Here is a 255,043-nt window from a genome sequence, read left to right as displayed (position 1 = left end):
AAAGCCACAACACAACACTAAACAATACATTTATTGCACTATAATGGTGACAAACGGTGCACACAAACTGTTAGGGCCTACATAAAGCTGTCCCAACAGCAGTCCCAAAACCTTACCACTGCTACACCTGGTTATTAGCGGAGCCTTGTCTGGCAGTGAAACAGTTCATTCAGCCTCATTTACTGCCTTTAAAAAAAAACATAGCTGATATGGCTGACTTGTTTAAACAAATGTGGTTTCTATTGACAATTGAGATGTACAAACTATGGCAAAAGGGGAAGAAGAGTGGATAAGAGGCAATAAGTAATTTCGATGAAGACATTAATGAGTGAGCTAGGATATACACGTGTTCAGCAAGTTTGAAATGTACAACGATGGAATTCAGAACATGGGCCGTTCTTACAGTATTCTCCCTGTACACCAAGTCAGAACCGTAGGATAAATAAGGGGGGATATAGGCAGACAATGAAAGCTCTTACAATATTCAATGATTACATTTCTATAAAACATGCAGCTTAACAGCATGTGCGCCACCAAGTCAGAACAGTAGGCAAAATTAAGAGGGATAAAGGGACCAAATTATTAGGGTGAGGCACATGGGCTACTAACAGCTTACTACACAACATACACTTAGTATTTACTTTCTTAGCGACAGTATACATATCTCCCTGGAATATTACATAATTCATGCAGCAGCATACAATACATTTTTGGACTCACCTTGTTGTGCGGTGCTCACTTGAACAGAAAGGTGGAGCGGCAGTCCTTCGTGGGCAAATTGTGTCATTAAACTTTGTCATCAAAGTTTGGCATTCTATGGATTTATGGTGCTTTCAAGACAACTGGGAACTCGGGAAAAAACAAGGTTGAATCATGATGACGTCAGTGATCTTCAGGTCGGAGCTCTAGAAAGAGGCCAGAGTTCCCGACTGCAATTCTGAATTGGATGACCATTCAAAACGTATTTTCCCAGTCGGAACTTGTTTTTTTCTGAGTTCCCAGTTGTCTTGAACTCACTGGTTAGATTTCTCAGTCCTGAGTTTCCAGCTGTTTTGAACACGCAGAAGTCATGTTGGATTGACAGCATGGCCAATGTTGAATGTTTATCCTTTTAAGCTTGGAAAAGAGACCTTTAAATACAGACTTGGGACCACACATCCACTCAACTGAATAGCAGGCTAGTGACTGCTTTGCAACGCTTGTAGTTAGCCACCGATTCCTTCCAAACCACTCATAGTTGAATTTGCGATTTCCAACTTGTGTAATGTTTATGTTCAATGGCCGATGAGCACCGATACGTTTTATCTATAATTTCTATTCATTATTTCTCCTCCTATGACAAGGATTTAAAAGTATTTGCCAGTAGATTGTCGACTTGTTTCATGATGACTGCAAGCTTGCTAGCTAAGATTTTGAAAGTATGATGTTGACAGTCCAATTAAAGCTACTGTAGATATAACGTGATTTGAAGTCATTTTCTCTGTGGTCAATGACCTTGAGCCTTCTTGGATGACACTTCTAATGTAACTCTGTGGCAGCACCCAAGGGGCTTGAATTTTCGAACTCTCACCGCAGATTTTGCGGTGAAGTAGTGTCCCCATGAGTGACAGAGAACTGAGTCAATTAAGGCACAACTAGAGAACATTACCAACCCCTAAGCTCCATATTATCCACTGGCTGCCCCACCACCACAGAAAGCACTGAGCTATGCTGAAACCCCTGCATTTTGGTTTTCTGGCAGAAATACCTTCTGGAACATGAACTTCATGTGCCTTAATAACAAACTTATATGCCATCTGTAAATACGAATACAATTGTTAATTTATGAGCCTAGTTGCCTTAGCCACGGAAAAAGCGAGGAACCTTCCCCCTAGCCATGATTGGTTGAAATAATGAGTGGCCTGGACACGCCGAGAGATGAGTTCGGATTGGTTTGCAATGTAACACGCTTCTGTCTAATATGAGCTGGTCAGTATGTGTAGGTAATCCTTTCTAACACAGCTTTTTTGAAAGATATCACATAGTAGGACTGCATAGTAGGACTGCTCTCCACTTTCTGGAGGACTGAGTTTTGAAATCAGTGGAATTAGAGTATGATAGTTAAAGAGATGGAGAAAATTATTCCGTTTGATTGCAGAAATGCAGACGGAGTCGAAAAGAGAACACAATGTATAATCACTGTTGTATAAAACATCTGTCTCTGGATTACATCTTCAAAACTAAGGGCAACCATGACATCTGTGACAGAGAGGGAGAAGCGCCCATCCATGTATACTGGTAAGAGAGTCTAGCTAGCTACATTTTCAGATATTACAAGTTTCTAATTTTGTCAGAAAGTCGTTTTCATTTCAAGTGTACTGTCAGCTAGCTAGCTAGCTAATGTTAGCTGGCTGGCTAGTTAGCTAACGTTACATGTATGATCTGTGTAGAGATATTATTTGTATCTCTGAGCCATTTGCATTGCTAGTTATAGCCTAAAGTCAGCTAGCTAACATTGAACCTGGTTGGTTAGCTACCTGCAGATTCATGCAGGGTAGTAATGTTATGTGTTGGGATTATGGTTAATTGTTTAGCTAGCTAACGTTACATGTCTAAACAAAAGACTCCACTATGCAAGTACCTATTTCAATAGAATGTGTATAATGTCCCTGTGACAACTGTCGATCGACATAGCTGGTAAATTCGCTCTGGCTATCTACTCCAATTTCAGAGCGCTCTCATCTGAGTGTGCCAGACCGCAGAATAACTGACACATTTACGAATGCTACACACTAGTTGAATATAGCCGGTGTCAGTAAACATTGACAAAAAAGAGTAATTACAATTGTTGCCATCAGCACAGTTGCAGTCACCAAAGCTCTGGATAACATAAAAACAGCTTAACCAGTAAAATGGTCAGAGTGAGCTGTTCTCTCATTTACAGTTGAAGTAGGAAGTTTACATACACTTATGTTGGAGTCATTAAACTCGTTTTTCAACCACTCCACAAATGTCTTGTTAACTACAGTTTTGACAAGTCGGTAAGGACATCTACTTTGTGCAAGTAATTTTTCCAACAATTGTTTACAGACAGATTATTTCATTGTATCACAATTCCAGTGGGTCAGTTGCATACACTAAGTTGACTGTGCATTTAAACAGCTTGGAAAATTCCAGAAAAGTATGTCATGGCTTCAGAAGCTTCTAACAGGCTAATTGACATCATTTGAGTCAATTGGAGGTGTACCTGTGGATGTATTTCAAGGCCTACCTTCAAACTCTGTGCCTCTTTGCTTGACATCATGGGAAAATCAAAAGAAATCAGCCAAGACCTCAGAAAAATAATTGTAGGCCTCTACAATTCTGGTTCATCCTTGGGAGCAATTTCCAAAAGCCTGAAGGTACCACATTCATCTGTACAAACAATAGTACGCAAGTATAAACACCATGGGACCACGCAGCCGTCATACCATTCAGGAAGGATACGCGTTCTGTCTCCTAGAGATGAACGTACTTAGGTGTGAAAAGTGCAAATCAATCCTAGAACAACAGCAAAGGACCCTGTGAAGATGCTGGAGGAAACAGGTACAAAGTATCTACATCCACAGTAAAACGAGTCCTATATTGACATAACCTGAAAGACCGCTCAGCAAGGAAGAAGCCACTGCTCCAAAGCTGCCATAAAAAAAGCCAGACTACGGTTTGCAACTGCACATGGGGACAAAGATCATACTTTTTGAAGAAATGTCCTCTGGTCTGATGAAACAAAAATAGAACTGTTTGGCCATAATGACCATCGTTATGTTTGGAGGAAAAAGGGGGAGGCTTGCAGGCCGAACGACACCATCCCAACCGTGAAGCACGGGGGTGGCAGCATCATGTTGTGGGGGTGCTTTGCTGCAGGAGGGTCTGGTGCACTTAACAAAATAGAAGGCATCAAGAGGAAGGACAACTATGTGGATATATTGAAGCAACATCTCAAGACATCAGTCAGGAAGTTAAAGCTTGGTTAGCTCAATGGTTCTTCCAAATTGACAATGACCCCAAGCATACTTCCAAAGTTGTGGCAAAATGGGTTAAGGACAACAAAGTCAAGGTATTGGAGTGGCCATCACAAAGCCCTGACCTCAATCCTATAGAACATTTGTGGGCAGAACTGAAAAAGCGTGTGTGAGCAAGGAGGCCTTTACAAACATGACTCAGTTACACCAGCTCTGTCAGGAGGAATAGGCCAAAATTCCCCTAACTTATTGTGGGAAGATTGTGGAAGGCTACCCGAAACATTTGACCCAAGTTAAAAAATGTAAAGGCAATGCTACCAAATACTAATTGAGTGTATGTAAACTTCTGACCCACTGGGAATGTGATGAAAGAAATACAAGCTGAAATAAATCATTCTTTCTACTATTATTCTGACATTTCACATTCTTAAAATAAAGTGGTGATCCTAACTGATAGGGAATTCTTACTAGGATTAAATGTCAGGAATTGTGAAAAACTGAGTTTAAATGTATTTGGCTAAGGTGTATGTAAACTTCCGACTTCAACTGTATGTCTGGAAGTAGCTAATTCAGAACCTTGGATCTACCCTACTCCTCAGCCAGAGCTTCCAGTGTGCTCTCTGAACACTCCGAGAGCGAAACGCTCTGAATTTACGAATGGCTAGAGCACACTCTGGCACTCCAGATTAAATTTACGAACACACGCATAATATAAGCAAGCATTTAGTCTTGAAATCTTTGGTTGTTTAGTACATGGCCTCACATGTGAATCCTTGAAGAGATGGCTGGGGCTAAAGCTTAAGAGGGTCTGAAGGGTACTGAATGGGTGTAGACAAAGAAGAGCTCTCAAGTAGGTACCAAAACTTATAACCTCACTTTTGAGAAAATGTCCCTTGTTAATGTTTATCATCTTTCAAAGCAGAATTACTTTCCCATTGTTCCTCAACTGTAGTGTATGATATACAATTTTCTAGCTCGGAGTCTACTTTTATCCAATGTAAAAAACACAATTTCAAATTTTGCTACATAAGACTCAATATAGCCGGTCGGTCACATATGTGACACGTAATGCCAGAATAACATGCAAAACAGGCTAAACAGGTGGGCCTCTGCCCCAACTGCCCTGAATGACGGGTCACCACTGAATTCTATGATTTCATTTTTTCCCCGTTTTTGTGAGAGATATGGCCAATTTAGTTTCCCGGCGTTTCAACTGAAGGGTATTGCGCTACTCTGTTCAACTTGGCTTTCCATACAAATCCCTCCATTAAAAAAGGAACCTGGTTTTTGGTCGCTTTCTCATTATAAAAACTGTCATGGTGAAATTAATCCTACCACTATGTATGGCTTTATTATGTGTGTCTGCGTCAGCCACAGTCTAGAAAAACCGCCATGCTTGCATCCAATTTATTTTGTCAGGCAAGTCCACATTATTCTCACATATTTTAGAATGTAATAAGAATTTGAATATTAATCCATTGGCAAGGCCCAAAGTATTCATTATTCTTAAAGTGGTAATAGCCTACTTTGACACTTTTCTACAATCACCAGAGAGAACTCAAAGATAGTAAATTCGTGTTTTCTATCAAGTGAGATGTGTGTAGATCTTTGTTTTGGTAGCACTGTGTGACGCACTGTCATCTACTTCTACACATGGACACAGCTGTGTCGCAGAGAAATTACTAGTTCTGGCAAAAATGCTGGAAAATTCTAGATGTGCGGCAGCTTGCGCGGTACAAAAGGATGTACTATCTTTGAGTTTTCTCTGGTGTTTGTAGAACCACCTGCAACTGGACACTAACATTTATAACATTTGTTTTCCAGAACAGATAAAGAAGAGTGTATCACCAATACCAGGTTAGTTGAAGAATCTACGGCTGTATTTGTGTAGGCAAACCTGTAATACTGACAAATGAGTTTAGAAATCAAGTTCTGGTTATCTGATTGCAGGGCACAATGGATACATTTTGCCCAGATGTTTTTAGAGAAGATTGTATTGCAATGTATGCTATGTGTGTTGGATATGCTGTGTTGGCTAATATGCATTCTAACATACATGACACACTTGTATCTACATGCATTTGTGGGTTTCTATGCAAAGTAAATGTTTGAATGTTTTTAAAGCCTGCGGCTAGTTGTTAAACCTCCATTCTAGCGTACTTGACACGCACAAACATATTTGGATCTACATGCTTTTATGTGGGTTTCTGTGCAAAGTATATGTTTGAATGTTTCTTTAAGGCCGCAGCTAGTTACATGAAATGAGACATATCATGATTCAAAATTCTTATTCACTGACAACGATGGCTAATGAAACATCAGCCCCTTCTGAGCAGGCAAATTTACAGTAGCTGGCTAGGCTAGTAAAAGTTACATTGGTTAGCTTTCAATAAATTGGCTAGGTGTAGGTAGTAAGTATAGATATCGCCATAGGCTACTTGGGGCCATTTGGTAGTTTCATCTCCCCAGCTGCTCTCCAGCAAGTTGAAAGGACATATAGGCAAGCCGACAAGAATCAACTTTTTAAAATACCTAGACCGTTCGTGGGCAGCAAAGACTGGAAGTAGTTATACAACATATCTAAAACAAGCGAATTTAATAGAGAAACTTCTCTAGCTAGCCAGCCAACTACTGTCAGTGTTAGCAGGTTGGGTAACAAATTAGTGGGGGAATAACTTTTTGTGACAGTCAAGTATGTTAATAACGACACATGAGGCTGCAGAAAAAGTTTATTGAAACGTCAAAAAAGGGTCAGTAAGTTGCATAGAATGCCGCCAAAGTTAGGATAATTACATGGGAGTAAAGGCTGTACCCTACTCGGGGGTGTAACCGATGTGAAATGGCTAGCTAGTTAGCGGTGGTGCGCGCTAATAGAGTTTCAATCGGTGACGTCACTTGCTCTGAGACCTTGAAGTAGTGGTTCCCCCTTGCTCTGCAAGGGCTGCGGCTTTTGTGGAGCGATGGGTAACGATGCTTCGTGGGTGACTGTTGTCTGTGTGCAGAGGGTCCCTGGTTTGAGCCCGGGTATGGGCGAGGGGACGGACTAAAGTTATACTGTTACAGGGGCAGTATGATGATATAGTATGAGTTCTACAGTAGACCTAGCTTACACACATAAACTATATGTGTAAGCAGCTCTCTCTGACAATGTGAACTTTTTGTTTACAACAAAGAAAGTTGGGGGGGGGACCAGCATTGTTGGCTTCCTTAAAAACTGTCAATCTGAAGTTTCCACTTCCCAATAACAGCACTTAGAGTTGACTGACGAACTGATTACAAACTCAGACACCAGCAATAATGCTGAGGAAAGCGGATGCCCCACGCGCCTATGTGGTTGACCCAGGCTCAGCTGAGGTACGGAAGAACAAAACACATGTCAGAGCTCTACCAGCCACACAGGCTGAGGAGGCCACAGACAACGCACAAAAAGAGGGGGAAGGAGAGAGAATGCTCTCAGAGCCACAAGCTCGCCCAAAAAGGGATGTGAAGCCACCAGAGTGGCTGAAATACTATATTATGTGAATAGAATACATACTTTTGGGGACTGAAAAACATCCCCACAGCATGATGTTGCCATCACCTTGCTTCGCCGTAGAGATGGTGCCAGGTTTCCTCCAGACGTGACGCTTGGCATTCTGGCCAAGGAGTTCAATCTTGGTTTCATCAGACCAGAGAATCAATCTGGTTTCTCATGGTCTGAGAGTCCTTTAGGTGCTTTTTGGCAAACTCCAAGCGGCCTGTTATGTGCCTTTTACTGAGGAGTGGCTTCTGTCTGGCCACTCTACAAGAAAGGCCTGATTGGTGTAGTGCTGCAGCGATGGTTGTCCTTCTGGAAGGTTCTCTCATCTCCACAGAGGAACTCTGTCAGAGTGACCATCGGGTTCTTGGTCACCTCCCTGACCAAGGCCCTCCCACAATTTATTTTCTCAGTTTGGCCAGGCGGCCAGCTCTAGGAAGAGTCTTTGTGGTTCCAAACTTCTTACATTTAAAAATGATGAAGGCCACCCGGGGGGACCTTCTTGGGGACCTTCAATGCTTCAGACATTTTTTGGTACCCTACCACAGATCGGTGCCTCGACACAATCCTGTCTGAGCTCAACGGACAATTTCTTCAGCCTCATGGCTTGATTTATGCTCTGACATGCACTGTCAACTGTGGGACCTAATATAGACAGGTGTGTGCCTTTCCAAATCATGTCCAATTAATTGAATTTATCACAGGTGGACTCCAAGGTGTAGTTGTCTCAAGGATGATCAATGGAAACAGGATGCACCTGAGCTCAATTTCGAGTCTCAAAGCAAAAGGTCTGAATACTTAGGTAAATAAGCTATTTTAGTTTTGTTTGTTTATATATGTCCAAAAAAAATTCAACAGTTTTTGCTTTGTCATTATGTGGTATTGTGTATTAGATTGATGCGGGGGAAAAAATATTTGATCAATTTTAGAAAAAGGCTGTAACGTAACAAAATGTGGGGAAAGTGAAGCGGTCTGAGTACTTCCCGAATGCACTGTATATTTGTTAGCTGAGGGATTGTCCTGAGACATGCAAAACATGTCAACATGGTGAACTATTGCCCAGTTCCTGTCCTATATTTGGATGTGTGTAATAATCACTTTCCTTTCAGCACAGAGGGATTGGCCTAGTCCCAGAAATGTCAGTCAGAGCATTGTAATGTGGGGGGGCAACCAGTTTGCCTAGGAGGACAAGGATTGGCTTGAAACCAGAGTCTAAACACTCTCACTGACGTGAACCATGGACTCAAATGCAAACACTAAGATTAACCTGAAATACATACAATATTACGACTGTGTGATTGAACCACTACATGACAAAGGTCCATAATAAGCCAGATGAAGACGAAGAACCTAACAGGCTGGGGAAAGTGTGCGTGGCACCCAGCATCACTCTTACCTAGCTTATGTGATTGGCTGGAAATTTCAGAGGGGGGAGGGAGTGTTTAACCTGTGTGTTACGGCAGAGGTGGTAGGCAGCTTACACTGGAGCGGCACTGTCAACACAAGAGAACACTGAATGATGAGCATTCACATTGGCTCGGTTTGTAGGGAGGATGAGAGCGACGCACTGAGATGAGGATGAGGAACAGGGGATCTGGAGTAAGGGAAAGGGAAGACATCATCATCATACACACAGTGGCTAGTGGCTAGTATAGCCTAATGGCCATAAAGGATTCATTCGTTCATTAGGCTACAGCATGGATATCAATTTCATTCATGATAAAAGGGGACATGTTCAGTAGAAACGTTAGAATCAGAAACAGAATACATTATAGAATTTGTATAAAGAGAAATGTTGATTCTTTATATCCAAGTTGTCTGTTTATGGGATGTAGAGCCAAGTACACCACAAAACCTGTTTCCCAATCCCCATGTTGTGCTGCAAGGTGCTACCAACCCATTGTGCAGCACTATAGGAACAAAACATGAGGGAGAGCAGAGTTACTTACCTGTGTTCTGACCCCCAAAAAATGACACAACAGCAGTGCTAGCAACTCCACTTGGAAATGTCAAACAGGCAGAAAAATAGGGATATTTGTTATTTCAACTGATAACTTATTTCCACTTAATGCCAAAGTACATGGATAATTCAGGTGCAGGCGGGAGCATAGTGTCCTATAAGTCCTACTTCCCTACAGGCAGCAGACGACACCTGTAGATCACACCAGCTTAATCCAGAAAATAAACAGGCTCTTTTAATACACCTGTGATGGAACATTTTAACTTGTGAAGAGACTGTCTTGAAAATGTTCATCTTGTCTTAGTGTCATAAATAATCTTTGGTTCCTGCCTGTGCTTGGTAAAGATATGAGGGGGTGGCGACATGACATCCTCCTTAGGACCACCTGGCAAAACACCCAGAATATGTTCTATAAGTTAAGATAGGAGACTATGCCAGACACTTGCTGGAATCAACCCTATGAACTATGCCAATGTAACATGTCTGTAACCTGTATATAAGAGATCTGACGGGACTGCCCCGAGAGAGCTCCTGACAGATGTGTACTATGGTGCATCCAGTTTGATGGAACCTCTCCAGTTAACTGTTAATAAACAATTATTAATTTAAGATCGACTTCTAGTGACCCTGTGTAGAATTTCCACGACACACCTTTGTACATTACAGATGGGTTTAGTGTAGCTACAGTTGGAAAACTTTGAGAGTAAGGTTATCTAATATGGGAGAGGAGAAATATGAACAAAAACACACAATCGCACGAATGACAAAGCACGAAGGCGACAGTCCTAAGCCATCCTGTCACAAGGAGTCCTCTCAGGACTGCTCATGTTGATACTGCAATCCTCATTATCCCAATTGGCTTATGTGATTATGAGATTTCTATATTAACTTTTGCTCAACAAATCCTTCCGCAACCTATCATTTGTTCATAAACAGCATTGTTTCACCTAAATTAATTAATTGGTGAACACACAACTGATTTCACTTGCAAATTCAATTTAGGAAATTTCATAGGCCATCCCTAGTGCCAAGCCATTGTTTGTGTATTCATCTTTGTTCAACTAGCTATACACTTTATCCCCAGTAAGTCTTTATAACATGCTCATTACCATAATGTGCAAATTATTTAATACTACATCACAATATTCAATTCTCTAAATCTCTCTTCACAACAATCAGATCAAACGGGTGAGGCTAAATGTCAGCCACTGAAATGGCTATTGAACACAATTCAGTTGAGAACCCAGATGGGACATTGAATGTCGTGGGAGGATTACAAATAGGCCTACTCAAGCCCTAACTGGTCTCCCCCCATTGAGCATATCAACTGACCTGGGCTCAAATAAAACATTAATAGTGCACCATAAAATAAATTAAAGGGACATTACTATGTTTCATGACAATAAGTATGACCACATATTTTGAGAGTAGTGGCAACATTTCACACAATTTGGGGGTAAAACCCTGAGAAGGATGGTCCAGTGTGGCTCAATTGGTAGAACATGGTGGTTGCAGGGTTGTGGGTTCAATTCCCATGGGGAACCAGTATGAAAAAAGTACCAAAATGTATGCATTCACTACTGTAAGTCACTCTGGAGGGTCTGTTAAATTGACTAAAATGTAAAAATCTAAGAGAAAGTAAGAAAATGCCATACCAGGAAACGCTATACAACTATCACTCAAGAAACGCAAACCTAACATTTTCATTAATTATCAATAAAATTAAGGTATTCATGAATCAAACTGGAACTAGATTACATTTAAAAAATCATAATACCAGTGTTCAAACAAGTCAGCAAAATTGTTACACAAGCCATACAACTATGGAGCTCAATTTAAAATGGTTATACAATAAAACTATGAAAACAAATACTTAATATGATACATTAGAATACATGACATGTTATCATAGCGATACAATTAAACATTTTAACATGCACCTACAGTCCTCTCGTCCCAGTGATGCTAACGTGTGTGAGGAAAAAAAAAAACAGCCTACGCAGTATTACTGATTAAATTAGCTAATGTAGCCGAGAGGCATGCTGGACTAAAAAGTAATATTCTCACCTTTTTGAATCAATGACAATATTCCTATTTATCAGTGAAGCTGTCCCAAATAAGTAATTTAAGTAACTCGTTAATTCAAACTCTCCATTTCAGGTGTTGTAATTGGAGATTAAAACATCTGCCCACTGGACGATGTTGATTGGCTAAAATATGTAACATATAACAAGTACCTACACATTTCTTAGTTTTTTTTGAAGATGCCTTCCTTTAAAAAATAGAAAACATTCTGCATGATATATTGCATGCACACAACATTCAACAGGATTTGTGTTCGCAAAATAATTAGTGGCACTGCAGTATACAACTAATTTCAATATTGGAGTGATTAAATAATTATCAAGACAATTTTATTCCATTGCACAACGTTTTGAAACATTCGCTATTGTGTGCCCTTAATACATGACCCTGGTACTCACCTGTGGTGGCTAATGTGTCCGGGCCATATCCCCATCACAGAAATGATGTACACAACTGCAGTCATTAAAAATATACACTAAGTGTAAAAAACATTAAGAGCACCTTCCTAATATTGAGTTGCAGCACCGTTTGCCCTCAGAACAGCCGCAATTTGTCAGGCATGGACTACAAGGTGTCAAATTGGCTGGGCGTCCTTTCGTGGTGGACCATTCTTGATACGCATGGAAAAGCTGTTGAGCGTTTCCCTGTTCAAAAGCCCCTTAACTCTTTTTTCTTGCCCATTCACCCTCTGAATGGCACACATATGCAATCCATGTCTCAATAGTCTCGAGGCTTAAAAATCCTTATTTAACCTGTTTCCTCCCCTTCATCTTTCTACACTGATTTGAAATGGATTTAACAAGTGACATCAATAAGGGATCATAGCTTTCACCTGGACTCATCTATGTCATGGAAAGAGCAGGTGTCCTTAAGGTTTTGTACACTCAGTGTATATCTCTAACACTAAAGGCAGTTACCTTCATTTCTGAAAATACAGAACTAACTTCTGAATTCTTCCAGGCACTGAAATGGGAACAATAGGGAATGGCATGCACAACGTAAAATCTTTCAGCATATTAATAGTACACTGTTCGGAGATACATAATAACAATGTAATACTGATGTAGTAGTCGCTTGTTGATGTGCATGTTACTCAATTACATTGTCTAGAGGTGGGAAGCACGTAATGACGAGACATACGGACCAGCTTTCTTAAATTAGGCTCCTCTCCATGAATTCAAGTTCCACTGAGCTGAGGCACATCGGCAACTAAAGAATGGCGGTGGAAGTAATTAATTGCAGGTACTCATGCTTTTCCTGTTCAGAAAGATAATTAGTATGTTAGTAAGATAACTGAGATCGTCAGTAGGAAAAGTGAGGTTATCTGCTTTAACATTTCATAAATATAAACAAGAGATGTATTAACAATTCTATCTTTGAAAACATTTGCTGTATCATCCTGATATTCTAACATACATCATAAAATATTCTGTTGGTGGATAACCCCATTATGTAGGGGTAGCCTAGTGGTTAGAGCGTTGGACTAGTAACCGAAAGGTTGCAAGTTCATATCCCCGAGCTGACAAAGTACAAATCTGTCGTTCTGCCCCTGAACAGGCAGTTCCTAGGCCAATATTGAAAATAAGAATTTGTTCTTAACTGACATGCCTAGTTAAATAAAGGTAAAAAAACAAAAAAAAAATATGTTCAGTGGTGTATCAATAGCCAGGTGATACAGTCCAATTGCATAGTCCAATTTGAGGCTGCGTGTGTGCATGTGTATAGCTTCCAAATGGTATTCTTCCTTGTTTGCTTCTGAGAGCACAGGCAGCATTCTCTCCTACGTTCTCTCAGAGAAATACTGGAGTTTCTTGTCCCGTTAGAAGGCGATATGTAGAGGCTGGCATGGTCTTCAAGTGAATCTGTTCAGAAAGACGAACACAGCCATGAATGACAATGCTAATATTTCTTTGACCAATTCATTTACTTATTGAGTCATGTTCTGTCAATACAGAGAAAGTTAGATTTATGAAATGAAAGTCAGTGTGAAATCTAGTGCTTCTGATCGGAGTTGGTGTTGAATTCCTCTCTCACCTCCCCGACTGCGTCAGTCAAAATGTGGATGATCTTCTCGTGAGGAGTGGCTACCACACTCTGCCCATTGATTTCAATGATGCGGTGTCCGACCCGGATGCCCCCTTTCTCTGCGATCCCACCACGCATCAAACTGCAGATCTGCTCAAGGCAACAGTAGGATGAGAAAGATAGAAAATACAGATTAAAAGATAAGTGAGAGAGTGAAAGTGGACAATTGACAATTTTAGCTTGACTACTATAGAGTTCCTAAAGTGGATGCCGCACATCTACTATTCAGTCTAAAATGCTGTTACAGACCACATTAATTGAAGATTCACTTTTATCTTTATTCCAGACCATGTTCACTGTGATAAATGAAAAGAACCTCAAATTAATACTACTCACTATTGATTGGACTGGGCCTTAGCAAAATAATAATAATAATAATAATAATAATAATAAAAACATAAATAAAACATGAATGTTGGATCCTGTTGGGGGATTCTGTCTGGCAGTTGTATTCATACAAGTTCGTAGAGTAAAATAATAAAGCAACTGTCACTTACAATCCCGTCCTCTACACTGAAGCCCAACTGAAATTTTGGGTCCGGTCGCTTGATAATTGCCATGGTGACGGGAGGGCAGTGAACGATACTGAGCTTCACCTCTGCTTGGTTTTTTAAATCCTTTCACAAAAACAAAAGTGGAAAATACATAATACAAATACTAGAAAGATGTCTGCCAACGTATAGTAAATGTCTGCAAAGATAAATGTCTCTGTCACCTTAAAGTACCTGTTCACTAACTGTTCACTATCCCTATGCATTCTGTGCTTCTTAGATAATGAATGACATTCACAGAATGAGAGGAGTATTGTGTGTGCATGGAATACATTTAACATAACAACATTAGGTGACAAAATGCAACAACCTGCCATCAGGTCCAAACTCATGCCGAAATAATAGCTGGAAAGCAAACAAACCACCAATTCTTCTTCCTCTCCACATATCACACGCATCCGTCTCTATGACTTCAGCAATACAGCACCATCTAGTGTACATTCTAGGAACTATACAATAGACACAGCCAAGACAGCTCACAGGAAAGAATGAAACAGGCACAGACACAGTCCCCCTCTTACCCGTATTATACTCTGGCAGGTGGCTATGGGGAGGCCCACCAGGCTAGTGCCATTGACTGACATGATGCGGTCTCCTATGCTGAGGGCCCCGCAGCGTTCTGCAGGACCACCGTGGAGCAGGTTGGCCACCATCACCGTGGGCAGGATGGAGCCCCAGCCCGACTCCACCACAGCCACCCCCACTATCTCCCTGGGAGCCTTGGAGATGGACACCTGGACACAGACAGTATGGAGATGGTTTAAGAGAAAGGGGGGATTTCATGGCTGGTGTTCAGTAGGGAAACGCTGTAGCAAAACGTTTTGCAATTGCAAACAAAAAAAACAATGTTCTTATTGGAAAAGTTCAGGTATTAACTCACTCCATTTCAAAATGTTTTTTCCCCAACTGAACACAACGTTGATGTACATTCCACTTAAGACACATCATGAAATGTATGGATCTGTTTCAATACTGTCTTGAGTGAGATAGGAAGTGTTTGTTGCATAGTGTACAACCAGCAAATATCTATTTAGTTTATGAAGGCCAACATTTAACTCCATGCACAACCAAATGTTAACATAAAACAGATTTCATAGGCTCCTGGTTGATGGTTAAATCGCCACTGACTGCGTTCGATACGCGAACATGAGTCAATTAGATCAAGAGTAAAAACAAATGCTTATCTAGGCTAAAGGTAGGAGGAATACTGCGTTTATAGGCCGACACTCAAATGGAAACGCTGTCTGGTAATAACAACATGGTGCTGAAATACTGACGGGTTTCTGTACCTCTCTGATGTTATCTGAATCCGAGAAGTGTACCAGGTCTCCGTTATAGTGCTCCTGTGTCCCCAGGTAGTCACTGTACTCGCTGGGCCTCAGCTCACTGGCCTTGATGTCGTTGGCATGGAGGAACTGCTGGTAGGCCACACCGAAGGCCTGGCCAATCGCCTGAGCGATCACCTGGGCCTGCATGCAGGAGAGACACAGTGAGTCAGTGGGCATGTTCAAACGTGTCCCAGCCTGGCAGGTAAGAGTACGATAATCCTTGTCATATAACAATATGGCAATCCTGTTCCTCCTCACAATCTTACAGAGCGTTTCAAGTTGTCAAAATAGGCTGTGGCTAACCATCAAGATATGACCCATTGGTTTACCTCAATCCTAATATTAAACCTAACCATAATCTATCCCAAACTCTAACCTAACCATAACACTAAGGAACTGCTAATTTCCTCTTGTTTAACAACTCCTGGCATGGAAAAGTAACCTGGGTGCCAGCCTGTTTGTTTTTGTGTTCAACAAAGCTCCGTTACCTAGTTGCATGGCAAGTACTGATGGCTCAAGTACTGTAGAAAAAGACTGGCACTGGGAATAAAACATATATATAAATATTAGTTTTTCTTCTTCTAACCAGTGCAACCTAATCTGATTATTTTTAAACAAAAAAATCCCCACAGAAAACCAATTGGACATACAAATGCTGTATGGTTTCTGATTGAATGACTCACCTCGTCAGAGTTGAACACATGGCAGAGCATGCAGCACTTTTTCTGTGGCCCGGGGGAGTTGACCCCAGCAGGGTTCCCCTCCTGGCCCTTACGCCCCCCGGCCGGCTTCTTGCGGGCCATCAGAACCACGATGCTGCCGATGTCTGCGATGTAGGAGATCATCTGGAGAGGATGGTCCATCATGGCCTCCTGTAGGTGGAACAGAAGGGATGAATGTGTGGAGGAAACATGTACTAACTGTTCACTAACACCTTCATGTAAGTTAACTAACACGTTAATGTTACCGAGGCAATGATTTTTGGTAAAAGAATGTGAAAAAATCCATGATGTACCCATTCTCACTAGGTCTAACAACGAAGAGGGCTAGGTTAGTCTAAGGCTGCATTTACACAGGCAGCCCAATTCTGATATTTCTTTCACTAATTGGTATTTTGTCCAATTAGATCAGCTCTGAAAAAGATCTGATATGAAAATATCTGATGTAATTGGTCAAAATACCAATTAGTAGAAAAAAAATACTAGAATTGGGCTGCCTCTGAACACAGCCTAACAGCACCCACTATATATCTAGACGCAGTCAGCCATGCAGAAGGGAGCAAGCTGACAAACTGACCCACTTTGATTCTCTTTACTATTCAACTGTAACAGGACGAGTTTGACTCAAATTAGAGACACTGCTATTCAAGGAATGACCTTCAACTACTTTGTCATCCATCCAAACCACGTCATGCTCGGCTGATTGTGTCAGTGGCAGCAGTTGCCTACCTGTGTGTCTGCGCTGAGGATTTTGATGCGCTGAGTGGAGATGAAGAGATCCACCTCGGTCATAGGCTGAGACTCCCCCTCTGGGGCCTGGAGGAAGACAAGAGCAAACCTTTTGATGATACTTTTTAAAACAGATCACCCATTCTTAGCAGAATGGTCTGAGCCATTCTGCCACCTCTGGTCTATTGGCCCTCCCATCCTTATGAGGCCAGTTTCACACTCATCCCAGTCGAAGCTCTTCTCTGTCCTGGCATCCTAAGGAAGGAACCAGCTTCCCTCTAATGTCAGTACACTCCCAGTAACGTGTGAAAACCTACCTCTTCAAACAGAATCTTAAATAATCTCACAGTCCCCCCCAAAGAAGAACAAACACCTTACCATTGCACTTGCCTTTCCTGCACTAACACTTGCATTTATCTTTTCATACTATCATTGACTTTGCTTTATTGAGGAAAATGTTTACTTACTATGATCATAGCAACACCCCATAGCAAGAAATATAACCCGCAAATGGTTCTGTCACAGCGTACTCTTACCCCAGCGGTCCGCAAACCACTGTGATATGTGATTTTTCTTACCTAGCTACCTTAAGATTAATGCACTTACTGTACGTCGCTCTGGATAACAGCGTCTGCTAAATGACTACAATGTAAAATGAAAACTCACTTTGATCCTGTCCACAGCCTCCTGGGCCTGTTTCATTTGAGCGTTGGTGGAGGGGTTCTTGTCAGACTTGAGCTGGGTGGAGCCCAGGTACTTGGCCCCAAATATGACCCCATCCAGGAGGTCATTTGGATCACAGGGGCCAGGCACTGACAGAAATGCATTACTATTATTATTTAAGAGAGTCTAATGAGAGAAGCATAGAAGTTTTACATACAGCCTAAATTAAGATTACCGTCTTTATAGGCTGGGCGGTCCTCTGCGCCCTGTAAATTAAGAGGTTAGTGATTACTGAACAAAGTGAAAGACACAGCTCATTTGAACCAATCATCAGCAAAGTAATATACACTAATAACACCACCATTCATCATTGATAACCATATTTTAGCATGTCAAACTTACCCGCTGACTGTTCTCTGCAGAGTCTACCTCCGGAGCCTCCTCCCCTAACTTCATCCATACGGGCTCTGGGACCTCGTCTTCCGGGAAAGACTCCACGGAGTCATCCCTGTGGCGCAGCCGCCAGCCGTTCCCAAAGTGTTCCCAGAACCTTTCGCCATCCTCCTGGTTGTAGGAGACCGACACCACCGCGTCCATCTCCCCTCTCCGGGCCATGTAAGGAGGAACCTTGATGTCAGAGGAACTGGGCTGGGCAGCCCCTATCTCTGTACACTCCAACAGCCCTAATAGGTCTCTCTGGTTACTCTCTGAGAAAAGCATCTCCGAGGCCTGTTTCGGGTTATGCTCTGGGTCTGGTAGCAATGGGCTGATGTCCATCAACAGAGATTGGCATGGAGGCTCAAATTCAGAGGGCTCAGAGAATTCTGATGGTGGTGGTGTAGGGTCAGAGGTTGAGTCCCTGGGGAGAGGGCTTTCTCCAATGACCTGGAGTCGGTTTAGCAGGTGGTGGATCCGCGTGTGGTCTTTGTCACCTGTTCTCCTGATCTCAACCTTCTCCTCCATCGCATCCCCCACCTCTCCTCCCTCTTTGCTAGGATCCAGAACCTGTTTGGTTGGGGTGTTATCCTCAGGAGCATAGTCGATTAGCTCCTCCTGGCTAACTACCAGAGAAGAAGCTGCAGTGTCACTGGTGTACAAGGGAGGTAGGGACTCACTTAATCCGTCCTCTAAACTGTCCACAGGGACCAAGGAGGGAGGGAAGCTAGGGTCGTCCATCTCTTCCACTGAACCTGCTTCACTAGAGTCATCTGACCTCCAGTCCAGAGGAGGGGGCTCTATTAGGTTAAAGGAGTCCAGGTCTTCTGATTCAGGGTAAGAAGCAGCTCTAGAGAACTGGCTTTGGCTGTCTGGCTCATCTACAGCAGGTCCACCACAAGCAGTGTTCTCCTGTTGAGCTGAAGGTGAGGAAACGGTTTGTTTCTCCTCGTTTCCAGCAGAGCAATTACCTGCCTCCATTTTGTGGATAAGAGCACGGATCATAGGCAGCACATACAAGCCCCTTTCAATGCCTAGTAGGGTGTTTATGCAATTTATAGGGGTATCTGTCGGAAGTTGGTATTTTGTATTTTTTCACTGTGAAAGTAGACCGTTTTTGCATTCACCACTTCTTGTGCAGGGGAATAATGAGAGCAACCACTCTTTTTTTAGTCTCTTCATTGACCTATGTCCATCAAGATAGCAGTGCTATTGCCTCAGGCTCAAAGTACATGTCATTGTCATGCGTGTCACCAATATAGAAAGTACCCTTTGTGCATTCAGCCTATGACAATATGGTATGGTTTATTTGTATTAGGCTATTAATAACGTTTGATCCATCTGTAACAAAATGACCAGTAAAAGAGCTATTACCAATATAAAAATTGCATAAGTGATTATGATCATGGTGAGCTACTCACTTACAAAAAAATACAAGACTCCAATCTTCTGAAAATAATTACAGAGAAAATACATTATATGCTGGCAGTGCTGCTAGAGAAATTACAGTAGCTGGATTGTCATTGCAGTTTGGATCACCCGAGCTAATTTGTTAGCTATCTAATTTAGCTACCTTCGGCTACTCGGCTAATTTACAGTCAAGAAGCGTCACTAAATAAGCTATCTCCCTGCTGGTTTGCCAATTACGAGACATTGAGGACAATATTGGCATTACCAACATAAATCTGACATGATCCAGATGCTCACCCGGTTAAATTCTGGATCCGAGGACTGACAACTGCTTGAATTTAACTGTCACGGATGAAGTTTACTTGTTTGGGAACTCAGCACCAAAACAGAGAAGTCAGCAATGCAAGTCAGCTATTAGTAATAGCTACAAATGTAACAGAATTTTGATAAGTATATTTGCTGGACGCTCATATCGTGTTTATGATACATAAAACGATGTCGTTGTTTCACTGCTGTCAAGCCGACACTCGCAAAACGCGGTCTACACAACTCATCCGCTCTTCAGTTTCCGCCTGAATTTATTGCGCGAATACACACCACTTTACGGTACCGCGTGTTTTCTGGTAGGGGGAACAATGTAGGATGCACTGTCATGCAGAGACAGAGACGATAGCTACAAATCATTCAAAGAAAACAGTTTGAAGCGCACCTATCTTCCATATTCCAAATTCTACCAAACATTTTATTTCCTTTTCGTGACTAAAAATAACTTTGATATCGCGGGTAAAATTAGGCTGCAGAGGCTGCAGTAGCCTAAGGGTGGTGCTGTTTATGAAATGTTAAATTGTCAAAGCACACACACACACACACACACACACACACACACACCTTCACAGCAAGATCGAAGTAAGGTTGATGTTTTTTTAGTAGAAAATTCATCCATGTAATGACCATTTCAAACCATACGATGCCAACTTAAAATATTGGTTAATATAATTGGTTATTCTATATTACAGTGAACTTTTAAGTAAGATAATAAAACATTTTGTTGGCGCTGTTTCTATTTCTCCAATTGCACCCTGTGTGGCTGGAGTAAAAAAAAAGGAATAAATGAGTGGCACCTTTATCTGGTAGACCTCCAATTCCATGAAATAGACTGACCTGGTGAAAGCTGGGATACTTATTGCGTGGCAGTTTGATGTTGTAGGGTGTTTTAGTTTCAGACATGATGCCCATTGATACTGGTAGATAAACGTTTGAATGCCACATAATATCTGAACGTCATTGCCAATCAGGTGCGTCCCTTTATTGCAGCAATGTATCTATATGCCGATGGGTTTGTTCCGCTGGATATTACTTTATACCACAAGGCTAGGGTAGGATTCATAATTAATGGTTCCAGCAAGAATATACCATGAAGGGATGCATTTGATCGACAACGAAGTTCCGATACCCTGTTGCCTTTGCATGTTGTTTTACTGGTATCTTTGGTCCCTATGTGTGCCATAAAAACACATTTCAAAAACGTATTTTTTCTTACTTAATATGACTGCATGGGGCAGTATTGAATAGCTTGGATGAAAAGGTGCTAGAGGTGCCCAGAGTAAACTGCCTGCTCCTCAGTCCCAGTTGCTAATATATGCATATTATTATTAGTATTGTATAGAAAACACTCTGACGTTTCTAAAACTGTTTGAATGATGTCTGTGAGTATAACAGGACTCATATGGCAGGCAAAAACCTGAGAAAAAAATACAACTCCTGGTGGGAAATCTGAGGTTGGTCGATTTTCAACTCAGTCCCTATTGAAGTTACAGTGGGATATTGGTCATCTTGCACTTCCTAAGGCTTCCACTAGACTGTCTTTAGAAACTTGTTTGAGGCTTCTACCGTGAAGTGGGGCTGAATGAGAATGGATTGAGTCAGAGGTCTGGCAGCAGTCACGCACTGGTCACGCGCATTTCACAAGAGGGGTATCTCCCTATTCCAACCGGAATTCTCCGGTTGGAATATTTATTGAAGCTTTATGTTAAAAACATCCTAAAGATTGATTCCATACATCGTTTGACAGGTTTCTACGGTCTGTAACGGAACATTTTGACATTTCGTCTGCAACTAGTGAACGCGCTTCGTGAGTTTTGATTTGTTTACCAAACGCACTAACAAAAGTAGCTATTACCGAACAAATGAAACATATATTGTGGACCTGGGATTCCTGGGAGTGCATTCTGATGAAGATCATCAAAGATAAGTGAATATTTATAATGTTACAGTATTTCTGACTTCTGTTGACTCTAACATGGCGGATATATGTATTTGTTCTCTGAGCGCTGTTCTCAGATTATAGCATGGTTTGCTTTTTCCATAATGCTTTTTTGAAATCTGACACAGGGGTTGCATTAAGGAGAAGTATATCTTTAATTCCATGTATAACACTTGTATTTTCATCAACATTTATGATGAGTATTTCTGTAAATTGATGTGGCTCTCTGCAAATTCACCGGATGTTTTTGGAACTACTGAACATAACGCACTCAATGTATACTGAAATGTTTACCGAACAAAACATACATGTATTGTGTAACATGAAGTCCTATGAGTGTCATCTGATGAAGATCATCAAAGGTTAGTGATTCATTTTATCTCTATTTGTGCTTTTTGTGACTCCTCTCTTTGGCTGGAAAAATGGCTGTGTTTTCTGTGGCTTGGATCTGACCTAACATAATCATTTGTGGTGCTTTCGCTGTAAAGCCTATTTGAAATCGGACACTTTGGTGGGATTAAAAACAAGATTACCTATAAAATGGTATAAGATACTTGTATGCTTGAGGAATTTTAATTATGAGATTTCTGTTGTTTTGAATTTGGCACCCTGCACTTTCACTGGCTGTTGTCATATAGATCCCATTAACGGCAGCCCTAAAGGTAACACAAATCAGCATACGCTATCAACCAAAATAGCCTGGCATGGTAATTACAATATAAAAACTTGAAACACAGTTAAGTCAACTAAAAGTAGGTTTGTTATTGTTTTGAAAGAACAAAAAACGAATAAATCTTAAAATTAACCAAATAAATTGCTTAATTTAGAAATACATCATCTACGTACCTTATATGCAAAATACAATACATACTCTACGTGTCTTGTTGAGTCCTTGTGTTCTCTCAGAAGAGCAGTGTGTGTTTCCTGGTACACTACATGACCAAAAGTATGTGGACACCTGCTCCTCGAACATCTCATTCCAAAATCATCGGCATTAATATGGAGTTTTTTATTTATTTATTTTACCTTTATTTAACCAGGCAAGTCAGTTAAGAACAAATTCTTATTTTCAATGACGGCCTAGGAACAGTGGGTTAACTGCCTGTTCAGGGGCAGAACGACAGATTTGTACCTTGTCAGCTCGGGGATTTGAACTTGCAACCTTCCGGTTACTAGCCCAATGCTCTAACCACTAGGCTACCCTGCCGCCCCAGTTGGTCCCCCCGTTGCTGCTATAACAGCCTCCACTCTTCTGGGAAGGATTTGATGGGGTTGAAGACAGGGCTCTGTGCAGGCCAGTCAAGTTGTTCCACACCGATCCCTGTATGGACCTCACTTTGTGCATGGGGCATTTTCATGCTGAAACAGGAAAGAGCCTTCTCCAAACTGTTGCCACAAAGTTGGAAGCACAGAATTGTCTAGAATGTCATTGTATGATGTAGCGTTAAGATTTCACTTCACTGGAACTAAAGGGCCTAGCCCGAACAATGAAAAACAGCCCCAGACCATTATTCCTCCTCCGCCAAACTTTACAGTTGGCACCATGCATTGGGGCAGATAGCGTTTTCCTGGCATCCACAAAACCCTAATCCATCCGTCGGACTGCCAGATTTGTGAAGCTTGTTTCCACTGCTCCAGAGTCCATGGGGGCGAGCTTTACAGCACTCCAGCCGACACTCAGCATTGTACATGGTGGTCTTAGGCTTGTGTGCGGCTGCTCGGCCATGGAAACACATTTCATAACAGTTCTTGTGCTGACATTGCTTCCAGAATCAGTTTGGAGTTTGATAATGAGTGTTGCAACTGAGGACAGATTATTTTTTACATGTTACGCGCTTCATTACTTGGCGGTTCCGCTCTGTGCGCTTGTGAGGCCCACACCTTTGCGGCTGAGTTGTTGCTGCTCCTAGACGTTGCTGCTCCTAGACGTTTCCACTTCACAATAACAGCCCTTACAGTTGACCGGGACAGCTCTAGCAGGACATACATTTGACGACCTGACGACCTGGATTGCATTGGATTGCATTGGAAGACGAATGTGCTTCAGGTCCCACTGGCTCTTTTCCATCACTGCTTTAGGAGGGTTGTTAATTGCCATGCTATATTTTATTCAATATTATCTTACTCATCTTTGTAAACTAGAAAATGTTTACTATCCATTTTTATTGTGTTAAAATTGGATTATGTTGGCTCAAAGTTGTTATATACAGTAAAATAGTATTTTTCATATCTTTTACCTGGCCTAATAGTGGCATGTCATGCTTTGCAATGTTAATGACTATGGATTAGTGATCTGATACTGGCAGATGTGAGAAAATGTTCACCATCCATGTTGACTGTGCTAAACTTGAATTATGTTAGCTCAAAGTTCACTGTAATGTACAGTAAACTAGTGTTTTTCCAATGTTGACACTGGCACGATATGGGTATGTTATGCTTTGCAATGTGAATGACAATGCATTCGTGATGTACTAGTGGCAGACGTGACAAAATGTTTACCATCCATTTTCGTAGGCCTACAAACATGAGCATATCAGAACCACTGTACACGAGTGTCTACAACCTTTATAAACAGATTATGCCAAGTTAACGGAAGAATCCTGCGTGCCAGTACTGACATAACATTGATAGCGTTAAACAAGTCGCTGTCCAAGTGCTGATGTACCAAGCATTTTAACCTGCGTCTTTGGAGGAGGTGGCCATGGTGCTGAAACGTCTGCGAGGACCGGTGAGTAAAGGAGGCTGTCCTCCGCCTCTCTCCAATCCTGACGACAAACAAACGATTGATTAAAACGTAGACCTATTAGCAGATCATTTTCAAATCTTTTAGATAAAAAACGAACTATTATCACACTATTTTGCCTTATTCACCATATCAACAAAAAAAGCTCCACATTGTCTTGTGCTATGTTCAGTTGAAGTCGGAAGTTTACATACACTTAGGTTGGAGTCATTAACACTTGTTTTTCAACCACTCCCAAAATTTCTTGTTAAGAAACTATAGTTTTGGCAAGTCGGTTAGGACATCTACTTTGTACATGACAAGTCATTTTTCCAACAATTGTTTACAGACAGATTATTTCACTTACAATTCACTTTATCACAATGCCACTAGGTCAGAAGTTAACATACATTAAGTTGACTGTGCCTTTAAACAACTTGGAAAATTCCAGATGATGAAGTCATGGCTTTAGATGCTTCTGATAGGCTAATTTACATTATTTACATAATTTGAGTCAATTGGAGTTGTACCTGTGGATGTATTTCAATTGTACACCTCCACAATTCTGGTTCATCCTTGGGAGCAATTTCCAAACCCCTGAAGGTACCATGTTCATCTGTACAAACAATAGAATGCAAGTATAAACATCATGGGACCACGCAGCCGTCATACCGCTCAGGAAGGAGACATGTTCTGTCTCCTAGAGATGAATGTACTTTGCTGCGAAAAGTGCAAATCAATCCCAGAACAACAGCAAAGGACCTTGTGAAGATGCTGGAGGAAACAGGTACAAAAGTATCTATATCCACAGTAAAACGAGTCCTATATCAATATAACCTGAAAGGCCACTCAGCAAGGAAGAAGCCACTGCTCCAAAACCGCCATAAAAAAGCCAGATTATGGTTTGCAACTGCACATAGGGACAAAGATCCTACTTTTTGGAGAAATGTCCTCTGGTCTGATGAAACAAAAATAGAACTGTTTGGCCATAATGACCATCATTATGTTTGGAGGAAAAAGGGGAGGCTTGCAAGCCGAATAACCCCATCCCAACCGTGAAGCACGGGGGTGGCAGCATCATGTTGTGGGGGTGCTTTGCTGCAGGAGGGACTGGTGCACTTCACAAAATAGATGGCTTCATGAGGAAGGACAATTATGTGGATATATTGAAGCAAATGGGTCTTCCAACTGGACAATGACTCCAAGCATACTTCCAAAGTTGTGGCAAAATGGCTTAAGGACAACAAAGTCAAGCTATTGGAGTGGCCATCACAAAGCCCTGACCTCAATCCTATAGACAATTTGTGGGCAGAACTGAAAAAGCGTGTGCGAGCAAGGAGGCCTACAAACCTGACTCAGTTACACCAGCTCTATAAGGAGGAATGGGCCAAAATTCACCCAACTTATTGTGGGAAGCTTGTGGAAGGCTACCTGAAACGTTTGACCCAAGTTAAACAATTTAAAGGCAATGCTACCTAATACTAATTGAGTGTATGTAAACTTCTGACTCACTGGGAATGTGATGAAAGAAATAAAAGCTGAAAGAAATAATTCTCTCTGTTATTATTCGGACATTTCACATTCTTAAAATAAAGTGGTGATCCTAACTGATCTAAGACAGGGAATTTTTACTAGGATTAAATGTCAGGAATTGTGAAAAACTGAGTTTAAATTTATTTGGCTAAGGTGTATGTAAACTGACTTCAACTGTATGTGTCTTCTTTGGCAGCGGCAGGGCAGTCAGTTGTGTTGGCGTGTCTCCTTCCTTTACTTAGCCATGCCTTCACATATGGCGATGGGCTGAACAGCTGCATTGGTGGACTGCTGCGTTTGAGGAAAAGCAGATTGGATAGGTGGCTGACTGCGAGCGCATTTCGCTTGCCTGTCAGGATGTCATTCATGCTGCTGAATTTACACTTGCATTTACTGGTGGATATCGCAATGGTTTCTACTGCCTTCAGAGGTGACAAGGAGACCTGCATTTAGCTTTGTAGCTTTGGAATCCCCAAACACTCTCCATCCCATCTACTCTGAACACCTCGCACAGGTGTCTCACTGCATTGTCTCCAAACTGAATGTCCAGCTCTTCAGGCCACAAGTCTGGATAGAGGATCTTCACGTCTTCAATTATCTCTCTCTATTTACCTGCTCTCATTGTCCATTGTGCTGATGTGGGAGGAGTGTGTTGGGGTGAACAACTTGGGAGTGAACACTTTCTCTCTTCCTCTGTAGGACTTGAGCACATTCACAAGCGACTGCAAAGACTCTTGCATTATGTACCTCTAAACACAGCAGTCGTGGTCTAAAATTCAGGAGCACACAGCTTTGTTCACTTCAAATGTTAATCAAATTGATCCCGCCCGTGTTGAAAGCGTCAAAGTAACGATCTGTAAATGCACGTGACAGATGTAATCTTTTTCAGGATGAAGGTTTACACGAGTCACAACGTTGAGTGAAATACAGTACTATTTTTTTGTTCACCTTTATTTAACCAGGTAAGCTAGTTGAGAACAAGTTCTCATTTACAACTGCGACCTGGCCAAGATAAAGCAAAGCAGTGCAACAGAAAAAACAACACAGAGTTACACATGGAATAAACAAGCGTACAGTCAATAACACAATAGAAAAAAAAAAGTCTATATACAGTTTGTGCAAATGGCATGAGGAGGTGAGGCAATAAATAGGCCATAGTAGCAAAGTAATTACAATTTAGCAGATTAACACTGGAGTGATAGATGAGCAGATGATGGTGTGTAAGTAGTGATACTGGTGTGCAAAAGAGCAGCAAAGTAAATAAAAACAATATGGGGATGAGGAAGGTAGATTGGGTGGGCTATTTACAGATGGACTATCTACAGCTGCAGCGATCGGTTAGCTGCTCAGATAGTTGATGTTTAAAGTTAGTGAGGGAAATCTCCAGCTTCAGCGATTTTTGCAATTCGTTCCAGTCACTGGCAGCAGAGAACTGGAAGGAAAGGCGGCCAAAGGAAGTGTTGGCTTTGGGGATGATCAGTGAGATATATCTGCTGGAGCGCGTGCTGCGGGTGGGTGTTGTTATCATGACCAGTGAGCTGAGATAAGGCAGAGCTTTACCTAGCAAAGACTTATAGATGACCTGAAGCCAGTGGGTCTGGCGACGAATATTTAGCGAGGGCCAGCCGACTAGAGCATACAGGTCGCAGCGTTGGGTGGTATAAGGCGCTTTGGTAACAAAATGGATGGCACTGTGATACTCTACTCAGCAAATTGGATGTAGTCTATTGGAAGCTATTTTGTAGATGACATCGCCGAAGTCGGGGATCGGTAGGATAGTAAGTTTTACTAATGTAAGTTTGGCGGCGTGAGTGAAGGAGGCTTTGTTGCGAAATAGAATGCCGATTCTAGATTTGATTTTGGATTGGAGATGTTTGATATGAGTCTGGGAGTTTACAGTCTAGCCAGACACCTAGGTATTTGTAGTTGTCCACGTAGTCTAGGTCAGAACTGTCCAGAGTAGTAATAATAGTGACATCTGCTCTGGTCAGATGAAACCAAAATTGAACTTTTTGGCAACAATGCAAAACGTTATGTTAGGCGTAAAAGCAACACAGCTGAACACACCATCCCCACTGTCAAATATGGTGGTGTCAGCATCGTGGTTTGGGCCTGCTTTTCTTCAGCAGGGACAGGGAAGATGGTTAAAATTGATGGGAAGATGGATGGAGCCAAATACAGGACCATTCTGGAAGAAAACCTGATGGAGTCTGCAAAAGACCTGAGACTGGGACGGAGATTTGTCTTCCAACAAGACAATGATCCAAAACATAAAGCAAAATCTACAATGGAATGGTTCAAAAATAAACATATCCAGGTGTTAGAATGGCCAAGTCAAAGTCCAGACCTGAATCCAATCGAGAATCTGTGGAAAGAACTGAAAACTGCTGTTCACAAATGCTCTCCATCCAACCTCACTGAGCTCGAGCTGTTTTGCAAGGAGGAATGGGAAAAGATTTCAGTCTCTCGATGTGCAAAACTGATAGAGACATACCCCAAGCGACTTACAGCTGTAATCGCAGCAAAAGGTGGCGCTACAAAGTATTAACTTAAGGGGGCTGAATAATTTTGCACGCCCAATTTTTCAGTTTTTGATTTGTTAAAAAAGTTTGAAATATCCAATAAATGTCGTTCCACTTCATGATTGTGTCCCACTTGTTGTTGATTCTTCACAAAAAAATACAGGTTTTATATCTTTATGTTTGAAGCCTGAAATGTGGCAAAAGGTCGCAAAGTTCAAGGGGGCCGAATACTTTCGCAAGGCACTGTACATGAATTGCACTATAATGGTGACAAACGGTGCCCGCAAACTGTTTAGGGCCTACAAAGCTGTCCAAACAGCAGAGCTTACTTTTCAGCACCATTGAGTGAATCCTTACCACTGTTACACCTGGCTATCAGCGGAGCCTCGTCTGGCAGCGAAACTGTTCATTCGGTCTCATTTACTGCCTTTTCAAAAAAACATAGCTGATATGGCTTACTTAAACAAAGTGGTTTCTACTGACAATTGAGATGTACAAACTATGGCATAAGGGAACGATGAGCAGATAAGAGGCAATCCGTAATTTCTATTAAGACATAAATGAGCAAGCTAAAGCTGACTTAGTCAATATAACTATTTGTTCAGCACTTCAAGTCAAGTCAAATGTATTGGTCACATACACATATTTAGCATATGTTATTGAGGGTGTAGTGAAATGCTTGTAAGAAATAACACACAAAAAAACTAAATAGTGCAAAGTTGCTTAGGAGCTAGAAGCAGAGCTGCCATGTCTGTTGGCACCATCGTTCACTTTTGAAATGTGCAGGACAGAATTCAGAACATGGGCATTCTTACAGTATTCTGCCTGTACCCTAAGGGGGCATATAAGCAGACAACGAAAGCTCTTACAATATTCAATGATGACATTTCTCTCAAACAGGCTATAGGCTACATGTGCACCACTAAGTTAGAACAGTAGGCTAAGTTATTAGTGTGAAAAGGACCAAATTATTAGGGTCAGGCACATGGGCTACTAACAGCTTACTACACAACATACACTTAGTATTATTTAATTAGCTACAGTATACATATCTCCAGCGTACAATGCATTTTTTGGACTCACCTTTTGTGCTGAGCTTACTTGAACAGGAAGGTGGAGCGGCGGTCCTTCTCATTGGAAAATTTTGTCATGAAACTTTGTCATCAAAGTCTAGCATTCACAGGATTTATAGTGCTTTCAAGACAACTGGGACAGGTCGGAGCTCTAGAAAGAGGCCCCAGTTCCAGACTTGGAATTCCGAGTTGGATGACAGTTCCAAACGTATTTTCCCAGTTGGAGCTAGTTTTTTCCCGAATTCCCAGTTGTCTTGAACTCCCTGAAGTCTGAGATTTCCTAGTTTATAAGTTTCCAGTTGTTTTGAATGAGGCAGAAGTCATGCTGGATTGACAGCATGGCCAATATATTCAACCTTTTCTGGCCCATGGTGTTGCATTTGAATGTTTATCCTTTTAAAACGTTTTATTTTTTTAAATTTTACCTTTATTTAACTAGGCAAGCCAGTTAAGAACAAAATCTTATTTTCAATGACAGCCTAGGAACAGTGGGTTAACTGCCTGTTCAGGGGCAGAACGACAGTTTTGTACCTTGTCAGCTCGGGGGTTTGAACTTGCAACCTTCCAACCACTAGGCTACCCTGCCGCCCCCACTTGGAAAAGAGATCCTTAAACCCAGACTTGGACCACACACTCTCTCCACCGAATAGCAGGCTAGTGATTGCTTTGCAACACTTGCAGTTAGCCACTGATTCTTTCCAAAACAGTCATTGTTGAATTAGAGATTTCCAACTTGTTGTGTAATGTTTATGTCCAATGGCAGATGAACATTGATACGTTTTATCTGTCATTTCTCTTCATATGACAAGGACTGAAAAGGATTTGCCAGTAGATTGTCGACTTCATTCATGATGATGACTGCTTTTGTACCATGCTAGCTAAGAATTTGAAAGTATGATGTTGACATGATCAGCCCAATCAAAGCTATGGTAGATATAACGTGATTTGACGCCATTTTATCTGTGGCCAATGGTCTTGAGCCTTCTTGGATGGGCACTTTTAATGTAAATCTATGGCAGCACCCAAGGGGCTTGAACTTTCTTACTCTCCCTGTAGATTTTGCGGTGACATAGATTCCCCATGAGTGACAGAACACTGAGCCAATCACGGCGCAACTAGAGAACATTATCAACCACCTACGCTCTGTATTTTCCGCTGGCTGCCCCACCACCACAGAAAGCACTGAGGTAGGCTGAAACACCTGAATTTTGGAGCTTCCTTACTCAAGAAAGCAAAAAAGTTGTTTGTATGCAGCTTTATTAACTCACATTTTTTAAACATTGTTTTCAAACTAATATGACACATAATAATGCCAAAATAACATGAAAAACAGGCAAAAAAACGAAACAAAAAATTATAATTTCATCCAAACAGCTCGCATGCGTCAACGTGCGTCTGCTATTCCAGGCACTAAAACAGAACGTGGTTCTAAAATTGAACTTGGTTCTATTTTTGTTCGTGACGCATTGCAAGTCTTACCTCTCCCATTGGTTTTTAGCAGTATATACCCACGTGAAGGATTGAAAGGTGAACTGAGGTCCACACTTCAGTCAAGTTGGTGGTGGTTATGGACCTCAAAGTTGGTTGCCAAACGCCATATGAAGTCCACAGAAAAAGGAGGAGAGATTACTAGAAACTAACTAGGTTTCCTCTTTTATCTGTGGATTAATTGTCGAGTAGAGAACACACGATTTTGTGTGACCCAAAAAGGGTCCAAATTCTACAAAGATCCAAAAAAAAATGACCTTGTGCATTTCAGGTAAGATAATGACCCAATGTTTATATCCCAGGACAAATTAGCTGGCAACAGTTAGCTAGCAACAGAAAGCTAGCTAGCTAAATGGCCATGAATGTTTCATGTGTTTCGACCTATCCCCAAATTAATATAGTAGTTTCAGAGTTAATTTGGATATTGCAATATGCGTGTCCTGACATCCAAAGGATCCCGCAAAGCCTGGACTAATATTGTATTTGAACAGGAGGTGCTGCAGTGATTTTCAGCCAGGCAGCAATAATAGAACACAAATTCAAATATTTACTTTGTGAAAAGGGGTAGTAGTCAAGCTAAGGAAAATATTTCACTTGGTCATTTCCATGAGTGCTTATAAATGAGTATAAATGCTTTATTGCCAACCAATTGTATGATTGATTGAGTAAAATACAATTGTATTGGTCCCATACACATGGTTAGCAAATGTTGTTGCGAGTGTAGCAAAATGCTTATGCTTCTAGACCCGACAGTGCAGCAATATCTAACAGGTGATATCTAACAATTCCACAGCAAAACCTAATACACACAATCTAGTAAAGGAATGGGATAAGAATATATAAATCTAAAATATATGGATGAACAGTGACAGAGCAGCTAAGATGCAATAGATAGTGTAGGATACAGTGTAGGATACAGCATATACATATGAGATAAGTAATGCAAGATATGAAAACATTCTTAAAGTGGCATTATTAAAGTGGCCAATGATATCAAGTCTGTAGGTAGGCAGCCGCCTCTCTGTGCTAGTGATGGCTGTTTAACAATCTGAAGGCCTTGAGATAGAAGCTGTATTTCAATCTCTCTGTCTAAGCTTTGATGCACCTGTACTGACCTTACCTTCTGGATGGAAGCGGGGTGAACAAGCAGTGGCTTGGGTGGTTATTGTCCTTGATCTTTTTTGCCTTCCTGTGACATCGGCTGTTTTAGGTGTCCTGGAGGGCAGGTAGTTTGCCCCCAGTGATGCGTTGTGCAGACTGCATCACCCTCTGGAGAGCCCTTGTGGTTGTGGGCGGTGCAGTTACCGTACCAGGCGGTGATACAGCTCGACAGGATGCTCTTGATTGTGCACCTGTAAAAGTTAATGAGGGTTTTCGGTGACAAGCCACATTTTTTCAGCCTCCTGAGGATGAAGAGTCGCTGTTGTGCCTTCTTCACCACACTGTCTGTGTGCGTGGACCTTTTCAATTTATCAGTGATATGTACACCGAGGAACTTAAAACTTTCCACCTTCTCCACTGCTGTCCCGTTGATGTGGATAGGGGGTGCTCCCTTTGCTGTTTCCTGTAGTCCACAATCATCTCTTTTGTTTTGCTGACATTGAGTGAGAGGTTATTTTCCTGACACCACACTCCATGGGCCCTCACCACCTCCCTGTAGGCTATCAAGCCTACCACTCTGGTGTCGTCTGCAAACTTGATGATTGAGTCGGAGTTGTGCATGGCCACGCAGTCATGGGTGAACAACACTCTACAACCAGCGCATCATCCGCTTCCAGTGCCAGTTTTTTATCCAACGAGAGACTGGGCCGACGGAAGGGCGGAGGTGGTCGTGGGCAGGCACACCGACGAGATGCCGCATCCGACGGGGTAAGAAGAAACGACCACCAGAGGCAGAACCCACGGGACTGAGTGTCTTCAATTTATCAAGCAAGATATTGAGCCCTGCCCATGTCTCCCTGCTTAATAAAGGGTTATCTTTTGTGCCTACAACTCAGTGCAACGATTTCGATGTTAAAGTAGACATGTTTAAGTTTTTTTTTATTTTTTAGAAACATCCGTTTAAGGGAATACTTTAGCTCCCCTAATCGTGATGTTTCTACTGAACGTGTAGGTTGCTCACCTGCACATACTCCGACTCCTTTTAGAAGTAAGAGTTATTTTGTACCTCCAGCCAATCACAATCACTCTATTGAGACGTATTGCAGACTCGTTGAAAAAGATGTTGTTCATCTCCTTAAGAACAAACAGGTGTACATATCTTTCCAGAATTTACCTCAGGATGAAAAACAAGCTTTGCTTGATTTACAATCCAATACGTCAGTCCTTATTCGTCCTGCTGATAAGGGTGGGTCGGTTGTACTCATGGATAGGACAGTTCATGTAAATGGGTGTCAGACAACTGCCTGACAACACCTTTTACAAGAAACTCAGAAGTGACCCTACTGCCCAATTTCAGAACACGATCTTTACTGTCCTAGATGGGTATTTAAGTTCTGGTCAGATAACCAAAAAAATAACACAACTTTTTGGCTATTCAACACCCTAAAATTGCCACTTTCTATACTTTGCCGAAAATACACAAGAATGTTACAAAACCTCCAGGGCGCCCTATTGTAGCGGGCATTGATGCAGTAATGGTCCCTCTATCGACTTTTATTGATTTTTTTATTAGACCACTCACAGAACAGCTCCCCTCCTTTGTAAAGGACACCAGCAGTATGACCTCTATTATTGAATCTCTTGATCCTCTCCCTGATAATACTTTGTTAGTTACTTTGATGTTGAGCCGTAATACACAAATATTCCATATGAGGGCGGTATTGAAGCTATGGAACATTTTCTTCTGCAACGTGACCCTAATGAACTACCTTCCAGTGCATGCATTATAACATTGGCTGAAATAGTACTCACACAACTACTTCATGTTTCTAAGTGATTTCTTTATTCAGACGAAGGGTACTGCTATGGGATCCCACATAGCTCCTAACTAAGCTAATTTGTATGTGGGTTACATGGAGAAACAGTCCATTTTCAATCCTCTCAAAAAATATTTACTTGCCTAACATTATTAAGTGGAAACGGTATATTGATGATATTTTTGTTCTATGGAGCGATGATGCAAAACAGCTCCAGGCGTTCTATGCTTTTCTTAACTCCTGTTCTGAGCATCTGAGATTTACTATGCAATCTGACACACGTCAAATCAGTTTCCTTGATCTTAAGATCTTGTGTGAGGATAATGTTCTCTACGCTGATCTTTACAGGAAACCTACTGATCGTAACAGTTTGTTGAGGGCTGATAGTTGTCACCCACTTCCTTTGAAAAACAGTTTGCCCTACAGCCAATTCTGTCGAATCAAAATAATTCAGATCTCGACAGAAATATGGCTGAGTCGCAAAGAAAATTCAAGGAGAGGGGATACAAAATTGGTTAGATTAATACTGCCATTGAGAAAATTAAAAACAAGACATGGTCTTTTCAAGGTCAGTCTCGCAAAAAGAAGCAGTCTTGCGTTCTAACTATCCGCTATTCAAAGTGCTCTGAACAAATTAAGGGAATCGTTCACAAACATTGGCACATTCTAAGATCCGATGACAGTATCGGTAATGTGTTTTCGGACCCTCCCTTGGTCGTATTCTTGCGCCCTTACTGGATGACAACTACAAGTGTAATGGCTGTGCTCAATGTAATGGCAGTTATAAATGTAGATCCTTCAATCACCCCCAAACAGGGAAACAGATCCCAATCAAAGGTGTTATCACGTGCTCCATTAAGGCAGTTATTTGTCTTATAACGTGTCCTTGTGGTAAAAAATGATGTGGGTAAAACAAAGCGCGAATTAAAAGTACGAATCTCGGGGCATCGAAGCACCATTAAGTGCAAAAACTCGACTTACCCAGTTGCGGTCCACTTTTTGGAATCTAACCACTCGAGTTCGTCCCTACGTTGTATTGGTATCGAACATGTCACCCTCCCTAGGAGAGGGATTTATTGTTCAAACGAGGCTACCCGTATCTTTAATTGAAAGACCCTTACTACCTTCGGTCTCAACGTAGACTTTGATCTGAAGCCATTATTGTGATTTTGCTATTGTAAATGTTTGTAGGTTTAAAATTGTATCTATGATCGTATGCTATCCATTTATGTTTTTTTTTGTATGCCATTTTAATATATGAGAATTAACCAATGATATCAGGCCACACCCGGCCATGATTACAGACACCTGTGTGTGTCCTTTGACACTATATAAACGAGTCACCCCGCAGTGATTGTCATTATACCCTGATGAAGACAGCGTGTCTGTCAAAACGTTGGATAGGTTATTAAAATATTGCATCTGAGCTCCTGAGTGTGCTTCTGAGTGCGGCTCTCCTTTAATTTCTCAGGTGTTCTATTCCGCTAGTCAGCACCTCTCCTAAATAGGGGTGTTTCTTTCGCCTCTAGTAATAACACATGATAACACACAAAAATATTCACAAAAAAGTATTTATTTTTCAAAAAATAATCTCAAGAATCCCAGCCATGAACAAAGCATAGAGTATAGTTTGCAAATTGCCGCAAACAACATTCATGCCCCGATTGTTCTTTTAATTCTTAGGGAGTGAGTGTGTGTTTCCATGGAAGACGAGCATTACTGTTTGTCCAGTATTGGTGATTCACATTGGTCAGGAAAAGAACAGGGCTTCAGTGGATTGTGTCATTATAGACATTGTCGTTGTCATAAATATCTGTAAGGCGGTCAGGAAAGGGGTTAAATCGTTTTGCGCTTTTTCTACTAAGCATATTCACTGAGTATACAAAACATGTCTAGGAATTCGGGCCGGCCAGGACAATGACGTCGTAGTCTCGCCACTAGCTTGATTTACAGTAATTCTTCCTGCGTAGCACCCTTTCAAGAAACCAGAGTAAAATGTAAAAAAAAATAAAAAATAACATACCGGTGATATGATCGACATCGTCATAAACATCATCCCCTTCCCTGAAAAGGAATATTGAAAACAGTATTAACCAGAATATTATGACACAGTTGTCAACAGCAAAACAGGATACCAGTGACTGAATACCAGGGATTCTGGATTCATAATCGACCAATAATTGTGTTGAATAAATATATAAGAAACCTACGCCTGTAGAAGAACCCTGGGCACATATCCATCTGTGAGAGAAAGAAAATGAGGCAACAATTAGAATAATGACACATGCTAGAAAAATGTATCTAGAATCTCTTATTGATTATTAGGCTGCACTACAGACAAAAGAGGAAACCTTTTAGTTAGTTACCAGTATCGTTGGCTGTACTACGACCATACATAGCCCAGTAGCCTAATCAGATATAAAACTGACTTTTACAGACTTGTCACTAGAAGGTGATGTATTCACATACATTTCCCCTGCTTGTTACGACACAGGGCTTTTTTGTCACTGGTGACTTGAATGACCTCCAGGATCTCTCCTTGAACCACAGCTAGAGCCGTCCCTCCTGTCTTCTTGATGCTTGCGTTCAGGTCAACCATCATGCTGTGTAACACCAAAATCGGTCCCTCAAACTGACAGAACAAAATAAAAGTTATGTTTACTTTTTTTTATATGACTTGGTAATGTCATATGACATGACATCGTTGAGTAGGCTAATAGTGAGTGATCGAGCTTTTCAGGGCGTGCACATGAATTGCGTCAAACGCCAATTTTCAACATTTTTCTTGGAAGATTTGCAAGAAGAGCTAAATATGTACCTTAAACTTTTTTCTAAATTCCTTTTCGTCTTTCTCCAGCATCTCTCTCATTACTGGATCTAGACTGGAACATAAAGACACACATCCTTTTGTGTGATCACAAAAAGTTGTTTTTGTCCTATTTCAGTAGCCAACTTTATCTCTTATTTCTTCTTTGTAGCCATTAGCAACTACTTTACTTATATTCAGTGCAATGCATGCTCTATGCAACAGACATACAAGCTAAACTGTATACAAACTTCCATTTTCATGTTTTAGGTAAACATACAGGCCAAATGTGGCAAGCTATCAAAGCAACACCACACTCAGAAAAACCACAGACTGAGAAAGGCATTGACTAACCCTCCTGTGTATCTGAAAAGTACATCTTTTTTCTATTAAATTCAAATGCCAAATACCTAATTTACAAGAGGTGGAGGGAGGAAGTTATTGGATGTTCCTTGCACATCATCATAGTCATCTCTGTGTGTGTGTGTGTGTGTGTGGGGAGGGGGGGGGGGGGGTGCATTTGCATATTTGTGTGTGGGAGAGCAACCTGTTCATGTTTCCCGAGGAGTCAACATCATAATAGATGTCATTGTCTTCAGAACGGACAGGAGGTGGTGGTGGTGGCAGTGAGGGGTCAGGCGCTCTGGACAGTTTGAGTTTACGTTTCACTTCCTCATAATCCACATCCACACACGTGCTAATGATGTAACCATCTGCAAAGCAACACTTCATTACTGGCTTTTGGTAGCTTTAGGTACACAACATGGGTGGTTTTCAACGTTGTCACAGCACATATCGAACTAGTATAAAATATGGAACAAATATGGGCTGTTTAGTTCTATGGAATTAAATAGTGTTTTACTCACAGGTGCCAGTCTGTGTGCGGGCTAGCCACCTGCCATCGGGGTTGTTCTTAACCCGTATGATCTCCACTCTGTTTCCCTGACGAACACTTAGATCATGCTTGCCCCCCTGCCAGTCGTGTCGAACCCTGCCCATGTGAAGGACATCTATGTCCCCAGTACCCAGCTGTGGAAGGGTAAAAGTAAATACATACAGAGGGTTGTAAAAGTGGTGTTTCTAACCTTCAGAGATGAATGAGATCTCTGTTACATTACTGTAATACATTACTGTATTTCCATATTAAGCAAAAATACTCATAATAACATAAAGAGAATATCCCAAACTCTGAAACGTGTTTCGATATTCATATGTAGCAAGTGAGTTATGACAGACAGGTCACTGTTTGGGGGGATATCTGGACTTGTGAGTGGTTAGCGCGTGGAAATGTAGTGCGTCACCTTAAATTTCTTTCTGTATTTGTTGTCCCTTTCCAGTCTTTTCTTTTGATTTCTCTTCTCCTGCTCTTGCTGCCACCTCAACTCTTTCTGTTTCTTCTTATCAGAACTTGTGTTTTTCACCTCCTGTTCATTGCCTCTGAAATTCCAAAAGACAAGAGACATGAGTGGTCAGTAATACTATTTGCAGTGGCCAGCTCTTACGCCCATATAAACATATTATAACAGATATGGGACTATTCAAATGTTTTCCATTAGCCTTGTGATATGGGTTGTTACAAGTGTGCTATGACAGGCATTGCGATGTCTACTTGTAAGACAAGCATAAACCCAATATATTTGAACTCAACATACAATATGTAGTTGTATTGCTATACTACACTTACTTATAGACATCACTTCCATCGCTCCCCTGTAGCCAGGAATAAAAAGATAGATTCAAGGTAAATGTCATGAAAAGCATGTTTTTCAGGAACAGTATTTCAGAAGTAAATCAGAAGCAGTGTTCTGCATTAATGCTCACTGATGGTAAACACAGAAGGCTCCCACAGAATGTTCTTACCTCATCTACTCGTGAAGAACTATTGTCATTCCAGGAGTCTGTGGGTGAAATAGCAGAAAAGGTCAATTGATGGCATGCATGAACAAGTGATAAACATGTCAAATACATGCATTATGGAATGATGGATTGAGATACAGTATGTGTACATAATACAAGCTTTCACGTAAATCATACATTCATGTCAACTCAAGTCATCCTGATTCAGCACTAAATTCACAATAGCCAGTGAATCTCTTGCATGTGTTCATGGTTAAATAGCAAATATTTTCAGTCATACCACTCTTGTCCCAGCTCCCTGGGTGATTTAGGGGCGGGGGAGGTGGTTTCACATCAAGGCCTACGTCGTCATATTCCCCCTGGTCATCCTCGAAATGTCTAACGAGAGAACAGGAATCAGAGGGAATAATACATCAAGTGGAAAATGTACCTTTTTCAGTGTTCCTGTACAGTAACCATTTGCCTACATAGTAACGGGGAAAAAAACGGCAAAATATAAGAACGACTTCCCAATCTTGGTTCCTACTATCACTTTAACACTCGACACTTGACATTTCAAGTGAACACACTCACACTGGGGTACACTGCCGTGGAAGGCTGCTGGGCTTGGTTGGAAGTCTTGGGGGGCCAGAGAGACTGACTAGCCCTGGGAGAGACTGACTACTGCCACCTGAGTAGAATAGAAACAACCTGCACTTTAGGTTTACAGTAGGTCTGAAATGATTTAAATATGAACAGATTTATTACAGGGCAGTGTTCTGCAGCGGCAGTCTGAGCACCTCTTTTCGTCATTCATTTCTTACAGAATATTAGGGGGAAAAAATATTTTAGAGAGAGATATGTAGAGGTTTTAACTTAGTAACCAGATAAGGTGCACAGCATACTTGATCTTGATAGGTTGTAAATGAACAGATGACTTTCCTGTGCTACTATGCTGCTTACAGTAAGTCCATACATGTGTTTAGTCAGTTTTCCCCTTTTACACTTGTAATGGAGGGGGTGCTTTTTCATTGGAGATCAAGCTGCTTACCGTCAGTCTTCCTTAACCCTGGTTGCCCTGCGAGGTGTAGTGCTCTGGTGCTTCTCTGATGGGCCTGCAGGTTGATGTGAGGGGGCCGTCTGGGTTTTATAGGGCTGGGAGCCTCAGGGGGCAGGGCCCTTCTCAGGGGGGTCACCCCTGTAAGAGTTCTCTGGCTGGGCAGGGAGGGGGGCGTCGGCTTGGTAGGGCCAGGGTGTACTCCCTTATGCTTCAGCATCATGTTCTGCAGAAGCTCCCCAGTGACTCTCACCCTGCCTTGTTGGTCTATGTTTGTCGGTGGGGATGCTGGTAGGGGTAGCTCCTTGGCGGCTCTGTGGGGTCGGTGTGATGGTGGAAGGTGGTGGAAGACACTATGAGGCTCGGGGCTGGTGGACATGCCCTCCAGTTCAGCCCTTACATGTTGTGGTGGTAGCCTCTGAAGGTCCGGGGAGTAGCTTGATCCAGGAAGTGGTGGTGTGGGAACCATAAGCATGAGTTTATTTCGGACCCCTCCGTTTGCTGTAACACTGACGTCTGCCAACCTCGGGCCTCCTCTCCCAAATCCTCGCAGTGGAGGTTTTGGAGAAGTGCTGTCTCGACTACCTGCCATGTCAGCCTTGGCATGGAACCTGGCCCTCAATGCACAAACATCCACACTCTCCCCCTGAAACAGATGGAGCAAGGTGAGAATGGAGCTGCTTAGTTCGTAAGCAGGAAGTTTGCTATAATAATAACAAAACCAGAGCAACCACCCCCACACACCTCTCTTTCTTTACACATCCATTCAATAGAATCTTTCAAATAATCTAAACACTACAGGTCTACTGACGTTTAACATGGTAGGTGCAACCAAACCACATGTCACATGCAAGCCAAACTACCATATAACCAGTTAGGGCAGATGTTCTGAGATGGAGGTCATGGCACAGCTATCAAGTGTAGGTCAGATTGTCACAGACAATGCACTTGTATGATCAATGTTACCTCTGAAAGAATCGGGAGATCTTTGCAGATTTAAGGGTTAAAAGAATGAAACAATGAAGAGATGCAGGAAGTAACTACAACCACATACCTACGAACCTCATGTATCCCTCTGCAGTGGTTGCCATAGAAATGGCAGTCGCAGTCATAAGTGGGCCAATGAGGTGCATGTTTTGCTATTGATATTTTTATTGGGACACGCAGAGGAAATAAGAAAGACCCGTCTCTGTACCACAACAGACGGAGCCTATATGGCATTGTTCTCGAGCACTTGATTACTCAAAACAGAACTGCGTGCCCTTTGACATTTGCATTTCCTCTAGATAGAACATTCCAAAATTGTCTGAAAGAGTTCACATGAGTTATATTATTAAAATATAGGTGTAGTTTGTGTATGGCATAGGTGTATAAAGGCTAAAGCAAAATTGGTTTCCAAATAATAAAAACCTGATTAAACAAATATCTAATTAAATAGGAGATCTATTTAAATTGTGCATACCTGGCAAACACCTAGACTTCATCACCGCTCTGATTACTCTCCCTTCAAATAGCCCTCAGTAGCCTCTGTCATCAGGCAGTATTCGTTTTGGTTACGTTCAGTACGCTTCTCCTGTTTTATATTATCTTCATGTTTATTATTATTAAACTCACCTTCTGCACCTGCTTCCTGACTCCTTGTGTTTACAATACAGAATACTGCCTCACGAAAATATGGAAGCAGCAGAAGTTAAGGATATCTCCCAGATGGTCGACGTATAGGAACACCTACTCCGTCAACACCATGACCAGCTAGCTCAACTGGGTACGGTAATAGAGGAGGTCCTCCATGTTCTCCACTACCTTCGACAATACCCGAGAGGATTCAGCTCCAACTAGCAGAGGACCCTCTACACCGATTCGTCCCAGCGAGCCAGTCCCCCAGCTCATCCAGCAGTCCGCCCAGGTCAGCGATGCCCTATTGTCTCCCGTACAAATATGACGGGACTTCTTACTCCAGTGCTATCTTTATTTCGCCCATCAGACAGGGGCCCCCACCACCGAGAGGTCCAAGGTTGCCACAGTATGCCCTCACCTTCTGCACCTGCTTCCTGACTCCCTGCGTATTCGTTACAAGTATGCTGATTGTAAATAATTAACTGGTGATATCAATGATTCCTCTCATCACTGACTGAACCACTACTTTTTACACAGATAAATAACAACCAATCAAATGGCTTGAGTACAAATTGAAATGTTCCACTTAATTGAGTCATTTACAAACTGAAAAGCAGATTATTCCACACTACATCCTGATGATCAATTTATAGTGGACATTATTTTGTTCTTTAGCTACCTAAATCTAGATAAAGTATATTCTAACCTGCGGTATTGTTTGTAAGTTGGATTTGTTAACTGAATCAGAGAACAGTGAAATGAATCATGGCTCATCTAAACAAGTGATGATTGTATCACAGAGTAGGCAGCATGTGAAAGTCACTCTTTCGTCTTTACCATATAACAGCGGTCCCCAAGATCCCTTTCTAAGTCAAAATGCAAGCCGGGATCTACCGCTCAGATTTCTTTCAAACATGAAACTAAGCCTAAGCAACATTAACCAATTAAAAACAATTCTGTAGCAATGAGGTTTATGCCCAATACACAGTGGCGACCCATCATTCAGGACAATGCCCCACCTGTTTTGAGCCCCACCTGTTATCAACCCCTACCTACGCTCTGTGTTTTCCGCTGGCTGCCCCACCACCACAGAAAGCACTGAGCTAGGCTGAAACACTTGCATTTTGGAGCTGCCTTACTATAGAAAGCAATGCAGCTTTATAACTCAATCATTTTTTATTATTTTAAAACTAACTCCTGTTATAATTTTATTTTTGGAGCTAATGTTCTCTAGTTGCGCCGTGATTGGCTCAGTGTTCTGTCACTCATTGGGACACTATGTCACCGCAGAATCCACAGGGAGAGCTCAAAAATTCAAGCACCTTGGGTGCTACCATCGAGTTACATTAGAAATTACCATCCAAGAAGGCTCAAAGTCATTGGCCACAGATAAAATGACGTCAAATCACGCTAAAGCTACCATAGCTTTGATTGGACCGATCATGTCAACATCATACTTTCAAAATCTTAGCTAGCAAGCTAGACAAGCAGTCATCGGGAGGACCCTCTACACCGAATCACGTCGACAATCTACTGGCAAATCCTTTTCAATCCTTGTCATATGAAGAAAAATTATAGAGAAAACATAGTGGTGCTCATCGGCCATTGGACATAAACATCACACAACAAGTTGGAAATCGCAAATTTAACAATGAGTTGTTTGGAAGGAATCGGTGGCTAACTCCAAGGAAACTCAGAACTGGGAAATCTCAGACTTCAGTGAGTTCAAGACCCCTGGGAACTCGGGGGGAAAAAACGAGCTCCAACTGGGAAAATACGTTTTGAACGGTCATCCAACTTAGAATTCCAACTCTTTCTAGAGCTCCGACCTGAAGATCACTGATGTCATGATTCAACCTTGTTTTTTTTAAACATTCTCATCTGTATTGAAAGCACCATCAATCCCGCGCCACCTTCCTGTTCAAGTGGGCACAGCACAACAAGGTGATTCCAAAATTGTCTTGTATGCTGCTGCATAAATGATGTAGTATACCAGGGAGATACAGTTGAAGTCGGAAGTTTACATATACCTTAGCCAAATACATTTAAACTCCGTTTTTCACCATTCCTGGCATTTAATCCTAATAAGAATTCCCTGTCTTAGGTCAGTAAGGATCACCACTTTACTTTTCAGAATGTGAAATGTCAGAATAATAGAAGAGAGAATTATTTATTTCAGCTTTTATTTCTTTCATCACATTCACAGTGGGTCAGAAGTTTACATACACTCAATTAGTATTTGGTAACATTGCCTTTAAATTGTTTAACTTGGGTCAAATGTTTCGGGTAGCCTTCCACAAGCTTCCCACAATAAGTTTGATGATTTTTAGCCCATTCCTCCTGACAGAGCTGGTGTAACTGAGTCAGGTTTGTAGGCCTCCTTGCTCGCACACACTTTTTCAGTTCTGCCCACAAATTGTCTATAGGATTAAGGTCGGGGCTTTGTGATGGCCACTCCAATAGCTTGACTTTGTTGTCCTTAACCCATTTTGCCACAACTTTGGAAGTATGCTTGGGGTCATTGTCCATTTGGAAGACCCATTTGCGACCAAGCTTTAACTTCCTGACTAATGTCTTGAAGATGTTGCTTCAATATATCCACATAATTTCCCTTCCTCATGAAGCCATCTATTTTGTGAAGTGCACCAGTCCCTCCTGCAGCAAAGCACCCCCACAACATGATGCTGCCACCCCCACAACATGATGCTGCCAGCCCGTGCTTCACGGTTTGGATGGTGTTCTTCGGCTTGCAATCCTCCCCCTTTATCCTCCAAACACAATGATGGTCATTATGGCCAAACAGTTAGATTTTTATTTCATCAGACCAGAGGACATTTCTCTTAAAAGTATGATCTTTTTCCCCATGTGCAGTTGCAAACTGTAGGCTGGCTTTTTTATGGCGGTTTTTGAGCAGTGGCTTCTTCCTTGCTGAGCAGCCTTCAGATTATGTCGATATAGGACTCGTTTTACTGTGGCTATAGATACTTTTGTACCTGTTTCCTCCAGCATCTTTACAAGGTCCTTTGCTGTTGATCTGGGATTGATTTGCACTTGATGTCTCCTTCCTGAGCGGTATGATGGCTGTGTGGTTCCATGGTGTTTATACTTGCACACTATTGTTTGTAAAGATGAACGTGGTACCTTCAGGCATTTGGAAATTGCTCCCAAGGATGAACCAGACTTGTGGAGGTCTACAATTTTATTTCTGAAGTCTTGGCTGATTTCTTTTGATTTTCCCATGATGTCAAGCAAAGAGGCACTGAGTTTGAAGGCAGGCCTTGAAATACATCCACAGGTACATCTCCAATTGACTCAAATTATGTGAATTAGCCTATCAGAAGCTTCTAAAGCCATGACATCATTTTCTGGAATTTTCCAATCTGTTTAAAGGCACAGTCAACTTAGTGTATCTAAACCTCTGACCCACTGGAATTGTGATACAGTGAGTTATAAGTGAAATAATCTTTCTGTAAACAATTGTTGGAAAAATTACTTGTGGCATGCACAAAGTAGATGTTCTAACGGACTTGCCAAAACTATAGTTTGTTGTTGTAAAATTAGTTTTAATAACTCCAACCTAAATGTATGTAAACTTCCAACTTCAACTGTGTGTATACTGTAGCTAAGAAATTCATACTAAGTGTATGTTGTGTAGTAAACTGTTAGTAGCCCATGTGCCTCATCCTAATAATTTGGTAACTTTCCCCCTACTGTTCTGACTTGGTGGTGCACATGTAGCCTAGCCTATAGCCTGTTTTAGAGAAATGTCCTCATCGAACATTGTAAGAGCTTTCATTGTCTGCTTATATGTCCCCATTATTTATCCTACGGTTCTGACTTGGTGTTCAGGGAGAATACTGTAAAAACGGTCCATGTTCTGAATTTCAATTTCAAAAGTGCTGAAAAAATAGTTATATTGACTACGTCTGTCTTAGCTCGCTCATTAATGTCTGAATCGAAATTATGAATTGCCTCTTATCCACTCGTCATCCCCTTTTACCATAGTTTGTACATCTCAATTGTCCGTATTTTTTTTTTTATTGCTGTGTTGTGGCTTTGCTGGCATGCACCCCCCCCCCCCCCCCCCCCCCAAAGAATTGTCCTGCCCATATTGTTCTTCTCAGACCATTTTGAAATTATATTTAATCATTTGTAGGTCTATGATCACAATGGGATTAGATATTTTGTTGTATTACTTATGAGACACATCCAAGTGAGCATAATAATATTTTTTTTATGGACTGATCTGATGGTCAGTCTGAAGTGCATTTTATGATTCATACAAGTGTTGAACAAAGTTGACAGTAACAACTTAAACATGAACTTACTCATAAAAACAGCAGCTCTTTGTTGTATTCGTTGAGTCTCTCTCTAATCATGGCTTTACACGTTTTGAAATATCACAGTATCAGCATTGCTGTGCGTTCGAGGTTTATATTTACAGTCTATGGCTTGAGGAACTTGTGCAGAAGGTGATCTGAGCTATCTGATTGGCCAGCGTTAGGCCTATAGTTGCACTTGACTTGCTCTCTGTGCGGAATTCTACCTCAGACATGAAATGGATAAAAATGGGAACACTTTGCCTTCCCGGAACTAGGGCTGCTGCTGAACCAAGTACACGTACCTCCAACAGCGCGAAACCAATAAAAAAGGCTTTATCGTTGTTGTTTTTTACAGAAATGTTCAGTGATTTACAAAAAAGTCTTGGAGATCAACCAGTCGACCGCGACCTACCAGTTGGCGACCACTGCCATACAGAGATAGATGTAAAAAAAAAAAAAAAATCAAGTTTAACGTGGTTCATGGATGCCATGACATCGAAACCCCATCACAAGAAGGTATTTGTAGAAGCGCGATCATTGAAAAAAAAAAAATGAAACCGTGACGGGTTACAGAGAAAGTGAGAATATGCGCTACAAAGGCTGCGTTTAAACAGGCAGCCCAATTTTTATATTTTTCTACTAATTGGTATTTTGACCAATGGCCAATAATTGGGTGGAGATCAGAATTGGGTCTGCCTGTGTAAACGTAGCCATTAATATGCTGCAGAAAACGTATATCCCCATTTTATTATAGCCTATGTATAGGCTGTCCAATAGTATTAATCTTTTGCATGTTTTTCTCCATCTTTTCATCAATGTTTAAGTGATATCTTACCATCTTTGTCCGTTTGAAGGTTAACTCCAATTTAGATGAAAATTAAGTGGTCCATGTTGAACTCGTATTTTGGGTGCCATTCAAGCATGCTGCGCTATATTGTTCGGTCTGTTTCTCATTGGATATCCCCAATGCTAAATCAGGAAATAGATGGGGGTGACAAAAAGGCTACTGGAAGAGTTAATTTAGACCATAAGATGATGAATCTGTAGAGTATATTACCGTAAAATATGCATTTTTATTATGAAATCCATGACACAATTTATTTCCATGACTTTTGATATGATTACCATTACAAAGTGTATGTCCCTCTTGAAAAACGAGTACTTTTTTTTCTCTTTACATTATCAGTAGGCCTAATACCCATTTAATCCAAAATGGAGCTGAGATACTCAAATCTATTCAAACCTCATTACTTGATTTAAATATCTACACAAACATGATTTATGAACACTAATCCCATCATGAGACCCACAGCATGCATGGAATTCACTTTCTAGAACAAAAACATAACCACTTTATCTTGTTTACATAGATGGAGAAATACATTTTAAAATAATGTCAAATTTGTCTTTCATGTGAATTCTCAGAATTGTAAACAAGTTCAGCTCTGTGAGATCCCTCAAAAACTACAGCATTTGAATTTAATTTTCGTCTTACTTCTTCATCTAAATGATCCTGTCAAAAAAAGTAAAGTCTACTGAACAATCTACAGATATAATTGCTGTTGAGCTCAAATTCACAAATGTACATTATCAAAAGCAATGTAGAACTGCACCCTAGTAAACAGATTCATACATACGGAATGGAATACGGAATACATACATATGGAAAAGGCACTACTAAGTACTGAAAGACAACGCACAGGGCCGGACTACTGCATTTTGGGTATCCAGATATTTTTTTTAATAGGAAAACTGCTAACTTCCTTAAAAAATGTGTAGTTTTATAATGCTATTTTATACCTTGTGTTATGAGGCTATGAGAAAATCTTGCAGTTGTAAAGTTAATTTCCTGCAATTCTACACTTTTTGCCATGGGTCAGAGAGAAGAATGTTCTGTTTTACAGCTCATCTCATGCCATTGTTCACATTTTGCCATGAGGCGGAGAGAAAAGGTTGCAGTTTTAAAGCACATTTTCTGTAATTCTACACATTTTGGTATAATATGTTATCTGGGGACCCCGGAACATCAGGGGGCATAGAAGGTCGTGCCCTGCGTGCCCATTCTGTAATCCGACCCTGACAATGCCAAGCATACAGACATGAAGACAACAGGGACATTTCATTGGCTCTCTAAGCCAGTTCATCCTTGGGCTGGTTTGTTGTTGGTGGTAGGAGAGCCGGGCTGCTGCTGGAGTCCCTCTGCCCTGTAGGGTGTGTAGTTTGGGGCAGAGGTGGGAAAGCTCATTGTGTTCTGACCCCACATAACCCCTGGCTGTGGGTTCACTCCGTACCCCTGCAGCTGGGGGCCTCCATAGGGCATCATGCCACCCGACCCCGGGATCCATCCAGTCATGTTGGGCTGGGAAGGCCAGGGGGCAGGAGCCCCCCAGGATCCATTTGAACTGGGTGAGAGAGTTGGGAGGGGCCCTTGCTGACACCAAGGTATTGAAACAGGAGGTGAGATGAATGATGCAACAGCGATCGGCTGACCAGGGAAGGTGGGAAATATCTGAGGAACTGACAGAGACTTTGGAGATCCTTGAAGAAATCAGAAGGTATATTAAAAGTGGCAAAGTATTCTCCTTGTGATGCTAGTTATGTCCACGCTACACTTTCTGGTTAAAAAAATAGGATTAGAGTCTATTATTGCGCTGGGCATATGAACTAGAATGTAATTATTGTCCGCTTACAATGTGGACATAGCTTAAAACATGTATGTCAGAGAAGCAGGTTGTTTAGTGGTGGTGGTCTGGATGGATATTTACATCTCGAATTCTGCCTAAATTCTTAATGAGTCAAGGGTTGAAATGAAGCCATGTTACAATGCCAATGATATGACTTTTATTATTCCAATGTTACTACCCAGCAAACAGTCAACATTCCTTGAATTTAGGTAATGTTGTAGTGTAGTCCCACAGCCTGGTCTCAGACTAAACATAACATAGTAAATATAAATCCGGGATTATAAAATTAGCAAGATATGTTACTGTTTGGTATAGTTACATAAGACAGATGGTTACTTAAGACAAAAGCAACAGTAGGGTGGTTGGTCGGGGTGGATGGGTGGGCGAACATCTAGTAACTCAAAGGTTGGGAGTTCGAATCTCATCACAGACAATTTTAGCTAATTAGAAACTTTTCAAACACTTACTACTTTTTAGCTACTTTGCAATTGCTTAGCATCAGTGGTGTAAAGTACTTAAGTAAAAATACTTTAAAGTACTACTTAAGTAGTTTTTTTTGGTACCTGTACTTTACTTTACTATTTATATTTTTGACAACTTTTACTTCACTACATTCCTAAAGAAAATAATGTATTTTTTACTCCATACATTTTCCCTGACACCCAAAAGTATTCGTTACATTTTGAATGCTTAGCAGGGCAGAAAAATGGTCAAATTCACCTGCTTATCAAGAGAACATCCCTGGTCCTCCATACAGCCTCTGATCTGGTGGACTCACTAAACACACATGCTTAATTTGTAAATGATGTCTGAGTGTTGGAGTGTGCCCCTGGCTATCCGTTAATTTAAAAAACAAGAAAATGGTGCTGTCTGGTTTTCTTAATATAAGGAATTTGAAATATTTATACTTTTACTTTTGATACTTAACTATATGTAAAACCAGTACTTAAGTACTATTTTACTGGGTGACTTTCACTTTTACTAGAGTCATTTTCTATTAAGGTATCTTTACTTTTACTCAAGTATGACAATTGGGTACTTTTTCCACCACTGCTTGGCATGTTAGCTAACCCTAATCCTTTTAGCTAACCCTTCCCCTAACCCTAACCCTTTAACACTAAACTCCTGAATTTAACCTTAATCCTAACCCCTAGCCTCGCTAACGTTGGCCACCTAGCACCAAGCTAGAATTCGTAACATTTCATACGTTTTGCAAATGAGTAACATATAGTACGTTTAGCTAATTTGTAGCATATTGTACGTTTTTCTAATTCTTAACATATAATGCGAATTGTAATTCGTAACATATCATATGAAATGGTTGATAGACATCAACAAATTAATACATACCATACGAAACATAACATATCATACTAAATGTATATCTCGGATTTATGTACAGAATAATACGAAATGTTCTGAGACCAGGTTGAGTCCCAACATAGCCCTCAGGCAGCAAAGGTTATCATTAGAATATCCCATGAAAGTTCTTTCGAAAAACTAGGATACTTGTCAGATTTGCCCCTTCATTGCATTTTCTTTATATCAAAGGTGACATATTAGTGATGTAATACAAACATATTTGGAAACCTCTATCATCTGGGAAGTTTTTTAGCTTACCACTTGTATCTTTTTGAAGCGTTAACATTCTGAGAAATTATAGGGAACCATGATATGTTTGCTGGGTAATAACTCACCTGGTTGATTCATGGCAGAGTTTTGACTGGGGAAAGAGAAGATGTCCATCAGCTCGTCCCTGGATGAGATCTGTGGGAACAAACCACAACAAGTAGACAGGATTCTGTCATCGCTGCTCAATGTAACATTCACAAAAAACAAGTCTGCCACCTGCTGAAAGTTAATGACTGGTGGGTTTGCCTAGGCCTACCATATAAAACCATAGAAATTGTTCAAATTGATAAAAGACCATCAAATGTGTCCATTACCTGCTTTGGTTGCCCTGACGGAGAGCTAGGCATGGAATTTAACATTTCCAAGTCATCCAGGCCCTTCAAATGAGAAGCTAACATTATGTCCAAAGATGATCTCATTAAATATCTCATGTTGGCAATTGAGATGATGTACAGTAGCTAGAATATTTGAGCATGCAATAAAATGATTTCTCAATCTATCTAACTTGGTTTTACCATACAAAAACTACAACATTGGTTTGTTCCATATTAGGAAGAGGCCTTCTGCAGTTACTCGCTCTCCTTACCTTTGGAGAAGCTATATTCTCATCAAGAAGCAGTAAGGCGACAGCATTCTAGAGACACATAATAATTGAGAAGCAAGGGATTGTTATCAAAAGGCACCCAGGCCATTATAGAGACTACATATGTATATATACCAGGACATCCCTAAAATGGTTAGCAGAAGAAATTGCCTATACAAGCCTTTGGACAACAGTAAGTGTAGTTTGTCCTCACCTCTACTGGTTTATTGACCTCTTGGTCCTCTTGTGTTACTGGGCTTTGGCAGACTTCTTTGATATCATCAAGGACAGGGTCAGCCTGTTCCATAAGAAACCAAAAGTCAATTACACTTCTGATTTGATATAGGATTTTAGCCAAGAATTAAATCATTGCACTGCTGTACAAATTAAACACACTTCTGAAAGTGCAGAGTTGAAATATTCTATAAATGCTGAAAATGATTGAATTCCAGACAGAATTATGGTGCATGTCCAAAAGACATGCTCATAATTAATATACTGTACTAACAAGATATGTATTTACTGCGATTATGGATCATCTCTGGATCTTTGGATCAGATCAAAACCCCTTACCAAATTGGCCATCTTGATGTAGAACAGAGTGTAGGTGCCTTCATGATCGTAGATGTAGGAGAGGGCTCTAGGGTCTGACTCATCCTTTGTCAGGGAGTTTATCTTCCCCCTCTCGTGGTCATACTCCACAACCTATATTGTGAACACAATGGGACGACAGTGGAATGAATATAGCAGCCAGACAGTCAGCAATGTAAACATTGTGTCGTCTGCAACTAGAGAGCACCTCTTGGTGAAAGTGGTTATATCCGTGTAAAGGCGAAGGTTAGTGTTCTAATATGGCCCTCTGCCATCCTAAGAATGTACTAGTTCATTCAATAGAAAAGGACAAGGTAGCAATTTGAAGGTCAGGATCTGTCATTTTCAAACATTATTATTGATATGCTGTACCTCGAAATAGCAGAAGGCTGGTTTCTCTCATGGTAATTGTTCATGATATATAATAAATAATACAATTGAAAAAGAAGCAATTTCTCTGAAATGGTTCTTAATATTATCTATAATATCAATGTGCCCACAATATTACCTACAGCATTACATATCCCAACAAATCTGGATTAGGTCCATAATCTTTTTTAATTTAAAAAAAATATCTTCCCAGAACTCAATCCCATTCCTCATAATTAAATCTGGTAGGATATGATTATGTCCTGCTTCATGTTATCGTGCCTAAGAGAGACATTAAAGCCCTTAGTTTAGTGCCCTACATCCTCTCAGTTTACCTGGACAGTATCCCATCCTGTCTTCTGTGGGCCTCCCACTTATTTTTCATAAATATACATTTGAGTGCTGGAAAAAAGGGCAGTTATTTCTAAATATATATCCATTAAACTCCGTTTGTGGAGTCTTGCAGTATCAGCACTGACTTACCCCAGTCCTCTCATCTAAGATTTTCACACCAGTAATGGACACCTTCAGCCACACCCTCTGCTTGTGTCGTCCCTGGCTCCTGCCTGCCACCTCCTGGCCCTGTGTTCACACCCACATGCAAACACAAACACACACACAATTGAGAAAAATGTGAATGTAAATTGGTATGCCTTTAGTTGTGTATATACAGTTGAAGTCAGAAGTTTACATACACTTAGGTTGGAGTCATTAAAGCTAGTTTTTCAACCACTCCACAAATGTCTTGTTAACAAACTATAGTTTTGGCAAGTCGGTTAGGACATCTACTTTGTGCATGACACAAGTAATTTTTAAGTAAATGTAGAAAATTTGGAGGCCTACAAACCTGACTCAGTTACCAGCTCTGTATATATACAGTTGAAGTCGGAAGTTTACATACACCTTAGCCAAATACATTTAAACTCAGTTTTTCACAATTCTTGACATTTAATCCTAGTAAAGAATTCCCTGTCTTAGGTCTGTTAGGATCACCACTTTATTTTAAGAATGTGAAGAGAGAATGAGAGTGATTTATTTCAGCTTTTCTTTCTTTCATCACATTCCCAGTGAGTCAGAAGTTTACATACACTCAATTAGTATTTGGTAGCATTGCCTTTAAATTGTTTAACTTGGGTCAAACGTTTTGGGTAGCCTTCCACAACCTTCCCACAATAAGTTGGATGAATTTTGGCCCCTTCCTCCTGACAGAGCTGGTGTAACTGAGTCAGGTTTGTAGGCGTCCATACTCGCACACACTTTTTCAGTTCTGCCCACAAATTGTCTATAGGATTGAGGTCAGGGCTTTGTGATGGCCACTCCAATACCTTGACTTTCTTGTTCTTAACCCATTTTGACACAACTTTGGAAGTATGCTTGGGGTCATTGTCCATTTGGAAGACCCATTTGCGACCAAGCTTTAACTTCCTGACTAATGTCTTGAGATGTTGCTTCAATATATCCACATAATTGTCCTTTCTCATGAAGCCATCTATTTTGTGAAGTGCACTAGTCCCTCTTGCAGCAAAGCACCCCCACAACATGATGCTGCCATCCCCGTGCTTCTCGGTTGGGATGGTGTCTTCAGCTTGCAATCCTCCCCCTTTATCCTCCAAACATAACAATCATCATTATGGCCAAAAAGTTATATTTTTCTTTCATCAGGCCAGAGGACATTTCTCCAAGAAGTACTGCGGATAGAGATACTTTTGTACCTTTTTCCTCCAGCATTTTCACAAGGTTCTTTGCTGTTGTTCTGGGACTGATGTGCACTTTTCGCACCAAAGTACGTTCATTTCTAGGAGACAGAAGGCGTCTCCTTCCTGAGCGGTATGACGGCTGCTACTGTTTGTACAGACGAACGTGGTACCTTCAGGCATTTGGAATTTGCTCCCAAGGATGAACCAGACTTGTGGAGGTCTACAATTTTTTTCTGAGTTCTTGGCTGATTTCTTTTGATTTTCCCATGATGTCAAGCAAAGAGGCAGTGAGTTTGAAGGTAGGCCTTGAAATACATCCACAGGTACACCTACAATTAACTCAAATGATGTGAATTAGCCTATTAGAAGCTTCTAAAGCTATGACATAATTTTCTGGAATTTTCCAAGCTGTTTAAAGGCACAGTCAACTTAGTTTATTTAAACTTCTGACCCGCTGGAATTGTGATACAGTGAATTATCAGTGAAATAATCTGTCTGTAAACAATTGTTGGAAAAATTCCTTGTGTCATGCACAAAGTAGATGTCGTAACCGACTTTCCAAAACTATAGTTTGTTAACAGAAATTTGTGGAGTGGTTGAAAAATGAGTTTTAATGACTCCAACATAAGTGCATGTAAACTTCCGACTTCAACTGTGTGTGTGTGTGTGTGTGTGTGTGTGTGTGTGTGTGTGTGTGTGTGTGTGTGTGTGTGTGTGTGTATATATATATATATATATATATATATGTTTGTGTGTGTCTTTAATGTCTATGTGAATGTTTTAAAATGTATGTGAATTGTAAAATGTTTTTGTCTGTGATGTCTTTTTCATTATGTGTCGGACACCAGAAAGACTAGCTGTCGAGAAGATATTTTTGGAAACGAACAGAACATAATTTTCTCATATAATACCTGCCGCTAAATGACCACACAACGTCCTCATTCTAGTGATCTAACATCGCTACTTCCTGAAATGGATATGTACAGTAAGAAATAGAGTGGACTCTTTCCCACAGTCTGCTCTACCTTGAGTTTCATCATGGAGTCCAAACACATCTTGTCTCCCTGGGCTGCTGGGACGTAGTCCACGCCAATCAGCTTGGCCTTATAGCGAACTCCGTCTCCTTGGAAACGAGAGGTCCCATCAGATGGAGGCTTGGTTACTGGGGGGCCTGAGAACATGAGGGAGTAAATGAGGCATAATGGGGAAGACAGTGGAACTAACCACAGGGCCATTGGACTTAACCCACCACAACATGAGTCAGTCAGGGAGTTAGTGGTTGCTCCCACAGACAGTGAGTACTATAGTGTCTATGCTGATGCTGAGGCAGCATTTGGCTCATTCAAGAGAGAGCTCCTGACAATCCTTGTAGCCTAGTAGTCAATGTTTTATTTTCATGCTTCCTGGAATAGCAATTACCTGTTTATGGGTGAGAGAGAGTGTATTTGTGACAAAGGTTGGATTTTTAACCAGCCTGGTCTCATAGACTAGATGTAACATAGTAAACGACAATCTGGGACACTCAAATTAGTATGATATGTTACGTTTGCTATGGTTGCATAAGGCAGAAGGTTATTTAAGGCAGAAAGTTACTTAAGGCAAAAATGAAAGTAGGGTGGTTGGTCAGGGTGGATGGGTGGACAAATATCTCGAAACTCTGGCAACCCAACTTTGCAACCCAACAGTTGCATGTTCAAATCTCATTACAGACAACTTTAGCATTATAGCCAGTTAGCAACTTTGTACCATATTCTACTAAGACTTGAGGATTCTATAAAACATTGGTTGCATAGAACTGTCAAGTACACATTTTTTGAGCATGTATTTGTGAGAATGATCAAATTGGCATTTTATGGCAGCACAAAATTCTAACTCATCAAAAGTTATTCAATTCTATAAAAACCAACTTTGCTCTTATTGGTTAATTTTTAACATCTTTTTGAGGTTAATGAAGAAAAAAACATTGTAGTAAATAGGCATACACTAGAAATCACTGGCCACTTTAAGGAATGGAACACTAGTCACTTTAATAATGTTTACATATCTGGCATTACTCATCTCATATGTATATACTGTATTCTATCTATACTATTCCATGGTATCTTAGTCACATAATAATGATTACATGTCTTGCATTACTCATTTCATATGTATATACTGTATTCTATACTGTTCTATGGTGTCTTAGTCACTTAATGTTACATATCTGGTATTACTCATCTCATATGTATATACTGTATTCTATACTATTCTACTGTATCTTAGTCATTTCCGCTCTGACATCACTCGTCCATATGTATATAGTCTTAATTCATTGCTACTTAGATTTGTGGGTATTGGGTATATGTTGTGTAATTTGTTAGATATTACTTGTTAGATATTACTGCACTGTCAGAGCTAGAAGCACAAGCATTTTGCTACACCCGCAATAACATCTGCTAATCACGTGAATGTGACCAATAAAATTTGATTTGATGTTGATTTTAAGACATTCAGGGCCAGTTTGCCAGACACAGTTTAGAATCTCCACTGATAGTTTTTTAGTTAAGGACTAATTTTAACTCTGTGTCCCGGAAAGGAAAGGAACCCTCAAAGACCAGTAATTTATCAGTTTTTTAATCTAAAGAGCCATCTATCAGCCTCTTGTAAATACCCTACTACTAGGTAAAGCATTCAAGTAGTATTATGTAATATTCAGTAATAATATGCATGCTAACTGCCAGAAGTAATGGAAAAATACATTTCAGGAAAAAAACGTAACATCTATTTACTCTGGTAAATTACTTTCCAGAAGAAACTAGATTAATTTCAGCAGTGGTAGATGGGACCCATGATACTTAGAATGGACACAGTCCCTTACCCCTCTTGTTGGAGGACAGCCAGCCAGTCTTGACGGGTCCTTGGCTTGGAGCTGGACAGCTCGCAGCTGCCTTGCAAGCCTCTTGGTCTGTCTCCATAATGATGTGCTGCTTGCAACTGTTTAGAAATGTAATGGGGGATAGAGATATTACGAGAGAAGCTCAATCTGCTTCAAAAACACATAATATGTAATTCAGTGGAAGGCTAGACGTTATGCTAGGTGTACTGGGGGTATTCACATTTTTAGAACGAAACCTGGACATTGCCAAAAAAGTAGAGATTGGGAAAATGAATTCAGTCTAGGTAAATGCTGAAAGTAGATAGCTGTACTTATAAGTAATTAGAACATTTGCAATATAAACATACACGAAGGATCGTTTCAACAAACCTCATTAAAGGAAAAACCTTTCATTAGTCATTTAACAATGTAAATCTCTTTCTCCCTGTCCAAGCCTTGAGAAAGACATACATCTCACCTGCTAAGGATGTTGTTCCTTTCTACTCTTTGGCTCGACTCGAGCCTCAAAGCCGTGTGAAATGTCTTGGAGCCAAAGGTCAGAAAGATGCCTCACTGGTGATGTATTAACATCCGCTGGCGTTGCAATAAAATACTTTGGAACTCTATAACGGAGTTGCTGTAATTCCCACCAACAGCATAATCTCTCAGGTGATATTGACATCAGTAATGAAAGAAGTAACAATCGAAAGGTCATAAGGGCTAAACTGGTGTAGCAATGCTAAGCCAGTCTTACCATGTATTAAATAGAATGAAAATGTCAGGTGGTCAGCTGAAAAACACATTGGAATATTGAAGCCCATCTCCCATATTACACATACACAGAGTATACAGCATTTACAGTGCCTTCAGAAAGTATTCAGACCCCTTGACTTTTTCCACATTTTGTTACATAACAGCCTCATTCTTAAATTTCTTCCTCAGCAATCTACACAAAATATCCCATAATGTAATATACAGCAGGTCAGCCACCAGGGGGAGACTCGTCGAGGCAGACGGAGTATACATCACGAGGCGATGGCTCCCTTTGCTGGACGTGCCAGGTCTCGACGGGCTCTCTGGCCAGGACTAATTGGGGCTGATTGTGGTTTGTGAGTAATCAATTGCTGATTGCTTACCAGCTGGACGGGTCCCATAAAGCTGCCAGAAGGGCAGCACACGGAGAAGGGACTGGGGAAGAAAGGTTACTCCTGTATAGTTGGGGACGGTTCCTGAGGTAAAAGGAGGGAGTTCAGTATTTGTTCCCCACAGGATACAGGAAGACCTGGAGCCCAGAAGACGGCATCCCGGAGAGGGTCTCATGGGGGAGACCTATTCTTTTCTTTTGGTTTGTTATTCAAATAAACACCCTTGAAACCGAGCTAATCCTTCTCTGTCCGTGTCTGATCTGTGTAAACGTTTTCACCAAACCCCCTGGTCTGCCACAAGTGGTGGAGAATGCGGGCAATCTGATAACATGGTCAGATCAGGGTTGACGTTTACGAAGCATCAGCATGGACGAGTTGATAGCTCAGTTAGTCTGGGCCCAACAAGCCCAACAGGCGGTTCAGGAACGAACCCTGAAGGAACAGCGGCTACAAAACGTCCGCCTCGTTGAGGAAATCAGGAAGCTACAAGGAGGAGCGTCTACTGAATCACATCCAAACCAGTTTTAAAATCAAGCTAATGGAAGACGACGACATCGAAACATACCTCTATACGTTTGAACGGACAGCACTACGGGAAGGATGGCCAAGGCCGAAGTGGGCAAGTCTGCTAGCCCCGTTCCTCTCTGGGAATGCCCAAAAGGCATATTGGGCAAACGACAAACAGGCGGCTAACTATGACGGACTCAAACGGGAGATACTCAGCCGCTATGTGTACAGCCTGGCCCATCGGGCTCAACTGTTCTACAACTGGAGGTTCGTAGCCGACGCATCCCCCCGAGCCCAGATGAGCGACCTACTGCGCATCACCAGGGCATGGCTCCTAACCGACGTATCCACCTTCTCCATCCTAGACAAAGTGGTCCTGGATCGCTTCTTACGGGCATTACCCCACGACATGAAGAGGGCAGCAAGTCTATTCGCGCCCCAGACCTTGGAGGGCCTCCTAGAAGCAGTGGAGACGCATCAGAACACTCAGGCCCTGCTGAGTGGGAGCCAGGCCGAGTCAGCGACCCGTTTGAGGGGATGGAAGGACAGCCCCACCGCTGTGTACCCCGAACTGACAGTCGGCAGGGCCAAAGGACCGCAAACCCGTGGAGAGACGGCTGGGGTAGGGTTGACCCGCCACCGATGACCCCAGGTAGATGGAGACCAAAGGAGGTGTTTTGAGTGTGGCGCCCAGGGGCACATTGTCTAGAATTGCCCGGCTCGAGAGGAGTCGATGCCATCAGCAAGCCCCGGAGGCGAGGTGGGTCATGCAGTGAACTACGTCACCTCCTGTTGGGCGTTCCACGAATCAACTGCACCCATGGTCCCGGTGAAGGTTGACGGACACGACACGGAAGCTCTATTACCACGAGCCTGCTGAACCAGGGGGCCGAACGTGATAGGGATGGGGATGTCATTCGAAAACATAATGTTAACTTTCACTGCTATGCGGATGACACACAGCTGTACATTTCAATGAAACATGGTGAAGCCCCAAAATTGCCCTCGCTAGAAGCATGTGTTTCAGACATAAGGAAGTGGGTGGCTGCAAACTTTCTACTTTTAAACTCGGACAAAACAGAGATGCTTGTTCTAGGTCCCAAGAAACAAAGAGATCTTCTGTTGAATCTGACAATTAATCTTAATGGTTGTACAGTCGTCTCAAATAAAACTGTGAAGGACCTCGGCGTTACTCTGGACCCTGATCTCTCTTTTGAAGAACATATCAAGACCATTTCAAGGACAGCTTTTTTCCATCTACGTAACATTGCAAAAATCAGAAACTTTCTGTCCAAAAATGATGCAGAAAAATTCATCCATGCTTTTGTCATTTCTAGGTTAGACTACTGCAATGCTCTACTTTCCGGCTACCCGGATAAAGCACTTAATAAACTTCAGTTAGTGCTAAATACGGCTGCTAGAATCCTGACTAGAACCAAACAATTTGATCATATTACTCCAGTGCTAGCCTCCCTACACTGGCTTCCTGTCAAAGCAAGGGCTGATTTCAAGGTTTTACTACTAACCTACAAAGCATTACATGGGCTTGCTCCTACCTATCTCTCTGATTTGGTCCTGCCGTACATACCTACACCTACGCTACGGTCACAAGACGCAGGCCTCCTAATTGTCCCTAGAATTTCTAAGCAAACAGCTGGAGGTCTATAGGAGAACTCCATTTTTATGGAACGGTCTGCCTACCCTTTAAGTCTTTACTGAAGACTAATCTTTTCAGTGGGTCATATGATTGAGTGTAGTCTGGCCCAGGAGTGGGAAGATGAACGGAAAGGCTCTGGAGCAACGAACCGTCCTTGCTGTCTCTGCCTGGCCGGTTCCCCTCTTTCCACTGGGATTCTCTGCATGCAGTGCATGCTAACCAAGGTTGCCAGGTGCACAGTGTTTCCTCCGACACATTGGTGCAGATGGCTTCCGGGTTGGATGCGCGCTGTGTTAAGAAGCAGTGCGGCTTGGTTGTGTATCGGAGGACGCATGACTTTCAACCTTCGTCTCTCCCGAGCCCGTACGGGAGTTGTAACGATGAGACAAGCTACTAAACAATTGGATACCACGAAATTGGGGATTAAAAAAGGGGTACAAGTAAATGATTTCTTATTTTTAAATTGTCTTTATCATGCAAATGTATGAACATGAAAATCTACTGTCCATCAGGTTAGGGGTGTGGGTGGTTATGAGCCCAAATGGGCAGTATCAGCGCATGCAAATTCTTCTAGGGAGATCTATAAGGCAGGTAGGCCATAGGCAGGTAGCCTAGTGGTTAGAGCGTTGGGCCAGTAACCGAAAGGTTGCTGGATCAAATCCCCGAGCTGACAAGATAGAATTCTGCCGCTGAGCAAGGCAGTGGACATGGACGTCAATTATGTCAATCCCCCGTACCTCTCTGATTCAGAGGGGTTGGGTTAAATGCAGAAGTCACATTTCAGTTGAATGCATTCAGGTGTGCAACTGACTAGGTATCCCCCTTTCCCTATACAGAATACAATATTATCCATCTGACAAAGTACATGAAATGGCATGCAAATGGTTAATTTTGAATACTAAACTGAACACCATGCCATACTGGTATACATACAGTAAATACCACTCAGATGAAACAATCTGATCTGTAGAGCAATCGTAAGGAAAGATACGTAAGCCTACATGTAGTATGACTATACAATGGGTGTACAAAACATTAATAACATCATCCCTGAACATTAAGAACAGCCCCCCCCCCCCCCTTTTGACCTCAAAATAGCCTCAGTTCAGTGGGGCATGGACTCGAGGCGTCGAAAGCTTTCCACTGGGATGTTGACTCTAATGTTTCCCACATTTGTTTCAAGTTGGCTGGATGTCCTTTAGGTGGTGGACCATTCTTGATACACACGGAAAACTGTTGAGCGTGGAAAACCCAAGCAGCATTGCATTTCTTGACACAAACCGGTGTGCCTGGGTCCTACTGCCATACCACTTTCAAAGGCACTTAAATCTTTGGTCTTGCCCATTCATGCTCTGAATGGCACACACACACAATCCATGTCTCAATTGTCTCCAGGCTTAGAAAATCCTTCTTTAACCTGTCTCCTCCCATTCATCTACACTGATTGAAGTAGATTTAACAAGTGACATCAATAAGCGACCATAGCTTTCACTTGGATTCACCTGGTCAGTCTATATCATGGAAATGTAAAAAGTCTTCAATAAACCTTCAAACACATGGCCCATTATATGCCATTGTAAATTATAACAAACCCAAGAGTTTACAGTGCTCCTAGGAAATTTACATGACACACATATATATATATATATATATATATATATATATAAATAAAAGACTAGCAAGTTATCAGTAGCCCAGCTTATGTCTATAAAATACAAACTTTGAAAAGATATTTACATTCACGATAATCTTTTTAAAATAACAGCAGAGGCTTGCTTTACAACAATAACGTCAATGAATGACATTAGGAGAAATATTTGAACCATTTGAACACGTATAACCTCGTTCGTAGCGTTATACCTAGTAGGAGATGGAGAGCATGTCTGAAGCGAGTGCTTTGCAGGAAGCATTACTGTCAAGTCAAGCTAGTGGAGGACTACAATGTCCTTTTCCTGGCTGGCCGACTTCGTATAAATCCTTCTGGAAGTCTTCTTTTCTCATTATTTCATACATAATTATAATGTATAGCAGTTATGTAAACAGAGCAAAGTGGATTGGGCTCTTGAACTACATGCTTGTGATGTGGGAAATGTCAAAAACCAATGACAAGACATGCTGTGGGTTGCAAATTTGGTTCCTTGCAAGTTATGGGAATAAAGCCATACGTTTCCTGACCAGTAAAAGTGAAAGCATTCGGCGGGGTTTATTTTTAGGTTGCAGGGAGGTTCTGAGAACATTTTACTCTGGTTCTTTGAAAGTTTTCCTGGGAGGTTTTATTTATTCTCTGAGAACAGAAATGAAAGATTATTGTTTTTTAAATAACTTCCTTTAAAACTTCACTGAATTTTTCAATAAGACTTATATAAATAAAACTGCTATCTTATTTTGGGTTAACTTTTTTGAACTCCAAGCATATGCATTGTTTGTGTGTGACACGGCGGCAATGAGAATCGAACCAATAATGTTCTGTTCTCTAATTAGTCCACGGCACCACCAGCATGGAGCTAGTGTGCCTTGTTTTTTTTTTTTTTTACAAAAACAAAACTGTTCATTTTAGTCTTTTCAAACAAACCCCAATGTCAAAGGAAACAAGCACTCATTAAGATCAGGTGTGGCCAATTAGTCGGTGCAGCCAACACATGGACACACTTAACATGATACAATTTTTTTGTGTTATAGCCTGAATTCAAAATTGATTAAATGGATTTATTCTCACCCATCTACGCACATTACCCTATAAACACAAGTGAAAACATGTTTTTATAAAATGTTGCATATTTATTGAAATGAAATACAGAAATATGTTGTACAATATTTGCATATTAGTCATTAAACAATTCTTCAAGCTCTGTCAAGTTGGTTGTTGATCATTGCGAGACAGCCATTTTCAAATCTTGCCTTAGATTTTTAAGCCGATTTAAGGGTGTGTTCATAAATTCAATCTGGTGTGCTAGAGAGTGCTCTGAGTGCGTTTTGGGCGTTCGTAAATTCAGTGTTGTCAGATTGTACATTAGTATATTTAGAGCATTTTGCCCTTGGAGCGTTCAGAGCACACACTGGATACTCTGGCTGAGGAGTAGGGTTGATATGAGCGTTCTGACCTCACAACGGCAGTCAAGCACCCAAGATAACTGGCTAACGTTGGCTAGCTACTTCAAGACACAAATGAGAGAACACCTCACTCTGACCATTTTACTCACCATAGTAGAGCTGGTTAGGCTGTTTTCATGTTATCCAGAGCATTGGTATCTGTGCTGCTGGCAACAATTTAATTACGTTTTTTTTTGCAGACGTTTACTGACACCGGCCATATTCAACGGGTGTTGAGCGTTTGTAAAATCAGCAGTTATTCTGCGCTCTGGCACACTCAGACGAGGGTACTCTGAAATCGGAGTAGATAGGGTGCTGTTCGGAAAAAATCACTGGCTAAGTCAAAACTGTAACTAGGCCACTCAAGAAGATTCAATGTTGTCTTCGTAAGCTACTCCAGTGTATATTTGGCCTTGTGTTTTAGGTTATTTTGTTGGGAAGCAGACTGAACCAGATTTTTCTCTAGGATTCTGCCTGTGCTTAGCTCTATTCCATTTCTATTTATTAAAAAAACATGCTAGTCTTGCCAATGATAAGCATACAGTCAGTATCCATAACATGATGTAGCCACCACTATTCTCAAAAATATGAAGAGTGGTACTCAGTGATGTTGGATTTGTCCCAAACATAACACTTTGAAAACTGTCTTCTGCCCCTCCCAAAAGATAGAATTTGTAGATACAGTGCCTTGCGAAAGTATTCGGCCCCCTTGAACTTTGCGACCTTTTGCCACATTTCAGGCTTCAAACATAAAGATATGAAACTGTATTTTTTTGTGAAGAATCAACAACAAGTGGGACACAATCATGAAGTGGAACGACATTTATTGGATATTACAAACTTTTTAACAAATCAAAAACTGAAAAATTGGGCGTGCAAAATTATTCAGCCCCTTTACTTTCAGTGCAGCAAACTCTCTCCAGAAGTTCAGTGAGGATCTCTGAATGATCCAATGTTGACCTAAATGACTAATGATGATAAATACAATCCACCTGTGTGTAATCAAGTCTCCGTATAAATGCACCTGCACTGTGATAGTCTCAGAGGTCCGTTAAAAGCGCAGAGAGCATCATGAAGAACAAGGAACACACCAGGCAGGTCCGATATACTGTTGTGAAGAAGTTTAAAGCCGGATTTGGATACAAAAAGATTTCCCAAGCTTTAAACATCCCAAGGAGCACTGTGCAAGCGATAATATTGAAATGGAAGGAGTATCAGACCACTGCAAATCTACCAAGACCTGGCCGTCCCTCTAAACTTTCAGCTCATACAAGGAGAAGACTGATCAGAGATGCAGCCAAGAGGCCCATGATCACTCTGGATGAACTGCAGAGATCTACAGCTGAGGTGGGAGACTCTGTCCATAGGACAACAATCAGTCGTATATTGCACAAATCTGGCCTTTATGGAAGAGTGGCAAGAAGAAAGCCATTTCTTAAAGATATCCATAAAAAGTGTCGTTTAAAGTTTGCCACAAGCCACCTGGGAGACACACCAAACATGTGGAAGAAGGTGCTCTGGTCAGATGAAACCAAAATGGAACTTTTTGGCAACAATGCAAAACGTTATGTTTGGCGTAAAAGCAACACAGCTGAACACACCATCCCCACTGTCAAACATGGTGGTGGCAGCATCATGGTTTGGGCCTGCTTTTCTTCAGCAGGGACAGGGAAGATGGTTAAAATTGATGGGAAGATGGATGGAGCCAAATACAGGACCATTCTGGAAGAAAACCTGATGGAGTCTGCAAAAGACCTGAGACTGGGACGGAGATTTGTCTTCCAACAAGACAATGATCCAAAACATAAAGCAAAATCTACAATGGAATGGTTCAAAAATAAACATATCCAGGTGTTAGAATGGCCAAGTCAAAGTCCAGACCTGAATCCAATCGAGAATCTGTGGAAAGAACTGAAAACTGCTGTTCACAAATGCTCTCCATCCAACCTCACTGAGCTCGAGCTGTTTTGCAAGGAGGAATGGGAAAAAAATTCAATCTCTCGATGTGCAAAACTGATAGAGACATACCCCAAGTGACTTACAGCTGTAATCGCAGCAAAAGGTGGCGCTACAAAGTATTAACTTAAGGGGGCTGAATAATTATGCACGCCCAATTTTTCAGTTTTTGATTTGTTAAAGAAGTTTGAAATATCCAATAAATGTCGTTCCACTTCATGATTGTGTCCCACTTGTTGTTGATTCTTCACAAAAAAATACAGTTTTATATCTTTATGTTTGAAGCCTGAAATGTGGCAAAAGGTCGCAAAGTTCAAGGGGGCCGAATACTTTCGCAAGGCACTGTAATTGGCCCTCTTTCTGGGACTCACCCACAAACAGGACCAAGCCTGGCCTGCTGAGGAGTGATGGACTCCATCCTCGCTGCAGGGGGGAGGGGGGGTCTCATCTTATCTATGAACATAGACAGGGCTCTAACTCCTCTAGCTCCACAATGAGACAGAGTGCAGGCCAGGCAGCAGGCTGTTAGCCAGCCTCCCAGCTTACTGGAGTCTGCCACTAGCACAATCAGCATAGTCAGCTCAGGTATCCCCATTGAGACCTTGTCTGTGCCTTGATCTAGGTTGAGCAAAACAAAACATGGAGGTGTTTGCCTTAGCAATCTCACTGGAATAAAGACCTCCTCCATTCCTGTCATTATTGAAAGAGATTGTGATGTCTCACATCTCAAAATTGGGTTACTTAATGTTAGATCCCTCACTTCTAAGGCAGTCATAGTCAATTAACTAATCACTGATCATAATCTTGATGTGATTGGCCTGACTGAAAAAGGGCTCATGCCTGATATATTTAGTGTGTTAAATGAGTCCTCTCCTCCTGGATAAACTAGTGACCATATCCCCCACGCATTCCGCAAAGGCAGAGGTGTTGCTAACATTTATGATAGCAAATTTCAATTTACCAACAACAAAAAAAGACAGCGTTTTCATCTTTTGAGCTTCTAGTCATGAAATCTATGCAGCCTACTCAATCACTTTTTATAGCTACTGTTTACAGACCTCCTGTGTTCCTCAACAGAGTTCCCTGAATTTCTATTGGACCTTGTAGTTATGGCAGATAATATAAACATTTTTGGTGACTCACATGGAAAAGTCTACAGACCCACTCCAAAAGGCTTTCGGAGCCATCATCGACTCAGTGGGTTTTGTCCAACATGTCTGCGGAACTACTCATTGCCACACTCATGCCCTGGATCTAGTTTCGTCCCGTGGAATAAATATTGTGGATCTAAATGTTTTTCCTCATAATCCTGGACTATCGGACACCATGTTATTACGTTTGCAATCACAACAAATAATCTGCTCAGACCCCAACCCAGGATCAACAAAAGCCGTGCTATAAATTCAAAGATTCCTAAGTGCCCTTCCAGACTTCCTCCATCTACCCAAGGATGTTGGAGTACAAAAATCTGTTAATCACCTAACTGAGGATCTTAATTTTACCATGCGTAATACTCTAGATGCAGTCACACCCCTAAAAACCAAAAACATTTGTCACAAGAAATTTGATCCCTGGAATACAGAAAATACCCGAGCCCTGAAGCAAGCTTCCAGAAAATTGGACCGGAAATGGTGCTCCAACAAACTGGAAGTCTTCCGACTAGCTTGGAAAGACAGTAAGGTGCAATATCGAAGAGCCCTCACTGCAGCTCAATCATCTTATTTTTCCAACCTAATTGAGTTGAATAAGAACACTTCAGCAGTGATAAATTCATGAACTTATTTAATGAAAAGATCATGAACATTAGAATGCAAATTACGGACTCCACTTTGAATCTGTGTATTTCTCCAAAGTTCAGTTATCCTGAGTTAGCACAGAACTGCCTGGACCTAGGATCAATGTAGACGCTCAAGTTTTTGTTATCCTGTATCTCTTGACACGTTCATGAAAATAGTCATGGCCTCTGGACCCTATTCCAACTATACTACTGAAAGAGCTACTTCCTGTAGTTAGTCCTCCTATGTTGAACATAATAAATGGCTCCCTATCCACCGGATGTGTACCAAATAAAGCCTCTCTTGAAAAAGCCAAACATCGACCTGGATTTTTTTTTTTTACTATTGGCCTATATCGAATCTCCCATTCCTCTCCCTGCCTTCCTGAAGACAAATAATGTATATAAAATGCTTCAGTCTGGTTTTAGACCCATTTAGCACTGAGATGGCATTCGGGAAGGTGGTAAATTACCTTTTAATGGCGTCAGACCAAGGTTCTCCATCTGTCATTGTGCTCCTAGACCCTTGTGCTGAGTTTGACACCATCGATCACCACATTCTTTTGGAGAGATTAGAAACCCTAATTGGTCTACACGGACAAGTTCTTGCCTGGTTTCAATCTTATCTGTCGGAAAGATATGTTTGTTTCTGTGGATGGTTTGTCCTCTGACAAATCAATTGTAGATTTCAGCGTTCCTCAAGGTTCCATTTTAGGACCCCTATTGTTTTCACTATACAGTGCCTTGCGAAAGTATTCGGCCCCCTTGAACTTTGCGACCATTTGCCACATTTCAGGCTTCAAACATAAAGATATAAAACTGTATTTTTTTGTGAAGAATCAACAACAAGTGGGACACAATCATGAAGTGGAACGACATTTATTGGATATTTCAAACTTTTTTAACAAATCAAAAACTGAAAAATTGGGCGTGCAAAATTATTCAGCCCCTTTACTTTCAGTGCAGCAAACTCTCTCCAGAAGTTCAGTGAGGATCTCTGAATGATCCAATGTTGACCTAAATGACTAATGATGATAAATACAATCCACCTGTGTGTAATGCACCTGCACTGTGATAGTCTCAGAGGTCTGTTAAAAGCGCAGAGAGCATCATGAAGAACAAGGAACACACCAGGCAGGTCCGATATACTGTTGTGAAGAAGTTTAAAGCCGGATTTGGATACAAAAAGATTTCCCAAGCTTTAAACATCCCAAGGAGCACTGTGCAAGCGATAATATTGAAATGGAAGGAGTATCAGACCACTGCAAATCTACCAAGACCTGGCCGTCCCTCTAAACTTTCAGCTCATACAAGGATAAGACTGATCAGAGATGCAGCCAAGAGGCCCAAGATCACTCTGGATGAACTGCAGAGATCTACAGCTGAGGTGGGAGACTCTGTCCATAGGACAACAATCAGTCGTATATTGCACAAATCTGGCCTTTATGGAAGAGTGGCAAGAAGAAAGCCATTTCTTAAAGATATCCATAAAAAGTGTTGTTTAAAGTTTGCCACAAGCCACCTGGGAGACACACCAAACATGTGGAAGAAGGTGCTCTGGTCAGATGAAACCAAAATGGAACTTTTTGGCAACAATGCAAAACGTTATGTTTGGCGTAAAAGCAACACAGCTGAACACACCATCCCCACTGTCAAACATGGTGGTGGCAGCATCATGGTTTGGGCCTGCTTTTCTTCAGCAGGGACAGGGAAGATGGTTAAAATTGATGGGAAGATGGATGGAGCCAAATACAGGACCATTCTGGAAGAAAACCTGATGGAGTCTGCAAAAGACCTGAGACTGGGACGGAGATTTGTCTTCCAACAAGACAATGATCCAAAACATAAAGCAAAATCTACAATGGAATGGTTCAAAAATAAATGTGGCAAAAGGTCGCAAAGTTCAAGGGGGCCGAATACTTTCGCAAGGCACTGTATATTCTACCTCTTGGTGATGTCATTCGGAAATACAATGTCAACTTTCACTGCTATGCGGACGACACACAGCTGTACATTTCGATGAAACATGGTGAAGCCCCAAAATTGCCTACCCTGGAAGCCTGTGTTTCAGACATAAAGAAGTGGATGGGGGCAAATGTTTCACTTTTAAACTCGCTCAAAACAGAGTTGCCCCAAGATACAAAGAGATCTGGGGTTGGATCTGACAATTAATCTTGATGGTTGTACAGTCGTCTCAAATAAAACTGTGAAGGACCTCAGCGTTACTCTGGACCATGATCTCTCTTTTGACGAACATATTAAGAATATTTAAAGGACAGCTTTATTCCATCTTCGTAACATTACAAAAATCTAAAACTTTTTGTCCAAAAATTTGGCAGAAAGGCAAATCCATGCTTTTGTCACTTCTAGATTGGGGCGGCAGGGTAGCCTAGTGGTTAGAGCGTTGGACTAGTAACCGGAAGGTTGTGAGTTCAAACCCCCGAGCTGACAAGGTACAAATCTGTCGTTCTGCCCCTGAACAGGCAGTTAACCCACTGTTCCCAGGCCGTCATTGAAAATAAGAGTTTGTTCTTAACTGACTTGCCTGGTTAAATAAAGGTAAAAAAATAAATAAAATTAAACTACTGCAATGCTCTACTCTCTGGCTACCCAGATAATGTACAAAATAAACTTCAGTTAGTGCTAAACACAGATGCTAGATTCCTGACTAGAATCAAAACAAAGTATCATATTACTCCAGTGCTAGCCACTCTACATTGGCTTCATGTTAAGGTTAGGGCTGATTTCAAGGTTTTACTGCTAACCTACAAAGCATTGCATGGGCTTCCTACCTGTCTCTCCGATTTGGTCTTGCCGTACATACCTACACGTACACTACGGTCACAAGACGCAGGCCTCCTTATTATCCTTTAGAATTTCTATAGCAAACAGCTGGAGGCATGGCTTTCTCCTATAGAGCTCTATTTCTATGGAATGGTCTGCCTATCCATGTGAGAAATGCAGACTCGGTCTCAACCTTTAAGTCTTTACTGAAGACTCATCTCTTCAGTAGGTCCTATGATTGAGTGTAGTCCTGCACAGGGGTGCAAAAGTGAACGGCAAGGCACTGGAACAACAAACTGCTGTTGCTGTCTCTGCCTGGCCGGCTCCCCTCTCTTTACTGGGATTGAGTTGGCTGAGTCACAGATTTTCCTGTCCAGTTTGCGCCCCCTCGGGCTTGTGCGGTGGAGGAGATCTATACTCAGCCTTGTCTCAGGGTAGTACGTTGGTGGTCTGTTGATATCCCTCTAGTGGTGTGGGGGCTGTGCTTTGGTAAAATGAGTGGGGTTATATCCTGCCTGGTTGGCCCTGTCCGGGGGTATCGTTGGACGGGGTCACAGTGTCCCGCGACCCACCCTTGTCTCAGTCTCCAATATCTATGCTGCAATAGTCTATCTGCCAGGGGGCTAGGGTCAGTCTGTTATATCTGGTGTAATTCTCCTGTCTTATCTGGTGTCCTGTGTGAATTTAAGTTTGTCCCCTCTAATTTTGTCTTTCTCCCTTGCTCCCTCCCCTCCCGGAGGACCTGGCCTTATGACTCCTGGCTGTCCCCAGACCACCCGGTCATGCTGCTGCTCCAGTTTCAACAGTTCTGCCTGCGGCTAGAACATTACCAAAATGTAAATTAATTGTCACCATGTTTTAACTTTTAGGAAACACTCTATTAAAGTAATGAAATACCAAGTCCAGGTACAAAAGGCACAGAAGAAAATTATTTGTTTCTGGCCATTTTGAGCCTGTAATCGATCCCACAAATGCTGATGCTCCAGATACTCAACTAGTCTAAAGAAGGCCAGTTGCATTGCTTCTTTAATTAGCACATCAGTTTTCAGCTGTGCTAACATAATTTCAAAAGGGTTTTCTAATGATTGATTAGAAATTATAAACTTGGATTAGCTAATACAACATGCCATTGGAACACAGGAGTGATGGTTGCTGATAATGGGCCTCTGTACACCTATGTAGATATTCCATAAAAAATCTGCCGTTTCCAGCTACAATAGTAATTTACAACATTAACAATGTCTACACTGTATTTCGGATCAATTTGATGTTATTTTAATGGTTAAAAAAATGTGATTTTCTTTCAAAAACAAGGACACCAAACTTTTGAACGGAAGTGTACATATTACCTCAATTACCGGTATAGCCTCAATATTGTTATTTTATTGTGTTACTTTAAAAAAATATATAATTTTGTATTTTTGTGCAAATATTATCTTACTTAAAAAAAAAAAAAACTCTGCATTGTTGCTTAAGGGCTAGTAAGTAAGCATTTCACGGTAAGGTCTACCTACACCTGTTGTATTCGGCACGTGACAAATAAAATTGGATTTGATGCCAAGAAAATAAGAATGTTTGTTCCAAAGCCAAGAAACTAACCTGCACAATTCCTAGAAAGTTGTGGGAAGGTTGTATGCAAAATAACTATAGAACAACCACGCTTTCACCAAGCTCTAAGAAACTGATGGTTCTCAGAACGTTATGTGTTAGCTGGGTATTTTAGGCGAAAATCATATTTTAATGAGAGTCACAGCTGAAGCATTCATCACATTATGTTTCTGTCATACAAGTATTTTTTTTCCAGTTAAAAGGAGAAAGTGTTCTGAGGTGAATTTGAAAATGTTTGGGCTGTTTATGAATTCCACTGGGTGCATAGATCAGGTGTGTAGGAGCCACACGATTTGACCCACAGTGTGGTACCCAGCTTTTTAATACTTGAGTGAGCAGTATACAAAAGGCCAACTTGAGTGCTATGGCTAGGCCTGCCACTTTCGTGTATTGCTGATATAAACTGTATATAAGAGGAGGCCAGTTGTGTGCCAGTGAAGTCATCCCTCTCAGAGGTGTTGTATTCTTTTTTTTAACAAGTGTTTGAGACATTCACCCTTGGTCATGGGGCCCCATCTAAACACATAATTAGTCATCCAATAATGGAGAAGTGGCATGGGAGAGAGACGGCACTAAGTGCACTGGCATCGTTCACGTTGTCTCCTTCCATCATAGATGTCACTTCACTACCATTTACAGTCATCTTTGGTTGAGGTGCACAGCTGAGACTCAGGCTTTGTATAAACTGTGTTCATGTTACTGGGCAGCTACCATGACAAAGCTAAGTGACGAGTCTTACCACTGACTTTGTGAGTTTTTAGGTTTTTTTGGATAGTTAGTTATTCATTTAATTTGGAAGTTGCGACATTTGAATGGATAAAACCAAGAGAACAACTCCTTTCAATAAATAATTTATGAGATAAATTAAATCACAAATAAATCACATCATTTGTGAGAAAAAAAATCAACAAGCTCATGATGCTGGCTGGGGGGAAGCCTAAAGGTTTTTCTCGAGAACTTAGTTAATACTGACGCAGAGTGGCACTGGAAATTGCGCAGGTTTTTGGGGAGTCAAGTGACAACTGTTAGTGATGATGGGACATAAAAATGATACAGTGTTCTTTCTTACCATCCATCTACAGTCTGGGTTTTGCTGATGAGACGTTGACATCTTGCTTGCTTGCTGTGAGTCGAGAGAGCATTTTCATGTTTTTCCATCCACTGGACATTTGGCGAGGTTGAGGACAATTTAAGCTATTGGACAACAGCAAACATGAAACGTGGAATTTACAAGACAAACATCTGTCGCAGTGTCTGCTTGGATTTGAATGGATTTATGAAGTAGCCTAAAGAACGGCTATCTAAAAAAGAACAAATAGCGTGCATTTGATAGCCTACTTCTGGATTGGAAACATGAACGATACACGTAATTCATCTACACATACGTTGCCTGACAAGACAGCTGAAGCGATGGCTGTACCGGTATTAATGTTTGCAGTTGGTGTCATTGGAAATATAATAGCAATAGCCGCTCTTTCTGGATCCAAGCAGGAGCGCAAATCCTCCGCGTTCTTCGCCCTAGTTTGTGGTTTGGCTGTGACGGATCTGCTTGGGACTTGTTTGGCCAGCCCAATCACTATAGCAACTTACCTCAATGAAAATGTGTTATATGATAATACTAACCTTTGTGAATTCCATTCCTTTTTGTTGCTGTTCTTCGGAGTGGCTGGGCTAAGTATCATATGCGCAATGTCTGCTGAGCGCTACCTCGCGATATGCTGCCCTTACACTTACCAAAGATGGGGAATTGACCAACATTTTGCACGCAAGTGCTTGTTTTGCATTTATCTCAGCAACATTGCGTTTTGTTGTCTCCCAGTGATGGGTATGGCTGGAAGCATTTGTCAGCCCTCCAAAACGTGGTGCTTCATCAACTGGAGGGCTGATAAGACACTGCCTGCAACATATTCGTTTTTATATGCCAGTGTGAGTTTTTTACTGATATTGATGACGATAGTACTCAACTTTGCAGTTTGTGGCAATCTGTTGATAATGCGTCGCAGGAAAATCCAAAGTCCAGTTACAAGAGGGAGCGCACGGGCGCGCTGGAAAGCGCTTTCCTCCGGCGTGGAAGCGCAAATGATGACGGTGCTCATGGTGACCTCCGTGGTTGTTTTAGGTTGCTCAGCGCCGCTGGTGGTAAGAAACATTTTGTCTTAATATTATGCTTTCGTGTAGGTTACCTAAGAGAGAAGCAGTACACCTAACATCTATTTTTATTCTGCTGTAGGTACGCGTATTTTCTAACCAGATAACATGGACCGAGAATTCCCATGCAGATTTGATGGCTATTCGGATCGCCTCGGTCAACGCCATTCTTGACCCTTGGATCTACATCCTCCTGAGAAGGACTTTGTTCCGTAAGATTCAGAGATTCTCTAAAGTGTTTTACATTGGTCGCAAAAGCAAAGCACCCATGTTGCCAGTAAAATCATCACAAAGGACATTCCACTACCAAGGAGACATTACAAACACCCATGTATTCACACCTCTGTGAAGCTCCTTGCATAAAAAACATAATTCACCTGCCCGCCACAGTCGCCTAGTGCGCTCACGTCACCCAGGTTGGGACAAAGCTTGCCATTTCTCCCCACAAGTTGTCCGATATCCAGTCTCACAATGTGTTCTGTCGATATAATTGATGATGGGTGGCAATTCACCTGTTTTAAATATATAACTTTCAAAAACAGTAGATGAATTAAACAAATTAATCATGTAACAGTAAAATTATAGATAGTACCATGGGCTCAAGCATTTGGCTCAATCACAGCTATGTATACGTTTTACACAAACAATAAATATGACATTGTGAAGTTAAAGAGATCCGTTGTATGAACACCAGGTGTGTTTAGTGCTGCTAACCAATTCAGACGTTTTAAGTTCATTGGTAATATCAATGAGCAAAGAGTGGGTCTACGGAATGATTAGGTTTTGAGTCTGTTTAGTGTTGGCCTGAGATGACCCCTTGTTTTTCCCCATCGTGGCCACAGAGAGGTTGTTCATTACTTGGTTAAAGGTCCAATGCAGCCGTTTTTTATCACAATACCAAATAATTTCCGGATAACAATTAAGTACCTCACTGTGATTGTTTTGAATTAAAATGGTCAAAAATTAACAAATAACTTCTTAGCAAAGAGCAATTCTTCAAGCAAGAATTATGCTAGGACTCTCTGGGATTGGTCTGAGCGGGAAGGCTCAAACGGAAAACTAGCTATTGGCAGAAAGGTTTCGAACTCTCTTCCTTATTGGTCTATTTGGTGATGTCACCAGGCAGACCAAAATTGCATCCCACCCACACAGGCAGAAATTTCAGGCGGCCTTTGAAAACAGCTCTTACACTAAAAGGGCATTAAACATAATTTTCACAATTTTACAGTATTATTCCAACCTTATAGTGTGGAAATATATATAAAACACACAAAAAATCTAGTTTTTGTTTGCACTGAGCCTCTAACCAAGACCCTTGTTGATAGAGTCACTTTGTCATCACCCTTAGCGGTGTTGGCAGAAAGCGGATGTTGCAAGATCAGGGATACTTCTCTTTCCCCTGAAAAACGGAAGTGGGGACTTCACTTAAATATGGTTTTTAACAGAGGTGGCGCCTCCCCTTCACAACGAATCACGCCAATACTTTTCTTTTCTTGAAACTTGCATAAAGTAGAGCTCAACTTTTTCTACCGCTCTGCTAGCAGGGTTCTCGCTGCTCACCTTCCCACAATCTCCCTCACATTTCTCTGTGTTCCCTCATTGAAAATGAAAAGGGGGAAAAACTTATCCTGCCGAATTCGTTGTTGGTGAAAACCCACTGTCAGGCGTCATTCTATCCCTGTTATGTTAGGTTACTGTGCCATAGACCCCTGAGGGGCTAATGGATCAAGCTCAAAGGCAGTTAATGCACAAGATGTAGTTTAATCTCCCGGATCTACTCTGTACCCTGAAGGGGCAACAAACGCAAAGTAACAGACATTTCACATCAGACACTTTGGTGTCTCTTCTGCAGAGTTGTAAACAACCTCAGAGGAGCAGGATGTGTCCAAGTGTTTTTCTCAAAACTTTGGACTGAATTCTAAACACTGTCCAGCAACTATACTTGCGACTGCAGTTACTCTCAAAAAACAGGCGTTGAACTTTGTCATGGAGGTCATGGGAGAGAGACTTCCCAGGGAGATGATTAGTTCCCCTAGGTTGTGTTCCTATTTTCTACCCTTCACCCAGAAATGTGCACTTGTTCACTTCCACTCATGCATTTAAAAGTATTGGATTGGTGAAAGCGGCTGGAGGGACTTTCCACCTGTTCCTTTTAAAGGAATGTACTGGCACAAATCAACGTTTATTGGTCACGTACATACACAGTTTAGCAGATGTTATAGCAGTTGCAGTGAAATAATTATGTTACTAGCTCCTAACATGCAGTAAAATGTCAAACAAGTATCCAAATAATTTAAATATTCGTAAAAAAGTACAGCAAAAAAAAAAAAACGTTGGTAAGAATCCAATTAATAACCCAAATAGCACTGTAACAGTAATCAAAATGCAATCTATACGTATGTACCATAGACATTAAAATCAGGTTTGTACACCAGCAGAATTTACACAATATATACTAAGAATGATATGTACAGCAGTATATATATATATTAGTGAGCTATGTCAAGAATCCAGTATATAAATAAATATGCAGTGTGTATGAACAGTGTAACCAAATACAAAGTACAGTAGTAGAAGTATTAGAATGAGCTATGCCGGGGATATACAGTATTTAAATACTCTGTGTGAAACAGGTAGTGTCCAATGTTTCAATGTCTCTATGACATGGGACAGCAGCGTTAGCTCTGTGTGTGTGTGAGGTGTGTGATAGCTTGTGTGAGTGAGCATTACCTGGTTGACGGTTAGTGATAGCTGTTCAACAATCCGATGGCCTGGTAATAGAAGCAGTTTTTTGTCTCTCAGTCTTGGCACTGATGCACCTGTACTGATTCGGTCTGCTAGACGGTTGCCGAGTAAACAGTCCATGGCTCAGGTGACTGAGGTCCTTAATGATCTTCTTGGCCTTCCTTTGACTCAGAGTGCTGTAAATGTCCTGGAGTGCAGGCGGTGTACCACCGGTGATGCGTTGGGCTGACTGCAACACCCTCTGGAGAGCTATGTGGTTGAGGGCGGTGCAGTTGCCAGACCAGGCAGTGATGTAGCCCAACAGAATGTTCTCAGTGGTGCATCTGTAGAAGTTCCTTCCATAATCTCATCAGCCGCCTGAGGTTGTAGAGGCGCTGTTACGCCTTCTTCACCACAGTGTTGGTGTGGTGAGACCATTTCAGGTCGGCTACCCTCACCACCAGTAGTCGGCCAGTCAGTCACACAGGGAGGAGATTAGACCTAAGGCCCTGAGCTTCGTGACGAGCTTGGTGTTAAAATCTGAGTTATAGTTGATGAACAGCATTCTCACATAGGTATTCCTCTTGTCCAGGCGGGACAGCGGGATGTGCAGTGCAACAGCGACTGCGTCGTTTGTGGATCTATATGCATATTGTAATGGTTCAAGGGTGTCGGGTATGGTGAAGGGGATATGGTCCTTGACTAGCCTCTCAAAGCACTTCATGATGACAGATAGTAATTTAGTTCAGTGTGCTTCGGTACAGGAACAATGGTGGCCATCTAGAAGCAAGTTGGATGACAGATTGGGATATTGAGAGGTTGAAAATGTTCGTAAACACTCCAGCCAGCTGGTCTGCGCATGCTCAGAGAACGCGGCTTGGGATGCCATCTGGGCTGGTAGCCTTGCGAGGGTTAACATATTTGAAGGTCCTACTCACATTGACTACAGAGATTGGGAGCCCAGTCTTCGTGAGCAGCGGGGGACCATGTCATCGACTCTGTGTTGTTTTCCTCAAAGCAGCCGAAAAGTGTGTATACTTTGAGAAGGTTAGAGTGGAACAGCCCATACGAAAAAGTAATATATGACAATACTTATCAAATCAAGATATTTGTTTATTTTTCACATTTTGTAATTTTTTTTTTTTTACAAATGTTGTAGATCGTTGACAAAAAAATGACAATTAAATCCATTTTAATCCCACTTTGTAACACAATAAAATGTGGAAAAAGTCAAGGGGTGTGAATACTTTCTGAAGACACTGTATATGTCCCTTATGTCACAATACCTGCATTATTTCAGTGATACTTGTAGTCATAGTACTTGTAGCCATGGTAATAAAACATTAGAACAAACACAAAACAATAAAAACTTAATTTCATCCTATTCATTAAATGCTTTTCTCTCATCACTTCTTAATTCAGCCATTTTACTGTTGCAAGCCGTTCCCACTTGTCTCTTTGTTACACCCGGAAAGCACTCTTGCCAGCATCTGTGGAAGCAAGCAACAAATAGAAGATAAAGAGCACATAGAACAGTTAATGGTTGGGTTTGGGCTCATAAATGAAGAGATATAATTTTTTTTAAAATTGAAAAACGATTATCAGATTCAGTTTAATAAGACATCCTTGACCATTAATGCCCTATTTGCAATGACCGATTTATACATTCAATTAAGGGATTCACTTTTTTACACCTTATAGTCAGTCATATCACAACTCCAAGATCGCATAGCAGTTCAGACGTCTTTTGTCCTCGTCTTGTCGTGTCCTGTATATATATATATATATATATATATATACACACACAACTTTTTTCACATACATTTTATTTTTATTTTCCATCAACTCATCTTCAAAACACTTTCCTGCAACCCGCCTCACCAATTTATATTTATAAAAAGTATTATTTACCTCAGATCTGTAATCCTCCAAGAAGCTAGCCAGAAACTCCAAGAAGCTAGCCAGAAACTAGCCAGAAGCTAGCCAGGAGCTAGCACAGAAGCTAATCCAGAAGCTAATCAGAAGCTAGTTAGCTTCTTTACTGGCAAATCGTTAGTATTCAGCTAACCACGGTTTGTGGTCATCAGCTATCCTTTAGCTCGAAAATCTATCGAAAATCTATCGCCAGTTTTGTACGGCGCAGCGCGGCTCGGAACGGAACATACCGGACCAATTTTTCTCTCCATGTCCCTGGATTTCAACTGCTCTCTGGACATTCATACCCGGATCTCACAGCTAGCTAGCTGCTATCCGTGTGACAATCGGCTTTCGTCGATTCCGGAGCAAACATCAATTATTCCGGTGCTAGCCAGCTCCGTCAATCACTCCTGAGTTCCATCATTCACTCCTGGGCTGCAGTCACCTATCCGGACCCGTTTTACTGCCTACGCGGAGCCCCACCGGGCCTTTACAACTGGACTGCCGACGTTATCTACCTGAAGGAGATCCGGCTGGCTCCTCCGTCGCGACGTTACCTGAACGCCCATCTGCGGCCCGCTAACCGTTAGCTGTCTTACCGGCTGCTATCTGAATAGACAATCAGACAATTTATTTATTTGTATTATTATTATGTTTTCTTCTCGGGCCTCTATAATCTATATCTATTGTTCTTATTTTTGTTGTTGTTGTGTGATTTGGATTAATCCCCTCTACCACATGGAACCCCACTAATCTACTGACCGAACGCAAGAGGTGGCTAACAACATACCTCCATCCTATGCTAGCTTGGTACCGATGGCTTGGCTAGCTGTCTAAATCGCCGTGACCCTCAACCAACCTCTCCACTCACTGGACCCTTTGATCACTCGACTAAGCATGCCTCTCCTTAATGTCAATATGTCTTGTCCATTGCTGTTCTGGTTAGTGTTTATTGGCTTATTTCACTGTAGAGCCTCTAGTCCTGCTCACTATACCTTATCCAACCTATTAGTTCCACCACCCACACATGCAATGACATCTCCTGGTTTCAATTATGTTTCTAGAGACAATATCTCTCTCTTCATCACTCAATACCTAGGTTTACCTCCGCTGTATACCTTGATGCTATTTTATCGCCCCCAGAAACCTCCTTTTACTCTCTGTTCTAGACGACCAATTCTTATTGCTTTTAGCCGCACCCTTATTCTACTCCTCCTATGTTCCTCTGGCGATGTAGAGGTGAATCCAGGCCCTGCAGTGCCTAGCTCCACTCCTATTCCCCAGGCGCTCTCTTTTGACCACTTCTGTAACCGTAATAGCCTTGGTTTCATGCATGTTAACATTAGAAGCCTCCTCCCTAAGTTTGTTCTATTCACTGCTTTAGCACACTCTGCCAACCCGGATGTTCTAGCTGTGTCTGAATCCTGGCTTAGGAAGACCACCAAAAATTCAGACATTTTAATTCCAAACTACAACATTTTCAGACAAGATAGAACTGCCAAAGGGGGCGGTGTTGCAATCTACTGCAAAGATAGCCTGCAGAGTTCTGTCCTACTATCCAGGTCTGTACCCAAACAATTTGAACTTCTACTTTTAAAAATCCACCTCTCTAAAAACAAGTCTCTCACCGTTGCCGCCTGCTATAAACCACCCTCTGCCCCCAGCTGTGCTCTGGACACCATATGTGAACTGATTGCCCCCCATCCATCTTCAGAGCTCGTGCTGCTAGGCGACCTAAACTGGAACATGCTTAACATCCCAGCCATCCTACAATCTAAACTTGATGCCCTCAATCTCACACAAATTATCAATGAACCTTCCAGGTACCTCCCCAAAGCCTTAAACACGGGCACCCTCATAGATATCATCCTAACCAACTTCCCCTCTAAATACACCTCTGCTGTCTTCAACCAAGATCTCAGCGATCACTGCCTCATTGCCTGCATCCGTAATGGGTCAGCGGTCAAACGACCTCCTCTCATCACTGTAAAACGCTCCCTGAAACACTTCAGCGAGCAGGCCTTTCTAATCGACCTGGCCGGGGTATCCTGGAAGGATATTGACCTCATCCCGTCAGTAGAGGATGCCTGGATATTTAAAAAAAATGCCTTCCTAACCATCTTAAATAAACATGCCCCATTCAAGAAATTTAGAACCAGGAACAGATATAGCCCTTGGTTCTCCCCAGACCTGACTGCCCTTAAACAACACAAAAACATCCTATGGCGTTCTGCATTAGCATCGAACAGCCCCCGTGATATGCAGCTGTTCAGGGAAGCTAGAAACCATTATACACAGGCATTTAGAAAAGCCAAGGCTAGCTTTTTCAAGCAGAAATTTGCTTCTTGCAACACTAACTCAAAAAAGTTCTGGGACACTGTAAAGTCCATGGAGAATAAAAACACCTCCTCCCAGCTGCCCACTGCACTGAAGATAGGAAACACTGTCACCACTGATAAATCCACCATAATTGAAAATTTCAATAAGCATTTTTCTACTGCTGGCCATGCTTTCCACCTGGCTACTCCTGTCAACAGCACTGCACCCCCAACAGCAACTCGCCCAAGCCTTCCCCATTTCTCCTTCTCCCAAATCCATTCAGCTGATGTTCTGAAAGAGCTGCAAAATCTGGACCCCTACAAATCAGCCGGGCTAGACAATCTGGACCCTTTCTTTCTAAAATTATCTGCCGAAATTGTTGCCACCCCTATTACTAGCCTGTTCAACCTCTCTTTCGTGTCGTCTGAGATTCCCAAAGATTGGAAAGCAGCTGCGGTCATCCCCCTCTTCAAAGGGGGGGACACTCTTGACCCAAACTGCTACAGACCTATATCTATCCTACCATGCCTTTCTAAGGTCTTCGAAAGCCAAGTCAACAAACAGATTACCGACCATTTCGAATCTCACCATACCTTCTCTGCTATGCAATCTGGTTTCAGAGCTGGTCATGGGTGCACCTCAGCCACGCTCAAGGTCCTAAACGATATCTTAACCGCCATCGATAAGAAACATTACTGTGCAGCCGTATTCATTGATCTGGCCAAGGCTTTCGACTCTGTCAATCACCACATCCTCATCGGCAGACTCAACAGCCTTGGTTTCTCAAATGATTGCCTCGCCTGGTTCACCAACTACTTCTCTGATAGAGTTCAGTGTGTCAAATCGGAGGGTCTGTTGTCCGGACCTCTGGCAGTCTCTATGGGGTTGCCACAGGGTTCAATTCTTGGACCGACTCTCTTCTCTGTATACATCAATGAGGTCGCTCTTGCTGCTGGTGAGTCTCTGATCCACCTCTACGCAGACGACACCATTCTGTATACTTCCGGCCCTTCTTTGGACACTGTGTTAACAACCCTCCAGGCAAGCTTCAATGCCATACAACTCTCCTTCCGTGGCCTCCAATTGCTCTTAAATACAAGTAAAACTAAATGCATGCTCTTCAACCGATCGCTACCTGCACCTACCCTCCTGTCCAACATCACTACTCTGGACGGCTCTGACTTAGAATACGTGGACAACTACAAATACCTAGGTGTCTGGTTAGACTATAAACTCTCCTTCCAGACCCACATCAAACATATCCAATCCAAAGTTAAATCTAGAATTGGCTTCCTATTTCACAACAAAGCATCCTTCACTCATGCTGCCAAACATACCCTTGTAAAACTGACCATCCTACCAATCCTCGACTTTGGCGATGTCATTTACAAAATAGCCTCCAATACCCTACTCAACAAATTGGATGCAGTCTATCACAGTGCAATCCGTTTTGTCACCAAAGCCCCATATACTACCCACCATTGCGACCTGTACGCTCTCGTTGGCTGGCCCTCGCTTCATACTCGTCGCCAAACCCACTGGCTCCATGTCATCTACAAGACCCTGCTAGGTAAAGTCCCCCCTTATCTCAGCTCGCTGGTCACCATAGCATCTCCCACCTGTAGCACACGCTCCAGCAGGTATATCTCTCTAGTCACCCCCAAAACCAATTCTTTCTTTGGCCACCTCTCTTTCCAGTTCTCTGCTGCCAATGACTGGAACGAACTACAAAAATCTCTGAAACTGGAAACACTTATCTCCCTCACTAGCTTTAAGCACCAACTGTCAGAGCAGCTCACATATTACTGCACCTGTACATAGCCCACCTATAATTTAGCCCAAACAACTACCTCTTTCCCAACTGTATTTAATTAATTTATTTATTTTGCTCCTTTGCACCCCATTATTTTTATTTCTACTTTGCACATTCTTCCATTGCAAAACTACCATTCCAGTGTTTTACTTGCTATATTGTATTTACCTTGCCACCATGGCCTTTTTTGCCTTTACCTCCCTTCTCACCTCATTTGCTCACATTGTATATAGACTTGTTTATACTGTATTATTGACTGTATGTTTGTTTTACTCCATGTGTAACTCTGTGTCGTTGTATCTGTCGAACTGCTTTGCTTTATCTTGTCCAGGTCGCAATTGTAAATGAGAACTTGTTCTCAACTTGCCTACCTGGTTAAATAAAGGTAAAATAAAATAAATAAATAAAATATGGTTCCTTACCCTGAAAGTAGAAACTGTAATCCATGGTTAGAGTTGTTAACTTGAGAGGATTTGGCCACAAACATTGAATTTTGTCTAATTGCCACCATAACCTATATCATGTTTTTGTTAGCCATCTGACTATAAGGTGTAAAAAAGTTAAATTGACCCCAACCCTGTTATGGGGTATACATTTTTAGAGGGATACTGTGAGATTTCGATGAACTCATCAATACCATTTTTATGTCTCTGCGTGCAGTTTGGAGATTATTGAAGTTAGCATATTAGCTTAGCACAATTGCTGGAAGTTTCCCGGTACAGTAACCAGCAGATTGCAACGTTGCATCTGTCTCAATGGCACTGTCTCTGTGCTTACAGACGCCATAATGAGACAGATAGATATGTACAGAGATCGCAACATTCTATGTGCCAACGGGACAGAGAATGAGGAAGTGGATAGAATGTTTCAAATGATTATTAGTAAAATTAATGAATGTATAAAATATTTATTACTATGTATAGCTTTGTAAGACTATAAATGACCAACCACACAGCTTTGGAGTAGTTCGTTTCTTTTTCTTCTATTTCCCTGTTTGAGAGGAGCTGGCTACTGTGGGAGACTTAGCATTTTGTTAGCTTAGCGCAATTACTCTAACTTCAATCATCTCCCAACTACTCACAGACACATACAAATGGTTTCCATTAGTTCGTATGACTCTGGGTCATTTAAAAAAGCAACCTAAATCTTGAAATATAGCAGAATCCCTTTAAGCCATGTCAGTGTCTGAAATAATATTCACCATTCTTTCTGCCATGAGTCATTTATAAGTCAAATATTTTTTATATATATCATGACAATACCTGCACACTTAAATGCTTTTTTTTGCAATCGATTAACAAAAACCTACTCACTTTTTTCAGGATCGGTTTTTTTCTCCCCTTTTAGTTTTGCCACCTAGGCAATGAACCTCCAGTTACCTGTTATCCTTATATGTGCATTATGAGATGGAGACCCCACAAAAATGACCCAATGTGATTGGATCTTCAAACTTGGAGACAAAATTATATAGAGCCTGCGCAAGCTCATCCCCCAGCGCCAAGGACGAGCCCCTTCTAGCCATAATCTAAGGGCCTATTCCCCTTTCAAGTAATTATAATTCTACGGTCTATACAATCTCTTTACATACATTTCAGGTTGTTATTCAGCAACATGTCAACATCAAAACCACAGCTCTCTTGCCATCGCAGTTGGCCTGTTTGCATGGTCGCCCACTGTAATGTTTGAGCCTGGGTGAATTTCGATCTGCAAAACATGAATAATTCATTCAGATGCTGTAAAAGACTAGAAAGTACTGTAAGTACAGTAACATAGTACATTCTCTGTATTTAAAACAATTCCGCTAGCTAATACCTTGACTTGCATTTAAAAATATACCTTCTCAGTATTTATCTTAACCTCAGATGATATAAAAGTTAACAATCATGTACTGTTTCAATATAAATAAATACACACATAAGGAAGCCTATTTGAACCTTTATAGCTAAATTAACCATAAACCAGTGCAATCATCTCTATACTGAGCCAGGTAACGGTAGCTGCTAAGCTCATAGCAACCCTATAGGCTTGACAGGCTAGCATTAGAGCAGTTAGCTGAGCGTTAGCGTATACAGTTTTTCTAAACAAATGGGGAGATGTCAGCGCCTAGAAAATATAAACGGAGTAGAAAAGAAACCACAATATTACCTCACCTATGAATCAATAAGTTAAAACCAGAATATTAGCTGCCGACATTTCTTATTGTGTTATTCGATGGGCTAGCCTAGCTTAGCACAGTCATCTCTATGTCAAGATCGCTAACGGTTTCACTCAATCAATTTACACATTTAAACTTTACAATTTCAATAATAAAAGCTAAGTATCACTCAGACAACCATTTACTCTAAGATGTTCTATAGATATTATGCTTGTGTACACCACATACCTGTCTAACAGAACAAAGAAAGAGGAGACAGGAGGAGAAATGATTAGGGTTGTCACAGATGTCTTCTTCGAGTGTTGTTAAGGGGAGGGCTAGTGGCAATAGGCATAAACGATTCCCAACGGAAATCATTGAAGGACTCAGCCCAAAATAATAGTGGGTTACAACCATATGCAAAAGGAAAACAGAAAGGAAAACTCAACACACTGCTGCTCATGCTCCCAGGTGATATTTATAACAACGCTTTGACCCTTATGTCTTTATCAGGCATCCATATCCCAGGTGGGGGTGGAAGGTTCTATATATAGGGGCAGTCCTCAGTGACATATATAGTATATATAGGGGCAGTACTTCCTGAAACAGAAAGTAAAAATGTATAACATAGGTACACAATATTAACATTCAATGTATCACAATATATGATCATACACAATAAATTTGATTAATATTTACAGTAATATACATACACATACAATATTCAATTAGGATTTTAAAATATAAAATAATTTTGAAACTATAAAAACTATTTCAAGTCAAACTCCTCGTTAAGGCCAAGAGGAGACAGTGTGTTGACCCTGTGGATCCAGAAAGATTCCCTTTGAAGAAGTTTCCTCCCAATGTCCTCACAGTCATTGATTACAACAATATATACCATGTTTTACAAATTTAGATTAGATTCAACTTTGTCATTGAACAAGTGTTTACGGACATATTCAATCAATCCCCATCCCAGTCTGCTGTTCCCACATGCTTCAAGAGGGCCACCATTGTTCCTGTTCCCAAGAAAGCTAAGGTAACTGAGCTAAACGACTACACTCACTCACTTCCGTCATCATGAAGTGCTTTGAGAGACTAGTCAAGGACCATATCACCTCCACCCTACCTGACACCCTAGACCCACTCCAATTTGCTTACTGCCCAAATAGGTCCACAGACGATGCAATCTCAACCACACTGCCCTAACCCATCTGGACAAGAGGAATACCTATGTGAGAATGCTGTTCATCGACTACAGCTCAGCATTTAACACCATAGTACCCTCCAAACTTGTCATCAAGCTCGAGACCCTGGGTCTCGACCACGCCCTGTGCAACTGGGTACTGGACTTCCTGACGGGCCGAACCCAGGTGGTGAGGGTAGGTAACAACATCTCCACCCCGCTGATCCTCAACACTGGGGCCCCACAAGGGTGCGTTCTGAGCCCTCTCCTGTACTCCCTGTTCACCCACGACTGCGTGGCCACGCACGCCTCCAACTCAATCATCAAGTTTGCGGATGACACAACAGTGGTAGGCTTGATTACCAACAACGACGAGACGGCCTACAGGGAGGAGGTGAGGGCCCTCGGAGTGTGGTGTCAGGAAAATAACCTCACACTCAACCCCCCTATCCACATCGATGGAACAGTAGTGGAGAGGGTAGTAAGTTTTAAGTTCCTAGGCATACACATCACAGACAAACTGAATTGGTCCACCCACACAGACAGCATCTTGAAGAAGGCGCAGCAGCGCCTCTTCAACCTCAGGAGGCTGAAGAAATTCGGCTTGTCACCAAAAGCACTCACAAACTTCTACAGATGCACAATCGAGAGCATCCTGTCGGGCTGTATTACCGCCTGGTACGGCAACTGCTCCGCCCACAACCGTAAGGCTCTCCAGAGGGTAGTGAGGTCTGCACAACGCATCACCGGGGGCAAACTACCTGCCCTCCAGGACACCTACACCACCCGATGTCACAGGAAGGCCATAAAGATCATCAAGGACAACAACCACCCGAGCCACTGCCTGTTCACCCCGCTATCATCCAGAAGGCGAGGTCAGTACAGCTGCATCAAAGCTGGGACCGAGAGACTGAAAAACAGCTTCTATCTTAAGGCCATCAGACTGTTAAACAGCCACCACTAAAATTGAGTGGCTGCTGCCAACACACTGACTCAACTCCAGCCACTTTAATAATGGGAATTGATGTAAAATATATCACTAGCCACTTTAAACAATGCTACTTAATATAATGTTTACATACCCTACATTATTTATCTCATATGTATACGTATATACTGTACTCTATATAATCTACTGCATCTTCATGTAATACATGTATCACTAGCCACTTTAAACTATGCCACTTTGTTTACATACTCATCTCATATGTATATACTGTACTCGATACCATCTACTGCATCTTGCCTATGCCGCTCTGTACCATCACTCATCCATATATCTTTATGTACATATTCTTTATCCCTTTACACTTGTGTGTGTATAAGGTAGTAGTTTTGGAATTGTTAGTTAGATTACTCGTTGGTTATTACTGCATTGTCGGAACTAGAAGCACAAGCATTACGCTACACTCGCATTAACATCTGCTAACCATGTGTATGTGACAAATAAAAATTGATTTGATACAGTACAATGAAATGCAGTTAGCATCTAACCAGAAGGTCAAATAAAAGAGTACAAAAAATGTACAAGTGAAATAATTAAGTACAATGTATGTTATTAAGTGGGATGTATAAATGTGCAATGAAGGCAAATTGAAAGTGCAAAAGGAGGCATGCAACTGAAATACAGGGATGGCAGCAGAGGTTAACAAGGTGTACATGTACAACTGAAATACAGGGATAGCAGCAGAGGTTAACAAGGTGTACATGTACAACTGAAATACAGGGATAGCAGCAGAGGTTAACAAGGTGTACATGTACAACTGAAATACAGGGATGGCAGCAGAGGTTAACAAGGTGTACATGTACAACTGAAATACAGGGATAGCAGCAGAGGTTAACAAGGTGTACATGTACAACTGAAATACAGGGATAGCAGCAGAGGTTAACAAGGTGTACATGTACAACTGAAACATGTCCTTAATCAGACTTTGCAAAGCAATATCAGAGTCCAGTAATACAGTGAAGAGTGCAAAGAGAGTAATGCAACAAGGTCCCTGAGAGGCAGTACTAAGCGGTGGGGGGGTGGATATGGCTAGTGCTGTGTCACAGAGTTCAGCAGGGTTACAGTAGCTGGAAAGAAACTGTTATTGAGCCTGCTTAGTGCGGGAACGTAGAGACCTGTACCGTCTACCTGATGGTAGGAGGGCAAACAGTTTGTAGCATGGATGTGAAGGGTCCCTGATGATGCCTCACGCCCTACGCAGACACCGCTTGGGCTGGAGGTTTACGATGGCAGGGAGCTGGGCACTAGTGATGTGCTGGGCGGTTTTCACCACCCATTGCAGGGCCTTCCGGTCAGCCACGGAGCATCCGCCCAACCACACTGTGGCGCAGTTAATGCTCTCGACCGTGCAGCGGTAAAAGTTCACCAGGATCTTGAGAGAGACCGGCGGGCCTTCTTCAGCCTCCTCAAAAAGTACAGGTGCTGCTGTGCCTTTTTGACCAGGGTTGATGTGTTGAGGGTCCAGGAGAGGTCCCCGGAGATGGAATTTGAAGGAATTTGAAGCTGGGCACACGCTCCACCTCAATGCCATCAATGAGAACTGGGGCGGGGTTGCAGCTTTTAGACTTTCTGTACAATGTGATGCCATAACCTTATGGGCAGCCACAACTATAGTGTACGAAAATTAATATTCATAGGTTTCTGTGCATTTTCAAACAAAATATAAACCTACAATAGTTATCTATGCCATCTCAATCTAATCTCAAAATGAGACGACAAGTATCATCTACAGTAGCTACAAGAAACAAAGTAGTCATAATGTTGCCAAATGCAATTAGAAAATAATGAATCTCTACGTGTGAGATTTATGTATGGTTTTTAAATACATGCCATGTATATTGTTTTCATTCTGGAATACATTTCAAAGCAATAAATGCACTGAACAAGAAAACCTAATGTTCCAAGTACATTTTGCATGATGAAAATACATATCCATGTTATTTTTTTACAATGGTGTAAATTACTTATGTGAAAATAATTTAAAGTACTACTTAAGTAGTTGTTTGGGGTATCTGTACTTTTACTTCACTACATTCCTAAAGAAAATAATGTACTTTTTACTCCATACATTTTCCCTGACTCCCAAAAGTACTCGTTACATTTTGAATGCTTAGCAGGACAGGAAAATGGTCCATTCACACACTTATCAAGAGAATATCCCTGGTCATCCCTACTGCCTCTGATCTGGTGGACTCACTAAAACACACATGCTTCATTTGTAAATTATGTTTGAGTGTTGGAGTGTGCCCCTGGCTATCCATCAGTAAAAATGTAAAAAAGGAAATTGTGCTTAATATAAGGAATTTGAAATTATTTATACTTTTACTTTTGATACTTAGGTATATTTAAAAAAAAAAAAAACTTTTAGACTTTTAATCAAGTACTATTTTTCTGGGTGACTTTCACTTAAGTAATTTTCTATGAAGGTATCTTTACTTTTACTAAAGTATGACAATTAGGTACTTTTTTAACCACAGATTTTTGTAAGGGGGGTGCGAAATATACGTTATTAAAATACATATTTTCAAATATGTCACATTCTTTGATATAAGGCCATATATGACTTCTCCATATGGGAGCAGCCCAAGTCTTTGTGTAATAGTTTGTTAGAGAAATGTGACGGAAAGTCCATAGCTCTAGCCAAGGAGTGTCAAACTCCTTCCTTTGAGGGCCTAGTGTCTGCAGGTTTTTGTTTTTTTCTTTAAATTAAATCCTAGACAACCAGGTGAGGGTGGTTCTTTACTAATTAGTGACCTTAATTCATCAAATCGGGTACAAAGGAGGAGCAAAAACCTGCAGACACTTAGCCCTCCGTGGAATGAGTTTGACTCGTGCCCTAGCCCCTATGGCACAGTTAACATTTCCACCAATACGAAGCCCTATAGAGCCCCACAGTAGAGGTGTCATAATACCCATAAAACCTAGCAGTCAAACAGGGAAATGGTTCCAATAGTTTTTATATCAGGTAATTTTAGAAACACTTAAAATAATAAAGGTCTGTTTCATGTGGGATAACCATGTAAATCTCTCTCGGACAAGATCACTTTTATCAATAGAGTCAGCTTTATTTACTCTCAAATTCGAACATGCTAATTAGCATCAGTGGACATCATGCGAGACTACAAATCCCTGCAATCTCTGGCACGTCATCTCTAGCTGACACCTTTGCTAACAAGTAATATGTCAATTTAAAACTTGCACAAGACAGAATGGTCAATTTAAAAAGACATTTAGCCAATTTATTCATTACCAAATTTAGCTAACAGATAGTTAAGCCAGATATTCTTACCTTTGTCTTGATTCGGCAATCTTGTCCAGATCATCATGGCATTTGTAATTCTTTATGATAACCACATTAGCATTTTTTGGGGGGGTAAATACAGGTGAATATGTTGAGAAAAAAATCATGTTGTCTTAGAGAGATTTACACAGTTATCAAAACGTCACACCAGGATATGCCTATATCCTGCTTCTAAAATCCCCTATGGGAAAATAAATGGTGGAAAAACAACTGGAACCATTTCCTTATTTGACCACTATGTTTTATGGATATTATGACTCATATGGTGGTACTCCATTGACCTCATCCAAGCAATCTTCAAATACCCATGACGTGCCTGAAAGTAAGAAATGGAAGGGGAATATTGAGATCTTGTAAAAAAGAAGTCTGCTCTTGATCCGAGGTAGCACTAGCTTTACATTGGATAGGCTGTAGAGCTGAGTTAAAGTTCATACTAGCCCTGATTATTATAAACAATTGAAAACAATTTATTGAACATAAAATATCTAATAGAATTAATGTCCACAATAACAATAGTACTTAAGTTATAGTAATATATTTGGGATTTTGGACTTACCAATGTAAGCACACACCTGTCCAAAGTCGGTGAAAGTCATATTCATTTCACAATGCATTTATTCATTTCACAATGCATTTATTTATTTTTACATCTAAAAACGTAAGCAGACAAGACTGTGCATGGTTGCACTTATGTACACTTTTCTGTACCTAGACACCATAAATAAAAATCTATAAACATTGGTTCAGTAAAAAAAAAATCTGTTTTTCAAGATCCTTTAAAGCAGGAAAAATGTCATTTATACAACTTTTACAAAGCAAACCCCCACACAGTCAAATGTACATTCCAGTAAATAACGTCATAACCTCAAATGCCATCCCAGATTTAATGAAAATAGTTTCTCTTCAAAATGTTATTTAGCCTACTGTACAGTCAAATATTAGGCTTTACATTAAACATATACATCAGATTCCATCATTCCGTGCTACTGCATCACACAAGCCTCATAAAGAGCAGTCAAAATCCTTCGGGGGTGTATGTGTGTTTTGTTATTGTATTGCTAGATATTGCTGCATTGTTGGAGGCAGAAACATAAGCATTTCCCTGCACCTGCGATAAGTGTGTAAGCGACCAATAAATATTGACTTGAGCCACGTAGCTTCTTTCATTTGGCATCTCGCATCAGGACGTGACAAACTCAACCATAGATTTAAGAGGAAAGCTTGAGACAGTTTAACAGAATGTCAGCACAGTAATAAAAAAATAAAAATGGGTCGCAAAATAATACAATGGGCTCAAATTTTACATGTTAAAGGTGACAAATGAGATTTAGTAGAATTCAATCATGGCTCCAACATTTGATCTTCCATACTTTATAAGCCAAGGTGAAATCAAACCCTAATATTGAAGTTATCCACTGTCATTGGATTTCTACAAATGATTGTTTACTTTGTAACACCATCCAATAGACAGGTAAATTCAAAACTCTAAGTCATGAGGACATGCAGATAACAGGCATAAGTGAATCACATGTACTAAAATCTCAATAGCCTAATCACCACGCCAGTATGAATTTCATCACGTAACCAGAACAAACCTACTGAACCAAATGATACGGGAGCTTCACTAAATGGAATATGAAATAAGCTTGGAACTACCTGAGAATTCCACACAAGCTCATACATACACAGTTCTACAAATGTGTAAATCCACCTGGATCATCTCTGTGCAGCCAACCAGAACTATGTGCTATTCAGTACATACCATAGGAGAAGATATCCAAATAAATGCTATTATTTGTATTGATGGTAAACAGCAAAAATGTGTTGCTGCCCAAAATAGTAGTTTGTTGCTGCCCAATATACAATAGAGTCACTAGACATGCAATAAATACATTCAGAGCGAACATCCCTGCAGTTAGGAAACGGCAAAGAAATTGTCCACTTACAATGCTGGAATGTTATGCAACAAATTGAAACAAGCAAACTCAAAATGAAAAATGTAGACTAGAAGAATATGAATTTTATATTCAACAAGTATAACGTTTAAGTTAATGGGGTTAACAACATTATTACCATCCGTTCTCCAGCTGTACACTAGAATAGAGCTTCCACACAAGAGTTAGTCACAGTCTCTCTGTCACATCGTTCTTTTTCTTTTTTTTACAATGTGCAAACCTTAACCAGTTAACTAGTTCAGGTGCTCCACATCGGCTTTGAAAAACAGCTCGTTCCCTGTAGGCTAAATTACTATTCCTCAATCTCAGACAATTTAAAGTGTGAATATTGGGAAGAAGAATGACAAACCGGCAAAAGCATGTGGAGTCTACTGACTTCTATACCTGATCCAAGTAGGTCTGCCACATAAAACTAGGTGCATCTCAGATACTTGACCCATGTAACCCCATACTACAAAGCTTTTACCAGACCAGATACGAATTGATTCAATAACTCAAATGTAAATTTGGAACCACAGAATGAAAGATTCTCAATTTATCTGTAACTACGATCGTTTACATACATTTTCATGCCATGCCTCCATCACTAGTTAAAGACCAAAAAGAAAAATGTCTTCTGGGCAAATGTTTTTACATGTATAGGACCAAAATGTTGCCAATCCCAGCAAAAACACAAAACAGTGTAAAATGAGCAGGTCTTCTCTGATAAAATTGGGGTCAATATAACTGAGTGCAAGCCTGATTCAAAGCATTACTCAAAACATTTCATGTTCTTTGATTTGGAGTAAAAGTTCTGTTCAATTTATTTGGACCTATGCCATTGTGGCTACGGTAACAATTATTACCGCATTAGCAAGCTTCCACAGTAAAAAGAATACAGCAACATCCGCTCCTCAGCAAGCAAATTTCAGACAGGCGTTTTGAAAGTAGTGATCACGAGCCAAAATGCGTCCTCGTAAATTGTGCACTACGTCACCTATTTCGTATGATATGTTACATCCTGCAAAAAAAACTTTTCCAATTCGTATAATATGTGCTTCAGATCCTGTACTGCATCTTTAACTTCACTCCAAAATCAACATTTGTCAGATGAGTCCATGTTCCAAGCCATCTGTTGTGTAGATGCAATGGTATCCCTCAATCCCAAATTAACTAGAAATATTGACACCACAAAACATTATGAAATTAGATGGTGCCAATCTTTCTCATTCACTCATGATTGAGACATACAGCTTGATCTACAAGAGTTGATGTGGGCTTATATCAATGTCAGATTACTTTTAAGGTTTGAAAACATCTGAAAAAAACTGATTTGGACTGAACTATCTTTAAGTGTTCATATCAAAACAAATAAAAACACGCAGAGGTGAAGAAAATATGTTAGGAGAACATTATTGGGACAAAACGCTGGCCAACTCACGATTGATACTTTCCTCTCCCGCCAATACGACAGTACTTGCCTTCCTTTCTTTATACAGCATATCCATGTAGGCATCCACCAGCCTAAACCACATACTGGTGGTTGGAGGCGCCGTAGTTCATCGTGTAGGCCTGCCGGCTGTACTGGAAGTGGTCGGTCAGCACGTTGCTTCGACCATACTGAATGTCTGAGCCTTGGGAGAAAGGCACTGAACCATTGGGCTGCGTCTTGTCCAGTCCCAAATTGTCGAAGGACATTGTGTCCTGCTTGGAGGAAGGCAGCAGCTTCTTCTTAGCTTCCTTATTGGCGTCATATTTCGCCTGTTGGCAGTGAAGAGAAGTGAATAGCTTAGCTTAACACATAACAAAGAATGACAACAAAAAAAAAAACACACATTGATGTAAATTACCATTGTGTGATTTCAAAGTTCTACATAGTTATAAAGTTGCATGTAAAACTTTCCTTGATGGGGGAGGAATTCAGAGCACTGTTAGAACCCCCCCCCCCCCCCCCCCCCCCCCCCATGCAGCGCAGAGCAAGCACCATGGCAGCAACAAGCACAATTGGTTATCTATTAATACATTGTAAGACAGTCGTGTGAGTTTAAATATCAAAATTGCAAGGTGTGTGGAATGTACCCACAGGATGTTGGGTATTTATAAAATTTGCATCAGAGATGACAAAAAGAAAATTGCTCTACAGACTTTGCGCCGCATAGTACAATAGTGTCTGAACATTTCCAACATGTTGGTCACCAACAACTAATTCAACTTAGTTCATGAAATAGATTAACAATTAAATCAAACTCAGTATTAAGCATGCAGATGTACAAATGCGCTTCTTTCTTAGCATCACTGATTGTGTAGATAGCCACTATATTCAAGGTTTACATTGCAATAATTGTGATGTGTGAGTGGTTTACCCACTGTAGGTGAATGCAGTAATTGTGTTGACTGGATAAATGCCAAAAAAGTATATGCAAGCCTGTCAGAAGGAGTCACCTTGTTGTACAGGAAGACGCCCACAATGGCCGTCATCATGCCCATGATGTTGGTGGAGCTGACCGGGTTACGCAGCATCAGGAGTGATATGCTGATGACCATGATCCTCTTGGTGGCGTTTGCCACAGCGTAGCTCAGCGGGCTGACCAAGTTGAGGACGCTGAAGGCGATGACGTTCTGAGCAAAGTTACAGAAGCCGCTGACGAGGAGTAAAAGGAAGGTGCCGCTCCATTCAGACATGCCTGTCTGGAGGGGTTATGCAGAGGAGGGAGGAAATGATTACTTGGATATTTGGAGAGAACAATGGATTTAGTCATGACTTTCTAGGAAAATAGAATGTACCACGGTTGTGGTCTCAATGTGACAAATGAACAAAAGGCAACCGGATACTAGAGATTTTGTTGTGTGTGAAGGTATATTGAGGATTAGGCAAAGGAAATGGATAACACATTTATGGTACATACTGTGTGACATCCTGTAGACTTGTGAATATATATCATGTGGATATAAGACAGACATACACCATATGCAGTAGATGAACCACTATCTTATAAGCTGGACAACAATTAGACCACATTAGTTGATGCGGAATGTATGAACCTGCACATATACTTTACGAAACTGAAAAACGTATCCTATCCTTTTTTAACTCACAAAATCCCCCTCAACCAAGAATGAGGAGAGGTCCACCAGAACCCACGTAGGCACCATGAAGAAAACAGCATTGAAGCCCAGTATGTTAAGAAGTCTCAGGTGGTGGATCCTCGTGTCCCGCAGCACCTAAAAAAAAAAATGCATATTCATTCATGGCCCTTGTCATTTCTTAGGCAGAAAACAACTGTTGTGTTGACCTTACGCCTCGATCAGACCGACAGTGTCACGGCATCAATTCTCCGCAATAAATTATGCAGTCAAACTTTTTCCATTATGTAATCCAAAATTGTTCATGCGTGTGCAACAAAAGTTTAACATTCACCTTCTGCTCCTATTTCTGTCAAGTCTACGCATGCAATTTGATGCATACGCTGGATAAATCCAAAGTATGCGATCTGTGCAGTGCACCGCAACTGCCTCTGCAGTGCTGCAAGGTAAACAGCAGCGTTCCAACGGAAATGAATGTGCTTCTAGTGTACCAAAACGTAATCTGTCTGATCGAGGCGTTCGAAATCAAGTGAGCAGAAAAACACCTCAAAGCGAGACAAAAAGACACATCGCTAGAAATTCAGAGGTCATAAATTCCTTGTCGGTTGGATGCTTTTCTTCATCAACAAGTATGAGAGACAGGTAACTAAGCAGTTGGTAATTAACAAGACATCCTTGTATATAAGTCTAACACTACAAATCATTACAGTCATTTGACTGCAGGGTTAGTAATATCAAGTCATTCATAACACGTCACAGAGTAATGTGCTATGGGGTAAATACACTCACCGACCAGTTTTAGGTACACCCATCTAGTTTATGCTGTGAACAGCCCGTTCCATCTCATCCCAAAGATGCTCGATTGGGTTGAGGTCTGGGGACTGCGCAGGTCAATCAAGTAAACTGAACTCGCTGTCACGTTCCAGGCAATGTTTTTCCACTCCTCAATCACCAGTGTTGGTGATCGCGTGCCCACTTTTTTCTTTTATCTGATAGGAGTGGAAACCAGTGTGGTCGTCTGCTGTAATGGCCCACCTGTGACAAGGACTGACGAGTTGTGTGTTCCCAGATGCGTTCTGCACACCGCTGTTGTACTGCCCCAGTATTCGTCCGTTTGTGGCTCATCTGTTAACTTGACCGATTCTCCTTCAACCTCTCATCAACAAGCTGTTTTCGCCCACAGGACTGCCGCTGACTGGATGTTTTTTTTGTTTGTCGCACCATTCTCTGTAAATCTTTGATGTCATTGTTGTGCGTGAAAAGCTCAGGAGGGCGGCTGTTTCTGAGATACTGGATCCAGCGTGTCTGGCACTGACGATCATGCAACGCTCAAAGTTCCTTAGGTCACTCATTCTGGTGTTCAATCGAACATTAACTGAATGCCTCGACGCCTGCTTTATATAGCAAGCCACGGCCACCTGACTCCTGTCTGTAGGAGCAATCAATTTTGTGAATGGGGTGATGTGCCTAATAAACTGGCCGGTGAGTGTGTGTCCTCAAATATTGGTTTAAGGGAGACCACTTAAAACAGCAGGAAAATGTAGGACAGATGACACAGCACATCTACAGTATGTAATGAGCAAATTTATTGCAAGGACTAACAAGGCTTCATACAAATAGGCCTTGCCCTTGAGTTTTCCTTTTTAGTATGAGTGATGTCTATTATGTCTTCACTTGAATATTGCAAGGAGTGCTTCTACTTCAAATAATACAGTATTCTATTAAAAATAAAATGTCTTGAACTTATTCTACAACCTCTGCTCAAACACATACTTCATTAAAAAGGTCCTCCTAAGTTCAAAATGTGCTATACTTGTATCCATCATCTAACACCACAAACAATAGTCCTTTTCAAAGGGTGCCGACTGTTAAGACATACCTTTTTGGAAAATATGTTTTGCAGAGAGAAGCAGAGTGTGGCGGCCAGGGCACTGACTAACCCAGATACATCAAAGGACAGCTCTGTCATTGTGGCCAGAAGCACTCCTCCGATGATTGGGATGAGAGATACGTACACCTGAGACAGGCACAGGACAAGAGTGCAAAAGAGAAAGTAGGCCAAAGTCAAAAAGTATGGTTGAAACCATTACCATCCATACACATGCAGTTGTTTTGCTAATTTGTTTATGGGACATTTTGTCACATTGAACCCACCCTCTAAATGGCTGTGGCACATACAGTGCATTTGGAAAGTATTCAGACCCCTTGACATTTTCTACAGTGTATTATTACCTTACAGTCTTATTCTAAAATGGATGAAATGTCTCTTTTCCCCTCATCACAATACCCTATAATGACAAAGCAAAAACAGGTTTAGAAATTTTTGCAAATGTATTAAAAAAATAAAAAAACTGAAATATCACATTTACACAAGTATTCAGACCCTTTACTCAGTACTTTGTTGAAGCACCTTTGGCAGCGATTAGTCTCAAGTCTTCTTGGGTATGACTCTACAAGCTTGGCACACCTGTATTTGGGGAGTTTCCCATTCTTCTCTGCAGATCCTCTCAAGCTGTTAGGTTGGATGGGGAGCGTTGCTGCACAGCTATTTTCAGGTCTCTCCAGAGACCTTCGATAGGGTTCAAGTCAAATAAAATAAAATTGTATTTGTCACATGCTTACTTACAAGCCCTTAACCAACAACGCAGTTAATAAACATACATGTTAAGTTAAAAAAAATTGATCAGGAAAAAAAACCACAAAAAAACAAATAAGCAGTAAAATCCTGATTGCTCAGTTTGGCCGGGCGGCCAGCTCTAGGAAGAGCCTTTGTGGTTACAAACTTCTTCCATTTAAGAACGATGGAGGCCACCGTGTTCTTGGGGACTTTCAATGCGGGAGAAAAATGTTTGTACCCTTCCTCAGATCGGTGCCTAGACACCATTCTGTGTCGGAGCTCTATGGACAATTCCTTCGACCTCTTGGTTTGGTTTTTGCTCTGACATGCATTGTCAACTGTGGAACCTATTTAGGCAGGTGTGTGCCTTTCCAATTCATGTCCACTCAATTGAATTTACCACAGGTGGACTCCCAATGAAGTTGTAGAAACATCTCAAGAATGAACAATGGAAACAGGATGGACCGGAGCTCAATTTCAAGCCTCATTGCAAAGGTTGTGAATACTTATGTAAATAAGGTATTTATGTTTTATTCTTAATACATTTTCAATAATATCAAAAAACCTGTTTCACTTTGTCAGTATGGGGTATTGATGAGGGGAAAAAATTATTCAATCCATTTTAGAATAAAAACGGTATAGGGGTCTGCATACTTTCTGAATGCACTGTAAATAGCCTTTTTATTGTGCACTACACGCAGTGTTAACCGGATGCGTGTTTTATTCCTGCCTCAAAGCTGCGACCTGCAAACACACCTGCAAGGCTGGTGGTAATATGAGCCAAAAGACAGGCTCACATTGTGCCACATCACCATTGCTTGGACAAAATATATTTGAAAGCAGCTTGTACACCATCAATTCTGAGTTACTCACTTTTGTGGTTTGCTTCTCCTTCATGATAATCCTTGATAACAACACAACCCATATAGGCATTGTGGCTTTGACTGTGGAGTGAAAAGAAACAAAGATAAAAGGATCCTGTTCAGTGCTTGACTTGAGGGCAAGGGCTTGAATTGGACAAGCCTACGTTACAAAAGGTGCATGACTTGAGATACAATGGTTTAAAGACTTAGGAGCCCATGCGATTGTGCTAGACAACAAGAGTTTAAGTCTCATTGTGTCTCGTGCGTCACACAAAACGTGGAACTTATTGCATCATAACCTTATGACACTGCGTCAACCATAGCTATACATGTCAGTTATTGAGGTAAAACAGCAATGAGTTACAGTTCAACTTTATAAAGGCTTATGTCATACATTAGGTACCTAGCTAATTAGGAAGTGAAATGGTATAATACAAAGGGATTGTCATTAAGTGTTGCCGAGGTCACATTTCTGAGCTGTCAGGTTCCCACCAGTGACCATGGCCAGAAAGTCAAAATTGGCTAGAAATTCATTAACACAAACATTTGCTTTTTGTTCTTAATTTAAGGTTAGATTTAGGCATAAAGTTAACAGTGTAATTAAGGTTTAAAATCCGATTTTAAGAAGATACATTTCTTTTAAATAGCCAGGATTTATGACTTTGTAGCTGTGGTAACTAGTGACGACCCAGTCAGGAAAGGTGAAGCACCGACCGTTTTCCTGTTGAGATTCAATTGGCACATGCGCATCCGCGCCAAGTTGCCATCTTAAAGTAACAGCAAGAGGAAACAGTCGGTGGTTGTATTTGATTAATATTTTATTAAAAAGTATGAATTTAAGCGAACAAAGGCATGCAACAGAGGACAAACAGGTATAATATAAAGGTTTCAGAATGTACATTTCCTATCGACGCATAGCAACTCGAAGGAGTAGGAGTCCGAGGTTCCTTTCAAAAACTAGTCTGCACTCATCTCAGTGAAGGAGTTGAGGTAGGCCCCCCCCCCAAACAAAAAGGTATTCAAACAACCCCAGTATGTTGGTAAGTAAGGGAGGACGCAAGCTCCTTGGCTAATCGTCAAGTGACTTAAACAAAGCTTGCCTAAATTGACCAGGACAAGACAGCAATCGATGTCGTTGCTAGCAAGCTAAAGCATTATACAAATATTTGCTAATGTTGCGAGCTAACTAGCTAACATTCCGTTAGTTAAAACGTCAACCAATGATTCAGAGCTCGTACAAGTCTTACCAGTGTGTGCGTAGGAAACAGGTACCTTCCATATACTGAAGTGGGCCGACACAGAAGCGAAGTATTTCCCAAAAGCTAAAGGGAGAATATACCATTTGTAGTATATAGTTGGCACTTCTGTTTTTGGGACTCCCCATGCCTTCAACAACGTAGGAAGGAAGACGACGATTGAGAGTATATGAAAGAGCGAAACGGTGACAGGATAAGGGAATCCATTTAGAATAATTTTGTTAACGACGTTACCTCCCGAACTAACAGTGTACCAACAGAAACAGAGTAAAGCTATCCGGACCCCTTCCTTGACTGGGGGACGTTCCACCGCAGCCATCTTCCAGTTCGGATTCACCGGCAGTGAGACGTGGAGCAGCTACCAAAGATGGTGGATAAATGAAGACAGTTCACTCAGGCAATTTACCATTGGGGAAAAAAGTCAGTTCCGGTCTACTTAACTGGGTGTGTCTCCCATAGACACGGATGTAATAGCAACTTGGTCTGGTCTAGTTGACTTTCATTGAAACAGCGAGTGGGGTGTCTCGTTTCCTCTTCAGTCTCTGCAGCTACTACGTAGCTCTGCTACGTACAACGCTGAGAATATATGCCGCGTTCACCTGCTAGTCGGAACTCTGAAATGTCCGACTTGTTTAGTTTTTGAACGCAGCACGTGTATAACTACAACCAGCTAGCAAGTCGGAATTCCATAATTCCAACTAACACATGAACGCGGCAATTTACTTCTTGCTGATTGCGTCACCCCCCGTATTTATTTTATTTTACCTTTACCTTATTTTCAATGACGGCCTAGGAACAGTGGGTTGACTGCCTGTTCAGGGGCAGAACGACAGATTTGTACCTTGTCAGCTCGGGGGGATTTGAATTTACACCAAATAATTTAAATATTTAAACTATACTGCTCATATTGACATATTTACCATGCACCATTAAATGCTCTTTCACGTTATATTTTGTAGCTCAATGGCTGTGTAGCTGGCAACTGAAAGGATTATGAACTTGTTTAACTTTAACTAGGCAAGTCAGTTAACACATTTCTATTTACAATGACAGCCTTCTTTCAATTCATTAGATTGTGCAAAACAAACATGCCTGACAGTCCAGACCAATATTTACGACAAAATAAATCTCCAAAGTGTTGTTGTTGATAGAACACTGGAATCTAATCTACTGTTAAGGTATTACATTCCAGATTCTCTTTGATTATATTGGGGAAAACATTATTCTATTTAACATATTTTGCACACAAAGGAGTTTATGGGCTCTCAACATAAAACATTTCCACCTGCCAAGTGCTGAGCGACAGTGGCTCCTAATTAACCCCAGGAGGCATTTATGTACCAGGGACTCGGAGATAGAACATTGGGAAATTATCCAAATGTATCTGGATAGCGCATTAAATATTATATTTAAATCACAGATATGTTGTAAACTACTTTTAGAAAGACTGGCTCAAAAGCGTGCTCCTTTGACTACTTAAAATGTGGATGTTGAGGTTAAAAGTCAAGCCACTGTGGAGGCTCTCAACTAAGGCAAACAACTCAGGACAGATAAGTCTCCTGTGGTACACTGTTCCACTGAAAGGGAGAAAGACATTCACAATTTATGCATTGTATTTATTAACACATACTGTATCAATGTGTCCATTTAAAAAGGACTAAGTATCAAATATGTTCTCTTCTGCATTCAATGAACACAAATGGCACATTTCTATACATTCACTAAGGCTCCATTTTAGGAAACAAATTGGTTTCCACAAGGCAAACAATATCTAAAGGAATGGTAACAAGTATATTTCCAGCATATAAACAATTTATTTTTCTGTTTTTTTTCTGTTTTTCCTCTCACAGTACAAAGTTGCAATGTTTTAGCATCTGGTTTGTAATTGCAAATTGTTTTCGCGTATATTAATATAAATTGGAGTTCGGGCAAGAACCGTTCTAGTTGTATTATGGTATGGAATGTTGCTACCGCGTTAACCATACATTTTTGTGAGAAAATGTGCAAAGCACAGGTTTACCATATCTGACAAGCAGAACTGATTGAATAAGTGACTTCAATGAAAGTTGTTTTGCACATGTATGTAACTAACAAAATAATGAGAATAAGTCCAGATAAATAAATGCATACATGATAACCACACATTTCATTCTCTTTGCCAGCTTGTACCTGCCAAACAGGTTCCTTAATAAAGTTACAGGGCACCTTAAACTCTTTGCATTTTGCACACAATGCATGGAACCCTTCCACTCAAAGAACTTCAGTGATGCTACAGCTGAGCTGTCTCCCATCGAACACTGATCAGCTATTGCTTTTTATAGACAGCACAATTAGCAAGGCCTCTCTTACACCAACTCTGCAAAGGAGTGAGCAGGTTCCACCACCGACAAGTGCCTTTTTGCACTCCAAACTTACACAACCCTCAAGAAGGGAGCAAAGGAAGGCGCTATTTATCCCTCTTAATTCAGAAACCACAGCTCATTAAACTCTCAGTCTAGGCAGACATATGGCAGAATGTTCAGTTTGCTCTCATCCCCATGTGGTTCTAAGGATATGCACTCTGTCCAATCATACCAGTTGTCCTTGGTGTCATGGCACCCGTTCACCCCAGGCCAGTGCTCTTTGTGTATTCTGTCGAGGTCCTCGTTTATGACCTCTCGGCTCACCCCAGGTAAGTCCATGTCAGGGATATTTGGTACCAGCACGTGTGTTTTTCTGGCCTCTTTGATATGATGTTCCATGTACTCATTCATGAACAAGTGTGCCCCCGAGGTTTGAGCCCCAGATGACGTGAGCACATTGCTTTGACGGTTAAGGTAAGACTGGATGATTTCATTCCTTGACAGCTCTTTCCAGTTGGTCTGTTGGAATGGACTGGGAGTAACAGGGGTATTCTGTGCATATTGATTCCGCTTGAGCAGTTCTGTCCGAGGTTCTGGTGTGACCGGCACCACTGTAGCCTCCCATTCTGGGTAAGACTCTTTGTGGGTCCAGGATTTTATCTGCCCTGTTACAGGGTCAAACGTAAGTCTACGGTCTTTTAATCTACATGGTTTTGTGCTCTCTTCCGTGGGCTGCCCACCCACGTTCACTGTGTAGTCTCTGGACCTGTATTTGTTCCTCTTTCTCACTGTGCTAGTGGCAGCACCATTGCCCTCCGCCTTCACCTTGCTGCGTGACGTGGCTTTTGAGTTGTGCAGAGAGTCAGGTCTCATGGTACTGTGCTGAAGGCGTTGGTCCACGTCTGCCTGTCCATCCTGATGAAAGGCGGACTCTGCAGGCGGAGGCCCAACAGTGAGGGAACCCTGGATACATGAGGTTAAAGGCTGTGGAGAAGGCAAAGAAGAGGGCTCCAGTCCAGAGCTGTCCATAACCCTGGGACTCTGAGCAGGGCTCAGTAGAGTTGTTGCTTTTGGTGCAGACAGTTTAACAACCACATCCTGTTTCGTACTTCTGGGACTATACGAGTTTCTGTGGGGGCTTTTGGGCTGATGTTGCCCCCTTCCTGAAGCAACAAGGTCCATTTTGGCTTGCTGTTGCAACACGGCCGTTTTGAGCAATGCGGAAGTGCTAGGAGGTTTGGCAAGTCCCGGTGAGCTAGGGTGAGGTTTGACAGCGTTGATGGGAATTTTGTTGAGTCTGTCGTTGTCAAGATGATCAGCACCATCCTTGTCTGATTTTGGATGTGAATAAGCATCAAGTGCGTCCATAAAAGCCTTGGGACTGGCCCCAATTCCATTTATTGGCAGCCGTGAGTTTCGTGTTCTTTCATAGGCTGTCTTTTTAGAGATTTTCGCTGGTAGGTGCTGTCCATCCCTCTGCTCCCCTTTGCGTTTTCGGTTGCCTGACTTTTCTGCTTTGGGAGAATAATAGTTGTTGAAGTCATTTCTACTCTTGAGCTCCGAAACCATTTTATCCGAAGGCGGGATGGCAGCTGGAGGGGAGACAGCCGTCCGGCAGGGGTTGTTAGCACCGTTGGCAGCGCCTGGTGGCCCTCTATGCCCCTTGGACTGTGCCTCACTCTGCCCAGGCTCAATCAGCTTCTGCCAGGTGCGCAGGAGCTTCTTTGCACGCTTGACAAGATCCTCATCCTTTGTCTTTTTCCTTACGTCGTTGATCAACTTGCCAAGGCGGGTTTCCTTGAAGAAGAACAGGAAGGTTTATTTTTAGTACAACACCCTCTTGGCAACATATTTCCAAGAGCTGACATGCACATTTGTCCCCAGCATTACCTACCTCAAGTGCTTCTTTGGTGATGGGATATTTCTCCAAATAGGAAATGACATCCATTACAGCTACCATGTTGCAGATCTGCTGGAAAGTAAACAACAAATCATGTTAAAACTATGAAAGTAAGAGACAGGAAATGGTAAGAGAAACTCAATGTATAATGACAGATGAGTGTATACAACAATTCAATCAAATCCAATAAGAGTCCAAGTTGTAGAATATGAACTTCAATTATGCCACTTCTGTGTTGCGGAGAAAATAAATGCTCTATGAGCATGAATTGTTTTTACTTTGAACAAGAAATTCAAATTGGATTAAAAAACCCACACTGACAGTCATAGTCAGTGGCTTAAATGAATAGGCCTAACGGTTCAATGGATGTATAGTGGTTCATACCACTTACTGACCAATGGGTACCACCGGAATGAAAATTAGTAAGGTGTTCGCCAACAAGTCATGTCTGCAGGCAGCGGGACGCACACCTTTAGCCAATTTATTTATATAATGAGCCTCTGGATAGCTTCTTGGTAGTTCCCCTTTCCTTGACAATTTGTTTAGCTTTAATGACATGTCCTGGTAATCCGTCTGGCCCAGGGTGTGTACTCCGAGTAATGCGCTAACCAACTGGTAAGTGTCTTCACTGACATTTTCAACCTCTCCCTGTCTGAGCCTGTAATACCAACATGTTTCAAGCAGACCACCATAGTGTTCTTGGGCACAGGGACTAAGGTAACCTGCCTAAATGACTACCGATCCGTAGCACTCACGTCTGTAGCCATGAAATGCTTTGAAAGGCTGGTCATGGCTTACATCACCACCATTATCCCAGAAACCCTAGACCCACTCTAATTTGCATACCACACCAACAGATCTACTGACAATGCAATCTCTATTGCACTCCACACGGCCCTTTCCCACCTTGACAAAAGGAATACTTATGTGACAATGCTATTCGTTGACTACAGCTCAGCGTTCAACACCATAGTGCCCTCAAAACTCATCACGAGGGTTGCAAAGGGTCGGAAACTTTCCGGTAAATTTCCAGAACTTTTCCATGGGAAATTAAGGCTGGGAATTTTGCTTAAATTCATCAGAAAACGTTTGCTTATAACAGTGAACCTTTTTTTGTGGGATACACATAAGTTAATTCTAGGTCTTGTGGCATATTTTGGTTAAACTATCCCCAATTCAATGGAATTGCAACCCTCTGCATTCACAGTGCATTCTTCCACCACAGGTACAGCTGATTCAAGATCATGCATACTAATAAAATATGCTATTGAGACTACAATACTACACTGTCTGAGCCTAGGACTACATGTTTTCTGGTAAGTTTAGATTACAATAATAGGTGGGGTGAATATATTATGACATACATTATTTTTTGTTAACTAGTAAATAGTAGCCTACAGCAAAATGTGTTTAAATAATTCCTAACTTGTTAACAATTTCTGCTAGTTAGTTTTTGCTACCTTGTGGGTTTTAGCTTGCTTGAGCCTGCTAACTGAGTGTTAATTCACCTGTTTCCATGCACGTTTCATTTGAAAACATTTCTTACAAAGGAGATGTTTAATCTAACTGCTTAACTATTTATCTGTACATGGAATTGTTTTGTTTTTTAAACTATTTTTTCTAAATCAACACAGGAAAATGCTACGGGCACTATCTGGTGTGTGGAGACATTTCACTGCAGCTAATGTAGAAGGAAAAGCTGTGTACATAGCAACAGCTCATGGTCCTTCTGGAATCAGAAGTTTTTTTGATTCAATGGAGGAACAGTCAGAGAAATGCTGATGAATGTCCTGCTTTAGCTGGGTATGCAACTGGTTCACCTCTGATGCTCACAGGCAATGTGTATTGGAATAGATTTCTGAATGTTCTTCACCCAGCATACACCCCTCCAACCAGACATGCTTTATCTACTAATTTGCTGGATGCAGAGTTCAACAGAGTTCAAGTGAAGGTCAAGCAAATCATAGAGAAAGCAGACTATTGCAATCATCGCTGATGGGTGGTTGAATGTTCGTGGGCAGGGAATAATTAACTACATCATCTCCACCCCTCAATCAGTATTCTACAAGAGCACAGACAAGGGACAGACACACCGGTCTCTACATTGCAGATGAGCTAAAGGCAGTCATCAATGACGACAGAAGGTATTTGCACTGGTGACAGAATGCTGCGAACATGAAAGCTGCTTGGTCTAAAGGGGAGGAGTCCTAACCTCACATCACACCCATTAGCTGTGCTGGTCATGCATTGAATCTGCTCCTCAAGGACATCATGGCACTGAAAACAATGGATACACTCTACAAGGGAGCCAAGGAAATGGTTAGGTATGTGAAGGGTCATCAAGTTAAAGCAGCAATCTACCTGAACCAAGCAAAGTGAGCAGAATAAGAGCACCACATTGAAGCTGCCCAGCAACACCCGTTGGGGGTGGTGTCGTCATCATGTTTGATAATCTCCTGGAGGGAAAGGAGTCTCTCCAAGAAATGGCCATATCACAGTCTGCCGATATGGACATGCCCATCAAGAGGATCCTCCTGGATGATGTATTTTGGGAGAGAGTGGTAAGCAGCCTAAAACCTATATCAGTAGCCATTGCACAGATTGGGGGAGACAATGCCAACCTGTCTGATGTTCAGACTCTGCTTGTAGATGTAAGAGAAGAAATCCGTACTGCCCTGCCCACTTCACTGTTGCTCCAAGCAGAGGAAACTGCAGTTCTGAAATACATCAATAAGCGTGAAGACTTCTGCCTGAAGCCATACACACCGCAGCATACATGTTGGACCCCAAGTATGTTGGCAAAAAACATCCTGTCTGGTGCAGAGGTCATCATTACTGTGTCTCGCCACCTTAGCCTGGATGAGGGAAAGGTTCTTGGCAGTCTGGCTAAGTACACTTTCAAGCAAGGGCTTTGGGACGGAGATGAGATGTTGGCATGACTGCCAAATTGCATCAGCCACCTGGTGGAAGGGACTTTGTGGCTCTGAGGCTGTTTCCTCTTTCCTCCTCTGTTGCCTCCATCCTCCAAATCCCACCAACAACAGCTGCCTCAGAACGCAACTGGTCCTTGTTTGGGAACACACACACACACACCAAAGCATGCAACAGGCTGACCAATACAAAGGCTGAAAAATTGGTGGCCACCCAGGCAAATTGGGGTCTTTTTGAGCCTGACAACGAGCCATCTGCAAAAAGGTTGGAAAGTGACAGTGAAGATGAGCCCTCAGTTTGATGTTCAAGAGGTGGACATTGAGGAGGTCCCGGGAGAAGACATGGAAGCCTGAGAGGAAGACAACCAAAGCTTTAGTTTCCAGACTATAGTTTTGCAGATAGATGCATGTTGAAAACGTTTTTGGGAGATGCAATGGATCATTGGGGATCATTCAATAGTCCCTTTTGTTGTTCAGTGAAATCATCCCATGTGAAGAGTCAACTCAATTAAAAGTGACATTCGTAACTATTGTTTTTTTGGTTTTTTTTCTCTATTGGACGGGTTTAATCATTTGCAATCATGTCTACTTATAAGGTAAAAGGTTTATGTTTGTCTCCATATGATATGGTAAATATATCCAAGGCAAAAAACATCTACATTTAAATGGTATTAAAATTAATTTGCATATATTTCCATTAATTCCCATATATTCCCACGAAAAGTTTCCACCTCTGAATATTCCCCAAAATGTTCAACCCTGCTCATCACTAAGCTAAGGACCCTGGTACTAAACACCTCCCTCTGCTACTGAATCCCGGACTTCCTGACGGGCCACCCCAGGTGGTAAGGGTGGGTAACAACACATCCGCCACGCTGATCCTCAACACGGGGGCCTCTCAAGGGTGCTGTACTCCCTGTTCACTCATGACTGCACGGCCAGGTAGGACTCCAACACGATCATTAAGTTTGTTGATGACAACCGTGGTAGGCCTGATCACCGACAATGATGAGACAGCCTATAGGGAGGAGGTCAGAGACCTGACCGTGTGGTGCAAGGACAACAACCTCTCCCTCAACATGTTCAAGACAAAGGAGATTGTGGACTACAGGAAAAGGAGGACCGAGCACCACCCCATTCTCATCAACAGGGCTGTAGTGGAGCAGGTTGAGAGCTTCAAATTCCTTGGCAGCCAAATCACCAACAAACTAACATGGTCCAAGCACACCAAGACAGTCGTGAAGAGGGCACGACAAAACCTATTCCCCCCTAAGGAGACTGAAAAGATTTGGCAAGGGCCCTCAAATCCTCAAAAAGGTTTTACAGCTGCACCATCGAGAGCATCCTGACGGGTTGCATCACTGCCTGGTATGGCACACAGCTCGGCCTCCGCCAGCAAGACATTACAGAGGGTAGAGGTCGACCGATTATGATTTTTCAACGCCGATACCGATTATTGGAGGACCAAAAAAAGACGATACCGATTAATCGGCCAATTTTTTACATTTATTTTTAATAATGACAATTACAACAATACTGAATGAACACTTATTTTAACTTAATATAATACATCAATAAAATCAATTTAGCCTCAAATAATTCATGAAAAATTTGGTTTAAATAATGCAAAAACAAAGTGTTGGAGAAGAAAGTAAAAGTGCAATATGTGCCATGTAAGAAAGCTAACATTTAAGTTCCTTGCTCAGAATGTGAGAACATATGAAAGCTGGTAGTTCCTTTTAACAGGAATCTTCAATATTCCCAGGTAAGAAGTTTTAGGTTGTAGTTATTATAGGACTATTTTCCTCTATACCATTTGTATTTCATTAACCTTTGACTATTGGATGTTCTTATAGGCACTTTAGTATTGCCAGTGTAACAGTATAGCTTCCGTCCCTCTCCTCGCTCCTCCCTGGGCTCGAACCAGGAACACAACAACAGCCACCCTCGAAGCAGCGTTACCCATGCAGAGCAAGGAGAACTACCACTCCAAGTCTCAGAGCGAGTGACGTTTGAAACGCTATTAGCGTGCATCCAGGAGTTGATAGGCTTGAAGTCAAACAGCGCAATGCTTGTATGCACAACGAAGAGCTGCTGGCAAAACGCACTAAAATGCTATTTGAATGAATGCTTACGAGCCTGCTGCTGCCTACCACGGCTCAGTCAGATACTTGTATGCTCAGTCAGATTTTATTTATATATATATATATATTGTCGACGATACAGTGCCTTGCGAAAGTATTCGGCCCCCTTGAACTTTGCGACCTTTTGCCACATTTCAGGCTTCAAACATAAAGATATAAAACTGTATTTTTTTTGTGAAGAATCAACAACAAGTTAGACACAATCATGAAGTGGAACGACATTTATTGGATATTTCAAACTTTTTTAACAAATCAAAAACTGAAAAATTGGGCGTGCAAAATTATTCAGCCCCCTTAAGTTAATACTTTGTAGCGCCACCTTTTGCTGCGATTACAGCTGTAAGTCGCTTGGGGTATGTCTCTATCAGTTTTCTATATATTTTTTTACCTTTATTTAACTAGGCAAGTCAGTTAAGAACAAATTCTTATTTTCAATGACGGCCTAGGAACAGTGGGTTAACTGCCTGTTGAGGGGCAGAACGACAGATTTGTACCTTGTCAGGAACTTGCAACCTTTCGGTTACTAGTCCAACACTCTAACCACTAGGCTACCCTGCCGCCCCATATGCAACGCAGGACACGCTAGATAAACTAGTAATATCATCAACCATGTGTAGTTAACTAGTGATTTTGATTGATTGATTGTTTTGTATAAGATAAGTTTAATGCTAGCTAGCAACTTACCTTGGCATACTGCATTCACGTAACAGTCTCCTTGTGGAGTGCAACGAGAGGCAGGTGGTTATAGCGTTGGACTAGTTAACTGTAAGGTTGCAAGATTGGATCCCCCGAGCTGACAAGGTGAAAATGTGTCGTTCTACCCCATGAACGAGGCAGTTACCCACCGTTCCTAGGCCATCATTGAAAATAAGAATGTGTTCTTAACTGACTTGTCGAGTTAAATAAAGATTAAATAAAGGTGTAATTTAAAAAAATTAAAATATATATATATATATATATATATATATATATATATATATATATATATATATATATATATATTTTTTTTTTTAAATCGGCCAAATCGGGGGTCCAAAAATATTGTTATGAAAACTTGAAATCGGCCCTAATTAATCAGCCATTCCGATTAATCGGTCGACCTCTAACAGAGGGTAGTGCTTACGGCCCAGTAAATCACCCAGGCCAAGCTTCCTGCCATCCAGGACCTCTATACCAGGCGGTGTCAGAGAAAGGCCCTAAAAATTGTCAAAGACTTCAGCCACCCTAGTCATAGACTGTTCTCTCTGCTACCGCACGGCAAGCGGTACCGGAGCGCCATGTCTAGGTCCAAGAGGCTTCTAAACAGTTCCTACCCTCAACCCATAAGACTCCTGAACAGCTAATCAAATGGCTACCCAGACTATTTGCATTGCTGCCCCCCCCCCCCCTACGCTGCTGTTTCTCTGTTATTATCTATGCATAGCCACTTTAATAACTCTACATACATGTACATAATTAGCTCAATACCGGTGCCCCCGCACATTGACTCTGTACCAGTACCCCCTGTATATAACCCCGCTATTGTTATTTACTGCTGCTTTTTATTTGTTATTGTCTCTTTAAAAAAAAAAATATTTAAAAAAAAGTATTTTCTGAAAGCTGCATTGTTGGTTAAGGGCTTGTAAAGTAAGCATTTCACTAAGGTTCACTACACCTGTTGTGTTTGGCACATGTGACAAATAAAATTTGATTTATAAAAAAAAAGAAGCTATGTATCAATTGAACCTTTTTTGCTGATATGAAAGATAATGTCCTTATGTTTCTAATACCATACCGCAAGTGATGCATGTTGATGTTCAGACCGAGTGTTGGGGCTCTTGACAAAACTCCCTGTACAGAAGACACATTCATCCAATGATGTGTAATGTAATGGAACAGTCGTGATCAAGGGCTAAGTATGCTACAAAGAGTACACCTTGACCAACAGACTTGGAGGAAAGCAAGCTTCCTTGTACTGTGTTGTCACTTCAAAAGTTTAACAACACTTTTGTTTGCGTCAGCCATTTAATTCAATGTTTGTTAATCACATATCACGATAGTCTGTGAGCCTTTGTGACAGATGGCTTCATGTTAGCAACCAGTAGCCATTAGGAATGGCACGTCACATTGAATAACAAAAGAGCTGATTGGCTAACACTGCCAATTGTTATATAAATATTCATACACATAGCTCATATAAACAAAGACATTCCGTCGTAAGAACACATACACCCAGCCAGAAGACTGACCCCCTCTTCCTTATATAAACACACATCTCATCTCCCTCTAACTGGCCGGTCCCAAGAGCAAAGAACTTTTGCTGTGCACCAATGGGGCCCGCTCTGGCTAGAGCAAGGCCCGCCTCCAACCCTCCGACCAGTCAAGAAGACCGAAACGACAAGACTCCACCTACTTTATTCTATGTATAAAAATGTATGTAACCATTGTATAGGCCTCTTTTTCACCTGGCTCCTTGCCGAGTTATGTGAACTAGGTCCGTGCACGTAAAACTGCGGGACAAGATATCTCTGACTCATTAAAACTGTCTTTTGTTACAACTGAAATCCACTCTGTCCAACGTCCGTGATTTAGTCTCAACTCTCCAGTTTTTGAACACTAACAGAATTGGTAGCAGAGTTTGGTTATTCTTGAATTCGATCTATTATAAGTTAGTGTGAGAGGACGAGACTGATCACGGCTAAAAAATCAGACGGAAGAGTGACTTCCCCAGCCATTCATCTTGCCTCAGGAAATCTGATCGGAGCGCTCTATATAAAGGTGAGCAGAGCCCGTTATATCGAAATCTGCATATTGTATTATAGTCTAAACCAAATTTTGATCAGAAAGTACTGGGCGTGAGTATGAATCGGTGCCCAAATTTTTTACATAAGAACCTAAGACATTGATTAAAGATATCTTGTTTTGTAAAAAAAAAAAATATATATATACATATTCTTATTAATGGGCCTATACTCAGTTATTTTAATAGGAATGTGTGAATTGTGATTGACCAATGTGTTAAATTCCTCCAGGGACCCTATTTGTTCTGAAATCTGCATAGAAAACTGTCCTAATTATATATGTATTGGGTTGTGTATAGAGGTGACGTTAAATAGTGGCTGTGTTTTAACACGTAATGGACACAATTATGGATGTTGGAAATTCAATGAGAATTTCATACGAATGAATGAATTATAGATGAACCGAATCTGCAAGTAAGGTCTTGTGGAGGTGTGGTTATAGATGAACCGAATCTGCAAGTAAGGTCTTGTGGAGGTGTGGTTATAGATGAACCGAATCTGCAAGTAAGGTCTTGTGGAGGTGTGGTTATAGATGAACCGAATCTGCAAGTAAGGTCTTGTGGAGGTGTGGTTATAGTTTAATGATAGATGAACCGAATCTGCAAGTAAAAATTTCCTATTTTGATACGTTCTGTACTATCGAATAAGGTCTTGTGGAGGTGTGGTTATAGTTGAATGATAGATGAACCGGATCTGCAAGTAAAATCTCCTGTTGATACATATAACATCGAATAGGTCTTGTGGAGGTGTGGTTGGATTGAATGAATCTGCATGAAAAATGCCCTATTAAAAAAGCTGTGTATTATTTAATAGGTTTTGTAAGAGGTGTAGTCGAGTAGATACAGGATATGTAAGTTTGGCCTTCCACTAGACAGAGATCGGGAATGATGTGGCTATTGCACATCAAACAATAAACATAAGATGAACCAGAGTTGACATTCCATGATTTGGAGATGGGGGAAATTAAATTGAAAGAAACGTTTGTCGCGGAGTAGGTTGGGATACGTAACTGGGCTATTATGCACACGTGCTGGTAGACAAAGCCACCTTAGTATCGAATGGCCGTGCAATTTTGATTGACAGCAGCCGGGCCGAAATACTGATTTTCGTTTTTTTTCATTCCTGTTGATATTGCCTAAAGTTTAAAATTATTCTGACAATTGCTATAGAATCGCTGGAATTTACTGATATAAGTTCATAAAGGAACTTACTGAATTGTTTCTAGAAAGTATTTAAATAAGCCGCCGAGCTTAATACAGACTTTGTTTTACAGACGCTAAAAGCTACACACTGATTTTGGGGTTTTTCTATTCTATCCATATTTCCTAAATATATAGAATTATTCTGACAATTGCTATAGAATCGCTCGAATTTACTGATATAAGTTCATAAAGGAATTTACTGAATTGTTTACAGAAAGTATTTAAATAATTCACTGAACAACTCTTAGTTGTCTAGAAATTCTATCGATATTTCCTAAAGAGCTAGAATTACTCTGAAAATTGTTATAGAACCGCATATATTCACTGATATATTGTTCCAAAGGGAAATCGCAGAATCATTTATAGAAAATACCTAAACGAATCGCTGAACAAATTCAAATAAAATACCGGTGAAATACACACGTGGCGGGCGTCACATATTGATAACCCCCTTTGTCTCGACCAGGGACAGGCTAAGCATACAACGATAGAAATAAACACCACATAGTAAGGATTGAATATACCTAAATAACGCATTATACACATTATCAGACGACTTAGATAACATGTCTGCAGCCATCACGCCCAAACAAATGATTGCAGTAGAAACTCAAGACCAAGGGGAGCAGCCAGATAACACTCAGATCGTGGCACAGACTGTCTCTCAGATGATCCAACAGCAGACAGCCCCACCACCCCATTACCCTCCCCCACAGCGGTATATCCTGCAGGCAACGGGCTCAACGAGGCCCCTACACTGGACCATACAGAGGGGGAAACTACCAGTGGTATAACTGAGGAATTCCCGGTCACTATGCCAGATATTGCACGAAACCACTCTCCCCGCAGCAACAGCAATGGAGAGAAAGAGGAAGAGGACGTGGAGGGGCACCAGGAAGAGGAAGAGGACCCTCTCCTAGACACATGCAGCAGGAGCAGCAAGATTACAACCAACCCTCCCACTTCAACACCTGATCACCCAGTAAGAATGATGAGGATGCCACTCCTGCCGATGACCACACTGTCTGAAGCCCAAGAAGTGTACTGGCTAAAATGCCTACCCACAGGGCCTGCCACCCCTCACATCCAGTTTAAGTTCAACCAACTGAAAGCTCAAATCTACACTCTGCACCCATATAAGACTCCCCAAGCTGAGATCCATTGCACACTCAATGCAACAGAAACTGATGACTGCCTCTTCACTGCAGACTGGGACGAAGACATGATGCACCTGACCCCACCTATCAGGTGTTGTACCATTGGGTGTGGCCCAGAGGGGGTGGCAGCACCGGTCATCCTACGATCAAGGAACCTCCATGCACCCCTGGCCTGGACGGCTGAAGCATCAACAGCCATAGCACTCCTGAAAACGGATCTATCAGCGGCAGCAGCTCTGACTGCACCTGACTACAAGAACAAGTTCCATTTGGATGTTTCTGGAAGGGAAGGATTCACCTCATCCGTCCTATTCCAGAAACAAGAGGGGGAGAGAAGGGTCTTGATGTACTACTCTTCAAACTTGACCACATTGAGGTAGGACAGTCAACATGCTCCAGATACGTTGCTGCAGTAGCAAAAGCTATTGAAAAAAAACAGCTCACCTCGTGATGTCACCCTTCAATCAGCCATCATCCCTCAACCAGCATCGGCCAAATTAGCTGAAATCATCGGATTGACGCAGGTCCTCATCAGAGGAAAAGGAAAGACTGAATATCTATACAGACTCAGCCCATGCCCATGAAGCAGGCCACACTGATGGACCCAGAACTTTTATGAGAAACACATGGCCCCACACACGAAGGCAAACTAAAGACCCTCCAAAAAGGCCTCGCACATCTGGTGGCACCCTCACATAAAAAATATGACTGACTTATTTTATGACGATGATTTATTTTGTGACGAATGCAATGGTTGTGACAGACACAACCCAAAGAAACCATATCAAACACCAATGGGCTCATACGTAACACCTAATGCATGTTTTCAGGATATTAGTATAGACTACACCGACATGGGCCCCGAAAATTTATCTAAAGGCAAACTCTATCTCCTAGTCATAGTAGATAGGTTCTCCAAATGGGTAGAGGCAATAATAACAAAAGGGGAGGATGCTAGGTCAGTCTTTAAGTGGCTACAAACCAAACTAATACCCAGGTATGGCATCCCAAGACAAATCAAATTTGACAAATGGCTCACATTTAACAAACACCTGAGACAGGTGGAAGAAAGATTTGGCATAACCCACAGATTTGGATCTGTGTACAGGCCCCAATCCCAAAATCTGGTGGAACGTCAAACCAAAAGCTAAGATAGCTTTGGGATAATGACTGGTAGAGTCATGCATGGTCCACCAAGGGAGGGAGGTCATATGCCCGCCCTTGATGTACAACAAATTGTAATGTCTAATTATGTGAAAAAACTGACGGTTCTCTCTGCAGCACTCTCTACCCAGGTTCACAAGGTCCAGGAGGGGGAGCTGCCGGGGGACACGACACTACTGAAGGTAAAGGTTGGTGACGGGGTGAGGGTTACAGTCCACAAGAGAAAGTGGCTGGAACCCAGGTGGACTGGACCGTACGAAGTGAAGGAGGTTACTTCACACTCGGTCCAGGTCAAAGGTAAATCAGGCACACCTTGACACCGCCTTACACATTGCACCCCAGCCCCAATTCCTTCTAGAACACTGACTGAAGTCAGAGCTGATTTGAGCGGCCTAAATTCGATTCCAAATGAAGACACTCCTTCCTCAGGTGATGCGGCATCAAACTCCGCCTCCCCTGAGAAGGGAACCTCGCCCAGTTAGAGGGAAATTTCTCCCTCTCTGGGTGAGGCTGGGGATATCTGGTCCCTTATTTGTGATATTCATACTGATATTTGGAGTAACCCTAGGACTTTCACATGGTTAATTGAACAACTATTTCACCCTGCCATATCACATACACCAACCCCTACACATGTCCCTAACTCCTTTCCTGATATCACTCCCTCCAATCACTCCCGTCCCAAACGTAGCACTACACCTACAGACCCACCATGCAAATCAGACAAGGTTAGGAGCACCACCTTATGTATACCCACGATTGCAACCGCCACCTTTCTGCTATAGTTTTCACGTCTAATAGACGTGAAGAGGGGGATTTGTTATATAAATATTCATACACATAGCTCATATAAACAAAGACATTCCGTCGTAAGAACACATACACCCAGCCAGAAGACTGACCCCCTCTTCCTTATATAAACACACATCTCATCTCCCTCTAACTGGCCGGTCCCAAGAGCAAAGAACTTTTGCTGTGCACCAATGGGGCCCGCTCTGGCTAGAGCAAGGCCCGCCTCCAACCCTCCGACCAGTCAAGAAGACCGAAACGACAAGACTCCACCTACTTTATTCTATGTATAAAAATGTATGTAACCATTGTATAGGCCTCTTTTTCACCTGGCTCCTTGCCGAGTTATGTGAACTAGGTCCGTGCACGTAAAACTGCGGGACAAGATATCTCTGACTCATTAAAACTGTCTTTTGTTACAACTGAAATCCACTCTGTCCAACGTCCGTGATTTAGTCTCAACTCTCCAGTTTTTGAACACTAACAGAATCCAAAATGGTGGCTTCTGCTACCTAACTGTCCTTTTCATCCATCGTGTTTTCTGATAACTCAAAACCAAAACTAGCAGGCGTTCAATCTTCCCAGTGGTACAATTGGGATAATGGCACAATTCAGAGTCCAACGCATTTCTTATCCCTGGATTAAGGTATGTCTTCTGAGCCGTATCTCGCGGAAGCCTGTCCGACCCAAGTAGTGCAGATACAGGCAAGCGGCTCGGATCTGCTGGCTACTCATTTCCAAAACACTGCTGACCTTGGTGTTGGGTTTAGAGTAGTAAGATCATCCTTTCAGTTAACCTGCTAGCTAGCTACAATGCTTGGGCCTAGCATACCTTAAGGGAACATTTCGGCATTTCGTGTATGATCAGTGAGAAAGTCCATATTGCAAATGTACGGTCCCTTACCCGACGTCCGAAATCGTTTGTAAAATTCGCGGTCGGCGTCGGGACGTGCGGTAGGGCCGGACCTACCGGGAAGTCGTCGAATGAACTTTGTCGGACTTTCGGTTCCCGTTTAAAAAAAAAAACAAGTTTCGGACCGTTTTTCCGCCGTCCCGGACACTCCCACCAGATGGCATACGGAATCATATGGCAATTTGGCAAAACATCACGAATCGCGACGGGGCCTTATCTCAAAAACTGAAAATATTTCGAAGACGAAACTTGGCGAGCGTAGGTTTGGCTCAAGGGGCAGTTGGCCCCGAACGGGATGGCGTCTAGGCCTCGACGGTTTTTGAGCTACGGCCATTTTTCTGGGATTAAAGGCTTAAAATGGAAGTAGAGAAATTATTTTTCCACTTCGGGTCAAAGCCAAGGAGCCTCCGGTGTCAATAAAAAAAGAACCAGCCATTTATCTATCGTCATTTAAGAGAAACGGAACAATGACAAATTGGTGATGGTCACAAATAGGCGGTTTTTTTTTTTCAACGGTTACAGATCCAGTTGCAGGGTGTTCATACGAATCTTTTTAAAGTGTGCTGCGGAGCTCTGCGACATTTCTGTGATTTTCTATGATTTTCTGAAATAACACAATAACCGACCATTAGAATAGTAGGCCCAAAATGAAGCCTGCCCCACAATGTCATTTGCTTTTGAGTGACAGTGAGAGAACCGTTAGGGTGAGAAGAAAAATTCCACCACATGAATGTTCCTAAGGTCCTCCCGATCTCAACAAGCCTAACCTTGACCGTGTGGCATTAACCCTTCACAGTAAAACAGGGTTTTTTGATCTCACAGATTACAGTGTCATCTCTCCCCATAGGAATACATTGCCTGCACCCCTAATTTCAACCTGAGGCCTATGTGGGTTATGAATGCCGTATGAACCTGTCTTCGGTACCAGTCCATCAGGCCACTATGAGGTCTACCTGTGTCGATTCTAAGCTTCCTGGACCAACCGGAAGTGGTTCAAATGCCCCTAAAAGTGTTTACCCATACACTGCATGCAGTTTGATAGACATAGTGCATTCAACCCTGTGTAGATCAGTCAATTCTTAACGTAAGGACTTAAAACTCAGGATTCTGTAACAGCATACCCCAATGAGGATATGTGGTGACATATAGCTTCCTGTGCCAACCGGAAGTGCCATAATTGGTGTCTCAGGGGCTGTTTCGAAGGGTTAAAAAATTCAGATCTGTCCAAAACTTCATATATGTGATTAGGCAACCCCCATGAACTGTAAATCAGTCATTTTTCCCAAAAAAAATCAAAGGAAAAAAAAATTGCACTAAAACACAACTTGGATGGAGGGACGTATTGGGGTGCGTAGAGACAGACAGTGGCCGCAATAGTTAGCTTTGTTCGAGCTAAAAAAGAACGGTCGGACCTAGAGTTCCGAAACTTTAGAAACCTGTTCTAGACCTCCGGGCCATGGTGCGTGACGAGTTACGTGGCTCTAGATGGTTCTCGGACCGAGAAACAGCCTCGTACATTCGCAATAACTTCAATTCATTTTTGCATCACGAAAATGACGACGTTTAGAAAAGTCTCAGAGACGCAAGGCTAGGTGCGTTGAAACCGGCTCGGCCCATAGAGACGGACCCCAAAGTTTCTGTCCGATAGCTCGTTCAAGGACCCCGTAGCAAGGCATGGAAATAAGTGGATTTTCAGCACCAATTAGGGTTTTTCTCGGACACCAAATGACCTATCGAGCCGAAACTCGGGATTCGGGGTCGCCTCACATAGGACTTCGCATAATGTCCGAACTGGACCCGCAGCTAGAACGTAACTATGTGTTTTACCTTTTTATTATGTTTTCAACTAGAGGCGCTGTGAATTATGGGACTGCTCTGACATATATGATAGTTGGCATCTAAATGAGTAGGAAACAGTGGGTTTGGTGTCATAATGACATCTAATTGACTGATGGACACTGACTTGCTAGTTGACTTTTGTACATTTGCAATATGTTTAAACAGAGAGGGACCATCACCAAAATGGCATTCTGAAATCAACACAAAAAATGGCATCACCATAGTCTCCAGACTGTGCTGAGTTCAACGAGCTATCCCGCTTGACCGTAGCTCGCTCGGTCTAGGCGCAGCAACCATTAGAATATTAGGCCCAAAATGAAGCCTGCCCCACAATGTCATTTGCTTTTGAGTGACAGTGAGAGAACCGTTAGGGTGAGAAGAAAAATTCCACCATAGGAATGTTCCTAAGGTCCTCCCGATCTGAACAAGCCTAACCTTGACCGTGTGGCATTAACCCTTCACAGTAAAACAGTGTTTTTTGATCTCACAGATTACAGTGTCATCTCTCCCCATAGGAATACATTGCCTGCACCACAAAATTCAACCTGAGGCCTATGTGGGTTATGAATGCCGTATGAACCTGTCTTCGGTACCAGTCCATCAGGCCACTATGAGGTCTACCTGTGTTGATTCTAAGCTTCCTGGACCAACCGGAAGTGGTTCAAATCACCCTAAAAGTGTTTACCCATACACTGCCTGCAGTTTGATAGACATGGTGCATTCAACCCTGTGTAGATCAGTCAATTCTTAACGTAAGGACTTAAAACTCAGGATTCTGTAAGTGGCCATGTCAATCAAGACATGTGGTGATTTATAGCTTCCTGTGCCAACCGGAAGTGCCATAATTGGTGTCTCAGGGGCTGTTTCGAAGGGTTAAAAAAGTCAGATCTGTCCAAAACTTCATATATGTGATTAGGCAACCCCCATGAACTGTAAATCAGTCATTTTTCCCCAAAAAAATCAAAGGAAAAAAAATTTGCACTAAAACACAACTTGGATGGAGGGACGTATTGGGGTGCGTAGAGACAGACAGTGGCCCCAATAGTTAGCTTTGTTGGAGCTAAAAAAGAACGGTCGGACCTAGAGTTCCGAAACTTTAGAAACCTGTTCTAGACCTCCGGGCCATGGTGCGTGACGAGTTACGTGGCTCTAGATGGTTCTCGGACCGAGAAACAGCCTCGTACATTCGCAATAACTTCAATTCATTTTTGCATCACGAAAATGACGACGTTTAGAAAAGTCTCAGAGACGCAAGGCTAGGTGCGTTGAAACCGGCTCGGCCCATAGAGACGGACCCCAAAGTTTCTGTCCGATAGCTCGTTCAAGGACCCCGTAGCAAGGCATGGAAATAAGTGGATTTTCAGCACCAATTAGGGTTTTTCTCGGACACCAAATGACCTATCGAGCCGAAACTCGGGATTCGGGGTCGCCTCACATAGGACTTCACATAATGTCCGAACTGGACCCGCAGCTAGAACGTAACTATGTGTTTTACCTTTTTATTATGTTTTCAACTAGAGGCGCTGTGAATTATGGGCCTGCTCTGACATATGTGATAGTTGGCTACTAAATGAGTAGGAAAAAGTGGGTTTGGTGTCAATTGATATCCATTTGGTGTCATAATGACATCTAATTGACTGATGGACACTGACTTGCTAGTTGACTTTTGTACATTTGCAATATGTTTAAACGGAGAGGGACCATCACCAAAATGGCATTCTGAAATCAACACAAAAAATGGCATCACCATAGTCTCCAGACTGTTCTGAGTTCAACGAGCTATCCCGCTTGACCGTAGCTCGCTCGGTCTAGGCGCAGCAACCATTAGAATAGAAGGCCCAAAATGAAGCCTGCACCACAATGTCATTTGCTTTTGAGTGACAGTGAGAGAACCGTTAGGGTGAGAAGAAAAATTCCACCACTTGAATGTTCCTAAGGTCCTCCCGATCTCAACAAGCCTAACCTTGACCGTGTGGCATTAACCCTTCACAGTAAAACAGTGTTTTTTGTTCTCACAGATTACAGTGTCATCTCTCCCCATAGGAATACATTGCCTGCACCCCTAATTTCAACCCGAGGCCTATGTGGGTTATGAATGCCGTATGAACCTGTCTTCGGTACCAGTCCATCAGGCCACTATGAGGTCTACCTGTGTTGATTCTAAGCTTCCTGGACCAACCGGAAGTGGTTAAAATGCCCCTAAAAGTGTTTACCCATACACTGCATGCAGTTTGATAGACATAGTGCATTCAACCTTGTGTAGATCAGTCAATTCTTAACGTAAGGACTTAAAACTCAGGATTCTGTAACAGCATACCCCAATGAGGATATGTGTTGATTTATAACTTCCTGTGCCAACCGGAAGTGCCATAATTGGTGTCTCAGGGGCTGTTTCGAAGGGTTAAAAAAGTCTGATCTTTCCAAAACTTCATATGTGTGATTAGGCAACCCCCATGAACTGTAAATCAGTCATTTTTCCCAAAAAAAATCAAAGGAAAAAAAAATTGCACTAAAACACAACTTGGATGGAGGGACGTATTGGGGTGCGTAGAGACAGACAGTGGCTCCAATAGTTAGCTTTGTTGGAGCTAAAAAAGAACCGTCAGACCAAGAGTTCCGAAACTTTAGAAACCTGTTCTAGACCTCCCGTAGATGGTGCGTGGTGAGTTACGTGGCTCTAGAAGGTTCTCGGACCGAGAAACAGCCTCGTACATTTGAAATAACTTCAATTCATTTTTGCATCACGAAAATGACGACATTTAGAAATGTCCCAGAGTCGCAAGACTAGGTGCATTGCGATCGTCTCGGCCCATATAGACAGACCCCAACGTTTCTGTCCGATAGCTCATTCAAGGACCCCGTAGCAAGTCATGGAAAATAGTGGATTTTCAGCACCAATTAGGGTTTTTCTCGGACACCAAATGACCTATCGAGCCGAAACTTGGGATTCGGGGTCGCCTCAGCTAGGCCAACACATAACATAAGAAATGGACCCGCAGCTAAAACGTAACTACGTGTTTTATGGTTTTTTTATGGTTTGAACCGAAGGCGTTGTGAATTTTGGGCCAGCTCTGAAGTATGTAATAGTTGGCTACTAAACGAGTTGGAAAAAGTGGGTTTGGTGTCAGTTTGAATCAGTTTGGTGGTCAGAATGATATCTAATTGACTGATGGACTCTTGTCCACTTGACTCTTGTACATTTGCAATATGATCCTATAGTGAAAAAACATCACCAAAAGCGACATTCTGAAATCAACCCAAACGAGCGATTGAGATGACCCAGAATCACTGCAAAGCCATCCCGAGTTCATCGGGCCAGTCAATTTCACATTCCTGCAGGATTTTTATAGCATGACAAATTCGTGATGGTACCTGCCCATTAAAACATATTGCAAATGCACAGTGACTTTGAAAAAGTAAGAAACAAAAAAAAATACATCTAAAATTTTTTGAGCATGACAAATTCGTGATGGTACCTGCCCATTGAAACATATTCCAAATGCACAGTGACTTTGAAAAAGTAAGGAAACAAAAAAAAATACATCTAAAATTTTTTGAGCATGACAAATTCGTGATGGTACCTGCCCATTGAAACATATTGCAAATGCACAGTGACTTTGAAAAAGTAAGGAAACATAAACAAATTCGATAAACAAATTCATGATGGTACCTGCCCATTAAAACATATTCCAAATGCACAGTGACTTTGAAAAAAGTAAGGAAACAAAAAAAAATACATCTAAAATTTTTTGAGCATGACAAATTCGTGATGGTACCTGCCCATTGAAACATATTGCAAATGCACAGTGACTTTGAAAAAGTAAGGAAACATAAACAAATTCGATAAACAAATTCGTGATGGTACCTGCCCATTAAAACATATTCCAAATGCACAGTGACTTTGAAAAAGTAAGAAACAAAAAAAAATACATCTAAAAATTTTTGAGCATGACAAATTCGTGATGGTACCTGCCCATTGAAACATATTGCAAATGCACAGTGACTTTGAAAAAGTAAGGAAACATAAACAAATTCGATAAACAAATTCGTGATGGTACCTGCCCATTAAAACATATTCCAAATGCACAGTGACTTTGAAAAAGTAAGGAAACAAAAAAAAATACATCTAAAAAATTTTGAGCATGACAAATTCGTGATGGTACCTGCCCATTGAAACATATTGCAAATGCACAGTGACTTTGAAAAAGTAAGGAAACATAAACAAATTCGATAAACAAATTCGTGATGGTACCTGCCCATTAAAACATATTCCAAATGCACAGTGACTTTGAAAAAGTAAGAAACAAAAAAAAATACATCTAAAAAATTTTGAGCATGACAAATTCGTGATGGTACCTGCCCATTGAAACATATTGCAAATGCACAGTGACTTTGAAAAAGTAAGGAAACATAAACAAATTCGATAAACAAATTCGTGATGGTACCTGCCCATTAAAACATATTCCAAATGCACAGTGACTTTGAAAAAGTAAGAAACAAAAAAAAATACATCTAAAAAATTTTGAGCATGACAAATTCGTGATGGTACCTGCCCATTGAAACATATTGCAAATGCACAGTGACTTTGAAAAAGTAAGGAAACATAAACAAATTCGATAAACAAATTCGTGATGGTACCTGCCCATTAAAACATATTCCAAATGCACAGTGACTTTGAAAAAGTAAGGAAACAAAAAAAATACATCTAAAAAATTTTGAGCATGACAAATTCGTGATGGTACCTGCCCATTGAAACATATTGCAAATGCACAGTGACTTTGAAAAAGTAAGGAAACATAAACAAATTCGATAAACAAATTCGTGATGGTACCTGCCCATTAAAACATATTCCAAATGCACAGTGACTTTGAAAAAGTAAGAAACAAAAAAAAATACATCTAAAAAATTTTGAGCATGACAAATTCGTGATGGTACCTGCCCATTGAAACATATTGCAAATGCACAGTGACTTTGAAAAAGTAAGGAAACATAAACAAATTCGATAAACAAATTCGTGATGGTACCTGCCCATTAAAACATATTGCAAATGCACAGTGACTTTGAAAAAGTAAGGAAACATAAACAAAAAAACATCCCAAAAAATGTTGGGTAACCAGCTGCATATTTTAGATCACAAGCTTGAATTTTGAGCATGACAAATTCGTGATGGTACCTGCCCATTAAAACATATTGCAAATGCACAGTGACTTTGAAAAAGTAAGGAAACATAAACAAAAAAACATCCCAAAATTTTTTTTTTGGGTTACCAGTTGCATATTTTAGATCACCAGGTGCACATTTCAGGTCACCAGGTGCACATTTCAGATCACCAGGTGCACGGAGGAAAATATTTACTTTTGACTTTGACTTTTGACTTCCTATGACATCATATTGCAAATGGAGAAAACATATGCCTTATGCACAAGTAAAACAAAAATAAATATGTAATACAAGTTGACCAAGGTATAGTTTGAGCAAAGTAAAGTTTGAATTTTGAGCATGACAAATTCGTGATGGTACCTGCCCATTAAAACATATTGCAAATGTACAGTGACTTTGAAAAAGTAAGGAAACATAAACAAAAAAACATCCCAAAATTTTTTTTTTGGGTTACCAGTTGCATATTTTAGATCACCAGGTGCACATTTCAGGTCACCAGGTGCACATTTCAGATCACCAGGTGCACGGAGGAAAATATTTACTTTTGACTTTGACTTTTGACTTCCTATGACATCATATTGCAAATGGAGAAAACATATGCCTTATGCACAAGTAAAACAAAAAGAAATATGTAATACAAGTTGACCAAGGTATAGTTTGAGCAAAGTAAAGTTTGAATTTTGAGCATGACAAATTCGTGATGGTATCTGCCCATTAAAACATATTGCAAATGCACAGTGACTTTGAAAAAGTAAGGAAACATAAACAAAAAAAATCCAAAAAATTTTGTTGCACATTTTAGATCATCAGTTGCACGGAGGAAAATATTTACTTTTGACTTAGACTTTTGACTTCCTATGACATCATATTGCAAATGGAGAAAACATATGCCTTATGCACAAGTAAAAAAAATATGATAATAAAGCATGACTAAAGTATGTTGATAAAGTTCTTATACATGTGTTATTGACACAAAAATCGAAAGAATTTTGAAAAAAGGTCAAGAAAGCACTTTTTTAAGGATGTATGAAGTTTTTTACCAAATTTTGACATTTTTGACTTTTGACTTTTGACTTCCTATGAAATCATATTCCAAATGGAGAAAACATATGCCTTATGCACAAGTAAAAAAATATATATATATATGATAATAAAGTATGACTAAAGTATGTTGATAAAGTTCTTATACATGTGTAATTGACACAAAAATCGAAAGAATTTTGAAAAAAGGTCCAGAAAGCACTTTTTTAAGGATGTGTGAAGTTTTTTACCAAATTTTGACATTTTTGACTTTTGACTTTTGACTTCCTATGAAATCATATTGCAAATGGACAAAACATATGCCTTATGCGCATGTACTTAAAAAATATATATATATGATGACAAAAGTATACTCATACAGTACTTACCCATGTGTAATTGACAAAAAACTCGAAAGAATTTCGAAAAAAGGTCCAGAAAGCACTTTTTTAAGGGTTTTTAAGTTTTTTTTAAAAAATGTCATTTTTCAAAATTTGGCTTTTGGATGTTGACTTGGGTGCCATTTGCAATATGAAATGCCCCGGTGGAACGCACACGCCCCCTATTGGAATTTTGAAGTGTTACAATTGGCAATTGCCATATGGCATTTGCAATATACTTTGCATGAATCAACGCCAAATTGGGTGGTATTGACCATCGTGTATATGGTTTGTCCAATGCCAATATACCGCCATTTGTTTTTGTCCAAATCAGGGGGGTATTCCCTTACTAAAGTAACGGCAAAGTTTAACTCTAAAAGTCTAACTGGTTTAGTTAGTTACAACAGTCGCTACGCAACAGTATAACTAGCTAATAAAAAAAATACATTAAAAAAAGTAGAACTAGCTAATTTGCTAAGGTGAAGTTTAAAATGTCAACTTTAGCTATCTAAATTAGGTATAGTAGTTAGCTAAATGACAGGCAGGTAGCTAGCCAACGAACTTATGATCACTAGAACTAACTCATGATCACTAGAACTAACTCATGATCACTAGAACTAACTCATGATCACTAGAACTAACTCATGATCACTAGAACTAACTCATGATCACTAGAACTAACTCATGATCACTAGAACTAACTCATGATCACTAGAACTAACTCATGATCACTAGAACTAACTCATGATCACTAGAACTAAGATAGGTTGACCAAAGATGTTGAAATGCTTGGGCTCAGGCGAGACTCGTGTGTTTATGTACGTTAGCTAGCTAACTACTACAGAGTTAATTAACTACTGTTAACTAGCTAAGTTCCTAGTATTGACTTTAACGAACAAGCTCATAGATTTAGTTAGTTTACTAGCAGGCTTCCAGCTAGATAACACTAGATTAGATTAGCTACCTGCCGCGTCGTTAGTTACCACTGCACTGGTTTCGATAACGACGTTAGCTAAGACAAGTTAGTTAGCTAGCTAATGTTCGCTGTCGATGTTTGTCATAAGATTTCACAGTAGGGGATCATTGCAATAGTGTGGACAGAGAGAGACCCTTCAAGTACGCGGAAACATTACTAACTCACATTGTTTTGGCCATCGATGGCCTGCATCAGCCGGTCTCTCATCTGCTGCGGAGTTGCCGTGGCCGCTGTCATTGCATGGCAGTGGTGCGGATCAGTTGACGGGGGAGGAATCCTCCTTAGACACGAGTGGGTGACTTGCAGACACTCACAGGCCTTTCGGGAGATGTGCTAGTAAATAAAGACCCATATTTTATGGAGCTTTATTTGACCTTGAAGGTGTATTCATGTATCTCCAGATAGAGGATCTTCCCGAATACTCGTGTCCGACTGCCTCTTTGGCAACAGCCAACGCTGTGGCCTTTCTCAACATCCGCTTCTCTGCAGCTCAAAACAACAGAGCTATTGAAAAACGCTCTCCTGGTGCATCGTGGGAAATGTAACACAGAAACGTCGTCGACTGTGAATGTATCTGATATTCTTTGTGTGAACCTGTAGTTAAATTACTGGGTTATCCTATTACAATATGGATGTGTAACCAAACACTGTATCTGAAACGTTAGATTTGTCTTAATTCAATACATTTAGCACGAACAATGAAGCCCAACACGTACATTCTAATACATGTGAAAGCTGTACTGTGTAGCCTATATATGCTTATTAATTGAATTAATGAATCAAGACTTGATACACAACTGTTTTATGATTTTGTTTAACATGTTTATACAGATGAGTGAGTGTGTGTCAAACAATGCACAATGTGATTGAGTGCAGAAACCAAATAAGGTTGAGAAGCACTAAATCAGATGACACACTACTCAAATCCTAAATTAGGAAAGGAAAATATGAAAAGGGTATGGATGAAAACACCAAGTGCATTTTAGAGTAAAGATTTATTATACAAAACTAGATCATAGACAAAAGTATGCAACAAAGCAATGATACAATTAAGTCTGAATGCTCTTAACATCAGAAGGCCTTAGTAAGACAAACATCAAACATGTCAAATGGTTCTCATTCTGTTCACAAGTTTTAGAAGAAAATGAGGACTGAAGATAACAGGTTAGCAATAGGGCTGGGAATTGCCAGGGACCTCATGATACGATATTATCACGATACTTAGATGCCGATACAATATGTACTGCGATTCGATGTTCCAAATATATTGCTAACCATATATCCGCTGCAGTGTGACGAGAGAACCATGAGAAGCAGTTTAGGTCAGTCATGGAAATAAAAGGGCTGAAAAACCAATTGGCTCCCTATTTCTAAATGCTATGAAGATAAAATACTGTAGTTTTGATGCAGGTACAACTAACTAGCGCAAAAATAATGCGATATTGCACATAATGGTCGCAGGTCACAGGATCCGACATGAATCTCAACTCAAAAAAGTTATTTTTTTTGTGCAGGGGCCCCCAATCCAAAAACGAAGTTGATCACTATCCAAACAATCTGTAAATGTAATAGACATGGGCATTTAATACACAATACATTATAGTCAATGTGGTATACCTTGTGAGGCACAGAAGCATATCAGTATGACAATAGTAGTAGATTAGACTCTACAAGATGGCAGCTACTTACAGAATCATGCAAAACATCATGAATATGTTCCATAAGGCAATGAAAATCCGGAAGTAGCGTAGACTCTGGAGGAACTCTCTGATGTTGTCACCTAAAACAAATACGCCATGGTGTCATTTCAGATTTATAGAGACCTTCATTGTGTGTTCATGTGTAACGGATGTGAAACGGCTAACTAGTTAGCGGTGGTGCGCGCTAAATAGCGTTTCAATCGGTGACGTCACTTGCTCTGAGACTTTGAAGTAGTGGTTCCCCTTGCTCTGCAAGGGCCGCAGCTTTTGTGGAGCGATGGGTAACGATGCTTCGTGGGTAACTGTTGTTGATGTGTGCAGAGGGTCCCTGGTTCGCGCCCGGGTATGGGCGAGGGGACGGTCTGCACACAAATGCCCTATTTAGCCGGCACCACCACTGATCCGGGTCCGGATCATCCGGGTGAGATCCGGGTCACGGCACCAATGTAACAGTATAACTTTAGACCATCCCCTCGCCCATACCCGGGCGCGAACCAGGGACCCTCTCACCACCATGCAATACAGCGTACCAATAAGTGCTTCAGCCTGACTCAAAGGCTCAGAGGACGGGGTAAAAACGATGCAGAAACATCAGCAATAGCCTGCAGCCTATGTTCTTTAAAAATAGATGATCTATCTCAATGCATACCTCTTGAGTATCCTTACTTTCATTTTCATGAATAGTCACTCTGTGAAGTTTCCTGAGATGAGGTTTTTTAATGCACCACAATGCATCACACACCTGTAGTTGGTCCACGAGGTTCATCTCCAAATTGTCCTTGTGACTCCTTTTTCTTACTGTAATAGAGAACAGTGTTGATTGTCTTGTCTTGATGAGCTAGTAAAAATTATATGAAGTCCAGCATTATTGTCTGTTTAGTGTTACCAGGCACAACTAGCACAATGTCTTCAGCGCAATACAAAAATTGTATCATACTCACAGTTTGAAGTTTACACAGCACCAGTGTTCATGAGTAAGGTCCTAAAAAGGATGACATAGAAATAGTTGGAAATTATCACTTTTAATACAGCACATGACAGCACAGAACTCCAACTTTGGCATTAAGCAAGTCAGGTACAGTGGGGCAAAAAAGTATTTAGTCAGCCACCAATTGTGCAAGTTCTCCCACTTAAAAAGATGAGAGAGGCCTGTAATTTTCATCATAGGTACACTTCAACTATGACGGACAAAATGAGAAAAGAAAATCCAGAAAATCACATTGTAGGATTTTTAATGAATTTATTTGCAAATTATGGTGGAAAATAAGTATTTGGTCACCTACAAACAAGCAAGATTTCTGGCTCTCACAGACCTGTAACTTCTTCTTTAAGAGGCTCCTCTGTCCTCCACTCGTTACCTGTATTAATGGCACCTGTTTGAACTTGTTATCAGTATAAAAGACACCTGTCCACAACCTCAAACAGTCACACTCCAAACTCCACTATGGCCAAGACCAAAGAGCTGTCAAAGGACACCAGAAACAAAATTGTAGACCTGCACCAGGCTGGGAAGACTGAATCTGCAATAGGTAATGTGGGAGAAAGATGTACATATAGGAAGAAACTTAATACTGTACCACAAGAGAAAGATACACTTAGAGTGCATTTGCCATTCTGGTAAAATGCATTGTCTATTGTATGGGACAGGAGGCCAGAGTAAGGCCATGAGAGCATAGGACAGCTGGACAAACCAAGGTCAGAGGGACATACAAAGGAGGGGGTCAGCCAAAGGACCAACTGATGGACTATAGACATAGGGCATATATTTTTAAGACATGAACAGAAGAGACACATAGTCTACTAGTCCTAATAAGGACAAGCCAAACATATGGGGCCCATAGGATAAGATGGGCATGTATTATTTTTGGGACATGAAGAGGTCCTGTCACCATTATAACTTGACTGAAAGCAGATATGGGCGTTATTGGGCGTGAACAAGCAGGAAGCACAGATTGAAAGATAATGGTGGCAGATGGACTGAGGGAAGTAACTTCATTTGCATGTGGGATGGACTCATATGTTGTATGTGTATAAATCAGAGCCAGTGCTCTGGAAAAGTGTGTGTTCCACAGACCATCTAGGCTTCTGATATGTTTGTATTAAAAGCCTATATTGAATTCACAAGTTCTTGTAAGTGTTAAATTTTGTTACGATTCTCCACGACAGTAAGCAGCTTGGTTTGAAGAAATCAACAGTGGGAGCAATTATTAGGAAATGGAAGACATACAAGACCACTGATAATCTCCCTCGATCTGGGGCTCCACACAAGATCTCACCCCATGGGGTCAAAATGATCCCAAGAACGGTGAGCAAAAATCCCAGAACCACACAGGGAGACCTAGTGAATGACCTGCAGAGAGCTGGGACCAAAGTAACAAAGCCTACCATCAGCAAGGGCATTGACGATGAAAAGTGGCTGGGTCTTTCAGCATGACAATGATCCCAAACACACCGCCCGGGCAACGAAGGAGTGGCTTCGTAAGAAGCATTTCAAGGTCCTGGAGTGGCCTAGCCAGTCTCCAGATCTCAACCCCATAGAAAATCTTTAGAGGGAGTTGAAAGTCTGTGTTGCCCAGCAACAGCCCCAAAACATCACTGTTCTAGAGGAGATCTGCGTGGAGGAATGGGCCAAAATACCAGCAACAGTGTGTGAAAACCTTGTGAAGACTTACAGAAAACATTTGACCTCTGTCATTGCCAACAAAGAGTATATAACAAAGTATTGAGATAAACTTTTGTTATTGACCAAATACTTATTTTCCACCATAATTTGCAAATAAATGCTCTTAACATCAGAAGGCCTTAGTAAGACAAACATCAAACATGTCAAATGGTTCTCATTCTGTTCACAAGTTTTAGAAGAAAATGAGGACTGAAGATAACAGGTTAGCAATAGGGCTGGGAATTGCCAGGGACCTCATGATACGATATTATCACGATACTTAGATGCCGATACAATATGTACTGCGATTCGATGTTCCAAATATATTGCTAACCATATATCCGCTGCAGTGTGACGAGAGAACCATGAGAAGCAGTTTAGGTCAGTCATGGAAATAAAAGGGCTGAAAAACCAATTGGCTCCCTATTTCTAAATGCTATGAAGATAAAATACTGTAGTTTTGATGCAGGTACAACTAACTAGCGCAAAAATATTGCGATATTGCACATAATGGTCGCAGGTCACAGGATCCGACATGAATCTCAACTCAAAAAAGTTATTTTTTTTGTGCAGGGGCCCCCAATCCAAAAACGAAGTTGATCACTATCCAAACAATCTGTAAATGTAATAGACATGGGCATTTAATACACAATACATTATAGTCAATGTGGTATACCTTGTGAGGCACAGAAGCATATCAGTATGACAATAGTAGTAGATTAGACTCTACAAGATGGCAGCTACTTACAGAATCATGCAAAACATCATGAATATGTTCCATAAGGCAATGAAAATCCGGAAGTAGCGTAGACTCTGGAGGAACTCTCTGATGTTGTCACCTAAAACAAATACGCCATGGTGTCATTTCAGATTTATAGAGACCTTCATTGTGTGTTCATGTGTAACGGATGTGAAACGGCTAACTAGTTAGCGGTGGTGCGCGCTAAATAGCGTTTCAATCGGTGACGTCACTTGCTCTGCGACTTTGAAGTAGTGGTTCCCCTTGCTCTGCAAGGGCCGCAGCTTTTGTGGAGCGATGGGTAACGATGCTTCGTGGGTAACTGTTGTTGATGTGTGCAGAGGGTCCCTGGTTCGCGCCAGGGTATGGGCGAGGGGACGGTCTGCACACAAATGCCCTATTTAGCCGGCACCACCACTGATCCGGGTCCGGATCATCCGGGTGAGATCCGGGTCACGGCACCAATGTAACAGTATAACTTTAGACCATCCCCTCGCCCATACCCGGGCGCGAACCAGGGACCCTCTCACCACCATGCAATACAGCGTACCAATAAGTGCTTCAGCCTGACTCAAAGGCTCAGAGGACGGGGTAAAAACGATGCAGAAACATCAGCAATAGCCTGCAGCCTATGTTCTTTAAAAATAGATGATCTATCTCAATGCATACCTCTTGAGTATCCTTACTTTCATTTTCATGAATAGTCACTCTGTGAAGTTTCCTGAGATGAGGTTTTTTAATGCACCACAATGCATCACACACCTGTAGTTGGTCCACGAGGTTCATCTCCAAATTGTCCTTGTGACTCCTTTTTCTTACTGTAATAGAGAACAGTGTTGATTGTCTTGTCTTGATGAGCTAGTAAAAATTATATGAAGTCCAGCATTATTGTCTGTTTAGTGTTACCAGGCACAACTAGCACAATGTCTTCAGCGCAATACAAAAATTGTATCATACTCACAGTTTGAAGTTTACACAGCACCAGTGTTCATGAGTAAGGTCCTAAAAAGGATGACATAGAAATAGTTGGAAATTATCACTTTTAATACAGCACATGACAGCACAGAACTCCAACTTTGGCATTAAGCAAGTCAGGTACAGTGGGGCAAAAAAGTATTTAGTCAGCCACCAATTGTGCAAGTTCTCCCACTTAAAAAGATGAGAGAGGCCTGTAATTTTCATCATAGGTACACTTCAACTATGACGGACAAAATGAGAAAAGAAAATCCAGAAAATCACATTGTAGGATTTTTAATGAATTTATTTGCAAATTATGGTGGAAAAGAAGTATTTGGTCACCTACAAACAAGCAAGATTTCTGGCTCTCACAGACCTGTAACTTCTTCTTTAAGAGGCTCCTCTGTCCTCCACTCGTTACCTGTATTAATGGCACCTGTTTGAACTTGTTATCAGTATAAAAGACACCTGTCCACAACCTCAAACAGTCACACTCCAAACTCCACTATGGCCAAGACCAAAGAGCTGTCAAAGGACACCAGAAACAAAATTGTAGACCTGCACCAGGCTGGGAAGACTGAATCTGCAATAGGTAATGTGGGAGAAAGATGTACATATAGGAAGAAACTTAATACTGTACCACAAGAGAAAGATACACGTAGAGTGCATTTGCCATTCTGGTAAAATGCATTGTCTATTGTATGGGACAGGAGGCCAGAGTAAGGCCATGAGAGCATAGGACAGCTGGACAAACCAAGGTCAGAGGGACATACAAAGGAGGGGGTCAGCCAAAGGACCAACTGATGGACTATAGACATAGGGCATATATTTTTAAGACATGAACAGAAGAGACACATAGTCTACTAGTCCTAATAAGGACAAGCCAAACATAAGGGGCCCATAGGATAAGATGGGCATGTATTATTTTTGGGACATGAAGAGGTCCTGTCACCATTATAACTTGACTGAAAGCAGATATGGGCGTTATTGGGCGTGAACAAGCAGGAAGCACAGATTGAAAGATAATGGTGGCAGATGGACTGAGGGAAGTAACTTCATTTGCATGTGGGATGGACTCATATGTTGTATGTGTATAAATCAGAGCCAGTGCTCTGGAAAAGTGTGTGTTCCACAGACCATCTAGGCTTCTGATATGTTTGTATTAAAAGCCTATATTGAATTCACAAGTTCTTGTAAGTGTTAAATTTTGTTACGATTCTCCACGACAGTAAGCAGCTTGGTTTGAAGAAATCAACAGTGGGAGCAATTATTAGGAAATGGAAGACATACAAGACCACTGATAATCTCCCTCGATCTGGGGCTCCACACAAGATCTCACCCCATGGGGTCAAAATGATCCCAAGAACGGTGAGCAAAAATCCCAGAACCACACAGGGAGACCTAGTGAATGACCTGCAGAGAGCTGGGACCAAAGTAACAAAGCCTACCATCAGCAAGGGCATTGACGATGAAAAGTGGCTGGGTCTTTCAGCATGACAATGATCCCAAACACACCGCCCGGGCAACGAAGGAGTGGCTTCGTAAGAAGCATTTCAAGGTCCTGGAGTGGCCTAGCCAGTCTCCAGATCTCAACCCCATAGAAAATCTTTAGAGGGAGTTGAAAGTCTGTGTTGCCCAGCAACAGCCCCAAAACATCACTGTTCTAGAGGAGATCTGCGTGGAGGAATGGGCCAAAATACCAGCAACAGTGTGTGAAAACCTTGTGAAGACTTACAGAAAACATTTGACCTCTGTCATTGCCAACAAAGAGTATATAACAAAGTATTGAGATAAACTTTTGTTATTGACCAAATACTTATTTTCCACCATAATTTGCAAATAAATGCTCTTAACATCAGAAGGCCTTAGTAAGACAAACATCAAACATGTCAAATGGTTCTCATTCTGTTCACAAGTTTTAGAAGAAAATGAGGACTGAAGATAACAGGTTAGCAATAGGGCTGGGAATTGCCAGGGACCTCATGATACGATATTATCACGATACTTAGATGCCGATACAATATGTACTGCGATTCGATGTTCCAAATATATTGCTAACCATATATCCGCTGCAGTGTGACGAGAGAACCATGAGAAGCAGTTTAGGTCAGTCATGGAAATAAAAGGGCTGAAAAACCAATTGGCTCCCTATTTCTAAATGCTATGAAGATAAAATACTGTAGTTTTGATGCAGGTACAACTAACTAGCGCAAAAATATTGCGATATTGCACATAATGGTCGCAGGTCACAGGATCCGACATGAATCTCAACTCAAAAAAGTTATTTTTTTTGTGCAGGGGCCCCCAATCCAAAAACGAAGTTGATCACTATCCAAACAATCTGTAAATGTAATAGACATGGGCATTTAATACACAATACATTATAGTCAATGTGGTATACCTTGTGAGGCACAGAAGCATATCAGTATGACAATAGTAGTAGATTAGACTCTACAAGATGGCAGCTACTTACAGAATCATGCAAAACATCATGAATATGTTCCATAAGGCAATGAAAATCCGGAAGTAGCGTAGACTCTGGAGGAACTCTCTGATGTTGTCACCTAAAACAAATACGCCATGGTGTCATTTCAGATTTATAGAGACCTTCATTGTGTGTTCATGTGTAACGGATGTGAAACGGCTAACTAGTTAGCGGTGGTGCGCGCTAAATAGCGTTTCAATCGGTGACGTCACTTGCTCTGAGACTTTGAAGTAGTGGTTCCCCTTGCTCTGCAAGGGCCGCAGCTTTTGTGGAGCGATGGGTAACGATGCTTCGTGGGTAACTGTTGTTGATGTGTGCAGAGGGTCCCTGGTTCACGCCCGGGTATGGGCGAGGGGACGGTCTGCACACAAATGCCCTATTTAGCCGGCACCACCACTGATCCGGGTCCGGATCATCCGGGTGAGATCCGGGTCACGGCACCAATGTAACAGTATAACTTTAGACCATCCCCTCGCCCATACCCGGGCGCGAACCAGGGACCCTCTCACCACCATGCAATACAGCGTACCAATAAGTGCTTCAGCCTGACTCAAAGGCTCAGAGGACGGGGTAAAAACGATGCAGAAACATCAGCAATAGCCTGCAGCCTATGTTCTTTAAAAATAGATGATCTATCTCAATGCATACCTCTTGAGTATCCTTACTTTCATTTTCATGAATAGTCACTCTGTGAAGTTTCCTGAGGTGAGGTTTTTTAATGCACCACAATGCATCACACACCTGTAGTTGGTCCACGAGGTTCATCTCCAAATTGTCCTTGTGACTCCTTTTTCTTACTGTAATAGAGAACAGTGTTGATTGTCTTGTCTTGATGAGCTAGTAAAAATTATATGAAGTCCAGCATTATTGTCTGTTTAGTGTTACCAGGCACAACTAGCACAATGTCTTCAGCGCAATACAAAAATTGTATCATACTCACAGTTTGAAGTTTACACAGCACCAGTGTTCATGAGTAAGGTCCTAAAAAGGATGACATAGAAATAGTTGGAAATTATCACTTTTAATACAGCACATGACAGCACAGAACTCCAACTTTGGCATTAAGCAAGTCAGGTACAGTGGGGCAAAAAAGTATTTAGTCAGCCACCAATTGTGCAAGTTCTCCCACTTAAAAAGATGAGAGAGGCCTGTAATTTTCATCATAGGTACACTTCAACTATGACGGACAAAATGAGAAAAGAAAATCCAGAAAATCACATTGTAGGATTTTTAATGAATTTATTTGCAAATTATGGTGGAAAATAAGTATTTGGTCACCTACAAACAAGCAAGATTTCTGGCTCTCACAGACCTGTAACTTCTTCTTTAAGAGGCTCCTCTGTCCTCCACTCGTTACCTGTATTAATGGCACCTGTTTGAACTTGTTATCAGTATAAAAGACACCTGTCCACAACCTCAAACAGTCACACTCCAAACTCCACTATGGCCAAGACCAAAGAGCTGTCAAAGGACACCAGAAACAAAATTGTAGACCTGCACCAGGCTGGGAAGACTGAATCTGCAATAGGTAATGTGGGAGAAAGATGTACATATAGGAAGAAACTTAATACTGTACCACAAGAGAAAGATACACTTAGAGTGCATTTGCCATTCTGGTAAAATGCATTGTCTATTGTATGGGACAGGAGGCCAGAGTAAGGCCATGAGAGCATAGGACAGCTGGACAAACCAAGGTCAGAGGGACATACAAAGGAGGGGGTCAGCCAAAGGACCAACTGATGGACTATAGACATAGGGCATATATTTTTAAGACATGAACAGAAGAGACACATAGTCTACTAGTCCTAATAAGGACAAGCCAAACATAAGGGGCCCATAGGATAAGATGGGCATGTATTATTTTTGGGACATGAAGAGGTCCTGTCACCATTATAACTTGACTGAAAGCAGATATGGGCGTTATTGGGCGTGAACAAGCAGGAAGCACAGATTGAAAGATAATGGTGGCAGATGGACTGAGGGAAGTAACTTCATTTGCATGTGGGATGGACTCATATGTTGTATGTGTATAAATCAGAGCCAGTGCTCTGGAAAAGTGTGTGTTCCACAGACCATCTAGGCTTCTGATATGTTTGTATTAAAAGCCTATATTGAATTCACAAGTTCTTGTAAGTGTTAAATTTTGTTACGATTCTCCACGACAGTAAGCAGCTTGGTTTGAAGAAATCAACAGTGGGAGCAATTATTAGGAAATGGAAGACATACAAGACCACTGATAATCTCCCTCGATCTGGGGCTCCACACAAGATCTCACCCCATGGGGTCAAAATGATCCCAAGAACGGTGAGCAAAAATCCCAGAACCACACAGGGAGACCTAGTGAATGACCTGCAGAGAGCTCGGACCAAAGTAACAAAGCCTACCATCAGCAAGGGCATTGACGATGAAAAGTGGCTGGGTCTTTCAGCATGACAATGATCCCAAACACACCGCCCGGGCAACGAAGGAGTGGCTTCGTAAGAAGCATTTCAAGGTCCTGGAGTGGCCTAGCCAGTCTCCAGATCTCAACCCCATAGAAAATCTTTAGAGGGAGTTGAAAGTCTGTGTTGCCCAGCAACAGCCCCAAAACATCACTGTTCTAGAGGAGATCTGCGTGGAGGAATGGGCCAAAATACCAGCAACAGTGTGTGAAAACCTTGTGAAGACTTACAGAAAACATTTGACCTCTGTCATTGCCAACAAAGAGTATATAACAAAGTATTGAGATAAACTTTTGTTATTGACCAAATACTTATTTTCCACCATAATTTGCAAATAAATGCTCTTAACATCAGAAGGCCTTAGTAAGACAAACATCAAACATGTCAAATGGTTCTCATTCTGTTCACAAGTTTTAGAAGAAAATGAGGACTGAAGATAACAGGTTAGCAATAGGGCTGGGAATTGCCAGGGACCTCATGATACGATATTATCACGATACTTAGATGCCGATACAATATGTACTGCGATTCGATGTTCCAAATATATTGCTAACCATATATCCGCTGCAGTGTGACGAGAGAACCATGAGAAGCAGTTTAGGTCAGTCATGGAAATAAAAGGGCTGAAAAACCAATTGGCTCCCTATTTCTAAATGCTATGAAGATAAAATACTGTAGTTTTGATGCAGGTACAACTAACTAGCGCAAAAATATTGCGATATTGCACATAATGGTCGCAGGTCACAGGATCCGACATGAATCTCAACTCAAAAAAGTTATTTTTTTTGTGCAGGGGCCCCCAATCCAAAACGAAGTTGATCACTATCCAAACAATCTGTAAATGTAATAGACATGGGCATTTAATACACAATACATTATAGTCAATGTGGTATACCTTGTGAGGCACAGAAGCATATCAGTATGACAATAGTAGTAGATTAGACTCTACAAGATGGCAGCTACTTACAGAATCATGCAAAACATCATGAATATGTTCCATAAGGCAATGAAAATCCGGAAGTAGCGTAGACTCTGGAGGAACTCTCTGATGTTGTCACCTAAAACAAATACGCCATGGTGTCATTTCAGATTTATAGAGACCTTCATTGTGTGTTCATGTGTAACGGATGTGAAACGGCTAACTAGTTAGCGGTGGTGCGCGCTAAATAGCGTTTCAATCGGTGACGTCACTTGCTCTGAGACTTTGAAGTAGTGGTTCCCCTTGCTCTGCAAGGGCCGCAGCTTTTGTGGAGCGATGGGTAACGATGCTTCGTGGGTAACTGTTGTTGATGTGTGCAGAGGGTCCCTGGTTCGCGCCAGGGTATGGGCGAGGGGACGGTCTGCACACAAATGCCCTATTTAGCCGGCACCACCACTGATCCGGGTCCGGATCATCCGGGTGAGATCCGGGTCACGGCACCAATGTAACAGTATAACTTTAGACCATCCCCTCGCCCATACCCGGGCGCGAACCAGGGACCCTCTCACCACCATGCAATACAGCGTACCAATAAGTGCTTCAGCCTGACTCAAAGGCTCAGAGGACGGGGTAAAAACGATGCAGAAACATCAGCAATAGCCTGCAGCCTATGTTCTTTAAAAATAGATGATCTATCTCAATGCATACCTCTTGAGTATCCTTACTTTCATTTTCATGAATAGTCACTCTGTGAAGTTTCCTGAGGTGAGGTTTTTTAATGCACCACAATGCATCACACACCTGTAGTTGGTCCACGAGGTTCATCTCCAAATTGTCCTTGTGACTCCTTTTTCTTACTGTAATAGAGAACAGTGTTGATTGTCTTGTCTTGATGAGCTAGTAAAAATTATATGAAGTCCAGCATTATTGTCTGTTTAGTGTTACCAGGCACAACTAGCACAATGTCTTCAGCGCAATACAAAAATTGTATCATACTCACAGTTTGAAGTTTACACAGCACCAGTGTTCATGAGTAAGGTCCTAAAAAGGATGACATAGAAATAGTTGGAAATTATCACTTTTAATACAGCACATGACAGCACAGAACTCCAACTTTGGCATTAAGCAAGTCAGGTACAGTGGGGCAAAAAAGTATTTAGTCAGCCACCAATTGTGCAAGTTCTCCCACTTAAAAAGATGAGAGAGGCCTGTAATTTTCATCATAGGTACACTTCAACTATGACGGACAAAATGAGAAAAGAAAATCCAGAAAATCACATTGTAGGATTTTTAATGAATTTATTTGCAAATTATGGTGGAAAAGAAGTATTTGGTCACCTACAAACAAGCAAGATTTCTGGCTCTCACAGACCTGTAACTTCTTCTTTAAGAGGCTCCTCTGTCCTCCACTCGTTACCTGTATTAATGGCACCTGTTTGAACTTGTTATCAGTATAAAAGACACCTGTCCACAACCTCAAACAGTCACACTCCAAACTCCACTATGGCCAAGACCAAAGAGCTGTCAAAGGACACCAGAAACAAAATTGTAGACCTGCACCAGGCTGGGAAGACTGAATCTGCAATAGGTAATGTGGGAGAAAGATGTACATATAGGAAGAAACTTAATACTGTACCACAAGAGAAAGATACACTTAGAGTGCATTTGCCATTCTGGTAAAATGCATTGTCTATTGTATGGGACAGGAGGCCAGAGTAAGGCCATGAGAGCATAGGACAGCTGGACAAACCAAGGTCAGAGGGACATACAAAGGAGGGGGTCAGCCAAAGGACCAACTGATGGACTATAGACATAGGGCATATATTTTTAAGACATGAACAGAAGAGACACATAGTCTACTAGTCCTAATAAGGACAAGCCAAACATAAGGGGCCCATAGGATAAGATGGGCATGTATTATTTTTGGGACATGAAGAGGTCCTGTCACCATTATAACTTGACTGAAAGCAGATATGGGCGTTATTGGGCGTGAACAAGCAGGAAGCACAGATTGAAAGATAATGGTGGCAGATGGACTGAGGGAAGTAACTTCATTTGCATGTGGGATGGACTCATATGTTGTATGTGTATAAATCAGAGCCAGTGCTCTGGAAAAGTGTGTGTTCCACAGACCATCTAGGCTTCTGATATGTTTGTATTAAAAGCCTATATTGAATTCACAAGTTCTTGTAAGTGTTAAATTTTGTTACGATTCTCCACGACAGTAAGCAGCTTGGTTTGAAGAAATCAACAGTGGGAGCAATTATTAGGAAATGGAAGACATACAAGACCACTGATAATCTCCCTCGATCTGGGGCTCCACACAAGATCTCACCCCATGGGGTCAAAATGATCCCAAGAACGGTGAGCAAAAATCCCAGAACCACACAGGGAGACCTAGTGAATGACCTGCAGAGAGCTGGGACCAAAGTAACAAAGCCTACCATCAGCAAGGGCATTGACGATGAAAAGTGGCTGGGTCTTTCAGCATGACAATGATCCCAAACACACCGCCCGGGCAACGAAGGAGTGGCTTCGTAAGAAGCATTTCAAGGTCCTGGAGTGGCCTAGCCAGTCTCCAGATCTCAACCCCATAGAAAATCTTTAGAGGGAGTTGAAAGTCTGTGTTGCCCAGCAACAGCCCCAAAACATCACTGTTCTAGAGGAGATCTGCGTGGAGGAATGGGCCAAAATACCAGCAACAGTGTGTGAAAACCTTGTGAAGACTTACAGAAAACATTTGACCTCTGTCATTGCCAACAAAGAGTATATAACAAAGTATTGAGATAAACTTTTGTTATTGACCAAATACTTATTTTCCACCATAATTTGCAAATAAATGCTCTTAACATCAGAAGGCCTTAGTAAGACAAACATCAAACATGTCAAATGGTTCTCATTCTGTTCACAAGTTTTAGAAGAAAATGAGGACTGAAGATAACAGGTTAGCAATAGGGCTGGGAATTGCCAGGGACCTCATGATACGATATTATCACGATACTTAGATGCCGATACAATATGTACTGCGATTCGATGTTCCAAATATATTGCTAACCATATATCCGCTGCAGTGTGACGAGAGAACCATGAGAAGCAGTTTAGGTCAGTCATGGAAATAAAAGGGCTGAAAAACCAATTGGCTCCCTATTTCTAAATGCTATGAAGATAAAATACTGTAGTTTTGATGCAGGTACAACTAACTAGCGCAAAAATATTGCGATATTGCACATAATGGTCGCAGGTCACAGGATCCGACATGAATCTCAACTCAAAAAAGTTATTTTTTTTGTGCAGGGGCCCCCAATCCAAAAACGAAGTTGATCACTATCCAAACAATCTATAAATGTAATAGACATGGGCATTTAATACACAATACATTATAGTCAATGTGGTATACCTTGTGAGGCACAGAAGCATATCAGTATGACAATAGTAGTAGATTAGACTCTACAAGATGGCAGCTACTTACAGAATCATGCAAAACATCATGAATATGTTCCATAAGGCAATGAAAATCCGGAAGTAGCGTAGACTCTGGAGGAACTCTCTGATGTTGTCACCTAAAACAAATACGCCATGGTGTCATTTCAGATTTATAGAGACCTTCATTGTGTGTTCATGTGTAACGGATGTGAAACGGCTAACTAGTTAGCGGTGGTGCGCGCTAAATAGCGTTTCAATCGGTGACGTCACTTGCTCTGCGACTTTGAAGTAGTGGTTCCCCTTGCTCTGCAAGGGCCGCAGCTTTTGTGGAGCGATGGGTAACGATGCTTCGTGGGTAACTGTTGTTGATGTGTGCAGAGGGTCCCTGGTTCGCGCCAGGGTATGGGCGAGGGGACGGTCTGCACACAAATGCCCTATTTAGCCGGCACCACCACTGATCCGGGTCCGGATCATCCGGGTGAGATCCGGGTCACGGCACCAATGTAACAGTATAACTTTAGACCATCCCCTCGCCCATACCCGGGCGCGAACCAGGGACCCTCTCACCACCATGCAATACAGCGTACCAATAAGTGCTTCAGCCTGACTCAAAGGCTCAGAGGACGGGGTAAAAACGATGCAGAAACATCAGCAATAGCCTGCAGCCTATGTTCTTTAAAAATAGATGATCTATCTCAATGCATACCTCTTGAGTATCCTTACTTTCATTTTCATGAATAGTCACTCTGTGAAGTTTCCTGAGGTGAGGTTTTTTAATGCACCACAATGCATCACACACCTGTAGTTGGTCCACGAGGTTCATCTCCAAATTGTCCTTGTGACTCCTTTTTCTTACTGTAATAGAGAACAGTGTTGATTGTCTTGTCTTGATGAGCTAGTAAAAATTATATGAAGTCCAGCATTATTGTCTGTTTAGTGTTACCAGGCACAACTAGCACAATGTCTTCAGCGCAATACAAAAATTGTATCATACTCACAGTTTGAAGTTTACACAGCACCAGTGTTCATGAGTAAGGTCCTAAAAAGGATGACATAGAAATAGTTGGAAATTATCACTTTTAATACAGCACATGACAGCACAGAACTCCAACTTTGGCATTAAGCAAGTCAGGTACAGTGGGGCAAAAAAGTATTTAGTCAGCCACCAATTGTGCAAGTTCTCCCACTTAAAAAGATGAGAGAGGCCTGTAATTTTCATCATAGGTACACTTCAACTATGACGGACAAAATGAGAAAAGAAAATCCAGAAAATCACATTGTAGGATTTTTAATGAATTTATTTGCAAATTATGGTGGAAAAGAAGTATTTGGTCACCTACAAACAAGCAAGATTTCTGGCTCTCACAGACCTGTAACTTCTTCTTTAAGAGGCTCCTCTGTCCTCCACTCGTTACCTGTATTAATGGCACCTGTTTGAACTTGTTATCAGTATAAAAGACACCTGTCCACAACCTCAAACAGTCACACTCCAAACTCCACTATGGCCAAGACCAAAGAGCTGTCAAAGGACACCAGAAACAAAATTGTAGACCTGCACCAGGCTGGGAAGACTGAATCTGCAATAGGTAATGTGGGAGAAAGATGTACATATAGGAAGAAACTTAATACTGTACCACAAGAGAAAGATACACTTAGAGTGCATTTGCCATTCTGGTAAAATGCATTGTCTATTGTATGGGACAGGAGGCCAGAGTAAGGCCATGAGAGCATAGGACAGCTGGACAAACCAAGGTCAGAGGGACATACAAAGGAGGGGGTCAGCCAAAGGACCAACTGATGGACTATAGACATAGGGCATATATTTTTAAGACATGAACAGAAGAGACACATAGTCTACTAGTCCTAATAAGGACAAGCCAAACATAAGGGGCCCATAGGATAAGATGGGCATGTATTATTTTTGGGACATGAAGAGGTCCTGTCACCATTATAACTTGACTGAAAGCAGATATGGGCGTTATTGGGCGTGAACAAGCAGGAAGCACAGATTGAAAGATAATGGTGGCAGATGGACTGAGGGAAGTAACTTCATTTGCATGTGGGATGGACTCATATGTTGTATGTGTATAAATCAGAGCCAGTGCTCTGGAAAAGTGTGTGTTCCTCAGACCATCTAGGCTTCTGATATGTTTGTATTAAAAGCCTATATTGAATTCACAAGTTCTTGTAAGTGTTAAATTTTGTTACGATTCTCCACGACAGTAAGCAGCTTGGTTTGAAGAAATCAACAGTGGGAGCAATTATTAGGAAATGGAAGACATACAAGACCACTGATAATCTCCCTCGATCTGGGGCTCCACACAAGATCTCACCCCATGGGGTCAAAATGATCCCAAGAACGGTGAGCAAAAATCCCAGAACCACACAGGGAGACCTAGTGAATGACCTGCAGAGAGCTGGGACCAAAGTAACAAAGCCTACCATCAGCAAGGGCATTGACGATGAAAAGTGGCTGGGTCTTTCAGCATGACAATGATCCCAAACACACCGCCCGGGCAACGAAGGAGTGGCTTCGTAAGAAGCATTTCAAGGTCCTGGAGTGGCCTAGCCAGTCTCCAGATCTCAACCCCATAGAAAATCTTTAGAGGGAGTTGAAAGTCTGTGTTGCCCAGCAACAGCCCCAAAACATCACTGTTCTAGAGGAGATCTGCGTGGAGGAATGGGCCAAAATACCAGCAACAGTGTGTGAAAACCTTGTGAAGACTTACAGAAAACATTTGACCTCTGTCATTGCCAACAAAGAGTATATAACAAAGTATTGAGATAAACTTTTGTTATTGACCAAATACTTATTTTCCACCATAATTTGCAAATAAATGCTCTTAACATCAGAAGGCCTTAGTAAGACAAACATCAAACATGTCAAATGGTTCTCATTCTGTTCACAAGTTTTAGAAGAAAATGAGGACTGAAGATAACAGGTTAGCAATAGGGCTGGGAATTGCCAGGGACCTCATGATACGATATTATCACGATACTTAGATGCCGATACAATATGTACTGCGATTCGATGTTCCAAATATATTGCTAACCATATATCCGCTGCAGTGTGACGAGAGAACCATGAGAAGCAGTTTAGGTCAGTCATGGAAATAAAAGGGCTGAAAAACCAATTGGCTCCCTATTTCTAAATGCTATGAAGATAAAATACTGTAGTTTTGATGCAGGTACAACTAACTAGCGCAAAAATATTGCGATATTGCACATAATGGTCGCAGGTCACAGGATCCGACATGAATCTCAACTCAAAAAAGTTATTTTTTTTGTGCAGGGGCCCCCAATCCAAAAACGAAGTTGATCACTATCCAAACAATCTGTAAATGTAATAGACATGGGCATTTAATACACAATACATTATAGTCAATGTGGTATACCTTGTGAGGCACAGAAGCATATCAGTATGACAATAGTAGTAGATTAGACTCTACAAGATGGCAGCTACTTACAGAATCATGCAAAACATCATGAATATGTTCCATAAGGCAATGAAAATCCGGAAGTAGCGTAGACTCTGGAGGAACTCTCTGATGTTGTCACCTAAAACAAATACGCCATGGTGTCATTTCAGATTTATAGAGACCTTCATTGTGTGTTCATGTGTAACGGATGTGAAACGGCTAACTAGTTAGCGGTGGTGCGCGCTAAATAGCGTTTCAATCGGTGACGTCACTTGCTCTGCGACTTTGAAGTAGTGGTTCCCCTTGCTCTGCAAGGGCCGCAGCTTTTGTGGAGCGATGGGTAACGATGCTTCGTGGGTAACTGTTGTTGATGTGTGCAGAGGGTCCCTGGTTCGCGCCAGGGTATGGGCGAGGGGACGGTCTGCACACAAATGCCCTATTTAGCCGGCACCACCACTGATCCGGGTCCGGATCATCCGGGTGAGATCCGGGTCACGGCACCAATGTAACAGTATAACTTTAGACCATCCCCTCGCCCATACCCGGGCGCGAACCAGGGACCCTCTCACCACCATGCAATACAGCGTACCAATAAGTGCTTCAGCCTGACTCAAAGGCTCAGAGGACGGGGTAAAAACGATGCAGAAACATCAGCAATAGCCTGCAGCCTATGTTCTTTAAAAATAGATGATCTATCTCAATGCATACCTCTTGAGTATCCTTACTTTCATTTTCATGAATAGTCACTCTGTGAAGTTTCCTGAGGTGAGGTTTTTTAATGCACCACAATGCATCACACACCTGTAGTTGGTCCACGAGGTTCATCTCCAAATTGTCCTTGTGACTCCTTTTTCTTACTGTAATAGAGAACAGTGTTGATTGTCTTGTCTTGATGAGCTAGTAAAAATTATATGAAGTCCAGCATTATTGTCTGTTTAGTGTTACCAGGCACAACTAGCACAATGTCTTCAGCGCAATACAAAAATTGTATCATACTCACAGTTTGAAGTTTACACAGCACCAGTGTTCATGAGTAAGGTCCTAAAAAGGATGACATAGAAATAGTTGGAAATTATCACTTTTAATACAGCACATGACAGCACAGAACTCCAACTTTGGCATTAAGCAAGTCAGGTACAGTGGGGCAAAAAAGTATTTAGTCAGCCACCAATTGTGCAAGTTCTCCCACTTAAAAAGATGAGAGAGGCCTGTAATTTTCATCATAGGTACACTTCAACTATGACGGACAAAATGAGAAAAGAAAATCCAGAAAATCACATTGTAGGATTTTTAATGAATTTATTTGCAAATTATGGTGGAAAAGAAGTATTTGGTCATCTACAAACAAGCAAGATTTCTGGCTCTCACAGACCTGTAACTTCTTCTTTAAGAGGCTCCTCTGTCCTCCACTCGTTACCTGTATTAATGGCACCTGTTTGAACTTGTTATCAGTATAAAAGACACCTGTCCACAACCTCAAACAGTCACACTCCAAACTCCACTATGGCCAAGACCAAAGAGCTGTCAAAGGACACCAGAAACAAAATTGTAGACCTGCACCAGGCTGGGAAGACTGAATCTGCAATAGGTAATGTGGGAGAAAGATGTACATATAGGAAGAAACTTAATACTGTACCACAAGAGAAAGATACACTTAGAGTGCATTTGCCATTCTGGTAAAATGCATTGTCTATTGTATGGGACAGGAGGCCAGAGTAAGGCCATGAGAGCATAGGACAGCTGGACAAACCAAGGTCAGAGGGACATACAAAGGAGGGGGTCAGCCAAAGGACCAACTGATGGACTATAGACATAGGGCATATATTTTTAAGACATGAACAGAAGAGACACATAGTCTACTAGTCCTAATAAGGACAAGCCAAACATAAGGGGCCCATAGGATAAGATGGGCATGTATTATTTTTGGGACATGAAGAGGTCCTGTCACCATTATAACTTGACTGAAAGCAGATATGGGCGTTATTGGGCGTGAACAAGCAGGAAGCACAGATTGAAAGATAATGGTGGCAGATGGACTGAGGGAAGTAACTTCATTTGCATGTGGGATGGACTCATATGTTGTATGTGTATAAATCAGAGCCAGTGCTCTGGAAAAGTGTGTGTTCCACAGACCATCTAGGCTTCTGATATGTTTGTATTAAAAGCCTATATTGAATTCACAAGTTCTTGTAAGTGTTAAATTTTGTTACGATTCTCCACGACAGTAAGCAGCTTGGTTTGAAGAAATCAACAGTGGGAGCAATTATTAGGAAATGGAAGACATACAAGACCACTGATAATCTCCCTCGATCTGGGGCTCCACACAAGATCTCACCCCATGGGGTCAAAATGATCCCAAGAACGGTGAGCAAAAATCCCAGAACCACACAGGGAGACCTAGTGAATGACCTGCAGAGAGCTGGGACCAAAGTAACAAAGCCTACCATCAGCAAGGGCATTGACGATGAAAAGTGGCTGGGTCTTTCAGCATGACAATGATCCCAAACACACCGCCCGGGCAACGAAGGAGTGGCTTCGTAAGAAGCATTTCAAGGTCCTGGAGTGGCCTAGCCAGTCTCCAGATCTCAACCCCATAGAAAATCTTTAGAGGGAGTTGAAAGTCTGTGTTGCCCAGCAACAGCCCCAAAACATCACTGTTCTAGAGGAGATCTGCGTGGAGGAATGGGCCAAAATACCAGCAACAGTGTGTGAAAACCTTGTGAAGACTTACAGAAAACATTTGACCTCTGTCATTGCCAACAAAGAGTATATAACAAAGTATTGAGATAAACTTTTGTTATTGACCAAATACTTATTTTCCACCATAATTTGCAAATAAATGCTCTTAACATCAGAAGGCCTTAGTAAGACAAACATCAAACATGTCAAATGGTTCTCATTCTGTTCACAAGTTTTAGAAGAAAATGAGGACTGAAGATAACAGGTTAGCAATAGGGCTGGGAATTGCCAGGGACCTCATGATACGATATTATCACGATACTTAGATGCCGATACAATATGTACTGCGATTCGATGTTCCAAATATATTGCTAACCATATATCCGCTGCAGTGTGACGAGAGAACCATGAGAAGCAGTTTAGGTGTCATGTATTGTCATGTTGTGTCTCTGTCCTTTCCTTTCACCCTGTCTCCCTCTGCTGGTCGTATTAGGTTACCTTTTCTCCCCCGCTTTCCCCCAGCTGTTCCTTGTCTCCTCCTGACTACCTCGTCACCCCGTTTCCCACCTGTTCCCTTTTTCCCTCTGATTAGTCCCCTATATCTCTCTCTGTTTTTGTTCCTGTCCTTGTCGGATTCTTGTTTGTTGTGTTTCATGCCTGAGCCAGACTATCGTCATGTTTGCTGTAACCTTGTCCTGTCCTGTCGGAATCTGCCGGTCTATCTGAGCCTACCTATGTTTGGTTATTAAAGAAGCTCTGTTTAAGTTAGTTCGCTTTTGGGTCCTCATTCACTCACCGTAACATTAGGTCAGTCATGGAAATAAAAGGGCTGAAAAACCAATTGGCTCCCTATTTCTAAATGCTATGAAGATAAAATACTGTAGTTTTGATGCAGGTACAACTAACTAGCGCAAAAATATTGCGATATTGCACATAATGGTCGCAGGTCACAGGATCCGACATGAATCTCAACTCAAAAAAGTTATTTTTTTTGTGCAGGGGCCCCCAATCCAAAAACGAAGTTGATCACTATCCAAACAATCTGTAAATGTAATAGACATGGGCATTTAATACACAATACATTATAGTCAATGTGGTATACCTTGTGAGGCACAGAAGCATATCAGTATGACAATAGTAGTAGATTAGACTCTACAAGATGGCAGCTACTTACAGAATCATGCAAAACATCATGAATATGTTCCATAAGGCAATGAAAATCCGGAAGTAGCGTAGACTCTGGAGGAACTCTCTGATGTTGTCACCTAAAACAAATACGCCATGGTGTCATTTCAGATTTATAGAGACCTTCATTGTGTGTTCATGTGTAACGGATGTGAAACGGCTAACTAGTTAGCGGTGGTGCGCGCTAAATAGCGTTTCAATCGGTGACGTCACTTGCTCTGAGACTTTGAAGTAGTGGTTCCCCTTGCTCTGCAAGGGCCGCAGCTTTTGTGGAGCGATGGGTAACGATGCTTCGTGGGTAACTGTTGTTGATGTGTGCAGAGGGTCCCTGGTTCGCGCCAGGGTATGGGCGAGGGGACGGTCTGCACACAAATGCCCTATTTAGCCGGCACCACCACTGATCCGGGTCCGGATCATCCGGGTGAGATCCGGGTCACGGCACCAATGTAACAGTATAACTTTAGACCATCCCCTCGCCCATACCCGGGCGCGAACCAGGGACCCTCTCACCACCATGCAATACAGCGTACCAATAAGTGCTTCAGCCTGACTCAAAGGCTCAGAGGACGGGGTAAAAACGATGCAGAAACATCAGCAATAGCCTGCAGCCTATGTTCTTTAAAAATAGATGATCTATCTCAATGCATACCTCTTGAGTATCCTTACTTTCATTTTCATGAATAGTCACTCTGTGAAGTTTCCTGAGATGAGGTTTTTTAATGCACCACAATGCATCACACACCTGTAGTTGGTCCACGAGGTTCATCTCCAAATTGTCCTTGTGACTCCTTTTTCTTACTGTAATAGAGAACAGTGTTGATTGTCTTGTCTTGATGAGCTAGTAAAAATTATATGAAGTCCAGCATTATTGTCTGTTTAGTGTTACCAGGCACAACTAGCACAATGTCTTCAGCGCAATACAAAAATTGTATCATACTCACAGTTTGAAGTTTACACAGCACCAGTGTTCATGAGTAAGGTCCTAAAAAGGATGACATAGAAATAGTTGGAAATTATCACTTTTAATACAGCACATGACAGCACAGAACTCCAACTTTGGCATTAAGCAAGTCAGGTACAGTGGGGCAAAAAAGTATTTAGTCAGCCACCAATTGTGCAAGTTCTCCCACTTAAAAAGATGAGAGAGGCCTGTAATTTTCATCATAGGTACACTTCAACTATGACGGACAAAATGAGAAAAGAAAATCCAGAAAATCACATTGTAGGATTTTTAATGAATTTATTTGCAAATTATGGTGGAAAAGAAGTATTTGGTCACCTACAAACAAGCAAGATTTCTGGCTCTCACAGACCTGTAACTTCTTCTTTAAGAGGCTCCTCTGTCCTCCACTCGTTACCTGTATTAATGGCACCTGTTTGAACTTGTTATCAGTATAAAAGACACCTGTCCACAACCTCAAACAGTCACACTCCAAACTCCACTATGGCCAAGACCAAAGAGCTGTCAAAGGACACCAGAAACAAAATTGTAGACCTGCACCAGGCTGGGAAGACTGAATCTGCAATAGGTAATGTGGGAGAAAGATGTACATATAGGAAGAAACTTAATACTGTACCACAAGAGAAAGATACACTTAGAGTGCATTTGCCATTCTGGTAAAATGCATTGTCTATTGTATGGGACAGGAGGCCAGAGTAAGGCCATGAGAGCATAGGACAGCTGGACAAACCAAGGTCAGAGGGACATACAAAGGAGGGGGTCAGCCAAAGGACCAACTGATGGACTATAGACATAGGGCATATATTTTTAAGACATGAACAGAAGAGACACATAGTCTACTAGTCCTAATAAGGACAAGCCAAACATAAGGGGCCCATAGGATAAGATGGGCATGTATTATTTTTGGGACATGAAGAGGTCCTGTCACCATTATAACTTGACTGAAAGCAGATATGGGCGTTATTGGGCGTGAACAAGCAGGAAGCACAGATTGAAAGATAATGGTGGCAGATGGACTGAGGGAAGTAACTTCATTTGCATGTGGGATGGACTCATATGTTGTATGTGTATAAATCAGAGCCAGTGCTCTGGAAAAGTGTGTGTTCCACAGACCATCTAGGCTTCTGATATGTTTGTATTAAAAGCCTATATTGAATTCACAAGTTCTTGTAAGTGTTAAATTTTGTTACGATTCTCCACGACAGTAAGCAGCTTGGTTTGAAGAAATCAACAGTGGGAGCAATTATTAGGAAATGGAAGACATACAAGACCACTGATAATCTCCCTCGATCTGGGGCTCCACACAAGATCTCACCCCATGGGGTCAAAATGATCCCAAGAACGGTGAGCAAAAATCCCAGAACCACACAGGGAGACCTAGTGAATGACCTGCAGAGAGCTGGGACCAAAGTAACAAAGCCTACCATCAGCAAGGGCATTGACGATGAAAAGTGGCTGGGTCTTTCAGCATGACAATGATCCCAAACACACCGCCCGGGCAACGAAGGAGTGGCTTCGTAAGAAGCATTTCAAGGTCCTGGAGTGGCCTAGCCAGTCTCCAGATCTCAACCCCATAGAAAATCTTTAGAGGGAGTTGAAAGTCTGTGTTGCCCAGCAACAGCCCCAAAACATCACTGTTCTAGAGGAGATCTGCGTGGAGGAATGGGCCAAAATACCAGCAACAGTGTGTGAAAACCTTGTGAAGACTTACAGAAAACATTTGACCTCTGTCATTGCCAACAAAGAGTATATAACAAAGTATTGAGATAAACTTTTGTTATTGACCAAATACTTATTTTCCACCATAATTTGCAAATAAATGCTCTTAACATCAGAAGGCCTTAGTAAGACAAACATCAAACATGTCAAATGGTTCTCATTCTGTTCACAAGTTTTAGAAGAAAATGAGGACTGAAGATAACAGGTTAGCAATAGGGCTGGGAATTGACAGGGACCTCATGATACGATATTATCACGATACTTAGATGCCGATACAATATGTACTGCGATTCGATGTTCCAAATATATTGCTAACCATATATCCGCTGCAGTGTGACGAGAGAACCATGAGAAGCAGTTTAGGTCAGTCATGGAAATAAAAGGGCTGAAAAACCAATTGGCTCCCTATTTCTAAATGCTATGAAGATAAAATACTGTAGTTTTGTTGCAGGTACAACTAACTAGCGCAAAAATATTGCGATATTGCACATAATGGTCGCAGGTCACAGGATCGGACATGAATCTCAACTCAAAAAAGTTATTTTTTTTGTGCAGGGGCCCCCAATCCAAAAACGAAGTTGATCACTATCCAAACAATCTGTAAATGTAATAGACATGGGCATTTAATACACAATACATTATAGTCAATGTGGTATACCTTGTGAGGCACAGAAGCATATCAGTATGACAATAGTAGTAGATTAGACTCTACAAGATGGCAGCTACTTACAGAATCATGCAAAACATCATGAATATGTTCCATAAGGCAATGAAAATCCGGAAGTAGCGTAGACTCTGGAGGAACTCTCTGATGTTGTCACCTAAAACAAATACGCCATGGTGTCATTTCAGATTTATAGAGACCTTCATTGTGTGTTCATGTGTAACGGATGTGAAACGGCTAACTAGTTAGCGGTGGTGCACGCTAAATAGCGTTTCAATCGGTGACGTCACTTGCTCTGAGACTTTGAAGTAGTGGCTTTTGTGGAGCGATGGGTAACGATGCTTCGTGGGTAACTGTTGTTGATGTGTGCAGAGGGTCCCTGGTTCGCGCCCGGGTATGGGCGAGGGGACGGTCTGCACACAAATGCCCTATTTAGCCGGCACCACCACTGATCCGGGTCCGGATCATCCGGGTGAGATCCGGGTCACGGCACCAATGTAACAGTATAACTTTAGACCATCCCCTCGCCCATACCCGGGCGCGAACCAGGGACCCTCTCACCACCATGCAATACAGCGTACCAATAAGTGCTTCAGCCTGACTCAAAGGCTCAGAGGACGGGGTAAAAACGATGCAGAAACATCAGCAATAGCCTGCAGCCTATGTTCTTTAAAAATAGATGATCTATCTCAATGCATACCTCTTGAGTATCCTTACTTTCATTTTCATGAATAGTCACTCTGTGAAGTTTCCTGAGGTGAGGTTTTTTAATGCACCACAATGCATCACACACCTGTAGTTGGTCCACGAGGTTCATCTCCAAATTGTCCTTGTGACTCCTTTTTCTTACTGTAATAGAGAACAGTGTTGATTGTCTTGTCTTGATGAGCTAGTAAAAATTATATGAAGTCCAGCATTATTGTCTGTTTAGTGTTACCAGGCACAACTAGCACAATGTCTTCAGCGCAATACAAAAATTGTATCATACTCACAGTTTGAAGTTTACACAGCACCAGTGTTCATGAGTAAGGTCCTAAAAAGGATAACATAGAAATAGTTGGAAATTATCACTTTTAATACAGCACATGACAGCACAGAACTCCAACTTTGGCATTAAGCAAGTCAGGTACAGTGGGGCAAAAAAGTATTTAGTCAGCCACCAATTGTGCAAGTTCTCCCACTTAAAAAGATGAGAGAGGCCTGTAATTTTCATCATAGGTACACTTCAACTATGACGGACAAAATGAGAAAAGAAAATCCAGAAAATCACATTGTAGGATTTTTAATGAATTTATTTGCAAATTATGGTGGAAAAGAAGTATTTGGTCACCTACAAACAAGCAAGATTTCTGGCTCTCACAGACCTGTAACTTCTTCTTTAAGAGGCTCCTCTGTCCTCCACTCGTTACCTGTATTAATGGCACCTGTTTGAACTTGTTATCAGTATAAAAGACACCTGTCCACAACCTCAAACAGTCACACTCCAAACTCCACTATGGCCAAGACCAAAGAGCTGTCAAAGGACACCAGAAACAAAATTGTAGACCTGCACCAGGCTGGGAAGACTGAATCTGCAATAGGTAATGTGGGAGAAAGATGTACATATAGGAAGAAACTTAATACTGTACCACAAGAGAAAGATACACTTAGAGTGCATTTGCCATTCTGGTAAAATGCATTGTCTATTGTATGGGACAGGAGGCCAGAGTAAGGCCATGAGAGCATAGGACAGCTGGACAAACCAAGGTCAGAGGGACATACAAAGGAGGGGGTCAGCCAAAGGACCAACTGATGGACTATAGACATAGGGCATATATTTTTAAGACATGAACAGAAGAGACACATAGTCTACTAGTCCTAATAAGGACAAGCCAAACATAAGGGGCCCATAGGATAAGATGGGCATGTATTATTTTTGGGACATGAAGAGGTCCTGTCACCATTATAACTTGACTGAAAGCAGATATGGGCGTTATTGGGCGTGAACAAGCAGGAAGCACAGATTGAAAGATAATGGTGGCAGATGGACTGAGGGAAGTAACTTCATTTGCATGTGGGATGGACTCATATGTTGTATGTGTATAAATCAGAGCCAGTGCTCTGGAAAAGTGTGTGTTCCACAGACCATCTAGGCTTCCGATATGTTTGTATTAAAAGCCTATATTGAATTCACAAGTTCTTGTAAGTGTTAAATTTTGTTACGATTCTCCACGACAGTAAGCAGCTTGGTTTGAAGAAATCAACAGTGGGAGCAATTATTAGGAAATGGAAGACATACAAGACCACTGATAATCTCCCTCGATCTGGGGCTCCACACAAGATCTCACCCCATGGGGTCAAAATGATCCCAAGAACGGTGAGCAAAAATCCCAGAACCACACAGGGAGACCTAGTGAATGACCTGCAGAGAGCTGGGACCAAAGTAACAAAGCCTACCATCAGCAAGGGCATTGACGATGAAAAGTGGCTGGGTCTTTCAGCATGACAATGATCCCAAACACACCGCCCGGGCAACGAAGGAGTGGCTTCGTAAGAAGCATTTCAAGGTCCTGGAGTGGCCTAGCCAGTCTCCAGATCTCAACCCCATAGAAAATCTTTAGAGGGAGTTGAAAGTCTGTGTTGCCCAGCAACAGCCCCAAAACATCACTGTTCTAGAGGAGATCTGCGTGGAGGAATGGGCCAAAATACCAGCAACAGTGTGTGAAAACCTTGTGAAGACTTACAGAAAACATTTGACCTCTGTCATTGCCAACAAAGAGTATATAACAAAGTATTGAGATAAACTTTTGTTATTGACCAAATACTTATTTTCCACCATAATTTGCAAATAAATGCTCTTAACATCAGAAGGCCTTAGTAAGACAAACATCAAACATGTCAAATGGTTCTCATTCTGTTCACAAGTTTTAGAAGAAAATGAGGACTGAAGATAACAGGTTAGCAATAGGGCTGGGAATTGCCAGGGACCTCATGATACGATATTATCACGATACTTAGATGCCGATACAATATGTACTGCGATTCGATGTTCCAAATATATTGCTAACCATATATCCGCTGCAGTGTGACGAGAGAACCATGAGAAGCAGTTTAGGTCAGTCATGGAAATAAAAGGGCTGAAAAACCAATTGGCTCCCTATTTCTAAATGCTATGAAGATAAAATACTGTAGTTTTGATGCAGGTACAACTAACTAGCGCAAAAATATTGCGATATTGCACATAATGGTCGCAGGTCACAGGATCCGACATGAATCTCAACTCAAAAAAGTTATTTTTTTTGTGCAGGGGCCCCCAATCCAAAAACGAAGTTGATCACTATCCAAACAATCTGTAAATGTAATAGACATGGGCATTTAATACACAATACATTATAGTCAATGTGGTATACCTTGTGAGGCACAGAAGCATATCAGTATGACAATAGTAGTAGATTAGACTCTACAAGATGGCAGCTACTTACAGAATCATGCAAAACATCATGAATATGTTCCATAAGGCAATGAAAATCCGGAAGTAGCGTAGACTCTGGAGGAACTCTCTGATGTTGTCACCTAAAACAAATACGCCATGGTGTCATTTCAGATTTATAGAGACCTTCATTGTGTGTTCATGTGTAACGGATGTGAAACGGCTAACTAGTTAGCGGTGGTGCGCGCTAAATAGCGTTTCAATCGGTGACGTCACTTGCTCTGCGACTTTGAAGTAGTGGTTCCCCTTGCTCTGCAAGGGCCGCAGCTTTTGTGGAGCGATGGGTAACGATGCTTCGTGGGTAACTGTTGTTGATGTGTGCAGAGGGTCCCTGGTTCGCGCCAGGGTATGGGCGAGGGGACGGTCTGCACACAAATGCCCTATTTAGCCGGCACCACCACTGATCCGGGTCCGGATCATCCGGGTGAGATCCGGGTCACGGCACCAATGTAACAGTATAACTTTAGACCATCCCCTCGCCCATACCCGGGCGCGAACCAGGGACCCTCTCACCACCATGCAATACAGCGTACCAATAAGTGCTTCAGCCTGACTCAAAGGCTCAGAGGACGGGGTAAAAACGATGCAGAAACATCAGCAATAGCCTGCAGCCTATGTTCTTTAAAAATAGATGATCTATCTCAATGCATACCTCTTGAGTATCCTTACTTTCATTTTCATGAATAGTCACTCTGTGAAGTTTCCTGAGGTGAGGTTTTTTAATGCACCACAATGCATCACACACCTGTAGTTGGTCCACGAGGTTCATCTCCAAATTGTCCTTGTGACTCCTTTTTCTTACTGTAATAGAGAACAGTGTTGATTGTCTTGTCTTGATGAGCTAGTAAAAATTATATGAAGTCCAGCATTATTGTCTGTTTAGTGTTACCAGGCACAACTAGCACAATGTCTTCAGCGCAATACAAAAATTGTATCATACTCACAGTTTGAAGTTTACACAGCACCAGTGTTCATGAGTAAGGTCCTAAAAAGGATGACATAGAAATAGTTGGAAATTATCACTTTTAATACAGCACATGACAGCACAGAACTCCAACTTTGGCATTAAGCAAGTCAGGTACAGTGGGGCAAAAAAGTATTTAGTCAGCCACCAATTGTGCAAGTTCTCCCACTTAAAAAGATGAGAGAGGCCTGTAATTTTCATCATAGGTACACTTCAACTATGACGGACAAAATGAGAAAAGAAAATCCAGAAAATCACATTGTAGGATTTTTAATGAATTTATTTGCAAATTATGGTGGAAAAGAAGTATTTGGTCACCTACAAACAAGCAAGATTTCTGGCTCTCACAGACCTGTAACTTCTTCTTTAAGAGGCTCCTCTGTCCTCCACTCGTTACCTGTATTAATGGCACCTGTTTGAACTTGTTATCAGTATAAAAGACACCTGTCCACAACCTCAAACAGTCACACTCCAAACTCCACTATGGCCAAGACCAAAGAGCTGTCAAAGGACACCAGAAACAAAATTGTAGACCTGCACCAGGCTGGGAAGACTGAATCTGCAATAGGTAATGTGGGAGAAAGATGTACATATAGGAAGAAACTTAATACTGTACCACAAGAGAAAGATACACTTAGAGTGCATTTGCCATTCTGGTAAAATGCATTGTCTATTGTATGGGACAGGAGGCCAGAGTAAGGCCATGAGAGCATAGGACAGCTGGACAAACCAAGGTCAGAGGGACATACAAAGGAGGGGGTCAGCCAAAGGACCAACTGATGGACTATAGACATAGGGCATATATTTTTAAGACATGAACAGAAGAGACACATAGTCTACTAGTCCTAATAAGGACAAGCCAAACATAAGGGGCCCATAGGATAAGATGGGCATGTATTATTTTTGGGACATGAAGAGGTCCTGTCACCATTATAACTTGACTGAAAGCAGATATGGGCGTTATTGGGCGTGAACAAGCAGGAAGCACAGATTGAAAGATAATGGTGGCAGATGGACTGAGGGAAGTAACTTCATTTGCATGTGGGATGGACTCATATGTTGTATGTGTATAAATCAGAGCCAGTGCTCTGGAAAAGTGTGTGTTCCACAGACCATCTAGGCTTCTGATATGTTTGTATTAAAAGCCTATATTGAATTCACAAGTTCTTGTAAGTGTTAAATTTTGTTACGATTCTCCACGACAGTAAGCAGCTTGGTTTGAAGAAATCAACAGTGGGAGCAATTATTAGGAAATGGAAGACATACAAGACCACTGATAATCTCCCTCGATCTGGGGCTCCACACAAGATCTCACCCCATGGGGTCAAAATGATCCCAAGAACGGTGAGCAAAAATCCCAGAACCACACAGGGAGACCTAGTGAATGACCTGCAGAGAGCTGGGACCAAAGTAACAAAGCCTACCATCAGCAAGGGCATTGACGATGAAAAGTGGCTGGGTCTTTCAGCATGACAATGATCCCAAACACACCGCCCGGGCAACGAAGGAGTGGCTTCGTAAGAAGCATTTCAAGGTCCTGGAGTGGCCTAGCCAGTCTCCAGATCTCAACCCCATAGAAAATCTTTAGAGGGAGTTGAAAGTCTGTGTTGCCCAGCAACAGCCCCAAAACATCACTGTTCTAGAGGAGATCTGCGTGGAGGAATGGGCCAAAATACCAGCAACAGTGTGTGAAAACCTTGTGAAGACTTACAGAAAACATTTGACCTCTGTCATTGCCAACAAAGAGTATATAACAAAGTATTGAGATAAACTTTTGTTATTGACCAAATACTTATTTTCCACCATAATTTGCAAATAAATGCTCTTAACATCAGAAGGCCTTAGTAAGACAAACATCAAACATGTCAAATGGTTCTCATTCTGTTCACAAGTTTTAGAAGAAAATGAGGACTGAAGATAACAGGTTAGCAATAGGGCTGGGAATTGACAGGGACCTCATGATACGATATTATCACGATACTTAGATGCCGATACAATATGTACTGCGATTCGATGTTCCAAATATATTGCTAACCATATATCCGCTGCAGTGTGACGAGAGAACCATGAGAAGCAGTTTAGGTCAGTCATGGAAATAAAAGGGCTGAAAAACCAATTGGCTCCCTATTTCTAAATGCTATGAAGATAAAATACTGTAGTTTTGTTGCAGGTACAACTAACTAGCGCAAAAATATTGCGATATTGCACATAATGGTCGCAGGTCACAGGATCGGACATGAATCTCAACTCAAAAAAGTTATTTTTTTTGTGCAGGGGCCCCCAATCCAAAAACGAAGTTGATCACTATCCAAACAATCTGTAAATGTAATAGACATGGGCATTTAATACACAATACATTATAGTCAATGTGGTATACCTTGTGAGGCACAGAAGCATATCAGTATGACAATAGTAGTAGATTAGACTCTACAAGATGGCAGCTACTTACAGAATCATGCAAAACATCATGAATATGTTCCATAAGGCAATGAAAATCCGGAAGTAGCGTAGACTCTGGAGGAACTCTCTGATGTTGTCACCTAAAACAAATACGCCATGGTGTCATTTCAGATTTATAGAGACCTTCATTGTGTGTTCATGTGTAACGGATGTGAAACGGCTAACTAGTTAGCGGTGGTGCACGCTAAATAGCGTTTCAATCGGTGACGTCACTTGCTCTGAGACTTTGAAGTAGTGGCTTTTGTGGAGCGATGGGTAACGATGCTTCGTGGGTAACTGTTGTTGATGTGTGCAGAGGGTCCCTGGTTCGCGCCCGGGTATGGGCGAGGGGACGGTCTGCACACAAATGCCCTATTTAGCCGGCACCACTACTGATCCGGGTCCGGATCATCCGGGTGAGATCCGGGTCACGGCACCAATGTAACAGTATAACTTTAGACCATCCCCTCGCCCATACCCGGGCGCGAACCAGGGACCCTCTCACCACCATGCAATACAGCGTACCAATAAGTGCTTCAGCCTGACTCAAAGGCTCAGAGGACGGGGTAAAAACGATGCAGAAACATCAGCAATAGCCTGCAGCCTATGTTCTTTAAAAATAGATGATCTATCTCAATGCATACCTCTTGAGTATCCTTACTTTCATTTTCATGAATAGTCACTCTGTGAAGTTTCCTGAGGTGAGGTTTTTTAATGCACCACAATGCATCACACACCTGTAGTTGGTCCACGAGGTTCATCTCCAAATTGTCCTTGTGACTCCTTTTTCTTACTGTAATAGAGAACAGTGTTGATTGTCTTGTCTTGATGAGCTAGTAAAAATTATATGAAGTCCAGCATTATTGTCTGTTTAGTGTTACCAGGCACAACTAGCACAATGTCTTCAGCGCAATACAAAAATTGTATCATACTCACAGTTTGAAGTTTACACAGCACCAGTGTTCATGAGTAAGGTCCTAAAAAGGATAACATAGAAATAGTTGGAAATTATCACTTTTAATACAGCACATGACAGCACAGAACTCCAACTTTGGCATTAAGCAAGTCAGGTACAGTGGGGCAAAAAAGTATTTAGTCAGCCACCAATTGTGCAAGTTCTCCCACTTAAAAAGATGAGAGAGGCCTGTAATTTTCATCATAGGTACACTTCAACTATGACGGACAAAATGAGAAAAGAAAATCCAGAAAATCACATTGTAGGATTTTTAATGAATTTATTTGCAAATTATGGTGGAAAAGAAGTATTTGGTCACCTACAAACAAGCAAGATTTCTGGCTCTCACAGACCTGTAACTTCTTCTTTAAGAGGCTCCTCTGTCCTCCACTCGTTACCTGTATTAATGGCACCTGTTTGAACTTGTTATCAGTATAAAAGACACCTGTCCACAACCTCAAACAGTCACACTCCAAACTCCACTATGGCCAAGACCAAAGAGCTGTCAAAGGACACCAGAAACAAAATTGTAGACCTGCACCAGGCTGGGAAGACTGAATCTGCAATAGGTAATGTGGGAGAAAGATGTACATATAGGAAGAAACTTAATACTGTACCACAAGAGAAAGATACACTTAGAGTGCATTTGCCATTCTGGTAAAATGCATTGTCTATTGTATGGGACAGGAGGCCAGAGTAAGGCCATGAGAGCATAGGACAGCTGGACAAACCAAGGTCAGAGGGACATACAAAGGAGGGGGTCAGCCAAAGGACCAACTGATGGACTATAGACATAGGGCATATATTTTTAAGACATGAACAGAAGAGACACATAGTCTACTAGTCCTAATAAGGACAAGCCAAACATAAGGGGCCCATAGGATAAGATGGGCATGTATTATTTTTGGGACATGAAGAGGTCCTGTCACCATTATAACTTGACTGAAAGCAGATATGGGCGTTATTGGGCGTGAACAAGCAGGAAGCACAGATTGAAAGATAATGGTGGCAGATGGACTGAGGGAAGTAACTTCATTTGCATGTGGGATGGACTCATATGTTGTATGTGTATAAATCAGAGCCAGTGCTCTGGAAAAGTGTGTGTTCCACAGACCATCTAGGCTTCCGATATGTTTGTATTAAAAGCCTATATTGAATTCACAAGTTCTTGTAAGTGTTAAATTTTGTTACGATTCTCCACGACAGTAAGCAGCTTGGTTTGAAGAAATCAACAGTGGGAGCAATTATTAGGAAATGGAAGACATACAAGACCACTGATAATCTCCCTCGATCTGGGGCTCCACACAAGATCTCACCCCATGGGGTCAAAATGATCCCAAGAACGGTGAGCAAAAATCCCAGAACCACACAGGGAGACCTAGTGAATGACCTGCAGAGAGCTGGGACCAAAGTAACAAAGCCTACCATCAGCAAGGGCATTGACGATGAAAAGTGGCTGGGTCTTTCAGCATGACAATGATCCCAAACACACCGCCCGGGCAACGAAGGAGTGGCTTCGTAAGAAGCATTTCAAGGTCCTGGAGTGGCCTAGCCAGTCTCCAGATCTCAACCCCATAGAAAATCTTTAGAGGGAGTTGAAAGTCTGTGTTGCCCAGCAACAGCCCCAAAACATCACTGTTCTAGAGGAGATCTGCGTGGAGGAATGGGCCAAAATACCAGCAACAGTGTGTGAAAACCTTGTGAAGACTTACAGAAAACATTTGACCTCTGTCATTGCCAACAAAGAGTATATAACAAAGTATTGAGATAAACTTTTGTTATTGACCAAATACTTATTTTCCACCATAATTTGCAAATAAATGCTCTTAACATCAGAAGGCCTTAGTAAGACAAACATCAAACATGTCAAATGGTTCTCATTCTGTTCACAAGTTTTAGAAGAAAATGAGGACTGAAGATAACAGGTTAGCAATAGGGCTGGGAATTGCCAGGGACCTCATGATACGATATTATCACGATACTTAGATGCCGATACAATATGTACTGCGATTCGATGTTCCAAATATATTGCTAACCATATATCCGCTGCAGTGTGACGAGAGAACCATGAGAAGCAGTTTAGGTCAGTCATGGAAATAAAAGGGCTGAAAAACCAATTGGCTCCCTATTTCTAAATGCTATGAAGATAAAATACTGTAGTTTTGATGCAGGTACAACTAACTAGCGCAAAAATATTGCGATATTGCACATAATGGTCGCAGGTCACAGGATCCGACATGAATCTCAACTCAAAAAAGTTATTTTTTTTGTGCAGGGGCCCCCAATCCAAAAACGAAGTTGATCACTATCCAAACAATCTGTAAATGTAATAGACATGGGCATTTAATACACAATACATTATAGTCAATGTGGTATACCTTGTGAGGCACAGAAGCATATCAGTATGACAATAGTAGTAGATTAGACTCTACAAGATGGCAGCTACTTACAGAATCATGCAAAACATCATGAATATGTTCCATAAGGCAATGAAAATCCGGAAGTAGCGTAGACTCTGGAGGAACTCTCTGATGTTGTCACCTAAAACAAATACGCCATGGTGTCATTTCAGATTTATAGAGACCTTCATTGTGTGTTCATGTGTAACGGATGTGAAACGGCTAACTAGTTAGCGGTGGTGCGCGCTAAATAGCGTTTCAATCGGTGACGTCACTTGCTCTGCGACTTTGAAGTAGTGGTTCCCCTTGCTCTGCAAGGGCCGCAGCTTTTGTGGAGCGATGGGTAACGATGCTTCGTGGGTAACTGTTGTTGATGTGTGCAGAGGGTCCCTGGTTCGCGCCAGGGTATGGGCGAGGGGACGGTCTGCACACAAATGCCCTATTTAGCCGGCACCACCACTGATCCGGGTCCGGATCATCCGGGTGAGATCCGGGTCACGGCACCAATGTAACAGTATAACTTTAGACCATCCCCTCGCCCATACCCGGGCGCGAACCAGGGACCCTCTCACCACCATGCAATACAGCGTACCAATAAGTGCTTCAGCCTGACTCAAAGGCTCAGAGGACGGGGTAAAAACGATGCAGAAACATCAGCAATAGCCTGCAGCCTATGTTCTTTAAAAATAGATGATCTATCTCAATGCATACCTCTTGAGTATCCTTACTTTCATTTTCATGAATAGTCACTCTGTGAAGTTTCCTGAGGTGAGGTTTTTTAATGCACCACAATGCATCACACACCTGTAGTTGGTCCACGAGGTTCATCTCCAAATTGTCCTTGTGACTCCTTTTTCTTACTGTAATAGAGAACAGTGTTGATTGTCTTGTCTTGATGAGCTAGTAAAAATTATATGAAGTCCAGCATTATTGTCTGTTTAGTGTTACCAGGCACAACTAGCACAATGTCTTCAGCGCAATACAAAAATTGTATCATACTCACAGTTTGAAGTTTACACAGCACCAGTGTTCATGAGTAAGGTCCTAAAAAGGATGACATAGAAATAGTTGGAAATTATCACTTTTAATACAGCACATGACAGCACAGAACTCCAACTTTGGCATTAAGCAAGTCAGGTACAGTGGGGCAAAAAAGTATTTAGTCAGCCACCAATTGTGCAAGTTCTCCCACTTAAAAAGATGAGAGAGGCCTGTAATTTTCATCATAGGTACACTTCAACTATGACGGACAAAATGAGAAAAGAAAATCCAGAAAATCACATTGTAGGATTTTTAATGAATTTATTTGCAAATTATGGTGGAAAATAAGTATTTGGTCACCTACAAACAAGCAAGATTTCTGGCTCTCACAGACCTGTAACTTCTTCTTTAAGAGGCTCCTCTGTCCTCCACTCGTTACCTGTATTAATGGCACCTGTTTGAACTTGTTATCAGTATAAAAGACACCTGTCCACAACCTCAAACAGTCACACTCCAAACTCCACTATGGCCAAGACCAAAGAGCTGTCAAAGGACACCAGAAACAAAATTGTAGACCTGCACCAGGCTGGGAAGACTGAATCTGCAATAGGTAATGTGGGAGAAAGATGTACATATAGGAAGAAACTTAATACTGTACCACAAGAGAAAGATACACTTAGAGTGCATTTGCCATTCTGGTAAAATGCATTGTCTATTGTATGGGACAGGAGGCCAGAGTAAGGCCATGAGAGCATAGGACAGCTGGACAAACCAAGGTCAGAGGGACATACAAAGGAGGGGGTCAGCCAAAGGACCAACTGATGGACTATAGACATAGGGCATATATTTTTAAGACATGAACAGAAGAGACACATAGTCTACTAGTCCTAATAAGGACAAGCCAAACATAAGGGGCCCATAGGATAAGATGGGCATGTATTATTTTTGGGACATGAAGAGGTCCTGTCACCATTATAACTTGACTGAAAGCAGATATGGGCGTTATTGGGCGTGAACAAGCAGGAAGCACAGATTGAAAGATAATGGTGGCAGATGGACTGAGGGAAGTAACTTCATTTGCATGTGGGATGGACTCATATGTTGTATGTGTATAAATCAGAGCCAGTGCTCTGGAAAAGTGTGTGTTCCACAGACCATCTAGGCTTCTGATATGTTTGTATTAAAAGCCTATATTGAATTCACAAGTTCTTGTAAGTGTTAAATTTTGTTACGATTCTCCACGACAGTAAGCAGCTTGGTTTGAAGAAATCAACAGTGGGAGCAATTATTAGGAAATGGAAGACATACAAGACCACTGATAATCTCCCTCGATCTGGGGCTCCACACAAGATCTCACCCCATGGGGTCAAAATGATCCCAAGAACGGTGAGCAAAAATCCCAGAACCACACAGGGAGACCTAGTGAATGACCTGCAGAGAGCTGGGACCAAAGTAACAAAGCCTACCATCAGCAAGGGCATTGACGATGAAAAGTGGCTGGGTCTTTCAGCATGACAATGATCCCAAACACACCGCCCGGGCAACGAAGGAGTGGCTTCGTAAGAAGCATTTCAAGGTCCTGGAGTGGCCTAGCCAGTCTCCAGATCTCAACCCCATAGAAAATCTTTAGAGGGAGTTGAAAGTCTGTGTTGCCCAGCAACAGCCCCAAAACATCACTGTTCTAGAGGAGATCTGCGTGGAGGAATGGGCCAAAATACCAGCAACAGTGTGTGAAAACCTTGTGAAGACTTACAGAAAACATTTGACCTCTGTCATTGCCAACAAAGAGTATATAACAAAGTATTGAGATAAACTTTTGTTATTGACCAAATACTTATTTTCCACCATAATTTGCAAATAAATGAATAAAAAATCCTACAATGTGATTTTCTGGATTTTTTCCCCCTCATTTTGTCTGTCATAGTTGAAGTGTACCTATGATGAAAATTACAGGCCTGTCATCTTTTTAAGTGGGAGAACTTTCACAATTGGTGGCTGACTAAATACTTTTTTGCCCCACTGTATGTGTAAATGAGGATAGCTGGTAGTTATGTCTAAACTGGGCTACTGTAGTTTGCTAAAGTTAGTGAGCTGGCAAAGAAGGTGCTAGCTAGGCTTGCTCAGCCACACATAGGCTTTGCTGTTAAGTTAACAGTGTTGGGAAAGCTACTCTGAAAATATAGCTTACGAAGCTACCAATTACTTAACACTGGAAGAAGTTAAGCTACACTAAAGCTACCCTTAAGAAAAATATAGTTTACTTCAATAAAGTTACTTAGGAAAAAAAATACTTTCACAAACTACTTGGTGAAAAAATATATCTAAATCTAAAATGTCAGACTGCAAATTGCAAGACAGATCACTCTGTAGTCAGATGTTAACAGGATGTGTGATTTTTGCCTATTAAACACAAAAAGTGTTTCAAGTGAGAATTAGGCAGGTCTGATGCAGGAAAATAAAGGAAATTCTTGCCTACCTCACCCATATTTTTTTTGTTGCAAAAAAAGGGTGTAAAGTTCCAGTAGTTACACCACTACATGGCAAAAAAAAGTAATTACTGAAAACAGTACCGACATTTGAAGTTACTACCACCAAGCTACTGCAAAAATATATTAGTCAGTTGTACAACTGAATGCATTCAACTGAAATGTGTCTTCCACATTTAACCCAAACCCTCTGAATCAGAGAGGTGCGGGGGGCTGCCTTAAATCGACATCCACGTCTTCGGCGCCCGGGGAACAGGGAGTTAACTGCCTTGCTCAGGGGCAAAACGACAGATTTTTACCTTGTCAGCTCGGGGATTCGATTGGTTACTTGCCCAACGCTCTAACTACTAGGCTGCCGCCCTTATTAAATACTATACTGAACAAAAATACAAATGTAACATGCAACAATTTCAAACATTTTACTGAGTTACAGTTCATATCGGAAATCAGTCAATTGAAATAAATTCCTTAGGCCCTAATCTATGGATTTTACATGACTGGGAATACAGTTATGCATCTGTTGGTCACTGATACCTTAAAAAAAAGGTAGGGTTGTGGATCAGAAAACTAGTCAGTATCTAGTGTGACCACCATTTGCCACATGCAGCGTGACACATCTCCTTCGCATAGAGTTGATCAGGCTGTTGATTGTGGCCTATGGAATGTTGTCCCACTCCTCTTCAAAGGCTGTGTGAAGTTGCTGGATATTGGCAGGAACTGGAACACGCTGTCGTACACGTCGATCCAGAGCATCCCAAACATGCTCAATGGGTGACGTGTCTGGTGAGTATGCAGACCATGGAAGGACTGGGACATTTTCAGCTTCCAGGACTTGTGTACAGGTTCTTGTGACATGGGGCAGTGCATTATCATGCTGAAACATGAGGTGATGGCGGCAGATGAGTGGCATGACAATGAGCCTCAGGATCTCGTCACGGTATCTCTGTACATCCAAATTGCCATCGATAAAATGCTATTGTGTTCGTTGTCTGTCGCTTATGCCTGCCCATACCATAAACTCACCGCCACCATGGGGCACTCTGTTCACAACTTTGACATCAGGTAAACCGCTCGCCCACACAACGCCATACACGTGGTCTGCAGTTGTGAGGCCGGTTGGACGTACTGCCAAATACTCTAAAACAACGTTTATGGTAGCACGCTCCCTCAAAATTTGAGACATCGGTGTTGTGTTACGAAACTTCACATTTTAGAGTGGCCTTTTATTGTCCCCAGCACAAGGTGTGTAATGTGTAATGATCATGCAGTTTAATCAGATTCTTGATATGCCACACCTGTCAGGTTGATGGATTATTTTGGCAAAAGATAAATGCTCACCGACAGATGTCAAAAGATTTGTGCACAACATTTGAGAGAAATAATATTTTTGTGCTTATGGGCAGTTTCTGGGATTTTATTTTAGGTCATGAAACATGGGACCAACACTTTATAGATGTTGCGTTTTATACTTGTGTTCAGTATAGTTGAACTACACTACTCCCCGACATTGTAATTTAAATTAGCTAGCTTGCTAACAACAACAATCAAACTACACACTGGCTGGTTGAAACAAAAGGCCACGATTATCACATTCCTCGTTGTTAAAATATAATTAATCTCTTTATTACGTAGTTGTTTTCTTTGGTTTCATAATAAAAAGTCCAGCATTACCCGAATATCAAGAGATCCCCGATCATTTTGTCCACAACACAGGCGCTATACTTCCGCGAAAATCGTAAAAAATTGTCGAATGGCTGAAGTGTAATCCTAGTGCGAATTCAATACGCCGATTCGGTTGCAAAACGTTTCTTAAACGGAAGAAAATGGGGAGGGACCTCGCTGAATTGGTCCAATAGAAACTCTAGTTTTAGTTGTAAATGGTTCCGTTTTGCAACTTGTTGGACTAATGATTACACCCATGGAATATGTTCAGTAGAGAGAACGTTTTGAAAGGGGAAGCCACATGGAAATATAATCAACCCACGTAGGGGGTAATAAATACATGGAAACAATTAGCTTTGGACATAGGCCCGTATACTCCTATTTTATATTCAGCACTACTTTGACATCATTTTGACTCCTAGTTTAATCAATTATACAATTCCGTTTTTCTAGCCACTAGGGAAGCCCGTGCGCCAATGTGTAGGCCTACACTAGCTATCGCACCGTTTTTTCTCACAATAAACTCTTTCCGCAGCATATTCACGGAACCACATAATCTGCAGAGCTATATGTTCTTTCTACAACTACATCTCATAGGTTTGGCTTGGTCAAATGTACTACAACGCGAACACACGATTTCAGCCACCCCATAGGTTTATGGAGGCACATGATGAATAAAATTAGGCTTCAGACCCTTCATTTATCATCATTAGGCCAGTTTGTTAAACAAATACAATCCTAAAGGACCGAGGTTACATGAATATAATACATCATAAACATATTCTACCTGATTTATCGCAAATGTCTTTATTGTAGGCTACCATAAGCAGGTGCCAGGTGGAATTGACTATCTCAATACAAATATTATTATGAATCTGTAATAGTTTTTATTAGGCTATCAATATACGATGCTGCATTGATTTTTCACATCAGGTTCCAAAGCCAACGTTACCCACGATTTAGGCCTATAGAAAAACGTGTTATCGTAAAATAAACCGTAAACCTGTATAGTGACATGCGCATCGTGTCATCTCTTTCTTTCTCCCCCTCTCTCTTTCTTTCTTTCTTTCTCTCTGTCTCTCTTTCTCTCTCTCTCTGTGTGTGTTATTTGCAGAGCACTATGGCAAATCGTCAATATATTTCTTAGGCCAGCTATCGTTCAAAGATTAGATTAAATAATGTATATAGCTGCATATCTGATCAAAATTGGGGACCCAAAAATAAAAGCCAATCTGTCATTTTTCAACCGTAGCGACGAATTACATGGGGAGCTGACAAATAAGACCAGCTGGAATAGAAAAAACGCTCGGCCGAGAACAAATTATAAAGCTGTGCAGATGAGGTATATTAATAGGAGGGCTTGAGTGGCACAGTCTTTTTACTCGTGAAGACGTGGAGCTTCGTGGCGAGTCGCCGGACAACTGACATTCTAGTGATCATAAAATACACGCGGTAGTGTTATAAATCTTAAATCATGGACGTGTTGGAAGTCCTCAATTTGGGCGATGTTGCCCAAAATTTCTCAAAAATGGGAATGTTTCCAGTTTTTGATCTTGCTTATTACATCGTGTCCATACTCTACCTCAAGTATGAACCAGGTTAGTGGTATTTTTTCCCCTTTACATTCATGTTAAAAAATGAAATCATTAGTTGTAATGGATTTATAATTGTGAGGCTGAGTAGCCTGTAATTAGGTAGGCTATTGAATATAATACAGGTCAACGTTGAATAGGTTATGGGTTGTCAACCCCCCAAAATTATAACACCAATAGATACATGTACCAATTCAAACATTAATTTGTCAATTTATACATAGGCCTACTATGGAAATCGTAATAAACTTTTGATAACTTGGAAGGAATTTGAATTTGTCCTATGAATAACATTGGCAGCAGCGGCTTGGCCTACTTTGAGAGAGGAATTAAGAAACCCTTTTCTTTAATACCTCACATTTCCCAACATTTAACCCTTTAAACAGAAAGGGTCTCCTGTATGAAATCTGAAGAGACCCGTTGCATACCAAAGCTTTGGCCCCCATGCAATAAATAGAATGTCCTTAAATAGATGTCTCTGGGCTGGCTACACACTACAGAAAGTCTCCTCTGCTTCGGAGTAGGATTGTTCACAGCCCGTTTGTAATTGTGTTCGTAAGACCTCATTGACATTGTATTAATCAAAAGTGAAGTTTACAATACTCCAGAATATATGCAGCCAAGCCTCTTAGAGACCAAAAATATGTCCAAAAGCAAGTATGTTGGCCTCGAAATGAACATGTCTAATACAATCCCAGGACTGTTCTACCCTTCTGGATATCCCTTATTCACCCAAGTAAAGGTACACTGAATGAAGAAATTGCATTTGTTCATTGTGGAATAAGTTTTAAATTACTTCAATATTTTATTATTTACTCATTGACACATTTTCGTGTTACAAGTAAATGATAGTGGTCTATAAAACCTGGTATCAAAATACTCTCATTCCCTACCTTGCCTTTTTGGCAAAATCTTAGTAAAATCTTAGTAAAGACAGGTGGAACGTTTTTTTTCTCTCCAGTAATGGTTCAAAGAAGCCTCGTGAGCTCCTAGACCTATGTAAACCAATCACTTATCAGTGGTTCCCTGGTTCCTCATGAATGAGTTTGGAGGCTGGGGTGTTGAGGGTCAAGGTTTATGTCAGGCCTGCCAGTTGCGTTGTGAGGCAGGAAAGCAATCGAGCAGCGTGTATTTTTAGGGTGCAACAGTTTTCTGTCAAACAGCAGGCAAATCACTCCTACACCCAGAATCACACCTGTTATTTTAGATCTTGACAGTTCTGGTGCCCAATAGGGGGACACACATTACTCCACAATCTTACAACGATCCATAGATGTTTCAAACACCTTATTATAGTAGATATGCTTTTGAAAATGACTTGGGTTGTAGTGAAAGACTTGATTTCCCTTTCCTCGTCCCAGTAACACAAATGAGTAGAGTTAATTAATAACTGAGTAATGGATGAGTAAAAGGATTCAGAGACTTTCTCGTGTGGTGTGTACTGTAACGTTGCCCTTGAGTAACTCACTCAATGGTGGGAGTGACATGAGTGGATCATTACTATAATAGTATACTGCTGGTATACATTTGATGTGGGGATGAGAGCTAAGGAAGAACCAACCAAAACATAATGGTACACACACACACACGGTAATACTTTATAATAACTTTTATGAATAAGCATTATTAAACAATTGATAAACTATTAATAAATGTGTAGTTCGTGGTTTACTAATCTCCAAGTTTGTGTGCGTCTGTAAATTGTTGTTCGTATGTGTATGTTTGTATCTGGTGTGGGGATTTGTGCAAAAAAATGGAACATTTTATATTATTAAAAAATATATATATATTTATTTATTTATTTATTTTACTAACGTCCAGAAACATTTCTAAGCATTATAAGCATTACAAATCACGAGTATTTATTTATGAAGCATTTATGAAGCATTTTTAATTGGTTATTTATTAATGTTACTATAACGTGTTACCAGTCTGACTTCACGTGGAGAATATATTTAAATCCTGATTCTTCTGCAGGGTCAGTAGAGGTGGCTCGCAAGAGCCCCGTGGCCTCTTGGCTCTGTGCCATGCTCTACTGCTTTGGGAGCTACATCTTAGCAGACGTTCTGCTCGGCGGTTGCCCCCTGGACTACTTCCAATACAACAGCCACATCCTCCTAGCCTCCGCTATTTGGTAAGATCCTTTTAAATGATTAATGTGCTTATCTACATACATTATTGGGTTGTTTTTTTTAGAAAGTGCAAAACCTGTGTCTGTATATGCCTAGGATTGTTGAAATAGGCCAAATTGAATTTGGTGTAACATTGATAGTAATTATTTCAAAATTATTTAGAAAAGTTGTTGTCAAGTAAAGTAAAAAACTGCCACAACATTATTAAAATGTACTCTTTTGTTTCTCTCTCGTTCACTAAAATGTAACAACAGGTACCTCGTCTTTTTCTGCCCTCTTAATCTGTTCTACAAATGTGTGGCTTTCCTGCCTGTAAAGCTGGTGCTGGTAGCCTTAAAGGAGGTTGTCCGCACTCGTAAAATCGCAGCTGGTGTGCACCATGCCCATCATGCCTACCATAACGGCTTCCTCATCATGGTCATCATCGGCTACGTCAAAGGTTGGGGTCTCCCTGCACCCCCCCCCCTCCCCCCCCCCATAGCTACTATTGCAACCTGTAGGACTTTCCTTGTGTGTGTCCATTCTGTAAAGGAGCGAGATACAGACCTTTGTCCTAATTATTTCTACTTTCTATTTATATCCTCCCAGGATCAGGAGTGGCTCTCATTTCCAATTTTGAGCAACTGCTGCGTGGTGTGTGGAGGCCCGAGACCAATGAAATCCTCAACATGTCATTGTGAGTTGATTTTCCTCACGACTCTGTGGTTGATGTCAGCCGTCGACATTTGTTTGCTGCCTCCTCAAGCAGAAGACGATTTTCAGAAAATGTCTGGCTGTTAGAAACCTAAGCTGTTTCAGGACGACCTACGGGGTTCCCAGCTCTAGTTTTTGACAGCAAGACAATGCTCTCCTATTACAGCAAATAATCTGATATTGATATTTACACCCACAACTTCTGAAGGTATCAGGTAGTTGCACAACTGTATTTGAAGGCAATCGAATGCATTTACTGATTCTCCAGGAGAATCATCATTCATGTGTAAATGGGGCTGAACTATCCATTTTAAAGCTGACAAATGTATAACAATGGATATTTTCTATCAAGAGAAATGTTGTGACTTTGTCTGATGTTCATAACATTTTCCCTCTCCAGCCCTACTAAAGCCAGTCTGTATGGAGCCATTTTGTTTACACTTCAGGAGACACACTTGCTTCCTGTGTCCAAGACCACCCTCATCTGTCTTTTCACTGCGTTCATGGCTACTACAAAGGTAGGTCCTGGAGTCCATACTAGAGAGTGTGCATCATACAGTGTTTGGGGCAAATATGCTTTAACTCAAGCAATTGTGCAAATTAATTAACACAAATCCTTTTGTAAAATAATTGTCAATATGCAGTTCATATTCTGAACAGATTTTTAAACGGAATTGATCTCGACCCTACTGCTGTACTTACCTACCTCTCCCTTCCTATTGTTTGCTATTAGTATCAGCAATTAAACAAACTTGATAGGGATCCTACTCTATGGCAATTTTGTTGTCTCAACTAGATAATTGCACAAACTAAGTAAATATTTTCACACTTATGATTTCTATTTCACTCAGGTGATTTTGACCGCCCGCCACTCTCACGGCTCTCCCTTCGTCCTCATCGAGTCTTGGGTGTGCCACTTGCTCTTTGGCTCCCCTCTTGGAGGTGGTGAGGAGGAGCACCATGCTGCCTCTGCCCCTGCACCTGTCGCCCCTGTCTCACCAGTCAAAACCAAGGAAGAGTTTGGCGAAGGCACCCGCAAGAGGAAGTCCAAGAAAGCAGAGTAGCACGCAAACTACTACACCAGTGAAGGGGAAAAAAGGTCCCCACCGCATCCACAAAACGCAACTGATCTCCCCTCATGGTCCAGCCTTCTGTTTAGACATGATGGAGTCTCCCATTCCTTGCTGGGGAAAGGTGCAGTTTGATGTTTACCAAATGAGTCCCTTTCTATTGAAGGAAATGGTGCTTTCTATGTCATATCACACTGTATGGGGATTCTGTAAATAGCTCACCAAAGTCTCAGACTTAAATCATCGTCCCAGCCAGTACATATCTACTTATTTATTTATGTATTTATTGTGAAAACTGTGAACATCTCTCCTACTGTGTGCAACAGCATGTGGTGAACAGTGTTACTGCAAGTTACTTTTTTGTTTTAGGATGGCCTTTGTTTCCAGTGCTTCTGCTGTTAGCTATACATGTTTTTGGTTTAAACCCAGTCAGACCTATTTCAGTAATGTAAAGAAATTGGATCAAAAGCACAATCTGACCCTTGATCAGACAATCAGACCACAGAATCAATCAGACAATAATATAATGTGAATAATACATGGCTGCTTTTTACAAAGAAAACTAGTGAAAGTAATGTCCTTTATTAATAAAGGCAGGTCAGAATTCTTATGTGGTGAGAGTTTTTGATTCAGTTGTTTACTATGATATTGGGATATGTTGTTTAATGGTTACCGTTAATATATGCGGCTGCTGGGCATTCATTCAGAAATGTGCAATATAAAAGTACAATTAATTTTGTTTACAAAAGAGAGGGTCACAATACCAGACAGAGATAAATAGTATGAGGGGAAACTGCCACTGTACCCACATACAACACATGAAATGACTCCCTGAAAAAAATAAAGGTTAATAACATAAATACACAAAAGTAACCTTTTAAAAGACACAACAGACGCAGGTATTTAAGGAGAAAGTTAAATGTCTTGATATACTTTTCCATAAAGAAGTTGAAATTACTCAAGTGCAGTGTCATTACAAAATCATCTTCAGGGGTTGTCGTACTGAGCTCAAAATGGTGTTGTAACCTGAAGCTACCTCTGTGTCTGTTTGCCCTAGTCCCACTTCCTGTCTTTTGTAGTACAGCTAATGAACCATCATTGATTAACTTTACAGAACGTCACAACCCCTGACCTCTGACCTTACAGTCCTCTCAGACAGTGGAAGCTGCTAAGTGGAGGACGGCTCATAATAATGTCTGGAATGGAGTCAATGGAATCATATCAAACATGTGGTTTCCATTTGGTTTATACCGTTCATTTGACTCCATTCCAGCCATTACTATGAGCCATCCTCCCATCAGCAGCCTCTACTATCTCAGCAGTAGAAGAGGTCACTGACCAAACACAAGCATTCCCTTTATTTTCCCTCCTCATAGAAATGTTAGCTTGTTTTGTATGTCCCTCAATCACACCTCAAATATAGAAAACAATGCTGTTTTTCAACTGAAACCAAAAGACATCACTAAGAGCGCTACACTGAGTATACAAAACATTAGGAACACTGGCTTTTTCCATGATATTGACTGACCAGGGGATTCCAGGTGAAAGCTATGATCCCTTATTGATTTCACTTGTTAAATCCACTTCAATCAGTGTAGATGAAGGAGAGGAGACAGGTTAAAGAAATATTTTTAAGCCAAGAGATAATTGAGACATGGATTGTGTGCCATTCAGAGGGTGAATGGGCAAGACAAAATATTAAAGTGCCTTTGAACAGGGTATGGTAGTAGGCTCACAGGTTTGTGTCCAGAACTGCAACGTTGCTGTTTTTTTTACACTCAACAGTTTCCCGTGTGTATCAAGGATGGTCCACCACCCGAAGGACATCCAGCCAACTTGACACAACTGTGGGAAGCATTGGAGTCAACATGGGCCAGCATCCCTGTGGAATGCTTTTGACACCTTGTAGAGTCCATGCCCGACAAATTTAGGCTGTTCTGAGGGAAACTCAATATTAGGAAGGTGTTCCTGATGTTTGGTATAATCAGTGTATTGAGGACATGTTGAAATATTCAGTGTAGTCTCAGTTTCTTCAACCTAGCTAAGACTTTAAACACACAGCAACGTTTTCCAGAGTTGAATTTCAACCATCAAAGGTGACTTGCAAGGGAACAAGTCATGCGTCATCTTGTTTCCTGCCAACCTTCGAGTGCATGTCCAAAGAACAAGGAAACGTCAACATCTTGGGAAAGAGATGCATACAAGCCTCACCAACACCGAGCCTTCCCTTTTCATGTACCCTCTGACAGATAGCTGTTTGTAGAGAGAGTTGAATAGACAGTCAAATGTAGTGTCATTTTGTTTCCTTTCTGACATCACCATTGAAGTCAGGGATTCTTGATTTGCTTTTCCAGCGAGGGACCAAGAGGAGGCTTCTCTGATGCTGAGGGTTAGGGAGAGAGCTGAGATAAATGTACTGGAAGTCATGAAATCCAGTCAAGGTGCATGCACCACAAAACCTCAGGGGTGCCTGCACTGCAATGTAACCAACATCTGCTAGTTCCACTACTGGCAAACAAGACATACAACACACAAATCCACCAACGCAAATGAGTTCAGCTTTCCATGCAGACACTGGTAAATTAGGGTTCAAGCAAAATTTGGAATGGATATGAGTCCCTTTTTCCTTTTACAAAAGGTGTGATGTACACAGTTGTCATAACTCTCCTGTGAAGATCTGAAGGATCCAGTTACAGTGGGTTCGCTCTACAGCGTGCTCTCTCTCGTAGAGGGGGAGAGCGGGAAGTCGGCTGTTTTATGGCGGTCATAAAATACGCTGCCCATATGCTCTGTTGTGTTTGAGATTGGAATGTAAACTGTGGAACACAGAGAGACCCTTGGGCATCAAAAGTTTGAATAATTAAACAATATTTCTATTTTTGAGAATGTGGGAGTGGTCCGTGGACACTTAAGGGACAGTCATGACGAAGTTGTTTCATTTGGTGACCTCATGAAAGACAGGAGATCCACATTACTGTACCTCTGATTGTGTACACTTTTTAATGATCAGATGTACATCTAGATGTTGGATAAAATGAATGAGTAAATATGAAACTATTTGTGAAAAGATGTAATGTGATGCTCGCCTTCTAAATGAGAGTGTGGAGTTTCATATAAAGTTTAACTAGTCAGTGGCCACACCTCCGTGAGCCAGACAGTACATCAGGCGTCATGGAACCACCCTTTTCTACTCCAGAGTATAAAACCACCCGTGACAAAATGTACATTTCATTCCAAAGAGACCGACGGTAATCCAGATATCTCGAATGGTTAAGAAGACTAGAAAACATGCAGTTGACGCTACATGTGAAATGGTTAAGAACTACAACTCTATAGGCCGCAGAGACCATAAAGAGTGTAGCATTGGCTTCACGGCTGGAAATGGTTAAACTCTGAGACTATCGATTACTACAAAATGAGAGCAAATCCTAGACGTAGAATTACTAGTCTGCAGCTGGAAATTACGTAAGGCTAGTACGAGAATACCGACAACCGCGGAAACATCTATTCTATGGAACGACCATCTTTATGCCTGATGTATCCATTACAACAGACACTATCCAGAGCCGCCGAGAAAGTGACAACTATGAAAGACTTTGTGACTTCTCGGGAAGTTAACCAGAGACTCTCTGATGAACTGACTGCCAGGAGACGGACCGGCGATTCCAACAGAGAAGACAACAAAGGCATACGGGTGCAAATATTGTTACGCTCTGGCCATAGAGAGGCTTTTATTCTCTATTTGGGTTAGGCCAGGGTGTGACTATGGTGGGCATTCTAGTTTCTTTATTTCTATGTTTTCTATTTCTTTGTTTTTTGCCTGAGTGTGGTTCCCAATCAGAGGCAGCTGTTTATCGTTGTCTCTGATTGGGGATCACATATAAGTTATTATTTTTGTTGTTTTTGTTTGGTGTTCTGAGTAATTAAAGAATCATGAACACTTACCACGCTGCACCTTGGTCTCCTTCCGACGACAAACGTTACAAATATATACATTGCAATTCTTTTCGAATGAGCGGCCGTTCATGTGCAAAGGATTAGTATTACACTGAATATAATTATCAACTGTGTGTAGTGAATCCATTTAGTCTTTTCCGCTTTTTATCTGTCCCCACCCCTTTCCATTGTCTACCAAGCCGTCATACCGATTTAGCCCACTAGGGACTTATCAATGCACTGTGTTAGTAACCAATAACTATATTATTTGTTTATGTATTTCTGTGATTTGTTTAGTTAGTTAGTAAATAAATAATTAACCCAATTTGTATATCGCTGATACATTTTGGAGGCTAGGGTTCATGCAGATATCCAAGGTTTTGTGACGTTCAGTAATGAGAACTGATAAGGTAATAATACATTAATACAAGACTGTACTCGATAAGATATGAAAATATCTGAAGAGTCGATTCAGGAAATAGAGACTCTATAAACGTTTTCCCGTGTGTAAAGTGTCTGTGTGTAACTGGTGAGATGAGTCAGGCGCAAGACAGCAGATATGAGTAATGAAAGCAATTTTACTCAAATATATCCCAATACACGTCTTATAAATACAAGGCCACAAATACGGACCACAATACAATAAATAATTACTCACAACCTAACATGGGGGAACAGAGGGTTAAATAATGAACAAGTAATTGGGGAATGAAATCAGGTGTGTAAGACAAAGACAAAACAAATGGAAAATGAAAAGTGGATCGGCGATGGCTAGAAGGCCGGTGACGTTGACAGCCGAACGCCGCCCGAACAAGGAGAGGGACCGACTTCGGCGGAAGTCGTGACACCGTGGTGCTCCGACTTCCTAGTTTATTAATGTCACATCCTGACCTTAGTTCCTTTTTTATGTCTCTATTTTAGTTTGGTCAGGGCGTGAGTTGGGGTGGGCATTCTATGTTTGTTCTGTGTGTTATAGTTCTATGTGTTTGGCCTGGTATGGTTCCCAATCAGAGGCAGCTGTCAATCGTTGTCTCTGATTGAGAACCATACTTAGGTAGCTTGTTTCCACCTGGTGTTTGTGGGTAGTTGTTTTCTGTTTGGTGTATTGCACCTTGCAGAACTGTTCGTTTGTCGTTTTGTTGTTTTTTTGTTCAAGTATTCGTATTGATTAAAAGGTATTATGAATACTTACCACGCTGCACCTTGGTCTTCTCCTTCTCCCGACAACAGACGTTACAATTAAACTTTACATGATTAGATTAATTACGTAATAATAATTACACATAGAGATTTGATAAAATAACATTTGATAATAGTCACAGACACGACACAGTACACGAGAGGTGTACCCAATTGACAACCTGATCAGGAACATACTCATCAATCAAAGTAATTTTCTAACATTATAGATGACTGAAGACTTTTGAGGCATGGTTAGTTTCAGTTCGGGCTGCATATTGGTTCCCCTTATATAGTTTTCCTATTTATTTGCTAAACTGATTAGTTCTTCCAGCAGGCAAAATGGGTTGTAATGACATCAATATGATGGTCAGGTTGTAGACTGACCAGGTGAATCCAGGTGAAAGCTATGATCCCTTACTGATGTCACTTGTTAAATCCACTTCAATCATTGTAGATGAAGGGGAGGAGACAGGATTTTTAAGCCTTGAGACAACTGAGACATGGATTGTGTACATGTACTGTATGTGTACCATTCAGAGCATTAATGGGCAAGTGCCTTTGAACGAGGTATGGTAGTAAGTGCCAGATGCACCGGTTTGTGTCAAGAACTGCAACGCTGCTGGGTTTTTAACGCTAAAGAGTTTTCAGGGTGTATCAAGAATGGTCCACAACCCAAAGGACATCCAGACAACTTGACAAAACTGTGGGAAGCGTTGGAGTCAACATGGGCCAACATCCCTGTGGAACGTTTTCGACACCTTGTAGAATCCATGCCCCGATGAATTGAGGCTGTTCGGAGGGCAAAGGGGGAGGGGTGGGGGGTTAGAACACAATATTAGGAAGGTATTCTTAATGTTTGTACACTCAGTATATACTGGTTGAGATATCGGTCACATTTTATTTCGATAGTCCAGATAGTCATACGATCAACAATCTATCTTGTTGACAAACAACTGCTTGCTAAGGTTAAGGTTAGGTTTAGAATAAGGGTTAGGGTGGGTTAGAAATAGGGTTAGGGTAAGGGTTAAGATTAGGGTTAGGATAAGGTTGAAGGTTAGGTTTAGAGCAAGGGTTAGGGTTAATAGTTAGTTAGTTAGTTAGTTAGTTGAAATGTTACTGATAGTCTGTAGAGCATTTATAGATGTACTATCCAGAACAAGTGTTACAGAGATATCTTTACCTGGTTGTAATAGCGACCAGTTGGTTGTAATCTGGTTACAATCAGAAAATGACAACCCTTGTATGTGTATCATCATTATCATTAAACAAAGTTAAGAGGACCATGCTTTTGGGCCAGTGATGGACTTCTGTGTTACGTGGACATTCCTAAATGAAGGCTTCCAGAGGACCTCATGGTTGGAGGTGATGTCACTCTAGGAGACATGTATAAAAAGGCAGGCAGCAGAGGAGCCAGATCCCACTCTCTCTCAGACTGTCTTAACCCTGCTACAGGAGCCCTCCCTGATTCTTCTTGAAGACAAAGGGCAGAATTTGGATAAAGGACCTGGTCGAACCGCACGAGACTTTACACAGTGGCACCGGACTTCATATACACTTACCTGTCTTTCGCTGTAGAGACGTCGAAGGTCAAATGAGAGCATGCTGCGGATTCTGGTGTTGGTGATTTCGCTGAGTGTGAGCAGTGACCTAGTAGCTGGTCAGAGAGGTATGTCTATCAATATTTTAGTATCTTAAGTGAACAAAAACAAAAACTTCATAGCATGTCAAAAATGTTTGCAGAGATTCCAAAGTTATTTCAAGTGGGTCTGGTAACAGCATGATAACAGTGTCATGAATAAGTAATTTATCAATTCTAATAAATGCTTTATAAATGATTATACATGTTATAAATGGATACGAATTGTAATGTTTTATAATGCTTATAAATGCATCTAAATGTTTACAATGAATGAAATACTAAATTCTTTCTTGATGCTTATTAATTCATTTGTGCTACCAACTTCAGAGGCGTGAGAACACTTTTTTGGAAATCTGCTATTTTATACCTGTGATAAATGTCACATAAATGTCTTGTCAATGGCACGTCAGATCATATTAGTCTAAAATGGAAAGTTTATTTGCAATCATCCCAATTCAATGTAACTACTTTGATTTAGCATATTCCTGAAATAGAACACAATAAATGAATTCATCATCAATTTGCAAAACTGAATTCGTAAGTCCTATCCTCTACATGGCCAACGGGTTGATTCATTTTCACACTTTGAAAAACAAATTGGCAGCTTATGCTGTTGAGCGACTTGTCGGTCAGGCAATGCAACTAAATCACCCTGATAGTGTCATTGGTAGTGTTTTCTTGCCAGTATCTTTGAAGCATGTTTGCTTGGAATTCATTCAGAAAAGATTGCAGCTCCTAATGGGAAGACCACACTTCCTCTCCTCCATGCTCAGGAGACTTTGACACAATACAGCTCCCTGGGGAGTTTAATAGATCAGGTCAATTAATACATCTAGTAGGTTCCCGTTGGAGCACCACAACAGGCCCCACATGCCAGGCTATCCCAGCATCCTATTCATCTGGGACACCTCTTCCTTGGAAAGGCCCAGACCCCAGGGCCTGTAAATCTAACTTCCACAGGAGTCCATAAATTAAGACTTAAAGTGATTTGAGTTGCCATGACACTGTTAAACCAAACCACAGGCTGTGGCTGCTCTGTTATTTTCAAGCTCCTGTTCTACACCTTTCACGTTGCAATGAGTGTGAAAAATAAAACATTTAATTTCAATAAATTCTTTATCATCCCATATTTTAGAAAATTGGTATTGCAGAGGTATGAAAAACGATTTGGCACAAAACCCACAACATCTTAGTCTCTGTATTTCTGTATGCATGTGATTCAGGCCCAGGGATTGTCTTGGAATGCCAGCTCCTGTGGCAAGGGGATAGTAGTGCAGGTAGTAAAGATGATGAATGGGCCGTGGATGATGTTGTTTTATAAAGGGACATCTGCATAGTGCATCCCCAACACATTGCATACTGATGACTTGCGTCAGCCACAGATGTGCATCCAAGACAATGTCACAGGAAGAGTAATGAGGTACGAGCAGGAGCTGTGTGACCTGCCTGACGTTCAGTTTCAACATGAGGTTGACATTAGTTTCAGTTTATCTTGGCAACCTATGATGATAACACCCCATTTACCTGAAATTGCTATTCTGTCTACTGACTTTGAGTTATTTTGACTTTGGTTGAAACAGAATGTGCTGGAATAGGAATACATGTGGGAGTATGTTTTCAAAGATGATCTGTCCATTGCTAATGTATGAAACAAACATAGCTGTGTGTGCACATCCATCGCTAATAAAGCGCTGTGAAACGTTTTTTCAAACTCAGATGGGGAAATTATTAATCAGATCAAGGGAACGAATCAAGCCTTGGCTGAGATTAAAGAACTGCTGAAGCAACAGGTAAAGTCACTGTTTGGACATATAGGGCAACTTTCATTGAGGATGTAAATGGTCCCATACAGTATAACGTGAACTAATAGTGTATTTGTACCTCCATGCAGATCCAAGAGATTGTTTTCCTGAAGAACACAGTGATAAAGTGTAAAGCCTGTGGTGAGTAGCCTTGGCCTGCCTGCAGAAATAGATATTCCAGTTGAATGTCAGTAAACATTGTGGTGTATCTGTTAATCAGGCTGGCGCTCTTTGAGGCACAAAATAAAGTTACTGTATTTTTAAAACAGTACATACATGAATATGTACATATTTAATATATAATTACAGTACCAGTCAAAAGTTTGGACACACCTACTCCTTCAAGGGTTTTTCTTTACTTTTTAAAAACTTTTTTCTTCTTTGTAGAATAATAGTGAAGACATCACCACTACGAAATAACACATATGGAATCATGTAGTAACCAAAATAGTGCTAAACAAATCAAAATATATTTTAGATTTTAGATTCTTCAAAGTAGCCACCCTTTGCTTTGATGTTTTTTTTCTCACCCATCATAAACATGTTTTTAGACATTTTTGCACATTTATTAAAAATGAAATAAAGAAATATCAAATTCACGTAACTATTCACACCCCTGAATCAATACTTTGTAGAAGCACCTTTGGCAGCAATTACAGTGGTGAGTCTATCTGGGTAAGTCTCTAAGAGCTTTCCATACCTAGATTGTGCAACATTAGTTCATTATTCTTTTCAAAATTCTTCAAGCTCTGTCAAATTGGTTGTTGAGCATTGCTAGACAACCATTTTCAGATCTTGCCATAGATTTTCAAATAAAGTTAAGTCTAAACTGTAACTTGGCCACTCAGGAACACTCGCCGTCTTCTTGGTAAGCAACTAGTGGAGATTTGACCTTGTGTTTTAGATTTTCGTCCTGTTGAAAGGTGTGTCTGGTCTCCCAGTGTCTGGTGGAAAGCTGACTGAACCAGGTTTTCCTCTAGAATTTTGCCTGTGCTTAGCTCCATTCCGTTTATTTTTTATCCTGAAAATTCCCCAGTCCTTAACCATTACAAGCTTGATGCAGCCACCATTATGCTTGAAAATATGGAGAGTTGTACTCAGTAATGTGTTGTATTGGATTTGCCCCAAACAAACCACTTGTATCCAGGACAGGGTGCATGTTTTGGAATATTGTTCTGTACAAGCTTCCTTCTTTCCACTATGTCAATTAGTTTAGTATTGTTGAGTAACTACAATGTTGTTCATCCCTCCTCAGTTTTCTCCTATCCCAGCCATTTAACTCCGTAACTATTTTAAAGTCTCCATTGGCCTCATGGCGAAATCCCTGATTTGTTTCCTTTCTCTATGGCATGTGAGTTAGGAAGGACTCCTGTATCCTTGTAATGACTCTGTGTATTGATGTATCAATCCAATGTGTAATTAATGACTTCACCATGCTTAAAGGGATATATATTCAATGTCTGCTTTTTTTTTTTTTTTTTACCCATCCACCAATAGGTGCCCTTCTTTACGAAGCTTTGGAAAATGTCCCTGGTCTTTGTGGTTGAATCTTTGTTTGAAATTCACTGCTTGACTGAGGGTCCTTACAGATAATTGTATGTGTGGGGTACAGAGATGAGGTCGTCATAAAAAAAATCATGTTAAGCAAACAGAGTGAGTCCATGCAACTAATTACGTGACATTTCTACTCCTGAGCTTATTTAGCCTTTCCATAGCAAAGGGGTTGAATACTTATTGACTCAAGACATTTGAGCTTTTCATTTTTAATTCATTTGTAAAACATTCAAAAAACATCATTCCACTTTGACATTATGGGGTATTGTGTGTAGACTAAAACTAAATGTCATCCATTTTAAAATCAGGCTGGAAAAAGGTGGAAAAAAGTCAAAGGGTGTGAATACTTTCTGAAATTACTGTACATTACACATATATCAATATCAACAGCATGATTGCTATCTCAATTGTATGTAAATATGGTACATTAATCATACCATTGTGCTCTCATGTACTTTTAAAAAATATGTACAGTGCATACATAAACATATGAATATGTAATGGTAAATAAATCTGTAATGGAAATGTAAACAAATAGAAAAATGCCATGTTTCATAACCTGCAGTAGATGGAGACATCTTACAGGAGAGTGCTCCAGGTCTACTTGGTTGATGGTTGGTGTATCATCCTCTCCCACCTAGGCATGCAAGGTCCCCCTCGCACCTCCTGTGACCCTAACCCCTGCCACATGGGAGTAACGTGCATTGAGACCGCCGGGGGCATCAAGTGTGGCCCCTGCCCTGAGGGCATGGAGGTTAATGGTACCCACTGCACACATGTGGATGAGGTAGGACAGGATCCCAAAAATGTCACGTGGTATTCTGTAGTGCAGGGATCATCAACTTTATCAGTGTTTCCCAAACTCGGTCCTTGGGATGCACGTTTTGGTTTTTGCCCTAACACTAAACAGCTGATTCAAATTCAAAGCTTGATGATTAGTTTATTATTTGAATCAGCTGTGTATTTTTTTATTTTTTTTTATTTAACTAGGCAAGTCAGTTAAGAACAAATTCTTACTTACAATGACAGCAGGATTCAAACCAGGTACTGCTTTGATGCCTCTTGCACTGAGATGCAGTGTCTTAGACCACTGCGCCACTCAGGAGTCAAGTGCTAGTGTTTGGCTAGGGCAAAAAACAAAACGTGCACCCCTTCGGGTCCCATGGACTGACATTGGGAAACCCTGAACTTGAGTGGATGGATGGGGGGCAGGAACATAAGCCCAAACAGATATAATATTTGACTAAATCATAATAATTTCAAACCTTGCTGACATTTGTATTCCTGCAATCACATCTTTCTATTATGAGTGGGATTACTTCGGGAACAGAGTTCCAAAATTAAAATAACTTTGAGTTGATTTCCTGATGTTTTTACAGTGTTTTATGTCCAACAACGAAAATTCCCCCCAAATAATACAACATAATTATTTGTTTTTGCTCAGGGAGGCCAAATAAACTTGGGGGGCCAAATAAAAACACCCGCACTGCCACTGGGGAAACTGCTGTAGTGGGTCTAAACTGAAATACGATAATTTACACAGTACGTGTTACTATTGTGTATATTGTTAGGTTTTTAAAGAGTCTCTGAACACCCGGATTGGCATGTGTGCTTTCCTGTTGCTCATTTGAAAACCTAGATTTCAGTCTTGCCGGTGTGTTTCCTGACGATTCCACGTTTGGTTAAGGATGTTTGTCCCTCATGACACACTGTAAATTCGGAAGCCTATTTAACTTCCTCAAAATCCCCAGAATAATTGTAAAATAACTCAAGAAATCTTGAATTAATCTTGATGTTTTTGCAGAGGATGTTTCAGTTGTGCAATTTTACATCTAACTAAGGTGTTTGGTGCAGTATTTCTCAAGCTAAAAAAAACACGTTTTCTTATGTAAACGAAGTCGGAGCTGCTGGGAAGGTCTGTCTCACTGTCTATGCTATTGGATTAACAGCAATCACTGCAGCTGTTCACCCCATGTTAGTGGGGAAATGGACACTGTAAAATGAAAACACAACCTTAATTTATCCGTTGTGATGCACGGATGTTCCTAAAACTCAGTTTTAGAGGAGACTGACTTTATGACCAAATTATCCTATTTACACAGTGTATTTTGACACTAGAATAACTGTTTCTGGCTCATATTGCTGCCACATAGGCCATTTTCAAATGGATTTGTTGCTTTTAAAAGGCAGTCACTCTTTAAATCAACTGTTAGATTATCTCAATAGCAAATAGCAAATTCCAATTCCAATATTGAACATGTACATTACTGCCCTCTCTCTGCTCTCCTCCTGTGTGTGTAGTGTGTCGTGAAGCCCTGCCACATGGGTGTGCGCTGCATCAACACCTCTCCAGGGTTCCGCTGTGGCCCCTGTCCCACTGGCTACACCGGCCCCCGGGTGCAGGGAATAGGCCTCTCCTACGCCACTAACAACAAACAGGTAGCAATTTTGAAGCTTATGAGTTTGGCTTTGGGGCCTTTCCACCTCAAAAACACAAGAAAGAGGATTTCGACACCCGCCATCTCAGATTGTTCTGAAATCGTTTAGGTAATTAGTAACATACAATTAGCATTCCTGAAACATACATTTTCTTGAAATATAATTTTATCTCTGCGAAATTAAGCTAATTGATTGCACCCAAATTGGCCATTTTGATTTATAGGATTCAGATATTTAATAAAAATGTAATAAAAATAGTACTCAACACCCCCCCCACACCAATCCCACCTCAACAACCAGTGTACAGTATCAGTTCTCTATTTTTAACAAGTAGTATGAAGCTGTGGCTTGGAGTTCTGCTTCTCCATACTATGTAAATGTTTTCGCTGTGAATCTGGTGATGTTTTTTTCCCCTGTTCAGAGAAATTAGTCAATGAAGTCACTTGCATTATTTACCATAAAGTAGTGTGAAAGTACCAGGTTTTGACCACTAGATGCCTCTGTTCCTGCTCTACCACCACATTCAGTCTCTTGTGTTTATTAAATAGATCAAAACATTTCCTTTGCAACTTTGGGTAGAAAACCAATAGATTTGTCTCATTACGAAAAGTGTGTGGTCATCCTCACAATTCAAGTCAGTCCTCAAACCAACTCTCCTTGAATAGTCCAACAAGTGGCAGCTCTTTGAGAGGGCAATTCCTATGCAATTCTCATATGAAGACTTTTCCTACAAGCCCAAAACTACTGTATAATGGAGAACTTGGCTAGGGATTAAAATATTGTGACAACCCTAATAAAATACTGAATTGCATGGCAGCCTGTTTTTGAAAATGATCAGGAAACATTTCTACATGTGATTTGTGATTAGTGACATTCAACATTGAACCCAAAGCAATCCAATACCATTACAACTGCAATACACTATAAAGTGTGTGTTTTGGAGATTTACTATTGAAGTTCATTAGAGACCATAACATGGAACTGATGTAACCAATGGTCTTGATCAGGCTGTTGATTGTGGCCTGTGGAATGTTGTCCCACTCCTCTTCAATGGCTGTGCGAAGTTGCTGGATATTGGCGGGAACTGGAACACGCTGTCGTACACGTCGATCCTGAGAATCTCAAACATGCTCAATCGGTGACATGTCTGGTGACTATGCAGGCCATGGAAAAACTGGGACATTTTCAGCTTCTGGGTATTGTGTACAGATCCTTGCGACATTGAGCTGTGCATTATCATGCTGAAACATTAGGTGATGGCGGATGAATGGCATGACAATGAGCCTCAGGATCTCGTCACGGTATCTCTGTACATTCAAATTGCCATCGATAAAATGCTATTGTGTTCGTTGTCCATAGCTTATGCCTGCCCATACCATAACCCCACCTCCACTGTGGGGCACTCTATTCACAACGTTGACATCAGCAAACCGCTCACCCACACAACGCCATCTGCCCAGTACAGTTGAAACTGGGATTAATCCGTGAAGAGCACGCAGGTCAGATTCCCTGAGGCAGTTTCAGACAGTCTGAGCAGAAATTCACAGTTTCATCAGCTGTCCGTGTGGCTGGTCTCAGATGATCCCGCAAGTGAAGAATCCAGATCCAGGCTGGCGTGGTTATACGGGCTCTGCGGTTGTGAGGCCGGTTGGACATACCACCAAATTCTCTAAAACGACATTGGAGGTGACTTATGGAAGATAAATGAACATTCAATTCTCTGGCTACAGCTCTGACCTGCAGTCAGCTTGCCAATTGCACGCTCCCTCAAAACTTGAGACATCTGTGGCATTGTGTTGCGTAACAAAACTGCACATTATAGAGTGGCCTTTTACTGTCCCCAGCACAAGATGCACCTGTGTAATGATCATGCTGTTTAATTATCTTCTTGATATGCAGCACCTGTCAGGTGGATGGATTCTCTTGGCAAAGGAGAAATGCTCACTAACAGGGATGTACATAAATTTGTGCACAACATTTGAGAGAAATAACCTATTTGTGCGTATGGAACATTTCTGGGATCTTATATTTCAGCTCATGAAACATGGGACACACACCTTACATGTCACGTTTATATTTTTGTTCAGTGCAGTAGTAAAACCTGATACTTTCACATTACTAATTTCTCTGAACAGGGGGAAAAAAACATGACCAGATTCACAGGGAATACATTACATAGTATGGAGAAGCAATGCACAGTTTAATACTACTTGTCAAACAGAGAACTGATACTGTGTACTGGTTGATGGGGTGGACTTGGTATGGAGTGTAGAGGGTCAGTGATTGACTGTTGACCATTTTTTGGGATTCCTAATGTCTAACTTACTGTTAGGAAAAAGTTTGGTCCAAATCGGATGTTGGGAACTATATTTATTGGACATTATTGGACACAGAATCTTATAAATTAAAATGGCTAATTTGGATGCACTCAATTAAGCAACATTTCTGAGATAAAATCTTATCTGTTTGTAACTACAGAAAGAATTTCAGAACAATCTGAGATAGTTTGTATCATGGCTTGCTGAAATTACATGGAAAGACTCGCTGGCAACATGCAAGGTTTTGCTTGAAGATGGAAGATTTATGCATTAGGGCTTTCTTTTGTATTTGAATCCTACCCAGGTCTGTAAGGACATCAATGAGTGCGAAGGACTCAAGAATGGAGGTTGTATGGAAAATTCCAACTGTGTGAACACACCTGTAAGTATCATTAAAAGTCGATGCCACTCAAATATATATCTCATTAGGAAATCCAGAGGTCTTTCCTCTCTGAGGTTTTGAGGGGGGGAACTAAGTTTCTGCTGTGGTTGTGCGTGTTGTTGTCAGGGCTCGTTTAAGTGTGGCTCCTGTAAGGCAGGCTATGTGGGGGATCAGAGCAAGGGCTGTAAGCCTGAGAGAGCGTGTGGTAATGGCCAGCTCAACCCCTGCCATGCCAGCGGAGAGTGCCTTGTCCAACGAGATGGGAAAATAGAGTGTCAGGTAATGCGATACAATTCTGTTGCAATGGATCAATGTGAATTTGAATACAGCCTAAATGTATACTACTCCTTATACATGTTGTCTATAGCATTCTTTTGGATACAGATTGCTCGTTATTGATTCAGCTGCTGTAGCTGAAATGGAATTGAATGCAAATTGACATTCCATATTCAATACAGTACAGTCCATAACTTTGACTTGATCCTGATTCACAGTGTGGGGTGGGATGGGCTGGCAATGGCTACTTCTGCAGCTCTGACATTGACATTGATGGCTTCCCTGATGAGAAACTGGAATGCACCGAGAGGAACTGTGCCAAGGTAATAAACTTGAATGTCATTGAAAAGGCTATGGAAGTCCACGACTATACTATTTGGAACGCAAAGGGAAAATAAAGTGGAAAAACTAAGTCATTGTCATGTGCTTTAAATACATACTTTTAGGATAACTGTCTAACAGTACCCAACTCGGGTCAAGAGGATGTAGACAAGGATGGCAAAGGAGATGCCTGTGATGAGGATGCAGATGGCGATGGAATCCTAAATACACAGGTTACTGATCTCTTTCTCCAGCAACTGATTTTTTGCTGTGTCATGTTTACGACAGGTCTTTACACTGATTTTGTATCTTAGTGTAAAGACAGGCTCTGATGCCTCTTTGGTAGGACAACTGTGTGCTGGTACCAAATGTCAACCAAAGAAATGTGGACGAAGACGACTTTGGAGACGCCTGTGACAACTGCCGTATGATCAAAAACAACGACCAGAAAGACACTGATGTTGATAGACTGGGTGACGAATGTGACGAAGACATTGATGGCGACAGTAAGTATGCATGTCGAGGTTTTGACCGTGACAAGCCTAATTCTGCCATTGCGGTCATTCATGTCAATTGACATGTCAACTACTGTTACCTCCTTCTAGGAATCCCCAATAATCTGGACAACTGCAAAAGGGTTCCCAATGCTAACCAGAAGGATCGAGATGGGGACAAAGTCGGAGATGCTTGTGACAGTTGCCCCTATGTTCAAAACCCTGACCAGGTCTGGTTTCTGATTTCCATGTTTAGCTGTACTTGTATTAATCCTAGTCATTACTGCATGTTCTACCAGAATGACAAACTATGTCGATGTTCGAGTGATATTTTTTGTGTTTGATACAGTTGGATATGGACAACGATTTGATCGGAGACCCTTGTGACACCAATAAGGACAGGTAAAGCAGTGTTACTAGTGTTCTTGTTACCTCCCTGCCTTTAACCAGTGTCGACCTGTGCGTGGCGTTCCAATCTATTAGTAAACCATTACTTATTTGATATGTTATGTAATGACTTTGGTTTGACACATCAACTTTCAGAATCCCACAACAGTGGGGAGAACTGTAAAATGGTCTCCTTGTGTTTTTCTCTACTGTTCTCAGTGATGGTGACGGTCACCAGGACTCTCAGGACAACTGCCCTGCAGTCATCAACAGCTCCCAGCTGGACACGGACAAGGACGGCCTGGGGGACGAGTGTGACGATGACGATGATGATGATGGTATTCCTGACCTTCTGCCCCCAGGACCGGACAACTGTCGCCTCATTCCCAACCCTCTGCAGGAGGACTCTGACGGTGAGTTCAGCACTTTTTCAGTCTAGTTTCCACAAAGTTCTCCAATATATCCGTGTAATGTTGACAGTAATATTGTCCAGTGACTTAAAAGTCACATATTGCGTCAATCTCCTTGTTACAGGTGATGGTGTTGGGAATGTGTGTGAGAACGACTTTGACAACGACACCATCATCGACAGCATCGATGTGTGCCCGGAGAACGCCGAGGTCACTCTCACAGACTTCAGGGCCTACCAGACAGTGGTGCTGGACCCAGAGGGAGACGCACAGATAGACCCTAACTGGGTGGTGCTCGATCAGGTATGTGTATGCAGATGTTGGATCATAGTTTCAGCCAGTTTGTTATAATAGGATAACAATCCTGTAACAATTTTTGTAGGGGTTGATACATTTTTGTTAGGTCAAATCAAGTCTGAAATTTCTAAGTGGAAATTCTAAATGTTAGAAGCCTTTTTAAAACTCAAATAGACTTCAAGTTTGCATTTCCTGCCATGCAGGAAAATTATCAGCAATAAAAGTATTGATCTGTATTGATGCATGCATTAAATCTTATACAATAAGTCCAAGGGTGTTACAGTAGATACAAATCAGTGCCAAACTACTGGGAATAGACGTCAGTTCAACGTCTATTCCACGTTGGTTCGACGTAATATCGTTGAAATGAGGTGGAAACAACGTTGATTCATCCAATGTGTCACCAGTGGGAAGAGACATGTTAACTGCTTAAGTTCTATAATCTTCCACAGGGAAGAGAGATCGTCCAAACTATGAACAGTGACCCTGGACTGGCTGTTGGTAAGAGCAACAATCACGCTGTCTCAAGTCGGATTCATTCAATAAACCGAGTTGTACATGACGTTCTCAAACGCGTCCTAACCCAAACTCACGCCATTCCTTCAAGGTTACACAGCTTTCAACGGTGTTGACTTCGAAGGGACTTTCCATGTGAATACCGTAACGGACGACGACTATGCAGGGTTCATCTTTGGCTACCAGGACTCTTCCTCCTTCTACGTGGTGATGTGGAAACAGGTTGAGCAAATCTATTGGCAAGCCAATCCATTCAGAGCTGTGGCAGAACCAGGGATCCAACTGAAGGTACAGAAAATCCTATATGCACATCTTATATGACTATTATCTAGTCATGTCGTAAAAGTCACTTGTGTTCTCACGGCAGGAAAATAATCCTGCAGCAACTGGAAATGTGAGTTATTGTGTGGATTATAATTCATGGAAGAAAAAAAAACACTGGGCACAGACGTCAATTCAACGTCTATTCCACGTTGGTTCAACATAACTGGGATGGAACATCCGCAACTCTGATATGCTCCTATGGTGATTTAATCAGACGTACAATAAACACAACGTTTTAATATATCCTATTTTTCTGTTTTTTCTATTACAATTATAGCAAATTTTCAGTTTTCCCCTCCCCACTCAAATCACTCCCAGACAGTCCTAGCAAAATTCTTTGATTGAGAAATTGCTCTTTGTTAAGAAGCATTTTTTTCCCTTCTTTTTGACGTTTTAATTTAAAACAACCACAGTAAGGTACTTAATTGTTACCCCGAAAATATTTATTCATTTTTTATTATAATTAATGGACATTTTTGTATGACTTTACATTTTTTGTTAGGGCAAATCAAGTCTAAAATGTTAAATGGAAATTGCAAACTCTAGAAGCCTTTTTAAACCTTGAATTCCTCCAACTACAGGGTGATCAAATTAAGATCCTATACACATCTGTTCAAATTCATGCAAACATGCCACTACTCTATTAATAGACTGACCTACACACAACTAGCCCTTTCTAAGTAATACTCATAGGGCCAGTTACCTAATATAAGTTTACCCCTGGACTAAAAACAGCTCAACGGAAAATAGATACATTTTGAGTTGAAATATAAATACACCTGCCCAGATTGATACATTGGAAGAGATCTACTGTTCTGTAAAAGTGCTGCCTGTGCAATTGTGTTGTCGACTAGGCTGTGAAGTCCAACACGGGACCAGGGGAGAATCTACGCAACTCCCTGTGGCACACTGGCGACACCAGTGACCAGGTGAAGCTGCTGTGGAAAGACGTCCGCAACGTGGGCTGGAAGGACAAGACTTCCTACCGCTGGTTCTTGCAACACAGGCCCCAAGATGGCTACATCAGGTAGTGCGCTGCTATCAGACACACCTCGTAGGCGTCTGATGGCTTTTGGTGCAGTTTGCCAACGATGGCGTGACCTTCTCCTTTCATAATACATTAAAGGCCCAGTGCAGTCAAAAATGTGATTTCCTATATTTTATATATAGTTCCACACTATGAGGTTGGAATTAAACTGTGAAAATTTAAATAATACAATTTTAATGTAAAAGCTTTTTGAAAAGACAGCCTGAAACTTTTGCCTGTTTTAGTGGGAGGGAGTTTTGACCTTCCATGGTGCCATCACCATGCGGTAAATTAATTAATAGACCAATAAGGAAGAGAGTTCCAAACCTCTCTGCCAATAACAGCAAATGTCCAGTTTTCCCCTCCCCACTCAAACCACTCCCAGACAGTCCTAGCTAAATTCTTGTTTGAGAAATTGCTCCTTGCTAAGAAGCCATTTGTGTTCATTTTTTAACTATTTTAACAGAAAACAATCACAGTAAGGTATTTCATTGTTACCCAGAAATTATTTGCTATTGAGGTAAAAACGGCTGCATTGGACCTTTAAATTACAATTTGTGGCATTATGTGTGCAACTGATTGGACTGACATATGCGACCACATACTGTTGAACTTGAACAACATGAAATTACTATCGTGCATGTTTTCTCTTATCATCATACATCATCATCATCATCATACATACATCATACTAACCATATTGTATTCTTTACCACAATAGGTTACATCATCCAGTCGTGACACAACTATTCGGGTTGGAGATGGTCTTATTTTGGCTGCATTAACACAGGCAGCCTAATTCTGATCTTTGGCAAAATGATTGGCAAAAGATCTGATTTGATTGGTTAAAAGATCAGAATTGAACTTCCTGTGTAAACGCAACCTTTGTCATATTTTGGTATTCCTAACTGGTCTCGCTCTATGCATGTGTGTGTCATGTTCAGAGTGCGTTTCTTTGAGGGTCCTCAGATAGTGGCAGACACAGGTATCATCATAGACACCACCATGAGAGGAGGCAGACTGGGTGTCTTCTGCTTCTCCCAGGAGAACATAATCTGGGCTAACCTACGCTATCGCTGCAATGGTGAGCAGCACACTAATGACAACCCCACCCCCCTTATTAGAATACCCTTCTCACAAGCAGGAAGTAGAGGAGGATGGGGACCTTAGGGAATCAATTAGAGAAGTATTGCATTGCAGCATCCTGATAATAGAATTCCTGTATTGAGAAATGGATGATACTGCTCTCTGGCAAAAGAGGATCTACATTTACTTGTGTTTTGTGCCTGCTTCTATCCATTCTCATTGTCATTAAGTGACACTGTGGCTGCATTTACAGTGCCTTCGGAAAGTACTCATACCCCATTGACTTATTCCACATATTGCTGTGTTACAGCCTGAATTCATAATGGATTAAATAGATTTTTTCCCCTCCCCTATCTACACACAATATCCCATAATGACGAAGTGAAATTATGTTTGTAATGTCTTTTTTTTAATTGAAAATTAAATACAGAAATATTTCATTTACTTAAGTATTCACACCCCTGAGTCAATACTTTGTAGAAGGACGTTTGGCGGCGTGGAGAGCGGCGGTGTACAGCAACCTTCAATTCTTTCCACATATTTTCAATGGGATTCAAGTCTGGGCTTTGGCTGCGCCACTCAAGGGCATTCATATTCTTGTTCTGAAGCCATTCCAGCGGTGCTTTGGCTATATGCTTGTAAATCTTCGTCACAGTCAAAGCTTGTTTGCACTCTGTGACCGTCGGCGTCATTTAAGATGAGGGAGGATGATTATTTTTTTCCATGAGCATGGCCTTATTTCTATTACAGGATATTGGATGACTGTCATTCATATTCCATTCGCCCAGCTCAATAGAACATCGATAGGTTTAGGTTACTACATGATACTCAGATTTTCCCTATACCCATCATGAGGTTACTACAACCTAGCCTATGAATTAAAGTTTACAACATACAGTGGGGCAAAAAAGTATTGTCAGCCACCAATTGTGCAAGTTCTCCCACTTAAAAAGATGAGAGGCCTGTAATTTTCATCATAGGTACACTTCAACTATGACAGACAAAATGAGGGAAAAAAAATCCAGAAAATCACATTGTAGGATTTTTAATGAATTTATCATCCAAATGCTCTCTAGCAAACCTCAGATGGGCCTGGACATGTACTGGCTTAAGCAAGGGGACACGTCTGGCACTGCAGGATTTGAGTCCCTGGACACGTAGTGTGTTACTGATGGTAAGCTTTGTTACTTTGGTCCCAGCTCTCTGCAGGTCATTCACTAGGTCTCCCCGTGTGGTTCTGGGATTTTTGCTCACCGTTCTTGTGATCATTTTGACCCCACGGGGTGAGATCTTGCGTGGAGCCCCAGATCGAGGGAGATTATCAGTGGTCTTGTATGTCTTCCATTTCCTAATAATTGCTCCCACAGTTGATTTCTTCAAACCAAGCTGCTTACCTATTGCAGATTCAGTCTTCCCAGCCTGGTGCAGGTCTACAGTTTTGTTTCTGGTGTCCTTTGACAGCTCTTTGGTCTTGGCCATAGTGGAGTTTGGAGTGTGACTGTTTGAGGTTGAGGACAGGTGTCTATTATACTGATAACAAGTTCAAACAGGTGCCATTAATACAGGTAACGAGTGGGGGACAGAGGAGCCTCTTAAAGAAGAAGTTACAGGTCTGTGAGAGCCAGAAATCTTGATTGTTTGTAGGTGACCAAATACTTATTTTCCACCATAATTTGCAAATAAATTCATAAAAAATCCTACAATGTGATTTTCTGGATTTTTTTCTTCTCATTTTGTCTTTTACAGGTCTCTCATCTTTTTAAGTGGGAGAACTTGCACAATTGGTGGCTGACTAAATACTTTTTTGCCCCACTGTAGATGCACAGGTGGAGAGAAATTTGAGTAATCAAGGTGACAGACATTGACAACTTCAATACTGCCTCGCACAATCTTGCCTGCATCTAGCTGATCTAGGGTGTAATCATTAGTCCAAAAGATGCAAACGATAGTTTCTATTGGACAAATTCAGGTATGGTTATCAGCGGTGTAAAAAGTACTCAATTGTCATACTTGAGTAAAAGTAAAGATACCTTAATAGGAAATGACTCAAGTAAAAGTGAAAGTCACCCAGTAAATTACTACTTAGGTAAAAATCTAAATGTATTTGGTTTTAAATATACTTAAGTATCTAAAGTAAATAGAATTGCTAAAATGTACTTAAGTTTCAACAGTAAAAGTATAAATAATAAAATATTCCTTATTTTAAGCAAACCAGACAGCACAATTTCCTTTACTTTTTTATTTACGGATAGCCAGGGGCACACTCCAACACTCCAACATAATTTACAAACACAGCATTTGTGTTTAATGAGTCTGCCAGATCAGAAGCAGTAGGGATGACCATGAATGTTCTCTTGATAAGTGAATGAATTGGACCATTTTCCTGCCCTGTTGAGCATTCAAAATGTAACAAGTACTTTTGGGTGTCGGGGAAAATGTATGGAGTAAAAAGTGCAATTTTCTTTAGGAATGTAGTGAAGTAAAAGTAAAAGTTGTCAAAAATATAAATAGTAAAGTGAAGTACAGATACCCCAAAAAACGACTTAAGTGGTACTTTACACCACTGATGTTTATCCCCGTTTCTTGCCATTTAAGAATCGTCGGAATGAATACACCCCATATCACGCAAACACAGTTCACCCCTTTGATTGCGCTCTCCACCTCTCACTTTTTGCCTTCACAACACATCAGCTGTCTTCCACACCGATCTCGACAAAACATTTCTGTATGGACGTCACTTTGCACAAGGGGGCATGCTGAAACAGGAAAGGACCTTCCCCAAACTGTCACAACAAAGTTGAAAGCTCAGAATCGAATACAATGTAGCGTTAAGATTTCCCTTCACTGGAACTAAGGGGCCCAAACCATGAAAAACAGCCCCAGACCATTATTCCTCCATCAAACTTTACAGCTGGCAATATGCATTGGGGCAGGTAGCGTTTTACCAGATTCATCCGCCAGACTGCCAGATGGTGAAGCGTGATTCATCACTCCAGAGAACGCATTTTCCCTGCTCCAGGATCCAATGGCAGCGAGCTGTACACTACTCCAGCCGACGCTTGGCATTGCTTATGGTGTTCTTAGGCTTGTGTGCGGCTGCTCGGCCATGGAAACCTATTTCATAAAGCTCCCGACGAACAGTTCTTTGGCAGACGTTGCTTCCAGAGGCAGTTTTTAACTTGGTAGTGAGTGTTGCAACCGAAGGCAGAAAGATAGCTACTTCTCGCTCTCGCTTCTCTTTCATTTTTGCTAGCTAGCTGTAGTTTACGTTTTCAGTACTATACTGAACAAAAATATAAATGCAACATGTAGTGTTTGTCCCATGAACTGAAATAAAAGATCCTAGAAATTTTCCATATGAACAAAAAGCTTATTTCTCAATTTCTCTTTCCATCCGTTAGTGAGCATTTTTCTTTTGCCAAGATAATCCATCTACCTGACAAGTGTGGCATATCAAGAAGCTGATTAAACAGCATGATCATTACACAGGTGCACCTTGTGCTGGGGACAATAAAAGGCCACTCTATATGACTGCAGGAATGTCCACTAGAGCTGTTGCCAGAGAATTGAATGTTAATTGAATGTTAGTTTTAGAGAATTAGGCAGTATGCCCAACCGGCCTCACAACCACAGAGCCCGTGTAACCACGCCAGCCCAGGACCTTCACACCCGGCTTCTTCACCTGCGGACTCGTCTGAGTCCAGCCACCTGGACAGCTGATGAGTATTTATGTCTGAATTTAAAAAAAACTTTTGTGGGGAAAAACTCATTCTGATTGGCTGGGTCTGACTCCCCAGTGAGTGGGCCTGTCTCTCAGGTGGTTTGGTATATGCCCTCCCAGGCCCACCCATGGCTGCACCCCTGCCCATACATGTGAAATCCATAAATTAGAGCCTAATGCATTTATTTAAATGGACTGTTTTGCCTATATGACCTGTAACTCAGTAAAATCGTTGAAATTGTTGCATTTATATATTTTTTCAGTATAGATTTATTCACTGATCCTTTGATTGGGTGGACAACATGTCAGTTCATTCCATAAGAGCTAGAGGACGTCCTCTGGAAGTTGACATAATTATGGTGTAAGTCTATGGAAGGGGGTGAGAACCACCTAGGTTTTGTATTGAAGTCAATGTACCCAGAGGAGGATGGACATTACCTGTCTTCCGGCTACACCATGATGCTACCCTAGAGTGCTGTAGGCCTTCATTGCAAAACAATGTGTTTTAATCAATTATTTGGTGACGTGAATATATTTAGTGTCTTTGTTTCACTATTTTTATGAAATTCTGTGAGGATGGTCCTCCTCTGAGGAGCCTCCACTGTCTGAAGTGGGTTCTCATTAAGGATTTGCCTGTATTTCGCTCCACTCACTGTTCCGTCAATCCTTACCAATCTCCCAGTCCCTGACGTTGAAAGGCATCCCCATAGCATGATGCTGTCACCACCATGCTTCACGGTAGGGATGGTGTTAGATGGGTTATGAGCTTTGCCTGGTTCTCCAGACATGGCACTTTGCATTCAGGCCAAAGAAATTTGTCTCATCAGACCACAGAATCCTTTGAATTATGATCTCTTTCATGTGCCTTTATGCAAGATCCAGGCATGCTGTCATGTGTGGCTTCCGTCTGGCCACTCTCCCATGAAGTTCAGATTGGCTCCCTTCTGGCAGGTTCTCCCATTTCAGCCAAGGAACTCTGTAGTTCTGTCAGAGTAGTCATTGGGTTCTTGTTCACCTACCTGACCAAGGTCCTTCTTGCCCAGTTGCTGAGTTTGGTCAGATGGCCAGCTCTAGGCAGTCTGGGTAGTTCCATATGGAGACCACTGTGCTTTAGAAAACTTTTAACACTCTAGAAATAGTTTCATACCCTTCTCCAGATAAGGTATATGCCTCATCTTGGATTTTGGATCTTGGATCTTGTTCCTTGGATTTCATGTTATAGTTTCTGCTCTGACTTGCACTGTAAACTGTGGGACCTTTTTATATAGACAAGTGTGTTTCTCTCTAAATCATGTCCAAACACTTGAATTGGCCATGGGTGGACTCCAATCAAGTTGTAGTGACATCAGCGATGGTGTATGAAAATTAGATGCAACTGAACTCAATTTGTAGTGTCATATCAACAGGGTGTAAATATTTAAGTGAGATATTTCTGTATTTAATTTTCACTAAATTTGCTGAAAGAAAAAAAATCTAATCCATTTTGAAAAACAAAATGTGGAATAAGTCAAGGGGTATGAATACTTTCTGAAGGCATACAGTATATACAGTAGACTGCATTTAAATGACCACTCGGTACACATACGACTAGTTTGAGGCTTTAGAGAGAGAAGTCTGAGTCTTAATTATATTGGTCCGTTGGATGATTGGTATTGTATTGTAGACTTGCCATGCAAGGATTCCATATCGACTTATCATCTCTCCCTCTCCCTTTAGATACAACCCTCGAGGACTTTGACTCATACCAAGTCCAACCCATTCAGCTACAGTTCTAATACAGCATGCACACAACTCTGCCCAAACGAAGACTGGGAGGACATTCCATCTACACCCCCACATTCTGGAACGCATGGCTCCCAGCTGAACAGTGCATGGTTGTGTCTGTAATGGCACCCTATCTCCTATATAGTGCACTACTTTTGATTAAAGGCTATATAGGGCCCGATTTGGACTTAAGAAATTATGCCTTTCTTATGCACGCCTTTCCTACACACTTCTCAGTAGTTAGTATTCAGACTTACCTTATGAAGGTACGTAAAGGGCTTTACAGGCATGCTTCCCTTGTCATTCAATAGAGTTTTCAGTGCATTTATCTTAAGCCATCTCTTTAAATATAGTGTAACTTTTAGTTAGTATTTTGTTGACAGACTCAATAGAATATATTGAATATTAGTGATCAATGAAAGAAAGCCATCTAAATATATGCATATCATTCTCTGTTTCAGCACCATTTGGTAGATTCAAAAAATACTCTGATCTTGTAGATTATTTAGGGTTAGGAAAGTATTTATGAAATCATAAAAACAGGTTTGGAGAGCTTTTACGCGGAAAAGAAGAGAGTGGTTTGATTCATTCAGAAAATTGCCACATTGCTATTTAACCCATGGTAATGTTGGAAGATTAGTGTACATTGAATTATAATAGGGAGAATAGTGTACAATAGTAGACTATACCCTCGTCTGTTGCCTGCACTAGCCATGGTACTGTGTGATGACAGCCGAGTATTGCGCCATGCGTAGGCTTCAAACTGTTAATGCGTGGTCTGCACTCCGCTCCATAACGATTTAATTAGCCTAACTGTTACTAATGATCCTCAGCAACAACCACATGGCCATGACAGCGTTTACAGAGGAAGCAAATGCAGGTAAACAAAACGATGTCATTAAATGGAATGATAATGTATGCTATACCAACTGAAGGGAACTAACAGTAAACTGGCAGTTAAATATGTGTGTTATTAAGCCTACTGACGGTCAATACTGATAGTGGCTAATATTTAACATGATAGAAATAGGAAACAGAAAGTCGTGGTAGCCTATAATTAAGACATCAGAGTGCCCAGCTATGAGTTAAAAGGCTGTGCAATTTAAATTTTGCATAATAGCACGGCCTTTCATAAACTTTACTTTGAGAAAGTTGATATGCTTCAGTTTGAAGCCATATATGACTGGTTTCACATGTCTCCAGCAATTGGAAGGTAAAATATATCTTAAACAAGTGTAATTTATATTTATAGTTTCCTTATCCAGACAGATTACACTTTTAACTAGCGCTTATCAAGTTGTAAATGACAGTGCATGAAGAATGGTGTTATTTCTATTGGAAAAAATAAAGTAATGCTTTTTCCACTTGAAACCGGTAGGTTCGCTAGACCTTATGAGGAAATAATGAATATGAAAAGGTGGAAGAATTATTAGGGAATTAAGTCAAGGTCAGAATACAGCATCTGTTGACACACCATCATTTATTTGATCTCCACCCAAAACAAATAGCAGGTGAACAGCATGCTATTCTCATGCTTAAGTTCAAGGTCAGAATAAGCATAGAGAAAAGTGCATAAAAATGGAATTACTACGTTCCATTTAAGCACGCTTAACTCGGGTCGGAATTGGGCCCATATTGAATATTTTTTTTTAGAAGGACCCTGTGAGATGTGACTCAGCAAAATGGAGGCTGCCATATTGGTCACCACCAGCAATGACAACATTTTCCGGTGACATTTGCTCCCCAATAATTCCAGTTCTCAGGGGACTTTTCTTTGTCTACTACTACTCTGTCAACAATATAGAAATGTGAGGATAGTTGTGTGCGTTTTGAATAATCAGGGTGTGGACAGAAAATGTGTATTACATTGTGAGCGGACTAACTTTTTTTTGAGGGGGGGGGGGGGCTATGCATTAGATTGCATGTGATCAATTAATAAAATGTTGAACCACACAACTGTTATTTTGCTTTAGCATATACTGAATATATAGGACTTACCTTTAGGTCAAAACTGGTTTACACTTTCTCCTCACTACTGACTAGACAGAAACTGAAGTCATGAGAAACTGCTTTGAGTACTGATCAAAAGTTTGGGACTGAAAATCACAAAACAGGTATTCAAAATGATCTTTTAAAAACACATACAGAAATACAGATTACAAAATATAAACAACATAACAAGGACAACAAAATATAGAATAGTTCAAACGTCATGCATGTCCACACTTAGTAAACCTTGGTGAAATGACATTTTTCATTTATATATTCTGCAAAATCGAGACCATGTACAGAGAAGAAATGCCTCCCACATTCAGTTTATCTTACAAAGGGGTCACATAAAAGGAGTTTCACATAGAAACAAATAATTACTATACATCTCAGAATATGATTTACAGGACAATAGTTAAAATATGTGATACCCACTTAAAGCTGACCAGGGAATTCCCTATAAGAGAGATTTTCTTTACATTATGGATTGGAAATACTTGCCAAAAGTGGCATTTTAGGGTACCCAACTTCAACTGCACGGTTCTACAGGAGGAAATTATGTAGATTCATATGAATCCATTTCAAATTATGGGACAGAAAATATAATTATCCCTTTCATTCACCTTTAGTTGAGAGAATGCATGGGGACAGGTACTGCAGTGACAGTAAGCTTAGTGAGAATCAAGATACTGCTCACCAATTCCCACAAGGCTGAATTCCTTTCATGCTCACTTCAGTCAGTGTATTGTAATAATTACTGTCAAAACAGGAGTCCACATCACCGTATTTGATTGCCATTTCCCCATGCATATGCAGAGCAGTATGGTATATCTATTGACAAATAAATATACATTGAGTGCTATTCCTTTTTTAACATGATTGGAAAACAAGCTGCAATGGAATAAGCCCTTTCTGGTTTCGCATTACAAAATAAGGAATACGCTTCCACATTGTTACAGGCTTTAAAAAAAAAGATAATATTCTTTCTAGGGTACAACAGTCAGCATTGACAGAACAGTCACTGTTCACATTCACAAGGCAGTTGGCCACAAATAAAAGTGAAAAATTCAACAGAATAAGAACACATACAACATAAAAACGTGTCATAAACCTTACTTAAAATATGTCTTATGCAGTTATCAGTTTAGACTTGATTCGGCAGTCATGATGGCACATGCCTCAATTTAGGTTAGCTAACTAGCCATAGTTCATATTGCTGAAGTCAACAAGATAATGTTGAATCATTTGCAATAAACCAGCATCAACAATAGGGACCACTTATAACATCAGTCATGCCATGCAACTGACAGTAAGCTCTCGCCCGTCAAGTCAAGTTTTACTGCCAATACGGAGTACAGTTGCAGTCTAATATATTGGCACCCTTGCAGTTTACAATGGAGCAGAAGGTTCTGTTCTCTTTAAAAAAAACTGGTTGAATGTTATTTCTTTTTTACCCTGAGGCACCTGGAACTTACCACAGGTGGAGATAAATTACAACCGTAACAAGAATCACTTTCCTCCAAACAAACTCATTTCAATTTTAAATAATTTAGTCCAAGCCATTTTTTTACGTTTATGTAAATAAATCTTAATTTCAGTTTGGATGTTTTGTTTCTTGGTCCTGTGCAGCTTTAAATCAAAAACACTTGTTAACGCCAACAGTTTTCTTCAATTTCAGCTGAATCGTTCAAGGGTGCCAATATATTTGATCGCAGCTGTATAAGTGACATTTTTAAGTAGCTCGTGAAACTGTTATGACTCTTGCCAGATCATTAAAGTGTCAGTTCACTCCAAAATCAACAGAAGTTTCTATATTTCAAAAGTGGTCTTACGTCAAAATGAGTCCATGCCCCTGGCCTTATGTTCTGTAGATCCAGATATTCAGGGTATGCTTCAGTCTTAAATGAATGGAAACAATGCGCACTCTCTTATTCCATCATGGTTGCAGTCTTTGGCTTTCAGTTTACACTTGAAGCCCAATAATTGGGGCTGTCATTTGATGACAGGAAGTGTATCAGTGCATCAAACTAATTACAGCATACATGCTATAATCACATCAACTATTGGGCTTTTATCCACACATATCATGTTGATGTGATCCTTCTGGAGAGCGTGACAAGGATGTGAATTTACAAGTTCAGGATATGAGTTGAGTTACCTGCAAGGAAGCCGGTTAGACTTGGAGGATTTGTTGCCATTGTTTTTGATTAGGCTATAACTCTTTCTGGATCAGGAAATTCAAAGTCGATTCCGACTTTGACGGAAGTTCTCACAAACTCATGAGCCCGCTTAAAAAAAAAAAGAAGAAGATTCATCTCAACGTTAGACAACTTCGAGGTCTGAAATCTTCAGACAATCTACAGATCAATTGGCATCTGATGTGTTATGAAAACGGGATTTTCAATAGGTACGCATTATAGGAACAACTGACAATTTGACTCACACACAGTGAGGTGCTACAATGAAGAACTAGACGCTAAAGCAAGTAACAGCCCATTCTACTGAATAAGAAGTAGATGGTGAGAAAAGTGACTCAATGAAAATGCTTTTGGTTCATGTCAATCAGTGAAACAGACACATTCCAAGACTATGTTACACAAATACATTCTTATTTCAGCAATGAGCTAGCTAGCATTATGCAGAAATTGAGGTAACACAGTCCTCTGAAAAGTAAATTGTTTAAGTGAATCATTAGGAACAATTGACATACATCCTTTTTGACTGGGCGTGTCACTGTTTTACATTGTAGAGCATGATTTAAATCATCCTGCTTAGCAAATTAAGGCCTTTTTCTGAGGTTCTCTTTCATTTTTGTCATGCAGTCGATTTGTTTCAGCTATAGCCTATGTACAGTACAGGATGTACAAAAAAAATTGTCTTGACAAGGAAAAATGAACAAGCATTTGTTTGCAGATAATCTGAATGGCACTGTAAGTATCATACATGCGTATTGCAGTTTGGCCCAAAGTGAAGTTTTTTGTGTGATATATATCACACACACACAGTATCATCTATATCCATTTCCTATTCTAATGCAATGGTCAGATGTTTTATTCTGATTTGCATAGGAATCACAAATCTTATTAAAGCCAAAGTCTGTGATTAATAAACAAGTCAACAGGCAATGAAGAATAAAATGAACATGAACCCTTAAAATCGTGTCTGCAAGAACAATATTTCTTTGAGGTATGAAGTAAACCAACTGTTTCCTTTTTTTGTTATATTTACATTATATTTGGGGCAATATGCCTCTTCCCACATTGGTAAATTAAATTAACATATTTATGTTTTCTGTACACACACACACACAATACATTACATTGTACAATAGAAACATGATCCCACACAGCTATCAACATTTCAAAGGTGAACTGAAAAATAAGTTGGATAGTGTTCTTCAAACAAACAAACAGTTGACACGACGCCTTGAGTATGAAAACGATCTCAGCCCATAGAGCGTCCAATTTAACCAACTTCCAATCTAGTGACTTACTTCCAACCACTCTTAGTTTTCAAAACAAAAATGTTTGAATATGAATCGGAGGGAAAGATGAGAGTAAAATAAAAAGCAAGAAGCATTTCAGCTCTACAAATTGGTGTATGGACAAAATCTCTTCGTCAATTTTAACCACTTTTGTGACGTTCTACATGTCTTTTGGGACTCATTTCACTGGGTGCATAAAACTGAATGTTCAGCTTGTTTTCTACCAGCCCTAATCTGGAGGGAATAACCAAATATAATACATAAGTAATATTGTAATTGTTTCATACAATTTTCTACCAAAATCTGGGTTAAGGAGCACAAAATGATTGTGCATTCTTGTCAGTTTCCCTTTAAAGAAGCAGAAACCCTACCCATATTTGCACTCTCCATCACAAATTAGAATCCAGTGTTTGATTTTCTTTTTTACAAAATCATCAAGAATTTGGCTAGAAAGTGTACCAGTAAAAAAATACAGTACAGTGATTTGTCGAACTTTACACTACATAACAAATATGGTCACTGACTAGGAGTTAAAAGTCCTCTCAAGTACAAGAAAATCTTACGAGAAGTTAAGAAAATACATTGTCACATTAGTTAAGACTTAAACAGTATAACACTCAATATGTAAGGCAAAATCAGGTGATCTCACAGTGACAAGTTCAATAGGTTTCTGAGGAGTTTGTATCCTTCAGATTTTCAGGAGGCATTCAATCTGGATATCCATTTTCAACACGCAAAGGAAAAATATGGCCATCTTGTTTTGGGAATTTGCCTTTACAGTGTTTTCATTGTCACATTTGCTTCACCTTATCAGCTGCTAAATGCAAGGATCTGTTGTGCATGTTTCCCATTAATTATGACAAACTTAAAAACAACAGAGTTGGCACAAGACAAAACCCAACAATTTCTGGCCCATGTAAGTGATAAAAAGACCTGCAGACCCTTTGCTATATTGTGAGAGGCCGCAGCTAATTCTATCTAGCAAGCGGTCTTAGCAACTGGCACTCGTTAGAGCTTATGAGCAAATATGGGGAGGATTTTTACTCCTTAAGTTAACAGAGTAGCTTCATAAATACAGTATGTAGGTTAAAAATGAATAAATTACATCAGTGCAGTATGTACAACATGAACACAACAGAGCAATGTTGGTATCGAACTCAAAACACAATGAATAGGAAACATAATTTAAAAAAAGACATTAAAACTAAATGAATAAACATTTAAATAAATACATATTTCAAGATACAACATACATAAACACAAATATTAACATTCGGTTGTCAATAAAAATAAAGCTTTGAGTGTGAAGTATAAAGCTGTTATAGTGGGTAGGAAAAGAATCCATTTCAATAATAGGGTAAAAATAACTTGGATGTTGTACACAGTATTCATGAAAGATACGGTGCAGCTCACCTTCCTAGTGGCTTTTTGCTTTTCAAATCACAAAATGTATTTGTAAAGAATAAAAAAAAATAAAAAATGGAAATGTAATAAAATCAAAAGGAGATCAAATCTGTTCAACTGTGACACGGTGGGATATAAGTAATAGGATATGTACAGTTGAAGTCGGAAGTTTACATACACCTTAGCCAAATACATTTAAACTCAGTTTTTCACAATTCCTGACATTTAATGCTAGTAAAAATTCCCTGGTTTAGGTTAGGATCACCACTTTTTTTAAGAATGTGAAATGTCAGAATAATAGTAAAGAGAATGATTGATTTCAGCTTTTATTTCTTTCATCACATTCCCAGTGGGTCAGAAGTTTACATACACTCAATTAGCACCTGGTAGCATTGCCATTAAATTGTTTAACTTGGGTCAAACGTTCAGAGTAGCCTTCCACAAGCTTTCCACAATAAGTTGGGTGAATTTTGGCCCATTCCTCCTGACAGAGCTGGTGTAACTGCGTCAGGTTTGTTGGCTTCCTTGCTCGCACACACTTTTTCAGTTCTGCCCACACATTTTCTATGGGATTGAGGTCAGGGCTTTGTGATGGCCACTCCAAAATCTTGACTTTGTTGTCATAAGTGATTTTGGAAGTATGCTTGGGGTCATTGTCCATTTGGAAGACCCATCTGCGACCGAGCTTTAACTTCCTGACTGATGTCTTGAGATGTTGCTTCAATATATCCACATAATTGTCCTTCCTCATGATGCCATCTATTTTGTGAAGTGCACCAATCCCTCCTGCAGCAAAGCACCCCCACAACATGACGCTGCCACCCCATGTGCTTCACGGTTGGGTTTGTGTACTTCGGCTTGCAAGCCTCCCCCTTTTCCCTCCAAACATAACGATGGTCATTGTGGACAAACAGTTCCATTTTTTCTTTCATCAGACCAGAGGATATTTCTCCACAAAGTACAATCTCTGTCCCCATGTGTAGTTGCAAACCGTAGTCTGGCTTTTTTATGGCAGTTTGAGCAGTGGCTTCTTCCTTGCAGAGCGGCCTTTCAGGTTATGTCCATATAGGACTTTTTTTACTGTGGATATACAGTGCCTTGCGAAAGTATTCGGCCCCCTTGAACTTTGCAACCTTTTGCCAGATTTCAGGCTTCAAACATAAAGTTATAAAACTGTATTTTTTTGTGAAGAATCAACAACAAGTGGGACACAATCATGAAGTGGAACGACATTTATTGGATATTTCAAACTTTTTTAACAAATCAAAAACTGAAAAATTGGGCGTGCAAAATTATTCAGCCCCTTTACTTTCAGTGCAGTGCAGTTTTATATCTTTATGTTTGAAGCCTGAAATCTGGCAAAAGGTTGCAAAGTTCAAGGGGGCCGAATACTTTCGCAAGGCACTGTAGATACTTTTGTACCCGTTTCCTCCAGCATCTTCACAAGGTCTTTTGCTGTTGTTCTGGGATTGATTTGCACTTTTCACATCAAAGTATGTTCATCTCTAGGAGACAGAATGAGTTTCCTTCCTGAGCAGTATGACGGCTGCGTGGTTCCATTTTGTTTATACTTGCGTACTTTTGTTTGTACAGATGAACGTGGTACCTTCAGGCGTTTGGAAATTGCTCCCAAGGATGAACCAGACTTGTGGAGGTCTACATTTTTTTCCCCTGAGGTCTTGGCTGATTTCTTTTGATTTGCCCATGATGTCAAACAAAGAGGCACTGGGTTTGAAGGTAGGCCTTGAAATACATCCACAGGTACACCTACAATTGACTCAAATGATGTCGATTAGCCTATCAGAAGCTTCTAAAGCCATGACATAATTTTCTGGAATTTTCCAAGCTGTTTAAAGCCACAGTCAAATTAGTGTATGTAAACTTCTGACCCACTGGAATTGTGATACAGTGAATTATAAGTGAAATAGTCTGTCTGTAAACAATTGTTGGAAAAATTGTGTCATGCACAAAGTAGATGTCCTAACCGACTTGCCAAAACTATAGTTTGTTAACAAGAAATTTGTGGAATGGTTGAAAAACTAGTTTTAATGACTCCAACCCAAGTGTATGTAAACTTCTGACTTCAACTGTATGTGTATGTGGGTGTATATATATATATATATATAAATAAAACGCAGCAGGCTAGCAAAGCTCTGACCAACCAACAATCTCATTGGAAATGACAGCAATGCCCTTCCCAAACCCAACAAGTCATTGCATGTCCTTCTCTACAATGGTTTTTGATGGCATATTATTTAAAAGGACTTGAGGGTGAGATCAGATAGCTGAATGGCCATGAAACTGGGGAGATGATTCACCCCCACCATGCCTCGTTTCCCTTTCTTACCAGGGTTATTTTTTGTTGTTGGCCACAGCCAGTATTCTGCATTACAACCTGTCCATCCTGAACGTGTCCTCAGTGGCAGGGTCAGCCAGAACCATGTCGGGGTCATTGAGCATGTGCAGTCCATCCAAGGTGAGAGGGTCGATCTTCAGCTCGTCCAATGGGAAGGGAGAGTCCGCATCAAAGCTGACATCTCCAACACCAGCCAGTGAGTTGGTTAACTCCTTAGAGAGGCTGGGTGGAGACTCACCTGTGACTAAAATGCAACATTTGGGAAAACATTTGACATTTGTAAATGAAAGCAGCTGCTAGATAACTACCAATATTAGTTAAGTAATAGTCTTCACTCAAAGAATCTATAACAAGAGAAAAACGAAATACAATTCACTTAAACAAAATACATGTTTTCCTTATACTGGCCAACCTTCATAAAACAATTGACTATAATCAAGCCAGGATGAATTAATCCCTTTATTAGGTGTGTACAGAGCCTAGACTAAGTTAAATTACATGACAGGCTCGCTAATTGGCTCAGCTGCTGCTCAGTACCTGTGAGAATGATGTTAGGGATGTTGCCATGGCTACTGTAGCCCAACTGCTGGGAGTCATGCAGGTTGCTCCCTGTAAGGCCCATCATAGCTGCTTGTGTGTAGTTGAGGGTGGAGCACTGGCTGTATAGGCTATTGGAGCTGATGGGGTTTTCAATCATATTGAACTGCTCGAGCTAGGCAAGTGAAAAAATACAAAATGTAATAAGTAAAGTTAGGTAATAGAATATAGAGATCAGACACAATTTCTAATATGGATACATTTAGGGGGAAAAGAGTTGCAGTGAAAATAGAGACAGTGAAATTCATTTCCTAGTTTGATGTGGGTTAAGTCACCTGGTGGGAGAGAGCATTGGTCTGCCGAGATGCTAGCTGCGGATCGTAGAACGAATCCCCAAATATACTGCCCACCACCGGAATGTGCTGAAAGAGACATTTGACCACTGATTAGAGTAAAAATAAATGGGTTATGGAAACTAATAGGCCTACAGCTAATCAGTACAGCCTTCTTCTTGGGTATCTGAGGGATATAAGGGAACAGTAGTCATGAAACATCACAAAAAAGCACAAGCATGAGGCAATCCACAAGCTAGTCAATTCAAGCACCGTTAAAAAAATGGCTGTTAATGACTGCACAGACACTAGCATCTGACAACACTTTATTATGCCTATTCAGGCCATGTTTTAAAAATGAACCATAGAATGCATGATTCATAAGAGCCACCTCCACATAAATGTTTCAGCAGTAAGATTTGATACAGCTGAACAATAACATTATAAAAATCAAGAGCAATAGGCCTTGTTTAGAAAAGAGAAATAATAATCACAATATAACTGCAGAATGAGCCATCTTGTCATTTTTAGAGGGATGAGCTCGCAAAACAGTGTTGGAGCGGTAGCTATTAGCAAACTGACTGCAAATAAATGCAAGTGACTTTTGCTAGCTAGCTAGGCTAACTTTGGGGTGAAGTTAATTCGTTTCTGCAGCTTCTCTCTGCTAGTAACACGGTTTCATGCCTTTAAATCGGACTTGTGCCAGTAATACTTACATTTGACAAATGTTGTGACGTATCCACTTTTTAAGCATAATTACTTGCTAAAGTTTGGCAATATAACAAAACAAATGCTGGAATTCAGATATATAAAAAAACAACAATAAGTAGAACATACAGTATATAAAGCTACTTTCCCAAGGAAGATCACATTACTGTAGCCAGCTGTAATATATGTAAAAGGTAGGATCTTTCACAGAAACAGCAGCAAACAGAACAAAAATATAAACGCAATATGCAACAATTAACTATTTACTGAGTTACAGATCATAAGAAAATCAATCAATTGAAATACATAAATTAGGCACTAATATAATAGATTTCACATGACTGGGTAGGAGCACAGCCATGGGTGAGCCTGGGAGAGCGTAGGCCCACCCACTGGGGAGCCAGGCCCAGCCAATCAGGACTTCAAAGGGACTTCATTACAGACAAAACAGAGGATTATTTCTATCAGCTATTTGGGTGGCTGGTCTCAGATAATCCCACAGGTGAAGAAGCCAGATGTGGAGGTCCTGGGCTAGCATGGTTACACGTGGTCTGTAGTTGTGATGCCGGTTGAACGTACTGCCAAATTCTCTAAAACGACATTGGAGGCGGCTTATGGTAGAGGACATTCCTGCAGTCAGCATGCCAATTACACACTCCCTCAAAATTTGAGACATCTGTGGCATTGTGTTGTGTGACAAAATTGCACATTTTGGATTGGCCCTTTGTCCCCAGCACAAGTTGCACCTGTGAAACGATCATGCTGTTTAATCAGCTTCTTGATATGCCACACCTGTCAGGTGGATGGATCATCTTGGCAAAGGAGAAATGCACACTAACAGGGATATAAAACAAATTTGTGCACAAAATTTGAGAGAAAAGCTTTTTGTGCATATGGAACATATTATTTCAGCTCATGAAACATGACCAACACTTTACATGTTGCGTTTATATTTTTGTTCAGTATAGAAAGAGTTAAACCCATTTCTCACACCTGAAACAGCCTTGTTAACAGGATATTTCCGCAAAAATAAATCATGTCAACAGGAGACAACCAAAGCTGCTACAAACAGGTTGGACTATCCAAAACTAAAATTAATCATAATTAAGGTTCCAGGTAGGTGCTACATATTCACAAGACATACATTACATGGCTAAAAGTATGTGCACAGCTGTTCGTCGAACATCTCATTCCAAAATCAATGAGCATTAATATGGAGTTGCCCGCCCCCCCCCCCTTTGCTGCTATAACAGCCTCCACTCTTTTGGGAAGGATTTCCACTAGATGTTGGAACATTGATGCGGGGACTTGCTTCCATTCAGCCGAAAGAGCAGTAGTGAGGTCGGGCACCGATGTTGAGCGATTAGGCCAGGTTTGCAGTCAGCGTTCTAATTCATCCCAAAGGTGTTCGATGGGGTCGAAGTCAGGGCTCTGTGCAAGCCAGTCAAGTTCTTCCACACCGATCTCAACAAACCATTTCTGTATGGACCTCGCTTTGAGCACAGGGGCATTGTCATGCTGAAACAGGAAAGGACCTTCCACAAACTGTTGCCACAATTTTGAAGCACAGAATGTTACTGTTTGCTGTAGCGTTAAGATTTCCCGACACTGGAACTAAGGGGCCTAGCCTGAACAATTAAAAACAGCCACAGACCATTATTCCTCCCCCGCCAAACTTTACAGTTGGAACTATGCATTTGGGGAGGTAGCGTTCTCATGGCATCTGCGAAACGCAGATTTGTCCGTCGGACTGCCAGATGGTAAAGCATGACAGCTGAGCAGTTGTTGCTCCTAGACGTTTCCACTTCACAATAAAAGCACTTGCAGTTGACTGGGGCAACTCTAGCAGGGTAGAATTTTGATGAACTGACTTGTTAGAAAGGTGGGATCCTATGACGGAGCTCACGGAGCTCTTCAGTAAGGCCATTTTACTTTCAAATGTTTGTCTATGGAGATTGCATGGCTGTGTGCTCAATATTATACACTCGTCAGCAACAAATGTGGCCGAAATAGCCCGAATCCACTAATTTGAAGGGGTGTCCACATACTTTTGGCCATGTTGTGTACATTTGGTTCAAGCAAAAACACAAAAAGCTGCTATGCGACAACACTCAAAGACCTGAGCAAATATGATAAGCAGACATCGAGCAGTGGTCTGGAGGAGAGGAAATGGGGGTGGGATTGCTGACACCATGGATGGGAGCGAGAGGCTGGGATGAGTAGCAGCTGGACCAATTACAGCCAATTCCAGGCAAAAAAACCCTCCCCCAACAAGGCAACTTGGTGGTTTCGCCCTTACTTGAGGCGAGCCGCCAGGGGAGAAGCCTGGGGAGAAGCCTTGATTGGAGACTGGGGAGGTTGGAGACTGATTGGCCGGAGAGCCTGTCTGATTGCGGTACTGTTGGAGGGAAGAGTGTTAACCGGTGCAGAATTTCTAAACACTAGCAAGAGCACACAGAGAAAGTCCCAAGGACAGTCTGGGGTGGGCTCAGTCTTAAGCAACTACTACTACACCATCTATCCACAGACCAGATCACTTCCAATGAAAAAACACAAAAACTAAAAGCAAATCAGCCATTACTGAAGTGAACCAAACTTTGTAGAAGCTAGAATTTCACTGGGTATGAGTAAGGAAGTTATCAACAGTTATCAACAGTCAAGGTACTGACAAGCAGGAAACTCAATTCAACAGACTCACCGAGTTGATGTTGATGCTTGCAGGCGTCTGGATCTGGCTGTCCGGGGAGGACTGGGTGGCTGTTGGGGCAGTGGTGGTGGCCAGGGTGATCAGCCTGATGCCCTGGGGCAGGGCCTGCTGCTGCAGGTCATTGAGCACTTGAGCCTGGGCCTGAACTGTCAGCTGGCTAAAGAAAGCATACTGGGATAGCTGTTGCTCCAGAGTCAAGGCCTCCATCGCCACTGCCTGATAAATGATACACAAAAACAACTTTACCAGGCTAAAGAGACCAAGATTTTGGGGCGAAAAAATTAAAACAAGGTATCTGACAGTGTTAGGACAGGGTTACAGTATCTAGCAAAATAGTGTAGGAGCAGTTGATAAATTAAAATGCAATTTGTTTTAGTAAGTTAGCCAACTAACAGGTGAAACAATGAACTTATTTACAGTTAGGTAACTAACGCACCGCTCTTTGTTAGCAGTGTTTTCCACTAATGTCGGCTATACACACACATTTTCAGCCACGTATTTTTTCCACTTAAAAAGTTGCACTAAGCAGAAATCGCTCCCCCATTTCCTGGTTGCAAAAATGCTAATAGTTCACCTCATTTCAGTTTGTGTGTGACAAAAAAAAGCGAGTATAGCGCAGAGAATTATTGTACCATCTAAACAGCTGAAAATATTATATTTTTGGTTATGGAAAATATATTTCACAATTTCAGCTGTTTGACACTGGTGTTAAAAACCGAAAGACGCAAAAACAAAACTTAAAAACGGGATGCACAGAAATAGCGCACATAGAAAATATCTACCACTTCTTAGACTTGCTTTCAATAAGAATGAGAGTTTTATATTTCACAATTTTACACATTTCTATGTGAATTCTATGTGAATTTGGTTAGGTCGCCCAAAAATGTACACACACACTGCAGTTTTAAATTAAACAAAGCCACTTTTTATCATTCGCAATTGTGTCGCGCTGACTGAATAAAGTCAATCTCATATCCTTGTCATGCATAAATCATACAATGTAGTTATACACGGAGTGTACAAAACATTAGGAACACCGTTCCTCAGAACAGCCTCAATTTGTCGGGGCATGGACTGACTACAAGGCGTCAAAAGCGTTCCACAGGGATGCTGTCCCATGTGTCAAGTTGTCTGCATGCCCTTTGGGTGGTGGACCATTCTTGATACACAGGAAACTGTTGAACTCTTGCCCATTCACCCTCTGAATGGCACACATATACAATCCATGTCTCAAGCCTTAAAAATCCTACTTTTACCTGTCTCCTACCCTTCATCTACAATGCTTGTAGTGGATTTAACAAGTGGCATCAATAAGGGATCATAGCTTTCACCTGGATTCACCTGGTCTGTGTCATGGAAAGATCAGGTGTTCATAATAATTTGTACAATCGGCATAGGTCTACTGATTTAATCAGTGTTTACAATGGAGTAGTCAACTACTGCTTTCTGTGTAGCCAAGTCCATGATTAACACCTGCTTCATTCACTCCTACCTGTATTGCAGATGGCTGAGAAAATGGAAGCATGTGGAAGTCAGCAGACTCTTACAAGATTCTTTAAGAAGAATTCTGTGGGTCAGTTGTTAAACAAGTATTTTTTTTAGAATGAATGACATACTGTAATTCACAAAGAGAGTTGCAAACACTTGCAGAAATTATTTCACTGATGTCCTTCTCTTAACATGTATGGACCCAGAACTTAATTGAGCATCTCTTCTATTTATTTTAGAGATACATTTTTTCAGGGGATCCTGGCTGGCTACTTTTTCTATAGGGGCTACTCCGTGTGCGCTTGTGGAAAACACTGCGCAAAAAAAATCGATTAGACATTTTTGACAGTCTTCCAAAGTGTATTAGTAAAAACGAACTGGTTTAACATACAGTGACTGCCAAAAATAAAGGAAACACCAATATAAAGGCCATTGGGCCACCACGAGCCAGAACAACTTCAATGCATCATGGCATAGATTCTACAAAGTGTCTGGAACTCTATTGGAGGGATGCAACACCATTCTTCCACGAGAATATCCATCACTTGGTGTTTTGTTGATGGTAGTGGAAAACGCAGTCTCGGGCGTCGCTCCAGAATCTTCCATAAATGTTCAATTGGGTTTAATGCTAATCAAACTATTCAGTGACCACTCGTGCCCTGTGAATGGAGGATTGATCACCCTATGGGGGCATAGCCATGGGAGCCAAATATAATAATCTTCCCAGCATTTTTACACATGACCCTAAGCATGATGGGATGTTAATTGCTTAAATAACTCAGGAACCACACCTGTGCAGAAGCACCTGCTTTCAATATACTTCCCTCAATTACTTGTGTTTCCATTATTTTGGCAGTTACCTGTACATGACCTACAGTATCTCTTCATGCAGTATATAGCACCCAGATGAAGACTTAAAAATAAAGCAAATATGAATCACCATTTTCCACCAATATACACTGAGTGTACAAAACAGAGGAAACCAGCTATTTCCATGATATACACTGACCAGGTGAAAGCTATAATCCCTTATTGATGTCACTTGTCAAATCCAATCAAAACCAGTGTAGATGAAGGGAAGGAGGCAGGTTAAAGAAGGGTTTAAGTCTTGGGACAATTGAGACATGGATTGCGCATGTGTGCCATTCAGCGGGTGAATAGGCAAGAAAAACGGGTTATGGGTTATGGTAGTAGTTTGTGCCAAGAACTGCAACGCTGCTGGGTTTCTCGAGTGTATCAAGAATGGTCCACCACCCAAAGGACATCCAGCCGACTTGACAACTGTAGGAAGAATTGTAGTCAACAGAGGCCAGCATCCTGTGGAAAGCATTCAACACCTTGTAGAGTCCATGCCCCGATGAATTGAGGCTGTTCTGAGGGTGGGTGGGGGTGAAACTAGGGCTGTTACGGTGACCGTACTATCGCATCACTGGCGGTCACTAGTCATGACGGCAGTCAAAATCGACATGACCGTTTAGTCACGGTAATTAGGTGTCTCCAAGCTCTGATGCTGCTGATGGTGCTAACTGCCTGGTACTCAACACTATTGTCCCTCTAATCACTCTGACATCAATGCAAATGTAATCGAAAATCTAATCAAACACTTAATGAGAGCCCATGAGCTCATGTTGCGCAACATTTCTTTAGGCTATGCAATTGCATGAGAAAACAGAGTGATGGCCTCTACTAAAAAGAGGATCCCATCAGCTTTCTATAGGCTAGGCCTACTATATTTCTTTCTCAACATCCCCAATATTAAGCACATTGCTTCTCTTTACAACATGAGTATAGCCTACCAGGCTGGCATGAAAATGGACCACAGGAAAAGCGTCCAATATTTTTTTTCTCGCTGCCCGTTTCAAGACAGTGCATGATAATGGTCCATTCTAAATCAAAATAAATTTCAAACATATGCTAAATAATATATGTAAAGGCAAGATTAAATCAAGAATATTGTGATGGTGACAATATTAGCCCATCACTTGTGAATGATGCTCAGTTTAAGGTAAGAAACATGCACACATCACGTGCGTTTCAAGTTTGGGGGAAGATCATTTTCACCATAAAAATGTACCTTTATAATAAAAGCACTACATGCATAATGGCATTTGTGGAATAAGTTCTGCCCAGAAATTTGCTATAGGATTGAGGTCAGGGCTTTGTGATGGCCACTCCAATACCTTGACTTTGTTGTCCTTAAGCAATTTTGCCACAACTTTGGAAGTGTGCTTGGGGTCATTGTCCATTTGGAAGACCCATTTGCGATCAAGTTTAAACTTCCTGACTGATGTCTTGAGATGTTACTTCAATACATCCACATAATTTTCCTTCCTCATGTCACCATCTATTTTGTCAAGTGCACCTCCTGCAGCAAAGCACCCCCACAAACATGATGCTGCCACCCAGTGCTTCACGGTTGGGATTGTGTTCTTCGGCTTGCAAGCCTCCCACTTTTCCCTCCAAACATAACAATGGTCATAATGGCCAAACAGTTCCATTTTTCTTTTCATCAGATCAGAGGACATTTCTCCAAAAAGTACGATCTTCGTCCCCATGTGCAGTTGCAAACCACAGCCTGGCTTTTTTATGGCAGTTTTGGAGCAGTGGCTTCTTCCTTGCTGAGCGGCCTTTCAGGTTATGTAGATATAGGATTAGTTTAACTGTGAATATAGATACCTTTGTACCCGTTTCCTCCAGCATCTTCACAAGTACCTTTGCTGTTGTTCTGGGATTGATTTGCACAAAAGCACCTTCATCTCTAGGTGACAGAAAGCATCTCCTTCCTGAGCAGTATGACGGCTGCGTGGTCCCATGATGTTTATAATTGCGTATTATTGTTTATACATATGAACGTGGTACCTTCAGGCGTTTGGAAATTGCTCCCAAGGATAAACCAGACTTGTGGAGGTCTACAATTTTTTTTCTGAGGTCTTGGCTGATTTCTTTGGATTTTTCCATGATGTCAAGCAAAGAGGCACTGAGTTTGGCCTTGAAATACATCCACAGGTACACCTCCAATTGACTCAAATTATGTCAATTAGCCTATCAGAAGCTTCTAAAGCCATGACAATTTTCTGGAATTTTTCAAGCTGTTTAAAGGCACACTGAACTTAGTGTATGTAAACTTCTGACATACTGGAATTGTGATACAGTGAATTATAAGTGAAATAATCTGTCTAAACAATTGTTGAAAAAATGACTTGTGTCATGCACAAAGTAGATGTCCTAACCAACTTTCCAAATCTATAGTTCATTAACAAGAAAGTTGTGGAGTGGTTGAAAAACTAGTTTTAAATGACTCCAACCTAAGTGTATGTAAACGTCCGACCTCCAACTGTAGGAAGTTCTTTGTTAACCGCTCAACACAGAATAGCCTCATGTTTGCACTCGCTCAAATCGTTTAGAGATAATAATATTTTGTATTTAATTCAGCTATGTTCAATTGTATTCTTCATACTATAAAATAATGCCACGGAATTCTAAGCAAATCTTGTCTGCTAATTAAACTAGTGTAGCCCACAGCCATATGGCATAGCCAGATCAGGACCTAACATAAGGGGCGGCAGAGTAGCCTAGTGGTTAGAGCGTTGGACTAGTAACCGGAAGGTTGCAAGTTCAAACCCCCAAGCTGACAAGGTACAAATCTGTCGTTCAGCTATGCCACAATCGTCATTGAAAATAAGAATTTGTTGCCTAGTTAAATAAAGGTCAAATGAAAAATTAAATAAGGACAACTCAGAGTATTCGATTCTGTTCTTCTGAAAAATACTATTTTCTTCATATCATGCCTGTCTAAAAAAATAAAACAATTATTGTGAAGTTGTAGGCTTTTTAAAAGTTGTAGACTTTTTAAAATGGCTAGTAGGCTATGCGTGGAAGCCAGGAGATGCTACATTTGTTTATGTTAATTAAGGGTAAATTACCGTGAGACCGTTATTTGATTGACAATCACCGGTTGACAAAATTTCATGACCGCCACAGCCCTAGGTTCCAAGGCATATCCGGAAGGTGTCCTTAATGTTTTGTACACTCAGTATTACAAGAGTGGCTGAATATCTTGTGAGGATCTAGGTTTTGCCCAGGATGTTGTATAAAGATTTTCTTAGGTCATGGTCAGAACAGGTAACAGTCGAGACTGGATTATTGTTTTCCATTTGAAAGTAGCTCACACTCGGAGCATTGTGATCGAATGCCTACTTTGAGCAATTGAAAGCACTAAATTACTCGAGGGATATTTGCTAGCCGAGTCATTCCAGGAAACAAGGCCAAACTACATCTGCCAGGAAGTGCTTGCTCACCTCCAAATTGGGATTTGGCCATGTAAGAGAAAAATACTCGTTTTGAAGTTAAGTTTGAGTTATAATTTAATTTCCGTCTACATAGTTGTTTAGCCAACTCCAGCACTATTATAAAATGTGTCCTATATAAAAAGCCAACCCCACGGACAATCGGTAGAGCAAAGTTAAAATATAATTGTATTCAACAAGGGACGTTTAGGTTTTTGTCCATGTAATAATGCTTAGCCCTGCTGTCCAGGGATTGGATAGCATGGTAACGTTGGGTCTACTCACCTGGATGTTGAGAGGGGGTGACAGCGTGGGGGAGAGCTGCTGCGGGGACTGCTGTGGCTGGGGGTCTGCATTGAGGGTTAGGGGGATCAGGGTGGGCTGCCTACGCTGGGCCGCCACAGTCATGGTAGGCTGAGAGGTGGTAGTGATCCCTGCCAAGACACAACAGGACAGGCACAAGTGACTTCTCTGAAGTACAGAAAAACTCATTCTGGGCATTGCAGTGCAACATAACATTTTTGCAATGTACATTTCTGCAATGCTACGCAACATTTTTCACAACTACATTGAACAGATTTTCTAGTGAATTGTGCTTTATCTGACTTTGGCAATCGTCTACATATGCCAATCACTATGTAATAAAGTACCCACCCATCTAGCGTTCCTAAGCTTGGAAAATGCAGTTTCTGTATTGAATGAATAGTTCTTCCTCAAATACACTTCATGTAATAATTTATAATATTTTACTGAGTTACCCGTAGTCTCGCTCTCTAAATTATCTTATCTGGAAACAGCTCTGGTGGACATTCCTGCAGTCAGCATGCCAATTGCACGCTCCCTCAAAACTTGAGACATCTGAGGCATTGTGTTGTGTGACAAAACTGCCCATTTATTGTCCCCAGCACAAGGTGCACCTGTGTAATGATCATGCTGTTTAAGCAGCTTCTTGAAATATGTGCGGGGGTAAAGGTTAGTCGAGGTAATGGGGGGGGGGGGGGGGGTCAATGTAAATAGTACGGGTGGCCATTTGATTAATTGTTCAGCAATCTTATAGCTTGGGGGTAGAAGCTGTTAAGGAGCCGTTTGGTCCTAGACTTGGCACTCCGGTACCGCTTGCCGTGCGGTAGCAGGGAGAACAGTCTATGACGTGGGTGACTGGAGTCTGACAGTTTTTTGGGCCTTCCTCTGACACCGCCTAGTATGTAGGTTCTGGATGTCAGGAAGCTTGACCCCAGTGATGTACTGGGCGGTACACACTACCCTCTGTAACGCCTTACGGTCAGATGCAATACCAGGTGGTTACAGAACTTGCTTGGTGCTTTAATGAAAATCCGTAGAGTATCCTTGGTTACATTTTTATCTGAATATCATATACACCTTTAAAATTTGCCACATTCATTTCGCCATCGATGACTTACCGTGGCTGGCAGCACTGATGCCGAGGTGGGTGAGGTTGGTGGTCAGGTTGCCTGTGCTGTTGGATGAGCTAAGGGAAGGAAACGCCACAGTGTCGTCTGGATCCAGCGGAGTGGGCAGCGGTGGGGGGAACTGGATGTTGGTCAGATCAGGCAGGGAGCCTCCCGTATTGAGCGTGGCCGGGATCAATGACGTGTTCACTTCCTGATCTGGTGATGGAAATATACTAGAGGGGAGAAAAAAAAAATGTATACATATTTCCTAAAACAGCACTAGGCAAAAGAAAATCTATTATAAAATTAATTCTATTGGTTGGTTTTTATGAATGATGACATTTCTCGTTGTTGTGTGTGTGTTGAAATAACAGCTGCTAGTCATTTGGTGTCATAGGTCCTCTCTCACACAGACCCATGTTCTCTCCATCTTTGGACATAATATATTCTAAGCATGCCCTGGACAGCTCTTTCTCACAAAGCACCTTTCTACATGGTACGGTCCTGCCGGAGCACCATATTCAGATGAATGATGCGGCAATTACTCACTTGATCCCAGGGACTTCGCAGGACTTGGTTCTTGATGAGTCATTCTAGAGTGAAAGTACACTCAGTAAAAAAAAAATAAACAGTGAGCAAGCACTGATACAACTAGGCAACATGTCCCCTCCTTTACCTTTTTGTTATCCCACTGTGTATCCTTGTCTGCATCTGATTCAGACTCCTCAGTCCCAGGCACTGTAAGCAGCAGCACTAAATGGGGAAAAGAGTCAAATAAATGACAATTTAAGGTACTAAGCTCAATTCAAATCAACCCACATTGCAGTATTTTCAGTGTAGCATTCTTCCTGTAGTGAAATTAAACTGCATAATCGTTTTGGGGACAGTAAAAACAACAGGTAGCGAGATACTTTTCAGAAGACCATATTATAGCTCTATTTTAACGTGTCAATTTCAATTGAGACCATTCCCAGAGGAGATAAGTTCTCTTCAAGAAAATGACTTTGTTTAGCACAATATAATTCAAAATACTACAACAATCTTTCCCTCATCAGTAAGCAGTGGTTGGTTGAACACAAATCAAAATGTGATCGCTTCACCGAAAGAGAATAGCTGCTCCAACATGGACAAAAACTGTTAGTGGAACACAACACCTTCATGTCATAAATTATCCAGACGATTTCCCAGTGGGCTTATCCTTTCATGGACATGTGGATTCAAACATGAATAAATTGAATCAATTGAAGCTGTTCCTTGTCCATGTAACTGAATCCTCCATTACCTCGTTTAGGCTGTAGCTCTTGTGATCCCCCTGCAAACGCATCCTGGGGCACAGGGTTCATGGTGTTCTGGTGTAGTGCTGAGTCAGAGTTTGTCCTGTGGCATTAGAACAAAGGAAGGTCAACAAAATGTCTCTGTGACCTCTATTCCTCAACCTCATATCTGGCATGCTATGTCAGACTCTGGGTAAAAAAATAAAAATATCAGTTCAATTGAGCATGCCATTTCTATTTGAAAAATTGCAATTTACAAAGACATTGCATGTACTGTGTTTTTCCTGAATGTAGATGAAATTGCTAAAAAAAAAAAAATGTAAACTTAAAAAAAAACTTGTTTATTATGATTTTTTTTTTAATAGGAGGACATTAATGACATACCTCCTCCAACTGGTATCCGGTGGGGGTGAGAGGTACACGGAGCTATAGGGGCAGCTGTCAATGTGGACCTCAGTTAAGGACGAAAATGGCGGTGCAATATAAAATCAAACCTATATAATTGAATGGTCAAGTTAACGATCAGCATTCATCTACTGAAGTGTAAAGTCTAACTCTAAGCATGATCTGACAATGACACACGCCGTTTTAAAACAAGTACTAATTAAGTCAAAAAGTTTTGTAAAAGACCATTCTGTTCAAATCCAAAATAAGTGCAGACAAAGGATATCTGGCGGCCATGTTTGTCCACAGAGAGGGGCCGGCGATGGGGCGAGGTTATACGGTTCCGATCGCGGTAAACACGGTCCACCAGCCCGTGATGCCTGTTCGACCGGCTGGTGTCCAAAGCGGAATTCTGGACAGGATTAGCAAAAATCAACCAAACAAAGAAAAATTGGGCATTTGAAAACACACAAAAAAAAGTAAATTAAAATGTATTGATATAATATGGTGCAAATGTATTCATTTCAAAATGGGTCAAGATATGGGCCCTCATACTCAAGTTAGCAAAAATGTTTAAAATAAATGGAAAGTCATGATATAGAAAGCAATGACAAAGGCTCCTTGTATGTGTTTTTTAGGAATCTTTTTAAACATTTCAAGATGGGGTGAGAGTGTCTGAAGCTCAAATTTAGCTTTCTTCTGAGACTTGGTTTTCCAGACAAATGCTGTGGATCAATACTGATACGGCAGGACGAGTCTTCAAAATTGTAAACTACTAAAGAAGTCTCTTGAATTGGATTCTTGTTAACAATATAGGGTAACGCAAGGGTGAATCTTAGCCTATCATGGAAGCTCTGAAAGATAAAATTTCCCTCAGGTGAGATTTAATTGTTGTATCACGCAAATTAAAAACAACATTTTACCAACTGATAGAGAAGCTGTGAGCTCACCTGAAAAGGCAGGTCAATGTTGCTATTTCCAATCTGATTGACATTGGGCAGTGAGCCTCCATAGTACTGTCCACGATTCTGCCCTAGTTGCAAATACTGGGTCTTCTGTAACTGCAACTGTGCAACGTAAAATCGTATGAAAGCATGAATGGATGTGTAAACTGATACATGAAGGATTACACACAAAATATTGATAGAAAACGTTCCACAGTGCTAAAGATAGAATAGACCACATCTAAAAGGCCAGATGAAATAAGACATAGGTTAATATGGGCCCGTAAACTGTTCATATCTTAATTGATTCGAGGCAGTATCAAGTTTGTGCAATGTCAGCAATGTGTGGACAAAGTCCGTTGCTAAGCCAAATAGCTGGAGGGTGTCAATCTCATAAGGAAAGACATCATCACTGTGTAATGATGGATACTTGGATTTGTCAAATGGTGTTTCTATTTTTTCAATTAGATTTGTAAAAAATAATAATAACTAATAATAATAATAATAATAATAATAGCCATGTTGTAAAACCACAACATAAATCCATTCTGTACTCCTAAACCATTCCTTTATGATATTCATAATGGGTAGGTTCACCACCAAACACCTGGCAATAACTACTAAATGTTTAAGATCACCAATTGCTTTAATGAATTGCATGAATGATGGATTAAACAAAGGCCTGATTTTATGGGGATGAATAAACAGACTAACATGGACATTGGCCTTTTCAAATCAGGCCGACAAGAATGATTTCCAGTAACCAACCAAAACGAGTCAATTATTTGCATTGCACGTATTACTAAAAAGGTCTACAAGAGGATAGTTGATCCCATGTTATCAGTATCTGCCATCAAAGTTCAAACCTTGCAAATCTGTCAAACCTCAGCATGCACACACACATTAGGTGCTGGGGAGGGGGTTTCTTAGGTGCTGTCAAAGCAGCTATTAAAAATACAGCATAGTCCTACTGTTATTACTGTTCCAGATGGCTGATAGGAGTTATTAGGTAGGTAAAGTTAAGCATAGCACAGAGAATTTGACCAAATTCCCGACTTGGAAGACAATGTGTCTTCTAAACTTCCACGTCTAGTTGCAGGGGATTCGTTTGAATTTAGATAATGCTCAGTTAAAAATAAATAAATAAATAAATAGTTTTACTACATGAAGTAATCTGAAAATGTGTATGCCACCATCTTGTCCATTTCAAATCTTCTCTCACTGATCGAGACAAGTATCATCAGGATATGAAGCACTATTTTAATTGAACCTTTAACTAGGCAAGTCAGTTAAGAACAAATTCTTATTTTACACTGGCCTACCCCGGCAAAAACCTCCCCTAACCAGGACAATGCTGGGCCAATTGTGCGCCGCCCTATGAGTCTCCCGATCACGGCCAGTTGCGATACACCCCTGGATCGAACCAGGGTCTAAAATGACACCTCTAGCACTGAGATGCAGTGCCTTAGACCGCTGTGTGCAAAGCTGTCATCAAGGCAAAGGGTGGCTACTTGGAAGAATTTCAAATATATCTTGATTTGTTTAATCATTTTTTAATCATTCCATAGTTTTGATGTCTTCACTATTATTCTACACTACAGAAAATAGTAAAAATAATGAAAAACCCTTGAATGAGTAGGTGTGTCCAAACTTTTGACTGATACTGTATTTATGTATGTATACAGGACCAGTCAAAAGTTAACACCTTCTCATTCAAGGGTTTTTCTTTATTATTTTCTACATTGTTGAATAATAGGGAAGACATCAAAACTATGAAATAACACATGGAATCATGTAGTAACCAAAAAAGGATTAAATAAGTCAAAATATATACAGTGGGGCAAAAAAGTATTTAGTCAGCCACCAATTGTGCAAGTTTGGTACACTTCAACTATGACAGACAAAATGAGAAAAAAAAAATCCAGAAAATCACATTGTAGGATTTCTAATGAATTTGCAAATTATGGTGGAAAATAAGTATTTGGTCAATAACAAAAGTTTCTCAATACTTTGTTATATACAGTGCCTTGCGAAAGTATTCGGCCCCCTTGAACTTTGCGACCTTTTGCCACATTTCAGGCTTCAAACATAAAGATATAAAACTGTATTTTTTTTGTGAAGAATCAACAACAAGTGGGACACAATCATGAAGTGGAACGACATTTATTGGATATTTCAAACTTTTTTAACAAACGAAAAACTGAAGAATTGGGCGTGCAAAATTATTCAGCCCCCTTAAGTTAATACTTTGTAGCGCCACCTTTTGCTGCGATTACAGCTGTAAGTCGCTTGGGGTATGTCTATCAGTTTTGCACATCGAGAGACTGACATTTTTTCCCCATTCCTCCTTGCAAAACAGCTCGAGCTCAGTGAGGTTGGATGGAGAGCATTTGTGAACAGCAGTTTTCAGTTCTTTTCACAGATTCTCGATTGGATTCAGGTCTGGACTTTGACTTGGCCATTCTAACACCTGGATATGTTTATTTTTGAACCATTCCATTGTAGATTTGCTTTATGTTTTGGATCATTGTCTTGTTGGAAGACAAATCTCCGTCCCAGTCTCAGGTCTTTTGCAGACTCCATCAGGTTTTCTTCCAGAATGGTCCTGTATTTGGCTCCATCCATCTTCCCATCAATTTTAACCATCTTCCCTGTCCCTGCTGAAGAAAAGCAGGCCCAAACCATGATGCTGCCACCACCATGTTTGACAGTGGGGATGGTGTGTTCAGTGTGATGAGCTGTGTTGCTTTTACGCCAAACATAACGTTTTGCATTGTTGCCAAAAAGTTCCATTTTGGTTTCATCTGACCAGAGCACCTTCTTCCACATGTTTGGTGTGTCTCCCAGGTGGCTTGTGGCAAACTTTAAACAACACTTTTTATGGATATCTTTAAGAAATGTCTTTCTTCTTGCCACTCTTCCATAAAGGCCAGATTTGTGCAATATACGCCTGATTGTTGTCCATAGGACAGAGTCTCCCACCTCAGCTGTAGATCTCTGCAGTTCATCCAGAGTGATCATGGGCCTCTTGGCTGCATCTCTGATCAGTCTTCTCCTTGTATGAGCTGAAAGTTTAGAGGGACGGCCAGGTCTTGGTAGATTTGCAGTGGTCTGATACTCCTTCCATTTCAATATTATCGCTTGCACAGTGCTCCTTGGGATGTTTAAAGCTTGGGAAATCTTTTTGTATCCAAATTCGGCTTTAAACTTCTTCACAACAGTATCTCGGACCTGCCTGGTGTGTTCCTTGTTCTTCATGATGCTCTCTGCGCTTTTAACGGACCTCTGAGACTATCACAGTGCAGGTGCATTTATACGGAGACTTGATTACACACAGGTGGATTGTATTTATCATCATTAGTCATTTAAGTCAACATTGGATCATTCAGATATCCTCACTGAACTTCTGGAGCGAGTTTGCTGCACTGAAAGTAAAGGGGGCTGAATAATTTTGCACGCCCAATTTTTCAGTTTTTGATTTGTTAAAAAAGTTTGAAATATCCAATAAATGTCGTTCCACTTCATGATTGTGTCCCACTTGTTGTTGATTCTTCACAAAAAAATACAGTTTTATATCTTTATGTTTGAAGCCTGAAATGTGGCAAAAGGTCGCAAAGTTCAAGGGGGCCAAATACTTTCGCAAGGCACTGTACCCTTTGTTGGCAATGACAGAGGTAAAACGTTTTCTGTAAGTCTTCACAAGGTTTTCACACACTGTTGCTGGTATTTTGGCCCATTCCTCCATGCAGATCTCCTCTAGAGCAGTGATGTTTTGGGGCTGTTGCTGGGCAACACGGACTTTCAACTCCCTCCAAAGATTTTCTATGGGGTTGAGATCTGGAGACTGGCTAGGCCACTCCAGGACCTTGAAATGCTTCTTACGAAGCCACTCCTTCATTGCCATTGTCATGCTGAAAGACCCAGCTACGTTTCATCTTCAATGCCCTTGCTGACGGAAGGAGGTTTTCACTCAAAATCTCACGATACATGGCCCCATTCATTCTTTCCTTTACACGGATCAGTCGTCCTGGTCCCTTTGCAGAAAAACAGCCCCAAAGCATGATGTTTCCACCCCCATGCTTCACAGTAGGTATGGTGTTCTTTGGATGCAACTCAGCATTTGTCCTCCAAACACAACGAGTTGAGTTATCATCAAAAAGTTATATTTTGGTTTCATCTGACCATATGACATTCTCCCAATCTGCTTCTGGATCATCCAAATGCTCTCTAGCAAACTTCAGACGGGCCTGGACATGTACTGGCTTAAGCAGGGGGACACGTCTGGAACTGCAGGATTTGAGTCCCTGGCGGCGTAGTGTGTTACTGATGGTAAGCTTTGCTACTTTGGTCCCAGCTCTCTGCAGGTCATTCACTAGGTCCCCCCGTGTGGTTCTGGGATTTTTGCTCACCGTACTTGTGATCATTTTGACCCCACGGGGTGAGATATTGTGTGGAGCCCCAGATCGAGGGAGATTATCAGTGGTCTTGTATGTCTACCATTTCCTAATAATTGCTCCCACAGTTGATTTCTTCAAACCAAGCTGCTTACCTATTGCAGATTCAGTCTTCCCAGCCTGGTGCAGGTCTACAATTTTGTTTCTGGTGTCCTTTGACAGCTCTTTGGTCTTGGCCATAGTGGAGTTTGGAGTGTGACTGTTTGAGGTTGAGGACAGGTGTCTTTTATACTGATAACAAGTTCAAACAGGTGCCATTAATACAGGTAACGAGTGGAGGACAGAGGAGCCTCTTAAAGAAGAAGTTACAGGTCTGTGAGAGCCAGAAATCTTGCTTGTTTGTAGGTGACCAAATACTTATTTTCCACCATAATTTGCAAATAAATTCATTAAAAATCCTACAATGTGATTTTCTGGATTTTTTTTCTCATTTTGTCTGTCATAGTTGAAGTGTACCTATGATAAATTACAGGCCTCTCATCTTAAGTGGGAGAACTTGCACAATTGGTGGCTGACTAAATACTTTTTTGCCCCACTGTAATATTTGAGATTCTTCAAAGAAGCCACCCTTCGCCTTGACTGCTTTGCACTCTAAACCAGCTTCATGGAGGTATTAATTAACAGGTGTGCCTTGTTAAAAGTTAATTTGTGGAATTTCTGTCCTTCTTAATGTGTTTGAACCAATCAGTTGTGTTGTGACAAGGGAGGGGAGGCAGGGTAGCCTAGTGGTTAGAGTGTCGGACTAGTAACCAACCGAAAGGTTGCAAGTTCAAATACAAATCTTACGTTCTGCCCCTGAACAGGCATTTAACCCACTGTTCCTAGGCCGTCATAGGAATTTGTTCTTAACTGACTTGCCTAGTTAAATAAAGGTAAAATAAATAAAAATACAGAAGATAGCCCTATTTAGTAAAAGACCAATTCCATAATATGGCAAGAACGAGAGTCCGTCATTACTTAAACATTTCAAGAACTTTGAAGGTTTCTTCAAGTGCAGTCGCAAAAACTATCAACCGCTATGATGAAGCTGGCTCTCATGAGGATCGCCACAGTAAAGGAAGCTGCTGCAGAGGATAAGTTAATTTGAGTTACCAGCCTCAGATTACAGCCCCAAAAACTGTAACAGACATCTCAACGTTAACTATTCAGAGGAGACTGCGTGAATCAGGCCTTCATGGTCGAATTGCTGCAAAGAAACGACTACTAAAAAGGCCACCATAAGAAGAAGAGACTTGCTTGGGCCAAGAAACACGAGCAATGAACAATAGATCGGTGGAAATCTGTCCTTTGGTCTGATGAGTCCATGTGAGATGCAGAGTAGGTGAACGGATGATCTCAGCATGTGTGGTTCCCACCGTGAAGCAAGGAGGAGAAGGTGTGATGGTGCTTTGCTGGTAACACTGTCAGTAATTCATTTAGAATTCAAGGCATACTTAACCAGCATGGCTACCACAGCATTCTGCAGCGATACGCCGTCCCATCTGGTTTGGGCTTAGTGGGACTATCATTTTTCAACAGGACAATGACCCAACACATCTCCAGGCTGTGTAAGGGATATTTGACCAAGAAGGAGAGTGCTGCATCAGATGAACTGGTCTCCACAATCACACGACCACAACCCAATTGAGATGGTTTGGGATGAGTTGTGCCACAGAGTGAAGGAAAGGCAGCCAACAAGTGCTCAGCATATGTGGGAACTCCTTCAAGACTGTTGGAAAAGCATTCCAGGTGAAGCTGGTGGAGAGAATGCCAAGAGTGTGCAAAGCTGTCATTAAGGAAAATATATTTAGATTTGTTGAACACTTCTTGGTTACGACATTTTCCCATATGTTTTATTTCATAGTTGATGTCTTCACTATTATTCTACAATGTAGATAATAGTATAAATAAAGAAAAAAACCCTTGAATGAGTAGGTGTCCAAACTTTTGACTGGTACTGTGTATATTTATACATGAACAGTGTACAAAACATTATGAACACCTGCTTTTTCATGACAGCTGTGATCCGTTATTTATGTCACTTGTTAAATCCACTTCAATCCGTATAGAATAAGGGGAGGAGACCAGTTAAATAATGATTTTTAAGCCTTGAGTGCATGTACTGACATGTACAGTCGTGGCCAAAAGTTTTGAAAATGACAAATATTAATTTCCAAAGTTTGCTGCTTCAGTGTCTTCAGATACTTTTGTCAGATGTTACTATGGAATACTGAAGTATAATTACAAGCATTTCATAAGTGTCAAAGGCTTTTATTTACATGAAGTTGATGCAAAGAGTCAATATTTGCAGTGTTGACCCTTCTTTTTCAAGACCTCTGGAATCTGCCCTGGCATGCTGTCAATTAACTTCTGGGCCACATCCTGACTGAACGAATGGCAGCCCATTCTTTCATAATCAATGCTTGGAGTTTGTCAGAATTTGTGGGTTTTTGTTTGTCCACCCGCCTCTTGAGGATTGACCACAAGTTCTCAATGGGATTAAGGACTGGGGAGTTTCCTGGCCATGGACCCAAAATATCCATGTTTTGTTCCCCGAGCCACTTAGTTATCACTTTTGCCTTATGGCAAGGTGCTCCATCATGCTGGAAAAGGCATTGTTCATCACCAAACTGTTCCTGGATGGTTGGGAGAAGTTGATCTCGGAGGATGTGTTGGTACCATTCTTTATTCATGGCTGTGTTCTTAGGCAAAACTGTGAGTGAGCCCACTCCCTTTGGCTGAGAAGCAACCCCACACATGAATGGTCTCAGGATGCTTTACTGTTGGCATGACACAGGACTGATGGTAGCGCTCACATTGTCTTCTCCGGACAAGCTTTTTTCCGGATGCCGAAAAACAATTAGAAAGGGGATTCATCAGAGAAAATTACTTTACCCCAGTCCTCAGCAGTCCAATCCCTGTACCTTTTGCAGAATATCAGTCTGTCCCTGATGTTTTTCCTGGAGAGAAATGGCTTCTTTGCTGCCCTTCGACACCAGGCCATCCTCCAAAAGTCGATGCCTCACTGTGCGTGCAGATGCATTCACACCTGCCTGCTGCCATTCCTGAGCAAGCTCTGAACTGGTGGTGCCCCGATCCCGCAGCTGAATCAACTTCAGGAGATGGTCCTGGTGCTTGCTGGACTTTCTTGGGCGCCCTGAAGCCTTCTTCACTACAATTGAACCGCTCTCCATTAAGTTCTTGATGATCCAATAAATGGTTGATTTAGGTGAAATCTTACTGGCAGCAATATCCTTGCCTGTGAAGCCCTTTTTGTGCAAAGCAATGATGACAGCACGCGTTTCCTTGCAGATAACCATGTTTGATAGAAGAAGAATGATTCCAAGCACCACCCTCCTTTTGAAGCTTCCAGTCTGTTATTCGAACTCAATCAGCATGACAGAGTTATCTCCAGCCTTGTTCTCGTCAACACTCACACCTGTGTTAACGAGAGAATCACTGACATGTCAGCTGGTCCTTTTGTGGCATGGCTGAAATGCAGTGGAAATGTTTTTTGGGGGATTCAGTTCATTTGCATGGCAAAGGGGGACTTTGCAATTAATTGCAATTCATCTGATCACTCCTCGAAACATTCTGGAGTATATGCAAATACTACTTGCCATCATACAAACTGAGGCAGTAGACTTTGTGAAAATTAATATTTGTGTCATTCTCAAAACTTTTGGCCACGACTGTATGTGTAACTGATAAATGCACACACAAGCACACTACATGTTTTTAAATGTACTGTATGTAAATTGTAAAGTCTTTTGTCAGTAATTACTTTTCGTTATGTGTCGGATCCCAGTAAGACTAGCTTTCACCATTGGCGTCTGCTAATGGGAATCTTAATAAATAAAATCAAGAATGGTCCAGCTTTCGACACCTCAATATTATGAAGGTGTTGTTACTTTTGTGTACACTCAGTCTGTGTGTGTAATATACACACACACACACACACAGCAAAAAAAGAAACGTCCTCTCACGGTCAACTGCGTTTATTTTCAGCAAACTTAACATGTGTAAATATTTGTATGAACATAACAAGATTCAACAACAGACATAAACTGAACAAGTTCCACAGACATGTGACTAACAGAAATGGAATAATGTGTCCCTGACAAATGGGGGGGGGGGGGGGGGGGGGGGGGATCAAAATCAAAAGTAACAGTCAGAATCTGGTGTGGCCACCAGCTGCATTAAGTACTGCAGTGCATCTCCTCCTCATGGACTGCACCAGATTTGCCAGTTCTTGCTGTGAGATGTTACCCCCCTCTTCCACCAAGGCACCTGCCAGTTCCCAGACATTTCTGGGGGGAATGGCCCAAGCCCTCACCCTCCAATCCAACAGGTCCCAGACTTGCTCAATGGGATTGAGATCCGGGCTCGTCGCTGACCATGGCAGAACACTGACATTCCTGTCTTGCAGGAAATCACACACAGAATGAGCAGTATGGCTGGTGGCATTGTCATGCTGGGGGGGGTCATGTCAGGATGAGCCTGCAGGAAGGGTACCACGAGGGAGGAGGATGTCTTCCCTGCAACGCACAGTGTTGAGATTGCCTGCAATGACAACAAGCTCAGCACGATGATGCTGTGGCACACCGCCCCAGACCATGACGGACCCTCCCCCTCCAAATCCATCCCGCTCCGGGGTACAGGCCTCTGTGTAAAGCTCATTCCTTTGATGATAAGCGCGAATCCGACTATCACCCCTGGTGAGACAAAACCGTGACTCGTCAGTGAAGAGCACTTTTTGCCAGTCCTGTCTAGTCCAGCGATGGTGGGTACGACACATAGGCGACATTGTTGCCAGTGATTACTGGTGAGGACCTGCATTACTCCAGGCCTACAAGCCCTCAGTCCAGCCTCTCTAAGTCTATTGTGGACAGTCTGAGCACTGATGGAGGGATTATGCGTTCCTGGTGTAACTCGAGCAGTTGTTGTTGCCATCCTGTACCTGTCCCGCAGGTGTGATGTTCGGCTGTACCGATCCTGTGCAGGTGTTGTTACACGTGGTCTGCCACCGCGAGGACGATCAGTTGTCCGTCCTGTCTCCCTGTAGCGCTGTCTTAGGCGTCTCACAGTACAGACATTGCAATTTATTGCCATGGCCACATCTGCAGTCCTCATGCCTCCTCCTTGCAGCATGCCTAAGGCACGTTCACACAGATGAGCAGGGACCCTGGGCATCTTTCTTTTGGTGTTTTTCAGAGTCAGTAGAAAGGCCTCTAGTGTCCTAAGTTGTGACCTTAATTGCCTACCGACTGTAAACTGTTAGTGTCGTAACGACTGTTCCGAAGGTGCATGTTTATTAATTGTTTATGGTTCATTGAACAAGCATGGGAAACAGTGTTTAAACCCTTTACAATGAAGATCTGTGAAGTTATTTGGATTGTTACGAATTATCTTTGAAAGACAGTGTCCAGGAAAAAGGGCCGTTTCTTTTTTTGCTGTCTCAGGGAAGCTGAACATGTGCCCCATGGTATGGGCAGACATAAGCTACGGACAATGAACACAATTACATTTTATTGATGCCAATTTGAATGCACGCAGAGCCCGTGACGAAATCCTGAGGCACATTGTTGAGGCGATTGCACTTTTCAGCATGATAATACATGGCCCCATGTCACAAGGATCTGTACACAGTTCCTGGAAGCTGAAAAAGTCCCAGTTCTTCCATGGCCTGCATAGTCACCAGACATGTCACCCATTGAGAATGTCTGGGATGGTCTGGATCAACGTGTACGACAGAGTGTTCCAGTTCCCGCCAATATCCAGCAACTTGAAGAGTGGGACAACATTCCACAATTAACAGCCTGATCAACTCTACGCAAAGGAGATGTGTCATGCTGCATGAGGCAAATGGTGGTCACACCAGATACTGACTGGTTTTGTTTTTTAAGATATGCATCTGTAGGTCACAGACATCTGTATTCCCAGTCATGCAAAATCCATAGATTAGTGTCTAATGAATTTATTTCAATTGACCGATTTCCTCATATGTTCTGTAACTCAGTGAAATCTTTTTAAATTGTTGTTTGTTGCGTTTATATTTTTTGTTTAGTGTATTATAAAGATCAGTCCTTTCAGCAGCCCTGATAATTTATTTATAAATACCATCATTGGATTGTTTGGCAGTAGGGTTTAGGCCATAGGCCAGCATATTGAAAATATAGAAAAAAATATTTGCCTGGTAATGTGTCTTAGCATTTCCTAATTTCAAACGAACCCCCTGCAACTAGACATGGAAGTTTAGAAGACACGTCTTCCAAGTCGGGAATTGAGGTAGTATCCCAGTTAACGGTTGGTAAAAAATGATCTGTGCTACACTTAACATTCCCTACCTACAATAACGCCTACCTGCCAGCTGGAAAAGTAATAATGGTCCGACTAGGCGATATTTTTTTATATAGCTACTGTCAAAGCAGGGTTGGTACTTTGCAAACATGCAAACCCATTGCCTGACAAGCATGGGAAAACAATTGACTGGGGAATTATGTCAAAATGGCTTGTGGTGATCTAGCTATGGTGGATGTAACTCCATTGCGTTGTCAACATTGGAGTTAGCGAGATGTATCCTCCTAGCTACTGCGGTGTTCTGTCAGTGTCAAATACACACCAGTTTGACTGAGTCAGTCGAACTGTGCTAGCTAAGCATGTTCAGTTTTCATTGCAAATTGTAGATGGTAACGAACTAGCTAGCTAGATAGTATCGATATCTAGCTTGATTCTCTGAACCTTTTGATGTTTATGATGCATGGCAATTTGACTATGTATGAGCAGGTGCTTGCTAACTATAGAGCCTAGTTAGCTAGCTTACCTGGCTGCTCACCATACCTAGCAAACGTCAACAAAGACAGTTCACTACACTAGCTGGCTAGCTAGGTTAAAACGTTTGCAAAATAACGCCCCAATATATAATGGTTATCAGAATACAGCTATTTAACTGCGAATGCAGTCAATCGGCTACTTTTGCTTGCCACTGCCAGCTGGCTAAAAACAACTTGTCATAAAAACGTGCTAACGTTACTGGCTAACTAGCCAAGCTGCATACAGTAATTAATCAACAAAACAAGGCACTTACCCGTGCAGCTCTAGTGATGTTTAGGTCTTTCATCACTTCTTCGAAAGCCGCAGTCTCCTCCGCCTGTTTCTGATTATGTAAAGCGATTTTCTCGCTAAATTTACGTGGATTGTTTGAGCTCGCCATCTTTTGCTGTTCTTCTCAATGGGACATTACGCACAACGCTTGGATACGATGGTTTGTCGTCATTACGCGCGTGCTGTAAATGATGCTATGAAATTAAAAATACAAATGTAAATGTCTAGCTAGCTACATAACATATCGCATACTACATGCCATTTTCTATTTTCTGGAAATCTAATGATGAGTATTATCACATCATTAAATAAGGACTTACCGTGTGTATTTGATTTGTATGATGGGCTCTGTGGGCTTTCACAGCAAATTAGTTTGGAGCGGTTCGGTTCGTTTGGACTGGTGTGAACACTATCCGCACTCGAGCGCACCGTGGTTCGCTCAAAAAGGTTGGTCTCAGTCAGATTCCGTTCGTACCTTGGTGCGGTTCACTGCAGATGAGAACGCAGTCCGGACCAAATACCAGAAAATAACCAGAGGCGTGCAGTATTGATTGTTTGACTGCAAGCATTTGATGACATGCAAACAGTACCATAACTTGATATCTGTTGAACATTATGTGGGTAGCAGCGAATTTATGGGTGTAAATTGTGGGGAGACAGGGCTATACCAGGATAGGCAATGTGAAACCACCTGGACCAAATTAAGAAAATACAATTTAACAAATAATCGAACTCTGATTCGAACTATAGCTCAGAACTACGCGTGGGAATGCCCTAAAATATGTCAAAGGACAATTATGTTTAAAGGGATAGTTAACTTAAAACTATATTTTAGTATATTGTTCATTAGTACAATCCAAAAAAACAAACATGTAATGTCAGCAGTCAAGTTTTCAAGAAGATAGAGCACTTTCAGTAAGCAAAAACTGTGACGACAATGATGATGATGCTTTGCATCATATGACGATTTATAGGAATGGTTAGGTTGACAAAATTAAAAAAAACTGGAAAACAATTTATTTCTTGAAGTTTTATTAAAAGTTTTATTAAACCCCACACATACACACACCTGTTCTGTCAAAACTATGGGTGGCAAATTCACAGACACACAATAAGATTACAAATTCGCCACAGTATCCTTTGAAGTAGATACAGAAAGTATGAAGGACACATGGCAGATATGTGCATGCTACTTTTTCGAATATTTACTAATCATAAATTTTTTGGGGTACAAATAAAGATATTGCTCTACCAAAGTTGAAATACCAGTAATGGATCAATCAAATCCTTGGAATTGTATCAGGGTCATGATGAACAGAGATAAACTGAAATGGCCTATATCAAATTGATCAGTTGTCTAGATACAGTAGGCCTATAATTGACTGACAGGAAATATTGGGATTCATGTCTTTGTGACATTTACAGTGATGTTGGAGTTTAAATGCACAGTATTTAGCTAAATACAGGGTATGGTCAAGCATAGAAAGGCAAAAATAGCACCTCATATAAACCATACATTAATTATGAATAATCTCATAAGTGCATGTTGTCCTCTGACACACATTTAAAGCATGAATCTCTGGAGCAAGGGCATTTCTCAACATCTTATTCAATAGCATTTTCTGTAAAAAAAACTAACACAAATGACAAAAGGATTAGTATGGTGATCACACAAAAAAATGTGTCAATCTACATATCACATCTGTATTACAGTACTGTATAAGAAAGAGGAAGAGCTCATAAGATTAAACACATTCTGGTACGGTCTTGTATTTCGAAGTTTCACTGACGGGTCAAGTAGAATTTTCTACGTTTGGGAATAAGGTTTCACTTGTCTTCAATTTACATTAAACTGCCATCCCACAAAGATTTTTGTTGTTCTTTGAAAAATGATACATTCATTTACAACACCTGAATGCTGTTTTCAGTTCATGTAACACCTTTAATTAAAGCTGGAATCCATAGCGGTGAAATTGAACACATCAGTTTGCGATATTACAACAACAGACATTACTTCAAACAACAGACACTGATTTTTTCCCCCCCGTTGGACATCATTGATTTTTATTGCTGGACGCTCATTTCCTCAAAAACAATAACAAATGCATCCAGGGGCGGCTGCTTCGCCTATCGCGGATCTCAGCTTTAAGGTTATGCAGGGTTGTTTTAAAAAGGGGCTTAGGTGGTGTAGAGGCATTTTTAAACCAATTTCTCCACAGAGAAATGTATCTCTGCGATTCTACATATTCTGCCATGGAGGGAGTGATAATTTAGCAGTTTTAATGCACATTTCCTGCAATTCTATGCATTTTGCCATGGATAATGCTGTGTTCTTTTGCACAAACATATTAACAAAATCAATACGGATAGATTAATTGTTTTTAGAATTTCCAATTCTGTCTAGGTTTTATTTTGGTAATTGTTAGTTTTCAAATATGATGTTATTGAAAAATATATAGGTCCATTATCTTTCTACATACCTTATCTGGTTTTAATCGTTTAAGTTTAGACTGAAAGCTTTATTCCATTCTGAAAATAAATGTTAAAAAAAATAGATAAAATGCTTTTTTTTACCCCGTTTTCTTTTTTTTCTTTTTTACTTAGGAGTCCCGGAAAAAACACTTAGGTGGCCCACCCAAGGATTTTAATGGCAGAAGAAGTCTACATTCTCCTTTGATAACAGTGGACTCCACTTATAAAGCACTTAAAAGCTAACTATGTGCTTTGAGTTGGACATACAAAACATCAGAACAGGTGACATTTTCAAAACCAAAACATATTTCAACGAGGGCCACGTTGTGCTTCCAAATAAGATTTTGCATTATAAGCTTGTCTCACCACTGTCAACATAGTATACAAGGAGTAAAATACATTAACAATCAGTTGTGCATACAATACTGAAAGTCTCACAAATAGGCTACTCCACATTAAACTAACGTTTTACCATATGCACTATACTAAAGGGAGAAACACACAGGACAATAATCACATATCCTCACTGCTTGTGTGCTGTGCTTGTTCTTTCCATCAGGAGGTCCCACTTACATGAATTTCAGCCCCTTGCCTTTAGCTCTTTGGGCTTTACAGTTCTGTCAGGACTGCATAGGTGAAAGCAGTTGGCATATGTCTATTTGAAGATAAGTGAAGGCATCATCCTATTTCTCACACCATAGGAGTCCTTTTGTGTAGGAGCTAGGAGAAGGGGGTGACACCAATGTAACTTGGCCTTCGAATCTGGCCACTTGACCAGAACCCTCCCACCCCCACTTGTTCATCACAAACAAACACTGCAAGAGTTGGACGAGACAAAATCACTTCATTTTGATCTACAGTATTAATTATACACAGTATAACATTTTAGAGAAAATGCAAGAAGCCTACAGAATTCCTACATTAGGAGCACTAACCACGGATGTTCTCATGCACTCACACAGGACTTCAAAAACGACTGAGCTGCCATAAGATAGAGTTTGGAATACGTGTTTCATAAGATAGCTTGGACTATATCCACACCTGCTCCATTGACTCCAGACATTGTCAGTGGTATAGGCTGATTGGTGGTGGTGCTCGTGCTTGCTCACGCCTCGATCACACCGGCAGTGTCATTGCATTTTGGTACACAAGAAGTACAGTACCAGTCAAAAGTTTGGAGACACCTACTCATTCCAGTTATTTTTTTATTATATATATATTTTTTTACTATTTTCTACATTGTAGAATAATAGTGAAGACATCAAAACTATGAAATAACACATATGGAATCATGTAGTAACCAAATAAGTGTTCAACAAATCAAAATATGAGTGATTTTTCAAAGTAGCCATCCTTTGCCTTGATGACAACTTTGCAAAATCTTGACATTCTCTCAACCAGCTTCATGAGGTAGTCACCTGGAATTAATTTCAATTAACAAGTGTGCCTTGTTAAAAGTTAATTTGTGGATTTTCTTTCCTTCTTAATGTGTTTGAGCCAATCAGTTGTGTTATGACAAGGTAGGGGTGATATATAGAAGATAGCCAGCCGTATTTGGTAAAAGACCAAGTCCATATTATGGCAAGAACAGCTCAAATAAGCAAAGAGAAACGACAGTCCATCGTTACTTTAAGACATGAAGGTGAGTCAATATGGAACATTTCAAGAACTTTTAAAGTTTATTCAAGTGTAGTTGCAAAAACCATCAAGCGCTATGATGAAACTGGCACTCATGAGGATCGCCACAGGAAAGGAAGACCCAGAGTTACCTCGGCTGCAGAGGATAAGTTCATCACAGTTACCAGTCTCAGAAATTGTAGCCCAAATAAATATTCCCCGAAGTTTAAGTAACAGACACATCTCAACATCAACTCTTTGGAGGAGACTGCGTGAATCAGGCCTTCATGCTTGAATTGCTGCAAAGAAACCACTACTAAAGGACACCAATAACAAGAAGAGACTTGCTTGGGCCAAGAAACACAAGCAATGGACATTAGACGGGTGGAAATCTGTCCTTTAGTCTGATGGTTCCAACCACTGTGTCTTTGTGAGACATGGAGGAGCTTTGCTGGTGACACTCTCAGTGACTTATTTAAAATTCAAGGAACACAATTCAAGGAACACTTAACTAGCATGGCTACCACAGCATTCTGCAGCGATACACCATCCCATCTGGTTTACGCTTAGTTTGACTATCATTTGTTTTTCAACAGGACATTGACCCAACACACCTCCAGGCTGTGTAAGGGCTATTTGACCAAGAAGGAGAGTGACTGAGTGCTGCATCAGATGACCTAGCCTCCACAATCACCCGACCTCAACCCAATTGAGATGGTTTGGGATGAATTGGACCGCAGAGTGAAGCAAAAGCTGCCAACAAGTGCTCAGCATATGTAGGAACTCCTTCAAGACAGTTGGAAAAGCATTCCAGGTAAAGCTGGTTGAGGGAATACCAAGAGTGTGCAAAGCTGTCATCAAGGCAAAGGGCGGCTACTTTGTAGAATCTAAAATCTAAAATATATTTTGATTTGTTTAACCCTTTTTTGGTTACTACACGATTCCATGTGTTTTTTCATAGTTTTGATGTCTTCACTATTATTCCACAATGTAGAAAATAGTAAAAATAAAGAAAAACCCTTGAATGAGTAGGTGTGTCCAAACATTTGATCAGTACTGTACATTCATTTCCAATGGAACGCTACGTTTGCCTTGCAGCATTGCGTTGCAGAAGCAGTTGCAGTGCATTCTGTGTGGTGGACACTTTGGATTTATCAAACGTATGCATCAAATTGTATGCGTAGACGGCTAGACAGAAATGGTATCAGATCGAAGCATCAAAAGTTATGTAGCAAGCTAAGGTGACAACAATGCCTCCCATGGACGTTTCCCAGTTGATTTGAATGTTCAACATCATAGTGTAAGAACACTCTTTAAGCCTCAAAGGTTAAGACAAGTAGTTTCAAAACAAGTCCTTTTTGGCTAGCCACAGCAGTCAACTAGCTAGCTAGGTATCTGTTTAGCTTTCTTGCACATTCACTGATTTGTTTGTAAACGATTAACAAGCTAGTTAGATACCACATGTTATTGTCAAACTGTCAACAGAGTAGCTAGCAAGCAACAATATATGCCAAATAACAGTCTAAAAACCACACGAGGGCAAATCAGATTTGACAGTTCAGACAAGACGCATGGCCAGGAATAAGATTTGTATCTGACTTCAAAGGAACTACAAAGGTGGTTTGAAATGTGTCTTGAAATATCCAATTCCATGTGCTTTTTTGGCTGTTCAGACTGCAGGAAAAAGAACAGATTCTAATCTGCTATATGCAATAAAATTGAATTTGAGTAACTTCAATGTGAACAATGCTTACGGGTCCCATGCAGTCTATTCTGTCATCAAATCTGTTGTAATTTTAGTTTTGTTTTAAATTAAACCCTGTAAATTGACTATTTCAATGTATTTACCCAACCAATTAATAGAAACATGCTTCCTTGATGCAGGACACAAATGTAGAAATGTTATCCTGCAAATCTGTTAATAGGTTTTTGATTGTGGGTAGTGCTTTAAGTATTTTTTTAAACACCCCAAACTACATTGAAATGTCAATAATGATCTATTTAAAAGCAAGTCTGTCCTTAGAGCTAACACTTATTTTTCATTAAAAGGCCACTAATACATTTACACTAGCTCTGGCCTTCACATCATTTCAAACACAGTTCATTATAATGCAGCACATGGACCTCAACCATAGGATGAAAGCTGAAGTAATACACTGTAGCCTATATTATAGCAACATCTTAACAGATCTTAACAGATTAAACATTATGGAGTCTTAAAGGAGGCATAGTCAAGGCGAAAATGTCACAAATATTCCAACTTCAATTCATTATTTCTCAATTATGCGTTAAGATACAAATGTCAAATACAGTACCTTCAGAAACTATTCATACCCCTTGACTTATTCCACATTTTGTTGTGTTACTGCCTGAATTTAAAAATGTATTACATTTTTAAAAACTCTCACCCATCTACACACAATAACCCATAATGACAAATTGAAAACATATTTTGGGATTTTCTTTGCACATTTATTGAAAATGAAATATCAAATATACTTAAGTATTCACACCCCTGAGTCAATACATGTTAGAATCACCTTTGGTAGTGATTACAGCTGTTAGTCTTTCTGGGTAAGTCTCTAAGAGCTTTGCACACCTGGATTGTAAAACATTTGAACATTATTATTTTTCTTCTTCTAGCTGTCAAGTTGGTTGTTGACCATTGTTAGACAGCTATTTTCAAGTCTTGCCATATATTTTCAACTCAATTTAAGTCAAAACTGTGACTAGGCCACTCAGGAACATTCAATATTGTCTTGTATTCAATACATAAAGTTAATTTATTTGCCAATTGTTTAGGGCAGTTTTACTTTAGTGCCTTATTGCAAACAGGATCTATGTTTTGGAATATTTTTAGTCTGTACAGACTTCCATCTTCTCACTCTATCATTTAGGTTAGTGTTATGGAGTAACTACAATGTTGTTGATCCATCCTCAGTTTTCTCCATTAAACTCTGTAACTGTTTTAAAGTCACCATTGGCCTCATGGTGAAACCCCTGAGTGGTTTCCTTCCTCTCCAGCAACTGAGTTACGAATGACCCCTGTATCTTTGTAGTGACTGGGTGTATTAATACACCATCCAAAATGTAATTAATAACTTGACCATGCTCAAAGGGATATTCAATGTCTGCTTTTTTTATCCATCTACCAATAGGTGCCCTTCTTTGCAAGGCATTGGAAAACCTCCCTGGTATTTGTGGTTGAATCTCTGTTTGAAATTCACTGCTCGACTGAAGAACCTTATGGATAATTGTATGTGTGGGGTACAGAGATGGAAGTAGTCATTCGAAAATCATGATAAACACTGTTATCGCACACATAAGTACATGCAACTTATTATGTGACTTGTTAAGCAAATTTACTACTGAAATTATTTAGGCTTGTCATAGCAAAGGGGTTGAATACTTATTGACTCAAGACATTTCAGGTTTTTGTTCATTTGTAAAAATTCCACTTTAACATTATAGGGTATTGTGTGTAGGCCAGTGACACACAATCCAAATTTAATCAATTTTAAATTCAGGCTGTAACACAACAAGTTGTGGAAAAAGTCAAGGGGTGTGAATACTTTCTGAAGGCACTGTATGTGTCATCCATCCTTCTTCCAAAGGACCCTTCTGTGGATTAAATTGACTGAAAATCTCCCAAATCATGGTATTGTTTTTGTTTTCAGTTTTGTGAGGAATCACCCATGAATCAAATTGTCACAGTCACTTTGGGCAGAGGGATTACCGTTGCGTGGTGGTTTGTGGAAGTATGATCGGCGTACACGCAATTCCTGCAAAAGACTCAGGGAAGTGCAAGTCCCTCTCCCACTCATCAGTCTCTGTGTTGTACACTTGCACGATGCTTGTGACATTGTTTAGATGCCAATTGTACCCTCCAACAATATAGATCTTTTTGTCCAACAAGCAGCAGCCTGCCTCAGATTGCCCTGCTCGCATGGGGCTAACAGTGGTCCACTGGTCATTCTCTGGAATATAATACTCAACCACCAGGACGTCAAAGCAGCGGTCCACGTGGTCCATGCGACCGCCCAGGCAGTAAACACGGTCTTTGGCGCTGATCATAGCATGAAGCACTCTGGGCTCGTTCATGGGCGATTTGAAGTCCCATTGGTCAGATGTGGGATCATAACAGTGCAGGGCTTTCTTATCGTCCACCGAAACACCGTAACCCCCTGAGATGTAGAGCTTGTCACCACAGGGAGTTCCTGCATGGCCCCAGATTCTGCGTTTCAGTGGTTCCACGTAGGTCCACTCATTTTTCTTGGGACAGTAGCACTCTACGGACGACAGACTTCCAGATCGGTTGCGCCCCCCAGTGGCGTAGAGTTGTCCTTGAAGAACGTTGAGCTGGAACTGAATGCGCACCTCCTGCATCGGCTGGATGCGCAGCCATTGGCTCAGGTGCGGGTCATAGCGGAAGCAGACGTTTACCGCCCCTTCGCCGCTGCGGTACTGCAGGTGCTGCCCGCCTACTACGTAAACAAAGTTGTCCAGCACCGATACACAGGCGTGGCTGGAACCTGTCTCCGCCTCCGTTAGTTCCTTGAACTGACGCGCGGCAATGTCTGGAAGATAGAACACCTTACTGCTCACAGTACGATCATTGTCAGTGTAGGGTGTCCCACCAAAGGTAATGAGCGAAACTACTTCGGAGCGGATCACGGTCCGAGGGGACTGCATCTCGTGCTGACGAAAGGGGAGGATCTGGAAGTTGAAGGCCTCCAGGAGGTACTGCCTGCACAGCACGTCCTCTACCATGATGTCCACCGTCTGCACGCTGTCTACCAGCTCCGAGGAGCGCATGAGTGGGAATCGTACGTGGCAGAGCACTTTGTTGGCTCCGGCCCGTCGGGCCTCGTCGTGCTGCAGCCAGCGGATGGCAGCGTGGAACAGGTCGATCTCGCTGCAGTTCTTCAGCTTGTTGCTCTGCAGGAAGAAGACCAGGCGCTCCATGGGAATGTGCAGGAAGTCCTCCTCCTCAGCGATCTGCAGGAAGTGGCGGAAGGTAAAGGTGTCCACAGACTCCTTGAGGGAGGACAGGTTGAAGGTGGTGGCCATCTGGCCAATGTTCAGGCAGGTCTCTACACTCATGGCTGACTTGAGGAACTCCTCACAGAGCTCCACGACTGGGACCATCTGGAGAAAGACAGCTGCTCCCAGTACATCCTGAATGCAGTCCAGGTCAAGTGTGACATCTGCGCTGTAAGCAAAGTCAATTATATGTTTCAGGCCGCGGGCGGACAAGCCTTTCAGCTCAATGGTATCCTTGTTTGACTCCCTCATGCCTCCGGTGAACATGGCTCTGCAAGGTAAGTGAGAAAGCCATTTAAATAACTGTCTTTATGTTAAACTTGTTTTATTGATTTCCCCCAATTCTAAACAACATATTAATCTGAGGTAAATTAGACACGGAACCACTCCCCTACTTGCCATGCAACATCAGGACAAGAACATCAGATTATTCATTTAAATATATTCACATTGCACATTGTACACCTGTAATGTTAATATATCCCTCCCTATCAGTCCCACATATTGTACCAATTCCTCTTCCTTTCTCTCCACTACGCCTCTCATCTGACTCAGCTCTTGATGTATCATTATTTCACACCAAAGCCAAATTCAGCAACACAATCACACTCTTCCCCTCACCTCTACATCTGTATCATGATTTGATTTGTACGTCTCTTTACCTGGGTCTCTCTTTTGCCAGTCAGTGTATCACTATAGTCAGAGAATACATCCAGTGTCCAGTCCTCTCAAATCAGTGCAGATGAAAGGAAAGGAGACGAGTAGCAGAAGCCATTTTGGAGACACAGCGTCAGTCTCACCTGAAGTAGTCACTGCAGGAGGCCAGCACTGCCTTGTGAACCTGGAAGCGCTCCTCATTGATGGCCAGCACCACATCCAGGAGCTGCCCCTGGACTCGCAGGACCGACAAGCCCTGCAGGAGAGTGGCGCTATGGCTTGGGGCTGAGAACGTGCAACGCAGGGTGCTATTCTGGTTAGCCATACTGGAAGAGAAAAGGCCTATCACTATCAGTTTATCAGAATAGGGTATTTTAAAAAGTATTTCCACGTATCTTCTGCCAATTAAGCTTCTAGGATACTTGTCAGAGTTGACTGATCCTGTTGTAGCATCAGTGACAGTGCTGAGCTCTTGCTCTCCTGCACTTTGTCCATCCTTTTTCCCAGCAGCTGCATCATCACCCTCATCTCAACTCCCTTTTCTTTTTAATTATTCAGCTGCTTCCTTTGAAGAAATGCCTTCTTTTGTATTCAGAGAACAAAGCCTGTGTTAATGGTGATATATATATCCCTTAAACACTAGAGAATATCTTGAATTGTTCACCACTTTCAGGACAATTTAATCTCACTAGATATTGAGTGAGGATATGACCGTCTCAATGGATAATAGTACTATAGGCTGCCTATCTATGATACCTGGGGGGAAATTATAACTGTCACTCACAATTTATGTTGAAACATTATATTTCGTTAAATAGAATGAAGTTGCCTACATATTTATCCAATATATAGCCTACATGCGGGAAGTGGTGTGTCAATTATTGTGGTGACTTACAGTATGACTGACTGACTGTGCCTCTGGTAACTGGCAGAAGGCTAGTCAGTTTCATGTTTCAAGCTTATCAATTAAACCTAATGAAATCAAATAATTATGACTGCTTGGCTGTTTTGAGACAAATTCTTGATTGGGTTTGGTTGACAAAACACAACTGAAAAGTTATATATTTTTACTTTAATTTTTGTTTGTTTTTAAAGCCAAACTAAAAACTAGCTATAGGCTACATTATCATCAATAAGTGGCGGATTAAATTCAGTAGGCCATAACATTTTTCATTTGATGCTGAAGAAATAGGGACTTTGCAATGTGTTGCGGTGCTGCACCTGCTAGAGGAAATGTGCTTATCCAGATGCATGAGGGGGCTAAAGGGGGCTTAGCCCCCTCAGTTCAAACTTGTGCACCCTCAGTTTTAGTTGTATGTCCCTATATAAAAATAGCTAAAAAGTTCAGATGATTGAGTGACAGGTTGGCGCATTAAAAAATTGGTATCTCCGCTGCGTCAGCACAATGGGCAGAGTACACCGCGGAGTGTGTAGGGGGGCTATGGAAAGCCACGGGGACAGTTAGGTGTGAATCCTTTGGGTTTCCATAGAAAGTGGGAAAAACACTTCTCATCTTTGTGATAGGCTAAGTGAATAAGGTAATAACTGTAATATTTGATTTACAAGGGCGGGGTCAAGGTTACCAGTCAGGCCCTGTTGAGGATGCAGTGTTGGAGGCCTGTCTGTCTCCTTCCTGCTCCTCTGCTGTTCCTATGGGGGGCGCTCTGCAGGAGGGTCTGCCCTGTGATGGGGTGTATGAGGTTTTCATCCGGACATTGACTGACACTGATTATGACCGAGCTCTCTCCGCAACCTGGAGAGGAGAGGGTGTGCTCTGACCCTTTCCCCAGGCTTGGAGAGAAAATGACCACACCGCAAAATGTTCCTGGGTGTGACATGGAAGTCTGGAGACAACCCCAGTGGGAGGTCTGGTTTATCGTTCTGGAGAGAATTCTCCCTTACCTGCATCAAAAAAGGTCAATGCGGAGAAGTTTGTGCCCCCGCATCGCCAAAAGGTTAGTGGACAGCTGAACGTTCGATTTCATTGTTTGTCAATGTTTATCAATGCCCCATGAAATATATATTCATCAGTGAAGTTACTGTTAATCACAACATAGTCCCCCATTAATTTAGAATGTGTGGTTACAGAAATGTGTGTAATTCATTAAATATAGCCTAATACCATTCTCATTCTCCAAGTGGAAAAGTTGTTTGGAGAGCACACAAACTGCGCAACACTTGTGATTTATTTAATTGCGTGTACCAGTTAACTGTCAATTTCTTAATTGTCTTTGTTTGGAGAGCATGTGTCCGTTTTCTCCGTCATGTTTAATGGTGTGAATGCGCGCACGTTAGCGTGCACAGATATACCTGGCCTGCGCGCCAAGAATAGTTCACTTTTGGGTACCTCAAGCGTAGGCTGTATCCAAACCTGTGCTTTACTGGTTAAGGCAGGTTTTGCCTGATGAGAGGCTTTTTATTTTGCATGCTGACATTTTTATATATTTGTAAATATCACCGTCACCTTTGAAACACCATCGCTGTGTCAATAAACCCAACACGAATTTGCACCTCTACCTGCCTCCTGCTGAGTATTCGTCTTTACGACTGCTAGAAGGCCAATATTTTATGCTGATACGCGCAGTGGATATAGGTTACAGATTTTGCGCCAACCTGTCACTTTAAAAGCACTCGATGATCTCGGAGTCTCTGCATTTGAACTTTATGTTTATTGTGGTGTAACGTAATATAAGCAGAATTCCATATAATTCCAATACAAGAACCCCCCCAAAAACTAGCTCTTCGCCGATTTCAACTGCTCCCTTAAATCCCTTTATCCTGGAGCGGTGTCTGTAACTATGAACGTAACAATGTTACGGCAGAATTCCAAACAGGTAGCCTAACATTCTTTCTTACTCATACCTTATCACTGGCAATATTTAGCCTAGGATGTAGCCTACCATGGATACAATGTACAATAAATGAATCAATCTGCAAAGATATGACAATTCATGCAAAAACAAAAAAGGCCAGTATCCTCGGGAATTTCTTGAAAATCCACCCGAATGTCCTCTCGCCCAATGTTTCACATGTATACATGTTTTAATTCCTTACCCGGTATGTTCTCCTGGGTGTCATGTAGGCCTATCACATGCCCATTTATCTCTGGCTGCCTTTTGGTCTACATACAGTTTTCCCATATTGATTTCACCACGAGTGTCATCCTCACCTGTTCTGCGGACGATTCGAGGCGAAATCCCCACCACCCGACTCCGCCATTTTCTAATGTAGCAGTAGGTCAAAGGCATAACAAAATAAACGCATCAAGCCTATCGATAAGCCAATTATGTTACTTTCCCCCGTGCTAAAATATGGTGATCTCTGGCCCAGATGTAAATGTTCAGTTGTGCTGGAACCTTTTTCGGGTTTGCACTGAGCGCGCGCGCAATTGTACTTTTGTGAATGCAAGGACGTCTAGGTCTGGGAAAACCACTGCACAAGATATAACAAGGAACAGAAGTGTAATCAGCTAGCTAGACGGATTCCACAGCGATTTGCATTTGCCTGTGCATTTCATAATATATATATTTAAACAGGCGTATATGTAGTTTTGGACTTCTGTTTAAGGCATTTGTTAAGATTACACTCAGCTGTTATTGCTGATGTAGGAGTCGGGCTAGCTAGTATGCTAGATAACCATCATAATGGTTTGGTTAGCTAGCCAATTTAGCTAGCTAGTGTCGTCAACCAGATTGGCATCTGAATTCGAATTATTTAAAGTGTAATGCAGTTGATTGATAACAATGGAATGACTGAACATATATTCAGCATTAGATGAGCATTATAACATGATTATAACCCAAAATAAATGTGGAATGGCATGTACAGTGAACACACAAAAATATAAACTCAACACCTAAAGTGTTGATCCCATGTTTCGTGATTTGAAATAAAAGATCCCAGAAATGTACGATATGCACCAAAAGCTTATTTCTCTCAAATGGTAGTGAGCATATCTGGTATGACAAGATAATCCATCCACCTGACAGGTGTGGCATATCAAGAAGCTGATTAAACAGTATGAACATTACACAGGTGAACCTTGTGCTGGGGACAATAAAAGGCCACTCTATAATGTGCAGCTTTGTCACACAACACAATGCTACAGATGTCTTAACTTTTGAGGGAGTGTGCAATTGGCATGCTGACTGCAGGAATGTCCACTAGCGCTGTTGCCAGAGAATTTAATGTTAATTTCTCTACCATATGCCGCCCCAACTTAATTTAAGAGAATTTGGCTGTATGTTCAACCGGCCTCACAGTTTGCGGATGCCAACTTTGTGAACAGAGTGCCCCATGGTGGCGTTGGGGTTATGGTTTGGGCAGGCATAAGCTACGGACAATGAACACAATAACATTTTATCAATGGTAATTTGAATGCACAGAGATACTGTGATGAGATCCTGAGGTAAACAGAACAAATGGGGATAAACATACCTGAATTTGTCCAATAGAAACTATAATTTAAAATTGTTGGACTAATGATTACACCCTAGATAAGCTAGATGCAGACAAGATTGTGCAAGGTGGTATTGAAGGTGTCAATGTCACCTCATAGGGAAAATTGGAGTATCATGTAGTAGCCTAAACCTATCAATGTTCTCTTTCTCTCTCTCTCTCTCTGTTTCGCTCTCTGGCTGTCTGTCTCTCTGGCTGTCTCTGTCAGTCTCTCTGGCTCTCTCTCTGTCTGTCTCTGGCTGTCTCTGTCTGTCTCTCTGGCTGTCTCTGTCAGTCTCTCTCGCTCTCTCTCTCTCTGTCTGTCTCTGGCTGTCTCTGTCTGTCTCTCTGGCTCTCTCTCTCTCTGGATGTCTCTCTGTCTGTCTCTGTCTGTCTCTCTGTCTGTCTCTGTCTGTCTCTCCATCTCTCTTTGTGTCTGTTTCTCTTTGTCTGCCTTTCTCTCTCTCTCTCTCTCTCTCTCTCTCTCTCTCTCTCTCTCTCATGCTCTCACTCTCTCTCTCTCTCTCTCTCTCTCTCTCTCTCTCTCTCTCTCTCTCTCTCTCTCTCTCTCTCTCTCTCTCTCTCTCTCTCTCTCTCTCTCTCTCTCTCTCTCTCTCTCTCTCTCTCTCTCTCTCTCTCTCTCTCTCTCTCTCTCTCTCTCTCTCTCTCTCTCTCTCTCTCTCTCTCTCTCTCTCTCTCTACTGTACCACTGATCCATAACTGTGGATGTGGAAAGGTGATAGTGCTTCTGTGTGGTTGACCTATATAGGAGGAAGCAGAGTGCCAGGAATAATATCAGGAATAATATACAGAAATTATACAATGACATTACTTGACACCATTTACAATATAAACTGTAAAGGCATTGTTTACTACACAGTTTACTACGCATAAAGGGACTAATCTAAAGCACCACTAGGTGGCAGTAGTAACACATGAACGGCTAGGGCATTGCTACCTAACTGAATTGTGGAGTCTCACTGAATCCCGGTCACTCTTTGGCAAGAAAGGAGATCCACGAAGTGAACTGAATCTCTAAGCCTGAGTTCTCGTCAAGTAAAGGTAAGGATGGCTCACCTAGGGAGCTCTACACTCACAATTCCACTTAGTTCAGGAACTGTAACTCTAAGCCAGATGCCGGATGTAACTATGAGCCGGATGCTGGATGTAACTCTAAGCCAGATGCCGGATGTAACTATGAGCCGGATGCTGGATGTAACTCTGTGCCAGATGCTGGATGTAACTCTAAGCCAGATGACGGATGTAACTATGAGCCGGATTCTGGATGTAATGCTGTGGTGGATGCTGGATGTAACTCTAAGCCAGATGCCGGATGTAACTATGAGCCGGATTCTGGATGTAATGCTGTGGTGGATGCTGGATGTAACTCTAAGCCAGATGCCAGATGTAACTATGAGCCGGATGCCGGATGTAACTATGAGCCGGATGCTGGATGTAACTATGAGCCGGATGCTGGATGTAACTCTGAGCCGGATGCTGGATGTAACTCTGAGCCAGATGCTGGATGTAACTCTGAGCCGGATGCTGGATGTAACTCTGAGCCGGATGCTGGATGTAACTCTGAGCCGGATGCTGGATGTAACTCTGAGCCGGATACTGGATGTAACTCTGAGCCGGATGCTGGATGTAACTCTAAGCCGGATGCCGGATGTAACTATGAGCTGGATGCTGGATGTAAGGCTGTGGTGGATGCTGGATGTAACTCTGAGTCGGATGCCGGAAGCTGCATGTAACACTGAGGCAGATACTGGATGCTGGATGTAACTCTGAGCCAGATTCTGGATGTAACTCTGAGCCGGATGCTGGATGTAACTCTGAGCCGGATGCTGGATGTAATTCTGAGCCGGATGCTGGAGATAACTCTGTGCAGGATGCAACTCTGTGCAGGATGCTGGATGTAACTCTCAGCCAGATGCTGGATGCAACTCTGAGCCCGGATTCTATACTGGATGTCACATCCAGCATCCAGCATCTAGCTCAGAGTTACAGCCCCTACTGTTAATAGGCTCACCAGACTTGTAGAAACGTACACAATATATACAAAAGTATGTTGACACACTTTCTCTCAAATTAGTGGATTTGGCTATTTCAACCTCACCCTTTGCAGACATGTGTATAACATCGAGCACACAGCCATGCAATCTCCATAGACAAACATTGGCATTAGAATGGCCTTACGGAAGAGTTCAGTGACTTTCAACATGGCACCATCATAGGATGCCACCTTTCTAATAGGTCAGTTAGTCAAATTTCTGCCTTGCTAGAGCTGCTCCGTACAACTGTAAGGGCTGTTATTGTGAAGTGGAAATGCCAAGGAGCAACAACGACTCAGCCGCGAAGTGGCAGGCCACACAAGCTCACAGAACGGGACCGGCGAGCGCTAAAGAATGTAGCGCATAACATTTGTCTGTACTGCCTCCCGAGCGGCACAGCGATCTTAGGCACTGCATCGCAGTGCTAGAGGCATCAATACAGACCTGGGTTTGATCCCAGGCTGTATCACAACTGGCTGTGATCGGGAATCACATAGGGTGGCACACGTGGGATTGTTCATCAGGAGCTTCATGAAATGTGTTTCCATGGCCAAGCAGCAACACACAAGTCGAAGATCACCAAGTGCAATGCCAAGCATCGGCTGGAGTGGTGTTGGAGTTTATTTTTTATTTTTTATTTCACCTTTATTTAACCAGGTAGGCTAGTTGAGAACAAGTTCTCATTTGCAACTGTGACCTGGCCAAGATAAAGCAAAGCAGTGTGACACAGACAACAACACAGAGTTACACATGGAGTAAACAATTAACAAGCCAATAACACAATAAACAAGTCAATGACACAGTAGAAAAAAAGAAAGTCTATATACAGTGTGTGCAAAAGGCATGAGGAGGTAGGCAATAAATAGGCCATAGGAGCGAATAATTACAATTTAGCAGATTAACACTGGAGTGATAAATGAGTAGATTATGATGTGCAGGTAGAGATACTGGTGTACAAAAGAGCAGAAAAGTAAATAAAATAAAAACAGTATGGGGATGAGGTAGGTAAATTGGGTGGGCTATTTACCGATGGACTATGTACAGCTGCAGCGATCGGTTAGCTGCTCAGATAGTTGATGTTTAAAGTTGGTGAGGGAGATAAAAGTCTCCAACTTCAGCGATTTTTGCAATTCGTTCCAGTCACTGGCAGCAGAGAACTGGAAGGAAAGGCGGCCAAATGAGGTGTTGGCTTTGGGGATGATAAGTGAGATATATCTGCTGGAACGTGTGCTATGGGTGGGTGCTGTTATCGTGACCAGTGAACTGAGATAAGGCGGAGCTTTACCTAGCATAGACTTATAGATGACCTGGAGCCAGTGGGTCTGGCGACGAATATGTAGCGAGGGCCAGCCGACTAGAGCATACAGGTCGCAGTGGTGGGTTTCATAAGGTGATTTGGTAACAAAACGGATGGCACTGTGATAGACTGCATCCAGTTTGCTGATTAGAGTGTTGGAAGCTATTTTGTAGATGACACCGCCGAAGTCGAGGATCGGTAGGATAGTCAGTTTTACTAGGGTAAGTTTGGCGGCGTGAGTGAAGGAGGCTTTGTTGCTAAATAGTTTACAGTCTAGCCAGACACCTAGGTATTTATAGTTGTCCACATATTCTAGGTCGGAACCGTCCAGGTTGGTGATGCTAGTCGGGCGGGCGGGTGCGGGCTTTACTAGCGTTTAAGAGCAGTTGGAGGCCACAGAAGGAGTGTTGTATGGCATTGAAGCTTGTTTGGAGGTTAGTTAGCACAGTGTTAGCACAGTGTCCAAGGAAGGGCCAGAAGTATACAGAAGTATACAGGAGTGATGAAGTACGCATCACTGTCTGGCAGTCCGACAGATTAATCGGGGTTTGGCTGATGCCAGGAGAACGCTACCTGTCTGAATTCATAGTGCCAACTGTAAAGTTTGGTGGAGGAGGAATATTGGTCTGGGGCTGTTTTTTATGGTTTGGGCCAGGCCCCTTAGTTCCAGTGAGGGGAAATCTTAATGCTACAGCATACAATGACATTCTAGACGATTCTGTGCTTCCAACTTTGGGGAAGGCCTTTTCCTGTTTCAGCATGACAAGGCGAGGTCCATACAGAAATGTTTTTTTAATTGTAATATTTGTATTTAACCTTTATTTAACTAGGCAAGTCAGTTAAGAACAAATTCTTATTTACAATGATGGCCTATACCAGCCAAACCCGGACAACGCTGGGCCAATTGTGCGCCGCCCTATGGGACTCCCAATCACGGCCGGTTGTGATACAGCCTGGATTCGAAAAAGGGTATGTATGTTTTCATGGAAGAGAAGGAAATTTGTAAGTGACCCCAAACTTTTGAATGGTTGTGTATATAATTTATGTGAGAGACAAGATTCACAAATTCTACAGCACAATGGCATAGTCATGTCTTCAGTGTAAAACTAACAATAACTCAATAATTCATGCTGTCTGGGAGTGCTATAAAGTCCAGAAATTATGGGCAGAGTTAGAAAGCTGGCTGACAGAAGTTTTACAATGTAAATGTATTTTAACCAGTCTATGTGCATATTTCAAGACACGGCATATGGGTGATGCTGTGAAATACCCAATGGGCTGGACAATATTATTTTTGGCAATTATATTGAAGTTAGGGACGCAACTTTGGTTTTAGAAGTGGGGTGGGGGACATAACCTGGCAGGGGGTCCTCCCTCAATTATTTCTGGCATCTAAACTAATTTCCTGCCTTTCTTCTTGGGCTGTCTCCGACCAAAAACATCTTGGTCCACCAAGAGTAGTCTTTTCTTTCGACCAATCGATTGGTTGTGTATACATACACCCTATGTGTTTTAATAAAATCAATGTCCTGAACTCATCTGATGCTTTAAGCTCGCTGTTTGATTCAATAATGAAGACACACAAATGATTCAAGAGGGAGCCAGAGATGAAGATATCCTAACCAGAAGAAGAAAAAAAAACTGTTCTCGACCCTCCTTATGCTCCTGAAGTTGCCAGTAATAGGCTACACCAGTGGTCGGCAACCTTTTTCATTTGGAGTGCCAATTTATCTTACCATTTCTATCAATCTGTGTGCCAGCGGTAGGCTATTTGTGTAAGGGATAAGAAGTAATCAGGCATTTTATGACATTTCCACTGGATTAGAGCATTACATTTTTCCCTTTCATGCTGAGTGGTTATCGAAATAGAGAGAACGGCTAATATTGTTCAAATACTTTGAGGAACTGATTTTGATTTTAAAAACAAAAGACGAGTGTAGCATAGGTTGAGTTCTGTAAAACACATGTCCACTCCAACAATGAGAAAGACAAATGGCTAATAATAATATATTGAATGCATTAACAGAAATTACCATAACCAAACAAACATTGCAGATGAGAAATCATGGGAATTAACGGTAAATGTAGGCTACTACTGGTGATGTATGTAATGGGGAATTAATAAACACAGCAAACAATGCACACAATTAAGTTATTATGAAACAATGAATAACCCCAAAATGGCGGGAGTGTAACGATTTTCGTGGGGTGAAAGAGGAGGACCAAAGTGCAGCGTGGTATGTATCCATAATACTTTTAATCCAGAATGAACAGACGAACAAAAACAACAAAACGATAACCGAACAGTTCTGACAGGTGCAACAAACAGTAACCAAAAAATAATCACCCACAATTCAAAATGGGAAAACAGGCTACCTAAAAATGTCTCTCAATCAGAGACAACGATAGACAGCTGCCTCTGATTGAGAACCATACCAGGCCAAACACATAGAAAAAGAAAACCTATGTGCGGCTCTGGCAGCTCCTGACAGATGTGCGGCTCTGGCAGCTTCTGACAGACGGCGGCTCTGGCAGCTCCGGACAGACGGCGGCTCTGGCAGCTCCGGACAGACGGGAGAACCTGGAGGGAGGAGACGGAGAGACAGCCTGGTGCTACAGGACCCACCAGGCTGGGGAGACCTACAGGAGGCCTGGTGCGTGGAGGAAGCACCGGATGGACCGGGCTGTCGGGGAGCACTGGAGCTCTGGTGCATACCACTCGCACCTCTCCCTTAGGCTCAATACCCACATTCACCCGGCACGGGCGGAGTGCAGGCATAGGATGCACTGCACCCTCCCAGCGCCTCGGAGACACAGCAGGCAGAGCCGGCTCAGGATACCCTGGGCCGAAACGGCGTACCGGAGACCAAACACGCTGGGCCGGCACAACACGCCCTGGCTGGATGCCCACTCTCGCATGGCACTTGCGGGGGGCTGTGATGTAGCGCACCGGGCCATGCATGAGCACTGGGGACACCGTGCGCTTCGCCGCATAACACGGTGCCTGCCCGGGTCGCTCTCTCGCCACGGTAAGCACGGGGAGTTGGCTCAGGTCTCCTACCTGACTTTGAAAATCTCCCCATGTGCCTCTCGTGCCTGTTGCGCTGCCACGTTCTTGTCGCCAACTCCATTCTCCCTCCTCGCACTGTTCCAGAGAATCCCAGGCGGGCTCCGGCACTCTCCCTGGGTCGATCGACCACCTTTCTACCTCCTCCCAAGGACGCTGCTTGGTCCTTTTTGGTGGGTGATTCTGTAACGATTTTCGTTGGTGGAAGGAGAGGGGGACCAAAGTGCAGCGTGGTATGTATCCATAATACTTTTAATCCAGAATGAATACACAAACAAAAACAACAAAATGATAAACTAACAGTTCTGACAGGTGCAACAAACACTAACCAGAAAATAATCACCCACAACTCAAAATGGGAAAACAGGCTACCTAAGTATGGCTCTCAATCAGAGACAATGATAGACAGCTGCCTCTGATTGAGAACCATACCGGGCCAAACACATAGAAAAAGAAAACCTAGACCATACAACATAGAATACCCACCCACATCACACCCTGACCAAGCAAAAAATAGAAACATACAAAGCAATCTACGGTCAGGGCGTGACAGGGAGTGAGCCTTGTGCATGAGCCAAACTCTTCATATTCTTAGACCGTGGCATCCCACGGCCTCCTCAATGGATTAGTCCACTGAGACAGGGGCAAATCACACAGGTGTGAGTGAGGCAAAAATAATACCTAGTGTGCCATGAAAAAAATGATATATTTGCGACTGCTCGACTAAAAAAATCTAATATTTTCAATACAGATCCATTTTGTCATACAGTAGGCTACTCTATATAAGCCACACAGACCTTATGAAAGTTGCACAGTATACCCTTAATCTTGTAATTCAAATCTAGTGATGCATAATTTCTGCCATCCATTGTGACATTCTGGGAGGATAACCAACCTTCCAATTAATGGCAATGCGTTTCTTAGGCGCTATAAATGCTAGCTGCCTCTGATTGAGAACCATACCAGGCCAAACACATAGAAAAAGAAAACCTAGACCATACAACATAGAATACCCACCCACATCACACCCTGACCAAACTAAAAATAGAAACATGCAAAGCAATCTATGGTCAGGGCTGGGATCCAAGCAAACAAAAACAGGGAGAATGTGTTTTTTTTTATTTTTAAATTTGTTACCCCCTTTTCTCCCCAATTTTGTGGTATACAATTGTTAGTAATTACTATCTTGTCTCATTGCTACAACTCCCGTGCTGGCTCGGGAGAAAGCCATGCGTCCTCCGAAACACAACCCAACCAAGCCGCACTGCTTCTTAACACAGCGCACATCCAACCCGGAAGCCAGCCGCACCAATGTGTCGGAGGAGACACCGTGCAC

General features: G+C 41.3%; 10 protein-coding genes and 2 long non-coding RNA genes across 72 annotated transcripts; 3 read left to right on the top strand and 9 right to left on the bottom strand.

Moving 5' to 3' along the window:
* Window positions 1–10,568: 10,568 nt before the first annotated feature.
* LOC110524162 (amyloid-beta A4 precursor protein-binding family A member 3-like) lies at window positions 10,569–20,030 on the bottom strand. Of its 3 annotated transcripts, none has more exons than XM_036977966.1 (11): window positions 19,760–20,030; window positions 18,020–19,393; window positions 17,853–17,883; window positions 17,621–17,766; window positions 16,955–17,041; window positions 16,190–16,378; window positions 15,468–15,647; window positions 14,700–14,912; window positions 14,125–14,244; window positions 13,577–13,717; window positions 10,569–13,404 (listed from the first exon to the last, which is right to left on the bottom strand). In XM_036977966.1, exons 2-11 carry the CDS (start codon window positions 19,055–19,057, stop codon window positions 13,333–13,335), a joined length of 2,217 nt encoding a protein of 738 aa, XP_036833861.1. In that variant the 5' UTR covers window positions 19,058–19,393; window positions 19,760–20,030; the 3' UTR covers window positions 10,569–13,332. The 3 variants fall into 3 exon arrangements, with proteins under 3 accessions (XP_036833861.1, XP_036833862.1, XP_021459223.2); XM_036977967.1 differs by having other exon boundaries at window positions 18,020–18,972; XM_021603548.2 differs by having other exon boundaries at window positions 18,020–20,030.
* A 15,550-nt stretch (window positions 20,031–35,580) lies between these two features.
* LOC110524161 (FYN-binding protein 1-like) lies at window positions 35,581–46,566 on the bottom strand. 3 transcript variants are annotated; one of them, XM_021603546.2, is made up of 14 exons: window positions 46,455–46,566; window positions 39,675–40,326; window positions 39,218–39,314; window positions 38,925–39,022; window positions 38,648–38,685; window positions 38,472–38,497; window positions 38,089–38,224; window positions 37,654–37,816; window positions 37,335–37,500; window positions 36,800–36,863; window positions 36,451–36,613; window positions 36,192–36,222; window positions 36,005–36,045; window positions 35,581–35,794 (listed from the first exon to the last, which is right to left on the bottom strand). In XM_021603546.2, exons 1-14 carry the CDS (start codon window positions 46,455–46,457, stop codon window positions 35,751–35,753), a joined length of 1,722 nt encoding a protein of 573 aa, XP_021459221.2. In that variant the 5' UTR covers window positions 46,458–46,566; the 3' UTR covers window positions 35,581–35,750. The 3 variants fall into 3 exon arrangements, with proteins under 3 accessions (XP_021459221.2, XP_036833859.1, XP_021459222.2); XM_036977964.1 differs by lacking the exon at window positions 46,455–46,566 and adding an exon at window positions 45,626–46,058; XM_021603547.2 differs by lacking the exon at window positions 46,455–46,566 and adding an exon at window positions 41,295–41,659.
* Window positions 46,567–46,668: 102 nt separating this feature from the next.
* On the bottom strand, window positions 46,669–72,303 carry LOC110524157 (disabled homolog 2). Of its 3 annotated transcripts, XM_021603542.2 has the most exons (11): window positions 72,177–72,303; window positions 71,623–71,747; window positions 56,036–56,151; window positions 54,201–54,346; window positions 51,962–52,060; window positions 51,092–51,223; window positions 50,733–50,816; window positions 50,522–50,569; window positions 50,250–50,312; window positions 50,001–50,070; window positions 46,669–48,157 (listed from the first exon to the last, which is right to left on the bottom strand). In XM_021603542.2, exons 1-11 carry the CDS (start codon window positions 72,189–72,191, stop codon window positions 47,760–47,762), a joined length of 1,296 nt encoding a protein of 431 aa, XP_021459217.2. In that variant the 5' UTR covers window positions 72,192–72,303; the 3' UTR covers window positions 46,669–47,759. The 3 variants fall into 3 exon arrangements, with proteins under 3 accessions (XP_021459217.2, XP_021459219.2, XP_036833860.1); XM_021603544.2 differs by lacking the exons at window positions 71,623–71,747; window positions 72,177–72,303 and adding an exon at window positions 56,511–56,969; XM_036977965.1 differs by lacking the exons at window positions 71,623–71,747; window positions 72,177–72,303 and adding an exon at window positions 56,423–56,525.
* On the top strand, window positions 70,633–75,090 carry LOC110524158 (prostaglandin E2 receptor EP4 subtype). Its single transcript, XM_021603545.2, has 2 exons — window positions 70,633–72,692; window positions 72,784–75,090. Exons 1-2 carry the CDS (start codon window positions 71,907–71,909, stop codon window positions 73,048–73,050), a joined length of 1,053 nt encoding a protein of 350 aa, XP_021459220.1. The 5' UTR covers window positions 70,633–71,906; the 3' UTR covers window positions 73,051–75,090.
* Window positions 75,091–76,586: 1,496 nt separating this feature from the next.
* Window positions 76,587–84,651, bottom strand: LOC110524159. The gene is made up of 3 exons (XR_002473549.2): window positions 83,063–84,651; window positions 82,788–82,830; window positions 76,587–76,915 (listed from the first exon to the last, which is right to left on the bottom strand). It is a non-coding gene; the product is annotated as an uncharacterized LOC110524159 (long non-coding RNA).
* Window positions 84,652–89,718: 5,067 nt separating this feature from the next.
* Window positions 89,719–99,401, bottom strand: LOC110524155 (solute carrier family 35 member E1). Its single transcript, XM_021603541.2, has 6 exons — window positions 98,847–99,401; window positions 97,610–97,680; window positions 95,999–96,136; window positions 94,132–94,257; window positions 93,478–93,723; window positions 89,719–92,796 (listed from the first exon to the last, which is right to left on the bottom strand). The coding sequence occupies exons 1-6, from the start codon at window positions 99,172–99,174 to the stop codon at window positions 92,560–92,562; spliced, it is 1,146 nt and encodes a 381-aa protein (XP_021459216.2). The 5' UTR covers window positions 99,175–99,401; the 3' UTR covers window positions 89,719–92,559.
* A 1,049-nt stretch (window positions 99,402–100,450) lies between these two features.
* Window positions 100,451–126,043, bottom strand: LOC110524153 (mediator of RNA polymerase II transcription subunit 26). 2 transcript variants are annotated; one of them, XM_021603538.2, is made up of 3 exons: window positions 125,717–126,043; window positions 103,092–103,169; window positions 100,451–102,994 (listed from the first exon to the last, which is right to left on the bottom strand). In XM_021603538.2, exons 1-3 carry the CDS (start codon window positions 125,786–125,788, stop codon window positions 101,345–101,347), a joined length of 1,800 nt encoding a protein of 599 aa, XP_021459213.2. In that variant the 5' UTR covers window positions 125,789–126,043; the 3' UTR covers window positions 100,451–101,344. The 2 variants fall into 2 exon arrangements, with proteins under 2 accessions (XP_021459213.2, XP_021459214.2); XM_021603539.2 differs by having other exon boundaries at window positions 103,092–103,166.
* Window positions 126,044–126,527: 484 nt separating this feature from the next.
* LOC110524154 lies at window positions 126,528–167,019 on the bottom strand. Of its 50 annotated transcripts, none has more exons than XR_005051805.1 (35): window positions 166,869–167,019; window positions 162,734–162,774; window positions 162,442–162,630; window positions 161,782–161,872; window positions 159,313–159,353; window positions 159,114–159,169; window positions 158,387–158,477; window positions 155,918–155,958; window positions 155,719–155,774; window positions 154,966–155,056; window positions 152,497–152,537; window positions 152,298–152,353; window positions 151,571–151,661; window positions 149,102–149,142; window positions 148,903–148,958; window positions 148,150–148,240; window positions 145,297–145,337; window positions 145,098–145,153; window positions 144,345–144,435; window positions 141,876–141,916; window positions 141,677–141,732; window positions 140,924–141,014; window positions 138,455–138,495; window positions 138,256–138,311; window positions 137,503–137,593; window positions 135,035–135,075; window positions 134,836–134,891; window positions 134,083–134,173; window positions 131,614–131,654; window positions 131,415–131,470; window positions 130,662–130,752; window positions 128,193–128,233; window positions 127,994–128,049; window positions 127,241–127,331; window positions 126,528–127,108 (listed from the first exon to the last, which is right to left on the bottom strand). It is a non-coding gene; the product is annotated as an uncharacterized LOC110524154 (long non-coding RNA). The 50 variants fall into 50 exon arrangements; XR_005051806.1 differs by having other exon boundaries at window positions 162,535–162,630; XR_005051778.1 differs by having other exon boundaries at window positions 162,442–162,590.
* A 930-nt stretch (window positions 167,020–167,949) lies between these two features.
* On the top strand, window positions 167,950–173,303 carry LOC110524152 (trimeric intracellular cation channel type A). Its single transcript, XM_021603537.2, has 6 exons — window positions 167,950–168,457; window positions 170,429–170,585; window positions 170,838–171,022; window positions 171,172–171,259; window positions 171,677–171,794; window positions 172,128–173,303. Exons 1-6 carry the CDS (start codon window positions 168,334–168,336, stop codon window positions 172,338–172,340), a joined length of 885 nt encoding a protein of 294 aa, XP_021459212.1. The 5' UTR covers window positions 167,950–168,333; the 3' UTR covers window positions 172,341–173,303.
* Window positions 173,304–178,877: 5,574 nt separating this feature from the next.
* On the top strand, window positions 178,878–200,177 carry LOC110524151 (thrombospondin-4). 3 transcript variants are annotated; one of them, XM_021603536.2, is made up of 19 exons: window positions 178,878–179,130; window positions 180,820–180,893; window positions 180,995–181,046; window positions 183,101–183,246; window positions 184,761–184,898; window positions 187,521–187,598; window positions 187,725–187,877; window positions 188,093–188,197; window positions 188,321–188,428; window positions 188,542–188,701; window positions 188,801–188,919; window positions 189,039–189,091; window positions 189,296–189,489; window positions 189,611–189,789; window positions 190,236–190,284; window positions 190,391–190,587; window positions 191,478–191,650; window positions 192,595–192,734; window positions 198,174–200,177. In XM_021603536.2, exons 1-19 carry the CDS (start codon window positions 179,064–179,066, stop codon window positions 198,230–198,232), a joined length of 2,244 nt encoding a protein of 747 aa, XP_021459211.2. In that variant the 5' UTR covers window positions 178,878–179,063; the 3' UTR covers window positions 198,233–200,177. The 3 variants fall into 3 exon arrangements, with proteins under 3 accessions (XP_021459211.2, XP_036833856.1, XP_036833857.1); XM_036977961.1 differs by lacking the exon at window positions 192,595–192,734; XM_036977962.1 differs by lacking the exons at window positions 178,878–179,130; window positions 180,820–180,893; window positions 180,995–181,046; window positions 183,101–183,246 and adding an exon at window positions 184,173–184,374.
* Window positions 200,178–207,124: 6,947 nt separating this feature from the next.
* Window positions 207,125–233,632, bottom strand: LOC110524150 (CREB-regulated transcription coactivator 1). Of its 2 annotated transcripts, XM_021603533.2 has the most exons (14): window positions 233,047–233,632; window positions 221,533–221,649; window positions 220,869–220,994; window positions 220,583–220,644; window positions 220,207–220,301; window positions 219,601–219,677; window positions 219,474–219,517; window positions 218,934–219,157; window positions 217,798–217,946; window positions 211,730–211,954; window positions 211,331–211,429; window positions 208,327–208,413; window positions 207,992–208,166; window positions 207,125–207,698 (listed from the first exon to the last, which is right to left on the bottom strand). In XM_021603533.2, exons 1-14 carry the CDS (start codon window positions 233,170–233,172, stop codon window positions 207,487–207,489), a joined length of 1,818 nt encoding a protein of 605 aa, XP_021459208.1. In that variant the 5' UTR covers window positions 233,173–233,632; the 3' UTR covers window positions 207,125–207,486. The 2 variants fall into 2 exon arrangements, with proteins under 2 accessions (XP_021459208.1, XP_021459209.1); XM_021603534.2 differs by lacking the exon at window positions 211,331–211,429 and having other exon boundaries at window positions 207,487–207,698.
* A 6,995-nt stretch (window positions 233,633–240,627) lies between these two features.
* Window positions 240,628–246,456, bottom strand: LOC110524149 (kelch-like protein 26). Of its 2 annotated transcripts, XM_021603530.2 has the most exons (3): window positions 246,022–246,454; window positions 242,996–243,178; window positions 240,628–242,466 (listed from the first exon to the last, which is right to left on the bottom strand). In XM_021603530.2, exons 1-3 carry the CDS (start codon window positions 246,069–246,071, stop codon window positions 240,885–240,887), a joined length of 1,815 nt encoding a protein of 604 aa, XP_021459205.2. In that variant the 5' UTR covers window positions 246,072–246,454; the 3' UTR covers window positions 240,628–240,884. The 2 variants fall into 2 exon arrangements, with proteins under 2 accessions (XP_021459205.2, XP_021459207.2); XM_021603532.2 differs by lacking the exon at window positions 242,996–243,178 and having other exon boundaries at window positions 246,022–246,456.
* Between the last annotated feature and the right edge of the window lie 8,587 nt (window positions 246,457–255,043).

The sequence above is a fragment of the Oncorhynchus mykiss genome, chromosome 5 (assembly GCF_013265735.2).
Source record: "Oncorhynchus mykiss isolate Arlee chromosome 5, USDA_OmykA_1.1, whole genome shotgun sequence".
NCBI lineage: Eukaryota > Metazoa > Chordata > Actinopteri > Salmoniformes > Salmonidae > Oncorhynchus > Oncorhynchus mykiss.
This window is presented reverse-complemented; position numbering and strand designations above follow the sequence as displayed.

Bases quoted from the DNA above. Each gene is read 5' to 3' on its own strand.
- LOC110524162 (XM_021603548.2), bottom strand. From the start codon at position 19,057: ATGATCCGTGCTCTTATCCACAAAATGGAGGCAGGTAATTGCTCTGCT. The intron at 17,884-18,019 runs GTAAGTTTGACA...CTTAATTTACAG, and splicing joins CTGCAGAGAACAGTCAGCGG to GGCGCAGAGGACCGCCCAGC. The intron at 13,405-13,576 runs GTGAGAGAGGAA...CTTTCTGAACAG, and splicing joins TGACTGACGCAGTCGGGGAG to ATTCACTTGAAGACCATGCC.
- LOC110524161 (XM_021603546.2), bottom strand. The intron at 38,225-38,471 runs GTAAGTGTAGTA...TTGGAATTTCAG, and splicing joins GATGGAAGTGATGTCTATAA to AGGCAATGAACAGGAGGTGA. The intron at 35,795-36,004 runs GTATGTTATTTT...ACCGCCTTACAG, and splicing joins CGATGTCGATCATATCACCG to ATATTTATGACAACGACAAT.
- LOC110524158 (XM_021603545.2), top strand. From the start codon at position 71,907: ATGAACGATACACGTAATTCATCTACACATACGTTGCCTGACAAGACA. The intron at 72,693-72,783 runs GTAAGAAACATT...ATTCTGCTGTAG, and splicing joins GTTGCTCAGCGCCGCTGGTG to GTACGCGTATTTTCTAACCA.
- LOC110524157 (XM_021603542.2), bottom strand. The intron at 54,347-56,035 runs GTAAGGGACTGT...TCATGTTCTCAG, and splicing joins GCTGTCCTCCAACAAGAGGG to GCCCCCCAGTAACCAAGCCT. The intron at 51,224-51,961 runs GTAAGTCAGTGC...TTCACAATATAG, and splicing joins TCTTAGATGAGAGGACTGGG to GTTGTGGAGTATGACCACGA.
- LOC110524155 (XM_021603541.2), bottom strand. From the start codon at position 99,174: ATGGCTGCGGTGGAACGTCCCCCAGTCAAGGAAGGGGTCCGGATAGCT. The intron at 94,258-95,998 runs GTATGTCTTAAC...TTTTTTTTTTAG, and splicing joins AAAACATATTTTCCAAAAAG to GTGCTGCGGGACACGAGGAT. The intron at 92,797-93,477 runs GTGACTCCTTCT...CACTGCCAACAG, and splicing joins GCGTCTTCCTGTACAACAAG to GCGAAATATGACGCCAATAA.
- LOC110524153 (XM_021603538.2), bottom strand. From the start codon at position 125,788: ATGACAGCGGCCACGGCAACTCCGCAGCAGATGAGAGACCGGCTGATG. The intron at 103,170-125,716 runs GTGAGTTAGTAA...TTTACTTTCCAG, and splicing joins CCATCGATGGCCAAAACAAT to CAGATCTGCAACATGGTAGC. The intron at 102,995-103,091 runs GTAGGTAATGCT...TTCTTCTTCAAG, and splicing joins TCACCAAAGAAGCACTTGAG to GAAACCCGCCTTGGCAAGTT.
- LOC110524152 (XM_021603537.2), top strand. From the start codon at position 168,334: ATGGACGTGTTGGAAGTCCTCAATTTGGGCGATGTTGCCCAAAATTTC. The intron at 171,260-171,676 runs GTGAGTTGATTT...TTCCCTCTCCAG, and splicing joins GAAATCCTCAACATGTCATT to CCCTACTAAAGCCAGTCTGT. The intron at 171,795-172,127 runs GTAGGTCCTGGA...TATTTCACTCAG, and splicing joins CGTTCATGGCTACTACAAAG to GTGATTTTGACCGCCCGCCA.
- LOC110524151 (XM_021603536.2), top strand. From the start codon at position 179,064: ATGCTGCGGATTCTGGTGTTGGTGATTTCGCTGAGTGTGAGCAGTGAC. The intron at 180,894-180,994 runs GTAAAGTCACTG...ACCTCCATGCAG, and splicing joins AAGAACTGCTGAAGCAACAG to ATCCAAGAGATTGTTTTCCT. The intron at 188,429-188,541 runs GTTACTGATCTC...CCTCTTTGGTAG, and splicing joins ATGGAATCCTAAATACACAG to GACAACTGTGTGCTGGTACC.
- LOC110524150 (XM_021603533.2), bottom strand. From the start codon at position 233,172: ATGGCGAGCTCAAACAATCCACGTAAATTTAGCGAGAAAATCGCTTTA. The intron at 220,995-221,532 runs GTGAGCTCACAG...AATCCTGTCCAG, and splicing joins ACATTGACCTGCCTTTTCAG to AATTCCGCTTTGGACACCAG. The intron at 217,947-218,933 runs GTAAGTCATCGA...GTGTCTTGGCAG, and splicing joins CATCAGTGCTGCCAGCCACG to GGATCACTACCACCTCTCAG.
- LOC110524149 (XM_021603530.2), bottom strand. From the start codon at position 246,071: ATGGCGGAGTCGGGTGGTGGGGATTTCGCCTCGAATCGTCCGCAGAAC. The intron at 243,179-246,021 runs GTGAGGATGACA...TTTCTCTTCCAG, and splicing joins TCGAATCGTCCGCAGAACAG to TATGGCTAACCAGAATAGCA. The intron at 242,467-242,995 runs GTGAGACTGACG...CTTACCTTGCAG, and splicing joins TCCTGCAGTGACTACTTCAG to AGCCATGTTCACCGGAGGCA.